Genomic DNA, 288,358 nt, shown 5'->3' with positions numbered 1-288,358 from the left:
TTCTACAGGGCGACTGGAAATTAGTGGCGGAGCCGTTAAGGGGAGGTAGTCTAGGGTTATTCTGACAGATATCACTATGAGACCTACTGTGCTTACTTAACCCTTTCCAAAATATTCCTACTTAAGGAGTGTAACCAAAAAATCGTACTAAAAATTTTCAAATAGTAATAAATCCTAAAAAAAATTATTTTTGCCTACTTTTTTTTTTTTGTTTTGCAACAAAGATATTCCAAATAAGTAATTTTAATTGTTAGAACTTCGTAATTTTCATTATTTTTTGCAAAAATTGCTAAACAAAAACGGAAAATGTAAAAAACAAATCTTTGATGGCTGAAAAAACATCAATTTACTTAAAAAAGTCACCCATTATTATTACGTACAAAATAATTAAAAAACTTCTACGTTTCGTTTCCTTTCAAATGAGATATTAAAATCCAAAATCGGTTGAGAAACCATCAAGATAAGACTGTTGTAACGCTTCAACTCCCAAGCGGCCACATGTGGCCCCGAGAACAATACATTTCCAAGAACCCACGAAATCCTAAAAAATGTGATTTTTGCTTACTTTTTTTTTTGTTTTGCAACAAAGATATTCTAAATAAGTAATATTAATTATTAAAACTTCGTAACTTTCATTATTTTATGCAAAAAATGCTAAATAAAAACGGAAAATGTAAAAAACGAATCTTTGATGGCTGAATAAACATCAATTTACTTTAAAATGTCACCCATTATTATTACGTATAAAATAATTAAGAAACTTCTGTTTCGTTCCCATTCAAATGAGATATTAAAATCCAAAATCGGCTAAGAAACCATCAAGATGAGACTGTTTAAACCCTTCGACGCCCTCGCGGAAGCCGGCTGCCGCGTAACAATTGAATATCTAATATTGTGTCTGGGATTCCTGCGATCGAAGTATTATAAAAAATAAAAATTAAATAAAAAAACCAAACTACTAAAGAATAACGGTGGTATGAATAAAAAAATCTTAGTGAACGTTTTAACAGCTTTCTAACTAAAATGTTCACTAAAGTTAAAAACCGTCTTATAACACTCCATATGAATAAACGCTTGCTAAGCCTTCGCTAAGTAAAATACCTTTAGATGACGTTTTATAAGAATTTTTTTTGGTAATGTTGGTAGTGTGTCAATTTATTGTATTCCACAGATTAAAAATTGTATTCAATGTGTCAAAACTAAAGAGTAAAGAAAAAATAAATGTACTTTATGGATTTTATAAATCATAGAGCAAAGTAGACTTTGACATTGGCAACTCACTAAGGCCGCCATAATAAAAGAAGAAGAAGAATAATGAAAAGAAGGAGAAGATGACTAAAAATACTATTTTATTCTGTTTTACTTTTGAGGCCTACAATTGGTGCATTTGACACAATGTATCTAAGGGTCTATACAGACGGACCGCATTTCAACTGCAATCCAACCGTGTGAACTGCATACCGACTGCATCCAAACTGCACTGCTGGAGAGCGGACCGTGCGGGCGGGTAGGATGGTGCAGTTTAGATGCAGTCAGTATGCAGTTCACACGACTGCACGCCAACTGCAAGTCTGCAACTGAACTGCAATCCGACTGCGCGTTTGGTTTGCAGTTCTATTGTAGGGTCTACACAGATGGACCGCATTTCAACTGCAATCCAACCGCAAATTGCAGTTCAAGTGCAGTTTGAATACAGTTGACACGACTGCAATAGAACTGCAAACCAAACGCGCAGTCGGATTGCAGTTCAGTTGCAGTTGGCGTGCAGTCGTGTAAACTGTATGGTTTGCAGTTCTATTGCAGTCGAATTGCAATCGTGTCAACTGCATTCAAACTGCACTTGAACTGCAATTTGCGGTTGGATTGCAGTTGAAACGCGGTCCGTCTGTGTAGACCCGTAATCGTGTCAACTGGATTTAAACTGCACTTGAACTGCAATTTGCGGTTGGATTGCAGTTGAAATGCGGTCCGTCTGTAGAGACCCTTACTGATTCTTGAAATTGCAATAATGTCAGAAATCGCGATAATACTCGATATTGCGTCCATTTTCAGTCTCTTAAAATGGTCTTAAAGTAGGGCCGAGGCTTCACTAAAGTTTGCGAACTCCTATTTTACGTTTCGAGCCTAAACAACTGTTAGCAAACGTTTATTCATAACGATTATGCTTAAAATAGGTTTACAACAGGCCTATTAAACTTGCGCTATTCTTTGACAGCTGTCACCTTAAAACGGTGTTAGAGCACTGTTAGAGAACCTTTATTCATAATAAATTTTATAACAGGCTTTTAAAGCTTCTAAAAACCCACGCTAAGTTTTTATTCATACGACCGTAAGTTTATTGAAAAAAAACTGTTTATAATTCATTTTCAAAGTGCCCACCATTATTCCTAATACAAGCTCGTGCTCTTCTTACGACACCCGTTTTCACAACCCTTGAGTCTGTAAGTTCACTTTGAATTTCCTGCGCTGCGTTTATAATTCGGTTGCGCAAGTCTTCAATGTTTGGTACAGGGACGTCTGTGGCATAAACTAAAGATTTCATTCGACCCCAAACGAAGAAGTCCATAGGTGTGATGTCGGGGCTACGTGCCGGCCATGGTATTGGACCACCTCTACCTATCCATCGGTCGGGGAAATGTTGGTCTAGCCAACTTCTCACAGCTAGCCTGAAATGCGCAGGACAGCCATCATGCATGAATATCATGTTTTGCCTCGTTTCTAACGGCATGTCTTCCATTAATTCATGAAAAACATTCCTCAGAAAACTTTCATATTCAACCCCATTGAGGTTTTGCGGTAGGAAATGTGGTCCAATCAAGCGGTTATTAATTATTCCCATCCACACATTCAGATTAAACCTTCTCTGTGAACCTTTTTGCCTTTTTAGGTGTGGATTACCCATGACACGTACGCTCCAATAATGAGCGTTGTGATAATTTGTAATACCGTCCTTATCAAACTTGGACTCGTCAGTCCATAAAATTCTTTTAAGATAATTTCTATCTTCAACGTCCGCATTTAGTAAGAATCTGCAAAACTGCATCCTTCTGAAAGGATCTCCTTCTTCTATGGCCTGAACAGGTGTGTAATGGTAAGGATGGAGGTCATTTTCGTGTAGAGTGTACCACACCTTCCATTGAGAGCGTCCCATACGACGAGCTATCATTCTTGTAGACAGCGTAGGGTCTATTTGGAAATGATTTAAAATTTCCTCTTCGTCGTCCCCGACTTCCAGTCGAGGTCTACCTGCGTCACCTGAAAACGTAAAGGTTCTTTAATTAAGTGCAACTTGTGACAACTTGTGACATCAGTCATCACCCTTTAAAGTAAGTGCGAGAGAGGAAGTGATATCCGTTATCTTACTTGTATGATTTATGGCACCCATTTCTGTGAGTCTTTGCACTGACTAATTGTATGTACAGTAACATTAATTATTGTTTTGCAATCTCACAATTTAAAGGGCGACTTAATAAGAGTGATAGAGAAGGTTTATTTTTTATAGCTGGACAGATTATCGAAAGCACTAGAACAAAAAAATTCTACATTTTGTACGGAGAAATCTCTGGTTTGAACATGCTTTAATAATAATTTTCTCTTACCTTGGTATCTTACGACGGTTCCGCGCTCTCGCATCCGTCGGAATGTTCGGGAGAATACGCGGGCATCAGGCAGTCGACGATTAGGGAATATTTCGCCATATTCACGACGAGCTTGTTCAGCGTTTCCTCTAGCAGCTCCGTAATAAAATAGAATATCTGCGTATTCTTCGTTACTAAACGATGTTCTTTCTGCCATTATTGGTCCGATAAACAACAAAGTCAAATCCTAAGGAGTCACAGAAACCAGGGCGCAGTCCAAGTTGTCAGGAAGAAAATCAATTAATACAAAAGTCCAGGAAATCTGAGAGAAAGTAAGCACATCCGAACACAGTTAACTGTTAGAGCGGACTGAGACAGAGGGAGGCCGGAGGGGCATGCTCGACTCCTGACAGTCGACCGAGTCCTTTGTTCCGACCGAGCACTTCGGGCGGGTTCTACGGTTTTTTTTTTATTGACCATATCTTCATTGTTCTTTAACCGATTTTGGAATTTAATATCTCCTTTGAAAGGGAACAAAACATAGAAGTTTTTTTAATAATTTTGTACTTTGTACACAATAATAAAGAGTGACTGATGTTTTTTAGGCCATCAAAGATTTGTTTTTTACATTTTCCGTTTTTGTTTAGCATTTTTTGCATAAAATAATGAAAGTTACGAAGTTTTAATAATTAATATTACTTATTTAGAATATCTTTGTTGCAAAACAAAAAAAAAGTAAGCAAAAATCACATTTTTTAGGATTTCGTGGGTTCTTGGAAATGTATTGTTCTCGGGGCCACATGTGGCCGCTTGGGAGTTGAAGCGTTACAACAGTCTTATCTTGATGGTTTCTCAACCGATTTTGGATTTTAATATCTCATTTGAAAGGAAACGAAACGTAGAAGTTTTTTAATTATTTTGTACGTAATAATAATGGGTGACTTTTTTAAGTAAATTGATGTTTTTTCAGCCATCAAAGATTTGTTTTTTACATTTTCCGTTTTTGTTTAGCAATTTTTGCAAAAAATAATGAAAATTACGAAGTTCTAACAATTAAAATTACTTATTTGGAATATCTTTGTTGCAAAACAAAAAAAAAAAGTAGGCAAAAATAATTTTTTTTAGGATTTATTACTATTTGAAAATTTTTAGTACGATTTTTTGGTTACACTCCTTAAGTAGGAATATTTTGGAAAGGGTTAAGTAAGCACAGTAGGTCTCATAGTGATATCTGTCAGAATAACCCTAGACTACCTCCCCTTAACGGCTCCGCCACTAATTTCCAGTCGCCCTGTATATTAGTTTTATGTCGTTGGCATCATTTTCATTAATGAGGCTAAAGAAGTCGCATGTCACGTAGCAAATGTCTTGGGTTTTGCTTTTATGTTGCTAATGTGAAATGTCATTGTCATTATATCTCTATATTATTAATGACGCTAAAAAACTCGGACAGCAACATCTGCCAATGTTAGCTTCTGTTTTACCCGTTTGTTGCCAACGAATCATGATGTGAATAATGTAAGTAGCAACTTTATCACATATTATATCATAATTCATACATCCATGCTAAATGCAAGCAAAAAGTCACTTATTTTTTTATGAAATTAATCAGGAAACGAGCCACACAGCGATATAACCACTTCCCATGTAGGGTTGCCAGGCGTATAAAGCCGGACACGGTCAGACTTTTTCACAGAACAATAAAAACAGGGCTTTTTGCTTGTCCGGCCAAAATTAAGAGGAGTCCGGCTTTTGTAGAGCTTTGAATCGATAATTTCATATGAAAATCTAGTATTCTTAGAAGGTACATGTAAAATTGTTTTAATAAAACAGAAAATAACGAACATACTCCTACACTAAGAGTTCAGATTCTAAGTACTCGATACTCGATAGCAGGACTTTTTTGTACAAATGTCCGGCCAAGCTGGCTGCTTTGTCCGGCTTTTTGGTTAAGCGACCTGGCAACCCTATTCCCATGAAAACCCGTGTAACGCCACGTGCAACTTACACGTTTTACTTCTTTAGCCGAAGCCTAATCAATTAAAAGTTGATTGTCGAAATCGGAACTCGAATACTTTTGCAATTTAGCCTCATAAAAAGCTTTTCAACTCATATTTACGTCAATTTCCAAAGAAATTCTCCGAACCATAAAGTATTAATTGCTCCAAAGTCTTAACAAACACCCAGCTAAATGCCCTCGTTTTGTTGCGTGTGTGCGTAAACTAACATGATTCATTTGTTTTCGTCGGTCGGAGGACGTCACCGTGCGTTCACCTGATGATGATGAGCGGTCAAGGGGAGTTGTGCAACTGGGCCGGGAGATTGGCATCGGTGCGTGACTGGCGTTGATGCGCTGATGTATAGCTAGATGTGGGCCATTAAGAGCAGTGTTGCCACGACAAAGAAATATCCATGAAGGCTTCCAGCTTATGTATGGCGTAGATGTGGGCCGTTTGAAGCTGTTTCACCTCTGTGTTACTATGAGTTGGAAGACTCTATGAAGACCATAATTATACGGGAAATTTCCGACTGATCGCAAGCCGAATTCATTTGTCTCGTTTTATGCATTTCCGTTTTTTTTTTTCAGTTTCATTAGTAACAATTTCATATAGTAACCACCTTTTTTTTCGAAAGGGTCTATGCTACTGGTCTGGTTGAGTCCATGGTAGTTTAATCGTGGCTATAACTAATCTGTTGCTAGTTGGTTTGGAGATAAACAATGAGGGGGCCTGGCCCCCTCCCCTAGTCACAACTCACACGTGTGACATTCTAATCGGGCGATATTGGGGAGTAACCACCTGTGTCACGCATCTGGTGCGAACCATGGTAGGGTACCGTAGACTTTCGTGAAAGATTTATTTTGTAAACAATTTCAAGACTAAAACCTCAGGTCGTTGTCTGTCATTGAAATGTTCTTTTAATAAACCTATTGAGTATTGCTTGTGCAAACAACATTGTTGTCATCGCGTCTGCAATTGGCATCGGCTGCGGAACTGTCGCCTGTCACCCGCAGACTTACATAACGGTGATTGGTGAACAACAAAATGACATACGGATTTGCTGTAAATGGCAATGCACTAATTGCTAATTAGACGGTGTTAAGCATATTTTGTTTCCCACAAAAAAATACGTACCGAGTATTTTCTAACTAGTAGAAGTGATATAAGTCATAGAAAATTTAAAACAAGACTGCATTCATATCTCAACAAAAAAAATGTGGGTTAATACACAAACGCTTTACAGCGACCAATTAGTAGTCAATTGGAGGAGCTAGATAAATACGAACACTTTTGTACTATGTAAGTAATTATACTAAAATAATAAATATAGACAATGCTTAGTTAAATCTCATACGTCATGTACCTACTTCTGCTGAGCAACAGCCTGAACTTCTGTTGCTTTTCAAAAATAAGTTTAACTATACCATGATCCTGACCTTTAAAACCATATTTAATAGTCTCGCGTTTTGCCGAATATTGGCTATTAGCGTTTTTACATAACCTCAGTACTAAAATAGATGCACAAAGGTTGGGTAAACTTGGCGCTGGCGGTGACCTTGTGCTGCGCGGTGCGCCCAACTCAACTTACAATTATTAAGATATCCAATTTTTTATCTTTATTCTAATACTATATGGGGCTCACAATGGTTTTATCTTACGGGAACCGTACATTTTTCGGCAACATTATTGTTGAATGGAGAATTAGAATGATTCGTACAGGATACTCGTGGCACCAACTTCAACCACATCGTTCAATTTATGAGCAGCATTGGGTTGGGGACGATACTCTAGTGCGAAGGAGTCACAATAGATATCCTCATGGGTCGCAGTGCGTCAGGGCTACAACCACCTGCCTTCAGGACAAAAAAAAACTGGATACTTTCGAAGTTTATACCGATTAATGCAGCATTTTGATGAATTTATTATTTATTTTAACCTCAAGTCGTAACTCATTAATCTGCACTAAACTAAATAAACCTTTCACTTTCAGTTTTGGTGAAAGTGATGTATTGAGTAAATGAAATATAGTGCATAGAAAGCAGGAAAATGTGTTGAAGTGGTTAAAAAGAAAAGTCTTTAAAATAGGATAGAACAAGTTACAAGACTAACTGCCGCAGAGACAATTAATATTAATTACTCGTCACATTTAATTAAATGAAAATTTGGACATAATCCCTATACTTAAATTTAGTTATATAAAGAGTTTGACAGATATAATGTACGAAGATACTATTATGTCAAATTCTTAATTTAATTACTATAGGTCTACCAGAATCTGATGGCAAAAAGGGAGAAAATAAATTGACTCTAGCAATACCGGGGTAATTGGAATAAAACATTTTGATCCTTTTTTTTTTCTTATAGCGGCTGATTCTGAATATAAAAATTTATCCAATGATCAAGGATATTTTTTGAAAATCTGCTGTCAAAAATTGCCATCAGATTCTGGTAGACCTATACAAGTAATTATTAATATTCGTAAGTGCGTCAGCCAGTGTCCACATTTAGTCCATATGGATTCGATTAGTGGCTTTCGACCTCGCAATTTTCTCAACTAAAAGTTAAACCCCCTTACTAATAATTAATAAACGTTGTATAAGCTTTGAATAGTTATACAGTGTTTTTTTCCTGTCACACAAGTGACATTTTTAATTGGATTGATGAAGACAAAACACTGCATAACTATTCAAAGCTTATACAGCGTTTATTAGTAAGGGCGTTAGAGTTTAACTTTAATTAGGGTTAAGAATACTCGACTAAAATAACGTGTCACGTGTCTTTAAAGTTTAAACTACTACACGGCAAGGTCAGGCACGATTAGCGTCTTATCGCCGACCTGCTAACTAACTAGTTTGCTAATTGTTACAGTCATTTCACTTGCCGTCGTTTAAGAATCGAGATTACAGACTTTGATTTTTCTAAATTAGACCTTTATGCCGGATACGGTAATTAGTGATTATATCAGACTTTTTTATAAAATTAGGCGGCCAAAGAGCAAACGGGTCACCTGATGGAAAGGAACTACCGTCGCCCATGGACACTCGCAACATTAGAAGAGCTGCAGGTGCATTGCCGACCTTTTAAGAGAAAATACGCTCTCTTCTTGAAGGTTTGCAGGTCGTATTGGTCCGGAAATACTGCTGGTGACAGTTCATTCTAGAGTTTTACAGTGCGTGGCAGAAAGTAACACGAAAAACGCACGTTTGCCCCCTTATATTTTATATTAAAAAAAATAAGGAATTGAGATGTCAAAAGTGATGACGGCCCTTTCGACAGCAGCTGTGGTAGACGATGACCTTGGGGTCGGGTCAGTGGGTCATGCGTTCAGCACTTGTTTGACCCGTGACCTGTGACCCGTCACCCGGGGACACCTGGTCGTACTTGACCCTGCCACTTGCCACCAGCACCTGACGGCTGGCAGTCGCAATCTCGTATACATAAATGTGAAATTCCACGTGTTGAGAAATGAGAGGTCCGAAGGCTGATGTTTGATATTAAGGGCCAATCCACACGTACCACAACCACCACCGCGTCGCAACGACAAAATGCCGTCAAGCAGCAACTAATAACATCATTATGTTATTAGTATTTTGGTAAACATAAGTTTGGTTTTTATTAGTAGGTATAAAAATATATTAATTATTTCAAAATAATGGCACAACATGCAATGAGTTCGCAATAGTTGAATCCAAGGCGAGATCGCATACCGTTACAATTTGTATGAATTATTTATTATAATTACATGCAGTCTTTAAATATCTAAACCTGTTTCGATAATTTGCTTCGGCCGCGAATAGCTATTTGCTATTGCCTATTACATGCTATTACTATCAACCTTTCCTGGACTTCCACGAATATTTCAGGACGTGTCTATAGTCTCAACACACTGTGCCGAATATCAGCGGCAGAAGTTCAGCTTGATTCCGCATGCAATGTATTTTAAATTACCGATGACACACCATGCCGAAATTCCACTTTACTCATTGTTCCCCGCCACTTTACCCATAGTTCCCAACAACTTTACTTATTGCTCCCACAACTTACTCATTATTGTCCCCCACAATTTTACTCGTTGCTCCCTAAACTCTACTCATTGTTCCCCACAATTATACTCATTGTTTCCCACAACTTTACTCATTGTTCTCTTCTCTCCCCAGATGCTACAGGAGCGCAAGCTGTGCATCCTGGGCGCGGAGCTGTCCGAGCTGGAGACCTTCGAGCGGCTGCTGCGTTTCTCCGGCAACCAGCTGCCCCTGCTGCAGTGCTTCCAGGTGAGTTACCTTGGGCTGATTATTATTATTAGTGTTGAGTATAGGATATGTGTTGAGAATTGAGAGTATGTGATGTTCGTTGAAGGCAGTTGAAAGCATAATAATATATTCTTAAAATACTACGATGCAATGATAAAAGAAAGGAGCACTGCGCGAGTCAATTGTATGAAATATGCATGAGGATTACTAACCAAACCTATTAACTACTGATCAGATTGTGAAGCAAGGTGTGTCAATAGATTCGTAAAAATGACCCGTGTAACATAGGCTATAAAATTTGCAATTTTTGACTTGTGATTATTTAAAATTAATCTGGTAAACAAACAAAGTATGAGTGACTGAGCCTAATGGTGAGCGGCTGAGCGCTCGCTTGTAGCAGGTGCGATAGCATTTATAAAACAGGTATATATTATCCTGTATACTAACAATGAGGATAACCTCTCGAATGTTGTCTTCTTAATAAAGAGACATATTCACACAACGTCGGACGGATACGTGTGCTAAAATAAATATTATAGCGTTCGCGTTATTACACATGCGGTGCACGCCCCACACGACACTTCAAAGGCGTTGTGCGAACTCGCATTATAATATTGTATACTAAGTATTCATGTATTACTAAGTATTAAAATATTCGCATAACGCGTCCTGCTAATGTAGTTTGGTTGCCCTTGTTCTTACCCGACTACAGCGAAGCAGAAAGGCTAATAATGATTTTGGCAGTTGATGACTGCGGGGCTAAAATGGTCGCTTTGGAGGATCATGGTTTTGAAAAATATTGTCGAGATAATAATTTAGACCTAAATATTAATAAGTGTTATACGATAACGTTTAGCCGGGCAGATAAGACCATAAAGAACCTTCCTACTCACTGCGTGAACAGTCTTAAAAGAAGTATCAGAGATTCGTGACCTAGGCGTTATTCACGATTCGAAATTCTCATACTCGAAGCATCTGGATCACATTATCTCTAAGGCCAACAAGTCGCTTGGATTTGTAATCAGAATGAGCTCCCAATTCAAAAACATAAAAATTTTAAAAGTACTGTATTGCTCGTATGTACGTAGTGCCCTTGAATATTGCTGCCAAATTTGGAACCCTCAGTACATTACCTATACTAACAGGCTCGAATCCATCTAGAAACGATTTGTGAGATTCCTACAATATAAATGCGGAACATCTGACACTGACTATGAATCGAGATGTAGAAGGTATCACATGCTACCCCTGCATCTCAGACGTCAAGTAGCTGACATTTGCACATTCCTAAATATTGCCCAAAATAAAATAGATTCCTCCTTTCTTGTTTCCAAAATTACCCTGAAAGTCCCTTCCCGCTCATCCAGAATATGCTCCTTCAACCCCTTTTATATTCCATTCTCCCATTCCAATTATAGGAAGAATTCCTTCTTCGTTAGAACACCTGCTTGCCTGAATGATTTGAGTAAACACCATGACATTGACATTTTTAATTCATCTATTTATGCTATCAGAAAGTCAATCAATAAAAATTGGTTTGAAGCTTGTCATTGTTGGATTTATTTCTCTTGTACTATGGATATTATCATTGGGATTGCTTTTGTAACGTATACTATTGTATCATTACCAAATACTTTTGTCTACCTAAATTTAAAGCAATGTTGTTAATGTTTAGACTTCTATTTGTGGAAACATATTAATAGTGCTTAGATACTAATCAGCCTTAATTTTTAATTTAAGTTTTATCACTGTATGTTTTCCGTTCAAATAAAAATAAAAAATAAAATAAAATCATATTATGAATCATGATATGATTCTTTTTTTTTTTAAATCGAACAAAAAAGTTATTTTTCTAGTGTTGTCTGTTAAAGACCTAGAGTGGAATACCCGAAGTCACTTCCGCATAGTTACTTAGCTAGGTCCTAGGGGTTCCGGCACATGGAAGTAGTCATCAAAACACATCCATAATAAATGAAAAATATTTGGGGCTGAACATCTTAAAAGTTTAAGAACCCCTGTTCTTACTTCTTGTTCATTTTTTATATGGGGAAATGCTTTGCGCATCCTTGGTGGATTGGGGGATAATCGGCCGGGATATGTGGGACTCCCCTGGCGTCCTACTCACTAAAACCCCATGGTGCTCCACTCCCCGCTTAAGGCAGAGTTGCGGATACAATAGAACCTACCGAAATTCTACCAACGTCCTGTGACCTGTCAGCGTTCTACAGCGTCTGTTCTAGAGTACCAAACACCGAGTAATCGCGTTACGTAGATTTAATTTTCGCCTACTTATACGTGTTAATTACAATATAACGTATAATCGGGTATTATGTACGTGGGCACTTGTACGGGTTGTGGTCTTACGACTTACGAGTACAATGTTACACCGACCGCGACAGATGATATCGCGTAAAATTATTTAAAGTTTAAACGTTTTAAAGACCACGAAAATATACAAAATGTTGAAAAAAATATAGCGTCACCATTACTTTATTCACCTCATTTGCTAAAATCGGAGTTTAGCTGCTACGAGGACACATACATGCATACAAAGACTGCCAAAATCGTTACCCGTCTTTTTGACTTCGTCGTAATCGGGTAATATTGCCGCTGTGTGCCGCTGTGTGCCGCTGTGTTGCGAGTTGCGTTCCTGGTCTGTTCAATTTCTAAATCCTATTGCGCCGGCGTGACCTAACTATTCCCTCAAAACACAATATGGGGCCTATTTATTATTCATCTGTGACTTTATCCAATTGAGTTGATCCACTCGTGGCGATGTACTCACCGTGTCGTTACAATTTGCAGGCTGTGATCGAGCACGGGTCTATGCTGTCGAAGGAGCTGGCGCGGGCGTACCTCGCGCGCGCCGACTCCGCCGCCCCCCGCAGACCACTCATACAGCTGGGGCTGAGGCTAGGTGAGATATTCTGTTCATTCTTAATCCATACTAATATTATTATAAATGCGAAAGTGTGTCCGTCTGTCTGTTCGCGCTCAAACCGCTGAACTGATTTCGACGAAATTTGGGTATACTTTGAGTCCCGGGAAAAGGACATCTAGGATACTTTTTATCCCGGAAAAATGTACGGTTCCCGCGCGATAAACTAGTTTTGGCGCAACGGAGTTGCGGGCGTCATCTAGTCATATTTTAATAACTAAAGAGTTAGAAGTTTCGTAATATTGGAAATGTTGCAAATATGTTGCCCACTCTAGTGAGTTCAAGGACTTACGGACAAATGGAAGAGATGAAATCAAGATGGGAAAATTGGAAAATATGAAAGAGAGGACAGGAGTCAGGACACAAGACAGTAGAGTGGGCATTCCCACGTTTCCGCTTCTCTATCGACGGAAGATTGATAGGGTCATAGGTTAGTCATTAGTCAAGGTATATTTACTTACCTGAGATTATAAGGGTCTGTTTCACTACTTCCTGATAAGTGCCGGATAGGTTATGTATTACTTAACTTGACAGATAGAGTATGGAGAATCTGTCAAATAAGTTGTAGATAGCCTTTCCGGCATTTTTTTTCAGGAAGTGGTGAAACAGGTCCTTAGTATTCTAAGTATCCAGTATAAATATTATATTATTATATTATAGTATTCTAAGGGCCTGTTTAATCACTTCCTGATAAGTGCCGGATAGGCTATCCACAACTTATGTAAAAGATACTTCATACTATATCTGTCAAGTTAAGTTGTGAATAGCCTATCCGGCACTTTATCAGAATGTGGTGAAACAGGTCCTAAGTATCCAGATAAATAGCTAGATGTCGTCACATTCCAGGCGGGTTCCTGAACGAGGCGGGGTGGTACCCGGACGCGGAGCGCGTGTTGACGCGGTGCCTGGAGCTGTGCCGCGCGCAGCCGCCCTCCACATACTACAAGCGGCTCACGCTCGAGTGTTGCCACAGGTATACCATTTTTTTTTTTGACTAACGCCTCCGTGGTTCAGTGGTTTAGAGCTCGGCTCTTGGCTCGGAGGTCGTGGATTCGATTCCCGCGTTGGAAACTTGTTATTTCCAAGTTTGGTTAGGACAATGCAGGCTGATCGCCTGCCATTGTCTGACAAGTAAGACGATCCATGCGTCGGATGAGCATGTAAAAAGTCGGTCCTGCGCCTGATCTCACGTCAGTCGTGTCGGTCGTCCGCTCCTGCGTAACAGGCATGGTTTCAGTGAAACTACTTCGGCGCAGGACGGGGACGTGAGAGTCACACGCGTTACACGCCTTCCGTGGCCTCCGACTGCGCCACAAGTATATCTGCATTACCCCACCTGGACCCTGATGCGTAATTCGACTCACATTCGGAAACTTCATCGCGCGACATCCAATAAACGCTCGCCGCGCTAGGTATTGACCAATGATCGCACCGTAAAGTTTCCGAATCCGATTCGAACGAAAAAACTAACAACGTCATTTCACGTATACAGTTAGAGTGGCACGGGCTTAGAGTATACATTAGCAAGCTATAGAGCGCGCGCATCGCTCGTTCCCCGTTGTGCCGATCGTAAGCAGAAGTTCTATAGATACTTGTCAAACGTATAACGCAAGTCTAGTGATGTTCCATGCGCCATCGTAAGACGCTTATAGGAAAATATGTTCACACTCGTGCTTACAGTTCATACCTTGTTAGAAGCACTCTGTAGCTTGCTATAATGTATACTCCATTGGCCAGGGGCATTCCGATTCGTTCATTTGATTCTTAAAACGGCTTCGTTCTTAGGTCCCTGATACGATTTCCATTTACGAATCTGATTCTTGTGCCAGAAAATCAGTAATCGATTTCATGAATTCATATAATACGTATTTGGTTTGAATTTCCAGGCTGCTGCACACCCAGTCGGCATACTGCTGCTTCCCTGCGGCGCTGCAGACGTACTCGCTGTCGCTCCAGCTGCTGGGCATCCCCGACGACGCCGCCGCGCCGCTGCCCGCCGCGCCCGTCGCCGCCGCCACGTCGTGCGACGCCGCCACGCAGACCGACGACACGGACGACGACAGGTATTGGCGGGAAAGGTTTAAAAAGGGTTGTGGAATAGTGGTCTTGAAAACTTTACAATGCGGCAGTTCAGAGGCGGACTTATGTCTGGACTCTGGAATGCAGAATGCTGGGAAGTGATCAAACGTTAAATGTACGAAAGCTGTTATGCCAAGTTATATATACCGAACTTTATTTAGACCTGTGGCCTTTTCGTCGTGGCGTTAAATTTTCGCCGGGTTAGTTCCTGAACCCGTGGTATGCAGCATGTAGATTTGTTTGCTTCTAAAGTCTAAACAATTCCAAATTGAAATACATTATGATACTGTGATTTCAGAGTGGAGTTAAGCCCCGCCATGGCGCACAACAGCGCGGGGTGCGGCGTGTGGGGCGCGCGCGCGCTCGTCGTCCGCCTGCTCAAGGAGTTCAGCGCGCTGTTCTTCGTGCTGTGCGACTACAGCGCCGCGCACGCGTGGTCCATGCGCGCGCTGCATATGCTCACGCCGGACATACCTGTCAGGTCAGAGTCTGATCTACACCTCGTAAACTAACAAACTTATTAGGGGTCTATGGCCAGACAATTTTAATATTAAGTAATATTTACTGTATGAACATATTGGTACAACAACAAGTACTTTATAGTTACTTTTTTTTTGTTCAGAATATTGTTTGTCAATGTTTCATTGTATTTTTTTACATTGGGTTTGTATTAAACCTAAACGGAGTTTGATGCAGACACGCGTAATACCACTTTATTATTAGGCTTTATTAAAATGTAAAGAAAATACATATAAATATGATCTAAATTAGCACTATATTATGTTGTTAAAAGTTTTAACGATCATCTAATAATTTACAGGATTCGCGGTGAATGCGTACGCGGTGCGTCGCGCGCGTGCGTCGTCAAGCGACGCTTCGGCGCTGCGGGTTTACTTGCGCGGCAGGGCGTGGCCTTGGCGAGCGCGCACGCCCCCGCCCACCCGCGTCGCGCACACGCCCTCCTAGACCTAGCCTTCTACCTCCTCAACGTAGACGCGATCAAACGCAGCGTCTGCGTATACGAGGAGGCCCTAGCACACCTGAGACGCGTGTACGGCCGAGCGAGTCTGCATGTGGCGACGGCGCAGGAGGATCTCGCGTACGCGCTATACGTGCTGGAGTACTCGTCCGGCAGGTTCTATAAGGCGCGCGACCACGCAGAACGAGCGATACGTATTATAGAGGTTAGTTGGTGTTGACTAATTTTCGTTCAGTTTGAAGTTCATTGACCGTTTTGAATTGGAACGGAAAGAATAGTACTATCAGATAAATCGATTCTTAGACAGATAGCGGACCTACGTAATTTTGTCGGATTAACGTCAAACCCAGGCGACATAATATGACTATTGACGTTAAGTTACATAAACCGACCAAATTTATACGTGGGAGAGCCATGCTTCGGCACGAATGGGCCGGCTCGACCGGAGAAATACCACGTTCTCACAGAAAACCGGCGTGAAACAGCGTTTGCGCTGTGTTTCGCCGAGTGAGTGAGTTTACCGGAGGCCAAATCCCCTACCCTATTTCCTTCCCTACCCTCCCCTATTCCCTTCCCTTTCCATCCCTACCCTCCCCTATTACCCTATTCCCTCTTAAAAGGCCGGCAAGCACCTGCTGCGGGTGTCCATGGGCGACGGAATTTGCTTTCCATCAGGTGACCCGTTTGCTCGTTTGCCCCCTTATTTCAAAAAAAAAAAAATGTGGGTCCACCATCTGCATACCAACTTTTCTTGTAGTACACGAATATAGTCTTATTGAGCCTATATATTTATATAATCGAAGTAACCTAATGATTTCTTTATCGACAGAACTTGGTGCCACGGGATCACTTGCTGCTGGCGTCGGCGAAGCGCGTCAAGGCGCTCATCTTAGAGGAGATCGCGCTCGACACGCCCGCTGGACAGAATATGCAAGGTATTTAATATAATAATAAAAGTTTCATTAACTACTCATATTATTATAACATGCATAGTCAATCTTACTCTCTCGAATAGCTTCTGATATCCGATACATTATGATAATACTATTGAAGTATTGAATTATTGCAATTTTTTTTGAAATCTACGTAATGTCTATTTATGGAGGTATGCTTACCATGGCTCCTGTAGAGTATCAGTATTGTTATTTGTCTTGCTGTGTATAGCTGAGCTTGGGTAAATTTTAGTTGGGCTTAGGTAATTGAGGTTGTGTAATGTCAAAAATTTAATAATTGTGAAAAAAATATTATATTCGTATCGTATTCCAGAGCCGAGTCTTCTAGAGGAGTCTGAGGCGTTACACCGCGCGGCGCTGGAGCTGTCGATAATGGCTTTCGGCGAGAAGAACGTGCAGACCGCCAAGCACTACGGCAACCTCGGCCGCCTGTACCAGAGCATGCAGAAGTTCCAGGTACGTATTGATGTGTCCACTTGTATCCTTGGGACGTGGGTACGTCGCTACTTGTGTCACTAGTTGTACTCCAACTCGTGTTCGTGTTGGAGTATAGCAGTAAATTTGTAAGTGTGAGTTATGGCCACCCACCCATCCCACCAAACTGCATTCAAAACTCAATACTTAATTTTTTTGTGGATTGATAGTTGATACACAAATGCCTAAAATCGTCCAATTAACATAAATAGTTCAACGGATATATCTCACCATTAACCGACGTGTTGCAGGACGCCGAGATGATGCACCTCAAGGCGATCGCGATCAAGGAGGAGCTGCTCGGGCCCGAAGACTACGAGGTGGGGCTGAGCGTCGGCCACCTCGCCTCCCTCTACAACTACCACATGAACATGCACCGCGCCGCCGAGAAGCTGTACCTGCGCTCCATAGCTATCAGTGAATATCTCTAATCTCGCTTACATATCTTGTCGTCTCTCTCTCTCGATGCTACGACTATGCATCAGTCCTTGTCGCATGTGTGATTACGACACCGCGCAAATCTAAATAGGATTGTATTACGAAGAGTTACGAGAACTGACTTATTCAAACGTAGGCTTTCATGATTTAAGTGTGCGCTTCCCGCTAAATTGTATTCAATCATTACAATAATAGGTGATGTTTTTAAAAAGGGCACAGTAGGAATTTTTAAACAATAGGAGATAGCGATAAATGCTGAAAGGAGGTGCGAGCTTAATTTTTTTCCGGTTAGGGAAACTACTTTTCTGATAAAACTACTGTAGTTTATTTTAATTGAGCATTCACTATAGGTGATCGGCAAGCATCCGCCGTACGCGCCGCATTTTCGAATTCGTTGTATGAAATTATGTGAAACCTCGCACATTCGTCCGCACCGTGCGCGCCGCATTTCGTGTACTATGCGGTGCGTTCGACGCGTACGGCACGTACGATGCTGACAAATGTGCGATCAGCTTATAATGTATCTACCTCCGCAGGTCTAAAGCTGTTCGGCGAGCGGTATTCCGGTCTGGAGTACGACTACCGCGGGTTGGTGTATGTGTTCACGCAGCTCAAAGAGCACGACCGCGCCTGGCACTATAACCTGCAGCTGCAGCACTGGCATGGTGAGTTGGCATTTCATCTTATGCAACCCTAGTGTCAGGGGTTTGAAGGTAGAAGGGGAACACATTAAATGTGCCCTTGTCTGGGCCGAGGTCTAAGTTTTGATGGGATTGATTATCCTATGTGGGAACAACAGAATTTTCTTTCCTGGTTAAATTAGAACAGTCTGATCACCTACCCGATTTTCAGATTTTCAGACGAGATAGGTGAACACTGAACCATGTTTCGCATGACTTTTTACATTCATGTGAAAATCGATCCTGTGCCTAATCTCTCACCAGAGTCACCAGTCATATCGGTTATCCCACTGGATCACAAGGGTCGATGAAGAAATCGCGAGTTTCATCTAAAATGTTTCATTTTGTATTTACAGATCTCAGAGAACAATCGAAGACGGAGCAGCAGCCTCCCCTAGGGGATGAGGAGGTGATGCCGCTCGAAGAACTGAAGGCGCGTCTCGCCAGCCCAGACTGAGCGCCGCGCGCGCGCACCGGGACAAGCCATTCGCTCAAACTTTATACACTACAACTACGTTCATAGTGTCTCAGTATCATAATATTCATTATCATAATATATCGGGGACATTACTAAGGTAGTTGTATTAGTGCTAGTTCAGACGAAGCGGAAACTGCGCATTTCCCGTGCAGAAACCGAGCGGTGTGTCAGCGCTGTAATACAACGCCTTTGCAATAAGACGCGAGCGGTTATAACGCAAGTCTAAACCGCGTGATTCCCGCTGTGTCTGAACTGGGACTAACAGTCCACGTCACGCGGATAGGGCAAGGCAGTTTGAGGGATCGTGCCTCATAGGTAAAATTATTGACAAGAAGAAGGGTTAAATAAGCCTTATTGACGATAGCGCAAGCTAGTAATAAGTTATTTAATGCTGGTTAGACAATTATATGGCGTTACAGGATATACATTATACAGGTGTAATAAAACAGTGATAATACTTTAGAGTTAGAATGTGTATGTGTCCCTTTATAGTGACTCACTGTGAAAGTAGCAGAGCTGAAACAGTCAATTTGGACTTTAGTTTCTATGACAAATGCGCTAACGTTGAAATTTGCCAATACAATAATTTAAAAGAAATCGTCTTTTAGCGCTGCTACTTTACAGTGAACTCTACATAAGGGACACATACTCACCCTAAAGTGTTATCTCTCCGTTTTGTTACACTTTTATATTATGTGCACTGCCCAGTCCATTCGCCGTGACGGGAACTGTACCCTGTACCCGACCCCACGCTTCCCGAACGCACATAGCTCGTATGCCCTGACCAGGAACATAAAAAACCACAAAAACCAACTGGTATTCATGAAATGAATGGAAATGTAATTTTGTAGCTGTCTCTTCACCGCCGCCTTTTGAAGTAACGTCGCTATATTATTCAGTGTGTGAGAAATTAAAAGAAATGTGATATGTAAAACATATACATGTTGTTAATAGTTCTGGGAAATCGTTTTTACATCGTCCGTCTAAAGAAGTGCTAAAACAATTTTGACACCACCTTATTCGGATTAGTGATATAGAAAGCATAATATTACTCAGAGTTTGCGGCGTGGATGAGTGTACATTTCCATTCAATCACATTATAATTGTAGTTTTTTATATTACTGGCCAGGCTTTAAATATTTATAAGGTTTGAGCCGCGTAGAACTGCCATGTACAGCTAGCTCCAGTATCACCGTATAAGTGATAGGGCTTTCGTAGAGCAAAATCAATAAGAGGCTAAGATATTATTTATAAGTTAAATAAAAAATTAATTACTATAACTTCGTGGTTTTCTTTTTCCACCTTCCTTTTCATTTCGATGCATTTTACTTTATTGACACGTTAAATTTATTGAGGGCTGTTAGAATACTCGTTTTGTACTAGGAGATGGACGTGAAGTTTTAACCGATTCGTTGCGTTTCAGTGCCATCACTTTTTTTTGCGTGTGGCGTTAGGCATGGATGTGTGTCATTTTAAAATCAATGTTAACTCTTTCAATTAAGCTTTAAAATAAATTTAAAGAGGGTAGATGTGAAAATATTCGTTTAGTACGAGGTCAGAACAGAAAGTTTAAGCGTAGTTGAAGTAACATTTTACTTATTTGACATTTTAAATTTGAGGGTTGTTATTCATTTCCAGCTCATCTTGCTACCCTGACATGTAGCTCAGTGAGTCTGCGAAGGCTTGCAGAGTCAATTCTCTCCGCTATCATCTACTGGAGACTTCCGGCTTTTTCGTACTCTTTGCACTACTGACGCTACTTTTTTTGCGCATAATTACATAGAAGTCGTCAACTCCTGCATCGGCAAACATCCCGGATGCACTGCAGTAACGAGGGAGCCGCAATAGAGACCTGAATATGTTATTGTAAAGGCGCAAGGCGCCATAGGTCCGTTGAGTAAAGCTGGCCCACAGACCACAGGTGTAAAACGTCTGACAAAATGCTTTAAAAAGCGTTATCTTGACAGGCGCTGTACACCTTGCAAACCTGTGTGCCAGCATATTACCGCGGATCGATAGCACCCTGCGCTCCCTCAATATCCTCCTCATCACTGACAGTATCGGTTACCACCTGACCGAGGTATTTAAATTTTGTAACCGGACTCAGAGGTACTCCGTTAAGTAAAGGTGGTGGACATTCTTAATGATTGATGTTGCATAATAATTTAGATCATTGTGTTTGTCATGATTTGATGTTGAGTATGTTACATTTAAGTTTTAACCTATTATACACTAGTGGAAACTTTTAATTGGCATATCGCTGTGTAATATGTATCTTATTGGAGTTGTAAATAGCTGTAAGTTTTCCCAAAAATAAAATAAAATATAAAAATAAAATAAAAATTAAAAATCTTACTATTAACATAGGCTAAACTGTAGATCTTGAAAGAAAACAACAAATATAAAATTAATATAATTATACATTTTAGTACTCATGTAACTCAATAAGGTAGCAACACGAACAGGGTGGGAGTCTAATGGAATGCTTTAGGCCAATAACAATCAATATAATTTACATAAATAGTAACATTTTATCAAGGCACTATTATAAATAATCTCAGTTCGGCTCATTCAGGCATCATTAAAATAATTATTACTTAAATGCTAATAATTGTTGAACAACATTCGATGTTAAGAATAATATATTTAGATATGATAAAATTCATAAATATTTAAATTTATAATAAAAAAACCTTCCTATAAAAAAGCCTTCTAGATCAAACAATACAACATTGACACTACCACAATACAATGGAAATTAATTCCATATTAATCATTCTAGGCAGATCACTGGTCACTAACTAATACAATTTAAAGATCAAAGTATAAAAATACAGTGCAAAAATAATATCAACATTCTTGCTAGCACATACAAAACTAAAGCTGCGCCAGTGTTTTCCTCTACTTCTGTACTTCTTAGGCCGGTCCCAGAAGTGCGATGAGGGCCCTCTTGTAGTCACCGGAAGTCTCGCCCTGCTGCGGTGTCGCCAAAACAAAATGGATGCATTTCCGGTTCAAGATGGCGGCAATAGCACATGCGGGTAGAAAGAAACGCGACATCGTTAGTATGCGTGTAAAGAGTGGTTTTGTAGTGAAGTTATTAACAATGGAGATATTCATAGTAAAAAGTAAATATATAGTAAAACGATGTTTTGCTCGCGGCTTCGATCGCGTTAAGAAGTATTATTATATACAAACTTTCATCCCCTATTTTAACCACTTGGAGGTAGAAGTGTTCAAAATCCTTTCATAGCGGATGCCTACGTCATAACATCTACCTGCATGCCAAATTTCAGCCCGATCCGTCCGTCCGCCCGTTTGGGCTGTGCGTTGATAGATCACTATGTCAATCAGTCAGTCACCTTTGAGTTTTATATATATAGATATAATAGTAGTCTAATGGACATACTCGGAAACATGATTTTCTACATACATTTTCTATCAGTCTACAATAACTCTTATAACTATTTAAGTAATTATTAAGAGTTAAGACGTATCTCTGAGTGTAGTCGTAAGTACGTGTTATAATTTGGAATAGTGTTTTGTAATATAAAAATACCCATAATAATTAACTTTGTTGATAGAACCTACGCGAAGGTATTATTTTTTACATTTCTCGTTTAAAATTTTAAATTCATTTGATAAAGATCTTACCTCCTAATCCGTTCAGTGAATGTGGCATCATAAAAATTTAAAACACATTACAACATCATAATCACATACAATAAATCAAGCAATATAAAGCCGATGAAGCTACACATATTTTAAAATGCTTTGAAAATTAGAAGATCATGCTTTAATGTGCTTAAATTTTTGTAATGTAGTGCTAAAGTTACTTTTTCAAAGTGTTGATGTATTAAAATAATGACCAGAAAAATAAAGCTACTCGTGGATAGACCATGTTTTCTTATATTTGAACTCCGTTGCGCCAAAATCATTTATGCGGGGACCGTAATTTTTCCGGGATAAAAATACCAAATTTTAGCAAAATCGGTTAAGTGGTTTGAGCGTGGAGAGGTAACAGACAGACACACTTTCGCATTTATAATAATTATTAAGTATGGATGAAGAGAAGAGGCTTTAATATAAACTTCAGCCTTAACATTAAGCCACTGTAAGCAATATTACAGCTACGTTTCGAAACATTATCTTGCTTACTGCCGCACTCAGAGTGGAACCTCAATTACTAAAATGTAATTAATTCAAAATTTTGACAAGCCCCATACATTATCTGTCAAACTCTTCATTAAATTGAAGGTTTTTACAATCCGGGAGTTGACAACTTTTTAAAAATAGTTTTAAGCGCTTCAGTTGTTTAGAATAATACCTGTAAATTAATATTTTATTCATTATTATGCCCTAGAATGAGTTTAAAATTATTTTAAATACTGAATTCAAAATATGTCACAAAAACGCGGCATTATGGTCACGTGATCACGTGTGACGTCATCGTTCATGTAACAAAACAAGCGTAGACAGAGCAAAAGTGAGTAAGTGTTTAACCTAACAACTGTCAATTTTGTTTGACACTGAACGATGACATCACTGCTTCAGATTGGCGTTTTCAATCACGTGACTTACAGTTAATAAATCCATTTTTTTTTCAATGTAAAATAAAATAATTAATCAATAACTATTTTTTAGTTATTTGTATTAGTCTAAGCGATAAGTTGAGAATGGCGAAATATAGAGATAAGGGTCATAAAAATATGTGCGATAGCTCATTAGATTCGGGAAGACGTCTAGGTAAATGTATCGGAAGCGTGTATTAGCACACAAAAAATTGCAAAAGTTATAAGCAAATTAGATTGCAAAAAAAAGGTATTATGTTTTTTGTTAAAAACTAAGAAACTATTAACATTTAAGAAATTTTAAAAAAAGATTCTTCAAGAAGAGGAAATTTTCATAAAAAAATCCCAACTCCCGGAATTCTATCTCTATTATTTATAATTTTAATTTAACGCTGAAAGTAAGCCTCCGCGCGGCATTTTTAGGTAGCGCGCGTGGCTTCAAAGCCGAGCACGTCACACTGATTATTTTTTTAAAGGTATTAAATATTAATTTAAAAATTTCAAAAACTTATGGTGTATTCCGAACACTTCAAAGAATTTGCTTCCGTTGGGAATTTAACTTGAAGTTAATTTTTCAACAAATTAGACAAATGTTAACTAACGAAATTTTTTCGAAAAACTTCCGTCCTCATTGTACTTTAAAGAAAACGTTTAAATAATTTTCGTAAATTTTTTCACTTCGTGGAGCCCTTGATATAAACATACTTAACAAGATCACGCCATAAAAGTTTAAAAAAATTTAATACTTTGTTTATAATCATTTTTTAACTTGAACAAAAAACTAGAAATCCACGTAATATTGTCAAAAAAAAAGTTGTTTCATTTATTATCACGTAATTGACATGTACTAACTAAAAAAAAAAAAATTCCGCCATTTGCTAATAAAGAATTTATAAACCAATGGACCATTTCGATGCTTTTAAATTTTTTTTTTCTTACCTTTATTCTCTTGAAAATATTATGATTTTTAGAAACAAAATTTTTTCTTAATAATAATATTTTATTGTTTATAATCGTTTTTTAAATATTTCTATTGTTTAAATTATTATTTTAGAAAAAAATTTCCTCTTAAAAATCATGTCTTCCATATTATGGTTACAATAACAAAAAAATTTTTTATCAACAATTTCATTGTTTATTAACTTAAAAATTTATTATAAAAAAAATCTGAACTTTTTTATATTCTTTTTCTAAAACTCCTAAAGAATACAAAACAACGATGTACAAATGTGTTCAAGTTAAAAAATGATTAAATTTTTTAAACTTTTATGGCGTGATCTTGTTAAGTATGTTTATATCAAGGGCTCCACGAAGTGAAAAATTTTACGAAAATTATTTAAACGTTTTCTTTAAAGTACAATGAGGACGGAAGTTCGAAAAAATTTCGTTAGTTAACTTTTGTCTAATTTGTTGAAAAATTACCTTTAAGTTGAATTCCCAACGGAAGCAAATTCTTTGAAGTATTCGGAATCTATACTAATCTATACTAATATTATAAATGCGAAAGTATCTCTGTCTGTCTGTCTCGCTTTCACGCAAAAACTACTAAACCGATAGTAATGAAATTTTGTACACAGATAGTCTAAAGCCTGAGAAAAGACATAGGCTACTTTTTAACTGGAAAAGGAGGTTGTAAGGGGGTGAAAATGCGTAAATTTGGTCAAATTAACTTAGTTCCAAAAACTCAAAACAGATGGCGCCAAGAGTCCCCTAGATCGCGCTATTGCTTGCTCATGCGTATTTCTATAAGAGGTGGTACCATGTTCAACTAGATTTTTCGATTCTTTCGATTGTTATACACGTTATTAACTAATAACTCACCTACCAACTTAGATATCAAATTCAAAAACAACAGCGCCAAAACTACTGAACCGATTGTAATGAAATTTTGTACACAGATTGTCTAAAGCCTGAGAAAGGACATAGGCTACTTTTTAACTGGAAAAGGGTAAGGGGGTGAAAATGCGTAAATTTGGTCAAATTAAGTTAGTTCCAAAAACTCAAAATAGATGGCACCAAGAGTCTCCTAGATCGTGCTATTGCTTGCTCATGCGTATTTCTATAAGAGGTGGTACCATGTTGAGGTAGGTTTTACAATTCTTTCGATTGTTATACACGTTATTAACTAATAACTCACCTACCAACTTAGATATCAAATTCAAAAACAACAGCGCCAAAACTACTGAACCGATTGTAATGAAATTTTGTACACAGATAGTGTAAAGCCTGAGAATGGACATAGGCTACTTCTTACTGAAAAAAGGGGTTGTAAGGGGGTGTTTATGCGTAAATTTGTTCAAATTAAGTTAGTTCCAAAAACTGGAACAGATGGCGCCAAGAGTCGCCTAGATCGCGCTATCGCTTGCTCATATTGTGTATTTCTATAAGAGGTGGTACCATGTTGAGTTAATATTTCGATTGTTACACATGTTATTAATTAACTCACGTACCAATATAGATATCAGAAACAACAGTTTACCAATAATAAATACTAAATAGTTTATGGGTATTGGGCAAAGCTAAAGTTGTGTAATGCATTATGCAGCTAAGTTGTGTAACGCTAAATAAGCTTTAGGTATAAAAAAGTTTAATTAAAAAAAAACATATTATGTGCACACTACACGGCTGTTTTGGGTATTTTGATTTAAGGGGTACCAGGGTTTTAAAAAGCTATTGACACTAATTTTATTGACACCGCGCGCTATAAACTGAAGTCCACGCGGACGAAGTCGCGGGCAACAGCTAGTACACCATAAGTTTTTGAAAATTTTAAATTCATATTTAATACCTTTAAAAAAATAATCAGTGTGACGTGCTCGGTTTTGAAGCCACGCGCGCTACCTAAAAATGCCGCGCGGAGGCTTACTTTCAGCGTTAAATTAAAATTATAAATAATAGAGATAGAATTCCGGGAGTTGGGATTTTTTTATGGAAATTTCCTCTTCTTTAAGAATCTTTTTTTAAATTTTCTTAAATGTTAATAGTTTCGGAGTTTTTAGCAAAAACATAATACCTTTTTTTTGCAACCTAATTTGCTTATAACTTTTGCAATTTTTTGTGTGCTAATACACGCATCCGATACATTTTTCTAGACGTCTTCCCGAATCTAAAGAGCTATCGCACGTATTTTTATGACCCTTATCTCTATATTTCGCCATTCTCAACTTATCGCTTAGACTATATAGTTTTAGAGTTTTTATCAATAAATTTTAATTATTTTAAAATTTTAAACATACTGTCAACTCCCGGATTAAAATCAATTAAATATCTCTGAGTACGGCGGTTGTTCTAAAAATGTTCTAAAAACTCTGTTTATTAAATATGTAAGTACAATACTGGTATCAGATGCAAAGTTTTTCATAAAAAATATCCTTAGGGCCTGTTTCACCACTTCCTGATAAGTGACGAATAGGCTATTCACCAATTAACTTGACAGATCAAGTATGGAGAATCTGTCAAAAAAGTTGTGAATAGCCTATTCGGCACTTTATCAGAAAGTGGTGAAACAGGCTCTTAGTCTATTTATTTTGCTGGTCAACTACAAAACACAGTACTAACCGCGATATCGCTCTCCAGCGTCTTATCGTACAGTCTCTCGTACTCTCTCTTTATAGCGGCGAGGTCGATCTCCGACCGCGTCGCGATCACTCGGACGAGGATCTTGTCTTCGGTGCCGGCGCCCTGCATCGCCCCGCGGAGGCGCTGCGCGAACCACGCCGGCGCGTTCTCAACGCACTCAACTGAAAGAGACGGCACGAGTCAGACATACCCTTATCTCGCTCTCCAGGGTCTTATCGTAGAGTCTCTCGTACTCCCGCTTGATGGCGGCCAGGTCGAGCTCGGAGCGGCTGACGACGATGCGGATGAGGGTTCTGTCGTCGGTGCCCATCCCCTGCATGGCGGCGCGGAGCCGCTGCGCGAACCACGCCGGCGCGCTCTCCACGCACTCCACTGAAATGTCACGGCGCACCGCCATAAACTAACCTAACCTAGCACGGGGCTGCTGGGGACATATTGTATTCGTAATATATAGTATAAGTTAAACATAAGCGTCTAACTGCCGTACTCAGAGTGGAACATTAATTACTTAAATGTAATTAATTAAAAATTTTGACATAAGCCCCATACATTATCTGTCAAACTCTTCATTAAATTGAAGGTTAATCATAATGAAATGTCTCTGAGTAAGGCGGTTAAATAACTTTAACGCCTTTAGATGACCGACGCTGCGAAACGCGAAACAGCGGCGAACCGATTTGCTGTCTCACTCGCCACACGGCAATGCGTTATATTGAATCTCACTCTACTCCTGTAGTCCTACTACGAAACTGTTTTGAGACTCAAACAATGAACAATCGGACGAGAATGCCGCGTCCTGCTCTAACAACGTCATTTCACGTTTGTTAGAGTACGAGGCGGCATTCTTGTCTGATTGTTTGAGTCTCAAAACAGTTTCATGGTACAAGCCTGTTTCGCTGATATTTCGCGTTTCGCAACGTCGGTGTACTAGAGGCGAATGTGGCAATAAAATGTAAATGTAGACGCGTTAAACGATCAATTATACGTGTTTCTGTCTCCTCTTCATGCTTATACTGCTAAACCGATTTTGATTAAATTTGATATGGTGATAATTTTAGTCCCGGAAAGGACATTAAAATCTTTTTTTCCTGAAAAAATGTTTTACTTCAAATTTTGGACCATCATTCCATTGGTCCAGCAGGCTTATGGCTCATTTTCATTGGTCGATTGTGATAGGGCCCGCATGCAGGGTGCGGGAGATATCTGAAACGCATGCCACAGGGCCCGCATTCGGGGAACCGTTTTCATTAGTCGATAGGGCCCGCATGCAGGGTGCGGGAGATATCTGAAACGCATGCCACAGGGCCCGCATTCGGGGAACCGTTTTCATTAGTCGATAGGGCCCGCATGCGGGGTGCGGGAGATTTCTGGAACGCGTGCCACAGGGCCCACATTCGGGGAACCGTTTTCATTAGTCGATAGGCCCCGCATGTGGGGTGCGAGAGATTTCTGGAACGCGTGCCACAGGGCCCGCATTCGGGGAACCGTTTTCATTAGTCGATAGGGCCCGCATGCGGGGTGCGGGAGATTTCTGGAACGCGTGCCACAGGGCCCACATTCGGGGAACCGTTTTCATTAGTCGATAGGCCCCGCATGTGGGGTGCGAGAGATTTCTGGAACGCGTGCCACAGGGCCCGCATTCGGGGAACCGTTTTCATTAGTCGATAGGGCCCGCAGGGCTGGGGAGAATGTCTGTGGTCGTCGCCAGTTACAGACGTTCTTGCCATGGGGCATGGAACAACAACCTGATTTCAAGGTACAAGACATAAAATCATTTGTTACAGTATGTGTCTAAGCACACTAGGCTGAATTATTCCGACGTAAATTCCGCCGCATTTACGCCACGTATCAAACACATACAAAATACGGACGTAACGCGACAGACGACACACTATGCCGAAATTCCGTCGCCAGCCGAATTTCCGTCGAGCCGAGTCGAGCGTAAAGTTCGGCAGCGATTCGGCGGTAATGTTTTGTATAGCAACACACTTAGATACGCGACGGAATTATCAAAACCGAACATAGCAAATCAAACCTTAACTCCAATCGGAAACGTGGCAACTCGCGTCCCGCAAGCTGTATATCGACCGATGAATTTCATTGGTCGATATCACGGTCTGCGGGGATTGCCCGCATGCTTTACATGCGGGCAATCACCGCAGGCGGTGTAACGAACACGTATCGACTTGTAACTTTCATTGGTCGTTATCTCGGCTGCGGGGACTGCCCGCATGCTGTATAACGAACGAGTTAACGACCAATGAAAATGAGCCATTAGCATAGTCACCATAGAAGTGGTTTCTTTCTACGGAAGAATACACAAAGTGACAGATTGACAAAAGTAATCCGCCATTTTGTCACTTAAATTTGTCAGTATGTTCCTTCTCACCTGTTTCTAACGTTGTTATGTTAAGCCTGCAGAAGTAAAATATTTATACTAACAATATTTATACTAAAGCTGTAAGCACACTATATACCGATAGCGGACAGCGCCTCCTTGAGTTCCCCGCCGATCTCGGCCTTGATGGCCTGCTCGATGGTGCGCCCCGCGATGTCTTTGTACGCCTCGAATATTAGACGCAGCTGCGCGAAGCTCTCGTGCGCTAGGATCTGCATAATATAGATGTATCACGAAAATAGCTGTAGTTCTCACGCGATTCAAATAAAAGAATGATGTGATTTGTAAATAGGTGTGAATCTTTTTTTTTGTAATGATATACAGGGTGTAACGAAACTAAGTGATAATACTCTAGGGTGTGTATGTGTCCCTCGTATAGAATTGGCCGTAAAAGTAGCAGCGTTGAAAGAGCAAATTTTGTTTTGAGATTTGTATGGGCAAGCACTCCAGCGTCATGAATTAATTGTGAAAGTAGCATTTCACAATCAACTCTATACAATGGACACATACACACCCTAAAGTATTGTTACGCGCTGTACTAGGTATATAAACAAACTGTGTTCTGAAAGTTACGATCACCATGGTAACTCGAAAACGCTTTGGAACCTCTGTGGTTTGAACTGCATTCACCTTGTTGAAGATCTCCTCGTCCGTCCCCCACTTCCCCTCGCCGGCGTCGTACAGCTGCTGCGCCGCCTCAACCGCGCGCCCCGCGTCCACCCCCGCCTCTTCGTCTCGCGCCCCCTGCGCACGCTTCACATCAGCGTTGTATGAAAGTTCGCGCCGAGCGAGTGACATCTTGTTTTTTTTAGTGCTAACTTTGCGTTTTGCCAGTGTTTTTTTGACACTGAGTTTTATAGGCTAATCTTTTTTGTATTTTGTTATACATTTTATATTATATTGTATTAATGTCACTCACTCGGATATTTCTAGTAATAATTTAGCAGAAGCAAAATAAAGATATGTATTAATAAGTTATATGAGTTTAAATAGTGATTTAAAGTTAGCTCTCCACAGTGTTTGATAATGGTTATGCACTTTTAACATAATCAATTAAATTTTTATTTAAATAAAGTTTATAGAAAATAAATGGCATAAGCTTTAATACATAGTGTTAGTCACAAGCTGCAGTTGTGTGAATCATCTTATTCATTGAAGCATTATTTCTACTATTTTGTAGTAGAAGTCTATAATGAACAATGCTCCTTTAAAAACACTTAATTTTCTATAGTAGGGTTTTTTAAAAGCATTTAAATCCCTTTTAATTGATGTGAATCAAATAATATCAAGAATAAATTAAATGCAGTTCTTCCAACAAATTTTTTACACTACTACTTACTGTAACTATAAGAGTAAGCAGTCTCCTAAAGTCCCCAGAAGTTTCGGAACACATGTGTTCTGCCAATGGACGATTGTACACTGAAAGTTAGTAATGTAATTTAATTACAAGATTTAAATTAATAGAAAGTCATATTAAAAAGATCATAAACTATTAAACTATCATATTTTGTCTATACTTATCCAAAAAAGTTCATCTTGAATAATAATTCTAATAGATAGAAATTAAAACACAAATAAGACAGTTTAAACATTTTCAACATGCAACATTGAGTTAAAATATAAATAAAACTTGTTTATTTAATAATTAGTTGATTGCATAAGCATCCTAATTTTGTATCTATTTTAAAAAGAAAGAAGAGACTTACAATTCTCATAAGTCTGCACAATCTCGGCAATCTCATTCTTGGAGTGCGTGCACAGGATCTCCACCAGCACATGTTCGTCCGTGCCCATGCCCTCCATACAGTTGTTCAGCTCCCGGCACAGGTACTCCGCGGGGGGCATCATCAGAGCAACAATCACATCCTCAAAGTGACCACCAAGCTCCGACTTGAGGTCATCAATTAAATTCTGTAATTGAGAAAATATACTTTATTATCTACTAGACATGGCTGGCTACTTGTTTTACATTACAGTCCATGATAAATACTTCTCATATCTAAAATGTCCTTTTGGGCAGTCCCAAGGATTTCTTTGCCAAATGATGATGGGCAAAAATGTCATGAGCTCTGGAATTAGGCTCAAACACAATTTATTGTATATTTTTGGAAGGTATACCCAGGTACATTAAGACCAATAGGGCGCTTGTCATGATTCGTTTTGAGGAAATCCACATTAAAAGTGACATCAGTGCTTGTATGTACATTTCATGCTGATAACATCATTTTAGCATTATAGCATGATTATTTTTAGGGTTCCATAGTAACCCTTATATTATAATGTTGGTCTGTCCGTCTGTCCGTCAATCCGTCTGTCTGTCCGCGGTTTTTCTCAGGGACTACCTAGTCTCTACAAATCTGTAATTTGGCACTAATGCACATATTAATGATGCCAACAAAATGGTATATAAGATCTTTAAAAAAAAAATTTAAGGTACCCTACACTGCACATCAAACGGGGATGAATTTTTTTCGCATCCACCCCACCATGTGGGGTGTCGTTGGATAGGTTTTTAAAAAATATTATGAGTACTTATAAATTATTTTCCGATTCAGGGATCCATTTGTGAAATGAAGTAATTATGCTATCACTATCTTAAAGTTACTCAGTTGTTGTAGATTACAATGCAATTCTCATTCATTGATTAAATTTGTACCATTTACAGTATAGCCAGGTGGGTTGTTAGCAATAAAAAAAATGCAAGAACTCCTTACCCTTCCATATTCATGAGTAAAAGCCTGAGCAATAGCCTGTCTCTGGATATTGGAACGGGTGGTGAGGATGTCAATGATAGCTTGCTCATCTGTTCCAAAGCCCTTCATGGCCGCTCGCAGAGCTGCAGCATCTTCTGCCGCGTTAAAGTTGGGGACACCGACGACGGTAGGTTCCTTCTGCATTTGTGATGGTGGTAAAGTAACAATAATTATCTACTGTACTGTTAGTGCTTAGTACTCCTTATTGTTTGTTGGTATTTACATAAAAACCTACTTTCTATAGAGCTTTCTATGTAATAAGTGACTAAGCGGCAAAGTATCTAGGTTGTAATGTTGATCAATAATAAAATTACTTTAAAGTAAACAAATGACTAATGGACTGCTGTCCATAAAGGTCAAGCCCAACAAAAACTTATCGCATGCGAACAATTCACTAGTATTATAGAAAAAGGTTCCTGCCCTTAGTCACTTTAGTTAATTGAATAGAGTTGACGTCACCAGAATGCCGAATACGCCCTGCAATTATTTAATTGTATCAAGAAGAGCTCACCACAAATGCCATCTTCAAAGTTTTGTGGTCGCGACTTGCAACTTTAATATAGATTTATTAAACGGATAAATGCTCAACACAGTGCTATCGACAATTATTGAGATAATATTGTTAAATAAAAACCAAAATAATAAATAGCTCGAGCTCCACAAACATCCGAAACAAACCCGATATCAATTTTGACAACTGTCAATGTCAGTGTCAGATTTGACATATCTACTTTTTTATTGTTTTTTTTATAATGGCACTTCGGCTATAACCATTGCCATTGTCAAGTATAATATTATGGCGGGAAAACAATATTCTTTAATACAATTTTTTCTCTATCGTCAGGTCGAAGGTCTAGTCAAAGTCTAAGTATAAAATCAATACAGTCAAGTTGGTCGATTCAAAGTGGTAGACGCTAACATTCGATGGAGTTTTGGGGGGAAACACAAAAGAGCGCGTTTCTGGTTATTACATCACTGTCCTACAGGCTACACTTGTGCACGATAATGGTTAATATCCTACCAATATTACACATTAAAAACCCAGATATAACACAATTTTATGAAAATAATACAAAACACAACATGTGTATCACTCTTTCACATTCCCGGCAAAACTCTTTTTTATTGTTTTCATTCAATAGCTTTTAATTTTTTTTATGAAATAAGGGGGGCAAACGTGCAAATGGGTCACCTGATGGAAAGCAACTTCCGTCGCCCATGGACACTCGCAGCATCAGAAGAGCTGCAGGTGCGTTGCCGGCCTTTTAAGAGGGAATAGGGTAATAGGGGAGGGTAGGTATGGAAAGGGAAGGGAATAGGGTAGGGGATTGGGCCTCGCGGTAAACACACTCACTCGGCGAAACACAGCGCAAGCGCTGTTTCACGCCGGTTTTCTGTGAGCCCGTGGTATTTCTCCGGTCGAGCCGGCCCATTCGTGCCGAAGCATGGCTCTCCCACGTATTTTAATATTATTAAGCGTAACGACCAAAACAACATTGGTAACGACAAAATATAGGTTGACAACGGTTTTAGGTAGAAATAAAACAAACATTTTTAGATAAAATAAGATATACTGTTCTATATAAATCTTTATTATTATTATAATTGTTACATGATCAAACTAATTAAAAACTATGTAAATCTAACATAGCACTGATATTATATTTACATATAAATGTTGGCCTTGCGAAATTTTATCTTTTTAACCTAATAAGTTTATAACTAGCTAGTTTACCTTAAATCTATTCTAATAAAATCTAATCTAGTAAGAATAAAACCCATAAATATTAACTCTTACTCGTACAGAAAATTTATCAAGAATACGCCTTAGTACTAATCATATTATGCTATCCTAAATGTTTAATAAATATAAAACATATTTAATTCTCTATTTCTGGAATATAAAGTCAAGAAGTCAAGTTTAGCTTAGCTGCAGGTCTAATTGCTAGAGGTGTACTGTCTACTGATAAAAGAAAATAAAAATATTAACCCTTTTTACAACACAAAAAATATATGAACCTTTAATTTAGCATCCAGATTCCAGTGTCATGTGACATGTCCAAAGACTACTGTCGTATCACTATTCTGGAGTTGGCGTCGACGCTGTCTACGTAGAAGCCATTGATGTACGGACCAGCCACCAACGTCTCGATAAGCTGAAAGTCATGACAATAAAACATTAGAACACACCATGTATAATGTAACATAAAGGTTTATGGATTACGAGGGCTGCTATTTATGTATCCGGAACTGGCCACTTACAAGAACAATATTTAAAAAGTAATTACAACATTTGAAAATACAACTCTTTGGTTGAAGAATACATTTTGTTTCATGTGACTGTCAATTATTTTTCCATTGTGGCGTCATTTTGAAAATTGCGTGTCTTCATTTGCCATGGATTTAACGCGTGAACATTTTCGTGCAATGATTTACTACGATTTTCGGCGTGGGCTAAATCAACAACAGTGCTTTATTCAACTCACCGCAACTTTTGGAGATGAAGCACCATCAAAAACCACTGTGTATCACTGGTACAGTGAGTTTAATCGTGGGCGGTCTATGCTCACGGATGAAAATAAAGAAGATCACCCAAAAACAGCTGTTGTCCCACAAAATATAGATGCTGTGCGGGAACTAATAATGCGTGATCGTCATGTTACATATCGCGAGATAGAGGCGTCCTTGGGCATAAGTATGACGAGCATACATAAGATATTACACGAACATTTGGCTGTAAAAAAAATATATTCGCGTTGGATTCCGCACAACTTGACAATCGATCAAAAACGGGCTCGTGTCGATTGGTGCAAAAAAATGATAAAAAAATACAACCGTGGTACGTCAAAAGCCGTTTATAATATCTACACAGGTGATGAATCTTGGATCTATGCATATGACCCCGAAACTAAACAACAGTCAACGGTGTGGGTGTTCCAAGATGAGCCGAAACCAACAAAAGTTACTCGTGCAAAAAGTACTTTGAAGCAAATGGTCGCCTGTTTTTTTGGAATTAATGGACATGTGGCTACAGTGCCATTAGAGAATCGTAAAACGGTTAATTCTGAATGGTATACGACCATTTGTTTACCAGAAGTCTTTGAAGAAATAAGAAAGGACAACCGACAACGCAGAATCATATTACATCACGACAATGCTAACTGTCACACCTCAGCTGAAACAACTCAGTTTTTGGAGGGTCAAAAGATCGAATTGACTGGTCATCCGCCGTACAGCCCTGATTTGGCACCTAACGATTTCTTTTTATTTCCATACGCGAAGAACAAATTACGTGGTCAACGTTTTTCGAGCCGCGAAGAGGCTGTTGATGCGTTCAAAATGCACGTTTTGGAGATACCTCAATCAGAATGGAAAAAGTGCTATGAAAATTGGTTCCAGCGTATGCAAAAGTGTGTCGATCATCGCGGCGAATATTTTGAAAAGCAATAAAACCATATTAAATGATATATGTTTGTTTCTTTTTTTAATTCCGGATACATAAATAGCAGCCCTCGTACATAAACAGTAACCATCTTTTGTCTTACTCTAAATATCATGCTTTTTTTCCGTTAATTATACGATGAATAAGAGACAACATATTAGACTAGTAACGATTCTCATAAAATGGAGTTAGGGAAGAGGCAACTCATAATAGATTTTGGGCAATTTTATTTAATGTACTTATTTTATTGTGCATAATATAAGTATGTAGAGCGTTAGATATTCTAGCAATGTAGAGATAACAATGATAACGGGACATATCAATTATCAATGATTGACTTTTAATATTGGCCCTTAGCCTTTATGGTACACATAAAAAATATATAATATCTAGATTTGTCACGAGTTCACAACAAAGCGTCAAAGCATTTAAATCATTGTGCGGTTTTATCGCAGTCATTTGACCGTGAATGCGACCAGACATGAGACAGCACACAAAAATTGTGAAGCGATAGCCTCGGTGTACGAAAGTTGATTCATATAGCAGATAGCGGTTCTACGAAATTCGGTCGCATTACGCTCATTTTGGGTAACTTTGAATTGCGATTTAACTTTGAACAATACAAAACAATTCATTATTGTATTGTTCAAAGTTAAATCGCAATTCAAAGTTACCCAAAATGACTGTATCTCGAACCCAGCCGACAGATAAGAACTAACATTGAATTGACATAACCCGACCAAATGACGCAGGTCCGCCATCAGCAATCAATATCTTCGATGGACGATGGTACATGAAGGGGTGGTAAAAATAAAGTTATTATCACAGACGAGTCTTTTATTTAAATATTCTTAATCGCTAAAATTAGTTATATTTAGCACCAGAGATGAGGTTAGTTAACAAAAATTCGAATACATAAATTTAAATCTGGTACTGTAAAAAAAAATATTACTTAAACTAACTGCCGCACTTAAGGCGCCGCAGATCGCAAGCGACCGCGACCAATAAAAATTAAAATAAAATGCCTTTTTATGACGACGCTCTATAAGTCTATACGAATAATACAAATTAAAAACTAAGGAAACGTAACTCCCATACTTCAACCGTCTTGAATTTGGTTCCTTTTCGCACACTAAAATATTGACAATAGCTACGAAACACACTATGCCGAATTTCTGCGACGGAAGTTCGGCTTGATTCCGCCTGCAATGTATTTCTACTCTTTACGAAATAAAGCCTTTGACAATAATTGCCTCTTCTTTATTTTAAATAATTAAGTACACAAAATTCTTGCATGTATTCGGATCTTTTTTTACATAAAGTATATTATGGGTATGTATTCGGGTTTCTTTTTGTAGCTCGCAGAACATAGTTTTTGACACAGTTACTCTTTCTTAGTTTTTATTACTCGTAGCCTAGGCTATATGTTTTATTTTGCTCTACGCCACTTCAAAGCAGAGGCGGCAAGTGTCGCTAACTCGCTAGACCAACAATTACTACTGTCGGTACAAAATGAAACTATATTATACGTCTAGCTGTCCCGGTGAACTTCGTGTCACTTAAAAACCTTCCCTGGACTTCTACGAATATTTTAAGACTAAAATTAGCCCGTTCTCGAGTTTTTCGCTTAGCAACACATTTAGCGACTCATTTTTATATTATAAGATTGTCATGAAGTGGCATTTTTTAAATTTTTGTCGGTCGCGATAGTTTGTCGCGTTTATCGGAATATCGCCTTTAGAGACGCGTATTAAAAGGCCCATTCACGGCAGGACTGCACGGCAGTCACACTCGGTGTTTCCGGCCGGCAACACCGAGTGTGTTTATGGTAAAGTTAATATACCTAGCGGAATAGAGCAACAATTTCGAGCTGTCAAACGTATCCAAAATTGGTTTTCATCTGTGTGAAAAATATGTGTACACTTACACAAGCATGATTGAACATGAATTCTATGAGATTGAATTGTCAACGTGCGGCACGTGCCGACTGGACGTCAAAAAAGAGGGCTGCTATCATGTATCACACGTCTCTTTTTACCACGCAGTGTTACTGATAGTGACATCTCTCTTGCTCAGGCCTTTGTTTCTCTATTCCGCTAGGTATATTAACTTTATGGTGTGAACCAATCAGTGAGGCCCATTCACTGCAGGACTGCCGTGCAGTCCTACCGTGAATGGGCCCTTTTAGTTGTTACACTTACATGTCAAAATCGTTATGGTGTGAACCAATCAGTGAGGCCCATTCACTGCAGGACTGCCGTGCAGTCCTACCGTGAATGGGCCCTTTTAGTTGTTACACTTACATGTCAAAATCGTAAAGGTACCCGCACACGGCGCGTTATAATCGGTCGATAATAACGCATGCGTTATTGCGTAACATGTTTTCAGTACATTTTGTATTAGGATGGTCATGTAGTTACACACTGCTGCGATAATAACACCGCAATGGAAATATATCGCAATAACGCAATTTTCTTGCATACCTGAGAGAAATGGTAATATAGTGCCGTCGCGGCGCGGCGCTCTCTCGTATGAAATATCGGACAATAAAAACACAGCTGTGTCCAAGGAATCGGGACGCATTATCGCAATACCGCATGCGTTATTATCGACCGATAATAATAACGCGCCTGTAGCTGAGTGCGGGAGCCTTAATTTAATTACAGTTATGCAATTATATTCGTCTCTAAGGGGGATATTAGATTATAAATCATATATATTGGATATTGGATCCGAGATCATTGAGTCAATGATATTGGATAATGTAATATAGACATATGATTCATTTCTTCCTTGATCAAAGATTTTTGACATTTGCTGAGAGATTGGATCCAATACGGTCATAGAAATAGGTGTTGCCAGTTATTTAATATAAAAAAGAGTTTTTAATTTCTTGTTCGTTAATATGTTTCAAATAATGTAATGTAATTATTTTTCTAATTATATACTTCGATAATCTTGCTGAAATAACAAAAAACAAGCTATTAAAAATGACGATGTTCTCTGAGATCTAGTAACCCTGACGTCAATACCTGTCAGCGTTAGCGCTCTCCATTGGCTATTGAAACCACATATGACGTAAAATAGGATCAATGAAATATGATAATGTAATACGCAGATATGATCAAATGATCATATATATTGGATCCAATATATATGATAATGTAATACCCCCCTTAGTGCGGCAGTAACAGACTATGGTGAATGTAAGGTCATAGCAATGTTATCAACAAGTCACGGCTCACGGGACACGGGGTCACTGTCGTTAAACAAACAATAACATTTGATTGTTGTAGTAATAACAACTAATGAACAAAGAGATGTAGGAAGTGAATTTAAAAGCGATTATGATAAATATTTATCTTTGACCGTGTCTGATTTACCCTTTTACTGACTTTAAGTTCAAAACTGTTTACACTATACTCTGTTTTGTCTTTGCTTTGAAGTTTACTTAAATAATATAATAATTATTATTAGACATTCGAAATTTAAATGTTACTTTAAAAAGTGGTCTGACAGGCAAATACAAAAAGTGTGTAACTATAAATTTAGTAAACATGATGCGGTATTATGCCTGGTTGTAAAACAAGGAATATTAAACCCATAAACCGATCATATTTATTAATTTATAAATTCTTTATTTGCACATAACGAAAAATACAAAATGAAGAACGCAACAAAAGATACATAAAACAATGGCAATACAATTACAATAAAATTTACAAATTTATAAAAATGTGCAAATTGGCAGCCTTACCGCTGTAAGTGGTTTCTACCAGGCAACCGTCAATATAAAATAAATGAAAAAACAATAGTATAAAACTATTACTTACAATACTTAATAAGAGATAAAATAAACTACTTATACTTTACATAGATATAATAAGGCAAAAATATGAAAAAATTACAGGAGATAAGAATTTTATGATAAGTAATTAATATTAGTACTAACACCAAAATTTTCATATTGAAGGAAATAGGTCTAAGTAGTGTTTCTTGACACGTTTCTTAAAGATATTTATGGATTCAGAGCTTTGTATAGAATCAGGTAAAGAGTTCCAGAGACGAATAGCGGAGATGGTGAAAGAAGAATCATAGAACGAAGTTTTATGGGAAGGGAAGGCAATATTATGACATAATATTTACATTTTACTAATTAACATGTTCGTAATAAATTATTGTTAAAACCATGTTAAAACCATTTGTACTAATCATTATAAAAATACATTATATATTTTAATTTTCATTTTACATTCAATTATCAAACTGCTTAAATATTGGCAATTTTATTTTTTCGAATTGTAACGGCTGTTAATTTTGTTTTTCTTTTTTGTTACGTATTGTTCGACACAGGTAAACAGTGTGACACCATCTCCCAGTGCCGCCTTGACATACAGCCGTGATTCTGAGAAAGACATAGTCATTGTTATAACTTATAACATATTATAGCGTTTTAGAAATACAAACCACACTAGAGCATTTGCAAATGGCTATAAATATTACTGCAATGTTTTCACGCTGGACTTCACAGAGGCAGACAGTAAACAAACAGTTTTGTTCGACGTTTGACAACATTTCTGTCAATATAATGATATGACAACATGCAGATTAATATAATCTGTATAGTCTGTCAAGAAAGTGAAGAAATTAAAAAGTGGCAACATCGTAGTGTCATCCCTTTTAAATAAATCTAAGAAAAAAGGGATGACACCAAGATGTTGCCACTTTTTAATTTCTTCACTTTCTTGACGGACTATATTTTTTTAAGCGGGCAAAAGGCCCACCACACATTCCCACCACTGCAACTCCTGTGTCGCCAGGATCAACAGTGGTAACCAACCACGAAAACCCTTTGATATGATCTCAGGGATGCCCGAGGGACAAGCTAAATCTGTCTTGGGACCCGCAACGAAATTAATCAGAAGAAATGTAGGAGGAGTAGGAGATACCAATTTCCCTCCCCAAGCAAAGCGGGAGACAGCCAAATTGTAATGACATTGATGTCCGAACAAAGGGGGAAGCACCACGGGAAAAAAATTTGGTTATACTTAATACAATATGCCTACTTCATAAAAAAAAAATAATGACATTTATTTATAATGGCAAACTTGTGTTCGGTTGTTTCCAATAGTATTTATGACAAAAACGTTTGAAAGCACGGAAATTCCTTGCGCTGCCCACGAGGTCATCGTAATATACGACTCCAGAGACACATTGGAGGCTGTTTAACAGATCGGTTCTTTCCTCATGCCAGAGACCGCACTCCCAGAGTACGTGATGAGCAGTTTGTACTTGCGGGCTGTCTTCGGTCGAGCACTCGCAAAAAGGAGATAGAACTAACTTAAATCCATGAAGTTTAGCTTTAAAATTACCGTGACCAGTTAGGAATTGTGCCACGTAATGATCTATGACGGATTATATGTTGTCATATCAGTATATATATACTGATTACTGTATGTGCTAGTAGCGCCTTCTGCGTAAATTTCCTTATTCCCATTTGTTCCAGATTCGAACGTTTCACTGCGCGACAGCCAATAAACGCTCGCCGCGCTAAGCGTTTGCCATTCACCAAGCGGCAAATTTGCGAATGAGTCGAACGGGAAGTGTGAATCATCCCGCAGAAAAAAATTACAGCTCGCTGATTGGTCACCCATTTGACATTCGAAATTTAAATGTCTACAGAAAAATGGTACTTTAAAAATTATCGAATTTTAATTTTGCGCTGCTCCAGTGTAGTTTTTATCTCGAAAACGCCATTAATTATTCTAATTCATTATATCAACTTATTATGAACATGATAGTACTTGAAACTAAAGTCCAAATGAAAACTTAGACTAGGGTTACAACTATAGATGCTGGCGGGAAAGATTCCGAATTATTCCCGTCGAATACTTCGGAAGTATTCCGAAATATTCCGAAACTTTGGGAATATTTCAACTGTCAAAAATAACGTGGAAAATTGCGCTTGGAAGTTGTAAACTATTTATCTTTAGTTGTGTATCTAAGAATATGTGATGCCGGTTATGACACATTATTAGCCAAGCGGCGAGAAACGGCTTTTTTGGCTTATTATCATTACTAGAGATAAATAGCGGCTGGTAACGGCTTGTTACTTTTCTTTGATAATACCTAATCATATAAGTTCGTTTATTTTTTATGGTTTTTATTCTGATTTACTTACAATAGGATATATTAGTATGGATAGTATGGCTATAAGTAAGTAATAAGTAGGTAAGTATAGATTAATCAATCCCATTGGCCATTACTAATTTATGATAAAACTAGATGACGCCCGCAACTCCGTTGCGCCAAAATTCGTTTATCGCGCCGGAACCGTACATTTTTCCGGGATAAAAACTATCCTATGTTCTTTCTCGGAACTCAAAGTATTTCCATGTCAATTTTCAGCCAAATCGGTTCAGCGGTTCGAGCGTGAAGAGGTAACAGACAGACAGGCAAACAGACGCACTTTCGCATTTATAATATTAAACCTAGAAGTAGGTATAGATAAACAATTTATATTTTACTTAAGTACCTACGTAATGTGCCACTGAACAAATAATTCACTCAACCACCAAAAACCACAAACAAACACGTATATTTCCATTGAATTATTCCGGCGAAATATTCGACGGAAACATTCGAATGCGGGGTACGAATCTTTCCGCGGGGTGAGGGAAAACTTCTCCGGGGAGCATCTCCCTTCCGCACCGCCGTCGCCCGCTCGTACGGGCGAGTGAGCCGTGGCAGTCGGCGCGTGCGAAGCGGTGATAGCGGCCGGCGGGCGACGCTCGTTGTGCGGCGGCGATCGATGATTGATGCAAAATACGATTTTTCAGCATAAATAAAAAAAATCATATTTTTTTTTATTAAATTCATTTTGAATAATTCAAATTTAAAGAAACTTTCCCAGAAGTATTCCGGAATTATTCGGAATTTTTCAGAAGTTTTGCAACTATAGTTACAACTTACACGGTCAGTCTGGCATCAGTTCAAATTTCAATCCATCAGTCTCCTGACACGAGAACGATGGCCGGAAAGTATGTATAATAAAAAAATTACCAGTCCGTGAATCACACGGTTACACGATTATTCTTTCGTCAGTCTGGATCAGACTGATGGACTGAACTGATGCCAGCCTCACCGTGCAACCCTAGTCATACAAAATGATCTGTGTGAATTAATGTATCCAAGCTTTTATGTCACTAAGATAATACTAAATAGCTGTGTAAATAATACTAAGTAAAATAATACAAAAAAAAAACTATGTGTACAAAGGATTACATACCTGTGAACTAGATGTAGTTGGTACAGTCTCCATAGAGACATCCATAAAATCATCATCATCATCAACGGCATCACCTGGGAAAGAATATCATATTTTATTACTACCATAAAAATATGTTATTTTGTTGAACGTAAAAGATGTAATAAAATAAGGATTCTATATAAAAGATGTATCAATATCGACAGTAACGTCGATTTCGATGATTTACTATCTTCTTAACACGAATAGTTTATATAGTATTTTCCATTCACACGGCCTATCGTACCGAAACTAAAGTTCGAACAGTAAATTGACCAATGACCGCACGGTAAAGTTTTCGAATCTGGGGCCGTACCACGAAACTGTTTGAGACTCGTACGAGAATGCCGCGTGTTACTCTAACAAACGAGAAATTACGCTGTTAGAGCAGGACGCGGCATTCTCAGCCGATTGTTTGAGTCTCAAAACTATTTCGTAGTAGGTAGGCCTGTAGTATTGATGTGGTGTCAATGTAATATTATCACTTGTTTATTTTCGTTTTGCGCTAATTAGGAATCAATTATACTATCAATTTTATATCTATTAGCCTAATCGGGTATTAGTCTTAATTGCACATTGGTGCTAATACCGCTCGGTATATCTCTATGGCTCAGTGGTTTCGCATTGTTCCTGTTTAATGAGGTGTCTGCGTCGATTATCGCAGTAAGATCAGGCGTTACTTTGTAGAAATCCAACATAAATACTATCCTTAAGGGCGCGTATTATATCAAATTGCTTTACATGGTCGTCTGTAATATGAAATATCAATGCCTACCTAGCATACGCCAACGAGATATCTCACTCTACATGTTTTCTCGATGTTTGATGGTTTGTCTCTTCATCTCTATTCACCCTAGCATGACACACATTTTTTCTAGATCTATCATCGAAATCACACATTTTTATTGAGTTTGGTCGAGACAATGTCGAGATTTTGACATTATGAGACGAGTAACTACTCGTCTCATAATGTCAAAATTTTATTATCTCGAGAGTGAGATATCTCGTTGGCGTATGCTAGGGAGGATGGTCTCTCGACTGAGCATGACATAACCCGACCAAATGTCGAAGGTCCGCCATCTGCCTAATAACTTCTTTGTTTATACACATAGCAGTACATACCCTCAGATGGCAGTGTCAGCCAGAACTGTGACTTGCAGGTGTACAGCAGACCCGGGGGCAGATTACATTGTCTCACTGAGCTCGCCAGCACCTGCAAATAAAAAAATAATTAATTAAACGTTGACACAAACATGTAACATAGATGTAACCACAATTTCAAATTTAAATGTTGTGAATCACCTTTGAATTTTGTGAGATCTGAGACTTAAAACTGCATTTCAATGTAGTTGAAACATTTTTAAGACAGTGCGAAATGCAAAGCGATCTAAATTATTTTACAAACGAATCCCTAATGTGCCTTGTTTTTTTATTTATTTTATTTTTTTATTTATTTAAACATTTATTGCACACAAGACACTGTTTACATAAAAAATTACATAGAAAGACGACACAAAAGAACTGCTTATTTCTAAAGAAATTTCTTACAGCAGCCCTACGGAGAGAGATGTGTTATAAGACATCAGATAGAGCGTGCACAATAACAAAACTATATCACATCTATAATAAAAGTACACGAAACTAATAATAATAATAAAACATATATGTATTATATTAACCAAAATAAATAATAGTACAATATTAATAATTATAAATAATAATAATAAATACTATACAATATGTCTATGATACATAAATACTATATGTATATTTAATAACATTACTTAAATGGATTGAGATTCTTGAAGATAATGCTCTTTCAAGCGTTTCTTAAACACACTGATGGTAGAGCTATCACCAACAGTCTGGGGAAACGAGTTACCTGCAAACCTTCAAGAAGAGAGCGTATTCCCTCGTAATACCTCAATCGTGGGAATCACAGACACAATAGATTTTCAATTGTTATGCGGCAACGGGTGCCTGGGGATTGATGGGTTAAAAGGCCGGCAGGTGCGTTACCTGCAGCTCTTCTAATGTTGCGGGTATCCGTGGGCAACGGTAGTTGCTTTGCAACGGGCGAGAAGGGGAGGGTAAGAAAGGGAATAGGGAAGGGTAGGGAAGGGAATAAGATAGGGGATTGGGGCTCCGGTAAACTCACTCACTCGGCGAAACACAGCGCAAGCGCTGTTTCGCGTCGGTTTTCTGTGAGCCAGTGGTATTTCAAGCCGGCCCATTCGTGCCGAAGCATGGCTCTACCAGGTATACCTGTTTGCCCTTTATTTTATAAAAAAAAATATGACCTTAGCCGCGTCAACGAGTAGCGAGGCCTGCCACGACGCGGCGTATATGAGCCGCATGGAGGACTGTGCCGCCGTCGACGATAGCATCGGGTACAGCGCGCTGTGACGACGCATGTTGTAGAAGCACACCCCTGGAATGTTACGAGTTAATTAATTTAAATTTCGAATGTTCTATTACAGAATAAAATAGACAATTTCATAACATCTACAAGTAGATTCACTTCTAGTTTCACAAAGTTTGGGTTTTTTTTCACAAAAGTTGTCAGATGTCAGTCAGAGCCACCCACGGAATCCCTACTTATATTAGTGATACTATTACCTTTTTACGCTTAAACCGCTAAACCGACTTTAATGTTCCATGTAAGACATTTTAGTGCTGGAAAAGGATATATCATATAAGATAATAATAATAATAATAAATTATTTATTTGCACACATAAAAGAAAAGACAAAAACATATAAAAGAGAAAAAAAAAGAAATAACAACAACAAAAAAGGTATATAAAAAAAACAAAATTGTGCAAAAAGGCGGTCTTACTGCTTTAAGCAGTTTCTTCCAGACAACGGAAAGATTTCTAGTTTTTCGGTAAAAAGCACGGTTTAAATGAATTTCGCACCAAGTTCCGAGCAACATCTAGTACTGTATGTATTATCGACAATATGAAAGCCTCTATGGTGATACCACACTTAAAAACGTTACAGCGGTGCGACGCGAGACGACACGGTCAAATATTCCTTACATGAATTGTATGAGACGTACGGCGTACCCCACAGAAATAAATCAAGATTCTTGATTTATTTCTGTGGCGTACCCCATAGCTACACTACTATATTCTACACTCCGCTCCAATGTGATGTGAAGTGTTGCGTCGCTTCGCCGCGCTATAGTAGGTTCGCATATAGTGCAGATAGACCTTTATTAATTATTGAAATCAGGCCAGTTACGCAGGAGTAATTTTATTCCTTTCAAAATCAAAATTGCTTTATTTCTAAATAAATTTAAAAATAAACGTTTTCAGAATGTCCTACATGGTGCCTACCAGCGGTTCGAGAACTAACCCGGCGAGAAGAACCGGCGTAAGAAACTCGCACGGGGCTCACTTTTTTCTATCTTTTTAAAATAAAGTTTACAATTCTGTAACTTAATATTACTTTACTCTCATAACCCAGTGTGACGGAAGACCGACGCGACAGGCGAGAGATCAGGCGCAGGACCGACTTTTTACATGCCCATCCGACGCATGGATCGTCTTACTTGTCAGACAATCGTGTGATCAGCCTGCATTGTTCTATCCAAACTCGGAAATACCATGTTTCCAACGCGGGAATCGAACCCACGACCTCCAAGTTAAGAGCCGCGCTCTAAACCACTGGACCATGGAGGCGTCCTTTATTATTAGAGGCATAAGGAGTAAGGACTAACCCTGCGGCTTCCGGTTGACGTAGAACTGCAGGGTGCCGCGCCACATGTCCAGCCGCACGCCCACGATGCTGCCGCGACAGAACCCGTCCGACTCGCGCGACACCTGCTGCATTACCATACATATTATGTTAATAACAAATATACAATCACACTCACGACCACACTCAGAGATATGATAATTTAACTTTAATTTAATGAAATAAATTATAGTTTAGTAATTCGTCCCTGAACCCTGAGTGCAGTTAACATTGTTGCACCGTGTATATGTGTGACTCATACCTTAGCGTCGTGTTTGATGGAGCCGCGGTATGAGAGGCCGTAGGACTCGGCGTCCTGTCCCAGCAGCGATGTGAACTTGAACCTGTCCTTTTGCATGTCCGCCTTGCTCGTGCCCAGTCCCACCATCTAAAAAAAAATGGTTTTTAGACTGATAATCAAGATAGTCTATCTTCTTGTTGGGCTAGTTTCCGGAGACCTACAACGAAACCGATTTGAGACTCGACTCGAACGATCGAAACAAAACGCGTCCTACCACAGACATAGATCATGATAGATATCGCATGTGTATGTACTTCGCGTGCCAAACGACGAGCAATGCTCGTCTTTCGAAAGTCTGTTCTTTAGTCTGCTGTCGGAAACGGACGGAAACGTGCCGTATTGAGCTGTAGAAATTCAAATAGAAACGTTGGCCTAGATAATGGGCACTTTTCTTATCATCGGTACGTCACAGTAGCTATAAAAAAGTGAGACGTTCGTTTTCATACAAATGGAGCGACATGCGGTATCTATCTTGATCTATGTCTGTGCGTCCTACTCTAACAACGTCATTTCACGTATGTTAGAGTGGGACGCGGAATTTCGATTCATTCGTTTGTGTCTCAAAATGGTTTCGTATTACGGCCCGTAAACCGGTGATGTCAGTTAAGCTCTGTAATGTTGAAACGAGTCACTAAATAGATTTCCTAATACAGATATTAGGAAATCTATTTAGTGAAATATTTTCCAATCTAAAAATAGGAAAGTACTATTACAATTTTTAAAAGACCCAAGTTGTTTAAAATGGCTACGCCTGGTCTCTACATAATATAATGTGTATGTATATCTATTATATTATTATATAGCGTGTAATGTTTTAAATTTTTTACAAAAATCTTACAGAGCTACTTTATTATTGGAATTCAAAAAAATTTCTAGAAAAAATAAATTAAGAACAATTGTTGTGTGCATTATAAGCTAAGGGCCAGGACACAAAAACACGATACGACGTCGTGTCGTGGGAATCCACGACGAGCATCGTAAAAAACTACGACACGACATCACGTCACGACGTGCCACGATATACGACACGACGTCGTGTCGTGTTTTTGTGTCCCGGCCCTAATTTGTAAGCACTTAAAATCTTAACATGATCTATGAAATAAAATAAATTAAAATATGAATATCAATTACAAATTACAATGGAAGATAAACAACATAATATATTAAGCCTTGGACAGAGTAACATAGAAGGAAGTGGGCATAAATATTACTCACAATATCAGTGCCGTACGTCTGCGTTAACACTTTGACCTCCCAGTAGTAGTGGTTGTTGAGCATGAGTGGTGTATCCCCACGCACTGCCGCCGTGCCCGAGCTGTAGTACGGGTGGAATGTCACCTGCTTCTGGTCCTCGCTCACCAGCACCCAGCTGGACCGAGCATTCTCCACCACATCATCTGGTGACTCCCAATTCCATTCATTTACTAAAAGTTCAAAAGTAAGGGTAAATTTTCTATTGATTTATCTTGGTGTCATTATTGGAACTATTTGGCATTAGAAATGACACTCATTCTTTTGAGAAATACATACCTAAGGGGGATATTAGATTATCATTTATATTGGATCCTATATCATTGAGTCATTTATATTGGATAATGTAATATAGATAAATGATTCATTTCCTTTTTGATCATAGATTTTTGACATTTGCTGAGAGATTGGATCCAATACGGTCATAGAAATAGGTGTTGCCAGTTATTTAATATAAAAAAAAGTTTTTAATTTCTTGTTCGTTAATATGTTTCAAATAATGTAATGTAATTATTTTTCTAAATATATACTTGGATAATCTTGCTGAAATAACAAAAAACAAGCCATATTAAAAATGACAATGTCTTTTGACAAATGAAATTCTCTGAGATCTAGTAACCCTGACGTCAATACCTATCAGCGTTAGTGCTCTCCATTGGCTATTAAAACCACATATGACGTAAAATAGGATCAATGAAATATGATAATGTAATATGCAGATATTATCAAATGATCATATATATTGGATCCTATATATGATCATATAAATGATCCAATATAAATGATAATGTAATATAACCAATTTACTATTTGTAATAGTGTTTTTTGTAAAATTAGGTAAGTATTTTGTTTATAATTACAATTTAATGTTGATTTCAGCATCACATTACATCAAATCACTAGCTAGTATGCTGTTAGAGTTTTGAAACATGCATGATTAATAAAGACAGATAGTAAATGAAAGCTTTATCACATCTAGACCAACAGCTAGTGTTTGCATACTATCTAGAATATTAATAATAGACAGACCTTCACTGTAAATTTATATACATATATATGTAAATGTATATTTAATATAGTATCTATCAGCTGTTTAGTTCCGTCATATCTTCAAATAACTAATGACTATGTAAATAAAATGAGATCTTATCAATTTAATAGGCAATTTGTTATTTGAGTTTTGACTCTTTATTCAATTAGCTCCATAGTAAAACACCTATTTGTTAGTAATATACAACTTCATGCTAAATAAAATCTGTTTATTATTGGAATTCATTGTGTATTTTAATTAAAAAAACTTTTGGTTTCTGAAACAACACCAACAAGTTAAAACTTTCTTCAGATATCAGGTTTCCTAAACATATTTGAGTCTTTCTTGGTGACTAAATTAGTCGACCGTAGCAACATGTTTTTTGTTAAACTACTTACAATAATAAAACATGACTATTGACCATGGTATTTTCATGTTACTCTACCTTCGTTATCCTCTCCACAGGAGCAGAAGTTCAGCTGCTGCCACGGTATAGGTTCATTTTTGCCCCAACACTGACAAAAGGGCTGAGCGAATTGTGCACTTTCGTCTAATTTTAAGCTCGAAGAACGCGATCGTGAGCTAACAAACATGTTTGCTTTATGATCCTTTACACACGGAATACGGTTAACAATCACAACATAATATTACTTTGTGCACTTTTAGGGTTAATCGTAAGCGGAACACCTTAAGAACACTTTCCAAATTAACTATAGTACCTAATTGATTTCCTTATTATTTTGAATCACTTGAGCAGTCGAGAAAAAGTGGTGAGCAGGGACGAGCAGCTTTATATACCAACAGTGATGACATTGACAACTGATGGTGCTGCAGCTGCGTGATTAATGACAGTAACATTTGACACCATTCAAGGTGTTGCAAGATCTTCAGTACACATTGCCAGAATTCTGACAATATTTAATATGACAAAATGAATTACACTTTCAAGTTTCATTAGCAAATAATGAGCTGAGTGGCATGTTCATTATTGAATAAGCTCATTAAATAAAGATTTAAAAAAAAAAATTGGAATGATTATAAGGTTATGGATAGAAACATCCAAATCACAGTTTTTATTTATAGGATAATCATTATTTTATTATTTATAACAGCAAGTCCAAGAATATATTGGAAAGTAAATTTTTATTAAGTGTGGCAAATTCCTTGCACAGGAAACACTTCCTATTCGTTCAAAATTTTTTTTTTTTGTTTTGTTCTGTTTAATATTAAGATAATTTAGCTAAGTATAATTTAGGCTTTACTCTTTATTTAGCTCATAAATGAATAATATTATGGATCTACAATTCCAAAATTTTAAATTCATATTATATTTTGATCTATTTTTTACTAATTTCTAAACGACAAAGGAAGTAACGAGAATTTTCCGGAAATGTCAACTCTCTGGCCAAACCTCTGGCGGTAAATTCAAAACATCGTTTGTATTTATTTTCCAAAGTATAGTACATATTTGCATAGTATCTGTAAATTGTAAATAAAAATATATTTTGCATAATTTAGATCAATCGCATGTTCGTAATAAACTCTTCATAAAATATTCCTGTCGTATTACCGAAGGCATCAAAGTGTCTGTGCTAAAATTATTGATTTTTATTGAAACAGTTCAAGACATATTTTGGCATTTGGCAGTTCGATTCGGATTGTTTTGCTTTTTCGCGCACCCGCGCCGCCGCCGCCCAGAAATGGCTGTCAAGTTACAGTGCATTTTTTAATTATTATAATTAAAAACCTCATCAAAACCTTGCAAAATGCTCAAATGAGTTTAATAATTAAACTCTTCTACTAGGTAGATAGTGATAATAAAATTCTGTTTTCATATGTTATAACTTCGTATGAGTATATATTTTATTCTCTCCCTTTGTGTAAAACATGAACTGTATTATTCTTTATATTTCCTGAGTTTCAATGGTTTACGCTTTCGAGGATGACGTGCTTACAGCTTAATAAATTTTTCGTGATTGTTTACATGTGGTGAGGTCCCTTGCAATAGATCACAAATGCATTTCTGGATAGATAAACGTAGCCAGTGCTCTTACAGCGGTCGCCATCGAGTACCATCCTCTCTATCAGCTGGTAAGTTGATCACTCAATTTCTGAAAACAATACTTGGGTAATTTACCATGGGCACTCTTAATGGAATTCATTTGAGCCTAAGTACTTAGTTAAACTATTTCTTTAATATTATTGTTAAGTATTTATTTTATTTTAATAAAATTTAAATCCATTTACCTACTTTGAAAGACTAATTATTCATCTTAATGATAAATGAATTGCTCGAGTTATTAATATATTAATTCATCAAGCCCCATACGGTCACGGTGACCGAGACACAATAGAAATTCTATTGTGTCTCGTTTTTCCACAATTGAAGGGTCAATAGTGAGTTAGTTCTTGGGAACATTAATTTAAAAATTGAATTTTGTTTAAATATTATTACATTCAACAATTCTTCTTCAGTACATATTTTATTTACTTCTTACAATGCAATGTATAGGTATTATTTTACTGAACTAATGAGCGCATAATATTTGCTCATTTGTTTTTTTTTACATAATCAATATGATACAAACACAATATACCTCCTATTTTGTATAGAGCCGTCATCAGATTCACAATTGAAATGCCATACTTATGCTAAAGTAATCTAATTATGTTTCCGTGTCTTACTTCCCCACCCTCGTGCATTAGGTAATGGGATTTCCAATGCCACTTATGTTAGTGCCGGTACTGACTTTGGATGAATACTGTGTCATTATAAAAATAAAATTAAACAATAATAGTTTTAAATAAAGTTAAATATTGTTTATTAATTATTATTAATACTTAAAATTTAAATGTGTATTAAAATCTCTAAAGAATTTTCATATTCTTTTATTTAAATGAGAATTTATAGTATTCATAATAATGTTAGGTGTGTGGAATAGAACTAGAAAGTATAATGGATTGCATGCAAGTAAGTTGGTATCGACCATGGAGAACCACAGAACTCAGTGCATTGCTAGCTTTTGCTTAGTAATCTGTATTTAAATCAAATACTGATGCAAGCAGTCCAAACTTCACAAATTAAAGTGAAGATATAAGCTGGCGAGTACCTCTCATCAGTCACAATGATTCAGCCGGATTCATGGACCAACAGTTCTCTGAACAAGCACTCTCGGTCTAACTATGCTGCTGCTGTCAATGGGTCTATGTACAAGTACTCTCAGGGTGCTCTCAATGGGTCTATCTACAAGATCTCTCGTGCCACTCTCAATGGGTCTACATACAAAGGTGTTGCAGGGGTGGGTCGCGGGCGCGGGCGGGTGTGTGCGGCGGGCCGCAAGGGCATGGCGGCCCCCGTGCACCGCTTTCAGCCCGTCGACCCGCCGCGCCGGCCCAGGACCAACAGGAGTTATGGGTGAGTCATAGTCGTAACTCGTAATGGCTGCTGCATCAGCCGTATTATGTACTCCTCCATGCGGCATGCCCATAGGCCATGGCCCATGACCTATACTACCTATACATGAATATTAAATCCAGAGCTGCATTTCATCGTCTCTCGGTATTTCTCTGACATGCCAAACGTTGGAACCGAAATCCTTCGAACGTAACCGTAACCTCACGTTCGCAGACCTCCACCGATGCCGCCCGTCCACTCTTCCAGACGTCAGAACACCGACAGCCTCTACGTGGAGATCCCGCAGCCGCAGCAGCCCACCATCGCCAGCCTGGCCGCCGCCCGCAGTGTCACCCCCGATACCCTGCTCCGGACCGCAGCCCTGGGGCTCCACCACTCGCCCATGTTGGCGCCCCACCTCAAGTTCGGGATGCTCGTCTCGTTTGCTCTGGCGACGGTGTTCCTGGGGGGCGCTAAATATTACTTCGATCGGCAGGTGAGTGCCGATCAGCCCCGGATTTATAAATAGGCCGTTATAGGCCACCTGCCTTGGGGCGGCAGCGTCCTAGGGGGAGGCGGAAATAAAGTGGTCTTCTGACTTCTCTCATAAAAAATATAAATTGAGCACTGGTGCTGTCGAAGTAGGCGCCAGGCGGAACCCTGTCTAGATATTAATTTTTAATTAGCTGCTACTACGGGGATGTCATGACGATTACGATTCTTTAGACACCATTAGTATGGGATGTGAGGTAGCAACGTTTTCGAGAAAGTATTTCAGGGTCGGCTGATTTTGTGATATGTCGTCATTCTTGGTCTTCTGGGCCCGTACCATGAAACTATTTTTAAGACTCAAACAATCGTAGGTATGAGAATGTTGCGTCCCACCTTAACAAACGTGAAATGACGTTGTTAGAGCAGGACGCGGCATTCTCGTCCGATTGTTTGAGTCTCAAAACGGTTTCTTAGTAGGCCTACTGGTTAGAGTCTGAGCGGTCTGCTGCCGGTAGTGGTTGCTTTTATTGGTGCGCATTTAATTTATCCAGGTGCAGGCACGGACGTAAAAAAAATACGGACGGATCGCCATTAAGAAATGAGTGAAGCACCCTTAATAAGCCCAGGCGATCATATGTACACATCTTGCACAAACACTCGCACTGTAATAAGCCGATCGTACTGCCATTACGCAATTAGACTGCATCGCGGTGACACGTCTTTGTCATTCATAAATAAAAATAAATATGCCATCTTGTGTTGTAAAATGGTGCAAGAACAATACAACCTTACACAAAAAACATCAAGGAATAATATTTCATAGGTAAGATAACATATTTTTAAAGTATTTTGATAAAATAATGTAAATATTACTTCAACTTCAACAGGTCAGTAATGTCCATAACAAAGTGGGGAAATTTTCCCCAAACCGGGGAAAATTTTAAATTTATTGTCTTTTATTAGTGTCATGTAAGTATTTAGCATACTACGAGTATTGACCAGTAATTAGGCAGGAATACAATAATAGGGGTGTAGACAGTAAACGAAATCTAATACAAATTATTGTTTTTTTTAGAGTTTGTAATATAGAATTACCGAAAATGGACATATTTTACTTAATAACTTTATAATATTTTTTATATTGAGTAAGTGATTTTTTAAATTGAAATAAGAGTGTATTTATTTTTTATACATATTTTTAGGTGTGACAAAATACTTATGTACTATCAGAGAAGTTGATTCCTATGCAAATTGGGGACATAAGTAGTTTGGTTGCGTTACGTCAAACCCAGCCGACAGATCACAATTAACATTGAATTGACATAAGTATTCGACCAAATAACGTTGGTCTGTCAATTGCATAGGAATCAACTTCCTTGATGGTACATCTGTAAAATAAATATATTTCCTAAAAATAGTCTACACCCCTATTAATTTCTTAATTTACAAAAGTGGATATAATTGTTGTTTGACGACCTCTGTGGCTCAGTGGGTGGGCTGTCGGTGGCTCAAGCCGGGGGTCGCGGGTTCGAATCCTGCCGACGGAACAAAAAGTTTTCAAAGTTCCTGGGTCATGGGTGTGTATTAAATATGTGTATCATATAATAAAAATCTTAAATATATGTATAGTATAACAGTATTAAATATATTTCCGTTGTCTGGTACCCGTAACACAAGTCCTTCAGGTACTTAGCACGGGGTCAGACTGACGTGGTGTGAAGCGTCCATAGATAAAATTGTTGTCTTAGATTTCCTTCAGTAGTAGGGGAGGGAAGGTGCTATTGGTGTAGTCACCCGAGCGTCATTGAGACCTAGTAGGAATGAAAATATTGAATGGACCTCTAGACCAGGAATAAATTTAACACCATGTTAGGTGATTTGATTTGACGTTAGCGCATGGTAGAACTCTCGATAGCTCTAACAGGCCGTTAACTGATTTAACAAGCCATTATTTATTTAACATTACTTGATTGTTTGATGAAACGGGTTACGGGACTTAAGTATCTTATATCTTTTCGTATACAGGTTTCTTATATAGGTTTCGGGGGCGATAAATCTGTCTAGCTAGGAATTATTTTTAGAAAATGTCATTTTATTCGTGTTTTATCGAAAACCGAGCAAAGCTCGGTCAAATAGCTAGTAATAATTTTATTATTGTAAATGTTTGTACATAATCATTATTACTAATAATGTTATGAAAATAATATACTTCTCTGTAAGTACGTAATATATTGTGTTTTTTTTTCTATCTATAGTGTCATAAAAATAATATTTTCATTATGACATCTTTAACAACCGCTTACATTTCTGAAGCGAAAAAACATAAAAATATGTTTAAGTATAAAAAATAACATTTAACTTGTCTGAGTTTACAAAAAAAAGTAGGGAAATTTTACAAATGTATGATTTATATGGCAACCCTCATATCACGCACACGTCCTACACGGGCGGCCATAACTAGGCTTCACTCGTGATTAGACAAGGTTACGTCCGTACTTTTTTACGTCCGTGGGTGCAGGTGATGCTATTAATATAAGGAGCGCCTGATAAAAAGAAATAGCAATCTCTCGCTTCTGGCTCTTGTCATGTTAAAGGCCAGGCTTTAACAATTCTTATTATTATTACGTTGGTGTTAAGCACTCCTTGCTCACTAAAAATATTTTAAAATCATTTAAGTACACAGTATGTATATTGTATACTAAAATGATTTTAAAATCCAGGATTATAACCTGGACAAAAAAGTTGCGCACTAATTGAACGCAACGATTACCGGTAGCCCGACCACAGACTGTAATCAGAAGAGCAAGAATGACGACATAATATTGTATAACTTTACCCTTATTGGGTAAACATCTAAAATAAAATTATGTATTATTAACTTTATTTACCGTGCTACATACATGAGTCATGACTTACCACAATAAATTATTCGGGCGGTGGTGTGGTAAATTTTTTTTTATTTGCTTATTGGTACTTTTTATGGTACACGATATTGTTACGTCATTGTAAACACATCTCTAAATTTGAGACCACGTTACTTTGAATGTGACAATCGGCTTACATCGTACGGCTTCTCGAGTCTCGACCCACTCGTGCGGCAGTGTCGCGGCCATGTGTGAAATTATATAATCTGTTCCTGATTAAACTTCCTGTTTTCGACATCTGCGTCTTGAGTAATAATCTTCACAATTTCACACCAGCATTTTACCGTGGCCTGGGAAGAGCTTCAAAAAATCGTTGGGAGTTGGGACTTACCTATTCTGAAATCGTTTTTTTCCCACCGTACCTACTCCACGCGACTCCATCATCCTTATCACCGAGATACCGGTGTCACCCAGATTTCTGCAGCTCATAATAAAACTTAGATCATATAGGTTTTTTTTTTTTTTTTTTTATGAAATAAGGGGGCAAACGAGCAAACGGGTCACCTGATGGAAAGCAACTTCCGTCGCCCATGGACACTCGCAGCATCAGAAGAGCTGCAGGTGCGTTGCCGGCCTTTTAAGGGGTAATAGGGGAGGGTAGGGAAGGGATTAGGGGAGGGTACGGAAGGGAATAGGGGAGGGTACGGAAGGAAATAGGGGAGGGTAGGGAAAGGAAAAGGGTAGGGGATTGGGCCTCCGGTAAACTCACTCACTCGGCGAAACACAGCGGAAGCGCTGTTTCACGCCGGTTTTCTGTGAGGACGTGGTATTTCTCCGGTCGAGCCGGCCCATTCGTGCCGAAGCATGGCTCTCCCACGTCAACGGTATTTCCATTAGCTGCAAACATTTAAAAATTCAGCCTTTCTATCTGTATTCTGAGATTCTGTGAAGTAAGTACTTATAGGTACCTACAATGTTCATAGGATCTGATAGTGTCCATACTCCATAGGTACTTCCTGCACCCCCCATATTGTAGAAAAACCTACAAGCAAAATCTGGCGAAGTGGCTTTGAGAGTGTAGCTAATCCGTTCAAGTGGCTAGATTTATAATTTTATACCGAATATAATATCCCCAAGGCCAAACGCTTTGAGCGTTCAACTTGTGAGTGGCAAGTAGTTCTCATTCACACGTAGCGTTTAAAAGTGCCGAGTCGACTTTATTCATAAGTTAATAGCTAGTGATGTTCAGAGATCAGAGACAGAAATGTGCTGACTTTAAGCCCGGCCGCACATTGTCCGAATTCTGATCAGAAACAGTTGAATTTCGCCGGACCGCCACCCCGCACACTATCCGAAATATCCTTCCGGCGAGTTCGAGCTCACTCGGCTCAGTACAAAATGTAAAGCGCTTATTCCACTTATCCTAGCTAGGACGTCCTAGCTAGGATTCTAAAAAATTTAGTCAAGTGGAATAACATTTAGAAAGCTAGGATCCTAGCTAAGTTAGGATCCGCTTTAGATACAGCGCGGACGTTCAACTGTTTCGTACCTATCAGAAATTTCGGACAATGTGCGGCCGGGATAAAAGCCGTCAATTTTTTTTTTCGTTTTGTATAATATAGTCTGTCTGTCAAATCGTAGTAGCAACATCGTAGTGTCATCCCTTTCAAATCAATCTAAGAAAAAGGGATGTTGCCACTTTTTAATTTCTTCACTTTCTTGACGGACTATATGTCTCAAGGTTTAAAGCTAAGTTAAGTTGCACCAAATGCAACTCGAAGTCTTTAACTTTTAAACTCGAAAAGACCCTAAGGCCTAGATTAGACACAGCGGGAACCGAGCCCATTTACCCATTCCGATCTTGGGTTGAATTGAGCCGTAGCCCTCATCCATCCGCTGTTCGATAACAACCTTAACCATTAACGGCCTTCGGTCGATTTATTTTGCTTTCTGGCCATCTTTGGGCCAAGCTACAAAACTGTGCCGCGGCGCGTATCGCAAAAACAAACATTGTATATTCTTACGATGCGTCGTAGCGCAGTGTTATGGCTTGGCACATCGCTGAAACAACCATTGCACAGCAATGTAGATTGTTACCGATGTGACGTCACAAGTGTGGCCTTGGCCTTGAATATAAACCTCTATTATCAGGTAATGCGCGGCGGAAACAACAACAACAGCAGCGGCGAGGCGGGCGTGGTGTGCGCGGCGGTGGCGTGCGTGTGCGGCGTGGGATGCGCGCTGTCGCTGTGCCGCGCGCGCCCCGCCCCGCCCCCCGCGCCGCCCGAGCGTGTGTCGTCCACCGCGCGACGCCGCCCCGTCGACACGGCTCCGCCCCCACAACCCGCTCCGCCCCCGCAGAGACCGGTGAGTGATTATTGATTATTGATATTTTATGAAACTGTGAATTGTATAAATATACCTTAAAATAGAAATTGTTGCTGTCCGTGTGCTCAGTGTAACTATTTGTCACTTTTAACTTTGAAGACGTTTATTACAGCTTCCGTTCTTTGCCAATGAAAGCGTTATTTTGATTTCATAAAAATAGAAATAAACGACGATGACTTTAATGTAACTATCACTACTGAGCAATTTATTTGCGAGAGAGATCAGATGTGACGTCATAAGTTACAACAAAGTATTCTTATCTCTTCTGGGCAGAAAAGTTAATTATCCCCGTTATAAAAATACTTTAATCTGACTGAACTAAACTATTTAATCATCGTATCTAAAGAAAACTTTTTTCCTACCCTCAGCCGCAAGAGCCCGAGAACATCTCTCTCATCCCGATGCCGCGCGAGGAGCCGGCGACAGTGAGCACGGAGGGGGGCGGCTCCCCCCCGCCCTACCACATCGCGGTGCTGCTGCCCGCCCCGTCGCCCCCGCCCCCCGCCTACTCCGCGCTCAGCTAACGCCCCGCCCCGCAGGAGTTCATCATATAAGCGTCCCCGCTCACTCCTGTGTGTATGTGCGTCTCACTCTAATGCGTATGTGCGTTTCACTGATACTATATTGGTTTATGAGTATGAGCACGGTATATGCGTCTCGCTCACTTTTGTGCTAGTGTGTACGTGCATCTCACTCTCGGATGCGTGTGTGCGTTTTACTCCTACTGATACTATGTTTACGAGTATAAGCGCGGTAACGTCTCACTCACTCATGCACTAGTGTGTATGTGCGTTTCACTTCTACAATGGTACTTGAATTACGATTATGAGCGCGGTATTTACGTCTTGCTCACTCCTTGATGCGACTAGTATGTGTGTTTCACTCACTCCTATTTATGTATGAACGTGGTATAGGCATCTCGCTCACTCTTAAGTACGCGTACTGCGAAGATCCGGCAAGTGTTTCATTAATTCATAAAAAATACAAACTACAGAAAAAGATCAAGCATTATTCATTCAAAACCTGAAAAAAATTGGCTTAGTAACTGAGTCTGGTTGTGAAATCAGGGCCCCTGTAAGGGCTACTGGCGCCTGAGTGCAAAAAAAAAAGATTTTGGCACCCCTTTTTGGGTCCTTGGTTTTGGTGCCCCTAAAGATGGCGATTTGGCGCCCCTAGAGATGGCGCCCGTGTGCATTGCACACATTGCACATATGGTAGCGGGGGCCCTGTGTGAAATTCTGTCATCTTGATAAAACTTTGAACGAATGAGTGACTTCACCAGAAACAAATTTTTGAATCTACCGTCATTTAAATCTACATTCCATAATCGAGTGATGTGTGAAATGGACCAATATCTCTACTATAAGTACCAAACTATCTGTGTGCCACTTTTAAATTAGCACTAGGCGTAGACAGCCTTATAGAATACCTAGATTTGTGTACTACTATTATCTTATTTATGTAACGCACTTAATTGACCTATTGAAGACAGAATTAAAGTCTACATATTATTTAAAAAAAACACCTAAAAGTACATTGACCCATCTCTATCTGTCTCTTTCATTCGCGCACGATATTGCGCACGAGTAACAAAGACAAAAAACGATTGGTGAATGTACGGAACTCTATGGCTCCGCGAATTAATTATATATTATGTAGATTGTAGAAATTATTAATTATTATATATGCATACTAATATGTAGACTTTTATTCAGTCTCTTTCTTTACTAAGCGAGTTTCGCACAAAACCGTTTGGTCGAATTTTCTCCAAAAAATAATGTCCGTATAGCATAGTGAATGTTATTTATATAGATATGTTGTTATTTATTGTGTTAAAATTAAATATAACTTCAGTATGAAGAATATAACGAAGTTTATAAAAATGTAAAAATATGTGTTTTAAATGTACATTCCAATATTTGGTGGTAGAATATGGCTCAAAAAAAAGCCTGACTGATGAAAACATAAAGAATCATTAATTTGTATAGGCCGTGTAAAAATTAAGGATCAGCAAAGTACGATCAGAGAAATGTATTTATGGGAAGATGGCGGACGTATGTATTTCGTCCGGTTATGTAACTTTTTAAGTCAATGTTAATCGTATCTAATATTCTGTCCGCTGCTCACTCCACCAAAGATTTTTTCAGAGCGATCATACAGTCAGATGCGGCTTATAGAGGATTGGCTAAAATGTTAAATACTATAATTTATTATTATTAAATACTAGATAACAAGGAAGGTATTTATATGAAATGTAATTTATGAAACTGGCCCACTCGCGCCAGTCTGGGTTAGAGTTAACCGTGGATTATAAAAATATTAGTGGCCTGTTTCACCGCTTCCTGATAAGGTGCCCGATAGGGTTATTTGACAGATTTTCCATACTCCATCTGTCAAATTAAGTAGGTAGTGGATAGCCTTATCAGGAAGCGGTGAAACAGGCCCTTAATGTCGTATTGACTCTCTCGTTGTTAGAGTATATGACAGTCATGGCATGATATTTTTAAGAAACGATTAAAAATAAAAACCCACACAGACGCGACGCCTATAGCCCTGGGTCGACTGACAGAAGCGCAGCGGAGGATTACTAAGGCACTCAAATATTTACTTTAAAAGTACAGATAAAGTATAATAATTATAATATATACTTGTGTATCTTCGAGGACGAGTTAGGTTTGAGCATTATATAACACTCAAATACATAATTTTAAAGTTGGTTTTGGAATGCCTTAGTAAAATTCTTTCTGCTGCACTCCTCTGTATGTATCCATCAGGCCAGAGCTATTAATTGTAATGTTTAGATATAAAAGTTGTATATAATAAATGGTGTTCATGTATAGACGTAGGATTAGTGTACCCTGACTGTCAACGTGTCGCCCTGACTGCTACAGAGCGGCCGAAACGCGAGCGAAACAAAGTAACAACACTATTTTATACCTCTATTCTGTTATCTTAGTTCAAAAATAATAATGCAGTTTCTGGTTTCGACGCGGTAGTATTCTAAAAAGTGTCGTTATCATGAAATATCAAACTAATGTCAAACGCGTTCGGCAGTCTCACCCCCGAAACCTGGGCCCGTACCACGAAACGGTTTTGAGACTCAAACAATCGTACGAGAATGTTGCGTCTTACTCTAACAAACGTGAAATGACGTTGTTAGAGCAGAACGTGGCATTCTCGTCCGATTGTTTGAGTCTCAAAACCGTTTCGTGGTACGGACCCTGATACGAATTTGATTTACGAGTCTGATTAGTTTCAAATTGAGCCGCAGCACGATCGTGCGCTAGTATAGCTGTCAAGAGTATCAAAAGCGTTGAGATCGAGCTAATTCGTTTCTGATTCTGTCGGGAGTAAGGCAGCTGATTTCAAAAACTTTAAGAACTTTGTTCACGTTAAGTTTAAAGCGACCATCATCACCAATGACGTGATTTATTCAGTCCAGTCGGTACTGTCAATTTTGACATTAAAGCTCATATCACACTTTCAACTTAACGCGATTAGACTATAGTTATGTTTTAGCTCGCGTTGGTCGCTTCCCTATGCAGATAAGCAGTAAATACTAAAAATTATATATATAATTACCTCTAGTCAATATTTTTTTATTTTTTATGTAAGTATGTTGATTTGTTGCAAATGTTGAAATTCCTCTGTAACGGCACGCACAATTTGGCCAGTTACTATAGGTAGGAAAAAATCTTTTCTTCTTTAATGTTCGGGCCACACTAACGTTTAACGTCAAAGCCCAACAACGCGACAATTATTGCGATAATTTTAACGCGTTAAAGTGGGTGGCTACACTTGAACGGTCAACGTTTAATGCCCAACGGCGTTGTAAACGGTGTTGAAAACGGCGTTGATTTTACTTAACCGACTTCATAAAAAGGAGGTTATCAATTCGACGCGTATGTATGTAACATTCCAGAACTGCCTAATTTTCGTATATCAGCGTCTGAACAAATGTGCCAAAATATTTCAAAAGTGTAGGTATTTATGTATGTAAGTAGGTATGTATGTATGTATGTTTTTATGTTTGTGTTCGCATATCTCTGAAACTACCATTGCGATTTCAGTTAATCTTTTTTTGTTGTACTAGATATATACTAGATATAACTTACGGAATACTGCAAGTTGCATCAAAATTGGTTCAGTAATTTTGGAGGTAGGGCGATTTAATTCTAAATTACGTACAATTTTGAAGTCGCTTTTATCTTTTTATAATGTTAATTCATTGCTTCAAAAGGTAATAATTCTATTATTCGTCATCAAGCATCACTTTACATTCCACGATTCTTGTAACTTTTGAGTTTCAGATCCCACAAACATGGTTCGGTTTGCAAAATCTCAAAAAAAAAAGCAATTACTTTCTCATTAGGAGAAACTAGAGTGGAGTGAAGACTCCATTACCAAAGTACGTATTTAAATTAAAAAAACGTGCGATTTAAATGCAAACAAGTCTAAGCCAACACGTGTGATCCCGTCGGGCTCTCAACGCAAAGTGACGATACGTAGTTTGGCCGCTTCATCGCATTAATTCTCGCGTTAATCTCTTTGATGTACCGCCACTAGAGCTATCGTCAAACGGCAAACGGCATTGTAAACGCCGTTGAAAATTATCGCGTTAAATTGTGGCTACACCTACGGCTAACGTCCAACAACGCGATAATTAACGGCGTTTGACGTTAGTGTGGCCCGAACATGACAAACAAAAATTCGATATGTTATGAAATTGGAAAAGGCTAAAATTATTCTTCCATTTCTGTGTTATTATCGTTATCTCTTATCAGTTATGTATTCGAATGATTGGTATGCGGGACAAAATGTAGAAAGAAAATTATTGAAAAATTATAATATTGCTGTGGGGCCGTCCATAAAGTAAGTCACACCTAAAGGGAGAGGGTCGACTCGAATTTTTAGGTGCTTATAATTTTTAAATGTAAAATTCCAAATTTGTGACATCGCACTATGATATGGGGAGCGGTTCTAAAAATCATGAAAATAGTGTGACGAATTTATGGATGGTCCCTGTTAAGCACCTAAAGCTGTCCGAACATAAAGCAGTTTTAGATGCGAACTATGCTTGATGTAATTTACACAATGGAGGACTTACAGTAAGGAAACGAGCCGTCCTCTGTGGCGTATTGTTGAGTTTCCAATGTAAAAAAATATATAATTTTTAACTTACTAGGTTAATAGAAAAATTTTTTTTGTTACACTGACACAAAAGGGTCCAATTTCACAAACGTATGTTAAAGTTAAACGTTGATTAATCTCTTTCGTTTTTCGTATCTATGAAAGAGATGATAATAGGGATGATGACAAGGTCAAATATTAGCGAATTTTGTTAATAAAATAAAGAAATCACGGTAAAAAATAAGTGTTCCCAAAATTTCAGCTCGATAGCATTTGTATTTTTTTTTTGTTATGCGCCTTCAAAGTTGGATTATCAAGTCGATTTTTTTTTCAATTATATTTCTTAATATTTGTATACCATTCGATAACTTATGCAATTAAAAGCAACTTTTGTCTTAAAACCACTTTATTAAACGCAATATTTAATATACCTATCGAACAAAGTTCTCTCCCGATGCATACAAACTACGAAAGAGTGACGTCAGTCTTTCGTAGCACTTTGTATGGAGCGTTTCGGGCAGGTCTATTTTATGAAATGTTTGATTTGTCATATCTTAGTGAATTTTTAAGCTATCAGAGTCATTCTTTCAGCGATGTTTCTATTTTTTAAGGGTCGTTCAATGAGGGATTTTCATTTATATTTTTTAATTTTCATTTTAACAATCTTAACTAGATGGCGTAAGGATAGACACTTTTACATTTTCTATTGGTTCCTCACCGATCTGAAATTATCTGCAGGTTGGCATCACATTGGGTTGTATTTCCAAAAAATATCAATGTACTGTCAAGTGTGACATAAATTAAAATATCTTAAACCTAAGCGATCATTGGCCTAAGCGATTAGGCCAGTATACTGGTAATAGTTTAGGAACACGCTGACATAATAAAAACTTGTCAAACTGAAACTTGACAACTGAAAGAGTTTTGGCGGGCATGTCACTTTTAAACATTTTCTACTTTTTATTGTTGGTGTGGTTTTTATTATTTTTTCCCAAATTGTGGTTTTTGGGTCTTTGATATTCATTATTGGTAAAATATTAGCCATTAAATATCCGTTATCTTGCACAAGTGCAGGTAAGATGTTGTCAAAACCAAAATGTATAATTCCTGTAACATTTGGTGTGAATAGGGCTATTTCGTCCGTGAATTTTAGCTAAAACATCGTTATAATAAATTTATTATCCTATTCATTGGAATATTATTGCGTCTTTTTCAAGTTGAAATGTATCAAGTTTTACATTCTTTTGCCCTGTTCTGTAGCAATTATTGATGGTATTCCCTGGTATTACCGATAGTTGTCTACCTATACGCCATCTAGTTACTAAAATTGAAACTGTTTGACAATCAATTTAAAAAAATAGGAAAATCCCTCATTACCAATAAGAAAGAAAATTGTCAAAGCGTTTAACACTAACAGAAGTTTGTGTGATTGGGCCTTTATACGTCTACAAAACTAAATCAAAATATTATTATCTAGTTTGATTAAAAAGTTCAAGAAATTATGAATTCTAGTCATTATATTTATTTGTTAATGTTAGTAGAATTATTTTTATATTGTAACTTCATTATTAATAATTTGTAACGAACTGTAAAAGACGCTTATAATATATACCTTCAATGTGATACTTGGTGTTGATTTACGCAGTACGCTTATAAGATTTGTTTTTTCTTCAATCTACATTTTACTTATTATGTTAAATTAAACAACGGTTAGCAATTTTAACTACAGAAACTACCTAATACTCATTTTTCCTGCTGATGTAAAGACGGTAGAAAAATATTTACGAACGACAGCAGAAAAATATTTACAAGCTAGCTGATGCACGCAACTTCGTTACGCAGAAAATCTTTTATCGCGCAGAAACCGTAAATTTTTCGCGACTAAATAGTATCCTATCCCCATGCCAATTCTCAGCCAAATCGGCTTAGCGGTTTGGGAATTGGGCGTGACCAGGGTGTGTATCTAAACACACTATGCCGAAGTTCCGCGGCGGAAATTCCGCATGATTACGTCAGCAATGTCAATCGCATACAATATAACGCGACGGAATTTCGGCATAGTGTGTTATCGGTAAATTAAAATACATTGCAGGCGGAATCAAGCCGAACTTCCGCCGCAGAAATTCGGCATAGTGTGTTTAGACACTAACAGACAGACAGATAGGCCCAATTTGAGAGGTATAAGGGTACTTTGAGTCCCGGGAAAGGACATAGGAAACTTTTTATCTCGAAAAATGTATCTTTCCTGCGCAATAAACAAATTTTGGCGGATCGGAGTTGCGGGCGTCATCTATTTAAGAGGAGTCCACACCGCCCTTTTTTCCATACAAACGTTGTCCCCTGTTTCCTCCCTAGATAATGCTAAAAAATTGTAACTCTACAGTTACAATTTTTTTCCTGAATATCTACGGCCACTAATACAATGTCCCTATGTTTCCTTTTTTTCATAATTTAATTATTAAATAAGATATGAACGTTCAAAAACCCAAAAAAATGGCCAGATTTTCCGCTGTGTTCAAATATCCAGAAAACAGCTTTGGCTAGATTATACAAAAAAAAAACATAGGAACACAGCTCAAACCTTTCTTTTAATTTTTAATTTCTTTAAAATTACTTAAATCGGTTAAGTTTTGGAGAAGGAATCAGGGGACAACGAATCGTTGATTTTCTGCAGTTGTCTCTATCGCGTTCTGCGGTATAAGCTTGAGGTAAGGGAGACAGCTATAGATATTACACGTACTTTTGTCATTTCTCTAGCCCCTGGTGTATCCTCTTAATAATCACATTGGAAGCGGCTGTGATCGTTTTTTCTCCGGAAGGTTGTTGTTTCTAGTCGGCTCATGATATTATAGGTTTAAAATGAATACATTTAAAACTTCGTGCTTATTTGTTTATTTCATAACTTTAAGTACTAATAGAGTAAAATAAATATAAATTATAATAATTAATCGATAATTTTTTTCAATAAATGCTCCAAATTTGGTTTACGTATATCAAGAATCATTGCAATATTTTAAACTAACATAACAAGCAAAATAATAAAAGGAATGTCAATATTATAATATAAAGCTGCAATAATTACAATCATAATCATCCTTTTTGATAAAAATTCAAAATAAAATTGTATATTTATACTCTACCATCGTATTTCCATGCAAAGAGCACTTGCAATACTTCATTATATTTTTTTATTTCGCATAATCGGCATACATTTTGAAGTGTCTGGGTTTAAAAATAAAAGTGATGTTATTTTATTTTAATGTAAAGCCATCTTCGATGTTTCAAATATACGACAAAGACTTCATCATCATATCAGCCTATAGTCGTCCACTGCTGGACATAGGCCTCTCTCAATGAACGCCAAGATGACCGATCTCCTGCTACTCGCATCCAACATGGGCCTGCAACTAAGCGGAGATCGTCGTCCCACCTAGTTGGAGGTCGACCTACACCCCGATTTCCCAGCCTTGGTCTCCATTCCAGAGTAAGTTTACTCCAGCGATCGTCTGTTCTTCGAGTTACGTGACCAGCCCAGTTCCACTTCAGCGTACTGATTCTCTGCACTATGTCGGTGACTTTAGTTCTTTGACGAATTGTTTCATTTCGAAGCTTATCCGCCAAAGAAACTCCGAGCATAGCGCGTTCCATAGCACGCTGAGCGACGGAAAACTTACGAGCTAGCCCCGCTGTAAAAGGCCAGGTTTCCGCCCCGTAGGTCATAACGGGAAGCACGCATTGATCGAAGACTTTCGTCTTCAAGCTCTGCAGAATATGCGACGTGAGAATGTGGCTTAGCTTCCTGAATGCTGCCCAACCCAACTGTATCCTCCTATCGGTTTCTCTCTCGAAGTTATGTCTACCTACCTACCTGCAGTATGTGCCCCAAATAGACATATTCCGTTACGACTTCGAGAAAGACACCGTTAACTGCAACCGGTCTCGGGAGAACATGTTCGTTGAACATGACTTTCGTCTTGTCCAAGTTCATCCCGTCGTTCAATATTTCCTGCAAGTCCTCCAACGATGCTGCCAATATGACGATATCGTCAGCGAAACGAAGGTGTGAGAGGTACTTGCCATTAACGTTTATGCCACGTCCTTTCCAGTTTAGGGTCTTGAAGGCGTCCTCTAACGCATTTGTGAACAGTTTCGGGGAAATAATATCCCCCTGTCTCACTCCTCGATGCAAATAGATTGGCCTTGTTGTGGCCGTCCGTGTACAGGGTACTCGGACGGACATAGACGCGGCATTATATAGAACTTTCAAAACTTCGACGTAACGCCAATCGACTTGACATCGTTGCAGGGCTTTCAGAACAGCCCAGGTCTCAACAGAGTCAAAAGCCTTCTCATAGTCCACAAAGGCAAGGCACAATGGCTGCCTGTACTCATGTGACTTTTGTACAACTTGCCTTAAGGTGAGAATATGGTCTATGGTGCTAAAGCCTCTGCGAAACCCAGCCTGCTCCGGTGGCTGGCATTCGTCAAGTTTATTGGATAGGCGATTCGTAATGATCCTAGAAAACAACTTATATATGTGACTCAAAAGCGAGATGGGTCTATAATTAAGAAGGGTGTTATCGCCCTTCTTAAAAAAGAGAACCACCTCGCTTTTAAGCCACTCATCGGGGGAAACTCCCCGTTGAAGGACAAAATTAAAGACTACGAAGCTCTCTCAAGACGGGTTCGCCTCCCGCTCAGAGAAGTTCGATCGTAATTCCGTACCTCCCCGGGGCCTTTCCTCCTTTAAGTTGTTTCAGAGCCAATCCGATTTCGCCTATACTGACGTCAGGAAGCTCGCCAGAAAGATGCCGGGTGAGTTTGGCACGCGGGTCGTCATCACGAGGATCAGGTTGCGAAGCATGTGAAGCATACAAGCGGCTATAGAAATCCTCGATCTCGGACAGAACCCCCCCTCGTGAGGAAACGATTTGGCCACAGATATTCTTCACCTTCGTCAGATGACTCCTCCCGAGGCGCCTTACGAAAACTTTAGACCCTCTATTCCGCTCAATCGCTTCCGTGATTTCCAGCGTATTCGAGCGGCGAAGATCTCTACGTATAAGTTTCCGTATTCGCCTCGAGAGAAGTTTTACATCTGACGAACCCGATTCCGTGTTTTCCCTCCGTTCCCTCATAAGTTTGAGTGTCTCATCCGAAAGTTTGGATTTCCTGCCCGCATGCTTGGGCCTGCAAAACCTTTCACCTTCGAACCGTATGCTCTCCACAATTGCATTTAAAGCCTCGTCAACTTCCATTGTAGTTTCCGAGATGTTAAGAGCGTCGAACCTATTTCTCAGTTGTAACTGAAATTTCTGGGTGTCAGCGACGGATTGTTGGAAGTTGGGTCGGAGAGTAGACCTCAGCATATGGGCTCTTTCGAGTTTGAAGCATACACTCAAGGATCCTCGCAGTAGTCGGTGATCGCTACCGGTATTGAACCTATTGATCACAGAGACATCCCTAAATATATACTTCCGATCCGTAATGATGAAATCTATCTCGTTCCTTACCACAGAGTCAGGGCTTCGCCATGTCCACTTTCTTTGGGGCTTCTTTTTGAAGAAGGAATTCATCAAGAAGAGCCCCTCTTTTTCGAGAAAGCTGACCAGCATTTGCCCCCTGCGGTTTAGAATCCCAACACCGTGCTGTCCCAAGATTCACCGCTAGCTCGTACTCCTACTTTGGAATTAAAATCTCCCATGACAACATTGAAGTGGGTCTTAGGGGTGGTATTTAAGACCTTGGAGATGTCTTCGTCTCATGGTCACATGGTCTCCACTTCGTCATCGGAATGTGTCGAGGTTGGTGCGTGCACTTGTACAAAGACAAAGACTTAATTTATAATAACTATCGAAAACAAGTCATTTTTTAAAATAATAATTTTATAGTTATTCAACTAATCCTAACAAATATTTTTGAACGATGGCAACACATAAAACCTGGATTGCCATGCAAAACAACAAAAAAATACAATGCGAGCTATCTTAATAAATTGAATAACAAACTAGAATAAACTATGTGAGCTGGCAACACGAAATATGATTGTTGCCATAATCACTTTTCTACAAAATGTCATTGAAAGGAAATAAATAATAGTCTTAAAATAAACGCGAGGGTAAATGTAAGTGACTAGCGGTAACATTTCACACAGCGTACAGAGCAGACATTACATTTTTCCAGAGACAACAACAGAAGAAGGCATAGACAATAATATTGAAATATGTACAAGGATAACACCGAATTATATTAGAACTAAATATATGGATTCGAATAAAATATGATTTAACACACAAATACAAATAGATTTTAAATTATCTATGTCTTGCTCAAAGCCCATAATATGGAACTTTTTATAATAATCATTAACATAAATATTAAAAACAACTATTAACTGGTATTATAGTTTTACATCAACAAAAATCTTATTACATTATATTTTAAATCTTTAATATTCTTGCACAGTATAGAATAGTAGAACTGAGAACATACAATAAACACAGCGCCATCCGTTTAAATGTATGCGTGCGCGCCGGACGCCAACGCGTACGCAATGTCGAGGCAGTGTCTCCGCCCACTAGCAGCGAGATACGTGCGTGCGTGCGGTTAGGCGGCGCGTACGCATACACTAATTACTTTCTACAAAGATGTGCTACCATTGTATACTGTGATTCTTAGAATTTACAGTGCAAAAACTATGTCAGTATTTAAAATCTATACAATATTTTGTCTATATTGACGAATCTATAAGGCTTTATGCTTGAACACAAAAAAAAGAATATTTAGCTTATATTATAAGCATCAAGATAAGCAAAAATAATGTTCTGTTACGAATAGTCGGAATGTAAAAAATTTATTTAAGGTCTCAAAATAAATAATCGCATATTTTGTAAATATAATAAAAATATAACATAAAAAATATAATAATAATAATAACATATTATATTAATTTCGAAATGATGTGCAAAAAGAAGAGGCAACTTTAATTAAATATAATACTACATACATATTTAATATTTTATCATGAAAATAGCCTCAAAATAAAAAAAAATAATATTATGGTACAAACATAATATTTCATTGATTTTTTTGCAATTAACTACAATAAGTTTTTTATTCAAAAATTATTCAGTGGGTAATTAATATATTTAAAGTATTAAATAATAAAATGGTTAAACGTTTTATAAATTTATAATAACATGCCTCCTATTATCAGATCTTAAGGACCACATAATTTAGCAGCATAACAATCTTTCAATTGATTATTTTTTGCTTATTTAAAATGATTAATATATAAAAGATATATTATAATATACAAGGGTTCGAAACATAGTTATCGTACTATACTCTGTTGAGATCCAATTTAATCCGAACGTGAAAAAATACCGATTCGAATATCACTCTGCCGCACTCAAATACATTTAGCCCGGGCGCGCACTAGCGGCCAAGCCGCGGCGGCTATCGAGATAGATACCTTCATATGAAACCGCCATAGACGACGCGCACCTGGCCGCAACACGACCTGCGGCCACACCATACTTTCGATGGCCTGGCCGTTGCGGCCTGGCCGCTATTGCACGCCTGGGCTTAATGATGAATAAACATTTAATGAAGAGCTTGACAGATAATGTACGGGGCATATATCAAAATCTTGCCACTCAAATTTCCCACCATAGAGGAATGGTAGAATTTAAAGTTGACGTCATCGCCACATCAACGCCCTCTGCCTCTACTTCGCAGGTACTAAAAAAGTGTCGTTACAACTTTTTCCGTCTAGCCCCCTTGCGCAACGCGCGATAAGGAACTTCGTTCCAAAAATAATTCAAATATAAGTGTTATTGAGGATTTTTATGTTCGTGACATAATATGACAGCTATTTGACTCGACAATTGTCACGAAATACCCTATTGCTGCATAGCTTCGCTCGATAGCAGGTGGAAAAGTTAATAGTGATGTTAAATTTTTATTGACAAAACAAATCCAGTAGGTGGCGCTTCCTGTGGGTTTACCTAGCGGCAAACATCGGAAACTAAAAAATCATTCAGATCAAATCGGGTCTAAACAGAGTGTAAACAACATCTAAAGGTAAGGCCTCCTCACACGCACCGTGGAGGAGTATAAGCTATGTCCCGTTCACACGCCGCGTCCGATCACACTCGCTGGATCTCGAACAGTTTGACGTCCGTGTCGTACCAGATGGGAGGGTCCACATTTCTGAGATAAAAGATATCGTCATTTTATCTCATCTTTAATTGATATAATTATTTTTACTACGCACTAACAATCTTACTAACAAAAATATTAACATGTGTCTAAACACACCATGCCGAAGACGCCTGCAATGTATTTTAAATTAGCGATGACCCACCATGCTGAAATTACGTCGCGTTATAGCGTACAGCCGAACTTCAGTCGAGCGTAAGTTCGGCAGCGATTCGGCGGTAATGTGTTTTTTTCGGCGTCAATTCGGCGGCGTTCGAGACACTGAGTACTCGGACAAAGTTACGCAACTGAATTTCCGCCGCGTAATTTCGGCTCTTAACGTGGGTCATATCAGCCGAATGCGTCGGCCGTAATATCGGCCACGGAACTTCGGCCGCGTATCTTCGGCATGGTGTTTAGACACTAGGAATCGATTTCCCCGATCGGTTCACTCACCGTATGTATATCACGCCCCACATGTAGGTGCGGAACCAGGCGGCGGTGCCGGCGTTGGCCTGGTACTTGCGGATGAGGATGGGGTGCGGCACCGGCAGCAGCCCCACCAGCGTGCCGTGCTGCAGGAACCGCAGGATCTCCGACTCGTCCGTCAGACCCCTGGAACAGTCGCGTTTGAATTTGGAACAATTTGTTGGAACAGTTACTCTTGAATTAAAAAATCTATATAAGGCTAGATGGCGCCACTGATATACACAAGAATATTCCCTATTCTTCTTTCCATCTGTTTGTTATGTAGTTATAAGTGTACGCGAGGAGTAATGTTAGCGTAAATTACATTGAACTGACATAAACCGGCCAAATGACGTAGGTCCGTCAACTGTCTATGAATCCACTTCTCTGATAGTAAGTATATAACCCGGTCACACTTCACTACCACAAAGCACCCACTTTTCCCCAACTTCACTCACTTGTCGATGCAGATCTTCTCGACCTGGGGCACGAGCACCTGCAGCAGGCGCATGATGGTCTGCAGCGGCAGGCGGCCGCGCCAGCTCGCCACCCACTCGCCGCTGGCCGACCACTCGCCGTCCTCCCCACCAGTACCGCCGTCACCGCTGCCGCCACCACTAGACTTTATACTGTCTTTCTGATGACAAAAAGAGATGGAAATTGAAAGTGTTTTACGCCAAGGAAAGAGTTAAACTTCTATAAGCCACTCACTAACAAAAATATTGCATATGGATAAAATTGGTTTTTGTTGTTTTGTTGTACCAGGTATTGTTAAACTTTTTTTATGAACTAACGTCGCCCATGGACACTCGCAACATCAGAAGAGCTGCAGGTGCGTTGCCGGCCTTTTAAGAGAAAATACGCTCTCTTCTTAAAGGTTTGCAGGTCGTATACGTCCGGAAATACTGCTGGTGACAGTCGGTTCCAGAGTTTTACAGTGCGCGGCAGAAAGTAAGGTTAGGAAATACTGCAAGTTTTACCAATGTAACCACCTGTGTCTACAAATCTTAAAATCGTATGAGGTACTTTATAGATGGTCCCTTGTTTTATTTATTTGTGCCATCGAATAAACTGATTCATAGGCAGTTGACGGACCAAAGTCATTTAGTCGTATCGTGATCTGCCGGCTGGGTTTTACGTAACGCGACCAAACTACGTGGGCCCCCCATCTGGCTAGGAATCAACTTCTCTGCTAGTACTTACCCGCTTGGGGGCGTCATCGTCGTCGCGGCCGTCGCCGGCGCGTCGCGGCAGCAGCTCGGCGCTCGCCGCCGGGTGCGCCGACTCCCGCTCCGTCATCGCCGATATCGCTAACGTTATAATGCCGATTAATGTCTGACTAATATAAACTTTAGGTAATACTTAAATGCAAAGTGTAAAGTGTTAAATGACATGGTTTAGGATTTTTTCAAGTAATACCTATAACCTTGACGTGGGAGAGCCAAGCTTCGGCACGAATGGGCCGGCTCGACAGGAGAAATATCACGTTCTCACAGAAAACCGGCGTGAAACAGCGATTGCGCTGTGTTTCGCCGAGTGAGTGAGTTTACCGGAGGCCCAAAAAAAGGGGAGTGCCCCTATTCCCTTCCCATCCCTACCCTCCCCTATTACCCTATTGCCTCTTAAAAAGGCCGGCAACGCACCTGCAGCTCTTCTGATGCTGCGAGTGTCCATGGGCGACGGAAGTTGCTTTCCATCAGGTGACCCTTTTGCTCGTTTGCCCCCTTATTTCATTTAAAAAAAACCTTATATACAGTAGCAAAACAAAATTATAATACTTTAGGGTGTGTATGTGTCCTTTGTATAGAGTTCACTGTGAAAGTAGCAGCGCTGAAAGAGCAAATTTTTTATTATGATTTGTATGGGCAAGCGCCCTAGCGGCAAAAAATAATTGTGAAAACGGTGCATTCAACTGAGTCAATATCTTAATACATAATGTAACATTCTAATGCCGATTATTAATCAAGGAGAAAACTACTTTTTTTTGTCGGGCTTAGGCCCACCACACATTCCCAGCACTGTATCTCCTGTGTCGCCAGGGCCCATATCACGAAACGGTTTTGAGACTCAAACAATCAGACGAGAATGCCGCCTCCTACTGTAACAAACGTGAAATGACGTTGTCAGAGCAGGACGCGGTATTCTCGTCCGATTGTTTGAGTCTCAAAACGGTTTCTTAGTAGGACTACAGGATCGACAGCGGTATCCAACCACGAAAACCCTTTGATATGATCTCAGGGAGCCCGAGGGACATGCTAAAGCTGTCTTGGGACCCGCAATGAAATTAATCAGAAGAAAATAGGAGTGGGAAGAATTCCAGTTTCCCTCCCCATACAAAGCGGGAGACAGCACAAGTTGCAATCACCGAAAGTCAAAGAACTGAAGGGGAAGCACCACGGGAATAATCGTTAATAATTTTACTACTAATTTGAGTACTAAATTTCAAAGAAAACTACTAAAAACTACTACGAGAAAACTACTTTGGCATCGATTCCGCGTTGTCCTTATTCACCTGGCATATGAAGGACGGGCGTAAGAGTGAAGAGACAAGGACGATGGATTCTCCCTCCCCCCTTAATGGCCTGGAGCGAGTAGTATTTACCTGGTGTGTCGGGCAGGGTGGGGTTGAGCGTGCCGGGCTCGGCGGGCTGCGCCGGCCGCGACCCCTCCATCGCCGCCTCGATACTCTCACAGCTGCGCGACCTATACAAGTTTACTTATTAAAAGTTTGACACAAACAACGCGACCATAAAGTTAATATACCTAGCGGAATAGAGCAACAATCTCGAGCTGTCAAATGAAACCGAAATTGGTTTCATCTGTGTGTAAAATATGTGTACGTATACACTTACACAAGCATGATTGAACATAATTTCTATGAGATTAAATTGTCAACGTGCGGCACGTGCCGACTGGACGTCAAAAAAAGAGTGCTGCTGTCATGTATCACACGTCTCTTTTTACCACGCAGTGTTACTGATAGTGACATCTCTCTTGCTCAGGCCTTTGTTTCTCTATTCCGCTAGGTATATTAACTTTATGGACGCGACAGTGTTGTATCATCTTAATGCATCGTCACATTGCATTTTGCCATGATGGGAGCTTTGTAATAAATAAACGTATTAAATCACCACCACGTTTCTAGAAAGCAATTATTTTTAGACTACTTTTTTATAATGGCGACTAGCACCAAACTTGCCAATTTTTCTATTATTGTGGCAAACCAACACTTTGCAACATTCTCTGAGTGTCAAGTAAGGAAGATATTTAATATAAGATAGTGAATGTAAAATTGTCGCGCTTAGAGTCGAAAGGCCGTTCTACTAACCTGGGCAGCGCGGTGTCCGGGGGCGGCGGCGTGCGCGAGCGCAGCGTGCGCGCGATGGCGGCGCGCTCGTGCGGCAGGTTGGCGAGCGCGTGGAACACGCTGCGTTTGCGGATTATCGTGTACACCAGGTTCGAGTTGCCTGCACATATACATAAAAAAAAGATATATCAACATATATTTAACGCAAGGTTTTAAACAGCAAAATTTCGCAATGAGGGTTGTTGAAATTCTTTTTGCCACCAGGTGCCGCGATGTGTCCTTAGTCTCTATCGTGTCAAACTGCTGTCTTTATAGCAGTTGTCATGTGTCACGATAATATATGACATTGGCGATTCACAAAGGAGCCATAAATAAAATGAAGAAGAAGATATCTATTTGACACGATAGAACTTCTACAGCAATGAAGGCTGTTGAAATTCTATTTGCCACAAAGTGCCGCGACCTTAGCTACATCGCGGCACTTGGGAAACAGAAGGTCGATAACACAATTTAAAAAGTTGTAATGTCAAAAATCTAAATGCATTTTTTAGACATAATTTTTTTTATTTACATCAAAATGATGACCACCAACCGTGAAATTCATGTTCATCTAGAATCTACAACTCTAGAATAATCCACTCCAAAGTCCAGTGGCAACATTCGTGACTCACCATCAAACTGGTACTGTATCATGTTGTTGAACATCTCGAGCAGGAAGAACACGAGGTGGTGGTTGTGGGGCCGCGAGAACAGGAACCACGGCGTGCTGAACGCCTCCAGTAAGTGGAGCAGCTTGGTCGACGCCACCATGGACAGCGTCTTGAGGTATGGGGACACTATGGAAGAGGGATTCTGGTAACAATAGCTCAGCATAGAACAATACTTTAGTAAAACGTGCCGCACAGAGGTTTGTATAAGTGCGTGCACGTCAGTTGACGCCACGCTGGTGCGTTTATATGAAGTTGTTTCCGTCTAGCCTCCTTTCGCAACGCGCGATAAGGAACTTCACTCCAAAAAAAACTCTTACTCACCGTTCACCAATATAGTGAGAAGACAGTCGAATAACGGCTGCAGACGCTGGTGTCCCGTGGTGATGATCTTGTGGAAGACCACCACCAGCAGATCGGCGTGGGAGCCCGTGAACACCGGCACGTCCATGGGCACGCTGGCGCTGTAGGGCTTGTTGAGCCGCACGCCGAAGTTCCGTTCCCCGGATAGCAGGAGTAGGATGAAAACACCGATGTGCATTAGACCCACGCGCGCTGCAAGCGGGGTTCATTAATTAAAAGGGGTTAAAAATATATGACCTATCATTGATCACAGCAGATTTTTATTTTATCATATTTGGGTGGCTTACTACCTATATTACGATATACATGGAGTAACAAAACTAAGTCGTAATATTAAGCCCGGCCGCACATTGTACGACATTTCTGATCAGAAACAGTTGAACGTCCGCGCTGTCTCTTACGTATTGAGCCGAGTGATCTCGAACTCGCCGGAAGGATATTTCGGATAGTGTGCGGGGTGGCGGTCCGGCGAAATTCAACTGTTTCTGATCAGAATTCGGACAATGTGCGTCCGGGCTTAAAAGTATGTGTTCCTTCTAGAGAGTTCACAGAGAAAGTATCGGCGTTGAAAGACCAAAATTTTTTGTGAAATTATAATACATCGTAATTTTTTATGAGAGATAATTAAACTCCGTTATCTATTTATTAACGCTTCCTAATGGTAAGTCCAAATTGCAATTCAAATTGAAGCGATTTAGTAGACAAAAAAATACGTGTGGCACTTTGGGACATTTTTTTACTAACTTATGAAATAATAATGCATCTCGTCGCACGCACATAAACACCGTGCCGAAGTCTGACAATGGCGGTCGGAGTAGGGGTTAGGTTTTTCGTTACGGAATTTCATGCGCCACGCCGGACGCCGCGCTCAGAGCCCACGATAAAAGCTATGCAAAAGCTTAAAAGTAACACCTTGAATTGATAGACTTGCAGCGGTGTTGGGCTGCCTATTCCTTTAAATGGCTCATTTAAAATGCTATCACCAAGTCACGTTGCAATGTAAACTGTTGACAGAAATAAATCAAGATAGAACGGCTAAGCGGGTGGAGTACGCGTGTTTCAATCTTGCACAAGTGAGCAAGATTTGTTGAACGTTCATTTAGTCAGCGCGTACGTCTCGACTTTATTACACCGGAGCGGTTTTGCAAAAATGCCTCATTGTGCAGTGTCTAATTGTAAAAAAAGAAGTACGAAAGTGAATCGGTCAAAAGGAGGTATTTCTTTCCACGGGTAAGTTATTTGTTTTAACTAAAAGCAAAGCAAAAATTGACACGAGCGATTCCTTAGCAACGCACGCGCGTCGCCTTTCTATCTTAATTTATTTCTGTGAAACTGTCCATACGCCTGCAAGCATTTTCGGCTTCTTACCACGGACATAGATCAAGATAGATACCGCATGTGTATGTACTTCGCGTGCCATATCGCGTTCCCAAACGACGAGCAATGCTCGTCTTTCGAAAGTCTGTTCCGAAAGTTGTTAGTCTACTATCGGTATGGGACGTCAATCAGAATTTTTAAAATGTCTAAATGCCTAATTGTGCCGTTTTGAGCTGTAGAAATTCGAATAGAAACGTTGGCTTAGATAATGGACACATTTCTTATCATCGGTACGTCACAGTAGGTAGGTAAAAAGTGGCACGCTCGTTTTCATACAAATGGAGGGACATGCGGTATCTATCTTGATTTATGTCTGTGCTTCTTACAGACGAACGGCACTTGCCAACGGCAGACACAACTGCAGTCGTCAACTGCCGTCGATACAACTCAAGGCAGATACAACTGCAGTTCGTCTGCAAGATGCTTTAATGGGTACTTACATTGGTCAGCGCGCGAGTCGTTGAGATGGTACAGTATGGGCACGAGTATCTCCAACACGTCGCTACTCTTCAACACGTAGTACATGAATTTCTGAAACAAAAATATACGTAATAACGCACTCAGGGACTGCCGTGGTAAAGCTATTGCATAGCATTTTTAACAACTTATGCGATTATAATTCGCATACGTCTAGTCGCACGCACACCACACCCCGAACCACACCGAGCCGAATTCTATAGAACTAAACCGACGTTAGACGAATGTTAGGTGTTCTTCGTTACGGAATTTCTTGATTCGGCCCCCGCGCTTATAGCCCGCGATAAAAGCTTTGCACAATAGTTTGATAGATTGAACAATTTTATCACATCTACAATAATTAAAACAACGAATTTTTTATCATTTGACACAGAAAGGAGTAAGTAGGTACAGTTGCTTGTTTGAGTTGACGTCATAAACTGATCAAAAACTATAGATTCACCATCTGCCTATAGCGTCATTTATATTCAGCCCTGTAACCTGGGCCCGAGACAAACGAGAAATGACGTTGTTACGGTCTACTTTGAATTGACCAATCGTGCTATTCCAGCGGAATGACAGCGAAGCGGAGCGAAGATTTCGAGCATGGTGATGGGTCAATTCGGCACCACTAAGCTCCGCTCCGCGTCAGTGGAAACGCGGCCTTAAACTCACTCACGTCGTTACTGCCGCAGAAGGCATTCAGGCCAATATTGCCGGCAGTGGCTGAATGTAAACGGCTTATATTAATCAAAAAGACGTTCCGCGCGGCATCGCCTACGCCCAAATTAGGAATTTCACAAATTTGCCCACAAAAATAGCCTGTGATACATAAGGTGGTCTACTTTGAATCTGTGCCAAATGAAATGATAATTGCTCCAGTAGTTTGCGATATAAGCCCTTTCAAATAACTTTCCCCGTTTTTTCCACATTTTCTTCTGCTTCTTCGCTTTTATTAGTCTTAGGGCCTGTTTCACCACTTTCTGATAAAGTGCCTAATAGGCTATTCACAACTTTTTTGACAGATTCTCCATACTCGATCTGTCAAGTTAATTGGTGATAGCCTTATCAGGAAGTGGTGAAAGAGGCCCTTAGCGCGATAATATATAGCCTAAAGCCTTCCGCGATAAAAGAACTTATCTAACACTAAAAGCGGTTGTGCACTTAATTTTGTTATAATTTAATATAATATGATATTTCCTTAATTTCCTTAATAACTAAATAACGAGTTCTCAAATTACACTCTGGAATCTGGATTTGTGTTGTGTTTGATTTCCACTGTTGGGATGTAGCTCAGTTTGGGAGTTTCTGTTCATCAACCGTTGGATGAACCTTTAACATAATATGGCAATTCACCACTGTCGGAAGAAGACGAAGAATACATAATATCTTTGACACTTGACAGATGACAAGTGTTTGCTGGCTTTTTTCGCCGCGGACCGGGCTTGACGGCATACGAGAAAATTTTGTTCTGATATTTTTCATTGAAAAGGCTTAATCCAGCTGGAATTTCAAGTTTCTTTCCCTTTTGGTTTTTCAATATAATCACTGTGAACTTTTTGTGTGGTCAGCCGACCAAAGTGCATCAAAATTCAAGAGTACTTCAGCTACGCTCCGGAGCGGACCACGCGCTACAGAAGACAATCATCTTGCTCCTACATGATCCAACGGGCTTGCTGCTACTGCAATTGCCTGAGGAGCACCCCCTGCTGACTATGGAAGAGGTTAGTCGGGCATTATACGGATTCCGGAGTGTTTTATTTTGAGAACTTTGTATTATCCCGCAGGCAATTTAGCTATTTACACGCTATTGCCTTTCCATAAAGATTTTTTCAATTCGGATCAGTAATTCCTGAGATCAGCGCGTTCAAACAAACAAACTCTTCAGCTTTATAATATTAAGTATAGATTTCTTTGATGGTACACACCTTGTTGTAATCGCACATCTTCCAGAACAGCACCAGCAGCTCCTGGTGCAACGCCACGCGCTTGCTGGAGTTGGGCAGGTAAGTCTGCTGCAGCGGGTTGTTGAGCAGCCGAGCCACTCCCCGCAGCGCCACGCCGAAGTCCTCATCGCGGTGGATGCGCGACAGGTAGTTGATGAACAGGTTGTCGGGTAGACGCTGAAACGTTAATGACGGGTGAATGCTGCTGTCATCGGGTAAAGTGACAGATGACAGCTAATGTCAAACTTTTTTTTTTACTTTGTACAGTTGCCAGTGTCCAGTGTCAAAGAAAAGTAACTATCGTTTTATAGTCTGTCAAAAAAGTGAAGAAATTAAAAAGTGGCAACATCGTGTAGTGTCATCCCTTTTTTCTTAGATTGATTTGAAAGGGATGACACTACGATGTTGCCACTTTTCAATTTCTTCACTTTTTTGACAGACTATACATTATTTTAAACATATTTACTTTTGTTAAATCCCATCAGGATTGAACAAAAATAAATCAATAAAGGGATTTACCTCATCAGAGTCTTCACTGACTGCATTATTAGTATCGTGATCCAATGTGACGATCAGCACTTGGAGAGAAACCTGCAATAACAATTTTATATTTCAATGTAAAATTTCAAGTAACATAAAAATACACAGATCTTGTGGCATAACTGGATAAAGCCACCGGCAAGAACTTTAAAAACTCTTTGTTCCGTCGCGTCATTCGAGCCCGTGACCCCGGGCTTGTGGTACCACGCGCTCAACCACTGAGCCACGGACGTCGTCAAGTGTTAGTATACCTCCACTAGCGGCTCCAGGGTGTCGGCGAACAGCAGGTGGTTGTAGGGCAGCCCCAGGCCGACGGGGTCGTACGAGCACACGGTGTTCAGCAGCGACGTGAACAGCGGCAGCGCGTGACGGTTCTCCGGACTCGTGAGGTAGCTGTAGAGACACTAATTATAATGACGCCGCGTCTTTACGCCGGGCTAGTTCGCAAACCAGTGGTAAATATTTTGCACCTAGACATTCTGAAATTACTATTTTCAAGATTATTTTTTTAAATATTTTGTTTACAAGTAAATTAAAGTGTTGTTCATTCTAAAGCAAAAAGTATAAGTGGAGCAGGTGAAGTAGGTAGAGCAGTGCAAATCTGTAACTATTGGAGGGAGAGAGAAGATAGCGGAAAATGCTGAAAGAAATTGCGAGCTTAATTTTAATAAAATCTAAAACATAATTGTGTTTTTTGCTAAATCAAATATCAATCCAGTTAGATTAAAATGACACCCTATTTTGCATTTGACAAGTTACTGCTATGGAGAAAATATTGGAGATAAAATACTTACCTCATAATATGGCTTACTAGTAAAAGCAACTCACGCGATCCACTTGTTATGATGCGTCGCGGCGTTACTCGGTGGTCGGTAGATGGTCTCACTGCAGCACGTCAACAGCAGCCGTAGCAGCTCCGTCCGCGCCGCCTCGTGCTGCGCGCACCTCGGCGGCGACCGCGCAAACCCCACGCCCCCCGCCCATATGTACTCGCAGCTGTCCAACGATGACAGCTCCTCGGCGCGCTCCTGACAACCGCAACAAAAAAAAAAACAAATATATTATAGGTGGCAATTGGCGAAGGATATCTTCATTATATTGGGCAATTTTTTTTTATAAAGCATTTTTTTTCTAGTAATAATACTTTTCTTATTTTTGTGCTTAGGTTTCTTCTGGTTTTAGTCAACATAATATTTTGGTTGCTATAGTGGTAAAATTATCCTTCTCCTTCTGTCTGCATTGTGCTAGTTTGATTCATAGTTTTTGAGATTATTGAGCAAATAGAAACAGATAGACGTAGTAGGATGACCATAATCAATGTATATTATAACGCCCCTCTTTTTTGTCGGGGGTTAAATACTACAAGTAAGAATACAATTATACAAGTCATACTCACAGGGCCTGATCGTTTGGTGCTCACCACAGTAAAGTCTGGGCAGAATAACAGATCCTGAAATAATTAATTTAATTTTACATAAATTAAAATTAAACTGAATATATTTGAAACAAATATTTTCAAAAAGTCTACATGGCGGGCTGTAAGCCGCACCTGACAAGTATGGCATTACGCTTTCGCCTACTTATTTTTTTTCGACTATCTAAAAATACAAGCATTTTTGTGGAACAAATCGTTCGACACTCGTTATTTTTCCGACACGTTCGATTAACGCCTACGCGTTTGGGCTGCCAGTGCGAGTGCTATGACCATCATTTTCCTTTTGGCCTTTATGTAATTATACCCCTGTAAAACCGCCATACTGGTACAATGACCAAGAATTTTGTGTCAGTATCTCCAGGCCTATCTCCCTTTATTATAAAACATTTATTGTTAAAACAACCACTAAAATACTCACACATATAGCATTAATAAGTGACTGTGCTAGAGGTGTGCCAGATTCACTTTCTGATGCTGGAGGCAAGGAGGACCAGAAAAAACTGTGCCACTCCGGTTCCTCCAGCATGTACGGTAAGAGACGTGTTAGAAGCCTGGCGCAGTTTAATGCTGTGAAATTTACAAATTAATAATTATAACTCGCAGTTTAATGCTGTGAAATTTACAAATTAATAATTATAACTATATATAGTTGTATTATATAATAAAATTAGCCCAAAACGGAGCGATTTAAAAAAAACTTGTACGCAAAGATACTACAGAATATAAAGAATATGCAAGCTCAATTTTGATGAATTATATTTTTGATAAAACAATTTCCCTTGTTGGTTGAAGGTTTTAAGAAGGAATTAAGTACCTAAATCAAACAAAAAATTTATTCAAGGAAAAATGCTTACACACTTTCTTAAACGTTCTTAAAAAATATGAGTAGTAGTAGTAGTAATTCTTATCAAATGTTAATGTTGCAGTGTCATTAGAACATTACCTTTTATAGATTACACGAACAGAACAAAATTACTCACCAGTTTGTTGTTCTCGCTGCGTGCGGCAACTGTTGTCTACTATCTTAGCTAATTTCTCAACAGCTTTGTACACGAGAGTGGCAAGATTATTCGGTGACTCCTCGCGCAGGGCGCGGATCTCGGCCCCGGGAACCAGGGCAAACACATCTTGAACGTTAGTCACACTCTCCGACCAGAACTGATCCCAGAAACTATCATCAGACGCATCGACAGGCTGAAAATATATTTTTAATCAATACGAGGTACGTGAACACCATTTGTGTGGGCGATTATAAATGGTCTGACCTGAGATTTTGATGTCAGCTGAACTACAGCTTTTCGGAAATTTAACTTGGTATCCGCATTTCCCATTTCTACGAGTTTTCTTTCGAAAAATAAATTAAAATCAAATCATTTCCAACATACGTACACACAAACAAAATCACTATGACAATTTGACATAAGACAAATTTTTGACAGCTGTTATGAGTTATGACACCAATCATCACCTTTTTTACTAGTGATGGGACTCAAATCACATTTGATTCGAATCATGACATTTATATCTCGTTTCGAGTCAGTTTTTAAATTGATTCTAATTGTCGAGTTGATTCGAATCCACGAGCTGATTTGAATTCACGAGCTGATTCAACTCCACGAGCTGATTCGAATCACGTCAATGCAACGCCCCGCGAAAGATTAGTACCATATAAGGTAATGTTCAGTGCGATTATAGAGACGCGAGCTCTCATTGGGCCTATCGTTGATTATGAAACGCAAATTACGTATAGATAGCAGCTTACTGTTGATCGAGGATAGCTATCTATCTTTAACTGTAGATACGTTATTGAAAACGGCCGTAAGGTGCTAGCTTTGCGCACTCGTTGGCTACACGTGATATAGTTCCCAGCAGTGGAATAAAAGAAGTAGCTTATGTCCTTTCCAAAGGTCTATAGTAACTCCTATCGAAAACGATTCGGTGGTTTATGCGTGAAAGCGTAGCAGACACAGACAGAATGATAAATATACAGCTTCATTTCGTTGTAATTATGTATTTCTGTATGATTATTGATTTAAATCGTGATTCGAATAAGGATTTGATTTGAATCAACAATCTATTCGAATTAAAGATTTGATTCGAATCAACAGTCTATTCGAATCAAAGGTTGATTCGAATCACGATTCGATTATTTTCGTGGTGATTCCAATACTCAATTTTGATTCGAGTCCCATCACTATTTTTTACACAGATAAAAAGCCCGATCCCCACTCGCGCGCGACGCCGCGGAATTTCCGCGAAACGTGAGTGTGGATCCGATTCGCATATTTTTCGCACTTCGCGGCTGGTTCTCCGACCGCATCCACATTCGCGCGCGAACTGTGCGCGACGCCGCGAAATTCCTGCGAAGCATGAGTGAGAGATCCGATTCGCATATGTTTCGCACTTCGCGGCCCGTTCCCCGATTGTTGTCGGTTTTCTGTCCCGCGACAAAGAGATTTTTTTTAATTTTTATTTTAATAAGGGCTTTTGCCATACAAGACATGCCGGCATTGTTTAGTGAACAGAATATAATTAATCCTACTTTAATAATAATAATAATAATAATATATATATATATATATATATATATATATATATATATATATATATATATATATATATATATATATATATATATATTTATTTTTTTATTTTTATTATTAATATTTATATATATATTTTTAGGTTCACAAACGGCGGAGTAATCGTTGAATATAAAAAAACGAACATAACACCTCGCCCATTTTGAAAGTCAGTTAAAATTGTAGCCTATGTGTTGTGTGTGTATGTGTTATATATATATATATATATATATATATATATATATATATATATATATATATATATATATATATATAAAGTAAAATAATAACTTTTAACTGACTTTCAAAATGGGCGAGGTGTTATGTTTTTCAAAATTTTTCTTTTGGCGTACAGAGTATCATCCCAATTTGGTACTATACTCACAAAAGTGGTGTTCTGATGCTGGGAGCCATGACTAATCGAGGGAACTCCTTAAAATTTATATGGAAACATGTGGTGACTTCGGTTTCGTGGGAAGTAGTCTAAGCATATGCAATCAACAAGTAAGATTTTGCACCAAGGTATACCATGATTAGATTGGGAAGGTGCTGAGAGAACTCCTTTGCATTGCTTTAAAAACGGAAAGAATATGCTACTATGCAAATTACATTCATCATCACTACCATATTATACCATATAAAGTTATGCATCCCATGATTATGAGTCTATACCCATTGGTAATTTTCATAGTCATTTAGATCAAGATTCGATTTTGTCAAGCGATTTAAAAAATATTTATTTCTTTGATTGAACACGTTAATCACAGGAACTATTGGTCCGATAAAAAAAATTTAGTGTTAGATAGCTCATTTATAAATTTTTATTATGTTTATAATATAGAGTAAGATAAATACGGCTTAAGAGCGCAAACTTCACTGCGGACATGTCACGAACTTTGCGAGTGTAGATTAGTGTAGATTTGGCATTAGGCGCGATCCGCGCCGCGGTTCGCGGCGTGCTGTCGCGCGCGAGTGTGGATCAGCAGTTATAAACGTTAGGATTCCTTATTCATTGATAAAATTTTATTTAGGGTAAAGTACGGTAACCAAACGTTAACTCTGAATGGAAGTTAATTCTCACTTTCACCTTTTGTAGATCTTTCACTTTTGTAGAATAATTTTATCTAGAATGCAAAAGATTTATATCGTGATCTCATCGCTGTTTCATCGTTCATAAAAAAAACAGTTGTCACCCGTCAATAAAATTTTCTTCGTTCATATTTTGTCGTGCTTGGAAGTTGAATTTTTAGCGAAAATGGCTGCCGTAAATCTAGTGCGAACAGCATTTAACGGTTTGCTGAGGACTTCCTCAGCATATAAAACACCGGTAGTATGCAGACTATCTACCGTTGCATTACAACAAAAGTTCCGAACGATTAAAACAATAAGCAAAGTATACAATAACCACTTACAAAATGGGGTAAGTTCTTTGCGATTTTCTTATTTTTATCTCGTTTACTACCTGTTTGTATCGATATTTTATTATAAATTTGTATGTTAAAATGTTTAAATTTATATTATACACAAAATTTTGAAAATAAGATCAATGTACAGTTTAATAACCTAAACCTCTTGTTATTGCATAACGTACTACTACTGTAATGTTTAGGTGATAAATGCTCGGCAATTCGCGACCATCGACACTACAGTTAAGATAACGCAACAGCAAATAGAGGAGCGAGTCCTGAAAGTGTGCAAAGCTTTCGACAAACTGAGTGCTAGTCAGGTACCTATTTTTTATTATTGATAACTTTGTTTCAGAAGCCGAAGTTCGGTGTTCGGAACTACAGCCACGGGCCTCCGCTAACACTCGAACTTATTCGTAGTAGGGTGCTTCTAGTATTGCAACTATATGATAAAATTGTTCCTGAGAAGGTAGATTTTTGTTAAAAAATGTATTAAGTACTTCTAATTTAGGCCAGTATTCAAATAATCAGTTTGTATGTTTTAACATATAAATAATTAAAAGTCCAGATGATATCACTTTAGAGTTCATGGATCGAAATAGCATGGTAAAACTGTTTATAACCTTACTTCTTTGTTTCAGCTCACCCTAGATTCACACTTTATTAATGACTTGGGTCTAGACTCCTTGGACCATGTGGAGGTCATAATGGCGATGGAGGATGAGTTTGGTTTTGAAATTCCCGATTCTGATGCTGAGAGATTAGTGCGACCCAAAGATATTGTCCAGTACATTGCAGACAAGGAAGATGTTTTTGAATAATCTGATGTAACAGACAAATCTCAGTTACTGTAGACACTCAGCCATCAGTTAGACTTAAGTCTGTTTATTTCCTTACTACTTACAATCCACAAAAGAAAATGTATGGGGTCGGCAAATGTACATTGTTTTTAATTATATGCCTGTTAGATTAGATGATGTGTTTTTTATTTTTTATATAAATTGTTATTTCAATGTATGCTAAAATTATATTATAATATCTGTGATTCAATTATTGTCAGTAGCATTTTTTCTTCTGAATAATATATACAAGAAGTTACCTGCATAGCCTGCACCTTATTTTGCACTGGAACTGGTTTTTTGTTTTTCCTGAGGCTTACAGAATCTCCTAAACAAATTTTATCAAAATCAGTGCAGTTAGAATATCAAGTGATAATAAGACATTTTCGTACCTAATATAATTGAGGTAAACTTATAAATAACTTTGATCAAGCATAGCTTACAAATGTTTTTAGTACTTATGTAATTGAAAATGCAAGAATAGGATTTCTTAACTTTATTGACGAAGTTTTACATTTAACAACTTTCATCCAAATAATAATAAAAAGTAATAACTAAGCATACAAAAGAAAACATTATTTACACACTAAGCTCAACATAAATGCACCTCACTTACGCACGACAACTTCTACATAATATTTTAATATATTACAAAATATACTATTTACATTATTTAGACACATAATGGTGCACTACTTTTGAAGTTTATACAGATCAATAATAATTCTTGAGGAGATAAATATTATGGTTTTAGTGTATAGAAACTTTGATGGTGAAATGTTTGATATTCGTCTTTTCTAAAAGTGAGACAACTAACAGATATAATTAGTAATATACAACAACAAAACACGGGACCGATCCCTAAACAGTTTAAATAAAAATATTGTAACAAACTTCTATAAATAAGGAAAATTAAATTAGCTTACATAGTATAAAATTCTCAATACAACTGGGAATAATTAATTATCCTTTTAAAATTGATTTCTAGGAAAAATCATCAAATAATGACCTAAGATATTACTAGGACTATTATTATGAGATCATAATCAAAAAATCAACCCCAAAAGAAGAGGATTAAGCTCTGAAAACATAACCACAGGTCAGCAACATATAACTACCTCAGATACAAAGGTATCTTTGTTCTATACCAGCTATCCCCAACCCGCGGATGCGGCCCACTGGGACTTTGTGGCCCGCGTAATGTTAAACCACTTTGAAATTCACGCCCACCGGCAAAATAATGTAGTCGTCGTGAAAGTGACATGATTTTTTTTTACTTTTAAATAATTAATTTTGAAGAACATTATTTTTTAACCCTAAAAATTTTTGTTGCGCCCGCAACACCAAGACAAAGACATGTTTGTGGCCCGCATGAAAAAAAGGTTGGGGACCACTGTTCTATACTGACATCAAAAGCTGTTGTTCTCTTTAATACAATACTTTATCAACTTATTTCTTAGTAGGAAGTTATGTCTTACAGCAATATATTGAAATGTCCTCTTTAGTAAATTAAAATGTATCTCATATGTAGCTTTACAAATAAATATTTGAATTGTCAGTTCCTACAACTTACAAGGAACAAAGTCTAATGATTTTTAAGTTTTTGTGTAGGTTTTTGTTTAGTGATATAAACAGGGTAGTACTATTTAAATAAATCTGATATTAGTGATAGTTACAATTATAATATACATATTCATGTAACATTTCTATTGTAAGTTTACAAAACTTGCGTACGTCAATTTGTAGATTCCACATTATAGAATGGGAAGACACAAGTGTTTTTAAGATCAAAGTTTAAATGTCTTTAAATTTAAAGTTTTCATCCACTTATTCTAACACAAACCGAACGCTATCTAAAACGACTTCCCCGCACTCGGCCTGCCGACCGTAGTCTCCGACCAGCGTTAGGATCCACTCTTGCTACCCTCACTATAGGCTGTAACCACCCACCCATTCCATCAAAGTTCTTTCTCTTCTTTCTAGATTTCTCCTTATCCTCAGACTCTTCGGAGGAATTCGACAATGTTTTATCATCATCCTTGTCACTATCCTTTAATTCTACTTTTGACTTTCTTAGTGTGAGCTTACTCGACTGCTCCTCATCCTTGGGCCAATCGCTCAGTCTATCTAGTCCTTTTTTCTTTTTCTGTTTTACGTCTTTGTCCTGAGAATCCTCTGATGACTGAGATGAAGTTTTATCGTCTTTTGTACTATTCTTAAGATCTAGTTTGGATTTTCTAAGAGTATGTTTCAAGGGTTGATCTTCGGAGTCTTTTCCCTCGGAGTCGACATCCATCGTTTCTACGGTTGAATTTCTAGAGTCGTTATCTGACTTTTCTATAACCGTACTCTCATCCTTTTCAGTTTCAGATAAAATGGTGTCCTCCTCGCTAATGGAGCTTTGCGTCGTTTCGTCATCGGGGGGCTCAATAGAAGACCTGCCCGTACTTTCAGTTTTAAGATCTGTTTCTGTACTGCTTGCGCTAGAATTCTTTTTCGTCTTTCTCTTGTTAGGCCACCCAGTTTTATTCTTCTTTTTGAATTTTCCCCTTCTGCTCTTCGGTTGGCTGGCAACGGTGGCATCGATCTCATTACGTATGATATCACAACCTTCACACTCGGACACTAAACTCGACACATCTGGGACATCTTTGCCGACGATGATATTTGTGTTATTGTCGAGCAGCTCATCGCACACATCGAGGTCTGCGGGGTCATCAAAAACTTCAGATAAAAATTGCTGCAGCCTCTCTGATGCTTCTTGATTTTCTGATAGGAGTGGAAGTTCAATCTTTAGATGACTGTGCGTGTCACTTAGCGTATCCTCGGAGGCCGTCGATTTCGCATCATCGCCGTTGCGTCTCCTGTGCAGCAGACCAGCCGAGCCGAGTATCGCGAGAGTCGAGGCATGTTCTCTAGGTGACTTTCGAGGGTGACTCTCGAGAGCTAAAATGGCGGCGGTGCGTTTTCTCATCTTCTCCTTCTTCATTCCCCTAGTACCATACGACCGAGACGGCCCAGGCTTCTCTTCTCGTTGTTTCACTAAGTCACTAAGAGGACAACAGTTTGGCTTCAGTGGTGGTAACTGGCCAATTTCGTAAGGTAACTTTGGAGATTTGGAGTATAATGCTGAAACAAAGAAAACATTCAATTAATATATTTTTTATACTTAACTCTATGAATATATGAAAATAAAAAGTTTTAAAAATATTTACCAAAATATCTAGGAACATTTTTTGCAACTACTTTATTTTGATCTTGTCTTTTAAATGTTTCAAACCATGGCTCACTTTTGGGGACAGACTCAAAAGCGAATTCTAGTTGCTCCACAGCTGGTGTATATTTCAGTTTGCCGTCCTCCCATTTCATACATTTTTCTATAGGCTCCTCTCGAAGGGGACTAATTTCAGCCTCAGGCTGTGGAGTCTCCTCGGTCAATGAAGGCGGAATTTCCGCCTCCTCGACTTTAGGCTCTGGTTCAGGGGGTTGGATGGCGACTTCGAGCAGTGGCGGTTTATTGGAGACTCTGCGCGACCGCTTAGCTACTGGCGGCACTTTTCTTTTCCTTCTTCTTTTATCTTCTGGCCACATATCTTCTTCCGACGATTCCTCCTTTAGTGCTATAGGCCTAGCTTGACGCTGCCTCTCAATGGACGGTGGCGGTTGAGGAGGTGTTTTGCGCTTCAGTGGTAGCGCGTCATCTTTGTCATCATCGTCTGATGAAGATGAACTTGTAGAACTCGCTCTCTTAGGGAACATGAACTGCTCAGCTTCGTCGCTGAGAACGGACAATTCAGATCTGCGCACTTTTCTAAATTTAACGACTATAGGCTTAGTTCCATTGACAGTGGGCGACGATTCCTTTTGCTTGGCAAATCCGCCACTCGACCTTAGTTTTGTACTAACTCCTACTACTTTATAATACTGTCGGTCTTCTGAAGGTTGGGATTCACTCGTCCTTTTGCTACACCTTGTGTTATGTTTTCTCTCCTCTTCTAATCCGTTACGTTTTGGGCTAACACTTCCATTCAAATCTGGTGATTGAGATTGCTTTGTCCTTTTCTTCTCGGCGTCTCCGTTACAAAGTTTTCTAAGGGACCTCCTCTCCCCGTTTACTGGAGTGGCCTTGTCGAGGAATGTTGCCACGTCTGCTCCAGAAGATATGAGCGAATCCAGGGCAATGAAGTTGGTATGATCTCTAACGAATGCCAAATGGTGTGGAGACCGTCTATGAAGAGCTGCATCTACATAATCAGTATTACACATTTCACAGTATCCAGCTTTCCGACTTGGCCGACTTTTCCTTGTCATTCTGGAAATAAAAAAGGTAAAACACTTTGTTACAATTTTTTTCATTTGTGTATCTATCAGAGTGTCGTAATATGAATTTATTTACTTTTGTTCACTCTTTTCCAGTGGTTCCACTTTATTTTTCTCTTTCTTTTCCTTATTCTCTTTTGGCAGATCGTGTTCTAGAGATATTCGTGGCCATTTATCAAACTCCTTGTAAATAGGCCTGCATGCCCTGAAAAAAAGAGATTCGTGTTAGAAATTGCTAAGCTTACTAAAGTATATCACATACTAGATCTATATAATATTATAAGCCAATCATACTTGTCCAAAAACTCTATCTTGATATAAGGTTTACTGAAGTAGTTGACATGCGCTTTACGAGCTCTGGTGAAGAATGTGTCATACAGTTTATCCAAAAGACTTACAGCCTGAAAGATTAATAAATATGCTATAGATATATACAAGAAAATTAGAGCAGTCGCTACTATGAGTCATCAATTCTTTAAAAAGGCACAAAAATTTATAAGCAATAATTGGTGAAACCGACTATTTTTAACCCATCGATAGTGGAAAAATGAGACACAATAGAATTTCTATTGTGTCTTGGTCGCGGGTGACCGTATGGGGCTTGATGAATTAAACAGTATTTTTATTTATTTATATTAAAACAGAATAGAAGACTCATTAGTTTTAGGAAAAATTAGAGCATGCATAAAAACATAACCTACAGTGAACTAACATTAGTAATTTTTAAGCTAATAATTTAAAGTTTTATTAATGAAAAAATATATAAAGCATTATTGGCGTTAACTATTGTGTTGTTACATAATATTTTATTTTAATTTCACCATTATAACTATTAGAACAAATAGTTTTACTGTAAAAAAAAAATACAACTTAATGTTAGAATAGCATTCATTAAGTTTATAAAATATGTATAACAACATAATTTTTAATCAACATAATAATTATTCTCCCAACCCAAAATTTACATTTGGACATGTTAATATTTTTTAAATAAAGTATACAACATAATAAAATCAATTACTTGCATTTATTTTTTTGCAATCTTTTTAAATTATTATCTGAGGCAGAGAGAATGTTGTTACACTCAAGTGTTTTTTTAATTTCAATGTCATATTTAGTGGTATTTTAATAGATGGTAACCTTCTGCACAGTGAGTTGCACGTAGTTGTGTTGTGTGGACAGCGGCTGGACTCGCAGCCGCTCCAGCATGGCATCAGCTCGGGTACCGTCACGACGCAAGCATCGTGCTCGGCCCTCCCCCACCACGTGTGTCACCCGTGACGATAGGAACACTTCCTCACGCTGAAAGTATTTTATGAATAAGTATGAGCTAAATATAATTTTATATATTATTATGATTCAATTTATGCAACAACACTGTTTAGCATATTGTATGTTCAATTCTCACAATAATAATGGAAAAAAATCACATATAACTGTAAATTTTTTTAATGTGAGGTTCTGATAAAAACAAAGTTACAAATTGAATAAATATGATACTTCTGAATTATTATTGCTGGTTATGCTTTAGTTATTTTTAATGCTGACTGAGCATATTTTATTTAAGCAATTGTGAAAACATGATATGTGACATGTTTGCGCTATTCGTGCATATTTGACCTAAAATACAAATGCAAACATAGAAGTGAGCTGACATAGGTTATTGAGACCTATTGTGAGTACAGCATTACAAATTTCGTCGGGAGCGGTGCGAATGTGCGCGTGTGGCCGCGCCGTATTACGAGCCATCGCACACTCATCGTGTTTCCTTGAAATAAAGTCGACATAATCGGACGCCGGCCGCCGAGCCATCGCGCCCTCCGTAACATCGCGCCAAACATCCCGCGTAAAAAATATACCAAATTAACCCGTGCCAATTTCGTACTTATTACTACTTGCTTAAGAATCACATCTCTTTAACCGCACTCTCGACAATATCAACTGTCAAAAATTAAGAATACACACGCGTAGTCCAAAGAAAACTACATTTCAAACAGCTTTTTAAATGGATGTAGTGCAACGCAGCGTAATCGAGCGAAGCGCGCGGCCTCGGCCCGTTGCATTTCGCCGTGCGGCAGCGACTCTAACGCGAGCATACAAAAGATGACCTAAAATCGAATACAAGCTACGCGCGTAACTGGCCACTCTATCAACACAGTTTTAAACTGTTTTCAAAACAATTCTGACTATATAACAATCGAAAAACATATGCAAAGAAACTAAACGTGTTATATACTTACAATAAAACAGGCCGCGGAGCCCCGCGCGCCGCTTATCGCAAAAATAAGTAACTATATACTAGTCGGAGACGGGTACTTCGTCACTACCAGTATTACAATACAATTATTGTAATATAAACTTAAAGAAACCACTTTATTAATTACACTATGTGTTAATAACCAGTTTATGCAATGTTTTTGATAGTTTTCAGCAGTTTTTATACACATTTGCCTAATAAAATCGAAAAAGTATCAACAAACACAAATCTGTCACACAAGATGGAGATATTTTGTTTTAGTTTATGTTTTCTTCACCAGCGGCGCTACTGTCGCTAGGGAGGGAGCAAGATTCTGATTGGTTAAAAATTTTGCGTTCCGTTTCTGTTTATTTTGGATGTTATTAAGAAAAGAATTTTATTAAATAAAATCTACAAAAGCTTATTGTGAAGAAACGTAAAATAAATGCAGATACAAAATATGAATAAAATTATTGATAGGTACTAACACAATAACATCTGATGTTCTCGAATAAAACTACATTTCAGTGTTACTAGTTATGTAGCACTGCAGTATGAAACGGAACGTAAATATGAGAACAAAAATGTAGATGACAGGCGACAGCGATCTTTGAAACATCTAAACATTTCTGTAATATTAGATCTTGATATAAAAGTATCTAAATGAAAAAAAGCTGATAAAAAACTTTAAAGTACATTTGACAAACTTACCAGTCCCATTTCTTGCAGTCTTCGAGATATAGATCTACACAGATTAACGTCTGGTATATCCAGATAGAAACAGAAATTCTTTCTTACTGAAAAAAGATATCACAATAAGTTATGGTTTTTAAATTTTGAAACACAAACATACAAGTTAATATCTTACTTTTACTATATTTATCTTCTAGCTGCGACGTAGGAAACATTATGTAGCAATCACACTGTAACTCACACTTCCCAAGGCTATTATCGTCGTTGATAAGAGATTTTCAACTATTTGCTGCTAGGGATTTTCACACAAAACCCATTTTACTGGAAGTTTTTTTTATTCATGTAAGAAAATATTGAGAAATTAAAATCTAGAAATAAATAATCGTTCGACCTTTCGTCTACCTAATGTCACTGACAGCTGAGATCCATAGACAAAAGCTATAGATCGATGATCTATGATGTGTCAATGGTTAAAATCGATAATCCTGAATCCCTTTATCCTCGTATTCTTATTTCTTTTAACGACGAAAGTTAAAATGAAATATAGTTAGTATTGTGTGAGTGATATAACTGAATGAAATCAAATTCTTATATAAGTTGCAGGCTTTTTAAGAGTTCATAAAATAGTCTAAAAAATATATTTTTTTAAAGTTGCAACACTGGAAAGTGTAAACAATAGAACAAAGAACGCCTGATGGCAAGCTACATCCGATAACGTTCATCAATACTCATTACTAATAACTAGCTCTAAGTATATTGTTTTAGGTTGTAGGTACTTTGTTAACTATTCAGCTTTTCTATGACTATGATTCTACAGTTGGCATTTCTCCTGAGTTCCTGAGTTCTAAGCCCTAATTTCTCTAATTGAAGTGTTGAGTTCTGAGACCTTACTCAGTTAAACGACCTTTATTGAACATTAAAGGAATATAATACATCGGATATCGTTATTGAACTAACAACTAGAAAAGCAGTTAACCTGCACATTTGCGGTAATTTTCTTTGCGTTGAAACATTTGAAGCGTTTTAGTCAATCCCATGAGAAGGCGAGCGGCAACTTCATCGGTTTTATTTAAAGTTGAGCTTAGCTCAGGAATCACGCTCAGCCTAAAAACTGAGTACCTATTATGACTAATAATTTAATGGATCTTAATACAATTATTAATACGTTCGCGTCAGGACAACGAGTAACTATAGCTATTAAAGCCTCCGTGGTCTAGTGGTATAGAGCGCGGCTCTTGACTCGGAGGTCGTGGGTTCGATTACCGCGTTGGGAACATGTTATTTCCAAGTTTGGTTAGGACAGTGCAGGCTGATCACCTGATTGTCTGACAAGTAAGATGATCCATGCGCCGTATGGGCACGTAAAAAGTCGGTCCTGCGCGTGATCTCTCGCCAGTCGTGTCGGTCTTTCGTCCCACTGGCTTATGAGAGTAAAGGAATAGAGAGTGCTAGATTGTATTTTTTTTTAATGATATAAGGGGGCAAACGAGCAAACGGGTCACCTGATCGAAAGCAACTTCCGTCGCCCATGGACACTCGCAGCATCAGTAGAGCTGCAGGTGCGTTGCCGGCCTTTTAATAGGGTAATAGGGGAGGGTAGGGAAGGGAAGGGAAGGGAATAGGGGAGGGTATGGAAGGGAATAGGGTAGGGGATTGGGCCTCCGGTAAACTCACTCACTCGGCGAAACACAGCGCAAGCGCTGTTTCACGCCGGTTTTCTGTGAGGACGTGCTATTTCTCCAGTCGAGCCGGCCCATTCGTGCCGAAGCATGGCTCTCCCACGTACGAATCTTGTGTACTGCGCACACACTTGGGCACTATAAAATTACTCCTGCGTAGCTGGCCTGGTTTCAATGAAACCGGCCACCGTCACCGCAACCGGAGGGAGAGTAGTTAATGGAATCAGGCGTTACTTTGCGGAAAAAAAACAACTTCCACCTTTAAGTAAATGAGTGAGTGTACGCATAGGCATGCGTACAGCACCTCCCTTCTCCCACACTGCTTATGCGTACACTCGCATGCAAGAACTTGCAAACACCACCACCACACAAGCAATAATGTCGACGACGAATAATGACGACCTCTGTGGCTCAGTGGTGAGCGCGTTGGTAGCTCAAGCCGGGGGTCGCGGGTTCGAATCCCGCCGACGGAACAAAAAGTTTCCAAAGTTCCTGGGTCATGGATGTGTATTAAATATGTGTATCATATAATAAAAATCTTAAATATATGTATAGTATAAAAGTATTAAATATATTTCCGTTGTCTGGTACCTGTAACACAAGTCCTTTAGGTACTTAGCACGGGGCCAGACCGACGTGGTGTGAAGCGTCCATAGATATTATTATTATTATTATGTTTTTTTTTTTTGGTTTTTATTCTCCTTTGCAGGGTTCTACTAAAGTTGCGGGCTTGTGGCCAAACAACTTCAGGTAATGTGATGAATTGATGATTAATTGTTAATGGCTAAAAACTTGCGGACGATGCGGCATGTGTTGAGGATGACAGCTTTTTGTAATGTGATGTATGTGAGTGGATGTATGTTGAGTGTTTTGAGCGAGGTGTGTAGAGTTTTAGGTTTTATTATTATTATTATTAATGTTGGCAAATCCGTGCAAGGCCCCTCACCACCATGCAGGTTGAAAACCCCGACGCGCGTTTCGCCCCAACACCGGAGCATCCTCAGGATGTGGACTCTACGAACAACGTTCGTAATTTACTTAAAGGTGGAAGTTGTTTTCGCGGTATATTGCTAAAAATAATAACAAACTAAATTTAATTTATTATTATTATCTAAGCTATTACTTATTATTTACTTTCGTAGTAACTATTCAGTAATCTATGGTATTGCGTTGAAATGTTTTTAGACTAATTTATGTATTTAATTACTTGGTAACTACTTGAGGGGAAGTAAAATCTAAAGGAGGAACTAGAGAGTAAGGACGGACTTGGTAGTTGAAATGTATTTTGGTGCAGTATTTATTTTTTATTTACTAGTCGATGAATAGCGTTCAAAAGGAGCGTTGTAGCGTCGCGGGTGCCTACTATGTTATCGATTGGTTGCGTTTGTATTGGGACGTCAGGTACCTACATAGATAGATTGGTAGTCGCGCGCGGTCCGTGTAGGTACTTTGTTATATACATGTAGGTCAGCGTGTGCGTATGTACATTGTACACACTATGTGTTAGCTCCACTGGGAATGTACCTACACTAAAATCAATGAATGCTGCGCGTGAACCATGAGACTTTGTTTAAATAGGTTTTTTGGTACCTAAGTAGATATTATATACAGGCTACCTAAATATAATTGTGTAGTATGCGATATCTACAGTCTTGCAGCTGGGAAACTATCTTATTATATTAGAAAAGTTTCTTGAGAGTCAAGGACAAAAAAAATTACTACTAGTCACTAAATAAACCGGTGAACCTTCCTTGGACTAGAAAGAATATTTCAATAGGTACAAAAATTAGTCAAATCTTTCCAGGCGTTCTCGAGTTTTAGCAGGACAATTTAGCAAATATATTACTACACAAAATCTCCTGCGTTGCAACGAACTTATTCATACCAATATTATAAATCTGAAAGTGTATTCTGTACCTCAACCTCAAACCGCTGAACCGGTATGGAGATTCTTTGAGCCCCAGGAAAGGACAAAGGAGACTTTTTATGCCGAAAAATGTACAGTTCCCGCGTGATAAACGAATTGTAGCGCAATGGAGTTGCGGGTATCATCTAGCTGTAACTTAATATAAGTAAGCTAATTTCACTTATGTCCGTCAAGTTGTGGAGTGTAGATGGAGAACTATCTCTGTATGTAAAAAGTGTCCGCTGAAATGCGTTAAATTAGGGTGGCGCTACAGTAGCAACAGGGTAAATTTTAAATCATTTAGCAGCTTTTATTTCAGCTATATACATATTTTAATATACTTCAATTTATATTTTGTCACCAACGGCTACATTCATTCCATACCCATTTGCTGCAGCTAGCGCCACTCTTGGAGGATTTTTCAACTGTCATTTACTGCGTACAGCTGGACACTTTTTCATATATCCCCCATATAAGATAGTTCTCCTCCATCTACTTTCCATAAAGAAAATGAAGAAATTAAAAAGTGGCAACATCGTAGTGTCATCCCTTTTTTCTAGATTGATTTGAAAGGGATGACACTACGATGTTGCCACTTTTTAATTTCTTCACTTTCTTGACAGACCTTAAATAAATATTATTGGTAGACTAACTAATATTATGTGCTCATGTATTCTCTTTTACAGATGTATGCTGGAGCACAATAATATATTGGTTGGCTTCTTCCTTTATTTTTACTCAAAGAAGCGAAATAAAATTAAACATAAGCTACTACTAACGCCATCTCTTGCCGGAGTTTAAAGTTACAAAAATGCTTATAAAAACAAGAAAGCTGAGAGATACTATGTCTCTCTATTATTCTCTATATAAGAAAATTGACTAAGTCTAGTCTCTCTATTAGTTTATAATAGAGAGACTAGACTTAGTCAATTTTCTTCTTTTTGTTTATGCAGTTGACTAATATAATATCCAGATCTTAGGGTGGGTTGCACCAACTTACTTTAACTATAACTGTAACTACAATGCAAAATGTCAAATCTTTGGTTGAAGTTAAAAATGGACGCCATCAAGATTCAAGACGCCATATTTAACCATAACCATAGAGCTCGACAAGGCTTTAAATGCACGTGGTGAAAAAAGGAACTAACGCTGTCATCATACAAAAACGACATTTTTGACAGGTCTCCTTTACCAGCAGCGCCCCTGCCCACGTTCTCATAAAGCCTTAAGTCGGACCAGCAACGTCTTCTGTCAAATTCTGTGGTCAACCAAACCACTTTCGCTTTAAGGCATACAAGGGAAAAATAATACACCAAGCCCACTTAAAATACACTTATATTATTATTAATTAAATTAACAATTAAATATTTAACACATTATAGCCATTATTAAAAAAAACTATATAATATAAACTTATGCTAGTGATATAGGGCTTATTGTGTGTTTTAAACACCAAAATATTATGTCTATCTCTAGCATGATAAGCGCGGCAAAAGTCAAAATAGACTAACACGCTACTAATATTATAATTTATACATTTACGCAGCGTATTCAAGGTGTAACAAAACTAAGTGATAATGTCGAGTACTTAAGGGTGTCTATATGTATCTCTTGTACTATATGGTTCACTGTAAAATAAGCAGAACTGAGAGATAATTTCATAAGTTATTGAGTATATAATAGTCGATCAACAAATAAAATGTGTTCGGCGAAGTGTAAAGGCACTTTTCGTTCAAATTCCTTTGAAAGTTACTAAGATTATGTTTTTAGTAATGTAAAAGACGTACTTAAATGTACATTCATTGACCATACAAAAATTTTCAAAAACTAGCGGTACTACGAAACCTTATATTGCGCGTGGCCCGACACGCACTTGGCCTGTTATTTTTGCTTAAATGGACATGATACCTAAGCCCTAAAAAAATTTTGGTCGGTAGGTTATTGCATTAGCAATTAAACCTTCCCTGAAGAGTTCGTAAAGTATTATCACTTAGGTTGGGTTGCACCATAGGCGTGGTTAAAGTTAAATTTAAGGTTAAAGTTATGGTTATAGTTAAGGCTAAATTTAGCTTTAACTTTAACCATAACTTTGAACGGAGAAATTGACAGATGACAGCTGGTCCAACAAGGTTATAAATGAACGTGGGCGGGGGCGCTGCTGGTAAAGGAGAACTGTCAAAAATAGCGTTTTTGTATGATGACAGCGTTAGTTCCTTTTTCGCCACGTGCATTTAAAACCTTGTCGAGCTCTATGGTTATGGATAAATATGGCGTCTTGATGGCGTCCATTTTTAACTTTAACCAAATATTTGACATTTTGCATTGTAGTTAAAGTTATAGGTAAAGTTAGTTGGTGCAACCCACCCTTAGTTTTGTTACACCCTGTATATTCAAGGTTCGCTGTCTGTCGTGTGTTTTTTCCAATAGAACTGCAATTGCACTGCAGGAAGCAGCTAAATATTATGAGCTATTTATAATGTTGAGTGTCTATGCTTGGTCAATTATGAAAAATGGATTTTATTTGAAAAGAAATGAGTTTTCCCTTAATATAAAGTATAAAAAGTTACCCGAGTTGTACTAACTAATTAGTAGCTAGTTAAAAATGTTGCGTGGTGTGGAAAATATTTTTAAACTTTTTTCGTAATAAAGGATTCTAAAATGGTGATCGTGTTGAGTATTATAAAAATACAAACGTTCAAATCACCCACTAAGCCCCGAAAAAAAGTTACAGTTTATAAAAATATACAGACACAGAGTCACACAGCCAGGACGTTAGGGCCAACCCACACGTACCACAACCACACGACAACCACAACCACACCGTCGGTCGTATATTTCGTATTGTAAATGAACTGGACTATTTACACGTACACATTTTGCAGTCGTTGTCGACCACTTGTGTGATACCGACCACGTAGCTACCACAAGCGAACTAGTGGCCGACTACATCGCAACCACAACGTTGCGCGTTGTGTCGATGCAATGACAGTGCGCGCACACCGCCCGCGCTCTTCCCCCTTCCGTTTCATTGACTTTCGTACGTAACCACATTGCAAACCAAATTGCGACAACGCAACCACGTCGACATTTTGTCGGTACCACAACGCAACTACAAAAGCCTGCAGCGACACCATTCACACGTAACCACTGCTTGACGGCATTTTGTCGTTGCGACGTGGTGTGGTTGTGGTACGTGTGGGTTGGCCCTTGGAGTATAAAATATAATATATTATTACGGTAGAAATTATATAACTATAAAATTAATAATTATGAGTATAAAATACTCGAAAACGGTTGTAATAAGTATGTACTTACTATAATGTTTTGTAAAGTCATTTACAGCACAATATGATTTTACTAACAATACTTACATTTTGGAAAGACAACATTTAACCCCCTGACTAATAAAAATGTTAACATAGCGAATAACTGTAAAAAGACAGCACACCTTAAATAAATATCTCTATTAGCAATGGGATAAGAGTATATAATTTTCAAAACAGCTGTAAGGACAATCAACTGGCAAAGAGAGGTCAATGGCCTCCACTGCGAACTACGAATAATAAAAGGCCTTCATCAACAAGATCATGACGTGTACATCAGGCACATAACACATTGTACCTGTAAATTGTAATAGTCCGGTTAACGAATGACTCAAAAGGGGGTATAGAGTGCGTGAGCGGGAACCTAAGCGATTTCTGCTGGAACTTATACAGGGTGATCAGGGACAAAACATACGACGACCTGCAGGGAGAAAACGGATGAGAATTTGGAAAAACTGTATACAATCTAATTTATAGAGAATTTAATAAGCTTTAATGTCGTCATAGAATATTTTTTTCTTACAACGCATATTTTTTAGTTATTTACGAAAAACCAAAAATTTAGACCTTTGTCGCCCTCCCCTCGCTCCGGTTCACCTCCTAGACGTCAGGACTTTTAGTACCTATGTTTTGTCCTTAACCACCGTGAATAAGTTTCTGCAGAAATTGCTTAGGTTCCCGCTCACACATTTACAACTACTTTGTTGACTGAGCTATAAATTATAATGCTAAGTACTCACATACGGTTTTGCTCGATCGAACAATAACGTCGAGCAAACCCGCGGCTCGGGATTTCGTCCACACATTCAGCATTGCTCGATAGTTTTATTCTAAATCGATATATTTTATTCGAGCTGTGAGTTTTGCGGTTCACACAGTAATTATTACTCGATTTGGAGTAAAACTGTCGAGCAAAACCGTATGTGAGTAATTAGCATAAGAGATTTTTATAATATGGCTGTTTTCCAATAGTTTTTCCAGAATGCTCAACAAATGACGTGAAATTTAAATAGGGAATATTACACAAAGTTCGGCGCAGAGTAGCATACAGTCAATAATCCGACATGTTGCATATTAATTTATGTATTATTATGTTATACCACCCCGGCTTCGCACGGGTATAAAATATATTAAAATCGGGTATATAATAAATATTTGACGACCTCTGTGGGTCAGTTGGTGAGCTTTTGGTACCTCAAGCCGGGAGTCGCGGGTTCGAATCCCGCCGACGACGGAACAAAAAGGTTTCAAAGTTCCTGGGTCATAGGTGTGTATTAAATATGTGTGTCATATAATAAAAATCTTAAATAATAATAAATTCCGTTGTACCGTACCCGTAACCCGTAACACAAATTACACAAGTCCTTCAGGTACTTAGCACGGGGCCAGACTGACGTGGTGTGAAGCGTCCGTAGATATTATTATTTATTATTATAATATGTCTATGCCACACACTGAAGAAATGATAAAAATCGATTCAGTAGTTTTTAGGGTTCCGTACCCAAAGGGTCAAAACGGGACCCAATTACTAAGATTTCGTTGTCTGTCCGTCTGTCTGTCTGCCTGTCGCCAGGCTGTATCTCAAGAACCGCTATAGCTTGACTTCTGAAAATTTCACAGATTCTGTATATAAATTGCCGCTATATCAACAAATCCTACAAACAAAATAATATTAATATTTAAGGGGGGCTCCCATACAGCAAACGTGATTGTTTTGGCCTTTTTTGCTCGTAATCAATAATCCCACCAAAAACATTTTCATGTAAAAATGTCGCCAAGATGAGCACATATAGTTCGGGGTGTCAAAAAGTAGTGAGATATCACGTAGAGCCAAGTTTCTAACCTTACATACTCAGCCCAAAATCTAAAACCTTAATTTTACACTAAAGCGCGGCAAAATACTTGATAATAATATAATGTGTCAGCCGTACGAGAAGAATCTAAAAACTCTACACATTAGTCAAAAGGCCCACTATGATGAATGACATTATCATGGATGTGTGGTTGCAAAATGCCACCGAAAGTAACACCAACGATTCATACTTCGGCGGGAGTTCGGCTACAAGTAAAGGAGTGAGCACACTGAGACGGGCCGTGCCGGGGCTCATCGCAAAAATCCGCCTCCATACTATTTGTATGGAAGCGGATGCGCGTATCGCACTCTGTGTCGGGGCGCAGCGGATTTCCGCTTCCATACAAATTGTATGGAGGCAAATTTTTGCAAAGAGCCCCGGCACGCTGAGCTCCGGCACGGCTCGTCTCAGTGTGCTCACTCCTTAAAGGTTATCGCACATTTATCAGCTCGTACGCATTTCGTGTACTATGCGTTCGACGCGTACGGCGCGTGCGGTGCTGACGGCTGACAAATGTGCGATCAGCTTTAAGCCAACAAAAGGCAGCCTCTATAATGTATAAAACTTTTATTTCAATACATAATATGTTTTACCAGTGGCCCGTTATGAATTAATCTCACATAATTAAAGTTACACACATAACACAACTATGCCATACTTTCAGGTAATCGTATTTTATATTATTAGAAGAAAATTATTGCATTATTGAAATACTTTTATACACAACAACACAATATGGACTCTGCCATTCTTATTTGTAGCAACACTATCATTTACAGTATATTTACCCTGGTAATGTTTATAATTAATGTGTGTACATGTATTTGTAAAAATTCTATTACAATAGTGTAGATAACTGTGTATTATAATTTTTAATTATCATTAACAAACAACAATGCGATATTACCGTAAACTGCATTAGCTCTTTGGCGAGGAATTGAATAAATAAAATATGGTATTTGATACCCAATAATTAAGACTAGATAATCTAGATATACGTTATCTATTTACAAAAAGTACAAAACAACTACAACGAAGTATATTTGCTCTGCAAAATTCTATACAAGTTTAAAAAGTGATTGTTCCTAAACCAGTGTTACTGGCCAGTATGATTTGACGTCACCATTGAGGGGCTATATTGTATTAAAATATATTTTTGTCACGTATCAAAATCTAGCGCTAATTTCAAATGCGCAGTAGCGTTTTCAGGCTATTTTCTGACAGATAGAGTTGCCAACGTGAAATTTACATGGCTGGCAACACTGCTGACAGATCTTCTGTCTCAAACATCAAAAGGCAACGCTTTTGTTGATTCGGTACAAGACGACGTGATGTGCAAATATCCGCAACAAAATACAGATAATATATATATTAGATGTCGCCATCATACTGTGCAGTGTCGTTTAGAAACAACAAATTGTCTATGGTCATGTGACTCCATGCGCCTACGGCTATGAAATTTCATTTAGCATCCCTCTAGATATCGACTTACCTCACAAATCAGTCTCAAAATCATCAACTCAACATGCCCGTTACCTGATTGGTTAAATATAACATTGAACTATACTGGACGTCATGCTATCTCGCTCACCCGCATAATGAGTGAGCGGGTAAGCACGATCTCCTGCAGCGTATAACATAGTTTTTATTATTAAAACAAGTCTAATGATTTTCTTCGTCATCTCCATTCGTATCTCCGTTCACTATGGGCGGCACGGGCGGCTCGATGGGCGGGGCTGGTATCACCTGTACAGATACAAACCATAGACAATATAAAAAGTATTGTATTTTTCGAAGTAATATTTATTGTGCGCGTGTGAATGACGCAGTTAGTGGAAGATTACGAATTTCTTAGCGTTTCGCTTTCACCTTTTGCTTCTTAGACATGAAAAGTTTTGTTTACTTATATAAAAGTGTATAATTAAGATAAATCCTTCCTTTGACATACGTATCCTTCTAAAATGTATATTTTTATTGTGGATAGCAGTAATACAACTAGATTGTCAACAGAATAGAATATCACAGAAACAAAACGGGACAAAAAAGCAGTATCAATGTTTGCTTCACAGCACTACGAAAATGTAGATGTAGTAATTTTAAGTAGCAACATTTACATACATGTAGTGTAGTCGACACATTTTTACTATGCAGACATAAGTCTGTGCTTATGTATTATTTAAATTGGTTTAAATATGTACTTGACTTCTGACATCATACATGGAACATATTATAATTTTATTGAGTGAACCTTAAGCACGAAAAATAATTTACAACAAAAATTGCGACAATCACCGTACCAAAGCGAATTCCAGATTTTAGTTTACAACTTGAATGAGCATATAACGTTATCACATAACAAAATCCACCGCCCGAAATTAATTATTAAACTTAACTGGCAACATTGATCTTCTGTGTCTATGGTTAATTTCCACCATCCAAAGTTGCTAGCAACTTCAATTTTGAATAAGGAATAAAATGAAACAAAATGTAAATGACAGTATTTTTTTAATTTGTCATGTTTTTTGCCCAGACGGCATTGTAGTTGCCAGCAACATGTCGCAATATGTCGGTCAAGAATTTCCTGGCACATCGGCATCAGTGTCCTGTTAGAAACATTGAGAATTATAAGTCGGCGAAAGCTTTACTTAGGTTAAGCGATTAAGCCGAGGATAGGTACAGTACAAGGTAGCACCTTGTACGTAAAGCACATAAATAGCAGCTGTGTGTATTTCTTTGAAGTTTAAACTAACAAATTCAGGCAAAGTTATAGAAAATGATAACAAACTAAGTTGCCTAAAATCACGCATAAAATGTGTTGTGTGCGTACAAGTATCGAACTTGAATCGTTGTGTTTAATAAATGCGTGCAAGAGTCTGTGCTTGCACTCGTACACTCATCGGAGGTTCTGGTGCTGGGGGGGCAAATAACACAGGTTCTGGGCCAGGGGCGGGGGGCAAATCAGATTTTTCATAAGCTAGGTGTTTATAAAGAATAAAAAATTAATAATTTGTAGTTGTAAAAATATTGTATTGCAAAGAAATGGCAAAAATTAGTTTTCTTAATTTTTAATTTTTATAGATAAAAGTACTAGATAATATACATAGTAGGGACGTCAACATGATCCAGGGGGGGGCAGTTGCCCCCCCCTCGGTACGCCCATGCCTGCGAGCGTACTTACATCGAGCATTGGTCGTTGCGTGAGATATTAATGCTTGCAAGAGTGTACGTGTATGCGTGAGAACTGAGAGCCGGCTTAATTATTGTGTTAACTAAGTGTGAGTGGGTAAGCGACGTACATTCGTCTATGTGTGCGTGCATGTGTGAGATCGAATATACTCTCTGCGGACTTAGTTGCATTTACTAAAAGTGTGAGTGTGTTTGTACAATTGTATGTGTGCGTGCACGTTTGCGTACTCACAGCGGGCTTGGGGCGATGCGTGTCGACGGCGTCGACGGACAGTTTGATGTGCTCCTCGCGGCAGCCGTACGCGACGGGCGTGAGCTTGATCACCGTGTGCAGCGGTACGTGTAAGTACGGTAGCTCATCTGAAAGATAACAGTTACATTTACTCGAGTATAACATAATACATAACTTTGTTGGATATTGTGTACTCGTGTTTATTAACAGTCAAAACGACTTACGGCCGTTCCCAATATTTGATCTAGCTCTGGTTTTGCCTTACTAGAGATAGGAATAGCTCACATTAGACATTAGAGACATATATTTTATGTAAATTGTGAGCTATTTCTATCTCTAGTAGGGCAAAACCAGAGATAGATCAAATATTGGGAACGGCCGTTATTGTGATTGGTCAATGTAAATGTAACGGTATATGCGGCAATATTAAATGCTTTCCTGACATTAACTGCCTCCTTAAAACTAGCCCAATTTCAAATAATTTGTACTACAGCTTACAGGAATTGTATAGCATAGTAATCCGTAGCTCTCGTCAGTACTCACCGGCGCTCTTGTCCAGGAAGTAGGCGAGCAGGCAGCGCATGACCGCCTGGTGCGACACCACCAGCACGTTGCCCTGCCGCTCCAGCTCCATGATGACGGGCTCCAGGCGCGCCACCAGGTCCTCGTAGCTCTCGCCGCGCGGGTAGCGGTACGCGAACTTGTTGGCGTCGCGCGCGTTGAAGTCGGACGGATACTTCGCCTGGATCTCCGCGTACGTCATCTCCTCGCAGATGCCCTGGAGAAGAAAGTAATGTTACCATATACCGTAAGAGAAATTCACATATTCTGCAAATCGTAGGCATATTACGCACCTAATTTGGTCCAGTTATGTCAAGTCCAGCCACAAGATCACAATGTTCGATACATTACTTGACATTATAGCCCAGACAACGTAGGTACGCAATCTGCTTATTTATCTATTTATCTGATGGTACAAGTCTTTGGACGTAATTTTTACAATTTTTCGTGGCCATTGTAGATGACTACAATGCCACGAAGTATATATACGTTTTAAAAAATTTCAGCTTTCAATCAAAAGTAACTAGACTTAAATGATTAAAGGCCTGTTTCACCACTTCCTGATAAGGCTATCCACCAATTAACTTGACAGAGCAAGTATGGAGAACCTGTCAAAAAAGTTGTGAATAGCCTATTAGGCACTTTATCAGAAAGTGGTGAAACAGGCCCTAAGTCTAGTTACTTTTGATTGAAAGCTGATACGATCGAAAGTTTTCTTAGCCGTAGTTCATGACTATCAGCTCGCTCAGTGCTGCAAAATTTGGGGTTTAATTCATGAAAGCAATTTCCAGTGATTTGATCGGTTCAACTGATTTTTATCAGGATTCCTTTCTTTCTAAATTTAATTTTGTGTTCTATGGTGTGTACGTACGGCGTCGATCTCGTTGAGCGCCTTCCACCGCTCCTGCGGCGCTCGCACGTCGTGCACGGTCTGTATGGCGCGGCGCATCCACGACGTCCACACACGCAGGTGCGGAATGTCCTGCGCGGAGATGTACTTGGCGAGCGCGCCGGCGTACGCGCGCCCGCGGGCCGACAGCTCGCTGTCGCCGCCGATGCGACCGACCAGGTTGTGCATGCTCTCGCCGTGCTGCCAAAATACAATACATACATAATATTATAAATGCGAAAGTGTGTCTGTCTGCCTGTTACCTGTTCACGCCCAGACCGCTGAACCGATTTTGCTAAAAGGTATGGAGACATTTTGAGTGACGGGAAAGGACATAATAGGTTACTTTTTATCCCGGAAAAATTACGGGTTGCGCGCGATAAACAAAAGAGTTCGAACCTTTTTGTATGGAGCGTGGCATACCTAATAAGTTTCAAGTACATACTTAAAATGTCGTATTTTGGTGTACACCTTTGAAACATACGCCAATCGACAGAGAAAATAATTACAAACAACAAATACTCTTTGACAAAATGTCATAAATGTTATACTTTTTGAAATATTTCAGGTTGTATCTAAAATGTTATTAAATTTTACATTTTCAAATTGTAATAACTCAGAAAGTATATTATTTAGGACATTTTGTCAAAGAGTATATTTTGTTGTTTGTAAACATCTTCTCTTTCGATCGGCGTATGTTTCATAGGTGTACACAAAAATACGACAGGTATGCCAATAAGGTTGGTTGTTCTTTGGAGCAACGGAGTTGTGACCCTCTGCTCCGAGGGCGCTACTATAGCGCATACAGTAAATAATCCAACCAAAAGCCGACATGTTGCACGCAAGCAGGAAGACTATAAGTGTACTACTCACCCTCGTGAGGTATATAGTCCGGGGTACGATGTGTATGTTCATGAGGTAGTAGACGATGCGGCTCTGTATGTGGCCCTCGTGCTTGTGCACCACCACCTTTTCGCCCGTGTCGTAGATCTACAAACGAATGGGAATAATCAAAATCTGTTTATTCTGTAATTTTTTACGGAATCGGTAAAAAAACTGTTACTGTGGTCGTACATAAAAAATATACGCATTGAAGTGGACACCCTTTGAGATTTTTCGTCGATATATGATAATAAAATATCGATAATAAAAGAGATCATCTTTGGAGCCAAAAAAATTCAGGCTTAGACGTTGAAGGGTATGTCATCCAAGTTTCCTTGGATGACCAATGGTCATCCATGAAAACAACTTCAAAAATCATAAATTAATTAGTTATTAGTTTCTTAATACGTATAGAATGCATATATTTTTTTACAAGGCATCTTAAAGTTGTGAGCGCCTTATTATTTATTTTTTGACCAAAGATAAAAACAATTTTAATAGTTCACTAGTACCACGGAAACGTACCATACATTTACTATTAAACTCTCCATTAAATTAAAGGTAAGTAATCATTAAATGCCTCTGAGTACTGTCATTAGTATGTTTCTATTAGGTTAAGCTGAAGAAAGTAAAGCCCACCTTCATGAAGCTACACTCCGACTCGAGGCTCTCCTCGAGCGGCTCGTACTTCTCCTTGTAGTGTTCTATCCGGAGCAGGAAGTCATTCAGCACGTTGTCCGTGTTCTGGATGTTGGTGTAGTCGGGGCTGCTCACCTTCACCTCCTGCAGAAGATAAGTCTGTTACAGCCATGCCACACGACGCGGTGCGGTACCGCACCGGAGGCCGTCACGCCGGACTACCGGCCGGCGGCCACACGGTGAGCAGGCACCGCAACGTTTTGCAGTACTGTAGCAGCGACGGACTCGAGCTCCCCGCGTCCCCGTCTTGTCTCGATTCCGGTGCGCGTGCGGTGCAGCGCCGGAGCGCACCGGACGGCGCCGTGTAACTTACCATACATTTGTATATGTAGGATACCGGAGCGGCACCGCCGCACCGCATCATGTGGCATGGCACTTGCTCAGTGTAGGGAAAGTGCAGGAACTATAGGTTATATATGAGATACTACGCAACAAGTTGCTGGATGAGACGGATCTTCCAATTGAGATTATTAATATTTTTGATTATTGGTACAAGAACCAGGAAAATGCTGTAAAGTGGTCTGGGGCTCTCTCTAACCTGTACAAATTAAGGTGTGGAGTTAGACAGGGTGGATTAACTTCTCCTCGTCTCTTCAACCTTTACATAAATAAGCTGATCGAGGAGCTGAGCAACACTAATGTCGGTTGTTCCATGGGCGGAGTGATGCTAAACAACATTAGTTATGCTGATGACATGGTGCTGCTCAGTCCCTCGGTCAGTGGCCTCAGAAAACTGCTAGGCAAGTGTCAAGCGTATGCTGAGGCCCAAGGACTCAGGTATAACTCTAAGAAAAGTGAACTACTTGTTTTCCAACCCCGTGAACATAAAGTTAGCACAATACCACCCGTGTTTCTTAATGAAGTTCCACTTGCTAGAGTCCATAAATTTAAATACCTGGGTCATTGGGTAACTGATACGCTTGTTGACGATGTAGACATTGAGAGGGAGCGAAGAGCGTTGGCCGTACGTGGGAACATGTTAGCTCGTAGATTTGCAAGATGCTCTGATGAGGTAAAAGTGACTTTATTTAAAGCTTACTGCCAGTCCTTTTACACATGCAATCTATGGGCGAGCTACACCCAGCGCGCGATAAATGCTCTTCGTGTTCAATACAATAATATCTTTAGAGTGCTGTTAGGACTACCAAGGTACTGTAGTGCCTCAGGCATGTTTGCAGAAATGCGCACCGATGGCTTTAACGCCATAATAAGAAAAAGAGTGGCGTCATTGATGCAGCGTGTCAAAAGTAGTAATAACAGCATTCTAAGGGTATTGACTGATAATCTTGATGGTTTGGTAAGGCATTGGATAGAGGTTCACGTTAAATAGGAATAGGCTCATTAAAAGTTCCAACGCCTCACCATTCCTAATACACAAATTGTTGCTATTGTTATTTGATAATGTGATGTACTAACATAGTTTAAGTCTCAATTATATTATTTACTAACACTATGGATTTTTGTTGTGATCCGAAATAAAAGTTATTATTATTATTATTATAACCTACTCTCCTCAAAATTAATGTCTTTTGCTAATTAATGTCTACGACGCTTTTCGAGTGGCCGAAGATAGAAAAGCTAGCGTAACATCATAAGATGGAAGGTCATAGAAGGGGGAGGACGACAACCCTCAGACATAAGGAACACGACTATAGTCCGTCAAGAAAGTGAAGAAATTAAAAACTGGCAACATCGTAGTGTCATCTCTTTTTTCTTAGATTGGTTTGAAAGGGATGACACTACGATGTTGCCACTTTTTAATTTCTTCACTTTCTTGACGGACTATAGTCGTGTTCCTTATGTCTGAGGGGGCTCAGAGAATAGAGATTGACTTTTATAATAGGGATTGAAATTTGAATTTCTGTGGCTACAGTTAGAAAGCGAGACTCTCAAGCTAGAGTTCGCGTTTTTCAATATTTTTTTTTTAATAAAATTGGAGGCAACCGTCAAACGTGTCACCTGATGGAAGGCAACTAAATCTCGCTGATAGGACAAACATTTTCAATACTGGGTCATGGACGTTAATCGAGTATGTGTATAATAATTAAAAATCTTAAATATAATATTATGTATGTACAGTACAAAAGAATAAATTTCTGTTTGGACTTATTTCAACATTTTATTATTGGTTTTATTATTTGTTGTAATTGGAACCACTTAGCATTTAAGATTTAAAAAATTGCATGCTTCTAGCAAAATATTTAATTTTTACGATCAATTTGTGACCATATTCTTGCAAATAAAAATTATGATTATGATTCCGTTGTCTAGTACTTGTAACATAAGCTCTTTGAGAACTTACCTCGAGGCCAGCCTGAAGCGTGCATAGATATTATTATTATATTAAGGTACGGGAATTATAGGTAGGCACATGTCAAGTAAATACTATAGTACAAGTTTCGGATTTGTGATACCAATTCGCAGCACTTTCGTTAAATAGAACGCTCCTTGAGTGGCCCATTCACTATCCTGCATAAGCCGGCGGATGGCAAGGCGGCCTGCCGTGAATGGGCCCTTTTAGATATAAGTATGTAAAGTGCACGTTGCAATTTCATGTCAAGATTTATTTTTAACTTGTTTCAGCCTTTTCAATGTATCAGACACAGACAACAACATTATTCAACATAAACGAGGTGTAAAAAAATTGCGCAAGTACCTAATATATATATATATATCGTAAATATTCGTTTAACTCATTCATGAAATGTGTAAGGAAATTAAAGCATACTACTAGTAAATATGTAATACATACCATAATATTCTGTTCTATAATCCTGGGGTCGTCGCATATGGACTCCACGAAGAACAGTTTGAAGCCCATCTTGTGCACCACTATGTCCCTGATCATCCGCCGCCTCTCCCGCGTCGAGTTTGTTGCGTCGAACACCTGAATAAAAAATAATAATGTCAGATTATTCTAAATTTAAAAATGCCCCTTTTCTTAGGTATTTTTTATAGGAATACTGATATACAACGGAGTTTTTGATTGGTTAATATTTTGAAATTAGCTAATCAAAAGCGCTAGTGAGTAAATAAACTCCTGTCAGAAAAACCTAATTAGAAACTGGCCATAATAGTAACTCGTATTTTACATTTAAATAAGTTTTTGTTTTCTTAAGAGGGTATTTTATGAGAACTGATTATATTAACATAATATTATTGCCAATATTGCCATATCGTTCTAGTTATTACTTTGCTTATCAAATCATATTAAAAAGAAATAAGTACTAATCGAAGAGAAATAAACACAGTACCACCTCTGCTTTGTTAAAAATAACTAATGATGTAAGGGCTGGCATGGAGAACTCAAAAATCACAGTCTTAGTCTTAATTGATTTTTCCAATGCGTTTAAAAACGTCGACCATGACATTCTTTTGTCGATTCTTTCCCGTATACTCTCACCCGAAGCTTTAAATTGGTTTTGTTCCTATCTTCGAGGACGCTAGCAGAGTGTAAGATTAGATGATTCCTCTTCTAGTTGGGTGGATCTTGAAGCTGGTGTACCTCAAGGCGGTATTCTCTCTCCTCTTTTATTTTCATTGTTTATTAATTTTATATCCTTAGTTATAGTTCATTGTGCGTATCACCTTTATGCTGATGATTTACAGGTCTACATTCAAGAAAGGGTTGAAGATTTACCTGTCGCAATTAGAAACATGAACAGGGACTTAGAGGCTATAAACGCGTGGTCCAAAAATTTCGGTCTGCATGTAAACGCCAAGCCATCTTGATTGGTAGTCCGCGTTTGTTGAGCCGAATCGACATTAGAGCCCTTCCACCCGTCGTCTTAGGTAATAGTGTTATCCCTTTTAGCTCTAGTGTTAAAGATCTCGGGCTATATATAGACAACAATCTCGATTGGCGTACACACATAACCAACGTTAGTCGTAATGTTACCAGCTCCTTGAGATCTCTTTATCGATTAAAAAACTTTTTACCTTCTAATATAAAGTTGTTGCTGGTTCAAGCCCTTATAGTTCCGCTGCTGGATTACGGTGATGTTTGTACTTTCGAACTCCGTGAAGAACTTCTTAACAAACTTGACCGTATGCTAAATAACTGCATCAGGTTCATTTTCAATCTTCGTAAGTTTGATCATGTCTCTCAATACCGATCTAAGCTGCAATGGCTGCCAATTCGTCAACGTCGATCACTGCGTGCACTGTGTACTTTGTACTCTCTCCTTTACTCTCCTAGCGCTCCTCCATATTTGTCGTCCCACCTTGAATTCTTCAGTAATACCCATAGTACGGAACTACGATCATCCAAAAACTTGCGCCTCCACTGTCCTTCTCATAATTCCAGCATTGTCCACTCTTCTTTCCTTGTACAGTCCATCCTCCTTTGGAACGCCCTCCCTCAAGAAATCAGGATGTCCCCTAACAAAAATATCTTTAAACATAGAGCTCGTCAATTATATTTACAAAATCAGTTGAATGATAATAAGTAATTAGATTGAGTTTCCACAGGAATTCATATTTAACAATTTTTTCCATATTTTCTTTTGGTAATTTAGTATTTTATTATGAACATATATTTTATGTAGGTATATTTTTTAATTATTTATTTTAAATAATTATGTATGGTTTTATCATAATATTATATTGTGTATTAGTATGTAATAGGTAAGTACGGTATAAGTAGGTTTATTATAATAAAATGTATTAAAATAAAAGTTATCAGACATTAATGTTTATAAAACTATTTATCACATCATATTTTAACTAAGTAATATTGTTTTAGAATGCGCCTATTCAACATTCTCATCATCACCCTAAGGTTGGCTGGTAGAGAATGCCACTAGGCATTAAGCCCGCCTATGTAAATATTTGCATGAAGTGTTTAAATAACTAAATAAATAAAAAAAAAATTCACGCAACATTGGCGATCAAAATATAGTGTGCAACTCCGATAGTGAAATCAGCAACTGCGTCGCTAATTTATATTTATAGTTTACTTTATTACATAAAATATTTTCTATATACAGGCAAGGCTGATTGGCTGATAGATCAACGCACACGGCACAGGCCAAAACCTTTGAACAGTTTGAGGTAGACTCTCGAAATTTCATTACCAGAAAGGAGTTTTTTCACTGCACTCCGGCAAACTTGAATGAAATATTCTTTATTGTGCACACTTATAAAGATACAAATTAAGGAGTACAAGAAAAAGGACAAAATTTGCATCAATAGCCAGGTCCACACAATGCAATTTCATCTTCAATTTTCGTCATCATCTTTTTATTCAACTTTCGTTTGGCATATCGTTGGAAAGAAAAGTGTCATAGCGTCGCGGGCATGCCTCACGTGCGATGTTGACTGCGCTATAACGCATGCCCTTGATGAACAAAAAAGGCACAGTGTGGACAAAGCTAATAGAGTTAAAGTTAACCCTGTGTTAAAATATTATGCCTTTTCGTTCATAAATTCGATGATCGAGAACGGAGAACGATTAACTATAACCAAGATTGTCGCAAATAGACCATTGGGGATTTAAATTGTAAATTAATACTTCCTGTTTCACTCGGGCAAAATGTAGTTTGCCATAAATTATGGCAAACTACATTTTGCCCGTGTTGAGCTACTTCCATTCGCAGTATTATGGCCCATAATACTGCTAATGGAAGTAGCTCAACTAATAATATTATCGAGCTATACAATTAATTACACAAAGAGGCTATCATGGTTTATAGCAGTGTAAGGTAAGGTAAGGGCACGCCGCACGGCGACGCCGCGTGGTCTCGGTGTGCCGTCATATTGTGATAACTGTGTTTATTGCACAAGTTTATATAGGTAGATTATATACACGTAGTAGGTAGGTAACAAACTGACGTCCATACTAACATTATAAAGAAATCTGAAAGTTTCTCTGTCTGTCTGTTACCTTTTCACGCCCACGGCCCAAACCGCTGAACCGATTTTGCTGAAAGGTTTAAGACTTATGAGGATACTTTCAGTCCCGGGAAAGGCCATAGGATTTATTCCGGAAAAATGTACGGTTCCCACGCGATTGCGGGCGTCATTCAGTATATTAATTTAATAGATGTATAATAGCTCCCACACCGGTTTCGGTGACGGTGGCCGATTTCATTGAAACCAGGCCAGCTTACGCAGGAGTAATTTTATAGTGCCTAAGTATGTGCGCAGTACACAAGAGCACTCTCTATTTCTTTACTCTCATAACCCAGTGGGACGGAAGACCGACACGACTGGCGAGAGATCAGGCGCAGGACCGACTTTTTACATGCCCATCCGACGCATGGATCATCTTACTTGTCAGACAATCAGGTGATCAGCCTGCATTGTCCTAACCAAACTTGGAAATAACCTGTTTCCAACGCGGGAATCGAACCTACGATCTCCGAGTCAAGAGCCGTGCTCTATACCACTAGAACACGGAGGCGTTTTTTTATTCAGTCTCATTAATAGATGTACCTATGTTATCTGCAAATGCGCAAATATTAGACACACAAGTCTTTCATCAAATTGCTTATGCAAGGACCCATAGTTTGTTATTCAGAATTACTTTTATTCGAAACTTCTTTGTGATTAGGCATTACAAAGATCCTAAATTAACTGTGAAAGAAATGTAACGTAGACGTTAGTTTAAACTTTTTGAAGGTTGGCTCTTAGCACATTACCATTTAAAGGTTGGTACTACGTGGAACTCACGACGACCTCTGTGGACCCTGCTCCGCGAATACGCGTCCTGGCCTCCTTGTCGGAGGAGGCCGCGGCCTGAAGGTTGGCACTATGTGGAGGTGGTGTCGGTACTCACCGCGACCTCGCCGCCCTTGACGAGCCACTCGCAGACGTCGTGCAGCGCGTCGAGCGCGCACTGTTGTCGGATGGCCATGGCCTCCTTGTTGTCAGCGCGGAAGAACTCGTGGCTGGTGTACGCGGTAGTCGCGTGCCGCCGGTACTCGCCCAGGTTGAATACTGATAAAAGAGAGAGTTAGCAAATGCCGTATTTTTAGGGTTCCGTACCTCAAAAGGAAAAAACGGAACCCTTATAGGATCACTTTGTTGTCCGTCTGTCCGTCCGTCCGTCTGTCAAGACCCTTTTTCTCAGGAACGCGTGGAGGTATGAAGCTGAAATTTATATCAATTACTCAAGTCTACTGTCCCTTGAAGCTGTGAAAAAATCAAACTTCTAAGCCAACGCAATCAAAAGATACAGCCTTTTATGCCGCAAATTTTCGACACTTGCAAGGGAATCAAAACCTACAGGGTGCTTCCCGTGAACTCAGAATCTTGAAATTTGGTACGAAGCAACGTCTTATAGCATAGATAAAGGAAAAATTACGAAAACCATAAATTTTTAGTTACATCACATAATATATTTTTTTTTAATAATTTTAAACTTACTACCCATTTCCTCATAAACGCGTAGAGGTATTAAATTGAAATTCATACCAAATACTCAGGTCTATAATACCTTTAAGCTGTCGGAACCCTCGGTGCGCGAGTCCGACTCGCACTTGGCCGGTTTTTTTTTTCATAATTTTGTAATGGCTGACAAGCATGATAGCAATAAAGTTGACCGTAAATTTTTTCATTTTAGTATAGATTTACTCATTGGGACGAAGGACACAAACAAAAAGAAATAGAAAGCGTTCTTCACCTATGCTGCCGCCGACAGCAAGAAGCTAATGGCCTCCATTAAACTGCGAGGCCGATAAAATTCGGTCGGACTGATCGCAGGCCGACCTGATCGGACTCGTGCACACACACGCGGAATGCAACAACGAATCCGGATAGGAAGGGCCTTCAATCATGTTGACAGCAGTTTCGCGTTTTATTCAATCAGAAAGCAAATGAAACTGGCCTATATCGTCCCAACAACATAATAGATATCTATTCTGAACCAAACAATGTACCAGCTACATCGCTAGCTGTATGATAAGAGGCATCAAACATCAACAATCAAGTGTCGCGGTCAAGGGCACCCCGCGTCAGAATGCGCACGTGGACTTTGTCATCAGGTGAGGTTTGTCCTCTTGTCATTGATAACACGCACTCCAGTAAGGAGTCTAGTGCCTGTTTTCACCAACCTCCTCCTAATGCTAGGTGTTCCCTTAGGGGCAATTAAGGGTACATCTACATATCCTTCAAGATTTCACTAATTTAATAGGCCGTAAGAATTTTTGTTAACAATCCTTTCTTCTAAAACGTGTTGAGAATTGAGATACATAACCCTTAGCCCGGCCGCACATTGTCCGAATTCTGATCAGAAACAGAAATTCAACTGTTTGAAACAGTTGAATTTCGCCGGACCGCCACCCCGCACACTATCCGAAATATTATCCTTCCGGCGAGTTCGAGCTCACTCGGCTCAGTACAAAATGTAAGAGACAGCGCGGACGTTCAACTGTTTCGTATCAGGAATTTCGGACAGTGTGCGGCCGGGCTTAAGGGGGGGATTCAGGGGATTCTTAGAGTTAAGGGCATGTTAGACTATCATTTATATTGGATAATGTAATATTGACATAAATGATTCATTTTCTCCTAACTCCTTGATCATAGATTTTTGACATTTGCTGAGAGATTGGATCACTGACCTCCATAATCCATTAAACAAGTACGCTGGACTTATGATACCCACCTGCTTTTAGTGTTTATTTGAAGCGGAATCAGCGCCCCCAATGCGGGGGAAGAGAACTAAATCTGACGTAACTACTAACTTGCAAATGACCGCTAAGTATAGTTTTCACAGAGCCAGTACTGGCTGCCAGTCTTATTGGCAGCCAGTACTGGCTCTTTGAAAACTATACTTGAATCGTTATTGGTTGTAGAAACTAGTATTAGTCCCAAGTACTCTCACTACTGCCACAGTATAGCAATATTAGTCCCTACAGTAACGAAACGCCTTTGATGTCGCACGATGCCGCCACCGATGACAGGTACCGAGCAGATATGCCAGGGTTGCCACGGAACGGGAAATAAAATAAAAATAAAATATTGTGCTTGTAATGCAAATGTTATCATTTAATCAGAGACATTTCATAATAATTATAAACAGAGCATCTGAGTTTAAATAAATACGTTTTGTGGAAAATTTAATTCTATTTGCAAGATGGTTGGATTTTGTTTGATCGTCAACACATTTGTTTACTGTCCGTCGCGCGATCGGCAAATACCGGACACGACAGATGGCGTAACAATAATATTTCTGTTACCTAATTGCTATTAAACCATGAAATTTGGTGTGAAGGACTGTCATCTTTACAACCGCAAGTACATACTACAACGTAACGTGCAAGAGCCCGTTTAAAATTTTGTTTGGGAGCCCCCGAGAAAGGGCACATATTTCTTACAAAAGGAAAGAAAACTTAAAATTCACATTGTGACTCGGGGACCCCATATAATTGTTACGGCAGAAATGGTGGTAGCTACTGGTACGTAAGGGCTACTGGCGCCTGTGTGCAAAAAAAGGATTTTGGCGCCCCTTTAGGCACATTTTTTGGGTCCTTGGTTTTGGAGCCCCTAAAGATGGCGATTTGGCGCCCCTAGAGGATGGCGCCCGTGTGCATTGCACACATTGCACATATGGTAGCGGGGGCCCTGGCTACGCCCCAGAATACATAAAAACTCAATTAGTATTAAAAATATTTACCCTTAAGGACGCTATCACAAAAATTGTTACAAAAGTTAGCAGGTCAGTACGAATATAGACGTTAAAGACATTAAAATAACATTCAATATCAGCGCGCCTTGTACAGTGGCGGTTACGACGCTCGCCATGCCGCGTTCTTAATAGGGCGAAAATGTATGAAGGAAAGCGTTTCTTATCTTTCTTATAAATGGAAATGTTATTTATTTTTATATAAAATATTTAGCTATTCGTACAGGGGACTAAATAAGCAACATTATTTTTGTATATTTATTTTCCTTAGTTCAGTGTATTTAGCTATAATGGTACCTAATCAAATGTGAATAATTTTGTATGAAGCTATAAAATTTTTATGAATAAACTAAAATATCCTCGCAGTGTGACTCCTAATTCTTTAAAATGGTACCTGAAAATCGCTGATATTTGTGAAAAAATGTTATAGCGTCCTTAAATTACAATAACCTTAAACTGTCCCTGTCTAGTGTCTGTAAAGTTAACTTTTTTGCTCGACTTGGCGGGGGCACTGCCGTGCCCCCAGATTTAGTAATGTATCAGACAATAATAAAAAACTATAGAGCAGTTCTTTAAAAAAAAGCAATAGAATTATTTTGTATACATCTTCAAAGGCACGTAATTAGATGGTGTAATCTTGAGTGTTATCTGTGTAACGTTTCCAAGATGTTAATTGATTATTTCTTACATAACTTATTACTTAACATAGTGTAATAGCATACAGTACTGTAACAAATGAGGAGCTGGCGAACAAAACCGGATTAGTCCGCGAGAAAAAAAATTATACAGTGGTTAAAAAACAAGTAAACAGACTTTTTAAAGCCTTTTTAACCGGTTTTGATTGAAATAATTAACAGGAATTGACGGAGATGAGTCAAGAGAAGACGATTAAAAAAAATATACTTTTGCACTCTGGTGGACTTGTCACTTTTTGTTCGCCAGCTCCTCAAATATATTGTATGGTTTATTGCAGAAAGAATGGAACACTCCTCACCGGCCCCACTCAGAGATATTTAAAAGTTAACTTAACTAACAAAGTTTACTTAAATAGTTTGACAGAAAGAAACATTAAAAAAAAAGAAAGAAACTAATTTTCTAATTGTAATGCTGCCGCACTAAGAGAAATTAAAAAATGTTTATTCATTAAAATTTGATGAATAAACACTTTTTTAATTGTAGGTTTAAATATAAAAATTACCTCTAGTATTAATTCCTATCCAGTTGAGGTATCTTGACAGTTTCTTAGAGATATACGTCTTGCCACGCGCTGGCAGCCCGACCATGGCGATCACATGGGGAATGTTTACGTAGTTTGCACGTTCACCTGAAAAAAAAGGAAACAGTTAATAACTTTTTAAAGACTGGCTGTCATATTATGCCTATGTATCTTCATCTACCAAACAGCTAGTGATTAAAATAGTTTGTTAAAATAGAAAAAATGAATTAACTACAAAATAAATAATTTTTCTGTTGTAAAATACTACAGAAATTTACTTAACAGTGATTCACCTGTTTTGTCAAAGGCACCTAAAATGATATAGAAATCAGTTCATTGTTATTATGATTTATGCCACTAATTAATTTTAGTGATAATTACTATTGTTTCATAATCCATACAAAGTTTTTGTCCCAACCATAAAGTTAATATACCTAGCGGAATAGAGCAACAATCTCGAGCTGTCAAACATAACCAAAATTGGTTTTCATCTGTGTGAAAAATATGTGTATGTATACACTTCCACAAGCATGATTGAATATGAATTCTATGAGATTAAATTGTCAACGTGCGGCACGTGCAAACTGGACGTCAAAAAAATATTGCTGCCGTCATGTATCACACGTCTCTTTTTACCACGCAGCATTACTGATAGTGACATCTCTCTTGCTCAGGCCTTTGTTTCTCTATTCCGCTAGGTATATTAACTTTATGGTCCGAACATAATAAAAACAATCAATGCTAAAATTATGCTACATCAACTTTATCATTAGAATGAAAACAGTTGCAATTTAGGATTGTGCTTACAAAGTGGTTTCTGTAGGTAACTAAAACAATTTACTTTTAATATCTTTACAGGCAAAATAGTAAAACAAATTCTAAATGTAATATTCTTCCTATTAACAAGATAATAATATTTATCAGCGATATCGGCAATTAATTTGTAAAACACATTTAACCTTAGTTCACCAGATAAGTTAATATTGTATTTAGAAAATATTTGCATACATCAATCAAGTTACATACATGATTTATTTCTGTTTTAGATTTCCTATGAGGACAAGAAACTTTTACATTGAATTTACCACTCCCATTATTTACATCACTATTAAAAATAGTTGTTGATCATAAAATTCATAAGTGAGACAAGTGAGAAATTTAGTAAAATGTTAAAGAACGAACCATCACCAAAAAATTGCTTATTCAAGTATTTCCAGCCCTCCGCACGGTTCTCGTCAGATTCCATGACTGTGATTTTCCACGGGCTCGTCACAAATGATCGATGTCCTGTTCGAAATGTTCTTTACTTTATTAAATCACTTTACATGTTAGTTCACTAATTTAACAAAACTTATTCACGAGTCCACGACTGCCGACTGACGATTGGAATTGGAAAGAAATCCGTACTAACTGACAGGTGTCAGGATTCAGACTGTCAAATGTCAAATGAATTGTCAAAGTCAAATTGACACTACAGTACGGTGTTACCAAGCGTAAAAATAAAAAAAAAATACGCACGGATTTTTTTTTAATAATCATTGTATATTATAATGAGGGATTTTCATTTATATTTTTTTATTTTATTTTAACAATCTTAATTAGATGGCGTAAGGATAGACACTTCTAGATTTTCTATTGGTTCCTCACCGATCTGAAATTATCTGCAGGTTGGCATCACTGACTACATATGCGTTGTGTTTCCAAAAAATATTAGTGTACTGTCAAGTGTGACATAAATCAAAATTTCTTAAACCTAAGCGATCATTGGCCTAAGCGATTAGGCCAGTACACTGGTAATAGTTTAGGAACACGCTGACATAATAAAAGCTTGTCAAACTGAAACTTTTTTTTTCTTCATATAATGGCACTTCGGCTATAACCATGGCCAGTGTCGAGTATAATATTATGGCGGGAAAACAATATTCTTTAATACAATTTTTTATATATTATCGTCAGGTCAGTCAGGTCCAAAGTCTAGTCAAAGTCTAAGTATAAAGTCAATACAGTCAAGAAGTCAAGTCGCTCGATTCAGTAAAGTGGTAGGACGCTTTACTGAAACTTTTGATGGAGTTTTGGAGGGAACACAAAAGAGCACGTTTCTGGTTACTACATCACTTTCCCACACTTGTGCACGATAACGAATATTTAATGGTTAATATCCTACCAATATTACACATTAAAAACACAAGATAACACAATTTTAGGAAAATAATATAAAAACACAACATCACTCTTTCTCATTCTCCCAAAAACTCCAAACTGAAACTTGACAACTGAAAGAGTTTTGGCGGGCATGTCACTTTCAAACTTCTTCTACTTTTTATTGTTGGTGTGGTTTTTATTATTTTTTTCCAAATTGTGGTTTCTGGGTTTTTGATATTCATTATTGATAAAATATTAGCCATTAAATATCCGTTATCTTGCACAAGTGCAGGTAAGATGTTGTCAAAACCAAAATGTATAATTCCTGTGACATTTGGTGTGAATATCGGTAAATAGGGCTATTTCTTCCGTGAATTTTAGCTAAAACATCGTTATAATAACTTTATTATCCTATTCATTGGAATATTATTGCGTCTTTTTCAAGTTGAAATGTATCAAGTTTTACATTCTTTTGCCCAGTTTTGTAGCAATTATTGATGGTATTCCCTGGTATTACCGATAGTTGTCTATCCATACGCCATCTAGTTATTAAAATGGAAACTGTTTGACAATCAAATTAAAAAAATAGGAAAATCCCTCATTAATAATAAACTAGATAAAGAGCAGCGATATCACCTAATGATAAGCAATTAGCCAACACTACTAGTATAAGTGAGGTGGGATTTTAAACCACGTATTTTTTATTATGATTTATGACTTTGCGTATTATTATTTTTGGATATTAATACTGACTTTTCAGTTTACAATGATTAAGAAAAGGCGTGTTATATCAAATATCACTGGCACGACAAAATTACTTTGTATTTAATCACCGGAACTTGCATTCAATACATTATTACATTGGCAATGTAATACATTATACAGCATCGTAATACTATGAATAGCATTGCAATACAAGTTGTTGGATGGGATCGGTGGGTGTGTCTGGCACGGGTAGCCAGAGGCGCCAACGTGATCGTGAATCTAGATACCGATGATATTTGGGTGCTTCAATGACTGTGACAGGTGCTCCAGTCGCGGATATCTTGGGAAGCTCTTATTAATCACCTTGATGCTTCTCGGAACTCCTAAATGGTATTCGTAAACTATAGCTTAGTTACTTTGAGCAGGTAGTAGCTCCTGTAGGAGTTGTCAGTCTGGAATGCGCTGAGACGTTAAACATGCTAGGAAGGAACAACAACATCCGCCTAGTATGGGTCCCGGGCCACAGCAACGTCCCCGGCAATGAAACCGCTGACGAATTGGCTAAGCTTGGGGCCGAGAGTCTCATATATGGTCCAGAACCAGTCTGTGGTATAACTCCCAGTACCACAAAGCAAGTGCTCAAGGAATGGGGTCACAGACTATGCAGGAAGCAATGGGCTGAGACCCCTGGCCTTGAACACTCCAAGGCACTAATTCCTGACTTCAACAAGAAACAATCAGAATTAGTGCTCACCTTGGGTAGGAACCAATTAAGAATCCTTACCAGAAGCCTAACTGGGCACTGCAAGCTCAACAAACACCTAAACAGAATGGGTATTTGTAGCATAACGACTTGCAGATTCTGTGAGGAGGAGGATGAAACACCTATTCACCTTCTCCTCGACTGCCCTGCTCTACTACAGAGTAGGAACAGGCACCTTGGTCGCCACGAATACTCGTCCACAGAGGAAATTCGTGGCACCAACCCCAACCATATCGTTCAATTTATGAGCAGTATTGGGTTGGGGATGATACTCTAGTGCGAAGGAGTCACAATAGATCCTCATGGGTCGCAGTGACGTCAGGGCTACAGTGACCTGCCTTCTTAAAAAAAAGGAGTTGTCCAGTTTTACTCTGAATCCGAATTCTTTACGAGACAGACAATATCCATACTAATATTATAAATGCGAAAGTAACTCTGTCTGTCTGTCTGTCTGTCTGTCTGTCTGTCTGTCTGTCTTGCTTTCACGCCAAAACTACTGAACCGATTGCAATGAAATTTTGTATACAGTTATTCTAGAGTCTGAGAAAGGACATAGGCTACATTTTGATGTGGGAAAATATCTTATTTCCATGAAAATTTCGATGAAAATGAATTCGCATAGCGCGTGGCCAGCGCTCATCCCGGGGGTCCTGGGTTCGAGTCCCGCAGGCGGAACAAAAAGTTTTCAATGTTCCTGGGTCTTGGATGTGTATTAAAATAAAATTTCAAAAATCTTAAACATATTTTATGTATAATATTATAAAAAATCCAGAAATATATCGATGGAATGAACATTTTAGTTCTAATACGATTCAACAGATGGCGTTTTATTTTTTACTTTATTGTAACATAGAACTAATCATACTTATTAGTTAGTATGTTTTTGTTTATAGTTTTTAATACGTTAGAATATTATGTTTAATAATATTATCACTTGGTATAATAATAATCAATCTATCTTATCTTATGTAGAACTCCTACTGCATTTCTAATCCATACTATCCATACTAATATTATAAATGCGAAAGTATCTCTGTCTGTCTGTCTGTCTGTCTTGCTTTCACGCCAAAACTACTGAACCGATTGCAATGAAATTTTGTATACAGTTATTCTAGAGTCTGAGAAAGGACATAGGCTACATTTTGATGTGGGAAAATATCTTATTTCCATGAAAATATCGATGAAAATTAATTCGCATTGCGCGTGGCCAGCGCTCATCCCGGGGGTCCTGGGTTCGAGTCCCGCAGGCGGAACAAAAAGTTTTCAATGTTCCTGGGTCTTGGATGTGTATTAAAATAAAATTTCAAAAATCTTAAACATATTTTATGTATAATATTATAAAAAATCCAGAAATATATCGATGGAATGAACAGTTTAGTTCTAATACGATTCAACAGATGGCGTTTTATTTTTTACTTTATTGTAACACTAGCTGTTGCCCGCGACTTCGTCCGCGTGGACTTCAGTTTATAGCGCGCGATGTCAACAAAATTGGTGTCAAAAGCTTTTATAAAAAAACCCTGGTACCCCTTAAATCAATACAGCTGTGCAGTGTGCACACAATAAGTATTTCATTTTTTTATATTAAACTTTATATTTTATGCCAAATTTTAAAGCTTATTTAGCCCTCCAATTACACAACTTTACCCATAAACTATTTATCATTTATAGATTTAAGGTTACGTCACTGCACAGATAAAGTACTGAGTTATTTAATACCGTAGAATAGATATAACAATCGAAAAAAATCGAAACTTAAAAAGATGTGACCACGTCTTATAGAAAGACTTTTGAGCAAGCGTCAGCGCGATGTAGAAGACGCACGGCGCCATCTATTATGAATTGTTGGAACTAACTTAATTTGAACAAATTTACGCATTTTCACCCCCTTACAACCCTTTTTTCCAGTAAAAAAGTAGCCTTTGTCCTTTCTCAGGCTTTAGACTATCTGTATACAAAATTTCATTACAATCGGTTCGGTAGTTTTGGCGTTTGGCGTGAAAGCGAGACTGACAGACAGACAGACAGACAGACAGAGATACTTTCGCATTTATAATATTAGTATAGATTATGTGCACACTGCATAGCTGTTTTTGGGTATTTTGATTAATTAAGGGCCGCGCTACACCGGAAGCACTTACCAGGGTTTTAAAAAGTTTTTAAATTTGACACAAATTTTGTTGACACCGCGCGCTATAAACTAAAGTCCACGCGGACGAAGTCGCGGGCAACAGCTAGTAATAAATAAAGCGTTAAAATATACAAGGTGTTACAAAACTATATAAGTGTAATACTTTAGGGTGTTTATTGGTTCCCTGTTGAGAGTTCACTGTGCAAATAGCAACGCTTTAAAAGACTAAAATTTTTTAAATTTGTATGGGCACGCGCCCCAGCACAAAGAGTTTTCCTATATAAAAGTTGAAAAAAAAAACTTGAGAGGTGTCAAGGGACACCCCAATGAAACGAAGTTATTTCTTATGTTCGAGAAACCTGTATACATAATACAGCTCGACAAGGCTTTTACCAGCAGCGCCCCGTCCACGCTCAATAAAAGCCTTGGAGCACTTTACTTATACACTCAAAAAATATTTAAAAAAACGCCATCTACTGACGCCCAGGAATACTAACAACGTGTCGCTGTTCTTCATTCTCAAAAACGTTGACGCACAGGAATACTATCAACGCCCTCTGCCCCTACCATACAGGTACTAATAAAAATGTGTCGTTACAACTTTTTCAGGCTAGCCCAAGGCGCAACAAGGAACTACGTTCCAATACGTTCCAAAAGTTGCTCTTTCAGCGCTACTACTTTCACAGTGAAATCCATACAGGGAACATACACATCCTAAAATATTATCACTATGTTTTGTTACACTTTTATTGAGTAAGTTTAATAATATTATTATAATTTACTGAATGATAATTATGTGAAAGTAATTTGGATTAAAAGAATTATTACTCTGAGTGACAAACCGGAAGTGATACCCGCCTCCCGTGTTCGATATTTATACAGAACGGGTCAAGGAATGCACTTGGCATGCGGCCACATTTAAATTTAACTCGGCCCAAATAATAGATAATTATGTGATAATGCCAAGGTCTGTGATCATACATTTTGTTTACTTACTTAGCGACATTATAGTTTTGGACTTTAGTGCATAAGTTTTACGTATTTTATCTTTCTTTATTTAAAAAAAAATAAATAACATTAATCTCAAAAACATGTTTTTACCAAAAATTGTTCAGTAAGCATAGCTATTGTATGGCATAGTTATTAAATGTTTACTTCCACACATTTGGAATTTGAATACTCCTATTATTATTTCAATATTTTTTCCCATTTGACGGGTGTCATTTAAATAGTCCTTGGAAAATTAAAATTTTTGCCCAGCAGTTATATTTGTCTATTTATGATAATCCCAACATGATTACTCCATTACTGTACCTATCGCCAACGGTGGCGATAGAGCGAGACAAGTGGAAGACCCTGGGGGAGGTCTTTGCCCAGCAGTGGGATAGCATAGGCTAAAAAAAGTACCTAACATTTGTAGGTATAGTCTGGCTCAAGTCTGGATGTAGTCAGCAGAAATCGGGTCGTTGTCAATTGACCTTTCCTGCGGAACTAGCGCTTGCGTCGCGCGGTCAGACGTAGCTGGTTCAATTCGGTTAGCACTTGTCGTATATAGTATCTAAGACAAACTGCGGACATAAACTTAAGGTGCCGTTCCGATCTTTACCGCGGCTAATCGCGACCGACAAAAAATCAAATATAATGCCACTTTATGACAGACTATTATAGTATATCTACTTATGCCATAAAGAAGGATATTATTTGGATTTTTAGGACTTTATTCTGTCTTAAAGTGACATACATCGGAACGAAAAAAGATCGTTACGGCCGCGGCACCTTAAGTTTAACCCTATAGTTTCATTGTAATCATCTAAAAAGTTGTGGCTAGCCTATCCGGCACATTATCAGGAAGTGCCTGATAACGTCACAACGTGCCGGATAGGCTAGCCACAACTTTTTAGACAGATTCTCCATACTCTATCTGTCAAGTTTAAAGTAGTGGATAGCCTATCCAGCACTAATATCAGTAAGTGGTGAAACAGGCCCTTACTCGATAAATTAGCTATCTAACACAGAGATTTTTTTTTAAATCGGACCAGTAGTTCCTGAGATTAGCGCGTTCAAACAAACAAACAAACAAACAAACTTCAGGTTTAATATTAGTATAGATTTTTTTACATCGCTTGACAAACTCAGTCTGATCTAAACTGAGTTTTTGCGGCTATAGTCACCCGTGTTGGAAATAAGCTATATTATTGTAGAGTTTCATTAAAATCCCTTCAGTAGTTTTTGCGTGAAAGAGTAACAAACATCCATACATACATCCAAACTTTCGCATTTATAATATTACTAGCGACTAAAATATATAGCCTATGTCACTCACTGAAAAAATGATTAAAATCGATTCAGTATTTTGATTTATGTATATTCATTATTACCCACAGACATAGATCATGATAGATACCGCATGTGTATGTACTTCGCGTGCCATATCGCGCTCCCAAACGACGAGCAATGCTCGTCTTTCGAAAGTTTAGAGTGCCACAGGTAATATTTGGGTAATAATTTGGGGATATCCATAAGAGATAGACATAATATTATTATTATATTATACCATCGCGAAGTTTTCTGTAGACTTTTTCATAGTGTACAATACTTATTAGTTATTACTTAGTTATTACATTATTTTGATAAATCTCGTAGGGTTCAGCCTGCGTTTGCAATGTCAGCGGAAAAAAATGTAATTATTTACGACATCACATTAGAACCCCCAAAAATAACAGTATTTCTCCACTATTTAATAAATGTTAATACTTATAAACCTTCCTCTTGAATCACTCTATCTATTAAAGAAAACCGCATCAAAATCCGTTGCGTATTTTTAAAGATTAAGGAACAAAGGGACATAACATAAGGGAAAAAAGGGACTTTGTTTTATAATTTATAAAAGACATACATGCATTGTCTCGTGTGTATGTATACAATGGTACAGACGTCAGAATCACGAGAGCCGCAGGTGAGCGTGGACGTTGTGTATGTTGTGTGCGTACATTGTCGAGCCAGTGTCAAACGTGGAAATAGCAGTTCCTACAAGTTTACTATGTAGTGATGAAGTATGGATATCAAAAGAAGATATCGTTCTTGGGATAACCCTAGGGCGATATCTATCAGCTACTTTTGTTCTCTCATTATCTCCCTCAAGTAAACTTACTGCGCACACTAAACACATGGATACAATGAAATAACTCCATCATAGCTAGCCGTGTGGAAGTGGAAAGCATGACACAGGCGACCGTCACTCATGTCTTTTTTTATCAGCGATACGAGGTATTGCCTCACTGTCAACTGTGAGTCTGCGACAGGGGTTCGTGATCCTTAACATTGTTATCTGTCGATAACAAATGTTTTGTACCTAGTAAGTAATACCTTTAATGAGTCATTAAAAATAAATATTAGGAGTTTTATACATGAGACTAATGATGAATGATAATGAAAATGGAATATCTCATGATATGAAGTATTAGTCATTTTGAGAAAATAAAGATATTTATTTACTTATTATTACTTATTAGTATTCAAAGGGGATTTTTAGAGCGTCAGTCATGGTCTCATGGAACATAGTTTTGAAAGGATCTAATTGGAAGTTCTATACAGAGTAACTAGACGGTAACTGGCTGTACCAAAACAACGTGATAATACTTTAGGCCCTTAATGTATTATGTAGAGTTCACTGTAAAAGTAGCAGCAATGAAAGAGTATTTTTTTTCGAAATTTTTGTCAAATAAAAAAAAAGGACGCTGCATTATATCGCTTGTCCATATAAATCACAAAAAAAAAACTCTTTAGAATGCTGCTACTTTCACAGTGAATTCTTTACAGGTTGTAACAAAACAAAGTGATAATGACATTATTATTATCATTTAGGGTGTACGTATTTAGTATTTACGTTAGGGCTACGTGTCCCATAAACAAAATATTAGCTGCATATTATTATGGATAGCTGCTCACTGCAGACTATAGGTATAAGGTGTTCAACAATACTGGTGCTTTTTTATCGGTTAAGTTAACCTGCCATTAAACCCAAGGTAATTTATTATATCAAAAACAAGTAAGCGCCCTAATCTACAATCAACTTGTTGCTGGCAATAAACATACAAATATAATACCGTTCGGAAAAAGTAGCACAAGTTCAGTAAATATTGATTGAGTTGATAAACGTCGCGTGTTCACTGTTCTCACATCAATTATGCCTTTGTATTCGTTGCCACCAACATTCCCATTGATGTACCATCGAGGAAATTGATTCCTAGGCAGTTGACAGACCAACGTCATTTGTTCGGACCATGTCGGCTGGATTGTAACGTAACGCGACCAAACGCGACGCGTAGGTGGGGGACCTATCTGCCTACCTAATCAACTTCTCTGATAGTGCTTACTCTTAAAACTAGATCTTGAGTAGTTCACGAAGTTTTATAACAGTACGCTATATTTAGCACTGTTGCTCAGATGCTCTTCAATTTTCAATTCTAAGATTTAGGTACGTCAGGACTCAGGAGAAAACCTAGAATAATATATCACAGTAAAATATATTTAGCATGTTACGATGTTACGTAGCTAGTCTGCAACTGATTTTTACACATAACTAGGTAAGTACGTCATGAACCGTGACAAAATAATAATTAATTAAGTAAGTATATTCTGTTAATTTTGTAACTTTATTCGTTTATATTTACGTTTATTTTTTGGACACTCAACGCTTAAACGAATAGCTAGAAAATGAAATGTCTATTTAATAGTTATCTGTGCTGTGCGAAATGCGGTTATCTCGGTTGAGCACGCGTTCCTCTCATGACAATATCCAGCCAGCTGCGTGCCCGAGCGTAGCAAAAACATAAATCCGCAAAGTACGCGCGGGCTGGTGTTGCCAGGGCAAAAATATTGGCAAAAGATGAATAGTTATTAGCTGGTTATTGTATAAATTAAAATCATTATAAAATGTATTTTAAAAATAGGTTCTACTTTTATTACTCTGCACGCGTAGCAAATAATAATAATTTGAGTTTATAATTTACAGTCGTGTTGGAAAAATAGCAATTAAAATCCTAGATTGTATTTGATTTTCTTTAAATACCATTTTACTTCCCTGTCCTATACTAATCAGCAGAGGTTTAAAAAGCTTAGAAACATAAAAACAGTATCATAAAAACAGTAGCATAATAATAACTTAATGGTCTGTCTTCTAAATTTCACATGGTAAATGAATTTTTGTGATGAATTGAGAATATCTGATTATACGGTTACTTATTTACATTAATTTATATTAAACTAGATACCTACTAGTCTGAATTCTAAAAAAAGCTCCAAGTTCTTATGAGTTAAGCGCTGAGACAACATTATTTAATGAATGGAAGCTAGGTCGTTGACTCTTTCTTCTGGGAAAAAATCAAACATTCATAATTCGAAAACAGAACTTTTTTCTTTGTTTATGTGAGCCAAACGGTAATACAGATTGGGTTTGGGTCAAGGCTGCAGTCTGCCGGCCGGCGCGCACGTCACTAACCTAATAAGAGTGAAACATAAACAAATAGAACTTACACTGGTACTACATTGAAGAAAATCTTTAATGTGTAGAGCCTGTAGACGATACTTCTTATTTCTGTGAGCCAGGATCGACGCCCTAGCTAACGTCGAACACTTTGTGTCGCGAAAGAATGCCCATAGGACATGTTATTTTAAACTATTTTGAAACCCGCAACGAAATCAATCAGAAGAAAGTTAGTGGGAGTTAGATGTAAATGTCCCAATTTTTGTATCAAATAAAATTTGAAATTACCACGCAATTTATAACTTTGAAGTTTCTGATCATAATATTTTGTATCTTCACGTAATTATGATAAATGATAACAATCAATAATCCGATTAGTGTTGGATTTAAATACAATTAAGTATACGCTTGCTGGTCTATGAACAACATTTAAATAATGTGTAGGTCAAAAGTAAACACGACGTTTAATAGAGTACACCACTTTAAAATCGGTTTTATCAAAAATACGAACAAATAATACACATTAAATACTAGATATCTTCTTTATTGACACTTTTAAAAGCTGCATGAATTGTTTTACAGAATTTATAACATATCTATTATAGAAAAAAAAAATTAAAAAAATAGGTCTTAAAACCATGATGACAATAGCAAGCAGCGGTGTGGAAGCAATCGAATGTATTATTAGCATGTAACGTCTACCACTAACACGTGTATAATGATATCAAACGCTTGAATGGAGTCAAAGGCAGCTGGAATATGACTCTCATACGCTCTTGGAAATTGGAGTCGTATTATATTAGATTCAATTCTTATACCTCCCTTCGTTAGCAAGTTGTTGTGGAACAAACTTGTTCAATATTATTATGTTTGTTTAATTTATATACGAATTTTTATATTTAACCCATATTCAAGCCCCAAGCGGCTACCGGCGGCAGCGTAACAATTGAATATCTATTGTGTCTGTTACCACGATCGACCTATAGAATTTTCAACATTAAACAAAATGCGTGAGTGAATAAATCATTTTCTAGCAACACAATTTCTGAGGAATACTGTGATATTTATTTTACGACATTAAACTTAAAGTCTTGAGCAAGAGCTGAATGACGATAAACACCTAGTAATACCAAAGACTCTTCGTAATAAGTCATAACTTTAAGTATAGCGAACTTGTGTAAACGGCGACAGAAAAAACTGTTGCATAAGCGGTCTAGGTCGAGTGAGTACTCCGAAGGTCGCCTCGTCATCTATAGATTATTATCATCAGACTACTTATTGTATCTATTGTCAATACTGAGCAGTAAATACTTTAATTGCTCATAGAATTATACGTTGTACGTAGTTCGTTCAGAGTTATTTTCTGCTAGATGTTGTAGTGTTTATTTGCATTAAAAGTGGTGAAAACAGTAGTCAAACAGACACATTTTAAATTTATAATATTAGCTGTGATATTAGTAAGAAAGTAAGCTTAAGTGACAGTGAATTTATCTTGTCTGAATACCGACTGTTACTGTTCTATCAGAGAAGTTAGCTCTCTGGGTAAAAATATTATTCTGAATCATAGTTAGATCTACCAATACTGCTGATCTTTATGATACAATAAAAGGTAAGTTTGTTTAGTTCTATTTGAGCAGAATGCCAATAAGAAATCCAGGTGTTATTTCCGTTAGGTCTTGATGTAGCTCGTAGCTACATCATTCACAAGTCCTGTTAATTTATTCATAGCTTACCTGTTTTCATGACATTGTTTATTTGTTACTGAATTATGGGCACAATAAATTGTTGCTCTTTACTCTGCTCACGCTTCAACGGCTGAATCATATCCGTACTACATCCATAGATAGAAAAATATAGAACGAGTGACATAGATGAATAAATATCTGAAAATCCATATCAGTCTGTCTGTTACCTCTTCACGTTTGATGAATTTTGTTAGGAAGACACTTTGAGACCCGGAAAAGGACATAGGATATTTTTTTATCCGGAAAATGTACGGTTCCCGCGCGTGCTTCTCTGCGCAACGGAGTTACGGCTTGCGGGCATTAACTATAGTAACTTCATCCGTCACTCAATATGAATTATATGATGAGAGGTGTAGCAACAGTAGTGAATCATTTAAAGCATATATGTTAAAAATTATTCTAAGACCTTCAGAAAAGTTTGTAAAGCTGCTAAGGCTCTATATATCAAAAATAAAATTTAAAATTCTAAAAATAAAATCAAAACTACATGGAAGGTTATATCTGGTGAGACTGGAAACGTCACCTGTCGTAACACTGATTTTGAATTATACTTTGAAAATAAAAAGATTACAAATAATCTCGAAGTTGCGACGGTTTTTGAAAAGTTTTTTGCTGACATTCCGGTCTCAACTACAAAAAATCTAAATTCCTCACCAGAAGCTGCTGAAAAGCTACTCAGAGACAATGTAAAGGAATGTGATGTCAATTTTAAGTTTAGGGAATAATTTCCCTTAATTTAAAGGTATCAATAATATCTCTAGGGCTAATGCCCTAGAGATATTATTGATACCTTTAAATTGTTGAATATTAAAAATACTACTGATCTCTGGGGCATGTCTACAAAAATTATTAAATCGATAATTGACATCATAGCTCCTCATCTGGCAATAATTTTCAATGACTGCATTAAGAGTGGTGTTTTTCCTGACTTAATGAAGCACAGTAAGGTCGTACCTTTATTTAAAGCGGGAATTAAATCAGATCCGACTAATTACTGGCCTATTTCGATTTTACCGACTCTTAGTAAAATATTTGAAAAACTAGTTTTACAGCAATTACTGTTACATTTTAATTTAAATAATTTATTACACAATAACCCATACGGTTTTACTAAGGGTCGTTCCACAACGGATGCTGGTATAGGTTTTCTTTGTAGCATATTTGAAGCTTGGGAGGAGTCACAGGATGCCTTAGGTATTTTTTGTGACCTCTCTAAGGCTCTAAGGCTATTTGACTGTGTCGAGCATGCTACTTTAGTCAAAAAATTGCACCACTATGGCATAAGGGACTCAGCACTCAGCCTTTTGACTTCTTACCTTAAAAATAGGACTCAAAGGGTTGAAGTTAATAGTAAAAGAGCCAATGGGACCAAAATAGAATTAGGTGTACCACAGGGATCCATTTTAGGACCATTTCTTTTTCTCATCTACATTAATGACTTACCTTATCTAGTTAAGGATAATGAGATAGTACTTTTTGCTGATGACACTTCACTTATTTTTAAAGTGAAGCGACGGCAGTCAAATTACGACGAGGTAAATAGTGCTCTCTCAAAAATAGTACATTGGTTTAATGTTAATAACTTACTTTAAACTCTAAGAAAACCAAGTGTTTAAAATTTACTTTGCCCAATGTTAGGCAAGTTCAAACCAATTTACTATTAAATGATGAGAAAATGAATTTGGTGGACTCCACTGTATTCTTAGGCATTACATTAGATAGTAAATTACAGTGGGGTCCTCATATTGCTAATCTTGCAGGTAAGCTCAGTTCTGCAGCATATGCAGTCAGAAAAATTAGAGAAATTTCTGATGAAGACGCGGCAAGACTAGTTTATTTTAGTTATTTTCACAGTAGAATGTCTTATGGTATCCTTTTATGGGGAAACGCTGCCGACATCAATACAATTTTTGTGCTGCAGAAGCGAGCTATACGCTCAATTTATAAAATGTCAGCTTTTGAATCTTTGAGAGAAAAGTTTAAAGAAATTGGTATTCTAACTGTTGCTTCTCAATACATTTTGGATAATGTATTGCATGTTAGAAAGAATTTAATTAAATTTAAAACTAAAAGTGATAGTCACGGTAGAAACACTAGAAATAGGCACAAGCTGGAAATACCAGTGATCAGACTTAGCAAAATAAGTAAATCTTTTAAAGGTCAATGTATACGCCTTTACAATAAAATCCCGGAAAACGTTCAAATCTATCAATTAATAAATTTAAAAAAGTAATTAAAGAACGTTTGTGTGCCAAAGCCGGTCAACGATTTCCTAAACGATAGCACATCTTGGGAGTAGGATGGCTGCTTCTACATTTATTATATCTGACTTACAATTGTGTATTCATATTGTATAGATTATGTTATTTACATTGTAAATTTTATTTTTTTAAAAAGACAAATTTTCCACTTTTTTACTAAAAAGTGGCCCCGTGCGAGTTTCTTACGCCGGTTCTTCTCGCCGGGTTAGTTCCCGAACCGGTGGTAGGCAACATGTAGTTCAACGTTCTGAAAATATTTGATTCAAATTTATTCAGAAATAAAACAATTTTTATTTATTTTTATTTTATTCTCTAAACTTTTGTTAAATAATTTGACTAATGTCGAAACTTACCAGTCAATGGGCTTAAAATGTAACATACTTACATAATGTTGTTAACAGTGACTAATAGTGATTATTCATTCGTGTCAATGGTCGATGTTTCACGCGTTTACGATATGGGTAATAACTAAATGTTACCGAGTCAAATAAAGGAAAACAAACAGTCTGTGAGCCTGTTAACTGAAAATACTAAAGGTATGAAATCAACAAACATAATAATATATTATAATATAAAGATATTATGTATCTACGTCAGTGTATGTATTATCTGAACTGAATGAGAATATCTATCTTAACACCCTATTAGTCGTACTCTATGGTCGTACATAGTAATAACTCGAACTAAGAAACTAAATCACTTGCCTCTCTTGATGGCCTTTGATTGATTGATCTATCCTACTTTCTCTATTTCTGTCTGGGTCCTAATTCACGTAAATCAAATCTTGGATCACCTACGCGTAAGTCATATTCGAGCCACCACTACCACCAAATTCATTATTTCATTGTACTAAAACTCGTAGAAATAAACTTGACATCTGCCTTCATAGAGTTTCCTAAGTAAAGGTTTACTTAGGAATTTGACTAATGAGTGTTTTATAAGATGTGATTTAAATTACTATCGTACATAGCATTTTCTAGAAAATGCGGTGCGTTTAATGTGAAAGTTTCCGGTGGCTTAAGCCATATTGCAGTTTAATCCCTATCGATTGCTTGGCAAGGGCATCAAAGAGACGCTCTTTTTTATCTACCACAGCCATATCTTCATGATAATATCAGGGTAAATAATAGATAAGATCCGTAATTTTACAACCCCGATTATTCGGCTCTCGATTTTTTTGGAAGTTCTTCATCGTTTTCATCATCAGTAAAAATGTTTTGTTTTACCACTCTATATTCTGCGATCAGAATAATTCATATTCATAATTCCTTGAATCTATAGACTATGATGATATTCTGCGATTACAATCTATTGATTCGTTAGGGAACGTTATTCACATTTTTGGTTGACTCATGACTTATGGTAAGTCATAAAATGCTCGATTGCAGTATCAACTGGCCTAGAGACATTATAAGTTATTTCTTGAGGAATAGGAGAGAGTATAACCCTTTAGGTAATAGGTAGGTATGTTTTGTAATATTGCTACGATATAATAATGTAATTTTGCAATGGTAAGTCAAATAACAAAAAATAGAGTTTCTACTAAATAAATTGTAGTAGAAACTCTACAAATTATGACTGTATATGTACTATATTATCTCATAAACGCTAAAGATAAATAATTGTTTGTATCATATTAAAATATATCTAAAATTGTAAACACAAAATACATCTGTATTTGCAAAACATAATTAACGAATAACTTCGGAAATGTTTCATAATTAAAATTTATTCATACCCGTGAGAAATTTTCCGTGTATTTTTAGCACACTTCCAAAAAGGAGGCTACAATTTTGTTTTAACTAATGAATTCATAAATCATAAAACGCCGCGTCGAAAATTATTCCCGTCTATTCTTTTTCTATCCGCGGCCCGCGCGAACTTTGGGGAAGACGTTTTGTATTTTTAGCTTTGTTACACGATTCGGCGCTTATTTGTTATATATAAGTGTTTTGTGATTCAAAGTATTTACATTTTATTTACAAAAATCTATCGTTCTTTCTTCGAGTAAGAAATTATACCTATAGGGGTTTTAAATAAAGATATTTAAGTAATTAGAATTTTTAATTGAGTTATATACAACGCAGAAGTTATTAGTGGGTACCCCACGATTTTGGGGGAGGAGTCAAGGTGGAGAAAGGGAAGGCAAAAATCGGGAATTATACTAAATAGGGCATTGTACTCGTATGTACTAAAGTTCAGCACCAAAATAATTTCTGCGTGTTTTGACTTTTGAGACCAAGCTTGTTTGTATACCTAATCTAGAGATAGAGAGGCTTAACTCTATGTAAAGAACCTATAGATTTTGACAGATTGGATTAGATTATTATGGTTGGATTATTATCATCTATTTCTTACTGGCAACATAATAAAAAACTATGAGATTTCAGCAGATGATTTGGTTACCACTTACCACTTACCTTACCTCTAATAGAGTACGTAAAGAACCTTATCTTTCAAAGGTATATATGACAAAGGTATAAAGCATAGGGTTACCTCTGATAGGGAAGGGCTTGGTCATAATGGTCTCGCTGGTGGGCGGCAGCAGGCGCTGCGTCTCCGGCGACATGGCGCTGGTACACATGTTCAGCTCGGCTTTCTTGTCACTGCCGCGCAGCCGCAGCGACGGGTTAGACGGGTCCATCGTTACCACTACCACATCACACCATCACTAAACGGAAACAATAATGCGACCGAATTAGGGAAGCCCTTGAATTTGTAGCAGCTTCTAACAAAACTCGGTAAATATTAGATGCACACTTAAATCGGAAGCACTACAAGTTTTGTTTATTCGATAATTCGCTATACACACGACAAGCGACTATCAGCTGATTATTGCGCAAATGGCGTTGCGCACGCGCAGATTCCGCTGCACACGACCGCGCACTCGGGCGGCGCGTGCTGTACTGACCGGTTTTGGGAGACTGCCATCGCCGCGCGTCATCTAATTGATGTCTTCTGATCGACTAATAGATAGTGACCTTGAATGAAAACAATAGACTAGACAGTAAATAGAACGGTAGGTGGTAAGTAGATAAAAAGTTGATAACAAAATATAATAGTGCTGATAGCTTTTTCTAATCTAATTGATTAGCTTCAGCGATTGGTTATTCGCACTAGATGTTATTGGAATGGCGAAAATGCGTGTCTAGCAGACGTTTGTTTTACCTCTATGTTCCGATGTACTTAAATCACAATATGGTAGAGCCCCTATCCTGGAAATTTCTTAGAACATGCATAGATGAATTAGAACATAGAAGTAGTACTTAATACTATAAGTACACTCATGAAGGCAAACTTTGCAAGACCCAGAAAGCCACTCTACACACTACAGAAAGTGATCACAATGCAGCCAATGACTGCAGCAGTATTATTGCTCTACCATTGCCCTTTGCATTGCAAAGTGCTCTATCGCGAGTACAATTCAAGGAAACTAGACAAGTAGATAGCCGTATGAGTTGTGACAATGAAGCTATTGTATACGAATACACAATATATCAACTCTGTGTTAATATATCTTTAGTTAGAAACGACTTCTTTGATGATTACAAGAAAACTAACGGCACTCTGTTTGTTCATGCAATCATTCTAAATTCATACATTCTAGAATTTAGTGTTCAATTAATATATGAACTCTATTCCAGAGATGTCCAAAAGGCAAAACAGTGACAAGTTATCTGGGAAGGTCGGGGTGGTTATCGTGTTGTGATGACGCACGTTTTGTTATGTATAGCTGAACCCTTATCATCATCACTTTTACTGCTATCATGTCATGTGATTCGATCAGCGTTGCCAGATTTTGTTTGTGCCAAGTCGGGACTTTTGAACTTTTTGAGTGAAAAAGCGGGATTTTTCAGTCAAAAGAGGGACAAAGTAAAAAAAAGGTATAAAATCAAAAGTTTTTTGAATTTTTATATTTTTATTTGCGTTAAAATAACGTTTACGTGACAATAGATAGCTAAAGTAGCCATATTAAATCCACCTCTCTACCTCCCACACTCTTATCTTCATTACGCACCTTTCTTTCTCAGCACGCTGCGCGCTGCACGTACGTTCGGGCTTTCCCCGAAAAGCGGGACTGAGCTTGTCCCGCGCGGGACATTCAATTTTGATGGAAAAATCGGGACGTCTGGCAACGCTGGATTCGATTAACACGTCAGTTCCAGCGTACAGCTTCCAGTTAATGGAGCCTGAAAGTTACAGGCTCTATTGATGAGATCACAATAGCACTCTCTTTTCTTTTACTCTCCAAGACCAGGAGAGTAAAAGAAAAGAGATTACTTATACTTTTAGCTTCCAAGTCAAGATTGAAGCTCTAAGCCACTGGACCACAAAGGCGTCAAGTAAAAATAAAACTAGAAGGGCCCCTTTTCATTGTCTGTCGATTTCGACGTTATTACGGAATTACGGATTCACTTCTGGGTATTCTATTAGATTAGCGCTTATCCAGTTATTGAAACAATTATGTATTAGGTAACATAGACACAGGCCGTCGCTGTGATATCAAAATATACTTACTGAAAACAGAATTCAATCACGAAACCATATTTCATGTGGGACAGCCGTACCACAATTTTTTGTACAGAATACTAACTTGACACTTGACTCGCGAGCCCAACTCACACTGGCCTCGTCCATTTATCAGCATGAAGCCACATGGATGGACAGGCGTATGGCAAAGAGGATGACGATTACCATCACATCTACTGCCTTAGGTGGCGGATAATCGCAATTGCGGTTGTTCCTTATGTATCAAATTTAGATTTGGACAGATAGTGTTGAATCGAATAAGGCCTCCTCTGTAAACCTCCTTTGTTATTAAAAAACATACAAGTGACAATTTGTAAGAAGTGAGTAAAAAAGTATGTCTCATATTGGCAAGATATAAAAATTAGTAAAATTAATGTTGGGAAAAGTTTATGAGATGAGAATATATTATATTGTTACAAGAGAATTAATAGTTTTATTTGAAGTTTAGAATCCCAACATCCAGAAGGCCACATAGAGTAGTGGTCATTTTGGTCCGTGACGAGCCGGATCATTTTGGTCCGTGACAAGGCGGATCATTTTGGTGTTTGAAGATCCGGATTCCTGTGGTTTTTGTCCAATGCGTGGAAACCAATGCTAGATCGGCATTGAAGCGCATCACGTCGGTACTGAAGTATCAACGTGCAGCAAGGAGAAGCTGCAGTTGGTACCACTGTCACTGTAAGTGTGGCAGTTGTCACCAAGCCAAGCAGACAAGTTGGTGACAAGAGGCAGTTCCGGTGGACGGCGTCAAGGGGCGCTGCGAGTTGGACGGATCGTCGGAAGGTGTTGCCAGGCTGTCTATTCCAGAGGATTGAAGATAGAGGTCTTCAACAGTGAAACGATAAGTGTGGTGAAAAAGTTGTGAGTACATTTTACAGTCCATTTATAAAGAGAATAATCGAAGCGGAATAAGTATAGACAATTTTGAACCTTAAGTATTAGTGAGTTGAAACTTAGAAATTTTAAATAGATTTAGTACTTAGAATAATAATTACAGTTAAGAAATTGTGTTCATACGAGGAACCTATGCCCGATTTTTGATTTTGTATTAAGTTTTCATACTTGTAAACTTTTTTAGAATTTTTTACTTAGTGAAGTTACTTACAAGTTACAAGGTTAGGACTTGGAATTCAGATATTTCTTGACACTTGTAAAGTTTCATAAGATAATGGAGGCGCTATATAAATTGCAAATAAATAAGAAGTCTGTAATTGAAAAGGCTAGAATAAATTTAAGAAAATCGCCTAAGGATAGGATTACACGTGGGTATATCAGTACTCGATTAGATTTACTTGAGCAAATTTGGGATGGATTCTTAAATACGCATAATGAAATAATTCAAACGGCTTCTTTAGATAGTCAAACTAAAGATGAATATTTTACTGATGAAATTTATGAATACGTTGAAGAGATTTACATAGATTACAAAAGTGAATTAAAGGAATATCTCGAAAGATTAGGTAGTAGTTCAGTAAAATCAGTCCAAGCCAAGTCTATTTCTAATGATAGTGTTAAATTACCGAAAATTTCTATACCAAAATTTTCTGGTCATTATTCAGAATGGCCAACGTTTAAAGATTTGTTTGAATCACTCATTCATAAGAATGAAAGTTTAGATGATGTTCAACGATTGCATTATTTAAAGGGTTTGTTGATAGGTGAAGCTGAACAACTTGTTCGACACATACCGGTCACTTCATCTAATTATGAAGAATGCTGGACTCTGTTAAAAGGCCGATACAATAATAAAAGATTTCTGTCGAACAATTTGTTGAAGCGCTTAATGACTCAAGGTAATGTGACGGAGAATAATTCTAGGTCTGTTAAGTGTCTGTTAGACACTACGATGGAGTGTTTAAATGGTCTGAAAAATCTTGGAATTGACGTAACCTCTTGGGACATTCTAATAATTTATATAATGAGCGCGAAGTTAGACAGTGAGTCCCGCAAGCTATGGGAAACTCAAATTAGCACACTTGACGAACTTCCCAAGCTATCGCAGTTCAAAGATTTTTTAGAGGCTAGATTTCGGGCGCTAGAATTTCTTGATGAAAAGTCAGTCAAGCCGAAACCAAATATGATTGCAAGTTATAGCAAGTCTAAAGTACATCATGTTGTAAACCCTGATAATAATGTCAATGTGATTCATTATTATTGTGAATTTTGTAAGGAACAACATAAAATAAGTAATTGTAAACAGTTTGCAAAAGAGAGTTACGAGTCACGCCAACAGTTCATCCAAAATAGTGGCTTATGTTTTAATTGTTTAGGTCCCAACCACGCGGCCAAGTTCTGTAGATATAATGCTTCGTGTCGCATTTGCAATCGAAAGCATCATTCGTTGCTACATCCTAAAGTTGTCTCAAATTCGACCGCCTGCAACAACGTTGCAAAGGTAAGTGTCAATTCAGCGGTTTCGAATATTCAGGAATCGCAATCGGATGGTGAACCCGCCACAAGTGTAATATCGCATTTTTCTAAGGAGTCAGTTTCATCACAGGTTTTGTTGGCTACAGCTCTTGTCGAAGCACAGTCGAGAAATGGGTCAACACAACTCCTTAGAGTTTTGCTAGATCAGGGATCGCAGGCGTCTTTCATAACTGAAGATGCAGTTCAACTTCTTGGACTCGAAAAGACGCCAGTGAAGTCAATGATTTCAGGAATAGGTGGTGAGAACGGCGAGTTAGCGTCTGAGAACATTGTTTCAGTGACAATTCACTCACACCTAGATCCAAGTTTTAGTTGTAAAGTCAAGGCGTATGTTCTAAGGAACATTACATCTCTATTGCCATCCACTAAGTTTGTACTAAGTCACTGGCCTCAGTTAGAAACAATAAGCTTGGCAGACCCAGCTTATCATACGCCTAGTAGAATAAATATTCTACTTGGCGCAGAAGTTTACGGCCAGATTTTGAGAGACGGTTTAATACAAGGCCCACCGGGCTTTCCAGTGGCACAGAACACAGCATTAGGCTGGATTTTGTCAGGCAAGATATCGACGCTGAGTGATGCAGTCAATTGTCATCATTTAGTAGTTAACGATTTGGATCAGATTATGCACTTAGAAGCTAAATTCAAAAAAAATCCCGAATTAGCACGGCGTTACTCAAAGGTGTTCAAGGAGTACAAAGATATTGGTCATATCAAACGAGTTCCACGTGATAATTCTAAAAGGGATACATCAGCTGTTTATATACCACATTACGCAGTCGTGCGAGAAGACAGGTTGACAACCAAAGTGCGTATCGTTTACGACACCTCTATGAAAGGACTAAATGGAGTATCTCTAAACGATGATATCTCGGCAGGTCCTTTGTTGCAGTCGCCATTGCGGCATATCATTATGAAATGGCGAATGCACCCCATCAGTATCTGTTCTGATATTGTAAAGATGTACAGGCAGGTGAAAGTTTCTTCTGAAGATACTGATTTCCAGAGAGTGATATGGCGTGATGATCCAGGATCTGAAATAGAAGAATATCGATTATTAACGATAACGTTCGGCACAGCTTCAGCTCCTTATCTCGCGATGAAGACTTTGCAGCAGACAGCAACCGACGAAGCAGCACATAATCCTAAAATATCTGAAATAATAAAAAGGGACTTTTATGTAGATAATTTAATGACAGGTTGTCAATCAGTACAAGAAGGATTACAGATATATAAAGAAATAAAGGAAATACTTACCAGGTGTGGATTTCAGTTGCAGAAGTGGGTGAGTAGCTGTAAAGAACTTGATAAGGAAATTTCTGAAAGAGAGGATTTCGGAAGTTGTGTACAGGACAGGAATAGAAATTAAAGATATTAAGAAGGTAGGACATCGTAAATCAAGAAGTAAATTAAAGTCATTATGTCCTATAATAGATGAAGAAGGAATTTTACGTTTTAGTGGTCATATAGAACATGCCAATTTGGAATTGGAATGTATGGCTACTAAAGCCATACATTTAGAAGCCATTAGAGATTTATCTGCTGACGGGTTCATTGCAGGGTTCAAGAGGTTTGTGTCACGTAGAGGATTGGTGAGTGATAATATGTGGAGCGACAACGGCTCTTACTTTACGGCTGCTAAAGAGCTTCGTCATTACGTGGCAATTGAGCAATCTTCTGTTGCTGAAGATATTAGAGAATAGGTAGGTAATAATGGTATTAGTAGTTTGAGACGATGGCAGGTTGCCCAGCGAATGGTACAACATTTCTGGAAACGCTGGTCTGACGAATATCTCACCTATATGCTGCAGAGATACAAATGGGCAAAACAAATACCTGAGCCCAACGTGGGTGATGTAGTGTTAGTAAAGGAGGACGGCTTGCCTCCGGCTAGGTGGCTTATGGGACGGGTAGTTACTAAACACCCTGGTAGTGATCAGATCACGCGGGTCGTAACTCTCAAATGCAACAGCTCCTTAATTAAACGACCCACGTCTAAGTTGTGCTTACTACCTGTATGTGAATAATTTGTTAATTGTTTTATAGTACTATTATATTGTTATTGTTAAAGGTATATTATGTTGGAGTTTGTTTACAAAAGTTTGTTTAGTTAATGCACTAAGCTTACGGTGGGCGGTTGTGTTTAGTTCTTATTGTTTGTTAGTTCTAATTTTTGTACCTGTCTAGAAGTTAAGGACATTACAAGATGTCCTTGGTGGGCGGCATGTTGAATCGAATAAGGCCTCCTCTGTAAACCTCCTTTGTTATTAAAAAACATACAAGTGACAATTTGTAAGAAGTGAGTAAAAAAGTATGTCTCATATTGGCAAGATATAAAAATTAGTAAAATTAATGTTGGGAAAAGTTTATGAGATGAGAATATATATTGTTACAAGAGAATTAATAGTTTTATTTGAAGTTTAGAATCCCAACATCCAGAAGGCCACATAGAGTAGTGGTCAGATAGATATGCATATATGTGGGAGAGTAAGAAATACTCGTATTTGTAATTTTAATTTATAAATATACTTCCGCAATAGTTTTTGTTGGATAGTCAGTTGATAGTTGCTGAATAGTCAATTGATATTTGGACAGTCAGTTGACAGTTGGTGGATAGTCAGTTGATACGTCATAGACGAACAGGCCTCTCCCCAGTCCCCACTCGGTTCTCTTCCCTTTCTATCCCCACAACTTTATAAAAAGGGGATGACTTATTATCGACAGATCAGAAGTTGTCTGACGGCACGGCAAGACGTTGCTCTGAACTGTCTTTAGAATTATTTTATATATTTTATGTTCATTTTATTTTTCTCCTACATATATAATATACAACATGTTCATGAACCGTATCTGCTCATGTAGGCGTGTTTCACCTCACGTAGATACGATATCGATTAAACATCAAGCCCAAACTTGACGTAACACTTACGTGAGTTTCCCGTACTACAACTAAAGCCCTGGTGCAAATTACATCAGCAATTCCGAAAAACCATCTCTTACCTTGTACAAGTAGGTAAGCAAGTACTGGAAAAGTAGGTAAGTAAGTAAAAGGAATTAAAGCACCGATAAAGTCTCTACAAATTACAATATGTAGAGCTTTACTATTATGTTTTTTTTTCATGTAGAGTCTACATTATACAGTTTACAGATTTGTTGTATTATTTGAATATTTTATCTCAAATTCGCCTTAAATCAATCATTATTATTATTTACATAGGTACATATTTTCAGCTGGTCCACAAGAAATTCTATTGGCTGAAAGACGATAAAATCAATCTAAATATGAACATGTTTGCGTCAGTTTTGGCGAGAATACCCAGCAATCGTTCGGAGCTGCTGACGGAGTTAGACTATCCAGACTACATAAGTCTGCCTCCATATTTATATGACTACGAGCCGTCTCTTGGTGACGATACGGACTCTATGTCTAGTATAGCATTGTCGAGCACGATGGTGACTGATAAAGAGTTTGACAGTTATAGGAAGGTGAGCCTTTGAAAATATTAGCACTTTAATCTCTTCAGAATTCGAATTTCGAAATTCAAAGTTACAGCATCTCAAAATATCAGAGTTAGAGACTAGGATTTTTCGGAGTTCTCAATGTAAGGTTTTGGAGCAATTTGTTATGTTTTGTTGGTGTAATGTGGACCAGGGCCGAGTTGAAAAAATAGAGCTCAAAAAATTTAGGTAGACTTTACCTCCTCTAGGAAAACTTTTCCGAGACAGGTGGCAAAAACATCTATCTATATATTCGTTGATTTATTTAGGTAAGAACTGCATCATCATACCTTTATGTTATAGTCCAAAGCCGGAACCTATGACGATCCGTGGCAGTTGATGAGAGAGAGCCTGAATACCTTCCCCCAGGACTATCTGGACTCCTTGAGCAGGTTTGAGTTTTAACTTTTACATAATATATCCACAATTTAAAGTTAGTTCTTTACCCTGTAACTAACAGAAAGTCGCACAGCATGCGTATTAATTATAAAATGTTAATATGTCCTAGTCTGTCGTGCCTTTTTCTAACTTATCAGATAAGGACCCAACATGGCTTGGTAATTTCATTATTAGTGGGTTAGAGTTTTACATAAGGATGCTTCATTTTGCACTAGAGTACAAACATGAGATAACTGTTTCACGCTGTTAATAAGTTGATAGCCACGGCCCACGAACACGATCGAAGACGACAATTTATACTTTATAGCTAGTTTATAGCAATTTACACGATAATACGTCATAAAGTAAACGATCTGTTTGAATTATTCATGTAAACATAGTATTGACTATTGACGCAACATGTACACCTGTAAATTTAATTAAAAGTCGCGTTAGTATGGTAGGTAGTACCAAGTTAATGGATAAAGACCAAGGTAAATGAAGAGATACCTTGAACGTACTTATATTAAGAGGGTACACCAAGGCCTAGAGAAATGAAAAACAACTATTTGTAAAATCCATTGCTGTCTCTCTAACCTCAAAGAGTCAAGCCTTCCCCTGCAGAGCGCGATAGAGACAACTAGGTACAGCTTAAATCGAACGATTCGTTGTCCCCTGCTTTCTTCTCCAAAAGTACTTTTTTCATTAAAAATTAAAGCAAGGCTTGAGCTGTGATCCTAGGTTTTTTTTATATAATCTAGCCAAATTTGTTTTCGGGATGTTTGAACACAGCGGAAAATCTGGCCCTTTTTTGGGTTTTTGAACTTCATATGTTTTTTAATAATTAAATTATGAAAAGAAAGAAAACATATCTGCTAATAGTGGCCATAGATATTCAGGGAAAAAAATATAACTCTATCGGCATTATCCAGGGAGGAAACAGGGGACAACGTTATTGTTAACCAAAATGAAAGGAATGTAAGTATCGTATTTTATTATAGTTATTAAATAAAATCTTACCCCTCTATACGATGCCAAATAGCCATTTAACCATGTATTCCTCAATTTTCAGCTTCTACACACCATCCGATATCTTAGCGGAGACTCGGTACGTCCGTGATCCGTACATTGAGGACCTTCGGTTGAGGATGGAGCGCTTCTTTGAAGAGGAGTGCCGTGTGTTCGGTCCTCATGATCCCGGCCTGCTGGCTTTGGAGAAGGCTATTAATGAACTGGACTTGGTAAGTAGGAGAGAAGTTAAAAAGCTAACAGCCTGGTCAATGAACCTGTAGAATAAATTCTACAGGTTCATTGACCAGTTGATTACTGTTTGTCTCTTTCACTTTTGCAAGATAGCCATTTTTTTCGTGATGTAAAATATGAAAGAGAGAAAAAGAGAAAAAAAAATAATTAATGGCCGTTTCTACGTATACGTTGGAATAAAGTTATCATATTAGCAACGCTTATTCAAATAGGTAACTGAAACCATTAACAATGATAGGATGTTACTATATTTTAGCATTGATAACTTACATAATATTATACTTTTCAACGTGATGGTAATTATTCTTTCAGGATTCAGACTCGGAGAGCAGCTCTTATTGAATGAAAATCAAACAGCAGTTTCAATTATTGTAACAAACACTCTGGAATATCAAATTTTAATATAAATGAGCTAAGGGTGGTATTACAATAATTATTATTATTATGATCAAACAACTTGGATCATAATAAATTATTATAGTTTATCTCTTTTCCCATCTCTCTTGTTTGTATCATATGTCTCTGCCTTATTTGACCAATAGCGTATTGGATACTATATTTTCTCAGTGGAATACATTAACATCCATACAAAATATCTTAGTTTAGTTAGTCACTAAGCAGTTATTTGTTAATTGGTTGTAAAATAAAACAAAGTGTCATGTAAAATGTTGTTTTAATGGGAATGGTTTTAACATCACAATAGCATTTTCTATTGCTTTATCGCTAAAAACATCAGCGAGAAATTAGCATTTTAACAAATAAAAAAAAAAATAAACAATTTAACATAATTTTGAACATTAAATAACAAACTTAACTTCAAATTAAAAAATATTTTTTTGAATAAACGAATTATATAAATCACATACATTTATTTGGAATTTAATCACATATTTGGTATATGCCGTTGCCAACACACATTTAAAAAACATATTTAACAGCCAATTATGGGGTTGCCATTAAAAAAAATGGTGTCAAATGTACACTCACAATTTCAAATAAAAAGTAGATTTCATTTAAAATTACAAATAAGAATCGTTAACAATCGTTAAAAAGAATCGTTAATATCGTTAACAATTTAAAAGGCTGCTCACATGTACCTACTTATCAAAATAAGAACCTATTTATCTAGTGTCTTTAATTGCACTGCTATTTAAATGATTAGACAATTTAATAATATGAACAACGAAATTTGCCCACAGATAAAAATTTCTTAGGCACGCTGAAGCTATTTTTTTATTCGTAGCTTTTAACAAGCTTGGTGTTCCTAGTGAAAGATCTTTTCAAATAAATATTGATGAGTTCCAATCCCTCACAACCACTGTATTTCGTAGTTTTAGGTGTATCATTTTATTCTAGCAAATACAAACTATACTTAAAATATTGCCAGTTAAAAATATCATTAATGGTAACATATTCTCAAACAATATCATAATGGCAAAATAACATTCGCTGTCCCATATTGGACGTGCATACGAACAGACAACCTTAAATTATAAAATAATACTAAAATATATTACTTTAATATAAAGTAAATGGTATACAGAATAAAAACTAGACATTATATTGCTTTATTAAAAAGTGTTATAATGGTTAAATGATATTATTATGCATTATAAAACTTTTAGCATCACAAAAAGCACATTCATGAGTCATGATGTAATCGCAAGATGTCAAGTCCACAAATATGACTTTGAACAATTAAATCAAAATTATCAAAATGAATGTGTGCCATGTTAAGACAGAATAACCTTAGCACTTTCTAAAAGAGACGATATTTTATATTCTATCAAATATTTTTAGTTCAATACAAGAAAATAATGTAGTTTTTTTTAAGAAAGCCAGATTATAATTTTGTGACACGTAAAATTTTGAATTCTATTAGAACTAGGTTTAGTAAATTATTGTTGTGTGATTGGCAAATATTGCACATATTATGACATAGAGATGGGAGTTAGTAAAATATAATATTCAACTTGAAACCCTTTGTAAAATTATTTTTGGACGGATTTCGAGTGAATAGTTTTCATGCAAATTGTTAAAATTCATTTAGTAAATTTCATGCATTTAAATGCAATTTGAAAGACATTGTGATCAATACAATATAGCAGTAAGTAATTTCAATTATACATTAACATTAGAGAGAGATGTGATAGTTACGTATCCTTCTTTTTATTTACATGGCAACATTTAGCATGTCAAAAGTGGCAGTTTACAATTGTGTACAATGAACATTATTATCCTAGGGAATATAAAAAAGGTTAACATTACGAATTACAAAATTGATTGCAATAAAAAGGCACAAGGTTATATCTACAGCAATCATGCGTGTGCAGTGCATACATATTATTACAAACTAAATTACAGGTTTCATACGTTTTGGCCATGTCGTATGTTTATGACCTAAGAATTACTGAAAATAAAAACTTGAGAATGAAAAAAAACCTACCTATATTAAAATTCAACAATATAAAAAAATACTACTGATACATGAAAAAATATTATGCTATACCGATTACCATGTCACAATAATAATTATTATTAAATAAAATATAGTAAAACCCACCATACCAAATTGCATAAATTGAGAGTTAGCTATTTTCACTCAAATATTATCAAGTAGCAAAGCTGCTTTCATTCACTTATGAGTTATGCCCCATGTCTGAGGAATTTTGACTGGAGTTTATCTTCGAGTATTATCTAGCGCTTTTAATTGGCTAACGTAAAAACGTAAACCAACCAACAATGCTGTTGAAAAGATGCCAAAAAGAAGAAACTCCTATCAAAAATCCTCAAAACCGAGCATAAACCCGTTTGTTTCCGAAATATCTAGCATCAGATCGTCGGAGCTGATCTGATAGTTGTATTCAGGAGTGAATAAAAGTAAAGTAGAAGTAATAAATACTTTATAGTCTAACCCCCTGGCTAGTAAAAATATTTACACAATTGATACACTATACAATGTGAAGCCTGAGAAGTACAAAAAGGCAAAACATTGTAAAGCTTCTGGATTCAATTATTTAAACATTTTATCAATAAGGGGATTCCTTCAACAATTATTCCACCGATGGATATGGCAACACTGACATTAATCAGCAATTTATGAAAAATATAAAACTACCCGCAACGTCGCAATACCTCCCGGAGTGTCTACGACCAGCCCAGTCTTGACTCTCACTCGCTATAGCCTACGCGCGTCTGCTTAACTAAACACAACCTACGAAATAATGCAAATGACAAGACTTTTCCTATCCTTAAAAAAACCCAATTTTGTCTAATCTATGCCATTTTAAAAGTAGACTAGAGTAATAAAATATTTAAATACGGACTTTAAAAGGAAAATTAAACCATAAACATTGTTAATTATATAAAAAAAAAACATTTTTGGATAGTTAAAGGCTTGTCATGTTTTGCACGCTTTTTATTCCTAAGCTTCTATACCTTGACTATACTTTAACGAGAGAGCTAGTTAAGATTCAAATAGTACGATTAAAACTAGTGAGTAAATTTCGATATGATTGAAAATTTCGATCGTCGAGTCGTTACTTTTACAAATATAAATGAAAAGGAAAACGAAAATATCTAAAATACTGGAGTATTTGAAATTATTAATAAAGAATATACAGAAAAAGAAACTGATAAAGGTGCATAAGTATTTTAAAGTTATATTGAATATATAATTGACGCTATAGCACAGTAAATAACATCTCGCAAGACGGATAGATACTATCAATATATTCGTTTAAGCACAACGCAGTTAGGAATATCAGTTACAGTTAACAATTAATGATATTCAAATCATAGAACATCAATTGGCAAGATAAAGATAATAATTTTAACGTCAATCTTATTTAAATAAAAATCAATGTAATAAAAAAAGTTAGAAATTTTCAGTCTTCAATATAAAGTAAAGAAGCGAAGTTTCAAATAGCATTAATTGTTAACTTGTTTAAGTACAAGTGAATACAAAGAGAAAGGTAGTAAACACAGAAAGGCAATGAGCTTTAAAGATTGAAGGATTAGAGAGTTCTCGACCATAATTAGATCAAGACAAGTTTAAACTGTACTTAAAATTACTTGAAAGCATTTTTATCAATAACGGCTCAAATTGTAATTTAAAAATATTACAAAAATATTCAGATATTTTAAGGAATGTACCTTGATCTAATTATGATTGCCATTTTAAAGGAGGAAGAAGTTAAGATATTACTTTCAATACATAAGGCTTTCCTGATATGTATACACCATGTATACAAAAATAAACTGTTTTCAAATTCATAACAACATTCTTAAACATTTTCATTCATTAATTAACATCCCACCTAATTAATATTTTCATCAATTTGTCATGTTCATTTTTTTACAAGGTACGGTTTCGTCATTTTTGTATATTTCGTACACTTAAAGGTTCAGCAGTTACCCTTGCAGTACTCCCTAGCCCAGGGGCCCCAATCTTTTTCAGCCTGCGGCGCAGTTACACGTAAAATATTTTGTCACGGCGCCCTACTCTACCTAGATATTAGAAAAATATACATAAATAAAATACCTTTAATGATTATTATAGTTAGGTTAAGCAGGTAAATAGTAATAAACAAATATTTAATCATCTACCATCTTTACATAATTTATATTATAATTAAATTTTATAATTTTTGTGGTTTCGGATAATGATGAAGGATCGACTCACGGCGGCACCCCTCTAGGCCTTAGTGCGCCGTGGAGAGGCTTCACGGCGCACTAGGGCGCCGCGGCGTACAGTTTGGGAAGACCTGGCCTAGCCCATATTTCCAAAAAATGGGAAATTTAAAATTATTTTAGTCTACTTTTTAGATCTTTATAAAATCATACAGACACGTTACAATTTTTACATATTACTTTACGCATATTTTAGAAAATAAGTAATAGGACTTATACGCAACATAAGATTGCAAACCTTGCATTTTAATGTTTGTATATCTATTAATTGACTTTATAATTTTTAAATGCACATGACAAACGAATCCTAATCTTACAAATATTTCGTCTCATTGCCTTCAAATGTGTTTATATCTACTAGTTAGCTATTACTACTATATTGTCGATTCGCCCGTATAGCGGTGGCTTGTACTGTAAAAAGCTGTGCTTAGATCTCTAGAACGCTTAACGTACTTTAGAAATGCCTTAACAGCCAGTGAGTCGAGTGATACACTATAATCGTAACCTCTACGTATATCTATGTCCTAATTCTAAGCTTTAGTGATAGTGGCAAACAGTCTCCCTTGATCTATATTAAAATTACATGCTATCAAATAAATAAAAATCTAATGATTTTCTATAAAATAAAACGCAAACGTACCTTTGGAAGTAAAATAATCACAGTATTATTATAGTTTAAAAAGCATTCAATGTACCTTACCTGAGATCTCGATATAAAAATATATTAATACATTATGTATTGCAAAAATAATTAATTAAAGTTACATTTTTATAGCTAGCAACATCAACAATTTCTTTTCAAACATTAAGCAATATTATTCCAAACACGCTTGCTGGGTTACCAGTGTGAATTATTTTTGGTGTTTAAATTTTCTTACTTTTATTAAGTATTAATTTGCTCGTAATTATAATATCAAACGGTGGGAATTCAGAATACAGATCTTGAAGTATGTATTATAATTCTACAACGGTAACACCAGCAAAGATTAGCATAAAACGCTTAAACACTATATACTATTAAACCCAGTATACTTCACCAAATTTTTTACACGAGTCTTATAATACCTATTTTAAAAAAAGGTTAAAACTTTTTGGAAAAGTACATTGTTTTTATCAATTGAACAATATTTTCTAAAAACTATAGAATATCCTATCTTTCCATTCCGATAGCAAAATACCCACCACATTACTGATATGTCCTTACCCTTAAAATCACGCTATTAAAATTTGGTCGGACATATGATATAATAATATTTTTGATATTATAATATGATGTCGCATTGAAACCACAAAAGCTGTTACGAACTACAGCCTAGTTTTATGCAATAGGAATCGTATCGTAAGCTTATGTAAAATCGTTTTTTTTCCATAGACCTCTACTAAACATTGACCACAAGACAAGGAATAAAAATATAAAAGAATTTGGTTTTTACATAAGCAAATGCTATTCACCAATTAATTTTGACCTACTTTAAAGTCTTTTGAATCCTGACCAAGAAATGTGTTAAATCTTTATTCTGATAATATTCGTTTTTTCGAATCAATTCTTCTCCGTCCATTCTGTCTGACATCACTCTAACCTAGCTCATCATGACAACAGTCCCGGATCGGTAAGATAGAATATTCTAAGGTTTAGTATAGACGAGAATCAGACACGCCTAGGCTTGCCCGGCCCCGGACACTCCACCGATTTGATGATCGACGCCGCGTACGTCTCCCGAGGACGGACCGGGTCGGACTCCATGAAGCCAGGATTCAAAATTATGTTAGGCACTAGCTCTATAACGTCCTGCTCCTCTGCGTACTCTATGGTTCGTGCCATAGAGGAACCATAGACAAACCATAGACGAAGGGTTAATGAGTAAATTTTAATACGTACCGTCACCGTGTGTTAATGTATTAGTGTGCAGCCCCGCAGTCCAAGCGTGCGATCCAAGCGAGTGCGATAGAAGGGGAAGAAGAAAAAATTTCGAATGAATAAAAATGAACAAATGCAGCATATTCAACCGAGGAAGATATGCGAGACATGCGATTAGATAAAAACTCTAGAAACTATTAATGCTCCAAGCACCTAACGCTTAAATGAAAAAGCATACGAAGATCGTTCTAGTAAAATTGTTTGTTCGACAATTCGGTGGTTTCAATTAAGCGTTAGTTGTTTAGAAGCAGATATGTTATATAATATCTTTGTTGTAAACTTGTTTTCAAAGCTTTATTAAATTCTAAGTTATTTCCTGCATGTAAAACAAATTTTCGAGAGTTAGATAGCAAGTGTTTGTATCTTTTCTTGTGTATTTTGTAAATGATATAGAAAATCCCAATTTTTTGTGACGGTATTCAAAATAATCAGTATTAAGTTTGAGATGTATTGTATAATCATCTCTATAAAAGAACTTATGACTAAGTTATTCTGTCTTAATATAAAAAATATTCGATAAAAAGGGGTCATATTTTGTAAGGGGTTTAATGACTATGGAAGTGCATTATAAATCTTAAGTATCCTACGATTTTAAAAGTGCTCTAAATTCTAAGCAGCTCTTATCTGGTCCTACGACAATCATAAGAATAGAATTCAAGTTTATTGCTTATATACAGCTTATAAGTATTAAGGCAAGATAATTTTGTCAATTTAAAACGTATTTTAATAGTAAAAATCTAAATTTAAATATACTTAATTTTTTTTGGATTTTTATTACCTTTATATTTTGAACTTATCTTTTAAGCATTTCGTTTTAGTAAAACTATTATTAATAGGAATGTTTTTCAATTTTTTATTGTTAATTTTGGAAAGGAAATTCAAACTATGATAATTTTCTATAATTTTATCACTTTTTTGCTTAGTAATTTTAATCAAATCTTTATTACTGTTAGGCCTAGTATTAAAGATTATAAATTTAATTTAAAAAATTGCTATAAGCGTATGAATTAATTAATATTAGTGGGTAAACTGCTTAAGCACTGTAAGGATATTGAAAGTTGAAATTATCAAATACATTTCGGATCACGGAGAACACGGGCCATCTAGGCCTGTGGACAGGAAAAAAAAATACATTTCAGATCATACTTTTAGCAAATTGATACAAGAAGTGGAGGAGAGGACCTAATACAGTCCCTTGAGGTAGACTTCTTTTCAAATCCATGTTCAACTATAACATACAATTTGATCAGATAATACTTTTGTATTATATCAGAAATTTATAGTAATTGTGGTCTTCCCAATAAAATATTACTTGAGTGTTATAAAAATTAAGACATACTTACTTAAGCAATTTACCATAGCTCATTTAAGCAACACTAGAGGAAATTTTAAAAACAGTTTATTTAGGACTAATGTGCTGCCTATATTAATTGTACTATTCATGAATTTATTGTTCGATATTTTAATTGACGTGCAGTTGGTCCAGTAGAAAACTTACCGATATCTGAGGGGTTCGGAATCACAACAGACCTTATGACTTGTTATTATTTAATTTAAAATATAAATAATTATACTGTTGCCCCTCTAGTCGTTTAATATTGTATTGTTTATTGGAACAAAAGAGAGCTTTGTTTATACTACATTTTTAAGAACTTATTGATCTATTTGTAGTTGCTCAGACCATTAATAAAAAAATCCCTCAGATATTTAAAAGCTGTGCATTATCAAAAGTTACAAAAAATATTGCATACTTTACAGCATAGCACCTTTTGCTGTTTAATAACTTTTAATATTAAACTTTTGGTTTTTAATATTATTTTAGAAAATTTAATCTAATTTAAAAATGGAAGATTATAAATGTGGATTGGCACTTTTTACAAAAGCATTTGTAGTATTCTGTAGATACTATTTAAAAAAGTTATTTACTTCAAATGTATATGATGCTTAAAATGTTCTTAAGTCTAAGTAGTTTACTACATTGTGTTTATAAGAAAGCTTCCTATCATTTCTTTTATCATTTTTCCTTATTATATTGCAATTGATCGATTAAAGAAAATTGTATTATGATCAAAAATACTACCTATTTTTCAAATCCTACATTCCTACTACTAAAATTTAAACAGCTACTGAAGTATATAAATGAGATTAAGCGTTTTAAAGTATGCCTTTATAAGGTCTTGATTTTTGTTTATATTACATCGAATAACAGCGGTCTCAGAGTTGTACCCTGAGAACTCTACTAATTTGCAATTTCATTAAGTGTCTTTTAATTTGGAAACTACGCTACCGTAGTGGAATGTTGACTTAAGATGTATTTGTACTAAATATATTGAGATTCTAAAATACAGAGGCGCGTGCGCATGTATTATACAAGACTTGAAAATGGGGTCGAGCTAGACTGTTAAAAACATGCTCTAAACTATTGATGATCGTGATTATACAATTCATCGATCTTCGAGGCATATTGAGTGTCGTTTCGACGCCAACCGTTTGAGCACCCCTGATGTCCCTGAACGAAAGACCTCGTTAGTGGACCAAGAATTAAGGTAGCGGTATTTGAGATGTATTCGAAAATTATGATAATTTTGAGCACCTCTGATGTTAATAGATGTACAAAAAATGTTTGGGACAAGGGCGATTTAATTCTAGGAATTTGATTTGAAGCTGCCAAACATTTGAGCATTTCTGATTTGACTATGCTACTATCAAACAAAATTTAAATTTTGCTGCCAATGTTAGAGAGATTTTGGCTGAAGTACCGCCGCAATCATAGGAAAAAATAGCGGCAGCGTTTCCGCTCTTAAAAATGTGAAATGTGAATAGAAGGGGGTCCCATTTAAAATTCACCACTAATTTTAAATTAGTGTGATGATATATTTTCGCTGCCAATGTTGACGATATACTTTTGCTGCCAATGTTGATTTAATTTCTTGCCGATGCTGAGGAGATATTTGCTGCCAATATGCCACCGCCTATCAGAACACAAAGTAGAGTCTGGGCAGCGGGCGTCGCGGGCGCTAGATCTCACCTGGTCGGCGCCACTCGCGGCACAGCACGGCGCAGGTGCCCACCGCGAGCACGCACAGCGTCCCCATCACGACGCACACCGCCGCCACCCACGTCCGGGTGTCGAAGCTCTCCGCACCCTCCAGGAAGTGCTTGTATAGCTCTGGAAGTGGTGGACAGGGTTCGTTATAGTGATGCTTCGTGGATTTACTTACATGTATAAGCTTGTCACCTTGCGCAGTGTTTAGTGGTAACATTTTTTTACGTAGCTGATTTCTACTCAAAAATGGACTTTATACCAAGTCTGTATAGTCTCGATCCTATGAAAGCAATAGTAGTAATATACTTTGTACAATGAACGGTACAAAACGAAATAATTTGTGAACATTTTATCTGTCTTATAGCTATCGAGATACAGCCTGGTGACACACAGACGGACAGACTCCGAAGTCTTATCAATCCCCTAAAGTTTTGATTTTTAGGAACGGAACCCTAAAAACCAAAGTACATAAATATCAAAAGGCTGGATTTATGAGTTACGTCCCTGGCTGCTCGCTGACCGTCACAAATAGGACGTACCTACATTCGACACATTGACCTGTTAAACATTTCGTGACGTCTAATATGTGCCCGATTAAAGTGTCTCATGAAATTAGTGTCAATCTCGAAGCCTGACAAGGTTTCCACTCGGCGTAATCGCTTTAGCGTCTTTAGCGATCAAGCACACAGATATACCTATTATTATCACTATCAAGTATCAAGAGAATTCGTGTAATTGAGGTCAACAATGACACCTCTTTCTTGCTTCGCTTTTTTTTATGCTAGAAGTGTCTTTTAACCCGTCGATCGTGGGAAAACGTGACACAATAGATATTCTATTGTGTCTGGTTCACCGGTGAGCGTATGGGGCTTGATTAATGATGAATATAATGTAGAAGAGTACATGTTTAAACAACGTAAACGAAACAATTTTACAATAAGGGCCTAAAACACGTACTGGGTAGAGTTGGCAGACAGTGGTCTCGGCCAAGCACTCGGTATGTTTATTATGGATGTGCTCGGCCGAGGTCACTTTCTCCCCACTCCACTCGGTAGGTGTGATCCTAAGTAATCTACTTATTAACTAAGACGTACAGTGTTGTCGTTCTCTAGGAAGGAGACCAGCTAGTACACGTACTCTACGTGCACAAGCTTGTCTACGCGGTTTGTCGGTTCTTTTTCTGTCTGACTGTTTAAATAAGTATTTTCTACACTTGATGCTAAAGGGTCAGTTTATACATTCCCACATTTTCTTCTTTGATTCTAGGTAACAATATTGTCTGCACATTTCCCTTAACACGTTAAACGCCAAGTAATATTTCACTTTTTCCGTTTGGGCCATTGCGTAGGGGACACCAGTTGGGCGACAGAAGAACTTTCCTTGCAGATCATGAGGGACACCATGTGACCGCGACGTAGTTCTCACTTCAAACTATTATATCAGACTTACAATCTGGGAATCAAACACAAATATTCCGCCTTAGCTAATTATTTTAACTAACCTGCTTCCTGGTCGCTGTATAGCGTGGTGGCGAGCACCTCGACCGGCGGGCCCGGGCCCAGCACGTTGTTGGCCCACACGCGGAACCAGTACGACGCGTTCGTGTCCAGGTGGTACACGTCGATCTGCCGCTGGAATATCACGTCATACGGCGTTATGGACCAGTTATAAGGTTCTAAACATCCTTCTGAAAAAATGCGTCGCAAATATTTAAACACAAGCAGAAAAATGAGGCCACTTTGTGTAATTTATTATCGAAGGGGTAATCCATTTTTCGAAGTGTTTTTTAACTTGAGTACCAAGTTTAGGCTGATGGGTCTCTAGGGATGCAAACAGTGCCGTAAATAGCCTTTTTTGCACCCTGTGCGAGCTTCTATATAACTGCACCTTTATTTTTTAACCGATTTCCAAAAAGGAGGAGGTTATATGTTCGGCTATGGATAATTTTTTTACTACATTCGGAAACTCCGGGGGCATCAATTTCTGGGGTGCAGCGGGAACTTATCGGGAGCAATTCGAAAAATAAGGATCTGTCTAGTCTGGCCATTCTTGCGCCCCCAGAGTCTACGCCCTGTGCCTGGGCACCGGTGGCACCGCCCTATTTACGGCACTGGATGCAAAGAGCCGTTAAAAGGAGCGGAGCGGTGCTGCACGGTGAAGTCTATGAGGTCACAACTTTACATTTTGCTTCGGCCTAACTAGATGGTTTCATTTCATCTTACCGCGTCGGGGTTACTATATTTGAGTCTATGGGTCTCCAAAAGTCACGGTGGTGAAGTCTATTAGGTAGCCAGTTTTCATTCTGCTTCGAGCTACTCTAAGTTTTTGCAGTAAGGTGCTTACCGAGTTTGTGCTAATATTGTTAGGACTGATGACCCAGTCCTAACCAGGGCTCCAGAGAGCCATAAACAGTCGCAGTGAAGAATATAAGATGACAAGTTAAAATTTTGCTTCGATTTAGCCAGATCTAGGTCTCAACTAACCGAGTTAGGGCTAATATGGTTGGGACTGATGGGTCTCCAGAACTTTCAGGAGCCGTTAACAGGCGCAGGAAAGGTACTGCGCGGTAAAGTCTACAAGGTGACCAGTTTCCATTCTGCGTCGGCCTATAGGAAAGTTTAGCAGCAAGGTACTTACCGAGTTAGGGCTAATATGGTTGGGACTGATGGGTCTCCAGGGCTCTAGGGAGCCGTTAACGGGCGCAGCGGAGCGGTACTGCGCCGTAAAGTCTATGATGGGGTGTCCGCCGTCGCCGGCCACGTTCCACAAGATGATGGCGAGGATTGTAGACGCGTGGACCGTGACGTTCACCAGCGGCGGCGGTTCCGCTGTGGACATCGACATTATGAGCTAAAGCAATATACTGCGCGAAACATGACAGAGACGTTGAACTTTCAACATAGTTTTTGAAAAAGGATAGAAATGAATTTTTAGACTTGTGCGATAGTAGATTATAGATACGCATATTTTAGTTATTTGTGTTTCAAGTTACAATTTAACTTATAGGCATTTTATTAATTAACGTGCTTGAATCCTGCAAAGTCCATAAGTGCCGCTGATTGAACGCCATTAACTTCGTTTTTCAGGGAGATAACGGTAAATGGGAGTTTCTAAAGCAGCATAAAATTTATCTAAGCACCTACAATCCGGAGCCGTATAATGTGGGAACGGCCGTCAGCGGTATTTTATATCCACCGTAATCTACCTGATGGTTATGAATTTAGGACGGGCTCTATTACCACTGTCGCCATTTTGAATAATTCTTAGATATATGGAACTGAAAATGCGAGAGTAACGCGCACGTGACGCAGTCCTCACGTATGCAATGTACGTCGCGTTTCGCACCGCTTGCCTCGAAAAAACACATTATTCATTTTAAAACCGTATGCGTAGTTTTTCACGAATTCACTGGTCTGATAAAAGAGCACCCTCTGTGAGTATTTAACCTTCATAAACGTATTGAATACATATTTTATACGTGGGAGAGCCATGCTTCGGCACGAATGGGCCGGCTCGACCGGAGAAATACCACGTTCTCACAGAAAAGCGGCGTGAAACAGCGCTTGCGCTGTGTTTCGCCGAGTGAGTGAGTTTACCGGAGGCCCAATCCCCTACCCTATTACCTTCCCTACCCTCCCCTATTACCTTCCCTTCCCTTCCCATCCCTACCCTCCCCTATTACCATATTCCCTCTTAAAAGGCCGGCAACGCACCTGCGGCTCTTCTGATGCTACGAGTGTCCATGGGCGACGGAAGTTGCTTTCCATCAGGTGACCCGTTTGCTCGTTTGCTTCCTTATTTCATAAAAAAAAAGCTTTACATTTTACATAAATATTATTTTATACATTGTTTCTTTGTACATATAAAAGTAATACGTTTAGGTCATCATCATAAAACCTAAATTTAAAGTAGTGAAATATGTAGGTAAAATTTATTACCAAAAAGGCTTTCACAAATTACAAAAACTACAAGGTCAACGAAAAACTTCACAGAATTACTGGCACGGTTAATAGTGGAACAATCTCATTAAATAGGGCGTATATTTTTCGAGCAACTCGGCAAGCTGTACCGGATCCGCGATTTTAATCTAATTAAAACTTTTCTTTAGGCGGTTTTGAGTTCATGAAAATTTCATGAATTTACCGCTTCGCGCTGGAATTATCATACCTGTACGGGTTGGTGTATTTTAATTGGTTCATCGTGTTACTAAAAGATTAACATGGAACACGAATAAGTAGGAAGCAGTAATTGAAGATCTGTCCTAAACAAAATGAATAAATCATAAGAACGTCCTAATTCATCGTGGCAATAAAAACATCTAGTTTTCTTAAACAGAAGCTTTTACAATATAAGGGCCTTTTTTACCACTTTCTGATAAAGTGGCGAATAGGCTATTCACAAATTTTTTGACAGGTTCTCCATACTTTATCTGTCAAGTTAAGTGGTGGATAGCATATTTGGCACTTATCAGGTAGTAGTGGTCACCACTCACCACTTCCTTTTTTTACGCGAAACATGGCAGAGACGTTGACAACACACCACAACTTTTTTGACAGATCTCCATACTCTGTCAAGTTAAGTGGCCTATTTCAGCACTTATCAGGAGGTGGTCAAACACGCCCTGATAAATACCTGTCTTTGTATTGTAAGCATCTAAAGAAAGTACATTGGAATTTGGATACCTAATATTTAATAACACCTCAGAAATTTGCGTATCAAGGTTTTTCACACTCACCAAATTGTAAAAGAAAAATCTTCGAAGACGCTTACAATTCTCGTGCTCGGATCATTACGGATGAAACTGTGAATCGTTTATCAATATTCATACATTATGAATGGTGTTCCTACAACTGCGGTACACATAAAGGGGATGATTCTGCAGTATTGGGTGATCAATCACTCGGACATGGGGGAGTTGTCGTCCGAAATCGTTTAACCTGATTTGATTGTAGTTAACTACATTGAACACAACATTTTTTGGGTCAGTTCAATTTTGACTTTAGGTCGTTAGCTCTAAATTTAAGGATAAATAAATTCGACCATTACCTTAAGAGTTTTTGATAAAATTTTCGTAAGGGTTGAGAAGATTTATAGTCGAAGCAATAAGTCGATGCATGTAAATTTTAAATCTTACATGGAATAGACTTATCGACAAAAAGCTGTAACTTTTATGACGATCAAGCTCCTAAACATTTGTAATTATGCTACCTACTTTGCTTTACACCCTGCTACATAAAAGCGTGCAAGGCCTGCATGAACTAAGATCTTCTGGCATACAAATGTTTGGACTTCCGCAAAGTTCCGTGAAGCTAATATTTATTCTGAGTTCCTTGTCCGGAAATTGTGCCTCAAGTCAATTTCCTACTACGTCTAACGTTCCGGTCAGTTTTATGAGTGTCTAGTCTAGGAGCGTCTATAATTTATCACTAGGGTCGTATATCACAAAAGTTTGTAGACTACAGCTGAAAGTTTATCTTAGAGGCTGCTTAAATGTGCGGAAAAATCCGAAGTTTCTTCCATGAATTTATGGAGACTTTGAATGTGTGTGTATCATAATGGCTAACCCTCGGATCGCTCTATAGAAAATATAGAAAAAAAAAACACATTATTTAAAACACTTTTTTTTTCATCATCACAGATTTCATTCAACATCATGTGTGTAAAATTTTTCATAGCTGCGACAAAAGGTGTACCAATTAGATTCCACTTTATTATACTTAAGTTTAGTCTAAGTCGCAAGAGATTTTTATATCAATTCTCTTGTCAAGCTTCGATAAAAGTGACAAAAAGAAAAAAAAAGTAAATCAATAATATTATCTGGCGAGATTGGCACTAGACATAATGATCAGGTCCACGATGGTACTCGAGCTCGTAGTTTGAGCCTCGAGACCCCAAGGTAAATCTAGCCGGAAGATTAATTGAAGCATTTTTTGCTTGTCAAATACATTTTAAGTTTTTCAAAGCCCTACAAAATTCCATTTAATATTCAGTATTTTGAAGCTATATAAATTAATTGCCTTATTGAGTTTTGCTTGCTACTGGAACCTAGTCGACAATTTTAATGAAAGATGATGAGAAGACTGGTCTATTGATCATTTGATGATGATCAATAATTGTAGAATAAATGAGTTTTACAGAATATTTGAGGGGACGTAGTCAATCACTTAAGACGTCAACATGGACTACCATCAAATATCAGTATACCAAAATCCGCCGGGAGAATCTCTCCAAAAGCCGAAAATCGCAGCCACCCTTGTGTGTACAATGTGCACGAGTGTATGTGGAGTGTGGAGTGTACGTGACTGTACTCGTCTAAGCCGAGTGCCCGCGAATAATGACGGTGATTACGCGGCCTTCGCACACTCCACCCGCAGGTACTGTGTATATGGATGACCATATTTCAGATATCATTTATGTTTGTTACACATTTTTTTGTATTTAAATTGTATGTATACTTTTAAGAAATATACTCTTTGTTCACCTTTTAAGCACTTTAAAGTGTAATACGAGCAGGGATGCTTTTTGAATAATAAATTTTTACAGTAAGACGGTAAATCTAAAACCTTCAATGTAATTCATCTTAATAATATACAAAATTATATTATACCGTTTTTTACTTTGTTAAGGTTCCTACAATAATAATTAAACGACAAGTATCGAATAACTCATCATTAGGGATAGTAAAAATTAAAAATAATTAAAAATTTTGCTACAAAAAATATTACCCGCTTCAAGAGAATGATCTTATTTTGGGCATATAATATAATAAATTTATATTTTTACTTTTTATTTAGATGTGAAATAACATAAATTCATTTGTTAAAATAACAATTGAAATAAATGAATCGTTTAAGGGTATTTTATAAATTAGCATACCTACACATTATTATTCATATTAAAACAAAAGAATGAAAATAATTTTATTGCAATTTAAATCCGGCAGACTCTTACATAAACGATAAGTACATTTACATAAATTTTGTGAAGAATACGAGATTCGAGTTTATTATTCGCTAACAGAGTTTCAGACTTGTATTTTTAATTTATTTAACAAAGCATTTAATCATCTGATTCAATGAACAAAACAATTGAGAAATCTTGTAATGAAATATACTTATATGAACAATCAAAGGCGTTTAAATACTCAATTACCTTCGATCACATATTATATGATCGAAGGTAAGGAAATGGTCTTTTATGGAAATCAATTACACATATAAGACCATGAACCAAACGCTAATGCCAGTAACAAAAATTCATACAAGTTTCTGGGCATCTTTTGTGATTTTGACCATAATATTTGTTAAAGGTGCTAACCATGTTTCTACACATTATTTTTCGAAAAATTTTTGCGTTGGAAAATCCGTGTATCAAGAGGAATTATGGTCGCCATGTAATGGGTTGCAATTTATCAGATTGTCCCCGGTGTCACGGCAGGATTAATACTGCGCACCGACACATTTATTTTTATGCTTTTATTTTATAGCGCACTATTAATACACACAAATTGATTTATCTGATTCTGAGAGAATTTATAAATCCAAAATATCTAATGGTACGGATTCTTTCAGGTGACCCGCTTGCTTGTTTGCCCTCTAATTTTATAAAAAAGTGAAAACTCCACGCTAAAGCTGTTTTAGCATGGTGTTTTCACTTTTTTTAATAAAATTAGGAGGCAAACAAGCAAGCGATTCACCTGATGGAAAACAACTACGGTCACCTATGGTCACTCGCAACATCAGAAGAGTTGCAGGTGCGTTGCCGGCCTTTTAAGGGAGAATGCGTTCTCTTCTTGTCGTATTGGTCCAAAAATACTGCTGGGGCAAAGTCGTTCCAGAGTTTTTTGTGAGTCACAGTCCACAGAAAGTTACACGAAAAACGCACTGCGGAAGACTGCCACTCATCAAGGCGATGAGGATAGTATATTTTATATTCGCTATATAGGTTTCGCGTGGAACCATGGCGGAAGGTTGCAGGCGGTATAATTCCAAACATTTCCTCGGAGCACTTCCCGTGACACAACCGATAGAGGATGCTGAGAGAAGCCGCATTTTTGGTGTCAACTTATAAAAAAATAAGCAAAAGCAAGCTAATTTAATAAAAACGCTGAAGCAATACTAAAGAAAACTCGCTATTCTGTCCTAAATGATACAGACCTATGTCCAGGTAAATATCCATTTTTGCCAATCGCTATAAGGCAAATGTCCCATGGGACATTCAAGCCAATAAAGGTAAAACGTTCTCTACATAAGCCCGCTGGGGACGTTACTCATGGATATCCATTAAGCAAAATTCCCTAGGATATCGGAAGACCACAAATTAAGTTATCAATATCGATAAGTATATTTGAAAGTGTTGGCTTAAGACGTAAATTTCCTAAGCAACGCTACTCCTTAGCACCACTTAACCTAATGTAGGAGGGTGGATTGATAAACAGCTTCGCCCAAACTGTGGTTGACGAATATATTGCTCGCCGACCCAATAACGAGAATCGATTGCCTTTCAATTTACTTCCAGTTTATGGGCTTTTATATTCGAGTTTATTACCTGTATCGAATCTGGTACGTTATTAATATTGAGATGTTATTGTTATTGAAAAACGTCATTAAAATGTGGCATATAAGCTATCAACAATGACGTTGTTCATCTCCCTAGGTATTGCTGCTCTTAGGCACAATAGTTCTGTCTACTCTGTCTTAGGGCTACCATGACATTTCTTAGTCTTATCGATAATATCAAGGCCTATTAGGCTCTATCCAAATTAAAAATATAATACTGTGTCTTAAGTTGAGTCAGGGCTGTTCAAGTTGACTCTATGTAGTTCCTACAGACCTACAAGGCAAGCTCAAGATTCTGCCCGAGAGTGACTTACTTCGTATAGTGAGATTGACCCTGTCGAGGAAGGCTGTCTCGTTCTCCACGCCGCACTCGTACAGGCCCTCGTCATCCACACCCACCTGGGTGAGAGACAAGCTGCCGTCTATCTGTAACAACAACCGAACAGACCTTTCTGAAAAATGTTAGGCTTCTTATGGACGAACGTAATTGTCGACGGCAGTCGCTGGATCTTTTTGTCATTAATTTTTTTTGACACTTGTCGGCAGTCGACTGCCGTTGATGCGTGCCGTCGACAAGAAGTGCCGTTCGTCTGTAAGAGCGCAGAGCGCTTAGACTATTGGCATTGCTGATTAAACGCTGGGTCAAAAGTCGTGAAAAATCTTGGAACCTTTTATTCTTGTGACCTCTTTTGCTGACGAGAACTTAGCCTTTGACCTAAGCGTATCAGGCAGATCGCCAAATATTGTGAGCGACTTTATCGTGAGTCTAAGTTATATTTTAGATAAGTATTATGTAAACTGGCTCTCGTAGCAGCGATGGGCATAACAGTGTTTGTATTCAAAACAATGTTGCTTGCACAGCAAACATATTGTTCTACGCCAGATTCACAAATACGCCAGATTCAGAAAGATGAGCAGAAAATGTAGTTAATTCTTAAATTTTGCATTTAAGATGAAAAATAAAAAATTAAATTGATGGCAAATTTTTTCACGTGCGTAGACAAAAGGGATAATAAACTATGCTAAGTACTCACATACAGTTTTGCTCGATCGAGCAATCACGTAGAGTAAAACCCATGGCTTGGGCTTTCGTCCACACTCCACACATTCAGCATTGCTCGATAGTTTAGATTCAAATCGAAGGAAATTAGATATAAATTTAATTCCATCGAGCCAGCTCGATCCGAGCCTTCGAGCTGGCACGATGCGAGCCTTCGAGCTGTGAGTTTTGCGGTCCACACTGTGGTTTTTGCTCGATTTGGAGTAAAACTATGGAGTAAAACCGTATATGAGTACTTAGCATACATTGAAAAGCCAAAAGCAACTTTAAAGAAAGCTTGTGTCATAAAGTCGGTAAACATCAATTGACCTTTGACCTTTCTTGTCGTTACGCAAATAGGACTTTCCAGGCACTCGACAATCTCGACATTATGTAACAGGTATTTCAAAGAATTTCGAACGCCTTGCTTACTTCAAAGAAAAAAAATAGGCTATTAATAGAAACATTCTAACTAGTCCATTATAAAATACAAACTGATAAAGATTAAAGAATACGAAGTAGTGCTAGAATTGTTTGGAGGGATCATGGAACAATTATTATTATTGTCATCTTTTAGTAATAGAAATTAAGAAAAGGATTATCAGATCCTGTAGGAACGCGTTCATTAAAATTACGGTATACAATCAATAGTAATTATTTTTCTATCAGTCCGTAAACTGTATACACAGTATAAATCTTGTTATTGGTATAGATCGTATAATGAGCGTGACATACTTAATCAAGAATAAGTATCTTAAAGTTGTGATGATTTTAACTAAGCATGATGAAAAAAGATCAAGGTAGATAGAAATCTAGACCTACATCATGCTTGCATGATGCACGCAGACTATACAGGGTGTAACAAAACAAAGTGACAGTACTTTACCATGTGTATGAGTCATCTATGTAGAGTTTACTGAAAATGTTGAAAGAATAGCTTGTTTACTTTTGTATGGGCAAATGCATGACGCTGAGCCGCTTGCCCATACAAATCTAAAAAAACGGTCTTTTAGCGCTGCAGCTTTCACAGTGTACGGTACTCTAAATAAGGGACACATACACACCCAAAAGTATCATACTTTGTTTTCTTACACCCTGTAGAAGCCATATTGATTTCTCACATGTTTTTAGTATTATGGTCGGAATTTATAGACCTGTGCCTTCAGGGAATACTGTATTTCTTAAGTTCAACCAGGAACTTAGTAAGCCGTTTTGTGACAAGAATATACGAATAGAAAGATCTATTTTTAAGACTGGTCCTTCGCGCCGGATAAATCTTACTTATGTATTGAATACGAAAGTTTGTGGGTAGTTGCGGATAAATGTTTTTACCCTTTCACGAAAAATGTTTTCGAATTGATACATTTTGTATTAGAAAATTGTATGGTTCACAAAGGAGATGAAAATTTTATTATGACCCGGAGGAAATCATCCAGGTATCAACTAGTCCATACCAATATTATAAATGCGAAATTGTGTCTGTCTGTGTCTTCATGTCCAAACCGCTGAACCGATTTTGCTGAAATTTGGTATGGAGATACTTTGAGTCCCGGTAAAGGACATAGGATATTTTTTATGCCGGAAACATGTACGGTACGCGCGAAAAACAAATTATGGCGCAAAGGATTTTTTTAAATGAAATAACCCCTTATTCATTAAACCCCATATTCGCAAACGAGCAAAGGGGTCACCTGATGGACCGGCCTTTTAAGAGGGAATAGGGTAATAGGAGAGGGTAGGGATGGGAGGGGAAGGGAATAGGGGAGGGTAGGGAAGGGTAATAGGGTAGGGGATTGCGCCTCCGGTAAACTTACTCAGTCGGCATTCACGCCGGTTTTCTTTGAGAACGTGGTATTTCTCCGGTCGAGCCGGCCCATTCGTGCCGAAGCATGGCTCTCCCACGTCTAAAATTGCGGGCGTCATCTAGTTTTATAGTAAAGCAGTAAAAAATTGTCACTAAAGAGGTAAAGTCCACACGGTGCAGCAGAGCGGAACAGACAGCCACGTCGATGTTTATTAGTTTAGTATCGACTCGTACCAGCGTCCACGTATAACCTTAAACAGTAAACTTTATTCTGTACCGTAGGATATTCTCATCTTTATTAAATTGTTCATCCTGCTGGATAATCTAAGTGTATCCACCGTATCTTTATATTTTGGTCCCGGCTTCAGCAATATTTATCCACCAATATTTATTGAGTCTGAAATCGGAAAGTTGCAGTACAAAAAACATCACAAAATGCATTTGTAGAGGCAACATCTGCGAATATTTGTAGTTTGTACCCGTTTCCGACGGCAATAAATTCTTTTCGAATGCCACTTAGGTTGGGTTGCACCAGAGGCGTAGTTAAAGTTGAAGTTATGGTCAAAGTTATGGTTATAGTTAAGGCTAACTTTATCTTTAACCTTAACTTTGACCACAGAATTTGACAGAAGACGTTGCTGGTCCGATAAGGCTTTATAAGAACGTGGGCGGGGGCGCTGCTGGTAAAGGAGAACTGTCAAAAATGGCGTTTTTGTATGATGACAGCGTTAGTTCCTTTTTTCGCCACGTGCATTTAAAGCCTTGTCGAGCTCTATGGTTATGTTAAATATGGCGTCTTGATGGCGTCCATTTTTAACTTTAACCACATAATATATATTAGTAGTACCAACCGAAGTCTCACTTGCGAAACCCGTTTAAAGAAATAACGACTCATGCTACGATACTATTAAGTTCAAATTCCGACCACGCAGTGCTAGGTGCCTACAATTATATTCACCTACATGTCCGCTCTCTGTCTATCGCATAACTCGTACCTTTTCTGACGAAATCAAGGTTTTCGCCTTTTAGAAAACAAAATATTCTTTTTTAATTACTATTGGTATGAATAGCAAACCTTTTTATAGTAATATAAAATTTTAGTAACCCAACCTATATTTTATAAGTTTAGTTTTATATATTCGATTATACTGCAGGAAACTTTTACAATTTAAACATAGTAACTTGTGTTTATTTCTGTGTAGCTTGTGCGTTTCTTTGTACGAAATTGGTTTATTTGCTATGTTTGTATAGTTTTTATCTACTTTTTGTATTTAAATACCTTATTCAAATACATATTTCATTGGCCTTTCTTAATTGTTCATTTTTATAAGATTTATAACGATTTTGTCACAGCGGTTAAATCAGTATCATGAATAAAATTCCTCTATGATCAGTAAACAGTAGATACGCGACGAAAAATCTTGCGCGTGCGTCACCGCTCGCTTGTGAGTCCCTACTGATTGGCCACCCGTGGGTGGTAGGTACTTACAGTTCGATACCTATTCTCGCGAGTGGGACGGGCCTACTTTAACCAAAGATTTGACATTTTGCACTGTAGTTAAAGTTATAGTTAAAGTTAATGTAATAGTTAAAGTTAGTTGGTGCTTAAAGTATTTTAATTCAATTGGCAGCATTTCGTTAGTTATAATTTCGAATATTTTACTAGAATTCATCATTAGATGAATATATATTTCTGTAATCACATTTACATACAGGTAGAGAAGCAAAGTGATCTTGAAACTCAGTCAGGTCACAAAATTATCACAGACTTTGTTAGAAAAGACGTTGTTGTTCCTCACCTAAATACCTACCTAATTGGAAAACAAATTTTATTCAACCTCATCAGTAAAACGACGACGTGATTGAAAGGTAAATATTTTCTTCGACGAAAATCATTCTACATAATATTTTCCCCACAAACCCCTATCTTCACCCATTCGGTGAAGGTATTTCGATGCGACCATAAAAAATATGTCATCTCATTATCTGGTGCTCACGCGAAGGCCGTGTGGACTATAACATTGATAATGGTTTTTAAATGTACTATAATTTGCTGCGTTTATGTTACACCACTCACTAATGTTACAATTACAATATTTTTGTATTAACTATTTCCTGTGGTCGAACGCTCAAAATACATAATATATTAGAATCCAGTATTATTTACTGTTATTTTAAATTTTGAATACTTGCTGCCGCAGTCCATTGAAATGTTACATGAGCTTTGCATTTTTTTAGAGGACACAATTTTTATGGGACATGTAGGGGGGGTCAATAGAAGCTTAACCGTTATAACCGAAGATATAAAAATCCTGAAGATTGGGGCACGCTGCAAACATTTGGATGCCAATACAATACAAACTTCTAAGCCTCTGGCACCCGATCTCATGAAATTAATTTTCTGCAGATGCAAAAGAAACTGTGGCAGCATGCGTGGCTGCAGAAAAGCAGGTCTGAAATGCTGTACAGTATGCCTCCATTGTTCTGGAGAAACATACAGTAACACATTTTTTTTAATTAAGTCCCAAAAATAAAATTGCGTCCTCTAAGAAATGCAATATTCGCTCCTTAAAGTGTAACATTTCAATGGACTATTACTTAACTTTGATTAAAGAAGATTGTGACATAAGCCGGATTATAGGTTAAACTCTTCATTAAATGGAATTTAATCATCATTATAATATGTTGATCGAAGATTATATGTGTCTGAGTGCGACAGTAAGAGATCATGCTTGTAACTCTACATATACTGTAAAAGAGTTGCTCTGTATGAGAAAACTGTAGTAATCAAAAAATCAAACTAATCAGGCAAACAAACGAAAGAGATTCCTTTATTTGCCAATAATATTGGCAAATAAAGGAATCTCTTTCGATTATGATGACAAATGTAATTCACAGATAAAAGACAATAGATATTTTTTTAATATTCTTTAGTCCAATAGCATGAAGCTCAATATATTATGCTCGTACGTAGCTGCCATTTCCCACTAAATGAGCGTTATTTCCGAAAGCCTTGCAGCGCAATATTCAACCAGAATGCACACCGGAACTTTGCTGAGCTCACCACAGATCGTCTGTAATTATCATCACTATTGTGGCGTTTATAAAACCGTTCGTAGTATTATGTTGACCTTTGATTTGCACTTAAAAGAGCGCAGGTTCATTCCCAGTTTTAGTCTCAAGCACAGAAATTACATCTCAAGAGACAAGAATTAAGATTTATTCCTCTGGACTAGGCCGATATGTTTTGAAAATGCCGTTGCGTACATGCTTGGGCGTCAATACTCAATACGGGCTTTTCAAATAACCTGCCCCTGTTTGAAATGTCGTGTATTCATCGTGGTCGTGAATGATTTTATGTACTACGACGAATACATCACTTTAATTTTAATTTATTTTTGTTTAATTGGGGTCACTCCAATCAGCCTAAACGGTTTTTGCTCGGTCTTACCCAGCAGCGGAACATGTCAACAAACTTAGCCAATTAAAATTGATTGAATTTATAAAAACTAAACTGCGCAGTTAATAGTACCAACGATTTTGGGAAGGCTTTCGAGACTGATATCCATATACTAATATTATAAATGCGAAAGTATCTCTGTCTGTCTGTCTGTCTGTCTCGCTTTCACGCCAAAACTACTGAACCGATTGCAATGAAATTTTGTATACAGATAGTCTAAAGCCTGAGAAAGGACATAGGCTACTTTTTTACTGGAAAAAAGGGTTGTAAGGGGGTGAAAATGCGTAAATTTGTTCAAATTAAGTTAGTTCCAAAAATTCATAATAGATGGCACCGTGCGTCTTCTACATCGCGCTGACGCTTGCTCAAAAGTCTTTCTATAAGAGGTGGTATCATCTTACATTTAAGTTTCATTTTTTTTCGATTGTTATATCTATTCTACGGTATTAATTAATAACTCAGTACTTTATCTGTGCAGTGACGTAACCTTAAACCTATCAATGATAAATATCGCGCGCTATAAACTGAAGTCCACGCGAACGAAGTCGCGGGCAACAGCTAGTAGTTATTATATTAGCTTAGACAATACCTGGACAAAATCTAAAATAAGCCATAACCATTCAACTGATAGAAATTTCTAAATTCTATTCTCCGGCCTGCTCTATTTATTAAAATATTTTCAAATTACGCTAATTCATGTGGATTGATTGGGCGCTTGTGTGTTGTGGCTTTTCCAACTTGTCAAACAATCTGAAGGCTTCGTCCGCATTTTATATTCCCATTGCACGAGAAAATCGAATATTCACATTAGTGCATAACGACCAATACGAAATCTGTGCACGTTCGTCATGAGGGAATGGCGTAATAACCTTTGGTTCGGCATGAACCAACGGTCCAGCGGTCATATTCCCTAATGCATCCTGATTCCTGATACGATAGATACGGAACCAAATGCACTTATTCCGCCATTGTGTACTACGATTCTCTTACTTAATGCACCATTAGAGCCCCCGCAGACTATAGACTTTTAGTCGGCCGATAGTTTGATCGAAAGTTTACTCAGTACGATGATGTATAGAGGTGCGCACACTAAATTTGTATCGGCCGATAATGATGTACCTACTGAAACCCCAATTTGGTCAAACTATCGGCCGACTAAAAGTCTGCAGTCTGCGGGGGCTCTTAGGGCGGTATAAATAGTCAGTACTCAAGATGCATCTCGGTCTCAAGACTCGGTTCGGCTCTATGATTGGTCCAAATTTTGACAGCCAACCAATCACAGAGCCTGAACCGTGTCTTGAGACCGAGATGCATCTTGAGTACTGACTATTTATACCAGCCTTAATGTAACTGCTTTCCAGGTTCAGAGCGTCCGGGGCCTAATAGGTATTAGGTAGTAGACCTTTGGTTAGCGTTCGTAGAGGGTGCAGGTTCGATTCCGGGTGGAGGCGTGTACCAATGAGACATTTTCAGATATCAAGTACATAATACGGACGCTCGTACGGTAAAGGGAAACAACGTATTGTTCTTTCCTCTGGACTAAGCCGACTATGGCAACCATACGGACATTTAAATCTAGGCACTACAGTATTTTAAGAGTGGTTACTTCGCTCTGAAAATACTGTATAAATCATCCATGCGAAAGCCTAATTTCTAGTTCGATGAAAATGCAGTAGATACCCACTTTCGAATTAAAATCTCGAGTTACATTTCTCCCATCATCTTGTTGCGGCTTAATCTCAGAAGGTTCTTCAGCTCTACTATGCAGCTTTATTTTTTTGTTCGATAAGTCAGTTTCTGCTGCTGCAAAAATATTCCCATTAAATGTCCTACAAAAAATTCCGATAGTCAGTCGTTTGATGCTTATGAGAATACTGTTTAGCTGTTTGATAGGAATAGGATACGGACTAGATCAAACGTGACAGCTGCATTAATGTGGCGATAACTATCGGGGTATGAACTCTATGACTGTTCAATAGAGCCATATAGCGAAATGAAGCAATAGAGTTAAGTGTTTATTATGAATGGACGGATCTCATAAAGTGAAGAGCATTTAACCATTAATCTCTATGTAACAGATTCAAGCAGCTTTCTCCAATCCCCAATCACTGTGCTTGACTTAATAATCCAGCGTCTCAAATTATTTCGTCCCCTTTACCAATACACCGTGGCATCTAATAAAAAAGGGATTTTATGAATCCCCCTATGAAGATGAGTGTCAAATAGGTATATCAAATTCAGTTTTTCGAAATTGCGGGAAGGTGTCTCAATTTTTATACAAAAGTGTGACTGTTTGTAACAGTTTTTGAGTTTTAATAAGATTGACTGCACGTAAATATGGAGGAGCCTTGTTTCGGCACAAATAGGCCGGCTTGGCTGAATCGAATACAACGACCTCACAGAAAACCGTGGAAGGAGGCGCATATTATTTTTCGCCTTATGAGGTACATAACTCTTAAGGTATCATGAATGCCTCTTGCTGTCCGCTTCATCTTCTCTCCGTCATTATGACACAAAACATTTTTTTTTAATGAAATAAGGGGGCAAACGAGCAAACGGGTCACCTGATGGAAAGCAACTTCCGTCGCCCATGGACACGCCCAGCATCAGAAGAGCTGCAGGTGCGTTGCCGGCCTTCTAAGGGGTAATAGGAGAGGGTAGGGAAGGGAATAGGGGAGGGTACGGGAGGAAATAGGGGAGGGTAGGGAAAGGTAAAGGGTAGGGGATTGGGCCTCCGGTAAACTCACTTACTCGACGAAACACAGCGGAAGCGCTGTTTCACGCCGGTTTTCTGTGAGGACGTGGTATTTCTCCGGTCGAGCCGGCCCATTCGTGCCGAAGCATGGCTCTCCCACGTCAAAAATCACATCAGCCTCAAAATCAAACTACAATTATTTATGAAAATTTTACAATCTTAATATATATATTTCTTGTGTGCGTGTGTATGTGACTGAACTCCTCCTAAACGACTGGACCAATTTTGATGAAATTTTTTGTGTGTGTTCGTGGAGATTCGAGAATGGTTTAGATTTACAGTTTGGTCTACTGGAAAATGTTTTTTCAATTAATTTCTTATTTATAAGGAGTTGTTGATTTTGGAATGTTTTACATTAGATCCGGCGGACGGCGCTATCATCGCATTCAATATTATTCTATTTCAATTTTAGTTTGTCCTGACAGATGGTGCTACGATTAATTTGAAAAAAATTTTGTTATTCAATTCATGTGCTGATTAAAATATTAAATAAATAACACATAGGCTACAATTTTAACCGACTTTCAAAATGGGGGAGGTGTTATGTTCGTTTTCTTATATTCAACGATTACTCCGCCGTTTGTTAACTGATTTTCAAAATTTTTCTTTTGGTATATAGGGTATCATCCCAATTTGGTATTATATTCAGAAAAGTGGTGATCTGATGAAGGATCCATAAGTAATCGAGGGAACTCCTCAAAACTTATAGGGAAACATATGGTGACTTCGGTTTCGTGAGAAGTATTCTAAGCATATGCTACCAACAAGTAAGATTTTGCAGCGAGATATACCTGGTATACCGTGGTTCGGAAGGTGCTGAGAGAATTCCTGATTCTTTATAGATACAAGTTTGGGAGTTTCGGCGTTGTTTTAAGAACAGAAAGCATATGCTACTATGCAAATTACATTCTTCATCATCATCATCATCATCATCATCATCACTACCATATTATAACATTTCATAGTCTTTTAGATCGAGACTCGAGTTTGTCAAGCGATAATTAAAAAAAAATCTATATCTACCTAATATTATAAACCTGAAGAGTATGCTTGCTTGAACGCGTCAATCTCAGAAACTACAGGTCCGATTTAAAAACTTATCTCAGTGTTAGATAGATCATTTATCGAGTAAGACTCATCATTTATAGAGAAGGTTATATTATATTATTACTCTAAGACTAATACGACAGAAGAAACTAAGGAAAATGTGGGAAAAACGGGGGAAATATTTTTTATGGGAAAATGTACCTACGGATTCTGTAAAATTTCTAATTTACGCGGGCGAAGCCGCGCGGGACATCTAGTATTATATATAATTTTCTCTGAAGCTGGAGATTCTCATCACGTGTAAGGGCAAGTGTCATTAGAAGCCATTGTCCTGGAGAGCACTCCAGTCTACAGCACACCTGCACGTTCGGAGACGTATCGATCGTTCCACCGCAAGGTCACTTCCGTACGAATTGACCTAGCTCAGGTGGTATGTGAATATACTCTATTGTCGCCTACTGTCTCGTCGTGCGGTTCAGATTTGGGTACTCAATATTAAAAAATCTTTGTTTCTTGTTCGATCCAATCAAATAGGATTCTCACAATTCTAAAAATTTACATGGTCAAACGATTTAAAGTTTTGACCAATTAGAGCGCTTTGAAAATTTTTGTTGGTCTAATATTTCCAGAGAATAATATTCTGTGATAGGAATGGAGTAAATGAATAAAGAACTAAGATTAATAGTAGGTATTAGTAAATTATCTTACTAAGATAATCCAAATTGTATTTTTTTTTCAAAAACTGTACTAAGCCCAATAGCGCAAGTTAGCGGTCTCGCCCGCTAGTGCGCTTTAGGGCTAGGAGCTAACTGCTAACCAACTTTCAAATCACAAACATAGCTACAGTCACAACTCACAACCAATTTTACGACTTGTAACCCTCTAATTTTATATAGAAGCAGACGTAGAAAGATTTACGACTAACCAATGTGGACTAGACAAAGGACATTCGCGTGACGATATTCGGTCTATTACGGCACAGTCGTAACCTCAAATCATCAATAAAGAATACGAGCCCGATGGCGTTGCACGAGGTTTAATATAGTGAGGTTACAATGGACGATAAATGGTAAATAAAGCTCTGGAGCAAGTCACAGGTTAATGCCGATGTTGCCGTTATTGCCGCAAACTAGAATACGTTTCTTCCAGGAGATAGATTTCAGACTGTACCGCGTGGCTTCCCTGTCGCCCTACCTACCTTTATGATCAACAAGGATGAAAAAGAAAGCGACAATCAATAATAGGAATAAATGAAAGGAAAAAAACAGTATGGCGCTTAAGTATGAAATTAATAGTGCATCCTAATTGTGTAATAAGCGAGACGAGTTGGGCTGTTTGTCTGATTGTACCTCTCCATTCAAGCTGAAACCGCCGAACTGCGAGCAACATCTTGTTATTAATAATTAACAATTTAATACAAAGTTGTAGTCGACATCTCTGGAAGTCGCGCGCGAACAGAAGTTAATAATGACCGTGAAACTGAACTTCTTCCAACAGACAGCTGTCCGAAGTTAAACTTGTAAACTTCGACTAATGCTGATCAGACATTCCAAGGGGAGAATTTAGTTAAAAACTACCTTGGCTCGCACCCAAATATGAATTACTCAAATAATAAAAATCTGTCCATAGAATCGCTTATGAGGTGTCTAGACGTGGGTAAGGATATTGAACAGTTTAAAACGTGGGTCCTTACCCACGTTTAAAAGTCACATCATAAACGGTTTTTAGAGTTTTGACCGACCGAACGCGTTTAACCTTGTTTTGACTATTTTTTGTAGAACGTTTATCATATCGAAACTGCAGCGAAACTGTACTACTGAAATATGACAAAAACAAAAAAGACAAAAAGAATTTCGTTTACTAGTATACAAATTGTCTGCTCATTCAACATACCATTCATATCTAAAGTATACAAACAGATAAACAACAGCAACATATCAGTCATACAAAATATTTTCAGTTCATGAGTCAGACACACTAAATCAGTGATAACTTTCGCTATCACGTGTAACTTGCGTCTAGACGTGCGTGAGTCACAACTCACAACTCACAGGCAGGACTCAGGAAGGGGCGCAGTCATCCCCCGCCCGGAAAACATTCACGCCGAATATCAATTGATATTCATCAGCCATTTTGATAATTTCTAACTTCCTCGAAAAAGGGGGACCTCCTCAAGTATCTATAGCGAAATTCAAAGCTAAAATATTTCAAAATAATTTGGTTGCTTATTGGTGATTTCATTATGATTTGTTCCGTTATTTTTGGTTATTTCATTATGATTTATTTCGTTATTATTTATGATTTCCAAATTCTCCTCTTAAGTTAAAAATTTAACATTCGGACCCTCTCCTTGAATGTTTATCGAGTAGACACTCAAATTATTTTGCCCCGCATATTCGAGATTTTATAAAAGAAATGAAGAATATATTACGGCCAAACGAACACGGAACTGGCTCCAATAGCTAAGGAATTGACAAGGACAATAGTTGAAGACGTTAGTGGACAGTGGGCGTTGCATAAATGGAGGCTTTAGGACTGGGGAAAGGATTTGTAATAAAATATGTGAAATATATGTGTAGCTAGATATATTAACTACACTATGAAGTAGGTAAGTTACAAGGTTTGTTCAAATTATAAGGGAAAAAATGTGTATTTGCTAGAAGCAGAGAACGCGATGATGATAAAAATATTATGTAAATGCTCCTGTTTCAACATTCAGCAGAAATATAATAGCATCAGAGCAATAAGCAATTACGTCTCGAGTGTAATACTTTAAAATGAAAATGTAGCATTTACTAAATCTCTTTCATTTGGGGGAACATCGTCTGCGCCTCGGGAAATGATAAATCGGGACATTTATAACACTTTGAATGGTCGAGTGTATCTGACAGAACTTTAATACTTCTCACATTTTATGGCCGGTTAACATTATTCCAATCCATTGATCCAATCTGGCGCTCGTTTGCGAAATTGCATTCCAGTGCATTCCAGTTTAGTATATTCCAATTGTAAATCAGGGCTGGATTGTAATAATGTAAATTATAATTGAACCAGCCATTACAATTGATATTTCACTTATCTTAGGCTCGTTCTTCTTTTATTCCTCATTTTTCACAGTTAATTAGCAAATTGTTATACACCATGCTTTAAAATCGTGAAAAGGATCAGAATATAGTGAGCATTTCTGAGAAAATGAAGAAAAATAAATGAAAATACCAACACTAGTTTCACCAGCAAGCTGCCGGCAAAATGAAAGTCGTTTAAGTTTACACATAAAATATGTGGAAATATAGAAAAACTTTTAAAACTCTACCCGTAAATTCTTCGTGCCACGTGTTACCGAGAGAAAAATTAAAATTAGCCAATAAATTCAACGCGCTATTTAGTATCTGGTGCTTCTGGATGCAGATAAAATATCCATATTAACATTATAAATGCGAAAGTGTGTCTGTCTGTCTGTTACCTCTTCACGCCCAAACCGCTAAATCGAATTTGCTGGGTGTGCAGATATTTTAGAGCAACACAGTTGCGGGTAAGGTTGCCACCTTTATTTTTTGCAAATAAAGTACATTGGCTACTTTAGGTGAGAAAAAACAGTACACAGTATAAAAATAAAGTACAATTTATAATATTATCTGTAAGTATAAATAAAAATGAATTCTGTACTTTGTTAGTTTCTTTAGAACTCGAGAGATAAGTATACGAGGTTCTTCGAGTCATCTAGTTTGAAATAAAGTTGTGTATTTTATTATTTTCGTAAAGTACAAAGTACAATTGCCTGAAATAACGTACAATACTTTATAATAAAGTACGAGTGGCAACCCTAGTTGCGGGCGTCATCAGTCTTCTATAGAAGACTGATCTTTGTTATAACAAAGATTTAAGATACTAATAAGAAAAATATCTGGAGCTGACGCTTCAAAACACCCACGTGTCTCATGAATGATATGATAATAAAGATAAAAAGTTCCTGGTGGTGTCTAGAAAGCCAACATCGTGGCACGCATGTACGGATGCACGGCTTTAAGGAGTGAGCACACTGAGGCGGATTTTTGCGATGTGCCGGGGCTCATCGCAAAAATCCGCCTCCAAACAATTTGTATGGAAGCGAATGCGCGTATCGCACACTGTGTCGGGGCGCAGCGGATTTCCGGCCCTGGCACGGCCCGTCTCAGTGTGCTCACTCCTTAAACGTCAGCTCTGGATCTATGTATAGGCAGTATAGGCCATGGCCTATGGGCGGCAGCGTCATAAGGCGTCCTAGGCAGGGTCCTAGGATTGCGGCAGAGTTCGTACATAGGGGCGGCAAAATTAATGTGGCCTACACTCATAAGAGTCGCATTGAAGATTTTTAGAAGACCTTTGGGAGTTTTATTTACTGCTCTACCATTTCAAATTTTTCTAATCATTTAATTTACAGTCCACGTTTAAAAACTTGTTGCAGCTTGTACTAAGTCTAATGAAGTAACTTTAAATAATTGAATTAAAAAGTTTTAATGAAAGCCAAGAACATGCTTTAAAACTTCGTTCACGTACTGGAGTATTCCCAGCGAGACCATTCTGTGTTCTATGGCTTGCCAGAACAAGACGTGGGGTCTTTAATTAAATAGCATCAAATAGTTTGATCTAACTTCAAATTGATCTGAATCTGAAATTGAACTGATCATTGTATCAACTTATTTTTCTTTTCAGATTTTTCAGGACAACGAAAAAAAGACGCGTAAAAGTCTAAATTATTTAAGGACTGAATGAAAGTCTAAATTGCAAAGGACTTCCTTAAATAATTATCTAGAATATGAAAAGAGATTAGGATTCAATAAAGTTAGCAGTGTTTGATCGAGATGAGCTCGGAAAACTCGGAACTTCAACCCCATAAACAATTTACGAACCATGAGGGGATAATACTGTAACGCGAAGGGGCTACAGCCGACAACAGTTTTCCATTTGCAGGATGCAGTGACGAAACCATGAATATTCACTTTGAAATGACAATCAACTTCTGGGCCCTGGAAATCGCTAATGTAAGCCATACTGGCTATGACGGTCTACCGGAGAGGTCCACCAGTGCAGGTATGCCTGCGCAGGTAGACCGGAATGTGTGTGGGTATAGATTTTGCGCCGGTCGCTTGCGCAGGTCTAAAAATCTGCACAGGTCTATTCCCACACACGTTCCTGACTACCTGCGCAGGCATACCAGCCATAAGTTTATATTAGGCTGGATTTGTATGCGTCCGCGCGAACGAGCGATTTAGCCGCTAAACGTGGGAGCCATGCTTCGGCACGAATGGGCCGGCTCGACCGGAGAAATACCACGTTCTCAGGTGGTCCGTTTGCTCGTTTGCCCCCTTATCCATACTAATCCATACTAATATTATAAATGCGAAAGTGTGTCTGTCTCTCTGTCTGTCTGTTTGTTACCTCTTCACGCCTAAACCGCTGAACCGATTTTGCTGAAATTTGGTATGGAGATACTTTGAGTCCCGGGAAAGACATAGGATATTTTTTATCCCGGAAAAATGTACGGTTCTTCCGCGATAAACGAATTTTGGCGCAACGGAGTTGCGGGCGTCATCTAGTTTCATAAAAAAAACACCGCGAGATCACAAGCAATCGCATGTAAATGACAGCGCAACCGCGCCGCTATTTAAATAAATCGTTGCATACATTTGCTTGCAATATCGCGGTGTAGCGGCCAAACCGCGCGTTCCTCACGCATATCGAGCTTAGCCATTTTCTGATGTTTTGGCAGAATCCCCGCTGGCTGCAAATATCGACCAAACAGTAAACGCTGTTTTATTGCAATGTTATAGTTCGCGTTAACATAAAATCAATACGTTGGGCTAAATAAATGTTTATTTGTATTGGACAACAAATAGAAAATCGTCAAATCACGTCGGTGACGATGTGTGCGTTGCTAATGGACTATTGTAATTAAGCTTGCATTGTACAGGGTGTAACAAAATAAAGTGATTCTACTTTAGGGCGTCTATGTGTCCCCTGTAAATAGAGTTCACTGTAAAATAGCAGAGCAGGGCCTGTAGATAAGTGGCAAAGCGCTAACGCTAAAACGCTAACGCTAGCGCTACAAAATGTATGCGATTTGACTGACTGACAGCACTGAAAGAGTAAAGTGAGTTTTTATTTTTTTTATTTTTGTATGGGCTTGACGCTGGGGCCTGGGGCGCTTGCACAAATCACAAAAAATATTTACTCTTTTAGCGCTGCTACTTCCACAGTTAACTCTATATAAGAGACACATACACACCCTAAAGCATTATCACTTTGTTTTGTTACATCCTGTATAACTGCTGCTCAAAAAGGCGTCACTCGCCCAGCTTCCGGCGATTTAGTCTTTGTTAAAAACCATATTAGTTTAGGATCAATGACATTCGAATTTCAGAACTTTGGTTAAGTAACGTTCCGATCAAAGCGGCATGCGATCGCGACCGACAATAATTCAAATAAAATGCCACTTTATGACCTAGGCTGTAAGTTTCATTTTCCTCTACGCCACTACAAAGCAGCGGCGCTAGACCAGCGTAGTTTTATAATATGGGCAAAGATGCCTGATATAAATAAACAAAAAAAAAAAGTCGGTAGAAAATGACTAGGTTACAAAGTGGCTTTTTGTTTGAATTTGTGTCGGTTTGTGTCGGTCGCGGTCGCTTGCGGCAAAGATGGGCGGGGCTAAAATGGTCACATTTAGCAATTCCTCTCAATCAATTCAGCAAATGAATTGTCAATACTGTCAAACTGACAAATGTCAAATTAGTACGAATTACTACAGTGCGACAAGGTTAAAATATATGAACGTGGGCGGTGGCACTGCTCGTAAAGGAGAACTGTCAAAAATGACGTTTTTGTATGATGGCAGCGTTAGTTCCTTTTTTCGACACGTTCATTTAAAGACTTGTCGAGTTGTAGACATGAATTGCAAGCAGATTTGCATTTTGCGATTTAAGAAAAAATGAATCATATTGAGATTCTTTTTATAGCTAGATCACACTAATGTGATTCTCCAAAGCGACCATTTTAGCTCCGCAGAGAGCCACCATTCATTTAAACGGGTCTGCCGTGTGTGCCCTGCCCAGTATTCATTAATCGATACGTATTTGCATGCGTTTGCATTTCATTTACGGGCCTGGGTTTTTATTGCATTTTACCAAATGTCTGATCGTTCAATTTAGTTTGCATTTTGGCAAGTGGGGGATTTCTTTACCGAGTTTTAAGTTTTGACTACTGAGGAAATATTCTTTAGATATAATTATTATTAATCTTTTACTTTCATAACTAAGGACCTATTTCACCAATTCCTGACAACTCCCGGATAGGCAATCCGCAAACTTATCTGACTATGAGATACTCCATACTCAAAGTTGTGGATAACCCATCCGGGACTTATCAGGAAGTGGTGAAACAGCCCCTTAGTGATTTTTTGTCCATTTGCTTTAACTTGTGCCTTTCACAGTAAAATCAATTCACGTTCCAAATATCAAAATTCAAAACAACAACCCCTTGAAAATATCAGCTCTTGGACACAAAAGAGGCTGCAAGAGCACACATCCCTCTAGAATTCTCAAAAATCTCTTATTATGTGAAGAAACAAACAATGTGGTTCTAGTGTTGGAGACACGAGGGTTCTCGAAGCATCAAGTGGGGAGGTTCCATCGAGAGGCCCTCCACCCTCCACTTCCGATGGGCCAGGTAGATTAGTTGGTGTTTTCATATTATAAGACGTCGTCTTGAGACCCATCGATATTTTTAAGGATTCTAAAAATAAGTCTGGTTCTCACCGGAGCTCCGAATAGGATGTCACTAAATATTGGTTAAATTCGTGAAAAGCTAGATTTATTTTGTCCGCTATTGAATGTTGCAAAAAAACGCATATCTAGAAAATACTTCAGTCTATAATTGTACAGTCAGAGCTACGAGTTAATTACTGTCCTTATGATAAATAAATAAAAAATATTTTATTTCTGAATAGATTTTAAGAAAATACTTTCAGAACGTTGATCTACATGATGCCTACCACCGGTTCGAGTTGAAGTACAAGTCGTCGTACGATGCCTACCAACGGTTCGGGTGATATGAAGAACAAGTACAAGTCGGTGTACAAGTACAATACTGTACAGTGCACAGGGTGTAAAAAAAGTGATAATACTTTAGGACGTGTCATGTGTATGTATCTCCTGTTCTATACAGATGGCTCATACACAGATAAGAGTAGCGCTGAAAGAGTAACTTTTTAATAACTTTTGTGTAGGCAAATTTATGACAATGGGGCGCTGTATCCACAAACCACGCTCAAAATTTGTTCTTTCGGCGCTTCTATTTTTACGGTGAACTCTATAATGTAAGGGACACTTTGTTTTGTAACACCATGTACATCTTAATTCTTAACCCAACAGTACATACTCATGCAAAGCATCTGCTTACAGCCGAATGGTTTTATTCTGCAGCATCACTTACGATGTCACTAAATCGTTAATTAAGCGAGCTACAAAATCATTATGGTCTAAACTTGTATATCACGCATTGGTTCATATGACCTTTCTTTTATGGCAGTTCCGCTCTGAAGGATAGCTGGTACACCATCGCGATAATTAATTACGTTACATTGACCTTAAGCGCCATATTGTCGTCATTTGTATTGTCTTCCTTATCGATACTTGGTGGAATTGCTAGAAAATTAGTTCCATATTTCTCTATTAAAGCTTAATTATAAGCAAAATGGGACTATCAATATTAAACTGGATTCATATATCAAACCCAATATCGATTATTACCATTTAGGATTAATAAAAAATCCAAATAGAATAAAATTAACAAAAAGAAACTAGGGTAATTACTTCTCGACGAAATGTGTAAAAATCGTTTGTCTTGTGCTCACCTAATTTTGAGATAATTAAAAAAACAACCTGTCATAGACCACGCAACAATGTATGCCCCAGACGTATCAACACGGAAATGGCGCGAAAATGTCGTCAAGGCTGAAACAACTTTCAACATCGTAGCCGCGAATAGTCAAGTTTACTGTGTTTATATTGTAGCCCATCACTGTATAATGGCGTCATAATCAGACTCTTCATCGATGGAAAGGTTTATAAAATCTTAAATAACAAAGATCTTGTAAGTTATTGTGTGCATGTGTCATGACTCATGAGACACACATAAATGTAACAACTAAAAAAAAATATACACTCGGTTTGTTTCTACGTCAGCAAATAAGAAAATTCGAATGAAATAAAAGAAATTCTAGTAAGAACATTTACCTAATAAAATACTTGGAATCTGATATTTAAGCTCTAATTTATTAAGCTGCAATGGTGAAGGTTACTCAAAGTCAAGTACAAGAACCAACATTTAACCTAATTTGAGGAGCTAGTTTAGTGTTAGCTAATTAATTTTATTGATTAGCTTATTAGCTGGTTGGTTGGACAAGCCATGCATCAAGGTTAGATAACTAATAACATGATATATTAAATATTAATAGATTATGCCTGCATCTCCCCTGTGCCGAAATTCGTTTATAAGCTTTGTCCACACTGTGACTTTTTCTTTTCGTCAAGGGCATGCGTTATAGCGCAGTCAACAGCGAACGTGAGGCATGCCCGCGACGCATGCCCTTTGACCGTATCCAAAACTTCAAAAATGACTATATTGGTGTTGCGTTCTTTGACGCATTCAATTGTTGAATGCGCCAATAAGAAAGTTGATGACGAAAATTGAAGATGAAAGTGCACAGTGTGGACATAACTATTGAGTGGCAACCGCACATTTTTCCACAAGAAAAATATTCTATGTTCTTTTACGTCTCTCAAAGCATCTCCATTTAAGAAAATTGCGTCTAAATCGGTTCAGCTCTTAATTCGTGGATTGGTAACAGTCAGACAAGGCACACTTTCAAGAGTCAAAGCTTGCGCTAGCGGCTAGACCAGCCTTTCCCGAAGTGGGAGGTAACGCCCCCTTGTGGGCGCTGAAGGCGTGGGACCCAGAAAAAAATGGCGGCGTTGTGTAGAGGCTTGAGGGTGATTTATTTCATCAGGATGCATTTTAAATTGAAACAATGGGGGCGCTAAAATATAATTTGTTGTTAAAGTTGGCAGTAAACAAAATAAGTTTGGGAACCTCTGCGCTAGACTGTAATGTTACTACATACAATTTAAATTAGCATGTTGCGAGATTGAATAGGTTTCAAATCTATATTGAATCCACCAATTTAAACATAGCCTTCAAAATGATAACAAAAGTTAATGCTTTCTGATGATTTATAGTAAGAAACATTTCCATTGTGGAGGTGTTATATTTGTCACCTCGCTAACAAAACCCGCCCCGTAACAAATGAACTCTTTTGTCCTAGTTCACCAGTTGTACAAACATTGGGGTTGTTCAGCTAATGTGTCTTTTGTTTCAGTCGCTGTGCACTGTATCCGGTGTACTGCAGCGACCTTATCATTATGGCCGTAAGGTTTATTTGTCGCACAGAGTAAATGCACTCGGAGTACTTGCAATTTGCTCTCATCAGGGACACATTTTGACTTGCGAGTTGTGACTGGCTTTTGCTCGCAATCTCTAGCGCCTTGGATATTAATACGTCCCTAAGGCATAGAGTAAAATAAACTCTACATACTATTTTGAGTTTATGTGCGGTGAAGGCAGCCTAACGATCAGACATTCATTTATAAAAGAGACAACAAATGATATGGGGAAAAGCCCATTGACGACTTGTGAAAAACACTATTTGATATTTCATTATCTTATATCTTTAAACATCGGCTCCAACGATTTTCATGAAATTTAGTATATAGGATTTCAGGGGCGATAAATCGATCTAGCTAGGAATCGTTTCTAGAAAATGTCATTTTCATCGGATACCGAGCAAAGCTCAGTCAAACAGCTAGTTATTAATTACACTACTATTATAAATTCTAAATTAGTTTGTGAGTTTGTATGTTTGGTACTTCTTCACGTCTAAACGGCTGGACCGATTTAAAAAAAATGTGTGGAGTTAGTTAATAATCTGGATTAACACAGGCAAAATTTTTACTGCAGGAAAATATCACAATTTATTTTCCCTAATAAACTGCGGGTAACACCTCGGGGCACAGCTAGTTATGAATTTGTTAAAATTCTAATACGTTTACATAACATGGCGATTCAAACACTAATTGGAAAAATACTTTCGAACTAAACTCTCAGAGATAAATCCAGAACGAAAAAAAACTACAGAGACAACAGGAAGAGGATAAGCCTCTCGTTGGGGATAATTGCAGCGAATTAATTAGATCGCTATCGAAGCGATATCTAAATAAAACGGTAGTCAGACCGGACGAGACTTGAGGCGTGCCTTGTCTCATACATCTTCACAGGAAATCATTATCTCGATATAAAACCGGGTCCAGACGAGTGTAACGTGAAATGTAATTCACCGTGTAATGTAACACGAATTCTACGTGTGGACGGCACTACGAGCATTACATGTAACGCTCGGGGTTTATCCATCGGCTGTCAGTTTTCGCGCGAGCACAAAGGCTCGTTTGGACAATTCGCTTTGAGTTCGTGTGCCGTCCACACTGTTGACGCTAAATTACACGTAATTTTACATGTTAATTTTACATTAACATTACACGTTACACTCGTCGCTTTATAATAACACTATTCTTGTGATCGTGTGACAAAACCAGTAAAACATAATATAAAGAATATCTTCTTTAAATGATCTGCGAAGTAGATACTGCGCAAAGCATCTGACATGGCCAGAGTCCTTCAAGAGAAGCAACTGATATTAACCTTGAGTTTGGTTGAAAATTGAAATACATGCTCTATCTAGCAAAGTGTTCTTGGATTATATCAGAAGATAGAATGAGACGCAAATATACGCCAGTTCCATTGAGTTCCTGTGAGTCTTTAAAAATCTCCACCTACAAATTACAATACATTGGGTATACAGGCAACGGCCTGAAGACGAGCTATCAGCTAGCCTTCGCTAGTACGCGGTTAATTAAGTAAACTCCATGTTTCAAGTTAGAATTTACTAGCAAATCGACCGTTTATTGAAACAGTAAATGGAGAAATAACAAGTTAAATGTGCATTTACGAAGTAAATATCTAAAGATCTAACAAGACCATCATGAAACACATTACACAACAAATACAACACAATACAATGAGCGCTCAATTAAATTAAGTAACATAAACATACCATTATTAAAATTAACGCAATGTATAAAAACAATCAACGCCGTTGCTTTTCAGAACGGAGGGCGGTCTTCGTAAATACTTATTTTTCATCGAATTCGTCGGAAAGGCTCTGAAATGCAAACACTATTAACAAATTAAGCCGCGGTAGCAACGGCAAAACAAGTAAAAACCCATAAAATCATGACCGATTTCCATCCCGATTTCACATTAAATATTTCACATTTGTTATTTCTGGATGTGGGCGTCATAGAAAGCAAGAGATCAAAAATTATAGACTCTACGGTGTTGCAAGTTTTGATCTCTACGGCGTAGAGAGCCACTGGGGGATGGGAAATTGAAACAATAATAAAAACTTGAGAGGTGTCAAGGGACACCCAGATGGAACGAAGTTATTTCTTATGTAAAAAAAAACCTGTATACACTCAACGAAAAAAAAAACGTCGCTACGCACCACACTGTTCAATCTATTAAATCCGCTACAATAAGGATAAGAGGAGGAGTTTTCGGAAATCGGACATAGCACTTCCACAGCCCTGGTGAAAATTGCTGATGATATTTATATTTTTTTGCTGATGATATAATAATCATTACTACGATTGTGTGACGCGACACACGACACTTTTGTGTACAACTTTTCCTCTAGGCCCCTTTCGCAACGCGCGATAAGGAACTTCGTTCCAATAAGTTCTTTATTAATGAGAATTTAGGGGAAAACGAAAGAAAATAGAACCAATTTTTATACAGTTTACATTTAAGTTTTCGGTGACTCATCGACCCTGATAGTTAAAATTGACATGACTTATGAGTTATGAGTTATGACACTTCAGTACGCTTCACATTCATCAATCGAAATGAACCAAACAATACTGGCACATCGTTAATATTATGATTTTGACAATTTCATGATGATATTAACTAAGTGCCAATCCATACCAATATTATAAATGCGAAAGTATGTCTGTCTGTCTATTTGTCTGTCTCTTACCTCTTCACGCCCAAACCGCTGAACCGATTTTGTTGATAGGTATGGAGATACTTTGAGTCCCGGGAAAGGACATAGGATACTTTTTATCCCGGAAAATGTACGGTTGCCGCGCGATAAACGAATTTTGGCGCAACGGAGTTGCTGGCATCAACTAGTCAGTCATAAACTATGACCAGCATATCTCAGTGTCGTTGCATCTACAGCGCCGCAGATCCCCGGGCGGTGGCTCAGCCAATTTCATGAGCGACCATGCGTGTTATTGAACCTTCGGTATGGCGTGATTTTCTTTTATATCTTCAGTAAAACTCGCGCTAATAGAAGCTTTTATTTTATTCTTACTTCTTCATATCACTTTAAATCAGATGATTCAGAAGGAAAGATTCAAAGTGGTTTCTTTAGAAAAAATCTGACATACAGCGGCAGTAATGCCGGTGTATACTACCGCTATAATATAGCACTGCTTGTTGAGAAACACAAACACAGGAGCCTTGATTGATCTCAACAGGCGTCAAATATCACTTGAGCTAAGTGGCAAAGTGACTGGTGTGCGGTGGCTTATTCGACTGTGATTGTACAGTACGAGATTTTGGCAGCTCAAACTCATTCGCACCGCAGTTTTAGTTCACGCATACTGCTTTCAGTCAGAGCCAGTTGACCCGAACGCATCGATTAACTAACAGAGTTCAATTGATGAACGTTACACAGTTTATGTGGCAAAGGAAGGTTTACATTTCAAACGAAAATATTAAGGTCTATTATTTCTGATTGCCATGAGTTTCTTGCTACTTCCCACCGTGAGGTTCTAAACCATACTTTGAAATGGTTTAAAACAGGTCTTCTAGGTGTTAGACAAAAACTCATACTCACCACTCTTCTGGATCTTTTGCTATTGCCTAAGTTCATAAAGAATAAAAAAACTTTCTAGAATTCCTGTTAGAATCGTAGACAAGAAATATTAAAATGACTTCCTACTCGCGCACGTGTCTAAAATGTGGGTTATGACAATTTACATTACAAAATGCTCTATAAAACATCCATAGTACAAGACGAAGCTTTCAGGAGTAGACAGTAGACACGCTTCTGGCAGTCTCCAACTCTGCAAACTTTACAATCGCTAGGGTTGGTGCATTTTAGTTAAAATTAAGCATTGATAAGTATAATGAGACAGTAGAAGCATGCAATATTGATGATTTCAAAAGAAAAAATATTACTTAAAAGATAAAATGAATTCTAATCCTTCACGGAAACTAATGTCTAACAACTCGATAGTTAACGAGATCCTGCGCTAGATAATTGAAATACTTCCCGTTCTGTGTAACAATTCATTTAACGAGAGAATTAATTAAAGTTGTGGTACAACCCTAGCCCGCTCAGCGAGGCGAGGCAGTAGGGGCGTTCGCGGACGACCTACTTTTTATGTATTTATGTAGCAGCTAATAAAGGTTTTATTGTGATCCTTATCATCATCATCTTATATGCTCCAATAGGCCGTTCCTTATTGTAATCTATTCTTATAGGTTGTAGTATCTTTAGTTTTATGAGTCTTCAAATATTCTATGTTTAAGCCTCTAGTGCCCAGTTTATCTTATAAACTTATGTCATAAAACTTTAAAGGATGGCAATGGCGCAATCAAACGCATCCAGTGGAAGCAACGGGTTCATCTGTTATTTGCTTGGTTGAGCATCTTAAAAGGTAAGATAATAATCGACTAGACGAGATGGCACTAAAAGGAATAAAGCACACAACTCTATCGTAGAACTATGAAGCCAACAATTCAAACCACGAATAAACCAGAGCTTTAAATCATTAAACTGAAGAATTTATCTGAGTGATAAATTACAAATTGAACTGATATCTTATGAAGTAGACGAATCTCAAAGTTATAAGGACGGAATTTATTGCTCGCTTATCCCTTCGTCCGAGGGATTTGCCGGAACAAATGTGTCCACCGTAAACATTCCACGTAAAGAATGGATATTAAAAGGAATCAAGAGGAACAAAGGAATCTCAATTGAGTAAAGTATCATTGAAATGACGCCCGCAACTCCGTTGCGCCAAAATTTGCTTGTTTCGCGGGAACCGTACACTTTTTCGGTATGAAAAGTATCATAATAATATTATAATATTATTTTATACGTGGGAGAGCCATGCCTCGGCACGAATGGGCCGGCTCGACCGGAGAAATACCACGTTCTCACAGAAAACCGGCGCGAAACAGCGCTTGCGCTGTGTTTCGCCGAGTGAGTGAGTTTACCGGAGGCCCAATCCCCTACCCTATTCCTTTCCCTACCCTCCCCTATTACCCTATTCCCTCTTAAAAGGCCGGCAACGCACCTGCAGCTCTTCTGAAGCTGCGAGTGTCCATGGGCGACGGAAGTTGCTTTCCATCAGGTGACCCGTTTGCTCGTTTGCCCCCTTATTTCATAAAATAAAAAATATATCCTTTCCCACAACTCAAAGTATGTCCATACCCACAGACATAGATCAATTTCTGATAGCAGACTAAAGAAAGACAAGCATTGCTCGTCGTTTAGGAACGCGATGTGGCACGCGAAGTACATACACATGCGGTATCTATCTTGATCTATGTCTGTGTCCATACCTAATTTCAGCAAAATCCGGTTTAGCGGTTTGAGCGTGAAGACATGTGAAGAGACAGACAGACACACTTTTGCATTTATAATATTTGTATGGAATTCATATTGATTGAATTTACTTCACATCTATAATACCTCTTCGAGCTGTTCTCCTACTTTTTGATGACCATAAAATGGATAAACGATCCACCTCCGACGGGCGACGAAGCAGCCGGTGCGGCCTCGTCAAATCTGAACCGAACTGGTATGCAGTGCTAAATTAGAGATAATCAATTGATCGCTCTGTCTCAATAAAACACGAACGGCGGAGGAGGACAGAATGATCGCACGTCATTTAGAGGCTGCTAGCCTTATTACTATTCGTATTCTAAATCATCATTGTCACTGGCTGGCATCTTGTTTTGAGCCGCAGACGACAAAATATTGCCTTGATTTAAAAGGTTAGACTCGCTGAAAATAAGAATTATTGTGCCTATCCCCATGTGTGTGCACGTGTCCAGTCTGCGGGGCTAAAATGGTCACATTTAGCAATTCCTCTCATTCAGCAAATGAATTGTCAAAACTGTCAAACTAACAAATATCAAATTAGTACATATTACTAAATATGAATTGCAAGCAGACTTGCATTATGCGATTTTAAAAGAATGAATCATAACATGATTCATAATATGATTCTTCAAAGCGACCATTTTAGCCCCGCAGGTTGGCCTGCGATCAGTTCGACCGGACCGATCAGCCTCTGTATAGAGGCTTTTTCAACCAAAATGACGCCCGCAACTCCGTTTGTTGCGCAAAAACTATCTCCTTTCCCACTCTCAAAATATCTCAATACCAAAGTTTATCCAAATGAGTTAAGCCGTTTGTGTGTTAAGAGGTAAGACACAGACAAACATGCACGCTTTCGCATTTATAACAAGTAAACACTAAGGGCCTGTTTCATCACTTCCTGATAAGGCTATCCACCAATTAACTTGACAGATCGAGTATGGAGAATCTGTCAAAAAAGTTGTGAATAGCCTATTAGGCACTTTATCAGAAAGTGGTGAAACAGGCCCTTAGGATAATGACGTGAGTCGTGACTAAGTAAAAGGCGGCAGACAGATTATCTGCTCAGTAAGCTGAACCATTCAATCCCTACAATTACGTTTTGCGATTTTGCGATCGATCGTTTCGATGTATTGCAAGTGCTTTGCCGGATCGGTCTTTTAAATACTCGCCAACGTAATTATTAAATACAAGGGACGTACGTTTTTGCAGTATTGACCGGCTATTTGGTTTAATGGACGTACCGTCAATGCGAGCCCTTACAGGCCTTAATTTCGACGACAAAAGGACCATTTTTGTATATCCGAGGACAAATTACAGTAAACGAATGATTACTGTGCGATGTTAAACAACTTCATGAAAACACGAACTGATTAAACTTGGCAAAACTCATTTATACGTTTTCATTGCATATGTTTTTGATGTTAAAGCAAAGCATAAAATTAAAGCAAAAGCATACATATAGCATGTTAAAGCATAGCATTAGCCATTAAGCGAATTACATAAAATTTGAAGAGTCCCAGGAGGTTAAAAATGTCCTCACTTTGAGTGCCCCATTGGGTTTGAAGCTTGCGATATTCAAGTTGTTTTTGCTAAATTCTTGTATCGCTAGAAATTATGTAAAGCGAAGTACGGCACGAAGAAAACTATCGTTTGATACCATCGGGCTTTTAATAGAACATTTGCACGAAAGCCAGTGAGGGACTCTATCGATAGATGTTTTTATTTTAATATCATTTTATGGGCGGCAATTATAAAAATACGGTTTCAAAAACTGTTTAGTTGAAGTTCAGAAAATATTAATGAACTCTTTCAGCAACGCTACTTTTTGTAGCTCCGACAAAGTTGAAAGATTTGTAAGGCTAAATTTTGCCTCTACTAACGTCTAACCGTTAGACTCTAACGCATACAGGGTCCAGATAGTCCAGACTTACGGGGCGGGGCGGGCCGGTCAATTTCGCTGCAAACGATAACACAAAGGGATATTACCAACGCACACGGTGGGCAAAAATACCGCGCCGCTGGTGCCCGGCGGGCACTGGCGAGTGGCGGCGCATGTGCGCGGCTGCCCGCCGTGGATCACACAAACCAGTTTACATGCAGTAATGCAGACGGCATGTGCTTTGTGTACGCGGCGCGGGCAGCCGCAGATATCGACGGGCGTACGCGGCGAAATTGACCGGCCCGCCCCGCCCCGCCCCGTCGTCTGCAAATCGCCTAAATTAGTTCCTACCAAGGAACTAGTTGTGTGCAATGCATATTCCAATTTCCATAAAGTGAATATTAGTCGGGCCTAAGTCCTAACTATGAAACGAAAACTGCACTTCCTTTGAAAAATTAAAGTGAAACAACAGCAATGTCACACCGTAAGTTATTACGGCGTGTGCAGACAAAGAAAAAACTTCACAGTTAAAAAATATTTCAACGTTCATAAAAATAAAACGCGAGGGAAAAACAATGGTTGAAATGAAATGCCTTAGGCGGAATGGGCTATGCAAATGACGTCTCCAAAACGGATATAAGATAGGGCGATAAGGGCGTATGAGGGGTATATACGAATAACTCGATGCATATATTTGAAAAATCGATATTGACCCAACAATTTCTAGGCCGACTGTTACGACTAAGCCTTAGATTGTCCCAGCGCGGCAGCGTAGTGATATGTGCCAATACACAATGAACATTCAGAGCACTCTTCGGGAATGGCTTACCGATTATTATCGATTTAATCTTTGAGCATCACTATCACCAATCAAATGTCATCATTAGATAAGCTTACTTATATCTAACAAAACAACGACAACCAGTTTAAGCGAGTTTTGTGTGAGATATCCCATACTGCCGTGGTATGACTATAATGCCGTTAACTACCAAAACCTACTTTTAAGTTATGAGTAAAAAACGCGGTAAAACTTTAAACCTATGTAACTCCTCAATGACAAAACCGATTTGAGATCGAAAAGCACCAGAACATACATAAAAGAGATACTTAATATCTATTAATATGCGATCTTCTTAGAATTTATTTATGAATTAAAAAAAACCCGTTTTTCGTTTTAGTTCAACATTAATGTTTCTTTCTTTCATCTATAATTTGACATAAATGCCGTTACGTATACCTTAACGGCATTTTAGTGTTTCTATTCTTAATAAAAACGTTGTCTATTAAAACACTACAAACATTTTCTCATATGTTTAGCTAAAATGTCGTTATAGTACATAACCCTGATTTAGCTTAATATCAAGTAATACGAGGGCTGCTATTTATGTATCCGGAACTGGCCACTTACAAGAACAATATTTAAAAAGTAATTACAACATTTGAAAATAGAACTCTTTGGTTGAAGAATACATTTTGTTTCATGTGACTGTCAATTATTTTTCCATTGTGGCGTCATTTTGAAAATTGCGTGTCTTCATTTGCCATGGATTTAACGCGTGAACATTTTCGTGCAATGATTTACTACGATTTTCGGCGTGGGCTAAATCAACAACAGTGCTTTATTCAACTCACCGCTACTTTTGGAGATGAAGCACCATCAAAAACCACTGTTTATCACTGGTACAGTGAGTTTAATCGTGGGCGGTCTATGCTCACGGATGAAAATAAAGAAGGTCGCCCAAAAACAGCTGTTGTCCCACAAAATATAGATGCTGTGCGGGAACTAATAATGCGTGATCGTCATGTTACATATCGCGAGATAGAGGCGTCCTTAGGCATAAGTATGACGAGCATACATAAGATATTACACGAACATTTGGCTGTAAAAAAAATATGTTCGCGTTGGATTCCGCACAACTTGACAATCGATCAAAAACGGGCTCGTGTCGATTGGTGCAAAAAAATGATAAAAAAATACAACCGTGGTACGTCAAAAGCCGTTTATAATATCTACACAGGTGATGAATCTTGGATCTATGCATATGACCCCGAAACTAAACAACAGTCAACGGTGTGGGTGTTCCAAGATGAGCCGAATCCAACAAAAGTTACTCGTGCAAAAAGTACTTTGAAGCAAATGGTCGCCTGTTTTTTTGGAATTAATGGACATGTGGCTACAGTGCCATTAGAGAATCGTAAAACGGTTAATTCTGAATGGTATACGACCATTTGTTTACCAGAAGTCTTTGAAGAAATAAGAAAGGACAACCGACAACGTAGAATCATATTACATCACGACAATGCTAGCTGTCACACCTCAGCTGAAACAACTCAGTTTTTGGAGGGTCAAAAGATCGAATTGACTGGTCATCCGCCGTACAGCCCTGATTTGGCACCTAACGATTTCTTTTTATTTCCATACGCGAAGAACAAATTACGTGGTCAACGTTTTTCGAGCCGCGAAGAGGCTGTTGATGCGTTCAAAATGCACGTTTTGGAGATACCTCAATCAGAATGGAAAAAGTGCTATGAAAATTGGTTCCAGCGTATGCAAAAGTGTGTCGATCATCGCGGCGAATATTTTGAAAAGCAATAAAACCATATTAAATGATATATGTTTGTTTCTTTTTTTAATTCCGGATACATAAATAGCAGCCCTCGTACAGAACTAACTTATGTTAGTCTTTAGTGCTGTTATTGGTATTTTACCGCATTTAAGTCTAGTAAACTACAAAATTTATATGAATAACTCCACTCATTGTTCCGCTAAAACGCCGTTACACTATTTACTTTTTACGTTAACGGCGTTATAGCGACAAAAAGCGAAAAATATTGCATTGTGATATTTAACTATACGGAGTTAAAGTATTAAATAGGGATCATATTTTGTAATAAATTAAAACCCATCCACCCACCCATTGAGCATCTTAGATAGCTCTATAGTATATCTGGGAGCATGGTAGTGCTCCAGCCAAGCTGTTTAGCAAAGGAACGGCCGTAGCATACTTTTTTCGAAGCGGTTCGCGGCTTTTTCACACCCTCTTTATCTTCGATGTTAACAAAGCTAGGGATTTAGAATTTCGGTGACTAGGAGCAAGTATTAAAACTAGCTAAACCTCCAAATTACATAACATTTCGATAATTAATAGTTACGGATGATCAAATTTACTACATTTTGTCACTCACTGTCTGACAGATCATCAAAATTCTAAGGTAGAAGTACGAGTACCTTACAATTTTGATGACTTAGATTTGCAGACTTAGAACCTTGAAATTTGGCAACAAGGTAGGTCGTTATCCACAGTGAAAGGAAAAATTATGAAACTGGCCAAGTGCGAGTCGGACTGGCGTACATAGGGTTCCGTACCGTAAATTTGTATGGGAGCCCCCCTTAAATCACAAGTTTATGTACTTTTTATTACTTATTATTAAAGTTGAAACACAATTAAGTATTTTCTGAAATTTTAAAAAACCTTACTTTTACCATTATGGATATAGAGCAAAAAAGGGCAAAAAACGTGTTTGTTGTATGAGACCCCCTATTAATAATTTATTTTATTTTAGTTGGACTATTAGCTTTTATAGCGACAACAAAAGTACATAATTTGTAAAAAAATCAAATATCTTCTCGAGATCTAGCCTCGTGACACACGGACGGACGACAGACAGACAGCGAAGTCTAGACTCATTAGGAATAGGCTCCCGTTTTCATCCTTTGGGCAAGGAAACCTAAAAACTGAAAAGTATAATATGACTTTATTAAATAAAAGAAAAGATTTTTATGTTTGTGGCTTTGCAAGAACATTAAAAATGAGTTTCGACTTCATAATAATTATTTTACGTACAAAAGGAAAAATAGTGAACAAAGTTAACAATGAAACTATGATAATTAAATTCGATTAAATCTCAAATCAGAACTGCGAATTACGATGTACACTCCATACTCGCTCGATAGATGGTGTAGCACTCCCTTTATATCGCGGTATTGTTTGTTTGCGGAGTATAATTATTATGGTTTAAAAATATCTGGAATAGGTTGTAATACTCAATCGAAAGTAACATCGATGCACGAATAACCTCCTGAAAGTTCAAAAGTTGTTGGGCTATCGTCATAGAATTTGTACTTTGTAGAAGTACCTATAACCTGTTATTATCAATTATTAATTTTACGACCTAGAATATATACCAAGAGATAGAGAATGAGTGCTAAGCTAAGTACAGAAAAGTTTTAACGTGACCTGAAAAGAAAAGAAATGAAATCCCACCAAAACATTAAATGTAAAAAGGAGCCAAGCAAAATATTGCATAGCCATGCAATATATCTATCATAAAAAGTTTTCAGATCACATTCAAGCCAAGCCTTCAACTTATTTTGTAATTTAAATCAACATTCAGTGAATTTATTAATAGTTTTCTTTATTTTATAATTATTATAGTGGCTTGGCAATGAGCTCTAGAGAAATCATCAGCGACTGATTGGATTTATTGGGTACCATCGTCTACATTACATGTCATTACATACTAAAAAACACTTTATGCTTGCCGTTTGTGTAAGTATGAACTACCCCAAATATGAAGTTTTATATTTGTTTTTCTTGTGCTCATTGCCGAGCCACTATAATAATTATAAAATAAAGAAAAACTATTGATAAATTCACTTAATGTTGATTTAAATTACAAAATAAGTTGAAGGCTTGACTTGAATGTGATCTGAAAACTTTTTACGATAAATATATTGCATGGCTATGCAATATTTTGCTTGGCTCCTTTTTACATTTAATGTTTTGGTGGGATTATACTTACAACTAATTTGTATGGACGTTTAGCTCAGTGTACTTAATACAAATATCACATTAATAAGGTTAAGCGTATTACATGCGCAAAAAAGGGTAATATGACGGCATTTTCATTAATATTATTTCCGAAACTATTCAACTTATCAAAAAACCGCTTATGTAGGTCGATAGAGAATTTTTTTCTTATTCATGTACAGTCAAAACCTGAAAATCGACCAAATGTCACTTAACGGCATTTTTGTTATACCACGGCAGCATAGGGTTGGATGGTAACTTGATCGAGTCCAGGCTGTCCTATAAAGGGTAGAATAAGGGCTTAAATGTTCGACCTGGCCTGGCAAAATAAAATTAATTCAAGAGCAGAACAATAAAACATAGCCACAGGCGTCACAAGTGCGAAGTGCGCAGATAAAAATAGATTTTCCGCCAAATTGAGCCATCAACCAATTTGCTTCGTGCGCGGGAGCAATCATTTGCAGTCGTAGCACGCTGTAAACGACTCTAAACAGTACAATTACAACAGTTTCCACTAAATCGGTCTTTGCTAAATTATTTTTAATACCGACGGCAGACGGGACGACGCTCAGCCAATTAGCGGATGACGCCAGAGACTTGTGCTTCAAAATTGGAGTGTTTATTTGCCAAAAAATATGGTACACAGAGGGGCTAAAATGGTCACATTTAGCAATTCCCCTCAAAGTCTCAATCAATTCATCAAATGAATTGTCAAAACTGTCAAACTGACAAATGTCAAATCAGTACAAAAATACATAAAAAATACAGAAATGAATTATTGCAAGCATAGTTGCATTTTGCGATTTTAGAAAAATGAATCATATTATGATTCATAACATGATTCTTCAAAGCGACCATTTTAGCCCCGCAGTACTCTAGATGTTCACACACTTCCTAACGTCGCCGCTTTAAGAGCCCATATGACCCTAACTTGACTACATACTTTAACGTAGATCTCAAAATCTGTAAGGTCTAGAAAACTGATTTTTTGACACAAGTAACTTCAGTTCATAAAGATTAAATGCTCAACACGAAAACACGATTACTCAAAAAATGCTCGATAGTTTCTTTTTTACAAAAAACCTTGTTTTAGACACATTTTTGCTTGGATCTTCGAAGTTTGCTGTCTTTTCTTTAATATTTTTTAATATCTAAAAAGGTATTGATAAAACCTAAATTTGCTCAAAACACTTTTTTCATAATCATTATAGTTCGTCTTTTATTCAAGTAAAACTAACTCGGCGATGATTCCGCGACGTCCTTTTTCACCTGGCATATGAAAGACGGGCGTGAGTGTGAAGAGAGAAGGACGATGTTTGATTTTTAGAGTCAGGTGAGCTCTTAACTGCATTTGCACTACTTTGAGGAAGTTTCGCGGTTCCGATTTAGGGGGCGCGGCGCAATTCTTGTATCAGAGGCGCAATTCTAATACCTCGAATGTCACTCGCGGGGAGATCGAAGCGACTTTCGAGATATCATGATTCATGAGAAGCCTGCGGCTTACTTCTCTAACTTCTGTGGCTGTCCCGAGATAGAGCTGGCCGAGCAGGACACTCTATAAACGAGGCACGAGAATCAATCCCGACTTCAAAACTTACTTTTATATAAATGTTTCTTGTCTGGCATTGTACCTCCGTTAACCACAATAAAACACGAGAAAGAAAAAGGTGTGAATCTAAAAGCGACGTAACTCTCGCCATTCTAAGAAAAATAGATAAAGGTTTATTTTCAGATAAACCCCAGCAAGTTTTTCTTTGAACCTCAACAAAGAATTAACCTAGCCCACTGAGGTCTGAGAATAAGCTGCGATAAAAATTCAGTTTTGAGCAAAAATATAACAAAATTGTTATTTTAATTACTAAGTAAGTATAACATTATTTTCTTAATTCTTGCTTTGTCCACAAATTATTATACTATGTCAAATTTTATTCTTGTGATATAAAAACGTGTGAGCTTTAAAAATATTATTATTGTAAGCTAAACTGGTTTATGAGCAAAATATTTTATTACATAATATGTGTTAGCTTGTAATCCTTCTATTTTATTGTACAAAACTACTGCCATTTTTTTTTCTCCAGTGTTTTTAAAAGGAGGGATTATAATACTGTGCTTGTAACTTCTAAAGCAAAAAGTTTGAACTGTCAACTGGCCATTTCAATAGTTTTTACTATTTATTAGGAACTTGCTGCATTAAAAACAGCTTGCATACTTTTTTTTCTCAAATACATTTTTAATCTAAATTATTATAAATATTAAACATTTTATAATTTATATCAAGGTCTACATGTATGTACTTACAATTTACATAAATATCTAATGTTGTTAAAAATATGACCCCAGTTATGTCAAGAACAAGGTCAAACAAATCAATGTTTACAAACTGCCACATTTCAACAAAACTTAGCTCTATTTATTTAGCTCCAAGGTTAACAATGCAAAAACCAAGCAGAGTACATTGAAAAAAATGTACATATTGTTTTAAAGGATCATTACATTTTTAACATAATTAATTTATTCATTACATGCAAATTAATTGATCTCAATGCAAGTTTCATTTTTAAAACAGCAATTGTCATTATTATCCTATTAAGTGATTGTCTGTTTGTTACCTTGGTTCACTAGTTTATGCTCAATTAAATTGGGCAATAAATTTTAATGAAATTTGTAATATGGGTACCTTAAGTCCCAGGATACAAAATAGGCAAGTTCTAATTACCAAAAAGAGTATGGTTTCCACACAACTAACAATTTTTAGAGTAAAAACATTTGCGCTAGGCCTCCTGTAGTATATTTTATGTCATAAAATAATATATTTTTAATGCCTGTATTAACAGATGGGTTTATTCATTACTTTTCCTAAATATATTTGAATGATTTATAGATAAGAATCCAATTAAAAATATCAAATATATAAGGCTGGCATTTTTCATAATTATTGTCTTAAAAACAATGGGAGTTTGGTAGTCACAATTTTTGGTCTTTTCTTACACAACATACTCCTGTAGTGGTACCAGTATATAAAGTGAAGACTCACAAGTACTTCGTGGTGTGTGCGATTCCCCCTGTAGACCCATAGGACGTTGGCAGGCGGGCTCAACTCGCCACAAGGTATCGACACATCGGTCCCCTTGTCTGCAGCCACCTGCCGTATCTCCACCTCATCCGCCTGGGTCCGAACAGCTGAACAATCATCCAACTATATTAATCGACACCGAACGGCATAATATTATAAAAATCAGCCAAATATTCACGATATTTACCTTCCAACCCGAGGCAGAAGAGTGGTACCAATAATTGCCCAAGTAACATTCTAAACTATCTACATCTAAACTCTAAGAAAAAATCCCAACCCCTATCTAGCGAAAAAGTAAAAAAGATTTTTTCTAACTAGTTTATTACATTACACAAAAATTTAGACGACGAAAGGCGAAATTATTGGAAACAAATCTCACAACAAACGTCTACACTCCATTGATAAAAGCCATAGACTAGAAAATGTCAAAGTTGAAAATGACAGTAGGAATAGGCGTGAAGTTGCCCATTTTGACAATAATCATTTACGTCATTTTCGAAATTTTGACATGTTATCAGCTGTCACTCTTTGTCTATGGCAAAGATGATTACAAAAAATCATAGACAAGAAAGATATATAGATTTTCCTAAGACGTTCAGTGTTGCCAAATTGTATATTTTTAAGTCTTAAATGGTATATTTTATATCCAACGTTTTGATAACGTTAGTGTACCCGTCGAATCAAAGCGGTAGCGGCCATTGACCTTTTTAGTCTAGGAGCTATATTAAAAATGCTTGTAATGCATTCAGTTACCTTAAAAATCTTAGAAAGACACAGATTATTATAAATTCGTCGGAAAACGTCTTGGTAACTTTTAAGTGGCCCATTCACTATCCTGCATTGCAGTCTACCGGCTTATGCAGGATTGTGAATGGTGTCGCAGGCCAGCCGCCATGCAGGCCTGCGTCACCATTCACTATTCTACATAAGCCGGCGGACTGCACGGCGGCCTGCTGTGAATGGGCCCTTTTAGAATGATAATTTACAACTTTTTATGAGTTCAAAGTGATATACTCAATTCACATTGAGTATATGCAAAATACGATATCGCCCTAAGGCTAGGAACATTTTGACATTCACACTTCATTGTCAATCGCGATTTTACAGGGCGAGCGAAGTGAGCCCTAGTTTAGGTATCCCACAAGCTTTAAAGAACAACGAACCTTATTGGCGTACCTGTCGTATTTTGGTGTACACCAATGAAACATACGCCAATCGAAATAGAAGATGTTTACAAATAATAAATATTTTTTGACAAAATGTCGTAAATAATATACTTTCTCAGTTATTTCAGTTTGAAAATGTAAAATAAATAACATTTTAGATATAGAACCTGAAATATTTCAAAAAGTATAACATTTACGACATTTGATCAAAGAATATTTGTTGTTTGTAATTATTTTCTCTGTCGATTGACGTATGTTTCATAGGTATACACAAGAATATGCAAAAAGGTTCGAATTCTTTTTGTGATGCACCTGTCTTCCGAAAAAACTTTCACAATTTTTGATTATACAGGTTGTAACAAAACTAAGCGATAATACTTTAGAGTTTAGGGTGTGTACAATATGTTCCTTGTAAAGAATTCACTGTGAAAGTAGCAGCGATGAAAGACCAACTTTTTTTTCACTTTTGTATGGGGAAAATCGTAACGCCGCCGCGCGACCGCCGCTCCGTGGTGCTTGCCCATACAAAAGTGAAAAAAAAATTTGGTCTTTCAGCGCTGCTACTTTCACAGTGAATTCTGTACAAGGAACACATACAGACCCAAAAATTTTATCACTTAGTTTTGTTACACCCTGTATGTAGATGTATTATCATCAGCCAGTAAAGGTTTTTTATAAGTAGACTAGCTGTTGCCCGCGACTTCGTCCACGTGGACTTCAGTTTATAGCGCGCGATGTCAACAAAATTGGTGTCAAAAGCTTTTATAAAAAAACCCTGGTACCCCTTAAATCAATACAGCTGTGCAGTGTGCACACAATAAGTATTTCATTTTTTTATATTAAACTTTATATTTTATGCCAAATTTTAAAGCTTATTTAGCCCTCCAATTACACAACTTTACCCATAAACTATTTATCATTGATAGATTTAAGGTTACGTCACTGCACAGATAAAGTACTGACTTATTTAATACCGTAGAATAGATATAACAATCGAAAAAAATCGAAACTTAAATGTAAGATGATACCACGTCTTATAGAAAGACTTTTGAGCAAGCGTCAGCGCGATTTAGAAGACGCACGGCGCCATCTATTATGAACTGTTGGAACTAACTCAATTTGAACAAATTTACGCATTTTCACCCCCTTACAACCCTTTTTTCCAGTTAAAAAGTAGCCTATGTCCTTTCTCAGGCTTTAGACTATCTGTATACAAAATTTCATTACAATCGGTTCGGTAGTTTTGGCGTTTGGCGTGAAAGCGAGACTGACAGACAGACAGACAGACATACAGAGATACTTTTGGCGTTTGGCGTGAAAGCGAGACTGACAGACAGACAGAGATACTTTTGCATTTATAATGTTAGTATAGATTATGTGCACACTGCACATCTGTTTTTGGGTATTTTGATTAATTAAGGGCCGCGCTACACCGGAATGGCAGCGGCGAGGCGAGCACTTTCAGCGCTGCCATTCTGGTGTAGCGCGGCCCTAAGAGGGGTACCACTTACCAGGGTTTTAAAAAGTTTTTAAATTTGACACATTTTGTTGACACCGCGCGCTATAAACTAAAGTCCACGCGGACGAAGTCGCGGGCAACAGCTAGTGTTACAATAAAGTAAAAAATAAAACGCCATCTGTTGAATCGTATTAGAATTAAATGGTATATTTTATATCCAACGTTTTGATAACGTTAGTGTACCCGTCGAATCAAAGCGGTAGCGGCCATTGACCTTTTTAGTCTAGGAGCTATATTAAAAATGCTTGTAATGCATTCAGTTACCTTAAAAATCTTAGAAAGACACAGATTATTATAAATTCGTCGGAAAACGTCTTGGTAACTTTTAAGTGGCCCATTCACTATCCTGCATTGCAGTCTACCGGCTTATGCAGGATTGTGAATGGTGTCGCAGGCCAGCCGCCATGCAGGCCTGCGTCACCATTCACTATTCTACATAAGCCGGCGGACTGCACGGCGGCCTGCTGTGAATGGGCCCTTTTAGAATGATAATTTACAACTTTTTATGAGTTCAAAGTGATATACTCAATTCACATTGAGTATATGCAAAATACGATATCGCCCTAAGGCTAGGAACATTTTGACATTCACACTTCATTGTCAATCGCGATTTTACAGGGCGAGCGAAGTGAGCCCTAGTTTAGGTATCCCACAAGCTTTAAAGAACAACGAACCTTATTGGCGTACCTGTCGTATTTTGGTGTACACCAATGAAACATACGCCAATCGAAATAGAAGATGTTTACAAATAATAAATATTTTTTGACAAAATGTCGTAAATAATATACTTTCTCAGTTATTTCAGTTTGAAAATGTAAAATAAATAACATTTTAGATATAGAACCTGAAATATTTCAAAAAGTATAACATTTACGACATTTGATCAAAGAATATTTGTTGTTTGTAATTATTTTCTCTGTCGATTGACGTATGTTTCATAGGTATACACAAGAATATGCAAAAAGGTTCGAATTCTTTTTGTGATGCACCTGTCTTCCGAAAAAACTTTCACAATTTTTGATTATACAGGTTGTAACAAAACTAAGCGATAATACTTTAGAGTTTAGGGTGTGTACAATATGTTCCTTGTAAAGAATTCACTGTGAAAGTAGCAGCGATGAAAGACCAACTTTTTTTTCACTTTTGTATGGGGAAAATCGTAACGCCGCCGCGCGACCGCCGCTCCGTGGTGCTTGCCCATACAAAAGTGAAAAAAAAATTTGGTCTTTCAGCGCTGCTACTTTCACAGTGAATTCTGTACAAGGAACACATACAGACCCAAAAATTTTATCACTTAGTTTTGTTACACCCTGTATGTAGATGTATTATCATCAGCCAGTAAAGGTTTTTTATAAGTAGACTAGCTGTTGCCCGCGACTTCGTCCACGTGGACTTCAGTTTATAGCGCGCGATGTCAACAAAATTGGTGTCAAAAGCTTTTATAAAAAAACCCTGGTACCCCTTAAATCAATACAGCTGTGCAGTGTGCACACAATAAGTATTTCATTTTTTTATATTAAACTTTATATTTTATGCCAAATTTTAAAGCTTATTTAGCCCTCCAATTACACAACTTTACCCATAAACTATTTATCATTGATAGATTTAAGGTTACGTCACTGCACAGATAAAGTACTGACTTATTTAATACCGTAGAATAGATATAACAATCGAAAAAAATCGAAACTTAAATGTAAGATGATACCACGTCTTATAGAAAGACTTTTGAGCAAGCGTCAGCGCGATTTAGAAGACGCACGGCGCCATCTATTATGAACTGTTGGAACTAACTCAATTTGAACAAATTTACGCATTTTCACCCCCTTACAACCCTTTTTTCCAGTTAAAAAGTAGCCTATGTCCTTTCTCAGGCTTTAGACTATCTGTATACAAAATTTCATTACAATCGGTTCGGTAGTTTTGGCGTTTGGCGTGAAAGCGAGACTGACAGACAGACAGACAGACATACAGAGATACTTTTGGCGTTTGGCGTGAAAGCGAGACTGACAGACAGACAGAGATACTTTTGCATTTATAATGTTAGTATAGATTATGTGCACACTGCACATCTGTTTTTGGGTATTTTGATTAATTAAGGGCCGCGCTACACCGGAATGGCAGCGGCGAGGCGAGCACTTTCAGCGCTGCCATTCTGGTGTAGCGCGGCCCTAAGAGGGGTACCACTTACCAGGGTTTTAAAAAGTTTTTAAATTTGACACATTTTGTTGACACCGCGCGCTATAAACTAAAGTCCACGCGGACGAAGTCGCGGGCAACAGCTAGTGTTACAATAAAGTAAAAAATAAAACGCCATCTGTTGAATCGTATTAGAACTAAAATGTTCATTGCATCGATATATTTCTGGATTTTTTATAATATTATACATAAAATATGTTTAAGATTTTTGAAATTTTATTTTAATACACATCCAAGACCCAGGAACATTGAAAACTTTTTGTTCCGCCTGCGGGACTCGAACCCAGGACCCCCGGGATGAGCGCTGGCCACGCGCAATGCGAATTCATTTTCATCGATATTTTCATGGAAATAAGATATTTTCCCACATCAAAATGTAGCCTATGTCCTTTCTCAGACTCTAGAATAACTGTATACAAAATTTCATTGCAATCGGTTCAGTAGTTTTGGCGTGAAAGCAAGACAGACAGACAGACAGACAGAGATACTTTCGCATTTATAATATTAGTATGGATGTGTTATCATCAGTCAGCCAAGATATTGTGACGACACGATCGCTCACAAAGCTCGGCTTTTAGATGGTATAGAAAATGATGCAATATGATAAGTTTTATTGACAGGCCAGAGTCCAGTGACCACTACCGCCTTGATTCGCCGGTATATAGTAAAATATACTTAATAATTTTTACTAATTTTAGAAACCTTTATTGATTTTGGTTTAATATTTACAGGTATAATAAAATATGCCAATTTCATTTAAATGTGCATATGCATCTTTTGATGACTTTTTCACCATCACCTTAGTAAGGCTAACCCAGCCCCGGATCTAGGGGGAAGGCAAGCCGGGGTCTATGCCCGCGCGGCATTGAATTCAGGGGGCGACCAAATTCACACTTCACGGACTAATGGGCAACTCATCATTTATTTTACTTAGACCACGGAATAAATAATAACACAAGTAGATACAGCAATTTCATGTCCATATCAACTTGACCGATACCCTGAGCATGGAGTGAGACGTACTGCACGCAAGCTGCACGAACATTTATTATTCGCGAGGCGCGTAAAACTTAACGTTTTTAAAGAGCAAGCTCCGGTTTTATTTGGTCATATAGAAAAGGCTAACAGTTTTTATCTTTTGCAACAGATCTATGCGCATGATTTGCAGGATGCTTTTCCTAATGGAGGCACTTCACATGGCTATTTGTATTTGCTATTTGTTGTATTTGGCAAAATTACTGACGTATACACAAAGAAGCAAATAAAGGCAAATACGGCCTTCCACAGATGTACGTCAAATACCAAACTTTTACTTGATTTTCTTTACTTGCCTATTTGACTCCTTTGATGTGCTTCAAAAACCGACAAAGGTACGGATACGTGAATTTGGTATTGGTCATATTTGTCAAATAGGCAAATAAGGCCAATATTTGTCAAACATACCGTCTACACATGGTCATTGTTTGGCGAATACTGTGATGTGTAATAGCCATGTGAAGTGCCTCCATAATTTATTTTGTATTGCTCTGCGAATTTACTCTTCCTACTACGTTCCGCAAGCTGCGAACGAAGTTTTAGCAAACGAAAACTGATTAAAAATTATTTGCGATCTTCTATGAGCCAGGAACGCTTATTGGGTCTTACAATCTTAGCGATAGAAAATCGTATGCTGAAGAAATAGAGGAAAATGTGGAAAAAACGGAGGAAATTATTTCTTTCCTTGCGGAAAAATGTACGGTTTCCGTGACATTATTAAATTACCCGGGCGAAGCCGCGCGGAACATCTAGTTTTCAATAAAATAAATAATGGCTGTAATGTTTTATGTTAAGTCACTATTTAGTATAAAATTTTCGGGGAGGTTTGGTAGTTGGTACTTGGTACATTTTATTAAATAATATGGCTACACTGCGGACATGGCCGCTGTTTCGGCAATACAATACTTGCAATGTTTTGTATATTGATATTCATATTTTATAATGAATAGAAAGTTTTTTATGTATAAGTAGTGATTAGCGGATCGTATACAGTGCTGTGATATTTGTAATGGATGCAGAGAACGAGTACGAAATAAAGAGAGCTCGTGATGCAATTCAGTTGATAGAAACTATCCAGTCCATGATCGACGTATCTGCGGATAGACTGGAAGGCTTGCGGACGCAGTGCTCCACCAGCGCAGAACTGACCCAGCAAGAAATCCGCACGCTCGAGGTACGGGGACGAATATTTTTCAGCTAACATGTTGCGGAAACATGATATGCCCTTGAACGCGTCAATAAGCTGAGCTTCAAGGCCTAGATCTCAAGGATGGCGGCAAATAGTTCATTGCCGTTGTAGAAAGTATAAACGCGCGCATTCTCACTCCCCTCACTACTACACTACGTCTATTTCGTATTCATAACTAACGATTTTTTAATTGTTAACGTGCTAGGAAACCGATTACTCTGCTTTCTATAGTACGTCACTACCCGTTTTAAATACAGCTGACCATTTTCAGGCTATAGCAGCATTGAACCTTCAATTAGTTATTCAATAATATCCAATTTAGTCCATACATTTCCACCGAGTTACGAAATGCTCGGTGACAAAATGCTGTCATAATAATGAAATATTTATGATATGATATTTAGCAATTCAGTGTATCATTGTGTGTCAGTTGAACTGTTTGAGTCAGGGTCTTGCCAAACATGGCACAATCAGAACAATTGTGCTCGGCATTTCTCAGTTTAGACCTCACACTTTGCTAGGTACACTTTGTTGTTGCAAATATTGTTTTATGTTCACCTATAAGGTTGTCTCCTACATAATTTATTATGTAGGAGACCCCTTATTTCATTAAAATATATATATATATATATATATATATATATATATATATATATATGCGTTGACATGTTTAAAATATATTTAAACGAGCTTTTGCCCGCGGCTTCGCTCGCGTTAAGAAATATTATTATATACAAACTTTCATCCCCTATTTGAAGCCCTTGGGATTGGAATTTATCAAAATCCTTTCTTAGCGGATGCCTACGTTATAATATCTATCTGCACGGCAAATTTCAGCCCGATCCGTCCAATGGTTTGGGCTGTGCGTTGATAGATCACTATGTCAATCAGTCAGTCACCTTTGAGTTTTATATATATATATAGATGGTTCTTTATTGTGGCATCAAATTACTTGCATAGGTACCTAAATAAAATATGACTCAATCACAGTATTAATAATAATTAAACTGTGTTAATGTTTATTCAAAGAAGATACTAATGTATTCCGTGTTTGCCAATCATACAACTAAAAGGATTATAATTAAAACTATTATAAAATCAAATGTAATACAATTAATAATATATTCAAACATATACCTATGTTACAGCTTTGGTTATGGTTTTACATAAAATCTTTATTTTAAATTGATCACAATTCACAAGTTGTTTTACTAGTAGAAATATTTTGTTTCCTAAATTGATTTACTATATGGATGTAAGGTATTATATTATATTATATATGGAGTTTACTCATTATCACAATCTTCATCTCTATAATATTAGTAGCGATTGATTAATACCTCAATCGTGGGAATTGCAGACATAATAGATTTTCAATTGTTATGCGACATCCGGGTGGCGCTTCGGGATTGATGGATTAATTGTTCTAGGAGCAATATTTTAAATGTTGGGGCAGGCAATACATTTATTTTATTTTATTTTTATTTATAGCCTTTATTTTTAAGACTTCTTGATTTTTCTTTTAGCTTAACCCACTGACTCCAGCAGGTCAGTAGCACCATAGTCTCGGTCTGTTTGCCCTTTTTTTTCAATTGCCCCCCCCCATTTCTTTCCATTCTATTCTGTTTAGCGCTGTCCTTGTCCAAGTTTTTCCTGCTGTCATTTTTAATTCATCTTCCCACTTCTGGGAAGATGGAGGTGGGAAGGCAATACATTACATCAAAGCATTCTTGCTCTATGGTCCAAATCCTTTTTTAGGGTTCTGTAGCCAAAGGGTAAAAACCCTATTACTAAGACTTCGATGTCTATCCGTTTGTCCGTCTGTCTGTCTGTGTGTCTCCAGGCTGTAACTCAAGAACCGCTAGCCTTCTGAAATTTTCACAGATTGTGTATATCTGTTGCCGCTATAACAAAAAATACTAAAAACAAAATAAATTAAATATTTAAGGGGGGCTCCTATAGAACAAACATGTTTTTTTTGGTATTTTTGCTCGATATCAATAACATTTACATCAATGACATTTTCTAAAAATGATTCCTAGCTAGATTGATTTATCGCCCCTGAAACCCCCTATATATTAAATTTCATGAAAATCGTTAGAGCCGATTCCGAGATTCCAATTATATACATATATACAAGAATTGCTCGTTTAAAGATACTAGAGATCGCCCAATGGTCGAAATTCGACCTTAGTTTCAACGATATTAGGACTACTATATTTAAAAAATATATATTGACTTTATCATATATTTTTTTAAATCTTGTCGCTGGGACTCGGCCGACCTCAAACTGGCTGTGTAAGCATTGTCTAATAGTTTCTAAGATTCAATAAAAAAAACTATAATCCATTTTCAATTTGTCAACTTGTTGTCAACAGACTTTAACCATAAATAAAAGAGTATAATTCGTATGCATAGACATAATGCCGGCTCTTGATATAGGCGAACGCGTTGGCCAACGCGTCTGCAGACGCGTTGGCAGTGCGCTTGCAACGGCGTTTGTGAGTAATCCACACATAGGAAGGTCGTTCAGTATGCTTTGGATCGCGCCAATGTGCGGACGGATTCAAAATGGATGTTTAGTCGCTAACAGCTGCAGCTGTTTATTTATTCACAGCTTATAATTACTTTGTAAATGTGGACAAGAAAAAGTTTTTAAAGAGTATTCTGGAAATAAATAAATAAAAGGCGAGAAAACGTAACAAACAAAGAAATAAACTCACTTTTACATAATATTTTATAATATTAAAATAATATAAGTAATTATTTTATTACCTACTTATTATTTATTAAATTATTACATACAAAAATTATTACATATTATAATAATTATCATAATTATAACTCCGGGCAAACTGATCGCGCGGCCTATGTGTGGATGGAGCGCGAAGCTTGCGACAAATGTCCTTTGATCTTTTGCCGACATTTCCGACCCGCGCGGCAAGCTCGCAGATGCGTCGGCCAACGTCTAAATACCTACGGCCAACGCGCGAACGCCCGTTCTACACATTGGGCCAACGCGTCTGCAGACGCGTTGGCCAACGCGTTCGCTTATATCAAGAGCCGGCATAATAATATATTTATGTCTATGTTCGTATGTATAGGCTTGTCACTCAAAAAGCTGTCATTTTTTGAGTGTGCTCATTGTAGCGCATTGTCGTGTGTGATGTTTTATTTGTTAAAAAAACGTATGATAAAAGCATAATTTCAAAATAATATTAGCTTGATGCACTCCTTTACCTGCAAAATTTCATGCACCTACATTTCCGCATTTTTCGTAAAAAGGTAAATCATAGATAAGATAATAAAATTTAAATAAGTGAATTAAATAATTAGGGAGGGCTCCCATACAAAAAACGGTACGGAACCCTTTGTGCGCGAGTCTAACTCGCACTTGGCCGATTTTTATTTCATATTTATCTCTTTTAGTCTTCAAGGTCACATTAGAGTACGGAAGATAATGATTATTGGCCACAAAACGGGTGTGAGTATGAGAGTTTTTAGAGGATCCCTTCTCACTCTGTTCGGCAATGCCAATGTTTTAAAATAAATTTTGTAGGAAGACAGTCAAGTACTAGTAGTTTATTTTTGAGGTGTTAAAATGTAAAGAATTATTTTTGTACATTATTGTTTGAACAATAGAAGTTCACACTAAGTTGTATTTTGGTTTACATTGTTTTATTGTTTATTTTTATATTTTGTAATACATGCAATATTTATTATTGTTTTACTTTGCTATGACTCATTATATTATTAATACTGACCAACATTATATAAATATGTATCTTCAATTTATATATATAGGGGTACTAAATTAAATGGTTATAAAATATTTAAATTGCATCTATTACCATGCTTCTACATTTTTAGTTTATTTATCATGATAATCATTAAAATTGTGTTTGAACAGTCCAGATCTTATGAACCTACAGAATCACGGAATATAATATAACTAGTGTTATATATTCTGTGTACAGAATAGTTATAAATACATCTAAAAAAATCATACAATAGATTTTTGGAGCTTGTAATCAATCAGTTTGATGTTTAGAAATTACTATTTTGTAGTTTAATTATACTGAGACTTATTTTGGGAAAAATAAAGCGGAATTGGGGAATAAAACTTTGAAATCCATTTTGGGAGTTAACTTTCAAGAATACTATTTCCCTTTTAATATTTCCTATCCGGTAATTATTTTTTTTCCTGTTCCAGGGTAAGCTGTTAAAGCACTTCTCGAAGCAGCTGGTGATCAAGGCCCAGTTTGGGGAGGAGCTGCAGCGAGAACTCCACGATGTCCCCAATCTCCGACAATGGCTCCGTGTTGTGGGTCTTAGCGTGGATGCTATCGAGGTGACTGTTGTTTGTTACTTATTACTATTATACATATTTATTATACATCTTTAGTGTCTAAACACACTAGGCCGAAAAAACGCGGCCGAAGTTCGGCATGATTACGCCAAAATTACTAACGCGATTAAATTATACTAACGCGACGTGGCATGGTGGGTCATCAGTAATTTAAAATACATAGCATACCGAACTTCGGCCGCGTTTTTTTCGGCCTAGTGTGTATAGACACTTAGCAGTAAATCATACCCATATTATGTCTGTAATAATTATTTCAAAACTTTACTAATAGTAATTTAATCATAAAATTTTCTACTAAAGTATGTTGGTGTGTCTGCAGGCGGTGTGCAGTCGGGTGGCGTCGCTGGAGGCGCTGCGGGAGCGCACGGAGCACGAGCTGCGAGCGCTGCTGTGTAACGCCCGAGACGAGGAGGCCCGACGACTGTGCGGCGCGATGCAGCGGCTGAGGACTTATATCGGTTGGTGTTTCAATACCACCTACCTACCGAATGTTATTATTCGAGTATATTCGGATAATAACATTCCCTACACCTACCTAGAGTTACATAAAACCAGATTATAAACCAATTTATTTTTTTATAAACTACAAGGACTTCTTATATCTATATTATAGCATGACTAGGATAAGCATAGGTTAGGACTCTCTGGATCCACTATTATGTATTTAACATGTACCATCGTGTAAATTATTTCCTAGGCCGTTAAGGAGACCAACATCATTCGCTTCGAACATGTCAATTCAATGTTAATTGTGATCTGTCGCCTGGGTTAGACGTAACGCGACCAAATTACCTAGGTCCGCCGTACAAACAAAACTTCCCTGGACTTTCACAAATATTTCAAGACTAAAATTTGCCAAATCGATTCAGGCGTTCCCGAGTTTTAGCGAGACTAAGAAAATTGAAAATTCATTTCCATTTAGATATGCAGATAATATTTAATCCTTCACACATTGTATCTTCTTACAGAGGCCCTGGCGCGCGGCGACGGAGCCGCCGAGCTGCCGCTGTACTGGGACTCGTGGGAGCGACACGGCCGCGGCTCACCGCGCACCAAGCACGAGAACTCGCATAATAGACGGAACCATTCACATAGTATGTTTGTTCCTTACTAATATTATAAATGCGAATGTCGGACTATCTGTCTTTTTTTTTTATTAAATAAGCCGGCAAACGGGTGACCTGATGGAAAGCACCTACCGTCGCCCATGGACACTCGCTACATAAGAAGAGCTGAAGGAGCATTGCCTGCATTGACGGCCGTTTAAGAGGAAATACGCTGGTGACAGTTCGTCTGTCTGTTACCTCTTAACACCCAAACCGCTGAACCGATTTTGCTGAAAGGTATGGAGATACTTTGAGTAGGACTCCAAAAAAAAAAGAAAGGACATAGGATACTTTTTACCCCGGAAAAATGTACGGTTTCCGCGCCGATTTTGGCGCAACGGAGTACGGGCGTTATCTATTTGCCTATATTATTCTAAGTTTAAACCATTAAAATACAAACTACCGAATAACTATAAAAATGGTTTCACTAAATGCACAAGCCGCAGAAAATGGGGTATTAAAAATACTAATGAAAATCGTTATTCCCAGGCAACAAGTCCCCCAACACGCCCGTCGGCCGCCGCAAGCAGACACACTTGCCCGCGCCCGCCGCGCTCACCAAGTCGCGCTCGCACGAGTCCCAGCTGTCCGTCAAGCCCGACGCCTCCGACCTCAGGTATACACTGACTACAGCCAACATTGACTTGAAAACACTGTTTAACCGTGGCCGGTTTCATTGATATCAGGCCAGTTACGAAGGAGTAATTTTATAGTGCCCAAGTGTGTGCGCAGTAAGAGCACTCTCTATTCCTTTTACTCTCATAACACAGTGAGACGAAAAACCGACACGACTGGCGAGAGATCAGGCGCAGGACCGACTTTTTACATGCCCATCCGACGCATGGATCATCTTACTTGTCAGACAATCAGGTGACATCTTACTTGTCAGACAATCAGGTGATCAGCCTGCATCGTCCTAACCAAACTTTGAAGTAACATGTTTTCCAACGCGGGAATCGAACCCACGACCTCTTGTGTCAAGAGCCACTAGACCACGGAGGCGTTAAACTGTATAGCATGACTAATATTTAACCGAATATTTAAGTTACTGTCCAGATATTGTGGCCATGAATCATCAAAATCCACCGTCTGTCACACCCTTAGCCATTTGTATATAGCCGAAATGTTTGGAATAAGAGATTGTGTGGTATACGCAAAAATCCGTAATAAAATGTTTATCCTCAGAAATACAAATTAAACGGGGGAAATTATATGAAAGGGAATCAAAAAATGAATTAAATGAAAGCTTATCTCACGAGCTACTAGAGTCTTTTTCTGTTATTTGGATCAGATAAGAAGTAGACCACGTGAAGGATCATAGGCTTTTTTTTGTGGACTATTTTTTCTGTGAAATACCTAATTTACGCGGGCGAAGCCGCGCGGAACGTCTAGTTTTGTATGAAAAAATCGGAGCATACATTGCTGGTGTAACAAAAATAAGTGATAATACTTTAAGAGATATATTGTGTTCCTGACAGAGTTCACTTTGAAAGTAGCAGCGCTGAAAGAGCAAAATTTCTTTTCTGATGTGTATGGGCATTGGGCAAGCGCCCCAGCGCCCCCAGCGCCCCCAGCGTCATGCTAATACCACGTATGGGAATACGAAAGTGAAAAAAAAGTTACTCTTTCAGTGCTGCTACTTTAAAAGTGAATTCTAAGTCAGGAACACATATACACCCTAAAGTATTAGGTATCACTTATATACCATCCTCATCACCTTGATGAGTCTTCCACCGTGCGTTTCTCGCGTAACTTTCTGCCGCGCACTGTAAAACTCTGGAACGATCTGTCACCAGCAGTATTTCCGGACCTATACGACCTGCAAACCTTCAAGAAGTTAGGTAGTGGGCAGACAATAGGGCTGTGTTACAAATGTCGGGGTGTAACCTTGGCCTCATTGTCATTGACCCAGTTACACTCCCCGGATATGTGTCACGGCCGTGCCATGGCCTGTCTACCGTCTAGTATATAACGCGTAAGGCTGGTTATGACATGTAATCCATACTAATATTATAAATGCGAAAGTGTGTCTGTCTGTTACCTCTTCACGCCCAATTCGCTGAACCGATTTTGCTGAAACTTGGTATAAATTATACTTTGAGTCTCGGGAAAGGACATAAGACACTGTTTATCTCGGAAAAATGTACGGTTCCCGCGCAATAAATGAATTTTGGCGCAACGGAGTTGCGGGCGTCATCTAGTTAATAGTACCGGTATTGCGATGTTACTTACCAATATCCTCTGATATGACTGGACCGATTGTGTTAATAATTAATATTTTGTTTGCTTTTTGTGGATCTGACTTTTGGGAATCGATCAATATGTATTTTTTTTCTCGCTTTCTCGGTTCGGTGGTGGCAGGCACCATAGTTTCGACGTCCAGAAACAGTTTTGTAAAAAATTTACTCTGAATAAAAATTATTTGACAAGACGCACATTTCTGAATTGCGTTACAGAAGTTTATTTGAAATCGGCGTGACTTAAAAAACTTCTCCATGATATGAAATAATAGGTGTTATTATTTCATATCATGCAAAAGATTCTATTTTTAATTTTATTTTTATTTTTATGAAATAAGGGGGCAAACGAGCAAACGGATGACCTGATGGAAAGCACTCGCTGCATCAGAAGAGCTGCAAGTGCGTTGCCGGCCTTTTAAGAGGGAATAGGGTAATAGGGGAGGGTAGGGAAGGGAATGGGGTAGGGGATTGGCCTCCGGTAAACTCAATCACTCGGTGAAACACAGCGCAAGCGCTGTTTCACGCCGGTTTTCTGTGAGAACGTGGTATTTCTCCGGTCGAGCCGGCCATTCGTGCCGAAGCATGGCTCTCCCACGTATGTTTTTTCAAGTTTATTCCCACATTCTATATTATGGCAAAACAGTGTTTGCTGCATCTTGCCCTTTTATTTTAACACTTGTCCGAAGGTACTTCAGTTGAAGTACAATAGGTTGAAATCCAGTAAATTAAATTTCACATTTTCGGCACGCCATTGACGTTACTACCATACCATAAAGTTAATATACCTAACGGAATAGAGAAACAAAGGCCTGAGCAAGAGAGATGTCACTATCTGTAACACTGCGTGATAAAAAGAGACGTGTGATACATGACAGCAGAACCAATCTTTTTCATCTTTTTGACGTCCAGTCGGCACGTTGACAATTTAATCTCTTAGAAAGATGCTTCTGTAAGTGTATGCGTTAACAAATTTTTACACACAGACGTAAATCAATTTCGGTTTCGTTTGACAGCTCGAGATTGTTGCTCTATTCCCCTTGGTATATTAACTTTATGCTACCAACTAGACTTATTTTGCGTAACTTCAGGAACTCACAGAAACACTGCTATCTTATACAAGGTGTAACAAAAATAAGTGACAATACTTCAGGGTGTGTATGTGTTCCTTATAAAGAGTTCACTGTGAAAACAGCAGCGCTGAAAGGCCATATTTTTTTTTCACTTTTGTATGGGCAAGCTCCCGAACGTCACGAGTTTACATCATTTATTTTTGTTACACCCTGTATAAAAAGCGGATCAAATTGTTATACAAGAGTCTTAATTACTCTACAAGAAACTTCATCAAATCCGTTCAGTAATTTCTGCGTAAAGAATTAAAAAATACACACACAAACTTTCGCCTCTTATTAGATTAATGTGAGAGAGTAGGTATTTTCAAAAAAAAAAAACATTTATCTTTGGTCTTACAAACAATATAAAGCAATTAATGAAGTAAACATTTGTATGGTATTGTAAAACGTTATGAAATAAATGAATTAATTTAATATAAAACAGCGAAACTTTGACATTTAAAGGTTATATTTTGTACTAATGTTCTTTTTTTATTTAATCAGCGACAACAGCCAATCGTCCCCGGTGGGCGGGACGGACGGCAGCCCGCCCGCCTCCCCCCGCGAACCGGACCCCGCCCCCACCAAGTTAAAAAATACTTGTGTAAGTAACTACCTATACAGTCCTACATAACATTATACAGTACCATGGACGGACTTACGTCATTTGGTCGTATTATGTTCATTTAATGCTATTCGAGATCTGTCGGCTGGGTTTGACGTAACGCGACCAAATTACGTTAAATTTATGATAGCATTTTTAGGACATTACATAGTTTAATATTTTATTTGTTTCATTCTGGAGGTTTGTAGGGGTTTCTACAGATACAGTTGTACTTTTTGGGGTAAAATTGAGTGAATTTGGAATTATAGTGTGTGTTTTATAGTGCCATTCAAATTGGTAAAAAAACTTTTCAAATGTAATCAATGTGTCCTTAACACTACTTAAGAATGTGTACTTAATACTGTTCATAACGAACTTTAATAAACAAAAAAAAACTTATTCCGAAACATCAACGGCTGTAACATACTTATTAACATACTTATTTTATCCCCTGAGTCTTATACCTAGGTAACACTGAAAATGTTTAGAAAATGAAAAACGGCTTAATGTAGAAAGTTGACAATACTTTTATTGTTTTTAGAAGTAATCTCCGATCCTCTCTACACATCGTCACATTCGATGGAATCACCGAAAAAAGCAGTGGGCCCAGTCTTCCTTAGGGGTCTCTTCTGTTGCATTTTCGTACGCTTTCATCGCATCTTCAGGGCTCGTAAAGCGAGTACCTCGAATTTTATCTTTATTTCTTGGGAATAAATTAAAGCCGCAGGGCGCCAGGCCAGGACTATATGGCGTATGACTCAATATCTCAACACGTGCCATAGTCAAATATTCAACAGTCCGTCTCGCGGAGTGCGCTGAAGCATTGTTGTGGTGAAGGAGTGTCCTGCTTCGAGGGCGCTGCTGTCGAAATTTTTCCAAGACATTCTGCAGTAACTGTCCTTTCATCTTCTAGTACAACTGTCGCAAAATTACATTTCCGACCAAAGAATGAGGCAATCATCTTTTTGCCTTGACTTCTTCCTTTCTTTACCTTAGTTGGCCAAACTGTTGTGTTGAAATGAAACACCCCTTGAGCTGATTGTCTTTTGGTTTCGGGTTCGTAGCAATATATCCAGCTTTCATCACCTGTGAGGTTGTTAAATACAGCATTTGAGTCACCGCCGTTGGACTTATCTATCATTTGGCGACACCAGTCCATGCAAAGGCGTTTCTGGTCGTCGATTGAAGTATGGGGAATGCATCTGGTACAAAGCTTCCTGACGCCTAAATGTTCATGTAATATTTTTTGAACTTGACTCCATAGCAATGCCTAGACTTGCCCGTATCTGCTGGTAGGTCACTCTTTTATCTCCCTCTATCATGCGTCGCACAACACTAATGTTAACTTCAGTAGTCGCTGTTAAAGGACGTCCCTCACGCGGATCATCAGTGAGATTGCTGCGTCCACGTTTAAACTCGTTAAACCAATTGTAAATAGTGACACGAGATGGGGCTTCATTATGAAATGGTAACAGCAGCCTATCAAAGCTTTGTTATTGAGTAAGCCCACAACGAAAGTCATAAAAAATGATTAACAGAAAATTTTCTCGCGTTAAGTTCACTTTCACGTGTAACAAGAGTTTTAGATTTGCCGCCAATTCACCAAAACAAACGACAAATAAATGTAATATACCAGATTATGTTACCAAAGAGTTCTAAAATTGTAATTTAAAAAAAGTTTTCATTAGTAATAATTGTTACTGGCTAGTTCTAAACACTTTCAGTGTGACCCACGTACTAGCTGGGGGAAAAGAGGCAGAGACAGTGTGGCTACACGATGGACAGACGCGATTGTCAAGTCTACTGACTGCACGTTTTAGGAGGCACTGCATCAGGCCAAAAACAGAGACAAGTGGAGAGCCCTATCCCGGAAAGCAAATATTGGTCACGTCCCTCAGCCATGAGGATACGACTAGGAAGTAACTTTACATTTCTCCCCAGATGTACATTCTCACCGCTCAGCCTCCACCGGTCCCCATTCTCCCCGTCACCCTGGGGTCCACAGCGGGCGGGTCGCCGCGGACCCCGCCGCTCGGGGGCTGCATGGCCCACGACATAGCTCACCGCTTCGCCAAGTCCTTCAACATGATAGCGACTTGCGATTTCTGCGATAAACAGATACTGTTTGGGTCCGGACTCAAGTGTAAGGAGTGCAAGTTTAAATGTCACAGGTGGGTGGATTTTTGCCTGTATTACGTACACTGACCTCCATTATACAAGTACGCTGGACTTATGATACCCTTTGAAATGACAGCTTTTTTTTGTGCCTATTTGAAGCGGAATCAGCGCCCCCAATGCGGGGGAAGAGAACTAGATTTGACGTAAAAATGACGGTTGAAAGTCGCCATATTGGCGCTGATAGCAGTAGTGGGAGTACTTGGAACTGATACTAGTTTCTACAACAAATAGCGATTAAGCGGCCATTTGCAAGTTACGTCAGATTTAGTTCTCTTTTCCCGCATTGGGGGTGCTGATTCCGCTTCAAATAGGCACACAATACTTGTATAATGGAGGTCAGTGATTATATTAAAAGTAAATACTATATTATTCACGCAATATAAAAAGCTATATTATAAAGTCAAGATGATATTAGCCTTACATTATTTTGTAAATGTTGTATATTCGTTTTGGCAGAGACTGTGAACCGAAAGTGCCCCCCTCGTGCGGTCTACCCCCCGAGTTTGTGACAGCCTTCAAGGAGAAATTTCACAAGGATGGTAAGCGCTATGACAAAACTTTATTGCACAACTAGTTCAAATAGTTGGGGAAGAACAAACTAAATCGGGGACGCGTTTTGATTGAGCAGACTATCCTACTTCGTCGTCGCGCTTACGGTTCGTCGTTTACCCTTGAGCCTTGTCCCAGTCACGATTAACGTTTGAATTTCAACGTCCGTAAGCTGTCTTGTCTAAATGTAAGGCCTCAGCCTCGAATTTTGCGGGCAGTGGGGAGGGAGTGGTGGCGGCAGCGCAGGAGGCCGTCTAGTACGCCACGCGCCGCTCTTATTTCGAGGCTGAGGTCTGATACATTGTGTGACCTTTATGCCTTTTTTTAATCAAAATTATGGTTTGAGCTCTAGCAATGTACCATCGAAGAAATTAATCCATAGGCAGTTGACAGACGTCATTTGGTGTGATAATGTCAATTCAATGTAATTCGAGATTTGTCGACTGGGTTTGACTTAACGTGACCAAATTACGTAGGTCCCTCATCTCCCTATGAATCAACTTCTCTAATAGTACGTTAGTACACAGTACACACTACACAGTACTAACCAAAATACATACTGCATATCATGATGAACAGTTGCAGGCTACCTCGCGCAGCGGTCGGCGGGCCACGTGCCGGCCGCGCGGCGCCGACCCACCACGCACCACCACCACCACCACTCAGTCAGCGTGAGTATACCACCCTAATAATACCATGCCTAACAATATTATGTAAAAATATCCACATATGAAATATCACAGTCAAAACTCAAAAGAAGTTGGCTTTTTATTTGATTATGGTATAGTTACTTAGTTAATTAAACGTATTCGCACATTACATCGACTCAATAACTCAAATAACAGTATGGTATTGAATTCTCAGATTTAATGATGAATAAATGAAATGATATCACAATAGTGGCAGGGATGTAGTGTGACCCAGGTGTGCAGAATCGGAGACCACTCAGGTTAAGGCGAACGATACAGTCGTAATTTAATCGTATCCGTCAACATAAGTTATTCCGCCGTTCTAATAAAAATCCTAAACAATGAATAAGCTGTTCAATTCTAATTTCAGAGCAACCACGAGTTCTCGTCTAACTCGTTGTCGTATCTGAACGAATAAGCTTTAATAAACTTTATCGCTTTAACAATAAGCCTCATTTCAGAGCAACCACGAGTACTCGTCTAACTCGTCGTCGTGCAACAGCTCGACGCCGTCGTCACCCGCGCTCGCGGCGCCGCCCACGCCGCAGCCGCACCACCATCACGTCAAACAGTTTAACTTCCCCGGTAAGGGCTTGTTTCATCACTTCCTGATAAGTGCCGGATAGGCTATCCACAACTTAACTTGACTTACAAAGTATGCAGAATTTGTCAGATAAGTTGTGGATAGCCTATCCAGCACTTATGAGGAAGTGGCGTAACGGCTCCTAAGATTGTTGCTTTGTATGCATGTGTGTGTATCTGTCTGTTCTCTTCAGGCTTAACCATTGAACAGATTTAGATGAAATTTTGTATGGAGATGCTTGAGTTCCGGGAACGGACATGGGATACTTTTTGTTCCGAAAACTGTACGGTTCCCGCGCAATAAACTATTTTCTGCACAATGGAGTTGCGGGCATCACCGAATTTTTAATTTAAACGGACTGCGCTAGCTAAAGGTCACAGCCCACATATCAACTCGGAAAGGGATCGGCACCGTATCGGCTCGAGCCGTTCAATATTGTTTGTATGAAACTCCCTACTGCAACGCACTACTAAGCGGAAATGTAACGTAATCGCCTCGCCTCGGAACAGGCTTCGAACCGGGATGCGACGCGTGGTCAACTAGTCGTCCACCCGCTTACGGCTCGTCGTCCACCCGCCTACAGGTCTCCGTACTCAAGCTTACGTTTCTTCGTCCGCCCTTGCCCCTTCCCCGAGCCGTAAGCGAGGCGTCGCCTAGCCGTAGCTGAGTTGACGTGCAGGCGCTACTGATACGCTTTGGTTACGTGCATACGTTAGGTTCACGCCTAGTTGACGCCTGGTTGACGCCTGGTGGTTGACGGCGAGGCCAAAGGCGATACGGTGACGATCCTTTTCCGAGTTGATATGTGTGCTGTGACCTTAACACGGACGCTCGCCGCGCTTATGTAACACGAAATAGTTTGTTTCACAGTGCTTGATTCTACGAAGCGTTGTTGTAATTGAAACAGTCTACGTTGAGCGTTACCGCGTAACTCGCTCTAGTGCTGCATTTGAAAATAGAATATTAAAGTAACGAAACTTGTGCAGTGGTGGCGCCAGTGTCGAGTCCGAACCACGTGGGCTCGGCGGTGCAGTCCCCCGCGCGCATCAACAACATCAAAGAGGAAGATCTCACTGCGAGCATCAAGAGTGGTTAGTTGAAATATACAAGTATACAGTATAATAATGCAATGAAAAACATTAAGATAGTGTCATCAACTGTAGTAAGCTAATCGGTACGAACTTGAACGACATTTCTTTGGTGACATCTTTTCTAACTGCTTATCGGTGTGTTCCGAAACTTAACGCAGTATACTGGCCTATGCTCGGTACGTCTAGACATTATATCGACGCCATACTGTTGATTCGTTCCGAATTATACGCCAGTGCCTTGACGTATATGACTTTGTTAAGATGCCATATTTTTTAATACGTCACACTTGTTTCACAAGTAGCATACCAGTACGATATGGCATCGAATACATTACGTCTTTAGCACTGATCAGTATACTGGGTTTTATTTCGGAACCTAGACTTTATTGAAAATAAAATAACTCAAGTGACTGAAGATTATTATGAAATGGGAGCTGTAAATCGATTTTATATTATTTTCTTTTCAGAGGGCTCGGGGGGCGTGTCCCTCAGTGGGTCGGGCTCCACCGACAGCGGGCGGCAGGACTCCGTCACAGACAATCGCTGGCCGAGACAGAATAGCGTAAGTTACATGAGTGCGAGTGAGATGGAAACATGTGAAAGTGAACTATAGAGGGTGTTGCAAAAGTGGTATAGTAACCCGAAAGAGAGTGACTCAGGGGGTCATTCTAAACAACAATTTTTCGCGAAATTCCAAAAGTCGTAGAACAAATCTTGTTTAGAATGAATACTACTTTTGAAACACCCTGTATAGTGGATATCTAGGATCGAACACGCTTGCGAGCTATGTGTAAATGAGAGGGAGGTATCTGTCTAAATAATTTTATAACAATTTAATTTAGTGTCTAGACGCCACAACGCCAATTCAAAAACTGGCGGATTTTCTTTTTTCTGACTTTCAAATAACGACATTTTGTTTTTATTCTGAAAACCACGCAACTTTTATGTAACTCCGTGACTCGTGAGGCTATATATTAGCAATGTGCCAACAATAACAAAATTTACATTGCTGCAACTAAAATTGTTGCCACAACAATTATTATTATTATTGACAATAGAATATAACATGAATCAGTCTCTGAGGTCAATACTACGGAGCTTTCTTATCGCTCTACGCATCCTTTGTCGTTTCGCACTACGAAGATAACGATACAAAAACATTATAATATAGTTTAGTCATCAATGCGGTATGGGCCGTTTGTATTTGTGCTTTGTTGGTTTGTGACATAAAAGTAAAAAAAAGAAACTATTCTAAATTCAATTTAAATTCGTTTTGTGTGTTTTTTATTGAGTATCAAAATAAAATATGACGATGACCATTATTCACCGGAGAAGAATATTTGAGGAAGTATGTAATGTAATTTCGTATATTTTGCTGACTCCGTTATAAATTAATTTTAAATAAAATTATTTAAATATGCATAATGATATTTGCACTATTAATAAAACGAACAAATATAATTTTCTATCTTCAGGATATTAATCCTTAATTTTTTTTATTCATACCCAATGATGAAATACTCGAAGCAGATAGATTACTACCGCGCGCGTTGTGAAGATTCAAATACGGCCCAATTGGGCCGTCTGTTGTTTAGTCTGCATTGAGCGCAGTCACGAACGTGCCGCGTCTTGTTTACCTACATAAATTGAAAATGACGTCATGCGCGTTTCGAAAATGTACCAATTATGACTCAAAAAAAAACTAAACACATGGAATCTCTTACCACATGTCTTGATTGCAATAAATACCTCAATTATTTACATTTTCAAGAATTTTTTCCGAACAATCTGGAAAAATCGAATTTTCGTCATAGCTCAGGCGAAGAAAGAGACAGCGATACGATTCGATGTTTAAAAATAGAACTGTCTCTTTTATGTAAATGGTTTTTCGTATCTTTTGTTTCACTTATCTGTCAAAATTGCAAATTTTGAATTTGAAAATTGTTAGGAAGAGATTTAAGCCGGAAAATAGTATGGACGTAACAGATCTGTATAAGTAGAACATCATTGTTCATACCCAATCAAAACAAAATTTATTAAAACTAAAATTAGATCTAAGTTTTTTGTAATTATTACTGTTTTTTTATAGAAGGCAGGTCACTGTAGCCCTGACGTCACTGCGACCCATGAGGATCTATTGTGACTCCTTCGCACTAGAGTATCATCCCCAACCCAATGCTGCTCATAAATTGAACGATATGGTTGGGGTTGTTGGTGCCACGAATTTCCTCTGTGGACGAGTATTCGTGGCGACCAAGGTGCCTGTTCCTGCTCTGTAGTAGAGCAGGGCAGTCGAGGAGAAGGTGAATAGGTGTTTCATCCTCCTCCTCACAGAATCTGCAAGTCATTATGCTACAAATACCCATTCTGTTTAGGTGTTTGTTGAGCTTGCAGTGCCCAGTTAGGCTTCTGGTAAGGATTTTTAATTGGTTCCTACCCAAGGTGAGCACTAATTCTGATTGTTTCTTGTTGAAGTCAGGAATTAGTGCCTTGGAGTGTTCAAGGCCAGGGGTCTCAGCCCAGTGCTTCCTGCATAGTCTGTGACCCCATTCCTTGAGCACTTGCTTTGTGGTACTGGGAGTTATACCACAGACTGGTTCTGGACCATATATGAGACATTATTACTGTTATAAGGCAGACTTAATCTTACGATGTAAGGCCTTTAAATAAAGAAAAAAAACTGGTAACACAGTACAATTACTTCTTTGATAATAATCTAAATCTCTAATATCCTAGACGGTTTGTGTTGCTTTCAAGTGATTATTAACCGATTCAATGCGGCGCACCTTTTTGAAGACTTTCAGTCGTGGCGGCATACAATTTTCCCGTGACACATGAGCCGTGTCATACGCCATAGAAGTAGATGACACGGCTACCGTGTCATCCGCCACGTTCAAAAAGCTTTATGTTTTTTTTTGTTTTTTACGCTTGTATTAACTTAATTTATTTAATTGAACCCAAACTATTGTTGTTGACGGAAGGCTACGTTGTTTTAAGTTTATTTCGAGTAGTTTTACTAAGTGTAAACCTGAAAATGGCAGGTAAGTGATTTTTTTATTCAGATGAACCTATATTAAATAGATCTGGGTTTCCAAAGTAAATTATACGTTCGTAGATAAATTTAAAGGAGTTCGTAGTTAATATTTTTTATCCGACTTCCAAAAAAAGAGGAGGTTATACGTTTGGCTGTGGATATTTTTTTTATGTGTGTTCAACGATCACTCCGCCGTTTGTGAACGGATTTTCAAAATTTTTCTTTTGTTGTATAGGGCATTTGTTCCGACTTGAGTTTGACGGTTCCGAGTTGGTACCATGTTCACAAAAGTGGTGATCTGATGATGGAAACCATGAGGACTCCCAATATTACTTCTTTATTTTCTTAAAAGTTTACTACTAAAAAGCCCGGCCGCACATTATCCGAATTTATTATCAGAAAAAGTCGGACGCATACATTTTGACACGTCAGAATTCTGATAGTATGCGGGGTCCACAACAAAATGTATGAACAGAGTACGTTCCGGAGGGCGTCCGAATCTTAGTGATCAGAAATTTTGGATAATGTACGGTGGGCTAAAAAAGGAGACAGCATCTACTTTTTTCAATTTTAATAAGCTTGTTTTACGTAGAAAATTTAGACGGTTTTGTTCGGAGCAGAACCTTCTAAAGTGTAATTTGAGGGAGATACAATCGCTTTTTAAATGACACGGCTCACGTGTCATACGCCACACGTTAAAAGCCCATAAGACGCGGCTGCCGTATAATCCGCAATGAATACAGCTTTTAAAAAAGGTTGACGGCCCCTACTTTTTTTCAATTCACAGAATATTCAGAGGCGAAGCCTATAGGCTTGTTCTACGTGGAAAATTAAGATGATTTTGTTCAGAGTAGAACCTTCTAAAGTGTAATTTGAGGGAGATACAATCGTTTTTCAAATGACACGGCTCCCGTGTCATACGCCACACGTTAAAAACGAGTATGACACGGCTCCCGTGTCATCCGCACTGAATCGGTTAAATCTAATATAGAAAATTCTCGTGTCACAGTGTTTGTGCACGGATTCCTTCAAAACGGCTCCTCCAAAAATTTTGACATGATCCGACCAAATGACGTTGACTGCCTGGAAATCAACTGCCTCGATGGTACCATCGAGGCAGTTGATTCCTATGCAATTGACAGACCAGCGTTATTTGGTCGAATATGTCAATTCAATCTTAATTGTGATCTGTCAGCTGGGTTTGAAGTAACGCGACCAAACTACTTAGGTCCCCGATTTGCATAGGAATCAACTTCTCTAATAGTACATTCGTTAGGCATGAGAATAGGTTTTTATCTGATTTTTATATTGATACTAGAAATAATTTATATGACAAAACAATGTTGCCGGGTCAGCTAGTATAATCTATATTCTTAATGTTTCCAGCTATCAATGAAAGAGTGGGACATCCCGTACGACGAACTGAAGCTGGTGGAGGTGATCGGCGCGGGGCGGTTTGGCACCGTGTACCGCGGCTCGTGGCACGGCGCCGTCGCCGTCAAACTGCTGCACGTCACGGCGCTGTCAGACTCCGCGGCGCCGCTCGATACGTTCAAGCATGAGGTATGAGGGGCTTTGTGTAATGACGCTATGGTGACGTTTGCGGTTTCAAATAGATACCGGTCATTGCTTCCCACAAGCTAACAGTGAACAAGTGATAATATGAATATGTCAGAGTAGACAGAACTAAGGAGTACCTCGACTTCAAACAAACGGGCGAATATACGCGAGTTGGGCGCGAGTGTCACTTTCAACATGTTTCACAATGCTGAGTATCGCATTAGTACGGCGCGCGCCGGCCGATATGACATACTTCGTCAAACGTATAAATTTCGAGATCTCTTCTGAGTCGGCCTACTCGTTAGTTCTGTTTACTCTGCAGGTTATGTTTATGTCATCCAATCATTTTAACTTCAAAATACACCATGATTTTGGTAATATTATGTACTGTAGTATGTTCTTTTTTCTATGCTATCGATAAATTAATAAATTGATGATTTTAAAAACCATTGACGTTGCGGCCAGTGATGTCAACAATAAAGTAACATTAATATCGCTTTCCGCTGTTGTCCCAGGTGGCGACGTTCCGGAAGACCCGTCACGAGAACCTGGTGCTGTTCATGGGGGCGTGCATGAAGCCGCCGCGGCTCGCCATCGTGACGTCGCTGTGCAAGGGCATGACGCTGTACACGCACCTGCACCTGCGCCGCGACAAGTTCACGCCCAACCGCAGCGTCATCGTCGCGCAGCAGATCTCGCAGGTACGGTCGACAGCGGTGACGCCACAGGCCCCGGCCCGGCCATCGCGACGTCGCTTTGCAAGGGCATGACGCCGTACACGCACCTGCACCTGCGCCGCGACAAGTTCACGCCCAACTGCAGCGTCATCGGCGCGCAGCAGATTTCGCAGGTACGGTCGACAGCGGTGACGCCATGTCCCGTCCCCGGCCATCGTGACGTCGCTGTGCAAGGGTATGACACTGTACGCACCTGTTTCATTGCCGCTCGCAGGTCGCCCGTAGATGAGTCGTGCGTAAGTAAGTACATACTTGCGTGCGTGCATTCTTGCGTGCATATATGTACACGTGCACGCAAGCACGCAGGCTTCGACGCTACTACAGCCACGTTTGCAGGCTACGCGGTAAATTTTTGTTGTCTGTCTGTATAATATGTCAAATTATACTAATAATAATTTTAATAGACATCAATAAATTTATGTTTCAGGGTATGGGCTACCTACACGCGCGGGGCATTATCCACAAGGACCTCAAGACGAAGAACATATTCCTGGAGAACGGCAAGGTGGTCATCACAGACTTCGGCCTGTTCAGCGTCACCAAGCTGTGCTTCGGGAATAAGTGAGTACACTTACCTGAAGGAAAATATTTTAAACACTTTTGGGAAAACGAACTTTATGTAGCGACTTACGAAGAATGTTACGGAATACAATGCTCGACCCTCCTTTACCTACGTAACGTATCGGACCCGTTTATAAGCCCCGCCCCCTCCCCCAAATACCATCTTACGCAAATCTTGATTGACACTGCAGATTTGCGACAAGGATTGACGATAGTCGGCAGCACCTTTGTTATGCAGATTCTCTATTAACACCCTTACTAATAAATAAATTTCTACGCAGCTTTTCAAGATTCGCTCTGTTTATCTGTCATTTGTCAAAAGACTTTTCTTATGTGCAAAGGCCTTGTATAGTTATTTGTTGTGTGAATAGTTTGTATTAGGGGTAGAGAGGGGTTTGATTCTGTCTAGGGTTAATTCACACACGCGTGGTTGGCAGAGGCAAAAGATGCAATCTGATTAAACTGTTTATTCATTATTCACAACAGAGCACACTGATTTAACGTATTACACTATTGTTAAATGGTAATTATGGTTAAATAGTAAATGGTAATTAATAATTATGGTTAAATGATAAATGGTAATTATCGTTAAATGGTAATTGGTTACGAGCTGTCAAGGCAGTAAATATTTTCATAGTAAAGGGACATAAATATAATGTTAAAACTTTTGTTCTGCTTCCAGCGCTCGCGGCGACAGTCTAGGCATCCCGCCGGGCTGGCTGTGCTATCTGGCGCCGGAACTAGTCCGAGCGCTGCGCCCGCACGCCTCCCTACACCTGCCCTTCTCTAAGGCTACAGATGTGTACGCCTTCGGGTGAGTAATACCTCTCACACGGGTTATAATAGTGGCCGGTGAAACCAGGTGTGGGTCGCATAGTCCCACTGCGTGGATGCCGCAAAGGAAGATCTTCCGACCGAGCCAGGTGGTATGCTCGGTCAGGCCGGAGCCCACGTGATACATTTCAGCTGTCGCATATATACCGACGCACTTAGAGAACTTCGATAGCGCGATGCAAGAATGTTAGGCTAATTGTGGGTACCGCCACACATGTAAGCTACGCAGGAGTAAGCTTAAAATGTCTAAGTATGCAGTACTCAGGTCTGTCTTCCTTTACTCTTATAACCCAGGGACGACCGACACGATTGGCGAGAAATCAGGCGAATTTACGCATGTTCATCCCTTGAATTAGCGGTATTATATTGATAAAAATCGGTAGTACGCACGCACGGTAGTGTGTGATGTTAACATTAACGGAACGTTAAGTCACTTCATATCAGCTTAAAAAGCGATGGCTTATAAGATATAAGCGTACGAAAACGTCATTGATTACAACTGATTATACAAAGTCGAAGTTTTTCATGTGACTAATTGCCAAATGACAATGTAAGAAAGACAACAATAACAACCTCTTTATAAAAAAACCTCACCCTTATTGTACAGGACGGTGTTCTACGAGCTGCTGTGCGGGGAATACCCGTTTAAGGGTCAGCCACCCGAAGCGATCATCTGGCAGGTGGGACGCGGCGTCAAGCAGTCGCTCGCCAACATGCACGCTTCCCGGGATATCAAAGTGAGATATATCAATATTATCACAGCTGGGCACCGTTAATCAAATAGTTAACTTCGTTAATCGTTAATCCGTTAAAAAAAATGTTAGCTTCGTTAAACGTTATAGCGTTTAACGAAGCTAAGAACATTTCGGACGAATAAACGCAAGTTAACGTTAATCGTTAATCCGTTAATATGTAATATGGCCTTGTGGTAACTTATATCATTGCATTAGTGTACGTACAAAACGGTTTAAGGTTTTGGAAGTTAAAATGTTAGGGACAAAACAAAATACTTCTATAATTATTGTATTCTACCTAACTAAATTATACTGCATTCTTCTTTATCAACATGCAAATGATATGCAACAATAAACAAATCACTCTCTATAAGCACCGGCGCTGAGTAATGAAATGATATAACGAAACAACTCTCTTCTCACTCGCACGCGCCTGAAAATATATCTAGTATTGGTTTTGTTTTACTCTCTGCTCGCAGCGGCGCCGCGCTGCTCGCCCGCCCGACACTTGTCGTTTCATACTAACTGTCTGAACCTGTTTTCGCGCCGCGCCGCGGTGCCGTGCGGTAAATAGTAGGCATTGGATTAACGATTAACGGACTTCTACATATTAACGGAAGTTAACGAGTCCGTTAATATTTTTAAAAGTTAACTTAAAAGTTAATCCGTTAATCAAAATGTTAACTTCGTTAATTAACGATTAACGGATTAACGAGTTAATGCCCAGCTATGAATATTATACTATACTTTACGTGACGTGTTAGTTTGTTATGATGTGTAATGAAATTGTAGATTTAACTATTCCGATTATCCGTATTTCCATACTAATATTATAAATGCTAAAGTGTGTCTGTCTGTCTTTCCGTCTGCCTGTCTGTTTGGTAACCGAGGAACCGATTTTATTGAAATTTGGTATGTATGTAGATGTAGATACTTTGAATATCTACATACCAAATTTCAGCAAAATCGGTTCAGTGGTTTGGGCGTAAAGAGGTAACAGACAGACAGACGGACAGACAGACACACTTTAGCATTTTATAATATTAGTATGAAAGTATGGATTCTAGCTTACACCAACCAATTTTTTTTTCTAGGACATCCTAATGGTATGCTGGTCGTACCGCGGCGGCGAGCGGCCGGACTTCCCCCACTTGCTGTCAACGCTCGAGAAGCTCCCGCGCAAGCGGCTGGCGCGCTCCCCCTCGCACCCCGTGCAACTGTCCCGCTCTGCCGACTCCGTGTTCTGAGACGCGGTGACGCGGTCCCGGCCCACCAGGCTCGCGAGAGGTTAGGCAACCCTATGGTTTGTGGTAAGGCACAACCCTGTCGTAAAAATAATCTTAAGGCGCGATCGCACTTAAGCGACACAACGCGGCAGCAAAGCGACGCGACACGTCACGTGTTTCGACCGTCGACCGGCGACCGTTCTTCGTACGAAATCGTATGAGGCAGAGGAGCTACGATATGGAACGTCGCTTCATTTCACTGCAGCGTAGTTACGCCCGGTGCGGTTTTACCTTAAATAGCCAGCGCGTTTGGCCTTCTTCATGTTGGTATATTCGTCTTAAGTCACCGTTAATGATAGCGTTAGTGACAACGATAGATCAATATAGAGAGGATACTCTCCGTTGTCGAGCAACTTATTAAGAAAGATACTGATCGTTGGCAGCCCTCACCCAGCTGGCCTGGAGTGTTCTGTGTCTACCCGCGGGTTCCTATTATGTCTAAGCAATAAGTTAGCCAACATCCGCCTTTTCATTGTTGGCAACTAAATTCGCCTAAAGATTGGGTTCGAGACAAATAACCTACGCTTCGGTCGTAGATAATTTAGTCTAACCTACAACTTACAAGCGATCTATAGTACTAATTTTAATGTAAACCGCAATAAAAATTAAGACTGACTTGCACCAGTATGGATATGCGTGGCGGCCGAAAAGGAAGATCTTCCGACCGAGCGAGATAGCATGCTCGGTCAGGCAGAAGCCCACTGACGCGTGACGTCATTTCGTCGTATAATAGAGATTTTATGTCTTGCCGTTCTCAGAAACTTCGATAGCGCAAAGTCTTAACGTCTTATCTAGCCTTCTCCTTCGTAAATATAAAGAGAAAGATAACAAGATATATATAATCCACAACTAACTGTAACCCAGACTGGTGAAAGTGGACTTAAGTCGATCGAATTTAATCTTAGATTGTGGTTCTAAACAAAAGTCTACATGCTATGAACATATTATGTAGGCTACATTTGTCTCACACCCTTTCTATTAGTGGCCGATTATACCATGGGTGTCTTGTGTTATATAGTCATGTAAACGAACGATATATTATCGAATTCGAAAATCGATTTAAATTTGTAACTATATACCAATATAGTTTACACAATTTAAAACGTCTTAGTATTTATTGTAATACAAATTTATTCTGTTAACTATAATTTGTTTCTAATAAGCCCATGGTATATAAAAATGTGTCTTAGCCGGTAATAAATGGACGAAAAATGGTAAAAGCGTTTGTGGGAATAAATGGACGAAAAATGGTAAAAGCGATTGTGGGAATAAATGGACGAAAAATGGTAAAAGCGGTATCAAGGTGCGTTCAGCAGTGGCTATGACTGTGACATTTTAGAAGTGTAAGTAACGTTAAATTTTAGAAGGATCCTTATTCCTTGCCGTGTCCGTATTCCTGTCACAGTCATGACTCGTGTAACATGTCACGTTCATCTGAACGCAGCCAGCTACCGTTCCGATCAACGCGGCAAGCGACCGCGACCGACAAAAATTCAAACATAATTCCACTTTATGACCTAGACTATAGGTTTCATTTTCTATCGACATTGGTCTAGCGACCCATGCCGCCGAGCTGCTTTGTAGTGGCGTACAGCAATATGAAACCTATAGCTATAGTAGCAGTTTATTTGAATTATTGTCGGTCGCGGTGGCTTGCCGCGAGGATCGGAAGGCCACCTTAAGAGTCAGTGCACAATGCAAAGTGACGCGTCGATGCAATCGCATACACTTTTAATTAAGCTATTCAAATTTGGAACAGGCAGCCCAACACTGCGAGCGACGAGTCTGTCATTTCAATGTGTCTCCTTTTGTAGAAAACAAAGTTCAGTTTTGAATCTAGGTCATTCAAAATATCATTGCATCGACGCTTCATGTGACGGGCCCTTAAAGTTGACTGCGGTCGCATACAGGTATGTCATCATAGACTGTATAATAAACAAATTATTAGTGAGGTCTGACGTTAATCGAATGGAAAGAATCACATCTATCAGCACTATAGTGCTCCTATCCTGTTCTGTTACGTAGAGCCGTCTATCGCTAGAAAGAGATCGCCGCTGTCGCATCTCGCTCTAGTTGACTAAAACTTGAAAAAAATTACAGAAAATCTCGCTATATTGCAAAAATTTCTTGATAACGAATAGATAAATTATGATGACAACTTAACGTTGTTGTCAAATTTTCATATCAGAAATGTCAGCCAATAGTCAATAGTCAAAAGCATTTATTCCATTATTTGCATAAACTAAACAAAATTTGGACATCACAAAAATACTTTTCGAAGGTATGTTAAAGCATAAAGTTAATATACTAGGTAAGTATATTAACTTTATGCATTAATGTTATACGCATTTTATTATTTAAATTCTGGTTCAAGCTGTCTGTTCCTAAGTAACTAAAAGAAAAAGAAGTTTAGAGAAGTGTTGTCTGTTCGCGTCAATACGCAAAGCAGCGTAATTAAAAAAAAAAACGTTATTTTTAAGGTTGAACCGCAGTATGGCATTTTACAGCACATTCAAAAAAAATTTTAATCTTAGATTAAAAAAAATGAATGTGCTGTCATTGTCTCGGTGTGAAAAGATCCTTATGTGGTGCTGCTAGATGTGTCTACGGTCGTAGTGATCTCGGCGTCAAATATAATAAATGTTATTTTCATATTATATGTGAGTCGACTGCGTTGTTGATAGATCGTTGTAAAAATGTATAGTGTTACCGCTTTACGAGCCAAAAGTATTGAAATAACTCTTCGTTATCCTAGACATGCTAATAGGCTACTTGACCTCATTTTTTTCTTAATGCTAATCGCTTCATAATCATTCATTATTACATAAAAAAAACTAATATTTTAAGATTTAACACAGTAGAAACCCATAAAAATGTTAATTGAAAAATATGCCTTATAAATGGCGCCGAAAACACTGTCCGCCATAGTGTGACGTCATACGTTTTGTATTTTAAGCTCTCTTTATTGAACATTTTATAATATGCTAAATGTACGCGTCTAAAAGTGCCCAAAAATTATAAAACAATTAAATAATAAATTAGAAACCATTAGTAATGTTGAAAACTTTTGGAGAAAAGTTTTGGCCATTTCATTTCCCGTCTACAATAAATGGAGATAATTTATAAAACTGATGTTTTATTTGAATTATTCAAGAAAAAATATTTTACAAATCTTTCTAGGCTTATTTTTAATATTTATGTACAAATAAACTTACAAACGAGCGCGATAAATAAAAGATATTAAATTACGAATAGAATGACGTCACATTCAATTCCGCAAAAGCGTTTTCGTTTACAAATCCTATTTTCATAAAATTATATTTTCAAATCGACTTTATTTATCAATCATAAGCTTTTATTTGATGATAAGGGTGAAATACGGTTTCCTAGGCCAAGTTCTACTAGAAATATGTATTTGTTCAATGAAATTGAATATAAGTCAAGTAGCCTAATGAAGGCATCCGACATGAATTCAGAAACGAGATCAGCCGCACTGAGAGATCTTTAATTAAGTTAATGGACAGTTTGACAGCCAGTGGCGGCCATAGGGGGTTTCGAATAGGGCAACCGCCCGGGTCCTTGCTCTTGCAGGGGCCCCGCAAGGTATTTTTTTGTAAGACAACGGGCCTCGCAAAGACCTGCCGCAATGGGTAAGGACTAAGGCCGCCACTGTTGACAGGCTTACACAGGACCCGATCTAGCCATTTAGCCGCTCCCGGCAAAGATCATTTTCGCCGCCCTTTACATATACAGGAAACATATTTGTTGGGAGAAAATGGGAGGAATATTTAAATAAAATACTCAAATATTTCCACTAGCAAACTTAAGGTAGGTTAGCTGGTAAAATTCTCAAACTTAAGTGGTGGATGGCTAGGTTGAAAGATAGGAATAAGTCAATCTTACCGCCCCTCATTTTTGCCGCTCTGGGCAAATGCCCGGCTCGCCCCCCCTTAGATCGGGCCCTGGGCTTACATGAAAGACAGCTTATGACAAAACCATCATTAAATCACAATCATCATTAAATTAAAGCTAAGTAGTAATTAAATGTCTCTGAGTGCGGCCGTAAAACTACTATTAAGGCTGCCTTCACATTGAGTCGCAAGTAGTGACTAGTGCGGCAGCCGCGTGACTCGCGACTTAATGTGAAGGCACCCTTAGTTATCAAAAAAGAAAACTTGACTAGACCACGCACACATTTCAATATTTTAAAATACCCTCATCGAAGATTCAAATGTACCATCCAAGAAATTGATTTATAGGCAGTTGACGGACCTACGTCATTTGTTCAGATTATGTCAAGTAACTGTAAGCCCGGCCGCACATTGTCCGAATTCTGATCAGAAACAGTTGAATTTCGCCGGACCGCCACCCCGCACACTATCCGAAATATCCTTCCGGCGAGTTCGAGCTCACTCGGCTCAGTACAAAATGAAATGTAAGAGACAGCGCGGACGTTCAACTGTTTCTGATTAGAAATTTCGATCAATGTGCGGCCGGGCTAAAAGAATTAATGAAAGATCTGATAAATCATTTTTTGAACACATTCAAAATATTTTTGTCAGATCGTTCAACATGCAGTTAAGCCCGGCCGCACATTGTCCGAATTCTGATCAGAAACAGTTGAATTTCGCCGGACCGCCATCCCGCACACTATCCGAAATATCCTTCCGGCGAGTTGCTCACTCGGCTCAGTACAAAATGTAAGAGACAGCGCGGACGTTCAACTGTTTCTGATCAGAAATTTCGGACAATGTGCGGCCGGGCTTAGTCGTCATCTGTCTATGAATCGACTTCTCTGATAGTACTATTTAAATAGTACCTATGTTGAAAAGTATTTCAATACATTTAGCAACAATAAATTAAGGTTCTGGTGGCAGTTCAGTAGTGGTAGCTAGTCAGAAGTATTTTGTCATGATCATGACTTCTGCCGCTGGCTACTGCTCCTAACACTATGTAAAATATATTTCCTCATTCGAAACTTACATTTTTTAAATCTATTTAATCTGATAATTATTGTTGTTAATTATTAGCATAATGTTTCTTGAATCAGAAAAAGAAAAAAACTGTATATTAAAAAAAATGTTTATTGTAAATAATAAAAGACATTCCTATTGAGTAGTTAAAATTTCGTTTGTTACCCGTGCTTATCGTACTTATTTAAATTAAAATTTGTTATTTAAGTATGTAAAAAAAAAGCTTTTAAAATATTTTTATTACTTAAGGGTTTAAAACATTTTTTTTTCATTCAGTCTATACGAGTCAATGTATAACAAATAGTTTTATTGATGTCCTCTTTTTGTGCTTAATTGTCATTTTAACATGCACATTCGGATAGTAGATGTGATTAGGCGCATAACAAGCTTGTATATTTAGCAAGCTTCACAACGAGGCACGAGCTAGCTAAACATACTGGCATCAGATTTTAATGAATATTTATGTAGACTACCTTTTTCAGTAAATTATATTTTAATAAATTCTTGTAACTTGTAACAACATTATGTCACCTCATTCGTTTGAAATGTATTTCATTTACAATAATATGTAAGAATATTGTTACCACGGTTCAGATGATGAGGCTTTTACTAGTTCCATTTTAGACTGATTATTCAACTTAAATTGTACATACATATAATAAAGCATAGTGTAAGAGACCATTTTCATTGTTACAATAACTTATAAGTATTATGAACAAAAGTATTTACAGGTTCTTTAAAAAAAATTCAATGAAGTTGTAATGTCTTTATTCTTTAATAATAAAATGTTCATGGGGGATATTAGATTATCATATATATTGGATCTGAGATCATTGAGTCAATGATATTGGATAATGTAATATAGACATGATTCATTTCTTCCTTGATCATAGATTTTTGACATTTGCTGAGAGATTGGATCCAATACGGTCATAGAAATAGGTGTTGCCAGTTATTTAATATAAAAAAGAGTTTTTAATTTCTTGTTCGTTAATATGTTTCAAATATTGTAATGTAATTATTTTTCTAATTATATACTTGGATAATCTTGCTGAAATAACAAAAAACAAGCCATATTAAAAATGACGATGTCTTTTGACAAATCGAATTCTCTGAGATCTAGTAACCCTGACGTCAATACCTGTCAGCGTTAGCGCTCTCCATTGGCTATTGAAACCACATATGACGTAAAATAGGATCAATAAAATATGATAATGTAATACCTATGTAGATATGATCAAATGATCATATATATTGGATCCTATATATGATCATAGAAATGATCCAATATAAATGATAATGTAATACCCCCCCATGTAAACAAAACTAATACTTAATATAATAGCATATGTTTCAAAGATATATGTTATGTCTATTACATAATTATACTGACCAATGCAAAGTGAATCAAGTTTAGGCGTTAGTAAAAATGAAATCCGGGATGTTTAAAGCAAATTTTCACATGTAGCATCATAAGTTTATACAGGGTACATAATATGAAACATTGCTTGAAATGTATGTTTAGTAGAAAACAATAATTAATTATTTGTTTGTCAGCAATTACTGTGAATATAGGAACATATTATTGTGAACATATATTTTAGAATCGCAAAACAATAAAAAATCTTATAAAAATATCTTATTATTATTAGGCAATACAGTTTAGTGTAGATAGTTTCTGTAATCAAATAATTTTCAAAAAATGGTCTCCAAAATATTTTTAAATTAATATAGTCAGTATGAATTAGCTCATTTGTTTTTAGTGTTAACTAATAGTTTTGAATTAAAATATAAACTTTTCTGGTCATTCTACTCCTATTATATTAATTGTAAATGTAGATAAGCACCACAGTATTTTGTATATAGTGTGTGGTGTGAGAGTATATTTAATATTTATTTGAGTTTTGACATCCGGCGAGAAGCAGATGTTTTCTGTATCTTTCTATGTAAATGAGAACTTATTGTATTATTAGCAGCATAATAATATTCAGGTTTCATGTATCAATTAACCAATAATTCGAATGAGTTGAACTCTACAAGTACTTACACTAAAATATTACAAGGCCAAGGGTCGGGTTTCATGCCAACTGCTATAGTTGCAGGCTCATAGAACAACTTTAAAATTGAAAATAGCTGCTTGGCCTTTTGTATTGATAAAGCTTGTGTACTCACAAGATTTGATTAAATTATTATTATCATTATTATGATTTACCCCTGCTTTTATCATAGTGTATGAGTTTCAACCGATACTTAATTAATAAAAGTCTTATGATAATATCCATATTATGATGTAAATATTTGTCAATATGTACAGGTTAAGGTGGTGTCACTGACATTGTAGATTTACATATTATGTATTGAGATTTTCATTGCCTAGGTTAGTTGCATTTGCCAAAATAAATCTCCGATCACTGTTTCTTTTTTTATTTTTCAACCTCAGTACTCAGTAGCTACTATGGTATAAAGTCTTAACTGTGAGACAAAATTGTATATTGACACATAAAACAGCCTTAGGGTCAATTTGTACTAGCACAGGAGAAGCGCATCGAAGTGTATTATTAAAACTGAATATAACAAATTCAACCTTAACTCCAAAGCATTAACGCACTTTATTACTCCTCGCAGAAGTAATGTATGCGTATTTTCTGTGTTCAGTTTTTGGGAATTTGCTTCGCTTCGACTGTGCGATAGTATAAATTGACCCATATACTTTTTAAAGATGAACCATCTGTAATGAAGCTGACTAATCTACTATAATCAATACCAATAAATTTAGATTAAATTTTATAACTAATTTAGATATCTAACTACTATGGAAGGTAAATAAGGATAAAGAGTATTATACAATTATTCTTTTATTTGTCAATAGATGCTATGAAATGTGGCCAGCTAAAATCGTAGCTATATTTGTACACATACTCTTGATTTCTTTATCACTTAGATATTCAGCACCCAATATAGCATTACCAACGGCAATAGTCTCTCTCATAGTCTTAGCTTTGATCCAGATCCTTCCGTTCATTCCGGCTGCGAGCTCAAATGGCCACTCATTTTTTAATGAGTTTAATAGTGGACACGATGGACTTAAAATCTTCCTAATTAGATTCAAAGAACATTTGAATACAAATCCATCAGCTAGGACACCTAGGCGACCTTTTTTGCCATGTGAATCGACGCAGACTAGTTCGGGCTCCATATCTTTGCTGGCTACGAGCATTTTCGCGTATATGACATCTCCTATCTGTACATCTGGTCTGTTCTTTTTGGTAGCTCCTTCGAACGATAGGTATGATAGAGCAGCGGTGTTACTTCCGCCCACGTCCACACGGAATATGTCTCCAGCTTTCTGAACGACTACTCCGATGACATTTTCACCCCTCGATGGTACGTATCGTTTCTGGTAGCTGTCGATCCAAAATGTTCCAGGATCCCGTTTCTTCAGAACACCAGCTTTAGTGGCGTACACGCCGTCTACTTCTTTCCTTAACCCAGGCCCGATAATAACCCTTGACTTTTCGCCGAGTTTTGATATTTCTTCACAGAAATCTCCCGGGAGAACCACCTCACCGACAGACACTTTCATGGTGTTGTAAACAATCGTTTTATGTATTGGACTTCGTGATATAGATACTACTCGATAGACTGTATATTTTCACCAATTAAAATCTGCACAATATATATATAAAAATTAACAAAATATAAATATTTTGGTCCATGCCATGTTTTTACTATTTAGACATCGGGATCTTCTTCCTCTCCTTCCTGGGATGCAATCAAATCAGAAAAGTGCCAAGTGAATGATTTCCACAAGCTGCAGTCATGACATAATATTATATCATGGATTGCTTCAATCACAGATTACTAGTATATATTTGTAGAGCTTTAATCAATAGCCGTGTTCGTTTCATTTTTTCGCAGTTTGGCAGCCGACTGTTAACTTCATAATTGAGCAGAAGTTTTGCTATGACATAGACTTATAATATAGCATTATAGGTTTATGGTTATAATCATAGACTTATAATATATATTTATTGCATGAAATGACGACAATAGGGCATACTGCAATCTGCATAGGCTGGATTTATATTCATTTTTGTACTGAACTGCTCTACCATTATTTTTATTGGAAAAGAGGACGAACAAGAAGTTGAAAATTTGACATTTGACACTCGATTGTTGTGACTGGTGACATTTCAGCTGTCATAAACACGTGTTCGAATTTCTAATTTAATTTTATTCGTGTCGTTCTGATTTAATTTTAATGTTTTTGGTGTTTAAACATATTTAATAAATTAAAATGCCTGCTGTAATAGAAAATGATACTCTGGTTTACAAGGGGAGCAATTTATTTCGCCAGCGGCTGCTTCTTTCGACATTGAGTGGACGAGCAATTAGAATTGTTGATATACGGAACTCCCACAATAATCCGGGTCTAAAGGAGTTCGAAGTGAACTTGATACGTCTGATGGACAAAATCACGAACGGCTCGAGGGTAGAACTGAACGAAACCGGGACTTCGTTGTACTATCAACCGGGAATATTGATCGGCGGTCAAGTAACCCACAGTTGCTGTCCTCAAAGAGGCATTGGTAAGCTTTATTCGTTAATAATACACATTTTATAAGCTATAGCTCAAAATGACCCTATGAAGCAGTTGCTGTTTCCATTGTTCTATAGCTGCATGATTATTATTATTTAAATTAATAATTCCTTAGTCCTTATAACTCCTTGTAAACTTTTTGTTAATGAGGAGGTAATTTTATATAGCATAGCATTTTTTCTATTTCTAAATATCTTCATAATTATGTTTGTTATTTTTACTTTTTTAATTTTTTTTTTGTTATAATCACACTTTTATTTTCAGGATATTATTTGGAGCTACTGCTGGCGCTGGGTCCATTTTGTAAGGAGCCTCTGAATGCAGTTCTTCAGGGTGTCACGCACCATGATCTAGATGTATCCGTTGATAAGATTAAAACAGCAGCCTTACCAATTTTGTTAAAATTCATTCTTGTTGATGATGGATTAGAACTCAAAGTTGTACGCAGAGGTATGTTTAATAAATATTCTAGAAACTGCAATCATTTATTTAAGTAACCGACAATCAATAACTTTTTTAAAATTTTATTATGAATTTAATAGAAAAATGGTAAATTATTTGTTACACATTCACATTAATATTGCCCATGTTATTGAATTTTGAATCCATTTATGTGCATCAGCATACATACAATATTATATTAAAAATGATTAACTCCTCTATTGGAAGATCCCAAAAGCTGGATATAAAAACAATGGAAACCATGGGAAATCTTTTAAAACAAATGAACGAGAATCTGATCACAAAAATAAGCGAACTGAAAAACGAAGTAAAAAATGATTTTGCCGTACAAACAAAAAATATAACATCAAATATGGTGGCAACAATAGAAGAGAAGCTGAAACCATTGACTGACGATAACATAAAACTAAATGAAAAAGTAACCACACTTCAAGGCAAAGTCCGTTCCCTCGAAAGAGAAATAAGAAAGAACAACATTATATTACATGGCGTACAAGAAAACGAAGAGGACAGTATTAAGCTTATGCAATCTGTGCTTCTAACTCTAAACGAGATGGGGAAAAAAGCTGGTACGGAGGAGTTTGACAATTGGAAAATAAGCGAAATACACAGACTAGGGAAGAAAGGAAACAACAAGGCAAGACCTATATTGGTAAAACTAACACATGCATGGGGAAGGAACAAAATAGTAAAGAATAACAAGCATTTCCCTTCAGGTATTTATGCGACAGAAGACCTTCCAAAAGAAATCTTATTAATCAGAAAATCTTAAAACCAAACAACAAGAACAGATAAAGAAAGGAAACCATGCATTTATACGCTATGATAAGCTCGTCATAAAGGAGAACGCACCAGAAAAGAAATCAAGAGAATATAGCACTAAAAATGGAGAAGGTAATAGACAAAAGGGGAAAGAAAACACTGACACGAAAAGAAAAAGGTCACTGACAAACTCACCAAAAGGCTCTGAAATAAGACACAAAGAAACAGATGCAAGCGCACCAAGCAAAATAAACAAAAACTTCCATATTTTTCGTCACAAAAGCACCACAGACCAACAATTATTATTATAAAACAGAACAACTCAAAACTGCCACCGGAGCCGCTACGATAAATGCTAATTGCACAAGTGAAAATGAACCAAAACACAATAAAATAACCAAAACCTTAAGTAAGAAGCAAATTGATTGCTGCGAAACAGTCAACTACTCCCCAACCCGGCTGGTCACCGTGGAGGAGTCAGACCGAAACCCTCCTAACAATAGTATAACCACTAAAAATAAAATATCACAAAAAACAGGTCAAGAATTAGAATAGGCACGTATAATGTTAGATCCCTGGCTACAACCTACCGATATTTGGAACTCGTACACGGGCTGGATTCGATAAATATTGACATACTGGGACTCTCTAAAACGCGTCTACAATTCCAAATCGAGGAATATGCCAACTACATTCTTTGCTACATTGGAGAAACAAAGGGCCTACACGGTGTAGGTTTTCTAATTAAAAAGATCTGGAAGGACTATTGTCCTTCCAGATCTTTTTAATTTCAAAGGTATATTTGAGAGAGTTGCACTACTGGAAATGAAATTTGAGAAAGACCAAATATCCATAATACAGGCATATGCACCTACAGAGAGTTATAACGACATTGAATTAGAAAAGTTCTACGATGATCTTAAACAAGCTCACGCTCTAGCCGACAGAAAAAATATTTTATTAGGAGACTTTAACGCAAAAATAGGACAAGCAAAACCTGAAGAAAACTTGATTATGGGAAAATTTGGCCTAGGCATCAGAAATAAAAGAGGAGAACGTCTCATAAACCACGCGCAAGAATATAAGCTCTCCATAATTAACACATATTATAAACTGAAACCTCAAAGAAGATGGACATGGAAATCACCCGACGACAGAACAAAGAACGAAATAGATTACATATTGGCAAATATCCCAAAATCTATACATAAATACGAAGTTCTAAACAATGTAAAATTTCGGACGGACCACAGACTAATACGAATAACCCTCTCCCTGAAACAAACTAAGAAAATCAGAAACAACTTCAAACCTCAGCCTAAAATCCCTAGAACAGATGAAGAAATAAAACAATACAAAGACAACTTAAAAATAAACATAGAAAACAAACTAGAGAACGCAAACGTACAAACATACTACGACACACTAGAAGAAGCAATAAAAAACAGTCTTGTCACTAAAACAGATAGACAGGAAAATACGAGACACAATGTATTTAGCAACGAAACACTTAATCTAATTAAAAAAAGAAACGAACTGAAAATAAAAGAACATAAAGGTAAAAATATTAAACAAGAACTAAGTAAATTATACAAAGAGACGAGTAAGGCAATAAAAAGAGATTACAAACAACATAGGCAAAGGATACTTACTCAGAACCTATACAAATTCAGGGGCACAAAAAGAGGTCTAAAAGAGCTAAATCTACACAAAACATGGATACAAAATCTAGTCAGAAATAACAAAGAAACTACAAGCAGACAAGAAATTTTACAAGTGGCAACAACTTTCTTCCAACAACTGTACAAAAAAAGGGAAGAAAACCTAGAAGAACTTCGAAGTGGTAACGAGCATAGAAGAGTATAGATGTTCTGTTTCTGTAACGTCACTTCTATGCGACGTTACAGAAACAGAACATCTAGTAGATACAAATGAAGTATTAGAACTGTTGAAAAATCTTAAAACAAACAAAAGTTCAGGTCCTGACGGCATTACCAACGAAGCCTTAAAACTTGGAGCTCCAGTGCTTCTTACCCATCTCACCGATTTGTTCAATCTAATATTGGAAACCGAGGAAGTACCTACCCAATGGTATACATCAGATATCATACTCCTACACAAGAAAGGTAATCCAAAAGACATCAATAACTATAGACGAATAAGCCTTCTAGCAAGTCTATATAAGGTATTTTCATCTTTAATCCTAAACCGTATTTCAAAAACTATTGACAACGCACAACCTATAGAACAAGCTGGCTTCCGTTCTGGCTTCAGTACCTTAGACCATATTCAAGCCTTAGAACAAGTAATTGAAAAATACGAGGAGTTTAACAAACCGCTGTATCTCGGGTTTGTAGATTACAGCAAGGCCTTTGATAGCATCAGCCACGCCTCAATATGGACCGCATTAAACAAGCTTAAGCTCGAAATATATTAATATCATAAAACTTATTTATAAAAACAGCACTAGCAGAGTAAGGCTGGAAACGAAAGGTGAACTAATCAATATAGAGAGGGGCGTAAGACAAGGTGACCCCTTATCACCGAAATTATTCATTGCGGTTCTAGAAAACATATTTAGAAACATCAACTGGGAAACCAAAGGCATAAAGATTAACAAGAAATACTTAACCCATCTCAGATTCGCAGATGACATAGTCTTGCTATCAGAATCAGCATCAGACCTGGAAAATATGCTTGAATCATTAAACCAAGAAAGCAAAAAGATAGGACTAGAAATGAATGCTTTAAAAACGAAAGTCATAGGAAAACAGATATCTTTTTATAAGACTCACAACATAGACGAAGTAGAACGAAGACAGAATATAGCCTGGAAAAAATTCTGGTCCCTCAAAGAAATCCTAAAGGGAGACTACTTAATAAAAGGGAGACTACTCAATGAAAAAAAATTGTACTTGATATCTGCGTGTTACCCAGTCTGCTTTACGGTTGCCAAAAATGGGTTCTATCAAAACTAACCAAACAAAAGATAATTACAACCCAAAGAGCTATGGAAAGGAGCAATTGAGGAGAAAATTGTAAATGCTTTACGTCGTTGAGACGACATTTTTTTCACAGTAACAAACGAAAAACAATGCGTGACCTTCAAGCGTCAATTACTCACTGAGATTCAAAACAAAAACGAGCCACGTGCCGAACGTCGTCGGGAATTAAACATTACCGGAGGTGTAAAGAATCATGTCGGTCATTATAACCGGACATCATTTATTAAAAATGGGTCATAATAAGCGACATGTCACTGTAAGGGAAGTCATTATATCCGACTTTTTTATAAAGAATTTTATATGAAAAGCAAACTTCGTAGTGTAATTACGTCATAATAACCGGTTGGTCAATATAGGAGTCATAATAAACGGATTCTACTGTAGCTAAAAAGTAAAAACATTCTTCTAATTTATGTGATTGATTGTACCGTTGGTTCTTGGTGGAAATTCATGTTGAGCACTAATAAAACAAATTTTACTTAGTACACCTGAAGATGATTAATTTCGAAACCGTCGTGTAATTTGTTGATAATTTCTTAATACGGTGGAAAAAGTGCAAGAAAATTGTGTTTTATTAGTATTCTTCTAATTTTCTAATATTGGTTGAAATAATCTATTTCTCAGGTGCTCCACCCTTGGGTGGGGGTGAGGTAGTGTTCAAATGCCCGGTGCGTCGTCACTTGCGGCCGCTGCAGTGGACAAAGTGGGGTCTGGTCAAGAGAATCCGGGGTGTGGTGTATGCATTGAGGGTATCACCCACCATGGCTAACAGAGTGGTTGAGTCCGCTAAAGGGGTGAGTTGTTGGCAATAAACTCTGTTCTGTTTTCTAATAATGATTTGAATGATTGCAAAACTCAGCCTAATATGGTAACAATTTATTAGTTAATTGTTTATAGTGTCTTAACCCATCAATCCCCAAGTGGCAGCCGTTTTGCCGCATAACAATTGACAATCTATTGTGTCTGTGATACCCGTGATGGAGGTGCTACAGAAATGAGACATAATAATGATTCAGCCAAGCTTAAATTTTTTGTTTACGTTTATATCAAAATTAATTGTTGGTTATTTTGTGTTATAGCAAATTTTTGACATGTAACAAAATAGTAAATACCACACACTTTTAATATTTGAAATAACTTTTAGTCATAGGTTTTGATAATTCGTAATAAAATTTGCATAAAGCTTATACATAATAAAAATAAAGCGGAAGAGTTTGTTTGTTTGTAGGAATCCGCCAATCTCAGGAGCTAAGTCCGATTTGAAAAATTCTTTCAGTGTTAGCCCATTTATCGAGGAAGGCTATTGGCTATAAACCGGGAAAATTATTTGAAGGCACTTATCTCGCGAACTACAGGACGAATTTTTAAGTTATTTGGCACAGATGTAGAGGAGACCACGTGAAGGGACATAGGCTATTTTTTGCGGAAAAATGTACAGTTTCCGTAAAATTACTAATTTATGAGGGCGAAGCCGCGCGGAACGTTTTGTGTATATGTAATATAATTGTTTGCATATTTCAGGTGATGTTAAAGTTTCTGCCTGATGTGTACATCAACACAGACCAATGCCGAGGTTCAAATGCCGGAAAGAGTCCAGGTTTTGGAGTCAGCCTTGTTGCCGAGACTAATGAGAAAACTTTTTACTGTGCTGAAGCGGTATATATAGCTTTTCTATATTTCTTCATATTATATTATTAAGAAAAAAGGATTGTTTGTTTGCAATTAATAGAGTCCGAATTTTGATGACGTTAGGCCTCAGCCTCGAATTTTGCGGGCGGGAGTGGTGGCGTCGGCGCGGCTTCGCTGCTACCTTCGAGGCATATAAATATATACATAGGAACGCGCCGCTTTCGCGCTGCCGCTGCCACCATGCTGCACACTGATTTTGTGTCTGTGGCCTTATACATTGAGTAGCCATGATTCAAAGTGACTCCATAATACCAAGATATTAATAATACTAAATTCTATCGAAATTGTTACAGCGGTTTAATCATGAATATTTAAAAGACATACATATTTTCGACTTTTACGTTCATATTATTATTTATTAGTATAAACATGGGCGTACATAAGTTTTCTATAGAAGTACTAGATTTTTATTTGTTATTATTATTATTATTATTATTTGTTTTTTTCTGTAAATAATTTTGTGTTTAGGTTAGTTTAAGCGTTGTGAAGCCACTCATTGGCCTCTGCAGAAAATCAGTGCAGCGGGCTTGCTTGCTGCGTTTACTGAGCTGGGGCCAATTTTTGGTGTCACACAGCATTGTAGTAGTTAATTTTATAATAATATTATAGTCGAACTGTATACTTATATTATGATGTATTGTGTGATGCTAAAAATAAATCCATTCTTATTCTTATTCTTATTCTTATTTTCAATAAAACGACTAGATAGGATACTTAGTAGGGACGTCAACATGATCCAGGGACGCCCATGAGTATAAAATGTAATATTATATTTGCAGAAATCCCTAGAAGCGGGCAGCGGTGAGACGGTGCTACCGGAGGAGCTGGGGCGACAGTGCGCTCTCAAGTTGCTGGATGAAATCTACCGGAGCGGCGCCGTCGACTCCTCGTTCCAGTGGCTGCTGGCGCTGTGGATGGCGCTCGGACAGAAGGACGTCAGCGAATGTGTTGTAAGTGTACTTTTTTTTTAAATAAAATAAGGGGGAAAACGAGCAAATGGGTCACCTGATTGAAAGCGACTATCGTCGCCCATGGACACTCGCAACATTAGTCTATAAGGTATTTATAATATTATGGGCCAAGATGCCTGACTTATATAAATAAAAAAAAAAAACCGGCCAAGTGCGAGTCGGACTCGCGCACCGAGGGTTCCGACAGCTTAAAGGTATTATAGACCTGAGTATTTGGTATGAATTTCAATTTAATACCTCTACGCGTTTATGAGGAAATGGGTAGTAAGTTTAAAATTATTAAAAAAAAATATATTATGTGATGTAACTAAAAATTTATGGTTTTCGTAATTTTTCCTTTATCTATGCTATAAGACGTTGCTTCGTACCAAATTTCAAGATTCTGAGTTCACGGGAAGCACCCTGTAGGTTTTGATTCCCTTGCAAGTGTCGAAAATTTGCGGCATAAACGGCTGTATCTTTTGATTGCGTTGGCTTAGAAGTTTGATTTTTTCACAGCTTCAAGGGACAGTAGACCTGAGTAATTGATATAAATTTCAGCTTCATACCTCCACGCGTTCCTGAGAAAAAGGGTCTTGACAGACGGACGGACGGACAGACGGACAACAAAGTGATCCTATAAGGGTTCCGTTTTTTCCTTTTGAGGTACGGAACCCTAAAAATATAAAAATTGGAAGAGCTGCAGGTGTGTTGCCGGCCTTTTAAGAGGGAATACACTCTTCTTGAAGGTTGCAGGTCGTATTAGTCCGGAAATGCTTCTGGTGACAGTTCGTTCTAGAGTTAACTTGGGGTTAAATCAGACCGCAACGCGACGCGTAGATGCGGGTTCGAATCCCGCCGACGGAACAAAAAGTTTTCAATGTTCCCGGGTCTGGATGTATATTAAATATGTGTATGATATAATAAAAATCTTAAATATATGTATAGTATAAAACTATTAAATATATTTCCGTTGTCTGGTACCTGTAACACAAGTCCTTTAGGTACTTAGCACGGGGCCAGACTGACGTGGTGTGAAGCGTCCATAGATATTATTATTATTTTTTTTTTTTTTTGTATGGAGATTTGCAAGACGTCTCACGCAATTGAAATCTGTCAATTCAGTACAGATTTAGTTCAAATGCTTCTACGCGTGGCGTTGCGGTCTGAATTAACCCTTAACATTACTTAGGTGCTGCAAATTTTTACGATCAGTGAAACTGGAGCCTGGAGGGCGGCACGTGTGCTTCTCCGATCCGTCCGATCACTGATTTATAGTAGCAGAGCTATATTTATCTTCGAGTTCACGATGCATTTTTCCATCGTGAACTCGAAGCTTCTCTTTAGCGCGTAATCTTTCTTTTCGAAGTCTTGATTCTGCCAAAAAGGAGGTTTTTAGCTACATTGATTTCTTCCGACTTAAAAGTTAGAACACTTGAGCACAGCCGTACTCTCCTCATCTATAACATCACATTTATTTTGAATAAATGACAGGACTTCATTAACTACAATATTGCAACTCGCACTTAACTACGCGTAAGGTCGCGTTGTTGCGCGTGCGTCACCGCTCGCTTGTGAGTCCCTAGTGATCTGCCCCTCTAGAGGGGTACTTAGATACAGTTCGATACCTACACGCGCGAGTGGGACAGGCCTGATATTACTATAATTTTAATTTTTTTCATTCCAGGTTGGTCCCCTCTCCGACTACACGATAAAGTTCTTGCAGCACCTCAAAGAGTTCTTCGGGGTTATGTTCAAGCTGGAGGTTATGAGGAAAGATGATGATGAGGAATCTGATGAGGAGAAGGCTGCGACTGCGCAAACTGTCAAGATGACTTGTGTCGGCATAGGTTATGTCAATATTAGTAAGAGGACTTTATAAATAAATCCAATTTAATTTATTTTTGTGCTTTATTACCTTTACTTGCCTCCGTCCGTGGGGAATGTGATTATTCTTATTTTTGAAAGGTAATGTTGTTATCCTCGTCATTTTATTTTTATATTGTGATGATTGTGTGAATACAGTCCAACAAATCTGAAACTCACATAAATAATAAATTTAAAAAACTAATCAATCTGCTATATAAGTATCCTCGTAGTACTTGATGATCAAACGTGCATGAAAAATATATATTTAATTATTAGGTAAGCATTTTTTCAAAAAATGTAAGTACTTATTTATTTTGTGAGACTACTCTCGTAAATTACATTTTAAATCTTTTTTATTTAAATTTATGTTCCCCTGGTACTTGGCAATGAAATGTGCCCATTGAACATTTAGTGAATAGTTTTAAGAGAATACTCTCTATATTTTTTAGCATTTTTTATTGTGGAATAGTAAAGAGATGAAAACTAATTTATTTTGTGAGACTACCCACATATAAGTTTGACATTAAATCTCCTGGTCCTTAGCGATCAAAATTAAGTATTTGTCAGATCGTTCAACATGCAGTTAAAAGATCCATTAAGTTAAATGAAAGATCTGACAAATAATTTTTTGAACACATTCAAAACATTTTTGTCAAGATTGTTTTTTGTTAAACGCGAGGAAATAAAAACTAAGCATGTATTTTTTTAATTTCTTTTATTACTTAACAACTAAATATTGTAAAATAAGGCACATTATGAATTTTCATTACTTTACAACGAACTTTACACCAACAAACACATAATGTAGTTTATAATGGTTTGTGAATTGTGACACTAAAATATACCTAAATTTTGTGACTTCATTTGTAAACGTTCACACATTCATTGGTGTAAGATTAAAATATATTTATTATAAAATAGTAATTGGCAGTGTAGACTATAACATAAATTCTTAATTATGAGTATTGTCAATAACTTTTCCCTAAAATTGACCAAATCTTTGAAATATTAAGCGTTCAACAGATATTTTTGTAGTATAATAATTTATGAAATTCTAACGTTTATATCACATACATAAATAAGTTTAATAGATAATTAAATAATATTATAGATTATAGTACCTACTCGGCTACACCGAGACTTAAGTTAATGATATGGGGAACTCGGTACGCTGGTAACACCATCACTAGAAAGTTTTAACCGTGGACACTTCTAATGGTTCAAACCAAAAAAAAGTTTATTTAAATATACCTAGAACACTCGAAACTTTAGGGGGTTTTCACATCACTGTCTATATATCTTTTTCGTTGCACCCCAGTCCCGCTGACCAGTTGCAAATGCCTCCGACCGGGTCGAAGGACAGCCCCTTAGGACAGATGTACTCCCAGCCCAGGACCGCGCCGCTCTCTATTCTGGCGCACGATATGAACTTCTTGCACGAGGTCGGATGGGGGAAGTTACCGATGTCCAAACATTGGATGTTACCTGCGCGGAAGTAACGGTTTTAGGATATAATGGCAAACAAGCAAAATAATCGCAAAATAGAACAATAAAGATATAAAAGATATTATTATGCAGAAGGAAAATTTAAACAAAAGCTATATTCATAAATCTACATGTACAAAATACAAAAGCGAAGGGGGTCATCATAAGAAAGGTTGAAAAACACCGACCTAAATATTTAAACTAACTTAGCACAACCGAAAAACCTAATATGCCTTAAAACATAAGTACTCTCTTTCGGCAGCACTCAAAGAGAGTTAATTATAACTTAACTTAAATTTAATGAGGAGTTTGATAGAGAATGTATGGAGCTTACGGTAAATCTTCATTAAAGTTATTATTCAGAGATATTCATTTAATTATTTATTTTTCATTATCTACCTACGCATAATAAAAACTATTATCTACTAATTAAATGAATCTTCTGAGTGCATTTAGCTTTTCATTGTATGTGTTAGTAGTTAGTACTAACCTTCTCCTCTAACGATAACTTTGGTGCCGTCGTATTTGGCGATCTTCTCGTGGTTATCATCGTAGTAGTCGTAATCCTTGGCTGGCTTGAACTTCTGTTTCGCTTCCTCTATCTCCTTCTTGCTCAGCGTGATCTTCTGCACGGACTGTAGCGGCACCCTGCGAACTGTTAACTTCTGGAAAGGTTTCACTGTGGTCGTTCGCCGTTTTGGTGTCGGCGCCTCCGTGGATGGGGAGGGAGCTTCAGTAGTTGTGGTCGTCGATACGTTCTCGACCGGTTTCTGTGCGTTATATTTCCGGTATATCTTCCTCCTGATAGATTTTCTGCCCGTGGTACTCGGTATTGTCACTGGGGATAGATATTGGTATTCCTCTGAAAGTTAACAGTGTACATTATAACATCTGCAGCAATTTTCTGTGTCGAATTGAATTCTCAATTAATTGAAATAGGATATATATTTATTATGTAAATGAAATATTTTAGTTTATATTATTTAAATTAACTTTAAAGTCTACCAAGAAAATATTAATAGAAGTTAGTCAGCATTAATTACGTATAAAGTGTGTGTAAAATTTACCCTCGTATGTCTTCGTAACTGGCGACTCCAGAAGGTATTCCCTGGTGAAGTATGAAGGCTCCGCGCTCGAGCTCTGGCTGCTGGATGATCCGGACGAGGAATACGCGTATATGACGGGAACTGGGATCTTCTCATTTTCCTCGTATCTCGCAGTCGATGGACCTCTTTCGTTACTTTGGTAGCTGTTAGATTTCTGGTTTATCTGATACTTTAACGAGGATTTCTCTTCAGCTATATCGCCGAGGTTGAGTAGACTGGGTGTGAAACCTGTGGGCCTAGCAGATTTGACTGTGGAAGGGCTGGCGGTGGTCGCTGTAGATTCGCCGATGTTTGTTGAAAGTTCATCGCCAGAGCTCACACTAGTTACCAATTGACTAGATTTCCTGGATTCATACTCACTAGAGGGTAATGTTGTAGCAGATCCGTCCGTAGCAGAATTGTATCTGGCTGTTGAATCACCCTTTTGAGCGCCAATGTTAATTGTAATTCCAGACAAAATAGGATCTATTGTGTTTTGTGGCAGGAATCCTGGACGTATAGTCCTGCCTGTGAGTGTTTCACTTCCAGCAAATCTTGCCGATCCTCTAAGGTCGAGTGACGACGAAAATTGTGCTGGCTCTCTTATGTCGGTAATACCTGAAGTAACGTAGTACTTTCCTGCTCCTCTTTCCTGTGTCGCTTCCGATGAGCCGCCGCTAACGGTCAGGCTATCGATAGATTCGGATGCAATGGTTGGTCTAGTTCCTCGTCCAGAATAAGAGCCTGTGATGAGTCTCGTTGGTTGTCTAACATCGGTCCTGCCTGATGTACTTTCAGATATTTCTGCTTCACTAGAATATTTACCTCCGTATCCTGTTTGCGAAGTTCTCGATGCTGATTTGCCAAGAGTAGAATCAAAGGAGTATTCTGTGATTGTAGAAACTGTTGACGGTATTTCTGTGTCTGTTTGAACGGTAGATCCTCTATACGCGTTAGCAGTTGTAAATCTTGTTGGAATCCGACTGTTAACAATTTCAGGTGTATAAGTCGTTGATATACGATTACTGATAACGTCACTATCTGTGTTTTCATTATAGGTTCCATCTGCATACGCATTAACTGTACTGTACCTTAAAGGTCCTCTAGTGTCAGAAGTATCAGACTCATATGATTGTATTGTAGAAACGAACGGTATATCTGTGTTAGTTCGTACTTCAGATACTCTTCCTCTGTATTCCTCGGCGCTGTATCTTGATGACCCTCTTATATCTGTAGTATCAGCTTCGTAGGTAGTTGGCTGTACGGTCGAAACACTATCTTCATCAGTTTGGAGGCTAGAAGAAGTCCTGCTTCTATATTGTCCAGTCCAATAGTTTCCTGGACCTCTTGTTTTAATTTCATAGGTAGACATCGTGGGTTGTATAGTTGAAATACCATCTGCAGTACTTTCAAAGCGAGTAGCGCTGTCTCTGTATTCTGCAGTGGAATATTTTGTTTCGCCCCTGATATCTGTGGTTTGCGATTCATACGTGGTTGGTTGTAGTGTCGAAATTACATCTGCATCACTTTCAACATTGGTTACTTTATTTCTGTAGCCTCCTGAGAATTTTGTTGGTCGTCGTCCTTTGGTCCTTATTTTATATGAAGTAGGTCTTGCAGAAGAAATTGATTGTCCAGTTGCATTATCCTGGAAGCTCGTAACAGATTCTTGGTTGGTTCCTGATGAGTATTTTGCTGGACCACGTATTTCGGTGGCATTAAATTCATACGATAAAGGCACTGTGAAAGAGATAAATTGTCCATTAGTATTAGACTGTATTTTTGCATCAGATTGAACACTTGCATTGTACTGTGCACCTGCATTGGATTGTACATCTACGTTCGTTTCAAACGTTGAAGTATTATTCTCTAGGCTTTGTATATCTGTCGTTTTCAATTCATATATTACAGGTACAGAAGAAATAACAGGTTTTACTTCGCCTGTGCGAGATGCACCTGCATCATACTGTGCATTAATAATTAATTGTGCATTTGCATTGTATTGAGCTCCTGTGTTAGCTTGTGCGCTTGCATTATAATCTATATTAGTATTAGATTGTGCATCTGTGCTATACTCTCCGCTTGAATTATTTTGTGCATTCGAATTAAATGGTGCATTAGCATTAAGCTGTGTATTAGTATTAGTCTGTTTATTTACAGTTGATTGTACTCGTGCGTTATCTATATTAACATTTGATTGTGTATTTAAGTAATTCTGACTATCACCACCTTGCACATTTGAATCATATTGTACATTTGCGTAAGATTGTGCATCTCCATTAGATAGTAAATTTGCTTCAAACGTTGAAACGGAACTTTGATATTCTCCTGCAGCATATTTCATCGGACCGCGGTAATCGGTCGTGTTAACTTCATATGAAACAGGTACTTGGGAAGAAACTGATTGTATACCTTCATTAGATTGTATATCTATGTTTGCTCCCAGAATAGAAATGGAACCTTCATATTTTCCAGTAGAATATTTGTCTGAACCGCGAATATCAGTAGATTTTATTTTAGTCGAAGAGACTGATTGTACACCTGCTTCAGATTTTGCATCTATATTGTACTGTAAATTTACATTAGACTGTGCGTCTGTATTATACTCCATATTAGCATTAGATTGTACATCTACATTATAGGCTAGGTTAGCATTAGATAGTGCATTCGCATCATATTCTACATTTATATTAGATTGTTTGTTATTGTTTCTAAATTCACCTGTATTAGATTGTGCATTAGCATTGTACCGCGCATTAGTGTTAGACTGTATACCTGTATTAGATTGTGCAGTTGTATCATATTGTAGATTTGTATAAGATTGTGTACCACTGTTAGATTGTACGTCTAAGTTAGTTTCAACATTCGAAATGGAACTTTGGTTTCGTCCATAAGCATATTTTAATGGACCACGCTGATCTGTTGTCTTTACTTCATATGTTACAGGTACTGGCGAAGTCACTGATTGGAACTTGCCTTTGGATTGTATTTCTATATTTGCTTCAAAAGCTGAACCTTCATATTTTTCGCTAGAATATTTGTCTGATCTACTTATATCCGTTGTTTTCACTCCAAATGTTATGGGAACAGTAGGAGTGATTAATTCCGCACCACCATTATATTGTACATTTACATCAGACTGTAAATCTGCATTGGTTTCGAAAGTAGAAATTAATTCCTTGTTTCTTCCAGCAGAATATTTTTCAGAGCCACGCATATCAGTTGTAATGGTTGCATATGTAACATCTGTGATCAGAACAGGTGCCTCAGTTGTAACGCGGAATCTTTTTACTCCTATGCGGCGTCTGTTCCCACCTTTCGAATATTTGTCTGATCCGCTTATATCACTTGTTTTTACTCCAAATGTTATAGGAACAGTAGGAGTGATTAATTCCGCGCCAGTATTATATTGTACATTTACATCAGCCTGCAAATTTGCATTGGTTTCGAAAGTAGAAATTAATTCCTTATTTCTTCCAGCAGAATATTTTTCAGAGCCACGCATATCACTTATACCGGTGGCATATGTAGCATCTGTGCTCTGAACAGGTGCCTCAGTTGTAACGCGGAATCTTTTTACTCCTATGCGGCGTCTGTTCCCACCTATCGAATACTTTTCACCGCGTCGCTCATCATTCAATATCTGTACATTCGATTGAGCTTCTGTGTTCGTTCCAAACGTAGAAACTGAACCATCATATTTTCCAGTGGAATAATTTTCGGAACTTTGCTCTGCACTAACATTCTGTACTCCAGCATTGAACTGAGACTGAGCATTCGATTTGACATCAACGTTAGTTTCAAGAGTAGAAATGGAAGTTTTATATTTGTCCGATCCGCGAACATCAGTTGTCTTTGCTTCATATGAAGTGCTTGCGGTCAATGGTGCCTCGGCATTAATGCGGTATTTGCTTACATTTACCGAATATTTTCCAGAGCTTCCCTCGTCAGTTTCTAACTGTACTCCTAAATTAGACTGTACGTTTACATTTGTTTCGAATCTAGAAATTGTACCTTGGTTGGATCCAGTGGTGTATTTGTCCGAGCCGCGTATATCACTTGCCGACACTTCCGCAGAAGTCACTGATTGTGCACCCGTATTTGATTGTAAATCTTTAGAATACTGTACATTAGCATTAGATTGTGCATCTTTACTTGCTTCAAGAGAAATGAAACCTTCATATTTTTCAGTGGAATATTTTTCTGAGCCCCGCTCGCCAATTACTGTTTGTACCCCCAAATTAGACTGGACACCTGCATTAGTTTCAAAAGTAGAAACTGAAGTTTCATATATTTCTGAGCCTCGAATATCAGTTGTTCTTGCACCATATGTGGCATCTGTTGTTGTTACTGGCTTATCAGCACTAACGCGGAATTTGTTCACTCGTACTGAATATTTTCCTGTGCCTTTTTCATCAGTAGATGTCTGTGCTCCTACATTGGACTGGGTGTGTGCATTAGATTTTACGTCTACATTACTTTCGAAAGCGGAAACAGAATTTTTGTATTTTTCCGAGCCACGAAGGTCAGTCACTCTGGCTTCATATGTAGAATCTGTGGTTACTGGTGCCTCTGTAGTTATACGGTATCTGTTTACTCCTACTGAATACTTTCCGGAGTTTCGCTCGTCAGTCGTAAACCGTACTCCTGAATTAGATTGTACGTTTACATTATTTTCAAAGTTAGTAACTGAACCTTGGTTTAATTCGCTGGAGTATTTTTCCGAGCCGCTTATATCAGTTGTCTTTACTTCCGCAGCAGTAATCGATTGGCTCGCTGTATCAAATTGTGAATCAATTTTATATTGTACATTTGTATTGTTCTGTTCATCTTTATTTGCTTCCAAAGAAATTGAACTTTGATATGTTTCAGTAGAATATTTTTCCGAATCACGCTCGTATGTTGTAGTTTGCAATCCTAAATTAGACTGCACACTGGCATTAGATAGTACATTGCCATTCGTTTCCAAAGAAGAAACCGAAGTTTTATATTTTTCTGAACCACGAATATCAGTTGTCCTAGCCCCATATGTGGCATCTGTGGCTGTTACTGATGCATCAGCACTAATGCTGAATTTATTCACGTCTAGTAAATATTTCCCTGCGCTTTGCTCATCAGCCGTTGTCAGTACCACATTAGACTGGGTTCCTGTTTTTGACTGTACATCTACGTTAGTATCAAAAGTAGAAACTGAGCTTTTATATTTTTCCGAGCCACGAATATCAGTTATTCTTGCTTCATATGTAGAATCTGTGGTTACTGGTGTCTCAGTACTAATACGGTATCTGTTTCTAGCTACATAATACTTTCCAGAGCCTCGCTCGTCAGTGGCTAACTGAACTCCTGAATAAGATTCTTTGTTTACATTTGTTTCAAAACTAGAGACTGAACCTTGGTTTGTTTCGGTAGAGAATTTGTCTGATTCTCGTATGTCAGTGGTTTTTAGTTCTGCGGAAGTGATTGACTGGGCACTGGCATCAGATTGTGCACTTGCATTATACTCTAAATTTAAAGTAGACTGTGCGTCTGTGATATGCTGTTCATCTGTGTTAGATTGTGTACCTATACTATTCTGTGCATTTGCATTAGATTGTTCTTCCACGTTGGTTCCAAAACTGGAAACTGAATTTTTATATTTTTCTGAGCCATGGACACCAGTAGTCGTTGCTCCATATTTGACATCTGCGATAATTGGTACCTCAGCACTAATTTCGTATTTGTTCACTTCTATTGAGTATTTTTCAGAGCCTCGCTCGTCAGCTGCTAAATGCACTCCTGCATTAGAATGGACGTCTACGTTACTACCAAAGGTTGAAACTGAATCTTGATATTTTCCGGTGGAGTAACTATCTGAGCCACGTATATCAGTCGTCTTTACTTCTGTTGTAGTGACTGATTGACCTGCATCAGCTTGTGCGTTTGAATTAGACTCTATATTCACATTAGATTGTGCATTCGTGTTTACCCTTTCACCTGTGTTAGATTGTGCACCTAAATCGTATTGTACATTAGCATTAGATTGTAAACCTGAAGTTGATTCGACATCTACTTCCAGAGTAGAAATTGAACCTTGATATTTTCCAGTGGAGTATTTGTCTGAGCCGCGTATATCAGTCGTCTTCACTTTTGTTGTATTGGCCGATTGACCTGCTTTAGCTTGTGCATTTAAATTATACTCTATATTCATATTAGACTGTGCGTCTGTGTTAACCCATGCACCTATGTTAGATTGTGCACCTGCTGTAGATTGTATGTCTGCATTTGTGGATATTGAGCCTTGATAATTTCCCCTGGTATATTTTTCTGAACCACGTATATCAGTCATCATAACCTCGGTAGAAGCAACTGATTGACCTGCGTTTACTTGTCCGTTTGAATTATACTCTACATTCACATTAGACTGCGCGCCTGTGTTAACCCATGCACCTGTGTTAGATTGTGCACCTGCTGTAGACTGTATGTCTGCATTTGTGAATATTGAGCCTTGATATTTTCCAGTGTTATATTTTTCTGAACCACGTATATCAGTCGTCTTAACTTCGGTAGAAGCGCTTGGTTGACTTGCGTTGACTTGTCCATTTGAATTATACTCTATTTTCACATTAGACTGCGCGTCTGTGTTAACCCATGCACCTGTGTTAGATTGTGCACCTGCTGTAGATTGTATGTCTGCATTTGTAGATATTGAGCCTTGATATTTTCCAGTGGTATATTTTTCTGAACCACGTATATCAGTCGTCTTAACTTCGGTAGAAGCGCTTGGTTGACCTGCGTTGACTTGTCCATTTGAATTATACTCTATTTTCACATTAGACTGCGCGTCTGTGTTAACCCATGCACCTGTGTTAGATTGTGCACCTGCTGTAGATTGTATGTCTGCATTTGTGGATATTGAGCCTTGATAATTTCCCCTGGTATATTTTTCTGAACCACGTATATCAGTCATCATAACCTCGGTAGAAGCGACTGATTGACCTGCGTTTACTTGTCCATTTGAATTATACTCTATTTTCACATTAGACTGCGCGTCTGTGTTAACCCATGCACCTGTGTTAGATTGTGCACCTGCTGTAGATTGTATGTCTGCATTTGTGGATATTGAGCCTTGATATTTTCCAGTGGTATATTTTTCTGAACCACGTATATCAGTCATCCTAACCTCGGTAGAAGCGACTGATTGTTGTCTGTTTGAATTAGATTGTGCACCTACATTATGATCTATATTTACATTAGACTGTGCATTTGTGCTATACCGTTCACCTGTATTAGATTGTGCACCTAAATTATACTGTACATTAGCATTAGATTGTGCATCTACAGAATATTCATTTGTTACGAGAGTAGATACTGAACCTTGATGTTCCCCGGCAGAGTATTTTGACGGCCCACGTATATCTGTTATTTTTGCTTCATATGTAGCATCTGTAGGAGTCACTTGTGCTTCTGAACTAATGCGGAATCTGTTGACTCCTGTAGAAAACCTTCCTGAGCTTCGCTCGTCAGTCACTGACTGTACTCCTAAATTAGATTGTACGTCTACGTTACTTTCAAAGGTAGAAACTGAATCTTGATATTTTCCGGTCGAATATTTTTCTGAGCCACGCTCATCTGTCTGCACATCTAAATTAGACTGGCCACCTATATTAGATTGTACATCAATAGTACTTTCAAAAGTAGGAACTAAATTTTTGTATTTTTCTGGCCCACGAATGTCAGTGGTTCTTGCTTCATATGTGGAATCTGTGGTTACTGGTACTCCAGCACTGATACGATATCTAGAACCGCTGCCTCTATTTACTCCTGAGGCGTATCTTTGGGTGCCAGACGACTGGCGAACAAAGTCAGTCGTCTTTGCTGCACCAAAACCAAAACCAGCGAAACTATCTACATATTCTCCATTAAACTTGATTTGGCCTCGTTTGTCAGTCACCGGTTCGTACGTGGAAGGTTGTATGGTAGAAATTACATCGGCATCAGTAGTCATGGTTGTTGTTCTTCCCCTATACCTTCTACCGGTTACTCTCTTTGAAGCCTTGGTAGCAGCATTAGTCGTATACGTGGGAACAGTCGACGGTAATTCGACTACATCTTGAGAGTTAGAACTACGACCACTAAATCCCCCGACAGTTGTATACCTTTGTTTGGATCTTATGTTAGTATTGTCAGTAGAATACGTGCTGGTGGATAAATTTTCTACTTCTACAGAGCTGTAAGTGTTAGAGGTTGGGTCATAATACTTTTTGGAGGTAGTATAAGCGGGTGTCTTAAGCATGTCCTCACTTTGTTGCGTTATAGTATAGGCGGTCGTATATTTGTACGGTTCGTTGGTAGTTTGTGCGTCTTCTTCGTAGTCGATGGTCACAGGTACTGGAGCTGCTATAAGTTGATGGGCTGCTAGTGCTACTGCTGCAGCTGTTTCGGAAGTATAACCTGCAAAAAAATAATAATATTTAAGAATTAATAAAATGAATTAAAAAAATGTTTTATTTCTGAATAGATTTGAATCCTACTACCGGTTCAGGAACTAAAGCGAGAAGAACCGGCGTAAGAAACTCACATTTAAAAAAACCATCCCAAAATATGTTGTTATGGGTAGATAAAGTAGAAAAAAGCTATTTGTATTATTTTTACAGTAAACATACAATTTTCAAATAGAAACTTACTCTCGGTGTTAGTTTTTCCTTCTTTGACAATATCTACAACTTCTCCGCTAGTTCTTTGCCTTATTATCTCGTTCAGTTCATTCTGCTTAAAGCTGGAACTATACTTCTTGCTCTGCCTCTTCTTTTCTTCCTCAGTTGTTGCTGCTTGATTCTGGTCCTCCGTCTTAATCTGCAGCTGTACTAGCGGACGTCGTCTCTGGACATATTCTGTTGTTCTCGGTAAATCTGTAGTTACTTGTGTAGAGTCTTCCAGGTAATCTAAAATATAAATTACATTAAACTTCTATACATAACTAATTTTATACAGAAGTAAAGCACTCGGACATAAAAATGTGCATCGTAAAGGTACATGTTGGAAGCCGGCTGCATGAAGTTGTAGCAGACGTCGTGTCGTCGCGACACTACTGATTTCTATGCATTTCTATGAATATAGTGTCGCTAGATTCATGTGGCTAGCTTCGCAGGGTATTTCATAGAAATACATAGAAACCAGTAGTGTCGCGACGAAACGTCGTCTGCGGTTGCTTCATGTCGTCCGCTGCCAACTGGCACCTAACCTTGATGTCGGTACCTTCAAGCATCGCCAAACAGTATACCGCAACATTTTTCGTAATTGAATATAATTATAATATTATACTATTATAGAAAAGATGAAACCTTAGTACTTTGTAATCAGCTATATGGTTCAAACGTGGGAGAGCCATGCTTCGGCACGAATGGGCCGGCTCGACCGGAGAAATACCACGTTCTCACAGAAAACCGGAGTTTACCGGAGGCCCAAACAGCTACCATATTCCCTTCCCTACCCTCCCCTATTCCCTTCCCATCCCTACCCTGCCCTATTACCCTATTCCCTCTTAAAAGGCCAGCAACGCACCTGTAGCTCTTCTGATGCTGCGAGTGTCCATGGGCGACTGAAGTTGCTTTCCATCAGGTAACTCGTTTGCTCGTTTGCTCCCTTATCACATAAAAAAAAGCTGTATGGGATACCATATCCTTACCAATTTCCCCAATCTCCTGCAAGACCTCCTCGCTCTCAATGAAGGCGGTCGGGGACAATGTGGTGGTCTTGACTGTCGGCTCATTGGGCAGAGGTTCTGTAGTTGTTGGCGATAGTGTGGTGACACCAGGGCGACGGCGGTTGACGAATAGCGTACGACGTGACGTCAGGGAGGCCGACGTAGATGATGTGGTGGCAGACGATGTGGTGTTGACAGCGGTTGTGGCTGAAAAGGTTGTTGCTATAAAAATTTATTAGGCGCTTATTATATACCTAGATCGATAGAGATAGATTATAGAGGTGTTGCGTTAAAATGATGATGGGGCAGTGCCTAAATTATTTATATCAGTGGTATGTGTACTAAGCGTGGCAGTTTTACCTAATCAGTTTAGAATAAGCTTTGAAAGCTTTGTAGGGTTCACTTTGTTAATAATTCTTTTGATAAATTACGAAACGTAGATAGTGTCCATCCTATTAAATAGTCTCATAGTTGCACGGGCGTATATATAGCTTTGATAAGGGCCTCCCTAACGTAAAAAGCGGCCAAGTGCGGGTTGGACTCGCCTATGAAGGGTTCCGTAGCAGCAAATAGGTAACGTGTTTGGGAAATCAAAAGTATTTTCTTATTTTTTCTTTTGATCTTCGGCGGCGCGGCGCAGCGGCGGGAACACTCACCACTGTGCTCATTTCCCCGCGCCCCTGCGGCGAACTACGAACGCATCACGGTACCTACTCTGCCTACGGACACGCTCCACAGTATGAAAATAATTATTGTTATACTGTGAATAGAAAAAAATACATGTACCTCGCCGATTAAAATCGGTGCGGTACATACATTTTGTCGATTGGATAAGTGCATCTCACTTATCCAATCGACAAAATGCATGTGTAATGTGTATAGTAATGGGGGGGGAGGGGGGTCCGGACCCCCAGGACCCCTTATATACGCCCATGCATAGTTGCATCAGCGACTTCACTACATACCTACATACCTATGCAAACATACAACATACATAATATACTATTAACAACAGAATAAAGGAATTGCAAACAACCATAATTACAGATCAGCATTCCTTTAACATATTATCATATTATCGTTTTGTGTAATACTGTAATTGGCATGCTTAAACAATGCTTGAAATGCATCGCTAAAATGTCCCTAGCCACCAGTACCACCTACTATCTAATGCCTGCGTCCTACAGTAGGTATGAGGTTAAATATTTCCATTCGAAAATGAAGGTCAGAGCAGCTACCATGTACCTAATTGTCCCATTGATTGCATAATAACGTTTAGTCTAACTAGAACACATCGGTTTTTAATTCATTTTGATATATATAAATATAAAACACAATGCAATGAGACCGATTTAAAGTCATGTAAAAATCGTGAAACAAATAAATAGAATGACACAAAGTACCTAGTCCGATTTTTAATGTTCTGTTTACAATTACATTATAATTATTAAGTATATTTTAATAAAGGATTTGTAGTATATTAGATACATTCTATCCACAATATATCACAACGAATAATTGAGTTCAGAGACTCAGAAATGAGAGAGAAAATTCAATTTTCCAAGTTTGTATAAAGACATACGTGTATGAAATCGCGAGCAAAAAATAACCGTTTCATACATTAGCTTGCTCCAATTTCTTGCGCACACTCGTTTCACAATGGCGGGCATAAAATGTTGCTGGTTTACTTTTTACAGGTTCCGTTATCCTCCGTACACCGTTTTAAAGTTGCGCAACAATATGTCAACTATTTTTCTTTGGAAATTAAATATAAACAAAAAACAACATTAAGTAGATTAGTTTGACTTGATTCTTTATATAATATATAATTAAAATCAATAAAAAAATTGCGTATGGTACCAGTTTTAATGATAATATTATTTCAACTACTATAATATATATGTAACTAGCTGTCCCGGTGAACTTCGTGTCACTTTAAAACCTTCTCTGGACTTCTACGAATATTTTAAGACTAAAATCAGCCCAATCCGTTTAGCCATTTTCGAGTTTTAGCGTTACTAACACAATTGAAAATCCATTTTTATATATATAGATATTAATACTAACATACTATAAACATAATATTAAAATTATGGCTCTGTAATGAGGTTTTAAGCACTGGCACCTGCAGAGTGCAGACTCATGTCCTATTCATAGGTCTTAGGTCACAGCGATAATTTAGAAATATTCAATTTATTTCTATATCATATATGCTAGATGCAATGAACGAGAGGATATTTTGTAAGACGTTTAATGGATGTTTCATTGACATTTTCTAAATTGTGACTCATTTTACAAGTTCTGTGTAAAATTACAATTTAAATTCAATATTAGCCCAAATATGAAAATCTAGCGGAATTCTGGTGTGCGTATATCAAAAAATAATTTCTAAAAAAAATGTTATATTTTTTTAGAAATTAATACATTTTTAAATTGCATTTTTTAATAACAATTCAGTCAGCAATTCAAAAAAGTTGCAAATAACATCTAGTATTTTCATAATTTACGAGGTCCGTTGTATACCTCTTCTAGCTAAAACTCCTGATAAGATTTGATGGAATTCGGTGGAGTAACGCCTAAACCAGTGAACCAATTTTCACGAAACACATTTCATACTATAGTATGGGGTAACTTATACGGAGAGAAAAGAAAAATAGTTTTATGTACGGTTCCCGCGTAATATACTAATTCTGCGCGAACATCAAGAAATTTTAACAAATAAGGATTAAAAAAAACATCAATATGCAGCATTTTAGCGCCCGATTGTGTCTCAATAGAAAATTGTGACTTGTGAGCGAAAATGAAGCCTCTGTCACAATCAAGAGCGTGGGACACACGCATACGGCTCGGGTGTTACAAATTATTCCCACGTTTAGCTAAACGCCTGATAAAAGCCCTCGACCGCTTCACAAAAAAAAATACGAATAACTGCCTCCTTTTTTAAAGTAGGTAAAAAATTAGAGCTCTTGCTGAGGCTGGCCTTGCTGACGTCTTCCGAATGGTTATACAGTTACAGGCTGGTATGATATTATCATCTGCGTTACAGTTCGGTCTATTTCAATTCATTAATCTTACCAATGAAAATAAAGTGTGTTGCTATAATGCTTAAAATTAAAATGTCACGTTCTGACCGTGCCACACAGCCTATAAGTACAATTGCACTTCAATTTGGTCGAGTTACAATTTTTAGATCAACATGAAGCGATACAGCCCACTCCTCCTGAAATTGCTTATAATAATTACAGCGTTACATATTACGTGATATTTAATCGATAACTCGCGCTATCACATCCGTTAATGAATATACAAATGAAAGTATAACCAGTATGGAACTCGACACACGACGAGAAACCGCGGACCCGCACTGCGCACATCATAGGTGAGAAAGTATCATCATCATCACCGCTACCGTCGTTCGTGGTTCTTGCAAAGTATTGTTTCCTGATTGTTAAGGGGCCTTTCTACCCTGCACTAGCCTAGTAGTGCGAAAGTGTGGCTGTACGTCTGTTAGGTCTTTACGCCCAAACCGCTGAACCGATTTTGCTGAAAATTGGTGTGGATATACTTTAGGGCCGGGACACAAAAACACGGCACGACGTCGTACGGCGTCGTTCGGCGCCGTGTCGGACGCGCGTCGAAAAAACCACGGCACGGCGCCGTACGGCATCGTACGACGTCGTGCCATAGAAACTCGTCTTGAATTTCTAGGTGAGTTTCTACGGCACGACGTCGTACGACGCCGTACGGCGCCGTGCCGTGGTTTTTTACGAGGCGCGTCCGACACGGCGCCGTACGACGCCGTTCGACGTCGTGCCGTGTTTTTGTGTCCCGGCCCTTAGGTCGCGGGTACTTTTGTCCCGAAAAAATGTACCATTCCAGAGCGATATACGAATTTTGGCGCAAGGTAGTTTTGGGCGTCAACTAGTTTAATTATATTTCCGAAGCCTACACCAAATTAAAAAAAAAATAAGATAATATACGCACTAGATAATTATTTCGTGCGGTATTTTTACTGCAACTTGTTATTATTCAAGATGATATATTGTTTATGAAAATTTTATATAGAGTAAAAAGTGGCTGCTTTTGGCGGTACCGAAATTCTCTCTTTTGAACGTTTCGACGTTTTTTTTTAAATTTATTTCTTTATTATCATAAAAACACATAATTCTCTATAGTTACTCTCCACAAACCACTTAGGTTTGTCTGGATATGAGTTACTTTACAACTTGCAAGGATCAAAGCTTGATCAAAGCTGTACTGATGTTGGAATGAAATAAATTCATGGTTCAAAGGAAGCATCGTTTATGGGTCTAAGCTCGAACCTACATCTAGCGTGTCTCTTCACCATTAGTGTTTAAACGTTCCGAGAAAGTTTACTTTCGTGAAAAAATGCTGACGTAATATTATATAACAGAAAACTGTGTCAAACCTACAGTAACTCGTTTTAAACTATTTTACTTTAATTGGTAAAAAGTTTTGTTCCGCGTTCTGAGCGCTATTGAATTTTATTGTTTTATGCTCATGTTATGTCATGTTACATTTGTTTTTAATACGTTTATGTCATATATTAAGACACAAACTGTAATTTAAAAATTCAAGTTTGTTAACGACGTAACACTTTTTGCATATTTAACTTTTTTATCAATGAATCTACGTTGTATTTCTTTCGTAAGGCTTACCGTTTTTTTTAAGTTCCATAATATATGCATACAATAATATGTATATTCTGTTTAATATTATTAGAAGACAGAAAAAAGATCCTCTATTATACATAATTATATAATATTAAGAAACAGAATATTCCTAAAGAGAATGAAAGCCAGACGTATGGAATGTGACCAAGGGGAAGACAATAATTATGATGATGATAATTTTTGTCCTGAGAAATGTACCACCGAGGAAACTGATCCCTAGGCAGTTGACAGACCTACGTCATGTGGTCGGCCTACGTCAATTCAATGTTAGCTGTGATGCGGTCTGATGGGTTTGACATAATATACGTGGGAGAGCCATGCTTCGGCACGAATGGGCCGGCTCGACCGGATAAATACCACGTTCTCACAGAAAACCGGCGTGAAACAGCGCTTGCGCTGTGTTTCGCCGAGTGAGTGAGTTTACCGGAGGCCCAATCCCCTAACCCCTACCCTATACCCTTCCCTACCCTCAACTATTCCCTTCCCTTCCCTACCCTCCTCTATTACCCTATTCCCTCTTAAAAGGCCGGCAACGCACTTGCAGCTCTTCTGATGCTGCGAGTGTCCATGGGCGACGGAAGTTGCTTTCCATCAGATGACCCGTTTGCTCGTTTGCCCGCTTATTTCATTTAAAAAAAAAAACATAACGCGACCAAATTACTTAGGTCCTCCATCTGCCTAGGAATCCACTTCTCAGATAGTACAATTTCCATGCTTTAAAGTTTAAAGCATGGAAATTGTACTCGATTCGTTTAAAGTTTAAACGAATGTCAACGCAACAAAGTAACTGAAAACGTGTACAATATTTCCATATTTATTAAATTATGATTACTTGAGTGAGTATAATAGGCTCTATCTCGAAAATCTACTAATTGTAAATTAAATTATGATTACTCGAGTGAGGCCCAATTTCACCGACGTCTGTAAGTGTTAACAGCTTGTTAAATATGCATGGCTTCTGTTTCATTCATATGAAAAACGAAAGAGATAACGTGATGTTAATTCCAGCATTAACTTTAACAGTCGTTGGTATAATTGGGCCTTAATCTCTCATCTCAACGCCACACACATCTAATGGCGTTAAAACATCTCGTGTAATTAACTGAGTCGCCACTCGCCAGTCGTCAGTCGCCAGTCGCCAGCCGCCAGTCGTCAGTGGTCGTGTCGGAGAAAATGCGTTAATTACATCGTCCGCCGGATGTTACAAATATTTCACATTCATAACTACTTAACATTTAAACACATGAATACGTGACATACAGGGTGTAACTAAAATAAGTGATAATACTTTAGGGTGTGTACGTATTCCTTGTATAGAGTTCACCGTGAAATAGCAGCGCTGGAAGACCAACATTTTTTTTCACTTTTGTATGGGGAAACTCGTGACGCTCGGGCCCTTGCCCATACAAAAGTGACAAAAAATTTCGTCTTTCAGAGCTGCTACTTTCACAGTGAACTCTCTACAAGGAACACGTACACACCTTAAAGTATTATCACTTATTTTGGTTATAAATTGTTACGGCTACACTCAGAGACATTTATGATGATTTAACTAAGTATATTTATAAAAACATGAATACTTGACATTAATTAACTTTAATAAAGAGTTGGACGCATAAAGTAAAGCTTTTGTTGGGAAATTTAATTTAGTTACAGTTAAGTAATTATATTATTCGTCTCTGAGTACGGCAGTTTCTATAATATTTATAAATTGAATAAAGCAAGTAGTTCTATCAGAATAAAATGTTTTTCATATAATATTTTGTTAACACGGGTTATCATAAAACGAAAAGTAAAGCCATCGGAACGAATGTCCCAGTATCTACAAGTTATAATAATATTAGGTATAAGGTATTTCAAAAAGATGAATGACCCGTCTACTCGATTTTTTGTCCATTTAATAGAAAAAATACATAACTCGATCCAAATATAGTAAAGTATATTAGTAAACACAATGCAATATGTTTACCGCAGCTACGAGTATGAAAGAATTACTGCGGCCTATTTCGCCGGGTGTCGACACACGCGAGCCGATTACTATCGCAATGTCTATTAATTAATATTTCTATATATCACACATTCAATATTTCCAAACAATCTAGTTTTTTAAATAAGTTACGAAATATTTCGATTGGAATAGTTGTGCGTGCGCGTTGATGTCTTTTGTATGGAACCCCCTTAAGTGTCTCGTTTCTCTAGAAAGAAGAGTATTCAAATTCAAAGTTCAGGTGAGCTAGCTAGCTAGGTGAGCGTCTAAAGCAGGCTACTTTTATCATCTTCACTGTTATAATTTTAGTCTGTGGCACTGAGGTAGTGTGACCGGGGGTCGCGGGTTTGAATCCCGCCGACGGAACAAAAAGTTTTCAATGTTCCCGGGTCTGGATGTGTATTAAATATGTGTATGATATAATAAAAATCTTAAATATATGTATAGTATAAAAGTATTAAATATATTTCCGTTGTCTGGTACCTGTAACACAAGTCCTTTAGGTACTTAGCACGGGGCCAGACTGACGTGGTGTGAAGCGTCCATAGATATTATTATATTATTATTATAATATAAATAAATAAAAATACTTATGCAATTATAATTCTCATACGTCTAGACTCTAGTCGCACGCACACACGGTCGGAGTGAGGTGTGTTAGGTTTTTTTCGTTACGGATTTTCTTGATTCGGTCACCACGCTTAAAGCCGGCGATTAAACTATATGCTTAATTATATGATTATTGTTATTCCTTATCAAAATTGACTTATAATCTGAACTATGTTCTTCCTGCGCCCGCGGCACTCCATGAAATGTCACTTTTGTTTTGAGTTCCGTAAGACGTCGCTCACCTTCGTCGAGTGTACGCGATTTGTAACCGTCACACGTCGTAATAAGGTCACTTTTGCAATACCTCAATGTCGCTAATGTTTGCTTTTGTTGTCCCGTATGAAATATTCGAGTACATGAGAATTGTTTCCATCACGGTCAAAGCCACGAGGAAGGCACGAAATTTCATATTGAATGTCAAAATTTATATGTAACTTGTTCCATGTTATCCGCATTGTAGTACAATAAACTTAAATATGAGAATATTGTAGTCAATTTGAACATTATAATTGAAGACATGAGTGGATTAAGTTCGTTATCTAACAATTTGAAAATGTTATTTTTTGCATAAGTGGAGGCTTTATGACAGGGAAAATTATTTGAAATTTAAAACTGTAGATTCTATGTATAGCTAGATATATTAGCTAGGTTACGAAGCAGACAAGTTACTAGGTTTGTTTAAATTTTAAGGGAAAAACGAGAATTGCCCTTAAGTTACAAAATGTTAGTTACCCATTACATTCACTCATGTCTTCAATTTTTAAATCAATTATCACATTCCTAGGAAAAAACATTGCTTTCGTCTAATATAACTGTATCTCAATATCGAAAATGTATGTTAAAATTTTAAGATGATATTTTTATCCACATAATAAAATAAATATTATAAACATACATTTGTAATTAACATAATATGTTATATTTTTTAATTAAAGCAAGTCAATTAATTAATATGCAAAATGCAAAATTAAATATATCTCGATTGTATTGGATAACCTTTGGACGTATACAAGAGATTAAAGAAATGTGTAAAACAGAGTAAAATTGTGATAAGTAATGGAAATATTTGCTTTATGCTTATTATTTTTTTATTATGATAAAAAAGAAATAATTCTTTCTTCTCTCAAACTTTCAATAATATACCGAGTATCAATAATATAATGAGTATTCAATAATATACTGAGTATCATATAATTACAGTCGTTGTTAAGACGAACGACGAAGAAGTCTTCTTTTCTTAATAATATACAGGATTCATTCGTTAAATTATGACATTTGTAAATGTTATTAGAAGCTATAGAAATATTACAAGGTTCAAACACTAACGGATTTTGTCGCGGAGCATTTTTATGAATTCCGACGTTTCGGCTACTTTACAGCGGAAACGACGGGATTAATAAAAGTGCTCCGCGACAAAATCCGTAAGTGTTTGAACCTTGTAATATAATTAGTGATACTCGCTTAAACCTAAGAAATCATTAGCTATAGAAATAGTTCAGAATTCAGATACTTAAAATATCATTTCGATCACTGAAATACTTTATGAGCCATTATCGACAATGATCGCTTTGAAATTGCTTGGGCGTAGAAACTGCGAAATATCAAATCATAGACTACGAGAAAAATGGAAATCCCACCGGCACTGTAAACAAGAAATTACAGTACGCCACACGTTAGTCCTACAGAAAATCTGTGCATGCGATTAGATCACTTTTTACTATAGAAATAGAGCTGATAGTTGTGTAAATGTATAATGTAGAGAGACCTCGATTCCAACAAGAAAATATACGGCGCACCACGCAAATGTCGCCACTTAAATTCACGCACACTAAAATCACCTCAGTGTGCTATACATAGAGGTGACTATAGTGTGAACGTAAACAATCTACTCCGAGGCTGTACAAGAAAATTTACGGTGCACCACTCAAATGCCACGTCGAAAACTGCGCACGCGATATCTACCACTACATTATACATAATAGAGGTGGTTTTCGAGTGAATGTAAAGCATGTGGTACTCACCGCTCGAGCCCGTTCGCCGTCTCAGGTAAGTTCTCGTCGGTCGGTCGGTGCGCGCGGTTGTGCTCTGTACCCGGTTCCTGAACCTGTTGGGTCCGCGCGTGAGGTTCCTCGTGGTGGTCTCGATGGGTTCTGTGCTGGTCTCCGGTGCCCGGGTTGGCTTGGTGCGCCGGAGGAACGGACGACGATCTCGTGTAACCTGAAGGCAAAAAGGTCAGTTATTTTTTGCTTTTTTTAGTTACGTAGTTTAGTAACTATAAAATATTAATATAAAGAATGTAACAAGTTATAAATAGACGAAAAGTTATTTGTAAAATATTATACACGTCATAGAATTTTATTTGTGAAAATTTCAAGCGGAAAATATACGATAAACGCAGAAAATTTTCCATTATTTTCCGCTTCAAATGTTACTTTAATGATATTCCGCGCTCTATTTCTTACATTAAACGGTAATCTAGATAATATTACAATACATTAACATATAATTCGTACATGGTTTATGATATAAAATTAATAAATAAATTGAATTAACTCTATGTAGAGCTTGTAATAAAATAACGTGTAAATAAAACGAAAAATTACTATCTGTAATTGTCTTACTTAATCTAATGACTAGTACCAAAACTTATAATTAAAATAAAACGAAGTTTTGCTCAAACAATTGTCTTGTTTTATCTATCTTTTAAGTCTTTTTAAGACATTGAAAGCATTGTCCAACATCTCAAAATGTATCTTAGACACTAAATACATAGAAATAAATGTATTCATCTTTGTGTTCTTTTATTTAATCTAACGTCAGTGTCCTATTTAATGTACTATACAGTGATTCTAGGCTTCGCAGCCTAGGAGGTTGTGGTTAGCCTGCGGTTATAATATTATAGTCTCGGTACGAAACGTGTTTCAAGTACAGTTAGTATAGAAATTACTGTTCATAGTTCATACTTGTGGTAGTTGTAGTATAATTTTAGATAATAACTTTGTTATTTTTAAGTTTTTTATATAGTTAAAACATAATACATCTATCTATCTTCTATCTTCTTCTCCTATCTTCTTCTTCTATATATATAAAACTTAAAGGTGACTGACTGATTGACATAGTGATCTATCAACGCACATCCCAAACCACTGGACGGATCGGGCTGAAATTTGGCATGCAGGTAGATGTTATGAAATAGGCATCCGCTAAGAAAGGATTTTGATAAATTCCAACCCCAAGGGGTTCAAATAGGGGATGAAAGTTTGTATATAATAATACTTCTTAACGCGAGCGAAGTCGCGGGTAAAAGCTCGTAATATAATAAATTTAAAGTAAATAAAACATTAGATATATTATTTACATAATTTTTATTCTGATATAATTTATGTTTTTGACTGGTCGAAACTCTAGCTGCTTGTTGTATAATATTTTATTTCCATTAATGACTTTATTAATTACTTTCTCTGTTATATAAGTAATTTTTAACTGATATGTGCCAAAGGACCAGAAAATAATGTTGTTTCTAACTGTACTGCAAACATTGGTGACGAAATTTGTCACTTCAGATTTATAATTAAGATTTACAAATTATTAAATAGTTACGCCCACTTCGGTAGCCAAATACTTAACATTGTAATATAGTAGTCTAATATATTATATTTTAAATTCCCGACTACGTAAAGATCCATATTGATTCCATGTTTGCGATGTTATATGTATGTTATGTGTAATGGTGCGAGTAACATAGGCCTAACTTTAATTGTAAAGAATAAGGATGCGTTTATTTTATTACTCAAATTATAGAGACGAATATTGTAGTTTTTTCGATAGTAATATTTGTTTCTTTATAAAGTATTTTCCTTTGTGCTACATTTAATATTAGCCTTTGATATAATCCTTCTTCCTCTACATAATTATAATAATGTACTTGAAACAACAAAGACACCTCCACAGTCCAGTTTTTTACTCAGGTTTTTACCTCCAAAAAAGTGTACCTACCGTATCGTATCACCCTGTCAGGCCTCAAATAGTTTTTGTTCATCGTACATGACTATTGGTTCGCCTACATCGCCTACTCTATTTTGTCATTGGGCCCACGAAAATTCCATTATTAAACATCATAGTTAACATAAAGATGTCAAAAACTTTATGAGATGACAAATACTTTAATTTATTTGTTTTTATGGCGCAAGATAAATTTATTGTTCGAAAATACCTCAATAACAACCTTAGGCTTCTAAAGCAATAATTTAGATGCGCATTTGGTTTGTCGTTGTCCAAACTTAGTTTTTGTTAAGAAAAAAATATACTTACTTAAAAGTTTATTTTTATTTTTATAGTAAAGTTGTTATCTATAAAATCGTGTTCAAAGGTTACAAAATACTAACTATTAATTTTTTACCTCGTATAGGCAATTTAAAACTTGTAGGTCTTAGGTAATACAGATATAAGTTTTTATAGTCTTCCGCTATTAAGATGTAATTTTGTTCTCTTTTGGTCAATAATTATCGTGTTGGTATTTTGCTCCTAATAGAGGAGCGATTAGAATAAAAATAGTATGTTAATAGTTTTATTATATTTAAATATGACAGACGGCAAAAGGAAATAGGTGTTTTTAACTCGAATGAGGTTGGTTAAGGAAAATTATGATGATGAAAATACAAAAAGTATATTATATTAATTATTATTTATCTAGGTGACGCCCGCGTTTATTTCGCGGGAACCGTACATTTTGCGGGATAAAAAGTATCCAATGTATTCGCATTTATAATATTAGTATGGATATTTACTTAAAAAACTCTAAAGCAAATTGACTTCTTCTGTCTTTTTGGTTTATGAACAAATCTCTTTGTTTTGCTTAATCTGCGCAATACCGAAGTAAACAATAATTAAATTGTACCAATTATTATACACAGGTGTTCGTACATCGAATAGCCGCTAATAAAATAAATAAATAAATAAATAAAAAATGTTTTATTTCTGAGTAAATTTGAATCAAATTTTTTCAGAATGTCTACCTGATGCCTACCACCGGTTCGGGAACTACCCCGGCGAGAAGAACCGGCGTAAGAAACTCGCACGGGTTCCACTTTTTACCAAAAAAGTGAGAGAAAAATTATTCTTTTAAAATAAAGTTTACAATTTTGTAACTTAATATTATATACAATGTCAACATACATAATTGTAAGTCATAATATAATAATGTAGAAGTAGCCTTGCAAGAAGCCATCCTACTCCCAAGATGTGCCATCTTCTATGAAATCATTGACCTTATAATAAGCTTTGGCACACAAACGCTCTTTGACTACTTTTTTAAATTTATTAATGGAAAGATTTTGAACGTTTTCTGGGATTTTATTGTAAAGGCGTATACATTGACCTTTAAAAGATTTACTGACTTTACTAAGTCTGATCACTGGCATGTCCAGCTTGTGCTTATTTCTAGTATTTCTACAGTGAATGTCACTTTTAACTTTAAATTTATTTATATTTTTTCTAACATATATTACATTATCCAAAATGTATTGAGAAGCAACAGTTAGAATACCAATTTCTTTAAATTTATCTCTCAGAGATTCTAAAGCAGACATTTTATAAATAGAACGTATGGCTCGCTTCTGCAGCACAAATATTGTATTAATGTCGGCAGCGTTTCCCCATAAAAGGATTCCATATGACATCCTACTATGAAAATAACTAAAATATACTAATCGTGCCGTGTCTTCGTCAGAAATTTCTCTAATTTTTCTGACTGCATATGCTGCAGAACTGAGCCTACCTGCTAGATTAGCAATGTGAGGACCCCACTGTAATTTACTATCAAGTGTAATACCTAGGAATACAGTGTTATCTACCAAATTCATCTTCTCATCATTTAATAGCACATTGGTTTGGATTTGCCTAACATTGGGCAAAGTAAACTTTATACATTTAGTTTTACTAGAATTTAAAAGTAAGTTATTAACATTAAACCAATGTACTATTTTTGAGAGAGCACTGTTTACCTCGTCGTAGTTCGACTGTTGTCGCTTCACTTTAAAAATAAGTGAAGTGTCATCAGCAAAAAGCACTATCTCATTATTATTATCCTTTACTAGATAAGGTAAGTCATTTATATAGATGAGAAAAAGAAATGGGCCTAAGATAGATCCCTGTGGGACACCTAATTCTATTTTGGTTCCATTGGACCTTTTACTATTTACCTCAACCCTTTGAGTCCTATTTTTAAGGTAAGAAGTCAAAAGGCTGAGAGCAGAGTCCTTTATGCCGTAGTGGCGCAGTTTCCTGATCAATGTAGCATGCTCAACACAATCGAAGGCTTTGGAGAGATCGCAAAACACACCTAAGGCATCCTGCGACTCCTCCCAAGCTTCAAAAATACTACAAAGAAGTCCTATACCAGCATCCGTTGTGGATCGACCCTTAGTAAATCCGTATTGGTTATCGTGCAGCAAATTATTTGAATTAAAATGCACTAGTAATTGTTTTAAAATAATTTTTTCAAATATTTTACTAAAGGTCGGTAGAATCGATATAGGCCTGAAATTAGTGGGATCCGATTTAGTCCCGGCTTTAAATAAAGGAACAATCTTGCTATGCTTCATCAAGTCAGGAAAAACACCATTTTTTATGCAGTTATTAAAAATCATTGCTAGATGAGGAGCTACGATATCAATTATTGATTTAATAATTTTTGTAGACATGCCCCAGAGATCTGCAGTATTTTTAATATTCAACAATTTAAAGGTATCAATAATATCTCTGGGGTTAATTTCTCTAAACTTAAAATTGACATCACACTCCTTTACATTGTCTCTGAGTAGCTTTTCGGCAGCTTCAGGTGAAGAATTTAAATTTTTAGTCGTTGAGACCGGAATGTCAGCAAAAAACTTTTCAAAGACCGTCGCAACTTCTTGATCATTAGTAATCTTTTTATTTTCAAAGTATAGTTCAAAATCAGAGCTGCGACAGGATACATTTCCAGTCTCACCAGCTATAACCTGCCATGTTGTTTTTATTTTATTTTGAGAGTGTTTAATTTTGTTTTTTATGTACAGGGCTTTAGCAGCTTTGCAAACTTTTCTAAAGGTTTTTGAGTAGTTTTTAACATATGCTTTAAATACTTCACTATTGTTATTACACCTTTCATCATATAGTTCATATAATCTTTTTCTACTAATTTTAATCCCCTTTGTTGCCCATTCAATAAATTTAGTTTTTTTATTACTGTTTCTAACTGTTTTAGAAGTAAATATTGAATTAAATTGAGTTCTTATCACCTTAAATAATTTATTAAAAGCTTCATCAGAGCTATGTGACCTATCCAATAAATGGATATTTGAATTTAATTTACTTCTAAATTGCTCAATACGTTTTGTGGTCACAGGAATAAACACAAGATTTTTCTTCGCGTCACTGTCACATTTCATATTAAAAGAAGCTATTTGTCCACAGTGATCAGAACTTAGCTTATTAATTATTTCTTTTTTATCAGGAATAAGATTAGTAAATATGTTGTCAATACAAGTGGCTGTAGTCTCACAGACCCTTGTAGGTTCCTGAAACAAACTGTAAAGGTTATACGATTGAAATAAAGATGTGAATCTAACAGTAGTGGAGGTTAAATCTAATAAATTAATGTTAAAATCACCACATATAATAACCTTTTTATTAGATGCACATATTTTTGACAAAATTTGTTCCATTGTTACTTCAAAAGAATCGTATAACCCTGATGGAGGCCTGTATACGCCCACAATGATTAGATGGCTCAGCTCTATGCAGGCCACCTCTATTATTCGTTCAGTAGAGAGACTCACGATATCCTTACGTTCCTTAAACTTCAAATTGTTTCTGATTAAAATTAGAGAGCCTCCTCTAATGGCATTTTCTCTACTGAACGAACTTGCTATCTGGTGATCATTGAAATTGAAAATGAGTTCATGTGATCTGAACCAATGTTCAGATATACACATAATATCAATGTTAAATTCCTTTAAAAATAACTCAATTTCAAGTTCTTTACCTACCATACCTTGTAAATTCTGATGCACCAGATTAATCAAATTACATTTATTTTTCCTCAGTTTAATTGAGTCTATCAAGTTATTGGTAGGATTTTCAACATTTAGACTTGAACTTAATTCATTTGTGCAAGAGATGTCCTCCATTGTCTTATTATCTAATTTAAATAAATATTTGGAACATATTCCAAATCGTTAACACTATGACTAATATTCTGCTCAATAAAAGCAGTAGTCGGGGAAGCCAAAAACTTGGCTGGGTTTATATATAAAAAGTTAAATAGCAACTTGGCTATACGTCGTTTATAAAAATTAGATAAGAAGAACTTATCTCTTTTCATTGTGGATACCTTAAAATCTAAATTATTGATATCTATAACCTGACATTCCTTATGTGAGTCATTCAAAATTATACAATTATTATTTACAGCAGTATACATAAGGCTGTTCAGCTGATATCTAGCAAAATTTTCTTTATTATCACTCTTTGGCAACATTTGTATATAAGGAAAAGTAAACAAGATAACTTTTTTAAGATTTTCAATACTAAATAACTGGTCCAAAAATTCAGTCATCTGTTTCCTATTTACCTTTCCTTTCCTCCCAACTAAAATTATTAATGTAGTATTCGGACAATAATTCATAGTTAAGGCCCTTTTTAAAATTTCACTGTATGTAGCTCCGGGCATACAAAAATTAGAGATAGATTGTCCGATACACATTCTATTCAAATATACACCCAAATCTTTACCTAACTCGTCACTGAACAAAGTAATGTGTGTTGGGCATTCAGTATGCACCTTCTGACTGGAACATATATCTGCTACTTTATTTAAGACAGAGCGATCTGTTTTATTTGAGAAGCCGTTGACCCTCAATAGAGAGTAAACCCGCTCCTCATTGTAATGAGTCACTTCCAGCAGATCATTCATAGCTGATATATGCCCCTGCATTTCTTGCTGTGACAATTCATATTTCTTTTTCAAATTATCCAAGGAGTCGAGGAGTATTGAAATTTCGGCCTGAAGGTTGCATACATCGGCCTCATAGCTACATTTAATTTGCTCTAAGTCAATTTTACAATTTAGCAAATTATTATTCAATTTTTGGTTTTCTTTAGCAAGTTTTGATAAGTTATTTATACATTTTTTATTTTTCAGTGACAGTTTACAGTATTGTTTGATGCACTTTCTGATTTTAATGTATTTCTTTAATTTTTTCTTACTATTCATTTTACACAGTGGTAATGTATCGTCACCCGTCAAATCAATAGTAGAATAATAAGGTTTCGTAGGAATGCGGTCTCAAGGTGATCGAGACTCTTCGATGAACTTGTGTACATGTGAAATGGTCATTTTGCAACTACGTCAACTATTTTTCCTCTTTTTTAACCGCCATCTTGCGTAAAGTGATCTGTCAATGTCAGATGGAATGATTTTTAAATTTTATTACCGGCCAGCGTGTTAAATTGAGAGTTAATCAATTTAACACCGTCGATGACTAATCGCTTAGATGTAAACTAATGGTTTGAAAAGTTTGTTTCATTATTTACCAAGGAAAGACAGAAGTTTTTTTTATATTTACCTATTGTTGCCAAGCCTTTGACATCCATATTATATAAATTCAAAAGTGTGTTAGGTTTTGTTTCTTTGAACCTTTTGATCAAAACTAAAATACGATTTACAAACTAGCGAACTGCGATGACGTTCGTTTTCTTTGGAGCTTTTACAACCTGTATCTTGCATAATACGTAGAAACATGTTTAAAATTTCTTAAGTGATTTTCCTAAAACGGGTTTCGTCAAAAGTGAGCGATCCCAAGGTCGTGGCTAATCGCCGGAGACATCGCAGTGATCCACTAACGACGAACTAGATTGTGGTCCGAAGAACGTCATTAAAATACCAATATACTATAAGGTGTAACAAAACTAAAGCCGGGTACAGACGAGTGTAACTTGTACTGTAATTCACCGTGTAATATAACACGAATTCTACGTGTGGACGGCAGTACGAGCATTACATGTAACGCTCGGGGTTTATCAATCGGCTGTCGGTTTTCGCGCGAGCACAAAGGCCCGTTTGGACAATTCGCTTTGTCCACACTGTTGACGCTAAATTATACGTAATCTTACATTACATGTTACACTTGTCTGGACCCGGCTTAAGTGATAATATTTTAGGGTGTATATGGGTCCCCTAGAGTAGCGTCCGCTGTGAAAGTAGCAGCGCAAGAGTAACTTTTTTTCACTTTTGTATGGAAACATTCATGACGCGCGGGCACTTGCCCATATACAAACCACAAAAAAAAAAAATTTCTTTCAGTGCTGCTACTTTAACAGGGAACTGTATATAAGGGACACATGTATTATCACTTAGTTTCGTTACACCTTGTAATAAGCTATCTGTCAAATGTTCGCTAAACTTGGGCAGTTATATGGTAGCTGCTTAAAAACATGAGTATATTAGCGTCTATATAATATTTTAACGCCAATTATTTTAATACATAAAGTTAACAAACAGTTATGGAAAGGTGACAAACCGCAGACAACACTTATCTTTTCTAAGGCTTTATTGATTAGTTTATGTATAGAGTACCTAAGCCTGTCAAAAGCGCTATATACTATTTAATACTAGTGATAAACTTCAGAAACAAGGGATATAAAGCTCTATTTATATGAGTCCGCGAGATCGAGCGGTTCGGCCGCTACACACCGAAATCACTAGCAATTGTGTGATTTTTTTAACTGACTTCCGAAAAGGAGGAGGTTCGTCTGCTTATATATATTTTTAAGGAAATTGCTACATACAGTTACTTATTATCTTATTGTATAGCGGCCACACCGCTCTGTCGTCCTGACGCATTTAAATCGAGCCTTATAGGGCAAACGTGAGTTGGGCAAAAGTGGGAAACCAAACAGTGTGTCGACACCACACGTGGTCAGCCTTGGCTCGGATTCAATTTAATTAGCATGTATAGACGCCGCTCAAATAATGATGGCATGTACAAGTGTGTAGTCCAAGGTTACTGTGTTAAACCACGACTAGCATGGAATGAAGAATCTGTTTCAAGTGTAGACTGAACTATGAAGTATAAGAATAAAATCGGAATAATACTTTGGATTGAACGAATTAAAATGTAATTTGATAAAGCATATTAAGAAGAAGAAGATTAAGCTATATTATAAAGTTTCAGATGACAAAAAATTATTTTAGTATTCGAAACCTTTATCAGACCTACCAAAAATTTAGCAAAAACAGTTCAGCTGTTTCAGAGAAGTTACAAATTAAAAATATGAAAGAAGAATCTTATTTCAATGAAATTAAAATAATTATGAGAAGCAACATTTTATTTTACTTGTTTATAATATTGCTCAAACACTGATAAGGGATTGTGAAATGTAAAGGGCTACTGAACTAAATACCATAGACAAAATCTCCGCTTACACAACGCCATGTATTGTATACAGGTTTGGTTTCACCATGCCTTGAGAAACGGCCGAATTGGAAATATGTTTGTCTACTTCGATTGCTAAATGCTATGGCATGTATGGCCGTAGATTCGAAACCGAAGCGGGTAACAAAGAATTGCAATATAAGCCACGAAACCTGCAGAAAACCTGGTTGCTGAAACGGGCAACGATCTCGAAAAATATGACAATTTGATTTTATTACTGCTCTTACTGCCAAAAATATTTACTACAGGCATAGAGAAAAGTATAACTGGTCTGTGCTACAGGTTAGCGCGGTAGAATAAGCTCATCTTCCTTATAAAGGGAGACAAGGCATTGTTGGCTATGCGTGTTCAGATCACGATTCACGTCGGATTGAACAAAATATTATGTTCCCTACACATTAGTTTTCTGTAATGATAATTTTATGGTATGAGTCACAAAACTGCACATAAAATTCTTACTAATATTATTATATTAGTAAAGATTTGATGTGCAGCTTTTGCCATATTTTTCGAGATCGTTGCCCGTTCGATTGACTATCCAATTGACTATCTGTCTGTATGGAATATGGATAAACCGATTAAGATTTATCCGTATTATATAGAGAAATTTTGTATGGAAATAATTTAAGAGACGGAAAAGGACGTTGGATATTTTTCTTGCTGAAAAATGTATGTTTCTAGCACGTAAATGAATTTAGGTGAAACGGAGTTGCGGGTATCATTGATTACTCGTATACCTATTTATAGTAGAAGAAGTATTTGTAGCAATATTTGTCTATTGTATTTATCTATGGCATTACGTGATGTTTGATCTTGAACGTTTGCATAATCTGTGGGCGGTGTAAGGTGTCGCAACTCTGGAGTCCGGAACACATACTTTCTCTAATTGCTGGTTACTTATTGGTTTTGATTTGCCCTACTGATACTAAACTGGTGTTGCTACTATGTTGTGCTTTGGCCTACATTTTATTCAACTTTACTGTCTTATTCTATGTTATTTACTGTTTAAATATTATGTTACTTAAATACTTAGAAGACTTATGTCAGAAAGGTACTATCAATAGGCATAAAATCCAAAAGACCTATTAATCACATTAAGAACCTCTACAAAGAAGAGTCATTTTATTAAGCATTTATTTACAATGTCTAGTGAGCCTCCCATATCCTTTGTTGTTTAAACAATCGCGAATTCTTCTATTGTCTGTGTCAAGTATCATCCATTGTCTATGCGCGGTAAATATTGTCTATGGGCCGTAAATCACCGTGCTGATGATGGATGCCTCATGATGTTAATGTTGTAATAACCAGTGAGTTATATAGACTCTTAAGACTGTGCTTCTTGGTAATTTATTAGTTAAGTCATATGTCCACATAATATGGAGTAAAGTTAATGCGGGCTTTGAATGGAATGCAACAAACATTGCTAATATCATCAGAAGAGTACGAAAATGTTAATTTATTTAGCACAGCCTTGCTGGTGAAGTCCGCAGGTTCTTTAAAGTTAAGCTTGCTTAGCACAAAGAAAAATGCATTACGTGTTCCTCCATTAATGTTTTATTCTAATCTAAAATTATACTTAGATATCTGTGTAGTTTTGTTCAAACATAAATATTAAATGTATGATAAATTACGTTTTCCAAGTATGAGAGTGCTTGAAAAAAATTTTTATATGTAAATCTTAGTATGAATTAGTGTGATTATTTTTTATTGGCCATTTTAAAATTGAATTAGTAAACTAGGTTTTAACAATTAATGTAGTTCCGGGTCTCTACATAGTATTACTATTATTATTACGTGTTAGAACATTATTTATTAAACTGTACATACATCCGCGTTCCATACAAAATACGTCATAAAATAGGTACGGTCGCTGAAATATCCGGTATACCTCTTAGAAACCTTATTGCTAATATTATAAGATCGAATTTTGGAAAACCGTTTTATGTGCTATAGCGGATGCCTGCCATTTTAAATAATAATATTGTATTGCATTTGTGTTAATAAAATTGCATTTTATTATACTTTACATCATTGTTTCAATAGTTTGTACCTGAATTTATGATAATTTACATCTGTATACGAATACACTAGAGACGTACGTTATTCGCTACTAATTTACGACAGGTGTTAGGTATCCGTAGCGGATAACACCTGTAGTAAATGGTAAAAGATAAATAATACAGCTAAATTCTCTAGTAAATACCGACTTGTATTTCAATAGATTTTGGTCCAGATATGGTTACTATTTTAGATAAACCTAGATACCTCTATAGAGACCAAGGCCAAGGCTTAGCTACCTTTAGTTTAATTAGACAAAGCTGTTAGTAAAAAAAAGCAAGGAAAAAAATTAATAACCTATAGCAATAAATATTTATAGTCTGATAGCTTGTTCGATATTTTTGTTTCTGCTAACTTTATACGGACTGACAGAGACATGCAATGATCTAATTACCCAAAACGGTGCGTCACAGTCAAGTAGATCAATAACAACATGATCTGTGCTTAATGGCCGTGTAATGTACCTCTATGTGACTGGTACAGTACTAGCACTAGTATAGTACCCGTTCACTTGCGCAAGCCCGTGACTAGGGTTGCTAGAGACGTACTACAAATGCTAATATTATAAATATGCGACGTGTGTCCGTCTCTCTGTCTGATTAGTGATTGTCTGTCTGTCCATTTGTTACCTCTTCACCACTCGAGCCTTGAAGTATCCCCATACTTTGAGTCCCGGTAAAAGACATAGAATACGCCCGAAAAAAGGTACCGTTCCCGCGTGATATACGAATTTCTGCTCAACAGAGTTGCGAGCATCAACTAGTATTAAAATGAACATGCGTATTTTACTGTCGCGCGGGAATCGTACATTTTTCGAGAATCCTTATAGAAAACGATTTACAACTTAGGTGTGAAGATGTAACAAGTAGACGGACAAACAAACACCATTTTGCATTTGTAATATTAGTATAGATTCATAAATGCGACCTGCAATTACGTATTTTCCAAATAAAAGGATCTAAAGGCAGATAATGAATTTCAAGAATTTTTAAGGCTTTCCATCTTTCCGTCCCTAAAGCCCCATCTTTGTAGGTAATATACAAGCAGTACTATGTAATTATGTATGTATGTATCAGCCCACGCCCTACGCGTGATTCACACGATTACATCACGGTTAAAACAAGACTTTATTGCGAATCGTTTATTTTTCACAAAACTCATTATAGGACAAATTGCGACAGCTACAACGGAAGTTTCTGCGTTTTATTATTTTATTTTTATTAATGCTTAAAGGCATTGCATGCTTTGTAGGCTTGTAATGATTATTTATTGGTTATTTAAGTCTAACATATTTTCTCTAAGTGTTTTGCGAAAATAGGTATAAATGTTTACACAGTCAATGTTAAATCATCTTTGCTCATCTTGGCTATGTTATTATCCTGGATAAGGAAATCTAATTCTACCCTGTATGGTAGATATTTTAACTTTAAAAAAATGGCAAGCTGGCAACGTATGAATCACAAGATGATTCCCGCAACACCGTTTCATATTCATAGCGCAGAAACCGCTTATTTTTCCGAGATAAAAAGCATCCTTTGTCTCAAAGTATTGCCATATCAAATTTCAGCAAAATCGGTTCAGCGGCTTGGGCGTGAAGGGGAAACTGACAGACAGACACACTTATAATATTAGTATGGATATTTGTCTTTCTTAACTTTCTGCATTGTTAATATATCATTTAGCGCTTTTCATTGGTTAACGTCAAACAGTTAACTAATCGATAACTCTATTGAAGCGAAATACTCTTGTCAAGAACCCTCAATAACCGGGCATTATTGGCGTATTCAAACTTTCAGCGCTATGTTGAACTTTAAACAAAATATTGAGTCTAGAAAGGCGATAAGGGAGCGTTACATAAGGCCGATAATCTCTGATGCTGCGGAGAAAGCCGATTTCTCCCGTCTCTCGGGTCTCGGGTCGAGTCCGCCGATAGAAAATACATAAGAGGTTATTGACTGTCACTCTGTTATTCAAATTGTATGCTAATGTTTTGTCGATGAATGAATATTCAAAAAAACATGGCTTTTACACTATTTTAAATTAATTATAATTACGTCTTTGGAGTTATTGATATTATGATTTGTCGTAGATTACATAATAAGCTAGTCATATTTATTGTTGCAAAATATGGAATAATACCCTTAAACATTTAAGAATAAGAATTAAAATTATACACGTTTATTTTGTACATCACATTTAATTGGTTTTGTGTAATCCACTCGTGTGCCATAAGTTTTTAGCCAGACAAAAAAATAACGTTCTAAATATGAATTTTACTTTTTTTCAGACGGCGCAGAGGATAATTGACACCGCGGAAGCTACGTATAGTCTACCAAGAGTCTACCATGTAAAAGACGGGTTTTTGAGAGGAATTAAAGAGAAGAAGGATGTGGAGTTCTAAAATAAATGAACGATACTTTTGTGTTTGAATTTACCCCACAGCCCAAATATCCTTTATAGTTTATAGTATATAATATTATTACTATCGCCTACGCAAAAATCAAAGTATGTATGCATGTTTGTTCCACCGTAATACATAAATAGTGATCCAATTTGAATGAATAGGGTGGCAATAGACTCGTAGTGGTCCGTGGGTAGTGGGTACACTATAATCTATATGGGTAGTCGAGTTATAGGAGCTTTCTTCTATGAAGTTGCCAAATTGCGAAATCTAATTTCTTTCTTGGTTTATATTATTATCAATATTACTATTATGCTTTAAGTCGGAAAAGACATGGATAGGTTTTACCTCGGAAAATGTATGATTTGCGAGACGCAACAAAATTGATGGAAACAAGTTAAGACTTACGATATCCATACTAATATTATAAACGCGAAAGTGTGTTTGTCTGTTACCTGTTTTTGCTTAAACTGCTGAACCGATTTAGACCAAATTTGGTACGGAGATACATTGAGAGATGGGAAAGGACTAGGCGTAGTATTAACTATCATCTGGTAAAAATGTACCGTTCCCGAGGCATCAACCAATTTCTATGCAACGATACCTGGCAAGCAATATCCAGGACATAATTTAATAATGACAATATATACTATACTAGATGACGCCCGCAACTGCTTTGCGTCAAAACTCGTTTACCGCGCGGGAACCGTACATTTTTTCGAGACAAAAAGTATCCTATATACTTTCCCGGGACTCAAGGTATCTCCATGCCAAATTTCAGCAAAATCGGTTGAGCGGTTTGGGCGTGAAGAGGTAACAGACAGACAGACAGACAGACATACAGACACACTTTCGCATTTATAATATTAGTATGGATTACTACAATACGGTAGAATATGATAGAATGAAAAACTGCTTATTTATATAATTTCTGTATAATATTATTGTAATACAACCTTACTCGGTACCAGAATGACCCGTTACCTTCAACTATGACATTTCAGTTATATTGCAGGTCGTCATCATAATATTAATATAAATATATGTAGTTATATCATGACTTGTGAGTCATTATTCATAACTTTATATAATAGGTTCATCATTAATAATTATAAAATAACTCTGTACATTTCTCATATTTAATACTTTTCTGTAAGAAAACAATATTTAATTGATTGCAAGGATATCTTATTTAATCATATTTATGTTTATTTTCAAACATTTGGATTTAGAACAAAAATTATTTATTTATAGCCAGTTCTAACTATCTATATACATAAAACTCAAAGGTGACTGACTGACATGGTGATCTATCAACGCGCAGCCCAAACCACTGGACCGATCGGGCTGAAATTTGGTATGCAGGTAGAAGATATGACGTAGGCATCCGCTAAGAAAGGATTTTGATCAATCCCAACCCCAAGGGGATAAAATAGGGGATGAAAGTTTGTATATAATAATACTTCTTAACGCGAGCAAAGCCGAGGGCAAAAGCTCGTCTACAAATATAATAGATTCTCTTGAATTCTATGCAATCACAAAAATCGTGAAGATACTAAGGATGGCTTCAGAGAAACGTTGGTTAAGACAAGTTTAACTGGTTGACCGACCAGTTAGTTACCATATATATATAGTAGGTGCATCAACGACATCTAAAACATACAGGCTTGGTAATAAACAACATCAAAACGGCCAAGTGCGAGTTGGAGTCGCGCACGAAGGGTTCCATACCGTTATTGAGCGAAAGTTGGCAAAAAAATGTGTTTTTGTATGGAAGCCCCCCTTAAATATTAATTTCATTATAATTTTATTATTAATTATTAAAGTACAAATATAATTAAGAATATTGTGAGCATTTCAAGTGTCTACCTGCTACCATTATTGATTACGAGCAAAAGAGGCAAAAAAACTCACGTTTGTTGTATGGGAGCTTGGGACCCCCCCTTAAATATTTGTTTTATTTCGTTTTTAGTATTTCTTGTTATAGCGGCAACTGAAATACACAATCTTTGAAAATTTCAGAAGTCAGCGGTTCTTGAGTTACAGCCTGGAGATAGACAGACAGACGAACAGACATCGAATTCTCAGTAATAGGTTTTTACCCTTTGGCTACGGAACCCTAAAACGGGTACGGTATATACTATAAATTATACACAGTAAAGTGTCATCTGGTCGCACAGCGTGTTAATAGATAACTTTAGAGAACACAACAATGCAGAATCACATCGCACGTGAATTTCACTCTGACAATTTTATATTACTTTATATGTCTGTGCTGCATAAGTTTGATTTCGAGACAAAAAGTTACTCTACTGTATACATTTACGCAGGTAAATAAAAACTTGTTTTAAACATGCAAGGAACGCATGGAGACACATGAAAAATATCGAGACTCAAGTTATCCTGTTTTGAATTCAATGTTTAAAATTGCAAAAGAACGAAAATCCCGCAGAACGCGTACACCATCTCTGGATAAAAGTGTAGCCTAAATCCTTCTCTATAGTGAATTATAGTATGTCGTTGTGTCATGAATTAGTCCAGTAGC

At 37.6% G+C, this 288,358-nt stretch overlaps 14 protein-coding genes across 28 annotated transcripts in view; 6 read left to right on the top strand and 8 right to left on the bottom strand.

Annotated features, from left to right (window-relative positions):
- The window catches only part of LOC121732927 (amyloid protein-binding protein 2), a 49,776-nt gene extending 29,649 nt beyond the window's left edge, over positions 1-20,127 (top strand). The window contains exons 2-12 of one of the 2 annotated variants that reach the window (XM_042122956.1): positions 9,736-9,849; positions 12,634-12,745; positions 13,613-13,739; positions 14,653-14,823; positions 15,141-15,326; positions 15,666-16,029; positions 16,654-16,759; positions 17,091-17,233; positions 17,503-17,668; positions 18,226-18,354; positions 18,726-20,127. In XM_042122956.1, coding sequence (XP_041978890.1) covers positions 9,736-9,849; positions 12,634-12,745; positions 13,613-13,739; positions 14,653-14,823; positions 15,141-15,326; positions 15,666-16,029; positions 16,654-16,759; positions 17,091-17,233; positions 17,503-17,668; positions 18,226-18,354; positions 18,726-18,826 — 1,719 coding nt within the window. In that variant the 3' untranslated portion in view covers positions 18,827-20,127. Of the gene's footprint in view, positions 1-9,735; positions 9,850-12,633; positions 12,746-13,612; positions 13,740-14,652; positions 14,830-15,140; positions 15,327-15,665; positions 16,030-16,653; positions 16,760-17,090; positions 17,234-17,502; positions 17,669-18,225; positions 18,355-18,725 lie in introns of both variants that reach the window. The other variant, XM_042122955.1, reaches the window with a different exon arrangement.
- Positions 20,128-21,249: 1,122 nt separating this feature from the next.
- LOC121732928 (annexin B10-like) lies at positions 21,250-32,835 on the bottom strand. Its single transcript, XM_042122957.1, is given in 9 exon segments — positions 21,250-21,823; positions 26,977-27,177; positions 27,179-27,369; positions 29,475-29,607; positions 30,026-30,139; positions 30,735-30,814; positions 31,102-31,306; positions 32,110-32,286; positions 32,660-32,835. Coding segments are annotated over 9 exon segments (1,173 nt in total). The 5' UTR covers positions 32,672-32,835; the 3' UTR covers positions 21,250-21,763.
- A 1,005-nt stretch (positions 32,836-33,840) lies between these two features.
- LOC121732886 (SPRY domain-containing SOCS box protein 3) lies at positions 33,841-50,030 on the bottom strand. 3 transcript variants are annotated; one of them, XM_042122905.1, is made up of 8 exons: positions 49,664-50,030; positions 48,153-48,361; positions 46,899-47,024; positions 46,620-46,722; positions 45,197-45,327; positions 44,019-44,109; positions 42,879-42,952; positions 33,841-34,304 (listed from the first exon to the last, which is right to left on the bottom strand). In XM_042122905.1, the coding sequence occupies exons 1-8, from the start codon at positions 49,809-49,811 to the stop codon at positions 34,215-34,217; spliced, it is 972 nt and encodes a 323-aa protein (XP_041978839.1). In that variant the 5' UTR covers positions 49,812-50,030; the 3' UTR covers positions 33,841-34,214. The 3 variants fall into 3 exon arrangements, with proteins under 3 accessions (XP_041978839.1, XP_041978838.1, XP_041978840.1); XM_042122904.1 differs by having other exon boundaries at positions 33,842-34,304; positions 46,620-46,725; XM_042122906.1 differs by lacking the exon at positions 33,841-34,304 and adding an exon at positions 39,480-39,995 and having other exon boundaries at positions 46,620-46,725.
- Positions 50,031-50,767: 737 nt separating this feature from the next.
- LOC121732889 (formin-like protein 20) lies at positions 50,768-59,342 on the top strand. 2 transcript variants are annotated; one of them, XM_042122910.1, is made up of 5 exons: positions 50,768-51,309; positions 52,516-52,633; positions 52,847-53,108; positions 58,120-58,335; positions 58,725-59,342. In XM_042122910.1, the coding sequence occupies exons 1-5, from the start codon at positions 51,234-51,236 to the stop codon at positions 58,878-58,880; spliced, it is 828 nt and encodes a 275-aa protein (XP_041978844.1). In that variant the 5' UTR covers positions 50,768-51,233; the 3' UTR covers positions 58,881-59,342. The 2 variants fall into 2 exon arrangements, with proteins under 2 accessions (XP_041978844.1, XP_041978843.1); XM_042122909.1 differs by lacking the exon at positions 50,768-51,309 and having other exon boundaries at positions 52,171-52,633.
- Positions 59,343-71,272: 11,930 nt separating this feature from the next.
- LOC121732875 (protein HID1) lies at positions 71,273-83,683 on the bottom strand. Its single transcript, XM_042122879.1, has 17 exons — positions 83,553-83,683; positions 83,268-83,481; positions 82,706-82,854; positions 82,249-82,302; positions 81,681-81,880; positions 81,104-81,245; positions 80,832-80,903; positions 80,295-80,489; positions 78,351-78,441; positions 76,495-76,725; positions 76,135-76,299; positions 75,485-75,623; positions 74,759-74,859; positions 73,360-73,466; positions 72,615-72,793; positions 72,145-72,303; positions 71,273-71,700 (listed from the first exon to the last, which is right to left on the bottom strand). Exons 1-17 carry the CDS (start codon positions 83,616-83,618, stop codon positions 71,637-71,639), a joined length of 2,328 nt encoding a protein of 775 aa, XP_041978813.1. The 5' UTR covers positions 83,619-83,683; the 3' UTR covers positions 71,273-71,636.
- Positions 74,748-94,759, bottom strand: LOC121732872 (protein piccolo). 5 transcript variants are annotated; one of them, XR_006036449.1, is made up of 8 exons: positions 94,539-94,759; positions 94,382-94,467; positions 92,575-92,736; positions 91,729-91,835; positions 91,511-91,639; positions 90,330-91,426; positions 88,758-90,243; positions 74,748-74,758 (listed from the first exon to the last, which is right to left on the bottom strand). XR_006036449.1 is itself a non-coding variant. In XM_042122872.1 (7 exons), the coding sequence occupies exons 1-7, from the start codon at positions 94,576-94,578 to the stop codon at positions 88,964-88,966; spliced, it is 2,901 nt and encodes a 966-aa protein (XP_041978806.1). In that variant the 5' UTR covers positions 94,579-94,759; the 3' UTR covers positions 88,398-88,963. The 5 variants fall into 5 exon arrangements, 4 of the variants coding, with proteins under 4 accessions (XP_041978806.1, XP_041978808.1, XP_041978810.1 ...); XM_042122872.1 differs by lacking the exon at positions 74,748-74,758 and having other exon boundaries at positions 88,398-90,243; XM_042122874.1 differs by lacking the exons at positions 74,748-74,758; positions 94,382-94,467; positions 94,539-94,759 and adding an exon at positions 93,675-94,007 and having other exon boundaries at positions 88,398-90,243.
- LOC121732895 (acyl carrier protein, mitochondrial) lies at positions 86,075-87,249 on the top strand. 2 transcript variants are annotated; one of them, XM_042122921.1, is made up of 4 exons: positions 86,075-86,289; positions 86,479-86,595; positions 86,631-86,744; positions 86,917-87,249. In XM_042122921.1, the coding sequence occupies exons 1-4, from the start codon at positions 86,125-86,127 to the stop codon at positions 87,094-87,096; spliced, it is 576 nt and encodes a 191-aa protein (XP_041978855.1). In that variant the 5' UTR covers positions 86,075-86,124; the 3' UTR covers positions 87,097-87,249. The 2 variants fall into 2 exon arrangements, with proteins under 2 accessions (XP_041978855.1, XP_041978854.1); XM_042122920.1 differs by lacking the exon at positions 86,631-86,744 and having other exon boundaries at positions 86,076-86,289.
- A 9,609-nt stretch (positions 94,760-104,368) lies between the features above and the next one.
- LOC121732879 (6-phosphofructo-2-kinase/fructose-2,6-bisphosphatase) lies at positions 104,369-138,557 on the bottom strand. 4 transcript variants are annotated; one of them, XM_042122887.1, is made up of 10 exons: positions 138,143-138,557; positions 120,397-120,522; positions 116,352-116,512; positions 112,326-112,460; positions 109,514-109,657; positions 108,866-108,982; positions 107,975-108,193; positions 107,086-107,320; positions 106,543-106,670; positions 104,369-104,870 (listed from the first exon to the last, which is right to left on the bottom strand). In XM_042122887.1, the coding sequence occupies exons 1-10, from the start codon at positions 138,288-138,290 to the stop codon at positions 104,787-104,789; spliced, it is 1,497 nt and encodes a 498-aa protein (XP_041978821.1). In that variant the 5' UTR covers positions 138,291-138,557; the 3' UTR covers positions 104,369-104,786. The 4 variants fall into 4 exon arrangements, with proteins under 4 accessions (XP_041978821.1, XP_041978823.1, XP_041978824.1 ...); XM_042122889.1 differs by lacking the exon at positions 138,143-138,557 and adding an exon at positions 121,597-121,790; XM_042122890.1 differs by lacking the exon at positions 138,143-138,557 and adding an exon at positions 121,603-121,790.
- A 6,963-nt stretch (positions 138,558-145,520) lies between these two features.
- Positions 145,521-148,162, top strand: LOC121732894. 2 transcript variants are annotated; one of them, XM_042122919.1, is made up of 5 exons: positions 145,521-145,619; positions 145,838-146,092; positions 146,408-146,496; positions 147,555-147,723; positions 148,058-148,162. In XM_042122919.1, exons 2-5 carry the CDS (start codon positions 145,889-145,891, stop codon positions 148,085-148,087), a joined length of 492 nt encoding a protein of 163 aa, XP_041978853.1. In that variant the 5' UTR covers positions 145,521-145,619; positions 145,838-145,888; the 3' UTR covers positions 148,088-148,162. The 2 variants fall into 2 exon arrangements, with proteins under 2 accessions (XP_041978853.1, XP_041978852.1); XM_042122918.1 differs by having other exon boundaries at positions 145,521-145,642.
- A 5,075-nt stretch (positions 148,163-153,237) lies between these two features.
- LOC121732887 lies at positions 153,238-202,061 on the bottom strand. Of its 2 annotated transcripts, none has more exons than XM_042122907.1 (7): positions 201,847-202,061; positions 201,621-201,766; positions 166,274-166,385; positions 160,039-160,229; positions 158,903-159,032; positions 157,384-157,524; positions 153,238-154,243 (listed from the first exon to the last, which is right to left on the bottom strand). In XM_042122907.1, exons 1-7 carry the CDS (start codon positions 201,893-201,895, stop codon positions 154,086-154,088), a joined length of 927 nt encoding a protein of 308 aa, XP_041978841.1. In that variant the 5' UTR covers positions 201,896-202,061; the 3' UTR covers positions 153,238-154,085. The 2 variants fall into 2 exon arrangements, with proteins under 2 accessions (XP_041978841.1, XP_041978842.1); XM_042122908.1 differs by lacking the exon at positions 153,238-154,243 and adding an exon at positions 156,220-156,864.
- Positions 202,062-208,455: 6,394 nt separating this feature from the next.
- Positions 208,456-233,126, top strand: LOC121732874 (kinase suppressor of Ras 1). Its single transcript, XM_042122878.1, has 18 exons — positions 208,456-208,749; positions 212,978-213,115; positions 213,453-213,591; positions 214,102-214,227; positions 214,729-214,855; positions 218,093-218,192; positions 220,134-220,363; positions 220,827-220,909; positions 221,499-221,590; positions 222,070-222,193; positions 223,178-223,282; positions 223,750-223,844; positions 227,703-227,879; positions 228,392-228,577; positions 229,041-229,174; positions 229,857-229,988; positions 230,616-230,745; positions 231,837-233,126. The coding sequence occupies exons 1-18, from the start codon at positions 208,585-208,587 to the stop codon at positions 231,987-231,989; spliced, it is 2,436 nt and encodes an 811-aa protein (XP_041978812.1). The 5' UTR covers positions 208,456-208,584; the 3' UTR covers positions 231,990-233,126.
- A 6,717-nt stretch (positions 233,127-239,843) lies between these two features.
- Positions 239,844-240,751, bottom strand: LOC121732892 (exosome complex component RRP40). The gene has a single exon (XM_042122915.1). The coding sequence runs from the start codon at positions 240,582-240,584 to the stop codon at positions 239,874-239,876; it is 711 nt and encodes a 236-aa protein (XP_041978849.1). The 5' UTR covers positions 240,585-240,751; the 3' UTR covers positions 239,844-239,873.
- A 486-nt stretch (positions 240,752-241,237) lies between these two features.
- LOC121732885 (probable RNA 3'-terminal phosphate cyclase-like protein) lies at positions 241,238-250,370 on the top strand. The gene is made up of 6 exons (XM_042122903.1): positions 241,238-241,590; positions 241,866-242,051; positions 246,455-246,624; positions 247,352-247,486; positions 248,299-248,469; positions 250,157-250,370. Exons 1-6 carry the CDS (start codon positions 241,299-241,301, stop codon positions 250,349-250,351), a joined length of 1,149 nt encoding a protein of 382 aa, XP_041978837.1. The 5' UTR covers positions 241,238-241,298; the 3' UTR covers positions 250,352-250,370.
- A 967-nt stretch (positions 250,371-251,337) lies between these two features.
- LOC121733293 (mucin-5AC-like) lies at positions 251,338-272,112 on the bottom strand (the record flags this gene model as incomplete). The annotated part of the gene is made up of 7 exons (XM_042123509.1): positions 251,338-251,823; positions 252,314-252,685; positions 252,891-254,648; positions 261,189-261,338; positions 261,572-261,829; positions 262,573-262,797; positions 271,902-272,112. Coding segments are annotated over 7 exons (3,168 nt in total), but the record flags the coding sequence as incomplete, so codon positions are not given.
- Between the last annotated feature and the right edge of the window lie 16,246 nt (positions 272,113-288,358).

The sequence above is a fragment of the Aricia agestis genome, chromosome 13 (genome assembly GCF_905147365.1).
Source record: "Aricia agestis chromosome 13, ilAriAges1.1, whole genome shotgun sequence".
Classification (NCBI taxonomy): domain Eukaryota; kingdom Metazoa; phylum Arthropoda; class Insecta; order Lepidoptera; family Lycaenidae; genus Aricia; species Aricia agestis.
Note: the sequence above shows the minus strand (reverse complement) of the source record. Positions and strands in the feature narration are given on the sequence as shown.

Coding starts and splice junctions, on each gene's coding strand:
- LOC121732885 (XM_042122903.1), top strand. CDS start 241,299: ATGCCTGCTGTAATAGAAAATGATACTCTGGTTTACAAGGGGAGCAAT. Junction 241,591..241,865: donor CTGTCCTCAAAGAGGCATTG/GTAAGCTTTATT, acceptor TTTTATTTTCAG/GATATTATTTGGAGCTACTG. Junction 246,625..247,351: donor TGGTTGAGTCCGCTAAAGGG/GTGAGTTGTTGG, acceptor TGCATATTTCAG/GTGATGTTAAAGTTTCTGCC.
- LOC121732894 (XM_042122919.1), top strand. CDS start 145,889: ATGAACATGTTTGCGTCAGTTTTGGCGAGAATACCCAGCAATCGTTCG. Junction 146,093..146,407: donor AGTTTGACAGTTATAGGAAG/GTGAGCCTTTGA, acceptor TTTATGTTATAG/TCCAAAGCCGGAACCTATGA. Junction 147,724..148,057: donor CTATTAATGAACTGGACTTG/GTAAGTAGGAGA, acceptor TTATTCTTTCAG/GATTCAGACTCGGAGAGCAG.
- LOC121732875 (XM_042122879.1), bottom strand. CDS start 83,618: ATGGGAAATGCGGATACCAAGTTAAATTTCCGAAAAGCTGTAGTTCAG. Junction 83,482..83,552: donor AGCTGACATCAAAATCTCAG/GTCAGACCATTT, acceptor ATATATTTTCAG/CCTGTCGATGCGTCTGATGA. Junction 76,726..78,350: donor CGACTCGCGCGCTGACCAAT/GTAAGTACCCAT, acceptor CCCCGCTTGCAG/CGCGCGTGGGTCTAATGCAC.
- LOC121732895 (XM_042122921.1), top strand. CDS start 86,125: ATGGCTGCCGTAAATCTAGTGCGAACAGCATTTAACGGTTTGCTGAGG. Junction 86,596..86,630: donor ACAAACTGAGTGCTAGTCAG/GTACCTATTTTT, acceptor ACTTTGTTTCAG/AAGCCGAAGTTCGGTGTTCG. Junction 86,745..86,916: donor ATAAAATTGTTCCTGAGAAG/GTAGATTTTTGT, acceptor TCTTTGTTTCAG/CTCACCCTAGATTCACACTT.
- LOC121732886 (XM_042122904.1), bottom strand. CDS start 49,811: ATGTTTGTTAGCTCACGATCGCGTTCTTCGAGCTTAAAATTAGACGAA. Junction 45,328..46,619: donor CGTCAACCGGAAGCCGCAGG/GTTAGTCCTTAC, acceptor GTAACATTCCAG/GGGTGTGCTTCTACAACATG. Junction 44,110..45,196: donor TACTCGTTGACGCGGCTAAG/GTCATATTTTTT, acceptor TTTTATTTGCAG/GTGCTGGCGAGCTCAGTGAG.
- LOC121732872 (XM_042122872.1), bottom strand. CDS start 94,578: ATGTTTCCTACGTCGCAGCTAGAAGATAAATATAGTAAAA. Junction 92,737..94,381: donor GACTGCAAGAAATGGGACTG/GTAAGTTTGTCA, acceptor AAATACTTTCAG/CGTGAGGAAGTGTTCCTATC. Junction 90,244..90,329: donor AAATGTTCCTAGATATTTTG/GTAAATATTTTT, acceptor TCTTTGTTTCAG/CATTATACTCCAAATCTCCA.
- LOC121732889 (XM_042122909.1), top strand. CDS start 52,344: ATGATTCAGCCGGATTCATGGACCAACAGTTCTCTGAACAAGCACTCT. Junction 52,634..52,846: donor AGGACCAACAGGAGTTATGG/GTGAGTCATAGT, acceptor TCACGTTCGCAG/ACCTCCACCGATGCCGCCCG. Junction 58,336..58,724: donor CTCCGCCCCCGCAGAGACCG/GTGAGTGATTAT, acceptor TCCTACCCTCAG/CCGCAAGAGCCCGAGAACAT.
- LOC121732879 (XM_042122887.1), bottom strand. CDS start 138,290: ATGGACCCGTCTAACCCGTCGCTGCGGCTGCGCGGCAGTGACAAGAAA. Junction 116,513..120,396: donor GATAGGAATTAATACTAGAG/GTAATTTTTATA, acceptor CTCTTTTATCAG/TATTCAACCTGGGCGAGTAC. Junction 104,871..106,542: donor CGCATCGCCCCAAGCCCGCT/GTGAGTACGCAA, acceptor GTATCTGTACAG/GTGATACCAGCCCCGCCCAT.
- LOC121732892 (XM_042122915.1), bottom strand. CDS start 240,584: ATGAAAGTGTCTGTCGGTGAGGTGGTTCTCCCGGGAGATTTCTGTGAA.
- LOC121732887 (XM_042122907.1), bottom strand. CDS start 201,895: ATGTTACTTGGGCAATTATTGGTACCACTCTTCTGCCTCGGGTTGGAA. Junction 201,767..201,846: donor CTTCTGCCTCGGGTTGGAAG/GTAAATATCGTG, acceptor ATGATTGTTCAG/CTGTTCGGACCCAGGCGGAT. Junction 160,230..166,273: donor GGTCAATCTCACTATACGAA/GTAAGTCACTCT, acceptor CGATGTCCACAG/CGGAACCGCCGCCGCTGGTG.
- LOC121732874 (XM_042122878.1), top strand. CDS start 208,585: ATGGATGCAGAGAACGAGTACGAAATAAAGAGAGCTCGTGATGCAATT. Junction 214,856..218,092: donor CCCGACGCCTCCGACCTCAG/GTATACACTGAC, acceptor TTATTTAATCAG/CGACAACAGCCAATCGTCCC. Junction 220,910..221,498: donor GGAGAAATTTCACAAGGATG/GTAAGCGCTATG, acceptor CATGATGAACAG/TTGCAGGCTACCTCGCGCAG.